This window comes from Thermobia domestica, chromosome 14 (genome assembly GCF_964235325.1).
Source record: "Thermobia domestica chromosome 14, izTheDome1.hap1.1, whole genome shotgun sequence".
In the NCBI taxonomy this organism is placed as follows: Eukaryota; Metazoa; Arthropoda; class Insecta; order Zygentoma; family Lepismatidae; genus Thermobia; species Thermobia domestica.
In genome coordinates, this window is record NC_137467.1 from 167,902,205 (window position 1) to 168,190,562 (window position 288,358).

Below are 288,358 nucleotides of genomic sequence, written 5' to 3' on the forward strand. Positions count from 1 at the left end.
AGTGTTTACTATGGATAGAGAAGACGTAATTTTGAACTTGTTTGAAAAACCTTTTAGTGCTCGCCCTATGGAGGAAAAGTTACTTATAGTAAGAAATGGACGACCCACTCCAGCTCTAACGAACTTTAAGTCACAAAACAAAACTTGTGTGCGTAATTTAAATCCCGAAGTGTATAATAAAACTGTGTGGCTTTGCGGTTCGGAAAATTTGTGCAAACTATTTTGTTGGCCTTGTGTTTTGTTCGGAACCGAGAACTCAGCATGGAACAGTAAAAACCGGGGCTACGCAGACCTGAATAACCTTCATACTGCTATTACAAGGCACGAAAAATCGGACTCTCACGTTAATGCACTAATAACTTTGGCGGCCTTTGGCAAAATTAGAATAGACGTACAATTTGATAAGCAAAAGCGAGAGGATATTAGAAAACATAATGAAACCGTAAAAGAGAATAGGGAAATTTTGAAAAGACTAACGTATGTGACGTGTCTTTTAGGCAAGCAAGAATTACCTTTTCGCGGGCACAACGAGAGCGAAGAATCGAACAACCGAGGCAACTACGTGGAAATCCTACAGTTGTTATCAGAATTTGATGCAAAATTGAAACATCATTTGACCACATCTAAGGTTTTCTCAGGTACATCTCCCTTAATTCAAAATGATTTAATACAAAGTGTGGGTGCAGTTATGGTTGAAGAAATTAAATCTCAAATCAAAACAAGTCGTTTCGTATCTATTATGATCGATGAAACATCAGATGTCACCAATCTATCCCAGTTATCTACTGTGTTGCGTTATAGTCACAACAATAACGTTGTTGAAAGATTTTTAGGGTTTAGTGACGTTAGTTCTGATCGTAGTGCTGCAGCATTAACAAATCTAATTATGAAAGTGTTAGAACAGTTTGAGTGCAAAAATAAACTGATCGCACAAACTTACGACGGGGCTGCAGTGTTAGCAGGTGACATAAGTGGGGTCCAGAGGCGGGTAAGGGAAATTGTTCCGGAGGCGATTTTTATACATTGTTACGCGTATAAGCTAAATCTTGTGTTGTCACAATCCGTTTCCTTTATTAGTGCTTGTCGCATATTCTTCGTTACGATTAATGGAATTGCTGCATTTTTCTCTTCTTCAACAAAAAGAACTAATATGTTGGACACATTTGTTAAGAAAAGATTCCCACGACTTGCAGCTACGAGATGGAACTTTTCCAGCCGATTAGTGCAAACTATTGCTAACTGCAAAGATCAGCTCCAGGAACTATTAGAAGCCATCTTAGAATCTCCTGGGGATTGGGATAGTATTACCGTACAAGAGGCAGACGGATTTCTTGCAAAGTTAAATGACTTTCAGTTTAATTTTCTTCTAAATTTGTTTCAAGACATATACACTTTCACCGATGTAGTGTTTAATATCTTACAGTCCAAGTCTTTAGACATTGCGTATTGTTCAAAAGAAATACTGACACTGAAGGAGAGACTGTCATCAAAACGCAACAATGGTTTTGAAGAAGTTTGGCGCGACACCTTACTATCTAATGATCCGCCGACAAAACGCCGAAAACAAGCCAATCCCTTATCAGTAGAGGAGGAATTCAAGAGGCTTTATTGTGAAATATATGACACCATAATATTGCAGCTGCAGCACCGTTTTGATTCACTGCCAGAAATGTCTTTTTTGGAACTTCTTGATTGTTCTAAATTTTCAAAATTTTCAAAATATTTTCCAGAACAACAGTTTGTGCAATTGGAGAAAATGTACGCAAAGTTCTTTGATTTTGTACGATTGAAAGCCGAGCTTAAGGGTGTCTATAATTCTGATCATTTTGTGGGAAGGAGTTTGGGAGATATTTACAACTTCTTAGTTTCAAATGGTCTACAGACTGGCCTTCAAGAACTTAACAAACTGTGCGAATTAATTAGAGTTATACCTTCAACTACATCATCAGTGGAACGTTCATTTTCGGCCTTGAAACGCATAAAAACATTCCAGAGAAATTCTCAAGGACAAGAACGTCTTTCGGCTTTGGCGATGATGTCTATAGAGAAAGATCTTCTAATAGAAATGAAAAGCAAAGATTCATTCTTTGACAAAGTCACCGAGGAATTTTGCAAGAAGACCAGAAGAGTGGATTTTCTTTTCAAGTAATTGGTGAGTATTATCATAATTCTAATTATTTTCTGATAGTCTACTCTTTTTGAACGTGCTATATTTACAGAGAATGGTGGGTACAAGAGTAAGGCAAAAGAGCATTGAACCCCCTTCTTTTCCCAATCTATTTTTTTTTTTTTTCAAGTATTAATTCCGCATTACTATTAGGATGCGCTTATAGATGTGCACACCAATGTAACAAACAAACTTTGGAGTTATATACATGCTTGAGAAACCGCTGGAACGTAGCGAGGAACATATATAAGAAAGTATCCATTAGTTTCGTAAGTTTCTGGGCGAGAGGGGCAAGAGGAAATGCAATGACGACTGGGACTTCATTACAGTTTTACATGGGCGATTGGAGCATCCACATTCTTTTTGCTCTTCTGTCAAACGAAACAGAGAGAGAGGGAGAGAAAAAAAGCGCAATGTGCCTGCCTGCTCGAAGGTGTCCCTCTTTGAGAAAGGGGATGATTGTCCTCGCTGACAATCTTCCTCATGTCCTCAGTCACAGTTGCCAACTTATTTGGTTTACCACTGTCTCTTTTTTTTTTTTTTTTTTTTTTTAAAGAGCTTAAATTGGAGAAGCAAATTCAGCACAGCATTGGATTGATTATTGGGTGGATTATATTAACCCTTGGATTGATTATATTATTCCTTAGTTGTGTTTCCGAGTGAATAGTGTGTATTTTCAAATCGTTCAATAGCTACCTAGTAAGAATATATATGAACTACGTTATTTTATTAGCGGGAGAGGAAGTGCAAGCATTTTAAAGCATAAAAGTGATTTTGAAAACTAGTTAGAAATTGACAGTGGAACATTCGTTTCTCGAACAGTGTACTGTTTGCACTTGAACAAAATATATTTCTTTTCATCATTCAATATTGTGTCCCCGTGAATGAGTGGTTACGCTCGTCGCCTTGTAATCAAGGGGTCCCGTGTTCGATTCCCGGTGGAGACACAAGTGGTTCGGATCCCACGTTAAGCTGTTGGTCCCATCCTTAGGACGTCATCATCATCCTATGGAAGGCAATGGAAAAACACCATGGGACCTTCGGGTCAAAGACTTGCCTTCGGGCAGAACACCAATCATCATCATCATCATCATGATACAAAACAGATGTAAAGTTTATTCTACGCAGCAAGGTAGGAGTGCTGGAGCGTTTTACAAATAATAATAATAATAATAATAATAATAATAATAATAATAATAATAATAATAATAATAATAATAATAATAATAATAATATATTATTATTATTATTATTATTATTATTATTATTATTATTATTATTATTATTATTATAATATAGTGGTAGTAGAAGTAGTGGTATTGGAACATTGCATGCCCAACCTCAAAACTCAGGATACGCCACTGATATATATATATATATATATATATATATATATATATATATATATATATATATATATATATATATATATATATATATATATATATATATTAAACTACGTTGGGCCAAAGCATTTTTCAAATTTATTTTTCAACTACTAAGTACCCAACATGCCGACCATTTGCCTACATAATACCAACGTATTTTCTAACTTTACGTTTGCAACTACCAATTCCCTACAATGCCGATCATTAGCCTACTAGCGCCGACGTATTTTTTAACTTTACTTTTTCAACTGCCGATTCCTAACCGTGTCGATCATTAGCCTACGTAGGGTCAACGTATTTTCCAACGTTACTTTTTCAACTATCAATCCCTAACCATGCCGATCATTAGCCTATGTAGGACCAACGTACTTTTCTACTTTACTTTTTCAAATGCCGATTCCCAACCATGCCGATCATTAGCCTACATAGTACAAACATTTTCCAACTTTATTTTTTCACGTGCTGATTCCCATTAGCCTACCAAGTGTGCTGCTAAAAGGGCCACTCTCTTCTTGATTGCAGAGGCTAAAATAAAATTTAAAAGATAAGCCTATGTTCATGGTCCTCATTCTGCTTTACGTTTGAATTAATTCAACGCCAAATTTGCGTTTTAGTTTGTGGGCATATTATACCAATATATAAACAATATTTATTATTTTTGTGTATAGTGTGATGACTTACATATATCTTTAAACGTTAATAAATGCTTTTCATTGTGTTCGTACGATCACTTTATCAATTCTATGAATCATGTAACACTAAAAGAATGATATCTATCGAAATGTCTCTAATTTAAAAAGGTATTCTCGTTTTAACTCGAGATGATACGAGAATATTTCTCCTCCATTAACAAATAATAATAATAATAATAATAATAATAATAATAATAATAATAATAATAATAATAATAATAATAATAATAATAAACTGCTTGACTCTTAGTTTCTCCTTTTACCGGATGCGACAGGAACACGAACCCAGAGACTTTTAGAATAATTATAAATCCGGCTATTCTCTACAGTGGGACCGAATCTCCAGCAGTAGACCGCTTGACTACACCATAAGCCTACCACTTAGACACTATTGCTATACCAGCTACTCCACTGTTGATAAGTATACCAGTAGCTCAGAGATAAATAGAAATCCACTTTCCAAATCAACGTTAGAGGAGAAAAAGTTTTTTTTAAAAAAAGAAAGAAACGAAAAAGGTAAGTTTGTTATGGATACGGAAAACTACAGAACGTCCCGTCCATGAACATGCTTGCAATGTGTAACAGATTTGTACCATCCTCTCTAGATTCAGTGAGGTATCTGTGGAAGAAGCATTCTCCACGCTCACCTGCTTTCTCAGCGATATCTCCTCTTCTTCAATCCAGATGACGGCGTTAGCTCAAAGTTAGCTTTGTGTAAGCATACACGATGAGCTAGACATCCGCATTCTTTCTAAAAGAGATTTAAACTTAAAGTATTTGGAATTTGTATCAGAGGTTGAACATTTTCTATAACTTTCTCAACTTCAGCTTGTTGGTGTTGAAGCAGCAAATGGTAATTAATGACCAAAATGACTAGAACGATCCTCAAACCAGTACAAATAGTGTAGGAAATGTTGAAGTGTAACAGACGCAAAGAAGCAACCAGTATGTATTGATATGTATGCCCGTATGGTAGAGGTCTGCACGGACCGGAATTTTTAGCCCGGGCCCGGCCCTGCTCGTGAATTTACAATGTGAGGCCTGATGCGAGTTCGAAATATGTTTTAGAATTTAGGCCCGAGCCCAGCCCGAGCTTGTGTGATAATCAAATGAGCCCGAAATAAGCCCGAATTGCGGAAACTTGATAATTAACGCAAAATTGTATTTTTATTTACAGCAATAAGAGGTTTAGTTTCGCAGTTGTGCTTTAAACGTTCTCCAGAAAGAACTGTGCAATATATAGGCCTATCGCAGTGATGCCAGTTTTGTAACAGCAAAATTCCCGTCCAAAGCCACAAAATTTCCCGATGTGATGCAAAATTTCCCGCTAACCTAAATAGATATAGTTTACATCTAGTAGTAAACAATTTTAAAAAATACCGTTTTAGAAGGACTATGATGTACAATGGAATTCATTCTCGTAGTATAAAAAGGTATTATTTATAGTTATGCATGATAAGGTAAAAAACATTTTTTTTTAAATACTGTGTACACTTTTTTTTTTTTTTTTTTTTTTGGGGGGGGTAACGAACACTATGTCGTTCTTTATGGTTTGGAAGGGAATGTTATGTTCAGGAAAGCCAGAATTAATTCAGTTGTTTTGGCCTAACGATTTTTCTGTTGCAGCACATTGGTTGTTCCGTCACCAAAAAAGCAGCGAAAAGCAGGGTATTTTGGAATTGCTTTACATTAACTTGATTTTTCAAGTCTTTTTGTATTTTTGAGGTTCATCTGTATCACAAAAGAGCTCAGTGTTAAGGGTCTTACACCAAGTTGAGAATGTCTCCATTTCCCATTTCTAGCCTATTTTAAAGAAAAATTCCCGCATTCCCACCAGTGCTCAGAATTTCGCAGTTTACGGGAAATTTCCCACAAACTGGTATCACTGGCCTATCGTTGGAGAGTATATTTACAAAGTTAGACCTGAAAAGGCCCGAGAAATATGGTTTTATATTTAAAAACTCACGGCCCGAGCCTGGCCCGGGTCCGAAGTGATATATGCTTCGTAGGACTAAGCAAGGCCCGCGGGCCGGGTCGGGATTAGGCCCGCGGGCTCAGCCCGAGCCCGTGCAGACCTCTCCTGTATGGGCATGTTTTATACCACAATAGCTACAACTATCAAATTTATAATACATGAAATGAAATGAAATCTTTAAGTTTTGCATCCTACGTTTATGCCGGATTGGCTAAAGGAAGCGGTGATAATGAGAAATGAATGAAATGATGGAATGAAGAAAATGGGAGGAAACGGGAGAACATCGGGAAAACCCACGCACACGGTATTTGTCCACAACAAAGCTCACTTGGCGCGAGTTGGAATCGAACCAAGGACCCCATGCACCAGAGGTGAATGCTCTACCACTGAGTCACCGCGGCCCCCTTGATAAGACATATAAGAGACTATTCAATCTTATTAAATATTCTATAATCTTAACCTTTCTTACTACAAGTGATCTGTTCATATTAGGTCCCTAGATTTTTTCAGAAAGAGAGAGAGAAAGAAAGAGAAAGATTTTACGATTTTTAAGGAAGAAAAGGAAGATATTCAGAATTTACATATAACAAACATAAATATGGTTTCACGTAATAACAGAATAGTTTTAATTAAAAACTGGGGCAGTTCGATTTAAAATAACTGCAACAAGTAAAATGTATTTCATTTCCCAGTGGGAGATCAAGAGATTAGGGTCTCACGTTATTCTGTAGATCCTCATTTCATATAGCCTCGCTGCTGAACAGGACACTAATCTCAATTCCTACCAACCGAGCATATTACACATAGCCTATCTTTGTTTTCTTTTAATTTTATTAAAATGAAGACTTTGCATCTCTCAGTTGTACAACATCCTTTTATACGTTATAAAAATCCGTGCAGCACATATCGAAATTTACAAGCACTCGGAGTTCTGTTTTTATTACTTCACAGTAACTCCTGTTCCTGACATCAGTAAATCCTGCTTTTATTAGTTCATAGTATATTCTGTTCGTGACATCAGTATATTCTGCTTTTATTAGTTCACAGCAACTTTTGTTCCTAACATCAGTATATTCTGCTTTTATTAGTTCATAGTAGCTTCTGTTCCTGGCATTAGTATATTCTGCTTTTATTAGTTCACAATAACTTATGTTCCGGATATCAGTATATTGTATTCTACTTTTATTAGTTCACAGTAACTTCTGTTCCGGACATAGCTCATGTGGTTCGGATTCCACGTTAATCAGTAGGTCCACGTCTCATATAGCCTCGCTGCTGAACGGGACGTTAAACTCAAAGTCAATTCAATTCAATTCTGTTCCGGACATCAGTATATTGTATTCTACTTTTATTAGTTCACAGTAGCTTCTGTTCCGGATATCAGTATATTGTATTCTATTTTTATTAGTTCACAGTAACTTCTGTTCCGGACATCAGTATATTGTATTCTACTTTTATTAGTTCACAGTAGCTTCTGTTCGTGACATCAGTATATTTTGCTTTTATTAGTTCACTGCAACTTCTGTTCCTGGCATGAGTATATTCTGCTTTTATTAGTTCACAGCAACTTCTGTTCCTGGCATGAGTATATTCTGCTTTTATTAGTTCACAGCAACTTTTGTTCCTGACATCAGTATATTCTGCTCTTATTAGTTCACAGTAGCTTTTGTTCCTGACATCAGTATATTCTGCTTTTATTAGTTCACAGTGGGCCTAGGACAAATCTGCCAATTACCAAATGCGCCAATCGTGAAAATGGACAAATCTGCCAATGGACAAATCCGCCAATGGACAAATCTGCCAATTGACAAATCTGCCAATTACCAAATCTGCCAATTACCAAATGTGCCAAACGCGAAAATGACCAAATGCGCCAATTGTGAAAAAGGACAAATCTGCCAATTACCAAATCTGCCAATTACCAAATGCGCCAAACGCGAAAATGACCAAATGCGCCAATTGTGAAAATGGACAAATCAGCCAATTGACAAATCTGCCAATTGACAAATCTGCCAATTACCAAATGCGCCAATCGCGAAAATGACCAAATGCGCCAATCGTGAGAATGGACAGATCTGCCAATGGACAAATCTGCCAATGGACAAATCTGCCAATGGACAAATCCGCCAATTACCAAATCCGCCAATTACCAAATCCGCCAATTACCAAATCCGCCAATTACCAAATCTGCCAATGGACAAATCTGCCAAAGGATACGTCACCGAACTATCATTTTATTTTAGATGTATTCTTCAATCATCATCCTACAATATTACGAGAAAGAAGAAGAATTATTTATGAAAGAAAGCGGAAAAGAGTATTTTAATTTTGATGTGTTTTACTTTAATTAATTCGCAATTATGTTTCAAAATGAATGTTTACTGATGTTGGTTTTTGGAGTTTAGTATCCCATTGCTGTACATAGGTTATATGAGACGTGACATAACGCGTTTGAATTTTAATGTCCTCTTACTAGGAATCGAACCCGAAAAGACTAATGTTTGTTGTAATTATTCGGTAGCCAACAAATAATTTTCAGAGTAAGTTTTTCTTTATGTAGTTAATACGTTTAAAGTGGATTGAATATGATCCAAGATTAGTTCATATAAAAGGAAAATTAGTATAATTGAGTTCACTTCGCATCTATTAGTAAATACACATTAGTAACTCTGGTATTTTGTAACTTGTATGCTTAGTGATTTTGTAATAATTTTGTGATCCTGATTACGGATTTCTAAAGTGAAAAATATTAACTGATAACAATCGGATTGTACCTTTTGTTACTTGATTTCCTCTTAACACTGACACACGTATTTCCAAGAATGAATCGCGTAATTCTAACAGTCTTCCAATGACGAGACATATATCATTCCATTGATAATATTGAGGTAAACAAAATGTTATACATGCGTGTAAAAACCCATGTAAACTTTTCTAGAACATGTAGTAAAATATCGTATTCGTAGATATGAACATTGATGCTCTGTTACAGCTACTTACTGATATAAAAGTGAAATTGAATTATATCGTCATTAACCATGCACACTGATCTTGGAGATTGGCCTCCCTGAATGTAGATATCTTTATTCGAATTTGTGACAAGGAAATACACATATTTCAATGCCTCCCCAAATTATACAGAAGTCGTCGTCGCTGTCATTAAGATCTTTATTACACCAATTCTAAGACTACATTACTCAGTTAATGAGATATAGTCCAGAATGTTGATTGATTTTCTTCCTTTAAAAATAATATTGTCAAACACATTATATATGTATAAATCGATAAATCACATCGAACCAAATAAAATGAGATGCTCGAATACAAGTTTAGTTTATTAAAAAAAAATATGCTGCACTAACAACTGTATCTTTCGTTGCCAATAATCAGTGACAGCTTTCATTCATTGTCCTGGCAGTAGTGAACTAGCAGTTTCCTTGTCTTTTCATAAGGTGCAACATACACTTTTTCGAACATGATAGCTAGTTGTAATCGTAGGTAATAACAATCAAGTTAATTAAAAAGTCTTGGTAATAAGTATTTTCAAATTGGTTAAAATGAATACGAACCTGTTTTCGGAACGGGTAATTTGAATAGGGACATCAAAATATAAGCCGTCACTTTAGAATCTTTTTAAAGAAAATTACAAAAGTGTTTACTTAAAATATTTACTTTATATTTTACAAGGCTATGAAAATATTTCTTCACATTCTTTCAAATATTCACAACTTTCACAATTACAAACTAGAATTTCTCACCAAGTACAAGATCGTATAAAAAATAAATACCAAAATTTATAGTTGTAAAAGAATTTTTTCTGTTATAACTTTCGATTTTAAAATTCACGACTGTAAATCAGGTCATGAGGACAAAAGTTACTTGTAATATAGGCAAAGTTCCTACAATCTAAGAACCCCGCAAACCTTACCTTACCTTACCATACAGCTCTACAGCCCTGGGTGGGCTTTGGCTTCATTCACCAGGCGCCTCCATTCTTCTCTATTCTTTGCTTTTCCTTTTCAGTTCTTAACTTTCAATATTCTCAGATCCTTGTTTACATCCTCGTTCCATCTTTGCTTTGGTCTACCTCTTCTTCTCGTGGAAAATATCTTTTCATGTAATATCTTCTTTGCTAGTCGTCCTTCTTCCATTCTTTCTACGTGTCCCGCTCATCGCAGTTGTTGCGCTTTTATAAACCGTACAATATCTTCTCCTCTTAAGATGTCTTCTATTTCTTTGTTGGTTCTGCTTCTCCATTCGTTATTCTCTCTGATTGGCCCGAATTTCTTTCTAATTATTTTCCTTTCGAATATTCGTAGTTTTTCTTCGTTTTCTTTGGATAACGTCCATACTTCTGCGCTGTAAGTGACTATCGGTCTAATTGTCGTTTTGTAAATCTTCATCTTGGTTTGCCTGCCAATGCTTTTGTTTTTGAGTATTTGTGCATTAGCATAATACGCCTTGTTTCCTGCTAGAATTCTTTCTTTGATTGTAGTTGTCATGTTGTTCCTGTTATCTATTGTCATTCCTAAATATCTAAATCTGTCTACTTCTTCAAATGTTTTGTTTCCTATTACAAACCTTCCCTTTCTTCTCTTATTTTTATCTGATGTTATGTGCATGTATTTTGTTTTTTCAATGTTTACTTGCAGCCCCAGTGGATTCGTTAGTTCCTCTAGTTCGTTGTAGAGCTTCCTGAGTTCGTATTCCGTTCTCGTCAAGATGGCGATGTCATCTGCATAGGCGCATATTTGGCTGGCTTTATTGATAATTGTGCCTCTTTTATCTATTTCTCGTATTGCAATATGTAAGGCTATTATGAATAAAGTTGTCGACAGCCCGTCTCCCTGTTTTACTCCCTTTTTGTACTCGAATTCTTCTCCTACTCTGTGCCCTACTTTTACTTTTGCTGTAGTTTGTTCCAGGATTATTTTAATTAAGTTGCTCAGTTTTGGGGGGATCTTGAAGTGTTCTAGTCCCTGTAGAAGACCATTTCTATCTATACTGTCGAATGCTTGTTTGTAGTCTATGAACAGAATGTGTATATCTATTCCATGTTCATAGCACTTTTCTATTGCCTGTTTCATCACAAATAGCTGATCTGTTGTTCCTCTGTTTATTCTAAATCCACTCTGGTACTCTCCGATTATTTCTTCTGTAAATCTCTTTATTCTGTTATTAAGTATGCTTGTGAATATTTTATAGACTGTGTTCAGTAGCACTATTCCTCTATAATTTGAGCAATCTGTTTTGTCTCCTTTCTTGTGTATTGGATGCAGTATCCCCACTTTCCAGTCTGATGGTATTGTTTCTTCTTCCCAGATTCGTCTGATCATGTTGCCTATTTCCTTCGTCATCTCTGTGCCTGCATATTTTATTAGTTCCGCTGTTATGTTGTCTTCTCCGGGGGCTTTGTTGTTTTTAAGTTTCCTGATAGCATTCTCTACTTCTTCATCGCTTGGTATTTCTACTGATTGATGCTCTATGATATTTCTTCTCTCCATTACTTCCAATTGTAGTATTTCACTTTCTTCTGTTTCTGATGTTGGATTTAGCTGCTTTTTAAAGTATTCCGTCCATCTTTGTATGATACCCTGTTCATCGGATATTATGTTTCCTTTTTCGTCTTTACATCCAATCGGTTGTGCCTGAAATCCTTTATTTATGTTTTTGACTGCTATGTATAATTTCCTTATTTCGTTTCTTCCACTCATCTCTCCAATTTCTTCTATTCGTCGTTTTACCATGTCTCGTTTCTTCTTTCTACATATTTTGTTTGCCTGCCTTCTCATTTCTTTATATGCTTCTATGCTTGCTCTTGTTGATCTTTGTATCATTTTCTTGCTTCGTTTTTCTTTTCGATTGCCTCTTGACATTCCTCGTCGAACCACTGTTGTCTTTTTGGTTTTCTCCGTTGTCCAACCGTTTCTTCTGCTGTTTCTGTTATTATTTCTTGGATTTTATTCCATTGTTCTTGCACTGTTGGTATTCTTCCTTCTCTTGATTTATGTGCCAATTTTATCCTTATCCTGCGTTTATATTCCTCTTCCTTTTCCTTGTTTTTTAGTTTGTCTATGTCCCATTTTGTTTTCGTGTTTTCCCTATATACCAATTTCCTACTGATCTTCTCTCTAAGTTTAGCTTTGACCAGATAATGATCTGTGTCGCAGTTGTATCCTCTGTAGCTTCTTGTGTCCATTATAGATGAGGAGTGTCTATTGTTAATGAGGACATGGTCTATCTGATTGACCGTCGTGCCATCCGGTGACGCCCACGTTCCTAGATGTACTCTCTTGTGAGGGAAGCATGTACTTTTAATTGTGAGATTGTTTTCTATTACAAACTGAATAAGTAGGTTGCCATTGTCATTACTTTCTTCGTGCAGTGAATGTTTTCCTGTAACTTTGATTCGTGCATCATTTCTTCCTACTTTTTTGCATTGAAGTCTCCGATTACTATTACTATGTCGTATCTGGCAATCCTGTTACACGTCTCTTCTAGTTTCTCGTAGAAATCCACCTTCACTGCCCAGTCTTTGTCTTCTGTTGGGGCATGTGCTGTTACGATGGTGATGTTTCTGAATCTTCCTTTCATCCTTAGTTTACTTATTCTCTCGTTTATTGGTGTGAATTGTAGTACGTTATTTCTGACATGCTTAGCTATCATAAAGCCTGTACCAAACTGACCGGTTTTGCCTTGTGTTCCGCTGTAGTAGATAGTGTAATTTTCGTTATTAATTTTTCCCGTGTCTGCCCATCTTATCTCTTGAAGTGCTATAACATCTATGTCCTTCATGACTGTTTCTCGTGCTATTTCTTCTGCACGCTGGTTTTGGTCCACCCCGGAAATTTCCGGTACCCACCATATCTGGTGGGCTTTCCCCTATCCGCCACCTGGGGAGGTGCCTGGTGGAAGTCCAGCAACTCCCCCAGGACCCCGCAAACCTGACTCTTAATAAATTATATGAAAAAAAAACTATATATTCTAAACGTTCTAAATACAGTACTCAAAAAAAGATCTCAAGATACGTGTTTGCAAATAAGTCATGATTATACTAACTACTGCCTACTTATTAACGATGTTATTATTGCTAAAATAATTGCGTTTCTTCTTACTTTCCTTATCCATTTTCTGTTAAAGATTATAGCTTCTTGTTCAAGACTTTTTATTATTAACTTTTACCGACTGTATTTTTCTATTTATAATAAGGAATACATATATTGGTTTATTTCGAAAATGTAAAAAAGAAGCAGACATCCGCTTAATGAATTAGGTCAGCCATAGACAGGGCTGCTCGTAGATTTCATGGTCTTTCACACAAATTCTATGCGAGGTCCAACCAAACTTGTGAAATCTCCATTCCCGTAAAGGTCGTCAGCACAGTTGCAACTCCGTTTTTGTTGAAATAGTCAAGTAACAATATTTATATGGTTAGTGTACCACCACAAATGATCAAAACACACTAACAATAAACAAAACTTTACATACAATCAGTGGCAAAGCCAGAATTTCTATTCGGGGGGTCAGTGTCCTACTCCGGAAAACTCTTTTTTGTCAATGTGGAGACTGAAAGCGCAAATTTAGGTTTTATTCTAGCAACTTTTACAAATTTTGGGGCTTGGGAGTCCAGATCCCCGGAAACTCCCCCTGGATACGCAACTGCATACAATGGAAAAATTAATACAGTTTGATAGACAAAAGCAACTATTATGCTTCCGACAAGGGACTTATATAAGTGAATGAATAAAGAAAAGCTGCTACTAAAATAAGCAAAATTGCAAATAATTAAATCAATCGAACTACATAACACATAAAGTTGCAATATGTTATATCTGACTTCATTGGGACAGTTAGAAGATTGTCAGAACGTTAACTCCGCTACGAGCCACAATCTCAATCTATACTGAATCTATCCTCATATTTCTTCATTAAGGCTCGAGTTTAATGGACCTACTCGGTACCCAATGCTATAAATTTTAAAAGCTATCCTTGACTCAATGAAATGAAAAAAATACTTAAATAATATAATACAAGAACACAACCAGGGAAATGTCATAGAATCTCAATACTTACTGAGCCTTAGTAATTATTAAAGAAAGTATGCGTGCGAGTGATGGACCCATCTGGTAGTCCTAGGGTTAAAAGTGTATTCTTGTGTGGATATTTAGATAGAAGAATTAACTAGTTCTTGCCAAATTTCTTTAATTACTTGCGATATGTTCCATTATTTTCAAACTAGGGTTTAAAATGTGACTAATTGCTTTTAGGGCGGCTTATAACACTGAAAGGAGTCGTTTTATAACATGTTTATTAGAACGTTTTATTTTCATTTGATATAAAAAATTACCCAGCAAATTTTAGCAGTTGAATTTTTTTACACCCTGTATTTACGATAGGAAATGAAGTTATGCAATGTGCATAAATACTTGTTGTTTTCCAGGCAGTAGTATTTGCATTAAGGTGCGTGTAATTATTATTATTTAAAGCTATATAAATTTTAAAATAACACTGGCACATGAATTCACATCCATATATGAAAATCTCATTGGGGATATGGTAATGCCCTTAAGTCGTAATTAAATTGTACGTAATTACAGATGTACATGAAAATTCAGAGTTTTAGAGCCGAGACGGTGGTGAACAGAAGAGGAAGAAAAGAACACATTTCTTTCAACTTGCCTAAGGGGTTTTACAAGTGACATGACAATTGTGCAGCAAGAATAGCAGGATCTTTCAAGTGAAAAATCCTTGTTATTTAGGCGTCAAAAGAGAGGGGTGAGGAGAGAAGTACGAAATTACATTTATACATATAAACTAGTTCTCACTTTGGTCAACCCTAGCACACTGATAAGCATCAAATACTTTCTGGGCACTAAGTATACGACATTATATGTGGGCACTAAATCTACGGGCGCTAAGTATACTCCACGGTGAAGAGTATACTCTTCTATTGAGCGCAAACACACGCGAAAACATCCATTCTGTGGTTGTTCCATCTGAAATGTAGTCGAAGTTGACAATTTCTCGTTTAACATTTTACTCTTCTCTCTTTCTTGCACTTCGTTTTTCCTTTCTAGACCACAATTTACATTACTTCACGCTTGATTTGTCAGAATCTCACACAATAAACCGAATTTAGAAAGCACTTCCACATCAACATACATTTGCACAATAAAGCTAGGCAAATACTAACGTGTTTTCCCGTGCGTATTTTACGTCCGTAAATTTCCGACCGAAATGTCTATCCGTATTTTGGCCCTTACACCTAGCGTAAAAATACGTGCGTAAAGAAAAGAAGAAAAAGTAGCGGTCGCTTTTCAGTTTCCTCTTTCTAGTTGTTTGAACGGGTGGTTATTTTTCAACGTACTCAAGTTGTTTGAACAGGATAGATCGATCTAAAGCCATGCTTTTAAATACAGGTGCTGTAAACATTATGCTATTAAGAAAACGAAAAAACATAAGGAATAGTACATAGAAAGATGTTAATTAAGAGCTAACAATTAAAATAACTTAACCGGCGGTTTTCATTTGATAATCAGACAAAAGTGTCTAAGATAAGCGCAGATTAGAATTACACATGAGACTGGATTTCAGACAGGTCTAGTGCCTAGGTGATGTCTGCCACACAGGAAGTCCCGGGTTCGATTCCCAGTGGGAGAAAATTTAAGCGCATTGTGGTGGTTCGGATCCCATCTCAAACTGTAGGTCCAAGTTATATATAGTCTCGGTGCTGGAAAGAAACGCTAAACACTAATAATTAACTAATTCGATAGATGATTCAAGGATCAAATATTAATAGAGGGTTTTTGATTGGCGTTCAGCACCCATAGAATTTTTCGCTGGAATTTATTTCGAAATTTATCCACTCTGATGCCGATCGATGCAGGGGAGAACATGATTGTCACCTTAATTGAACTTCGCCAATGAATATCATTATTTAATTGCACGAATCACTCTTAAAACGGTAGTTACAATCAATCCAAACCCACTTTCCCTCTACTGTTTGAATCAGGCGCATACGCAGCAGTTTCTTTCTAGAGCGGGGATCCAATTTCAATTTGAGGATAAAGTATTTTAAAATTTGTAAAATCGCCCCTAAAATTAGACTAAATTTACAGAAAACCATTTTTTTTGGGGGGAAGAGGGGAGTCCGGACCACCACAACTTATCGCTTGTGTATGTCTCTGGTTTGTATTTTATTGGTTAAACTAGCTGAAATGCCCGTCCTTCGAACGGGGAGATCAGATTTATAAAAATATTTGAACTCCCAACTACCCTAACAATATACATTTCAATAATTGATTACACGGTTCATTCCGACTATACATGTCATCCCCCATGTGACCCCGAAGGGTTGATAGGGGTTTCTTAGCCATATTTGGACGGAAACGCCATCGGAAGTCATCATTCATCTCCACAACCCCGAAAACCACGGATTCGAAACAAATATCGCTAATTTCCGAGTATTTCTACGTCATTCCCCCTGTGACCCCCTTAGGGATGGTAAGGGTATCTGACCTCCACTGGGACTGAAATGCTATCGGGACTGTCACCATTCATCTCCGTGACCCCAAAAACTAAGAATTCGACACTAATACCAGTCATTTTTGATTATTTGCATAAGTCATCCCCCTGTGACCCTCTTGTGAATGATAGGGTATTTCACCCCTACAACATTTTTTCCTGGTTATAAGTAATATGTGTACCAAGTTTCGTTAAAATTGCTCCGGGCGTTTGTGCTAGACAATATATAGATACATACAGACACCTACATACATTATTTTTTACATATCATCCTCCTGTGACCCTCCTAGGGATGAAAGGGGTATCTTTCGCCCATAGTGTTTGTTTAGAAGTAATACGTGTACCAAGTTTGGTTGAAATTGCTCCAGGCGTTCGAGAGTTATGCTCGAACATACATACATACACTAATACATACATACATACATACATACATACATACATACATCCTATTATATATATAATGTCTTAATAAGTTTGATGTTTTTAATCTATGTACAGTACAATCTCGTTTATCCGGCCCTCGTTCACCCGGATCTCCGGATAATCCAAACCAGATTTGAAGAAACTTTTTAAAATTTAATGTCCCCATAGATAATAATTTTTAACTATGATAGCAAGAACGTAACCATAAATACGACAAACGTTTCCTTTTTTGTTTTGATTAAATATACAGTTCGTGTATAGATTTCACAGTAAATTATGGTAATACTGTACATAAAATGCTTCTTACCGAGTTCTAGAAAGCTTTACTCACAAGACGTTGAAGTGAATTGACTCAGGATTTGTTTTGCTTATTATCAATATTATCAGGATTATTCGGATTTTCGATTTTCCAGATTGCCTTTGGTCTCAGATAGTCTGAATAAACGTGGATGTACTGTATTGTATATATATATATATATATATATATATATATATATATATATATATATATATATATATATATATATATATAAACGTATGTATAAAGGTATGTAGGCCTTATGTGTATGTGTGTATATGTTCTAGCATAACTCTGGAACGCCTTGAGCAATTTCAACCCAACTTGGTACCTTGGTACACGTATTACTTACAATGAGGAAACAAACACTATGGGCGAAAGATACCCCTTTCATCCCTAGGAGGGTCACAGAAGGATGATGTGTAAAAAATAGGGTATGTATGTATCTATATATTGTCTAGCATAACTCTGGAACGCCCGGAGCAATTTTAACGAAACTTGATACACATATTATTTATAACCAGGAAGAAATGTTGTAGGGATGAGATACACCTATCATACCCAAGAGAGCCACAGAGGGATGACATATGCAAATAATCGAAAGTGACTGATATTAGTGAGGAGAAGTTAAAAATAAAAAGTCACGGTGAGTATAACATGAACAAAGAATAGATTCAGTCGAGATAAACCGGGTAATCAAATGTTGAAATGAGCATTGTATGGGGAGTTGGGGGATTCAAATATTTTCATAATCTTCGTCATCCTGTGCGAATGACTAGCATTTTAGCTAATATATATATATATATATATATATATATATATATATATATATATATATATATATATATATATATATATATATATATATATATAGTGAAACTTGTATAAAACGGAAGGCAATGGCTACGAATTTTACTCTAAAAAATAACAGCGATAAGAACTCTGAGGAGTTTCAATTATAGACAGATTTCCATTTTATTCAAGTTCCGGTTTCTACAAGTACCATTGGATATACACTTCCTCTTCTGAATGGCTTGTGGTAGGCGCATACACTTGAATCACTTGTAGTGTATATCTCTGGGAGAGTTTGACTACAAGCCTTGCTACTCGACTAGATATACTATCTACCTCAAGGACCTTGTTTTTCAATTTTTCGTTGATAAGAAATCCCACTCCGCCGATCTTGCCACATTCTGATCCTCTGTAGTAGAATAAGTGTCCGTTCTTCAATTCACTTAATTCTTCTCCCTTCCTTCTTACTTCGTTCAATCCGACGATCTCCCAGTTGATTTTCTGTAGCTCTTCTTCCATCTCCTGGAATCTTGTTTCTGAAGCCAGGGATCTTGAATTGTATGTAGCCATTGTCAGTTTTAAATGGTAACCTAGTCCGTAACTCCGGGGATTCTTAGCACCCTCTGCCTGCATGTGACTCTGAACGTTGCCTTGCCCAGACACACTTCTGCTTCCAGTGAATGAGGGTCTTGGCTTACTGTGTCCTATCATGATTGTTTAAAGAAGTTGGAGGTATTTGGCAAAAACCACCGTGCCGGTCAGGCATGTTGGTGATAGCCCTCCCTGTTCGCCTTCCTATCATTACGGAAACCTGTAAGTTTCACCGTAGACAGGAAGTTACCAGTCTGCACCACTAGGAGGTACGGGTAGGACATAAGTGGCTAACCCGGGCGGTTCCATACATCATCGACTAATTCTCAGCGTGCGGGTCTTCTTCCGGTTTACTACTAGACACCATTTCGCACAATATATATATATATATATATATATATATATATATATATATATATATAGAGAGAGAGAGAGAGAGAGAGAGAGGGTGCGTCATTTATAATGTCCAACCTTGATAACAGAAAAACAAGAAGAGGGAGGGAAGCGAAACCTTGCACTTGCATGAAGAAACTGTAGGAAGGGTGACACCTAGCCACGTATTGGTTAATATTATCGGATGAAAAGTGTTGCCGACACTCAACACAAAGTTGTATTTTTTTAAATAGCACTACGTTAAGTTATTACAAATGTTAAGTCTACATACAAATCGAAAACAAACAATACCACTTTTATTGTTCAGTGTTTCAAACTAAGGATGCTATAGTATCACAAAAATCCAGAAACTTCCCAATTTTGGAGGCCTCTACAACAGTAAGGACGCAAGTGAGACGGATGGTGCATCGCACATCGAAAGCAAATTAGTATCGAATACTATGGTCAGCATATGATGTATTTCTATCAAACAGAAGAAAAAAGCTACAAGGAATTCAAAACTTGACTTCTTGCAAAGGGCTTTGTTTCGAAAAAGAGCTGAGATAAGTATCACATCTAATTACGTAGATTATTTTCAAAAGATGTAATGATCATAATGCCGTTTACAGCAATTTGGGTGTCGTGTTGTTTGCAACGGTGTTGTTTTCCACGACTCATTTTCGAGTTGTTTGCCACGAAGTATTTGCATTCCGATCTTATCATATCTTATTATCGTGAAAATTTACACACATCTAGAGTAAGAGGAAGGGTTGCCAGGCACCTCTGTTTTTGATCCTCTGGAACAAGTGGTAAATGTTCTCGCCTTTGGGACGAGAGAGGTCTCATTAGAGTCGCTGTTGAAAGAGACTCAAAACAAACATCAAACAAGAGACATTAAACAAAACAAGAGACATTAAACTCAAAACAAATGAACACAGAACATCATTAATATCACAATAACTTAATAAATTGATATAATTGCATTTTCTCTTCTAACGGAGTTTTAATATTATCTCCTGTTGTATAATTTTCTGTTTTCAATTTCAATTACGCCCTACCACTGGCGCAAATCCCAGGGGGGACGAGGAGGACATGTCCCCTCCAATCTTGGAACTGAGGGGGACTGTCCCCCCCAATAATCTGACAAAAAGTTCTTTTTGGGAAAGTGTGATGATTTGTGTCCGACTTCCACAAAGGAATGTAAGATGAAATTGATTTCTCTTGGCTTTTCCATTTTTTAAAAAAGAATCGTATTCTGTAGTATTTCAAACTGAACTTCGTGCTGTAGTGCGTTTAATAGTCTCATCAATATGTATTAATTCCACTTCCGCTACTTGGGCACAAATTGTAATAAATGCCAGAGGAGGATATGCCTCATGCTGGAAAGTTGTCTCAGCTGTAGCCACGGGCACAAATTCCGGGGACATGGGGAGACATGTCCCCCCCAACATAGGAACTAGAGACTCTCCCAATAATCCGATTTGAAAAGTGCTTTTTTGCAGATAAGTGTGATGATTTGTGTCCGATTGCCACAAAGGAAAGTGAAATGAAGTTTGTTTCTCTTGGCTTTTCCATTTTTAATGAAAATGAAGGCGTGCAACTGTGTGTGACGTAACCTGATATGAAATCTTATCTCCTCCTCTCCCCTAGGCCCTAGCACGGGAAGAGTATAGACTATCCAATGTCAGTAGAACCCATCTTATCAGTAAATGCGTATTTAATCTATTTGTAGTATCAGCCTAGGCATCTACTCATGCTTCGTAAGCTAACTACCTCTGTAGCCTATGGAACCCGGAGGTTCAATGCTGCGTTCACAAAAGCTCTCCACTGACTTCTATACTTAACCAACTGGATCCAGTTTCTACTTTGTATTCCTATTTTTACGAGAGCCATCTTAATATTGTCTTCCCATCTGCGCCTAGGTCTTCCTAATACTCGTTTTCCGATTTGTCTTACCGCTAACACTTTGAAAGCGTTCCTACTTTCTTCCATCCTGGCTATATGTCCTGCCCACCTAAGCCTCTTAGACTTGATGACCCTAACCATGTTTGATAAGCAGTATAATTTACGTAGTTCCTCGTTATGAAGTTTCCGCCATTTCCCATTCCTCTTGGGTCCGAATATTCGTCTGAGCATTTTGTTCTCAGATACTTTACGTCTATGTTCTTCCCTCAGAATAAGCAACCATTCCTCAACAGAACTCGCGACAAGAGATTTTGAACTGAATAATAACACGAATTTCCTGTTTTTAGTCGACATTTAATTTCTTCGTGAATAGGATTTTCGTCTGTAAATATTGATCCTAGATATTTTTAAGTATCCACTCTATCAAAAGTAATATTTAATATTTTAACGCATTCATAATTTCCCGTATTACGGTCCCGACTCACTTTCATGTATTTAGTTTTATCTGCATTTACTTCTAAACCCTTGTCCCTGCAAGCGTTTAATAACACCTCTGCATTTCTTTCTATTGTTCTCCTATCATCTATTCAATTTGGGGAACGGACAGAATGGCAGGAGGAAAAAATGGCAGGGGACATAATGGGAGGACAAAATGGCAGAGGACGAAATGGCAGGCGGACGAAATGGCAGGGGACATAATGGCAGGAAGTTAATTTGAATTGTCGGTTTTTAAACTATTTTATTTCTTACTTAATAAATGAAGATTTCAACATAATTTTTTCATTTATTCACTATGTTCCAAAATTCGAACTGCTAATAATGTTCAATTCTAATTGACAGTCATCTACAAACACCTTACACTGAGAAAAATCCATTATCCGGACAGCGGTATATTGTACAAATACAAGGATTCGTTATGTTTACTAAGGAAATCTGTACGGAGCGTACTTTATCCATATGCTACACAGCTACTGCCTTTAACGCGCTTGGATGTTATATCATGTCGCTGCAGGATGTCTGATATCTAACAATCTTCCGTATTTTATATACGTATACGTATGTTAAATACTTCAGCTATATGTTATATACGTCCATCTGTGTGTGAGGTCCTGACCGCCTATAGACACCTCTTTCTTGCACCATAGATGACGTCATGAAACAACTGTCGTATGCTTGCGAGCTGGTTTATAAACGAGGTTGTTTACAAACGGAAAAGAATAGCGGAAGGAAAGAAAAGCCTGGGTAAGTGCAATAGTAAATTATCACTTTAGTTAAATATTCCATTAATTATATATTCCTTTAGTATAACTTGCTTTAAAATAGTACTAAACAAGTAATGTGATTTATGACCACAATTCTTACTATTGTAACTCGTTAATGGTTGAGGAGAAAGAAATGGGTTAATCTGAATTTTGAGAAATCTTTGAATATTAATGTTCTGTAACTTTTTACATTTCAAGGTACGCAAAATGAATGTTATGTGTTTATTCTTTCCTTTTTATATGTGACGGTTTATTACTTGATGGAGATTTACTACAGGACTGCTTAACATAATTGCTAAGAAACCGTTTTCAGCGCGAACATTTTCTTGTGTAGTGAAGATTTAGGATTTAGATTTCTGGGCTTTCGGCATCAATGACCTTGTTAGCCCGTCACATGTGAGTTATGACGTCCCTCGGTGAGCACACTATCCGGGGAAAGGGAAGGAAGCAAACGGCCTGGGACCTATATGTTGGGTACTACCCGGCATTTGCCTGGTATGAAATGAGGAAAACCCAAGAAAGCCTCATTCAGGATGTCTGGACTTAAAAGCTTTTGATACTTTTTCGACCGAGTGCCCCTACCGGAATCGAACCTGGGTCCGCTCGTACCGAAGGCGAGAGCGTTAGCAACTACGCTACGCGGAGCCACTTGTGTCTAGGAAACCTATTTTTACTAGGATATTTGCAACAAAATTTATTTCCTTTCTTTCTTTATTTTTCTTTTTCTTTTTGTTTTTTAACAATAAAACAAAACATATTTTACAGCCTCACTGAAATTTAAAAACAGCAGTCAGGGAGAGCTCACGTTTAAGATTCTTTTTGTTTTGTTTTGTTTTGTTTTGTTTTGCTTGTTATGTTCTCTAGTTAACTAATGTTTGAGTTCCTGAGAATTACATTATTATTATTATTGTTTCATAATTTTCGAACCAAAAATTAGATGTTTTTCTTTTTTTCCTTGTGTTGACGTCATTGTGGCAAGTTGGGGTGTTTGTATCGTACCTTGGCATTAATTTGGTTACTAGCACATAGTTTCAAGGTCATAAGTTGTAGGCCGCTTGAAACAGCTATTACACAGTTGAGTGTCAGGCGTTTGACTTGCAACTTTCGTTACAGCGTCTAAATTGCAGTATTGGATTGCGTCCAGCTTCTATGGCTGGTAAAAAAGTTATATCGCTTTCGTAATATGGTAAGAAATACAATGTAACAGTTAGGTATAGTATATATGACTAGTTTAATTAGTCGGAAATTACTCTGTTTCCTTGTCTTATTCTTTCGATTATGTTTAAGTACTGTGTCTTCATAGTATTGTTTCACTATTTCTAGAAGGAATTAAGTATTAACGAAGTAAAGAATAAGCAGAAGCCCACTTTGACGTTTACTATTTCTCATACTTCATTGAGAATGTTTTGATCCCCAATTGCGCAAACTTCTAATATGTATGTGTGTTTCTTTTTGTTGTTGTTGTTGTTGTTCTAGTATGTATGTGTGTTTCTTTTTGTTGTTGTTGCTTACACTGCTATAGATATGAGCTCCTTCATGGCTAAGCGGTTAGCGTACGCGCCTTTGGTGTGGGAAACCCGCGTTCGATTCCCGGCGGGAGTGGTTCGGAGTCCATGTTAATCAGTAAGTCCACGTCTCATACAGCCTCGTTGCAGAAAAGGATATTAAAATCAACTCAGCACTGCTTTACAGATGGAGTTGTTTGATTCAGGGTTCGAATGAAGCTTTTTACGGGAAGCAGGCACGTAGCCAAGGGGTGGGTCCAGACCCCCCCCCCCTTCGGATCCAGAAATGAAAAATATTAAGGAAAGATGAAACAGAAAGAAACAGATGAATCAGCCTCAAAAATATAAAGCTACAATAAGCGTTTTGGTTACTCTTTCTTACGAGGAGCTTTGTGTGGAGGAAACGGGAGGCGGATCAAGTTGAAATTGGATATTATTATAACGGAACATTCCGAATTCCATCTAGCTCCATGTTAACCGTATGCAGCGGCGCAAATCTGTCTTCAACATTGGGAGGGACGGGTAAGACAGTTCTCATAATTTTTTTAAGGATGTTCAAATTATGAAGTTGAAAAACAATGCTGCGGAGGATCAGGGGAGCAGAGTTGTCTTCAAAATTGTGAGGTGGGCAGATTTAAGGCTTATTCTGGGGTGGGGACATCAATTTCATCTTACTTTCCTTTGTGGCAATCGGACACAAATCATCACATTTCTCTCCAAAAAACGCATTTCAAATCGGATTATTGAGGGGAAAGTCCCCCCCCCAGTTCTAAGATTGGAGGGGGCATGTCCTCATCCCCCCGGGACTTGCGCCAGTAACCCTATGGACTACAAATGACGATCGATAAACCGGTTCTTTCAGATAGCCTGTCAGAACTTAAGCAATGCCCAGAATTACCAATAATATGAACCATTTTGAATTTCGCGGCAACACTAATCCATTTTATAGGATGTCTTTACTCCAGAAAGAGATCTCGTTGCTATCCTTGACGGCATTGAACTAAGATAAGAGAAATAGAAAGAAGACGAGAAGAACCGAGTTCGAATGACCTTGGAAGACTATGTCTTTGTCAATACTTTTTTCTATTCTTTTACGCAAGATTTCTTCATAATTCTTTAATTAAAATACTTACTAACATATCCTCATTTTATTGTCCTAACAAATCAATATGGATATGTTGTCAGTAAAATAGTTTAGATTGATCGAACCCCTGGTGTGATAACCACAGTATTTCGTCACAGACCTCCCGTATTGCGAAATCGTGGCTACGTGCCTGCGGGGAGGGGGCGACTTTTCAGATATACAATCCAAGCCTTTTATTTCTCAGTGATGCAAGATATAATATATAGTATATAATATGTAAAATATGAAATGAGGGAACATATTTTCCCGGCAAGGGAGAAATTCTTTGGCGAGTTGGGGAAATTACTTGACGAGAGGGAAAATCTTCATCCTCCCGTTGATTCAAATCTTGATCGAAGATCATGCGAGTAGGATTCCATATTATGCTGTAGGTGTAGGTAGTACACAGTCTTGGCGCTGAATAGGACGCTAAGCTTCAAGCCAACCACATGTCTGTAATAACCTATTGCGATTGAATGGTAATGTAACGTAATGTACGATATGTGCATTTTCTAGATGCCATAAAATTATAATTTTAATTGAACATTCCACGATTATATACTTCAGGTTAAAGGAGTTTGATGATTAATTGAAGTGAATAATCGAGGCAGTGATTCTCAATCTTCTTGACTTACGACACACTTTAGTAAACCCCAATGACATCGATATATTTGTTTAGATTTTGGATTGCTTTCCAACAAGTCGAGCCGCGCCAAAGTTGTAGGCTTACTAAGTTAAGTGAACTGATCCTAATCTAAATCCATTGTTTTCGGGGGCGCAGAAATGGACAGTGACACTTCCGATACTATTTAAATCAAAATTCAGCCAAGCAACTTGGGGAGGGAAAGAGGGGAGACGGATCTTACAAATGATCGAAAATAACCGATATGAGAGAGCGTTTCGTAATAGTAAAAAAAGTGACTGACTAACGTAACATACATGTATTACTGGTTTTCTTATTTTCACCCAACGAAGCAGGTAATTAACGCTAGTACTAGGTATGTGTAGACTAAATGAGGTGATTTGCTTCGTGACCCTTCGAACAATGTACGAAGCGGATGCAAGCAGTTAGTACATGGAGTTAGCTTACCTAAATTTAGATTTCGCTTTCCGAAATCTTAATGGATGTATTAAGTGATTTCGTTACTTACACTCTTAATCTCTAAATACAAGGATTCAAAACACATTTTCGATTCCAAACTATGACTCTGCTAGACAAAGAAAGCATAGTCCAGTGTATGTTTTACTTCATTTTCATATACGTGCTCGTAGGTTTTGTCGGGGACTTGTTTCCTCCCACTTTCTCATTTCACCAAATATTCCATAATCATTAACTTGCTTTAATCACCGACTCCCTTAGCCTAACAGCATAATAGTGGGACATTAAACTCAAAGACTTTATTTTTATTTTCAAGTAATTACTTTTCTCTCCCTTATTTATTTTTAATTTAATTTCTCTTTCAATTTCCCTCTTTTAGGAACATCAACATAATTTACAATTCTTTCTCATTATAATAACACTATTAAAAGTCCCATATGCAGCTCACCACGTTGGAACCCAGCGGAAACAGATGAACAACGAATATTGTCGAAAATATGCATTGCTTACAGCGGCGTAGCGAGCATTACAAGATTGGGAGGGGGATGAAACTTGAAATTGCCAAGTCTTGATTTTTATCTTTAAAAAATGTCAAGTCTTGATAAAAAAAAAAAAAAATGCCAAGTGTTTCGAAAATCTTACTAACCCTATGAAAAACTATTACAGCAGCCTTATTTTCATATTCGTTCCATTCCATGCCCCCCGTCTGAGACACGAATAAGATCAGCCCTTGTTCCGCTCTCGAGTCCAATTTAACATCTAACCTCAGGATCATTATCATCACCCACGAAGCACAACTGTTAATTTGATAACTCATGGCTATGTTAGGTAACCTCCGCCAGCTAATCTTCACGAGAACCTTTAAAGTTACAATCAGTTGTAGAAATGCATTTAAAAACGTAGAATAAGGTAGGTTATATTTACTGTTTGTGATGTAGAAGTGCCTAATTTACATATTAAACATTCAATTGAGGGGTTCAGTGAGAGACCAGGCTAACTTACATCCAGGTCAAGATTGAGATTTTGACGGAACAGCATACTAATGTCATTAATTGACCTTTGCCTCAACCACTTGTCTGTGTGGCTTGTCCTGAGACAGGGGCGGATCCAGGGAGGGTCTATCTCCCCCAAGAAGAGGAAACTTTGTGTATTTTAATATAAAATAAAACCCACCCAGAGTTGAATCTCTTAAAAGTAGCTCTATCTTGTAAGTAGTGGCATTACAACCCACCGCCCCCCAGTAGTCCATCCTGGATCCACCCCTGTTGTATACTAAACCAAACTATGAATATCAGTCGTATCCTTTGAAACGTGCTGTTTTCATTTGTTTCCTTTTCTTTCAGAAAGTTAAAATTGTCAGTTAGCCTAGTCTCTCGCTAAACTGTCAATTGTGACAAAACACACCAATAATTGTTGATGCCAACTAAAACATACATATCCAAAGCCTACAAAATATATCACATTATTTAAGTTTTTTTTCTTTTTTTTTTTTTTTTTTCAAAATTGCTTGCAATGTTTTTCTTCGTGCCAAGCATCCGAATGTCATCTTGAATTCTGACCTCATTTCACTACAATTCTTTGAAGTGTAAGACTGCGCAGCTTTTTTTTCCCCTCTCTCTCGCTCTCTTCAGTCCTTCAGTCTCCCCGACTTTGATTTCATGATTTCGCACTCTGATGAAAAGTATTAAACACCAAAATGGAAAAGTACTAATATATAACCTCTCTTTTAGTAGCCCCTCCAACCACACGCCCGGGGCACGTGCCTTGCTTGCTCGCCCATAGCTCTGTGAGCTATATAAGTAAAATACAATGCGCGCGCATATGTAAACTTGGTGCCAGCTTTGATTCTCGCTGAGAGAGTATACATATAATGTTGGTTCGAATTCCATCAAAACCATAGGCTCATTTTTGTGTAACCTTGGTACTGAAGAAGACAGTAGACTTCAACAAATATTCCTGTCGGGCCTCGATGGCTCAGTGGTAGAGCGTTCACCTCTGGTGTTTGGGGTCTTTGGTTTGATCCCAGCTCGCGCCAAGTAAACTTTGTGGTGGACAAACACCGTGTGAGTGGGTTTTCTCGGGGTTCTCCCGTTTCCTCCCACTTTCTTCATTCCACCATTTCATTCTTTATATCATCATCAGCGTCTCCTTTAGCCTAGCCGGTATACCCGTCATTATTGATACAACTATTATATACAGGATGCATCAGAAGTCCCTTGTCATCCTTTCTGAAAACTACAGGGATGTAGTTACATTGATTGCGAGATAAGAGATACACATTAGGCCCAGAGGGATACTTTCGGATTACATCACGCGGACGGTCGCCATCTTAGATTCGAAATTGTAATACGAACGATAAGTGGGTAGTGTGATACATGGCCATGCACTAAAATGTTCTGAGGATGTCAAATATGCAATCAGATATCATGTAACTTATTCTGGTGAAATGTTATTGGCAGTGAACCAAGTGAGACTATATGTAGTGGTATGTCATACCCTTCTTTTTTTTTTTTTTTTTCCAGTGATAGAGACATACCGTTTCTGGTTTTTTAGTGATCAAGATAAACCTTCACGGAAGAATAAATGCTAAATACCATTAATAAATCCCTTTTTTATACGTATTGACGAATAGCTTTGCACATAAAAAGATTTTATTTCTTATGTAGATTCTAAGTTGACAATACTGACATTTTTACCTTTTTCTACCTTTTGTTTGTAAAATGAGGTGTTTTCAAAGAAGTTCATCTAGTTTATATTTTGATGTGCCGTATTGAATTGTTTCTTTCGTATGTATGTATGTGTCGTCTTGTCTGAATTCTTATAAGCGTCGTATTTTGAGCATGGGCGGATTTAGGGGATTGCTGTGGGGGCAGATCTTACGGGAGTTTGAAATACCCCTCATTCGAGTGTGTGGTCCAGGAGTTTTCCCGCTGGAAATTGTTAATATTGAAAGTCGGTTTTTGAGCACTTTCGTGTATAATTCTCTGATACAAGGTAAGGGCTATTTTTATTTATTTTTTTCCAGAAAGTTGTTCACGATGGATGGATCAGTCTCTCCGTTTTTTCTCCGTAACTAAAAGAAGCTTTCCAGTGGTTTTCAGACATTATGTAAATAGAAATGCAATCTTGTAGGCTTCACACCTCACTGCATTTGAACATTTAGATAGCCGATATGTCGAGTCAAAATCGTAATAAAACACACCGCCTCTGATTTTTCCCACTTCGAACACATTTCCCTGTTATAGTCAGGGGTAAAAGCGAGGGGGAACGCGGGGGACGCAGTTCCCCACCTCGAAAAATATGTAGGACGTCCCCCAGATCCTAAAATGGTACAATGGGCAGAGATAGGCAGGAGGAACGGCGTGGAGTGATGCCGCTACCTACCGTCCCCCCACCTTTTCAGGTCCACTTTTACCCCTGGTTATAGTATATGTTCTACATGTTCCTACTGAGCAATAAACATTTGCAGAAGCTTCTTCCAATTGCTGTCGACACAAAGTAGGATATAGGGTCAAATTTGTGCACAGACGATGGCGATACTTTGTTCTAGATGATAAAAATTATGAATATTTACTGCACAAACCATAGCCTTAACTTTTCCACTTAGCTAGAAATTGAACAGCGTTAGGTCCGGTGATCGAGCAGCCATTCAACTGCCTCTCGTCGATCAACCCATGTTCTAGAAAATTGTTCAAGTAGTGACGCAATACGAATCCATAATGAAGAAAGCGCCATGGTGTTGAAAAAACTGCGAGAATGTACCATCCTCGGGCATCGCAGCTCGCAATATCTATCCCTGTACGAGCGTGAGGTATTATTCCGCAGTTAATTTTATGGAATGAAAAAGTGACTGATTAGACGTATTCCTCATTTGTCTGCCAACAACATAATTAATTTTCTTTGCGCTGGTCATGTTGGAGGGGTCTTGCACGCGGGGTTGTCAGGTGACCAATTGTGCATGTTCTGCCTATTAACCTTCCCATTTACGTAGAGGTCAGCTTCATCTGAAAAGAGTATTTGCATAAAAATGTTAACCATAATTACTCACTACACTTGGCGATCAACATCGTTCTCGTGGAGATGTTGCTTCATTTGCACCTTGTACGGATGCACTTATACACGCGCAGACCCTATGACTCAACCCACATTGCATTAATAAATGACGTGTGCTCCTCTGGGGCCACATCCAGAAAGAAGTCAGCACTGCCGTAGGCGTTGCTTCATCTGTAGCTCTCTACGATCGTCCGCTACGACGTATGTTCACGAATGTGCCCGTCTCCTCAAATTTAGTTAATTACTGTGACACTGCAACATGTAACACAGTCACATTGTGGATGATTCTGTTTGCAATCGGTAACCACTGTACAGGCACTCCTCCCGCTCCACAGTTTGAATATTTCGATGCATTCCTCACGTGCTAACGGTATGGTTCTACATCTAGAAGAAAGAGGTAAATACAACGTTCAATTGGCAATAACTTTTCACCAAATTAAGCTCCATGGAATCTGATTGCATATTTGACATACTGAGAAAATTCTAGCCTGTGGCCATATATATATCACATTACCCACCAGTTTATAACAAACAAATTTAATCCAAAATGGCGGCCGTCTGTGAGAGTATTTCCAAACGGCCTAATGTGTATCACCCATCTCACATTCAATTAAACTACACCCGTGTAGAATTTAGAAAGGAACTTCGTATGATGTATACAGGGTGTTTCGAAAGTCCTCTGACGTTACAACAAAACGTAAGAGGAAAAACCATTTCTAAATATGTTGTTTTCATTCTAAAGTGAACACTTTTTAAATCGGAGGAGCCGTTTGGGCTGTACTCTTTATGCGCCCAATGTGGAATGAAAATGCAATGTTACCATTTACCTGGACCCACAACATATGTGAATGAAGTTACTGTTTGAAATGGGGGCTAGCCATCGACATGTTAGCGTAAAAATCAGTAACTTCATTCACTTATGTTGTGGGTCCAGGTAAATGGCAACGTTGCATTTTCATTTAACATTGGACGCATAAAGAGTGTACAGCCAAACGGCTCATCCGATTTTGAAAATTCCTTCAACTTACATTGGAAACATCATATTTGGAGACGGTTTCCCAATTACATTTTGTTGTAACTCTGATAATAATCGAGTTACTTAATGTCAGGGGACTTTTGAGACACCCTATATATCTTATGGAATATATGTTTGATGTCCCTATAACTGTAGTATAATTTAGTTTGTTTAAATTTACAAGTTATTACAAGTAGATTCTGACTTACATGCGTAAGAGTTTGTATGTAACTAACTAATGAATTCTATTTCATGAAATTTACATTGAAATATTTAACACAAAATCTTTTATATTCATGCTTAACTTAGTGACTTGGCTTTGGACTGCAACTGATTATTGTACCCCATTATTGCTTGAGAAGAAAACCGATGTCCGAATCTTCATTTGGAGAAACCAAAGAACTATTGGAATGCTGAGGATTGCAATCATTAATTTCTACACTTCAAGGTGCGTAAATTATATCTAGGTATATTCTGTGTTTATTGTTATAATTACTATTACTATTATTGGGTTTAGAATCAATCAAGTACTTCATGATATTTTAGAGGGATCAAGATGGCTGCCAGATAGATAAATATTTGAGCGTCAGGCCCTTATTTCTTTTCAATGTTATATTTAATCAATGTCTATTTCCCCCCCCCCTCATTATTCCACCAAATCGTATTCCAAGATCATCAATTTTCAATACTCATTTGTGACTGTCAGCATACATAGCATAACCGTAGGAAGTAAAACAAAGATTTATTTTTATTTTTCGTTTTCATGTCTTTTCTCCATAGCTGTGAAAAATAACGACTTCAACATCATAAATTTGTATGCTACTTGCCTGCTTTCGAGCACAGTAATCAACTATTTGGACATTACGAAGCAAAGCAGGTCTACGTTGCAGTTAGCATACTTTTGAAAGGATGTGACATAATGATATTGGTGTTGCGATGTTCAGCCTAAACAGTGCAAGTAAATAAATCTGTAACAATTGTATTGGTGTTTAGCTTACATGTCCTCCAGACGGGCCAATTTTTTTTTTTTTTACATCTTGTTACTTCTACTCTATATGAGGGGTCGCGGTAGCTCAGTGGTGGAGCGTTCACCTCTGGTGCTTGGGGTCCTGGGTTCGATCCCAATCCCCGCCAAGTGAACTTTGTGGTGGACAAACACCGTGTGCGTGGGTTTTCTCGGGGTTGTCCCGTTTCCTCCCACTTTCTTCATTCCACCATTTCATTCATTACTCATCATCACCGTCTCCTTTAGCCTAACCGGCATAATCGTGGGACGTAAAACTCAAAGATTTCATTTCATTTCTACTCTATATGAAGTATATTCTGAGGTTGTGTTTTTGGGGACGTGGTAGCTCAGTGATGGAGCGTTCACCTCTCCTGCGTGGAGTTCCTGGATCGATCCCAGCACGTGCCAAATGGGCTTTGTGTTGGACAAACACTGTGTGTGGTTTTCTCGGGGTTTTCCCGTTTTCTCTCACAGTTTTCCTTCTACTATTTCATTCATTCTCATGATTATAGTCTCCTTTAGCATACCCGGCAAAATCGTGGAACGTAAAACTCAAAGATTTCATTTCATATAAACTTTGGTGCAAAGTAACCCCATAGATGAAGATATTTTGCACCACATACAAAAAAGTATGTTCAATATACTAACATAATGTTTGTCTGCAATGTTTTCTCTCCTGTATTTATACATTTCACTTTTTACACAAAACTGCATGTGTAACGAATTTTTGTTACGAAATTCGAGACGAGACATAGCTCTTCCAATAGAAACAGATACAGTTTTCGAGACGAGACAACTTTCGCGACACCTTTGCGAGAGGTGACAGTCTCAAATCATTTCTCGTGCGTACCCCTAGCCCATATCGTGCGTTATCAAAAAGCATGTTAATGAGAAATAACAACATGTAAATACAATATAGGTAGTTAAAAACATTTTTGTTTTCATTCTTCACTAATGCATTATTATTAACCTCAGTATTTTATTGTCCATTCTTAATCTTAAGGTGATATATAATTAAGTTTTGAATTCGGTTAACTTATTTTGTTTCTCAAATTGTATTAAAAATGTATGTACAAACATGTTTATTTTCATTCTTGAGTGCTTAAAGTCACTATAGTTATTAAACATAGTAATTAATATTGTACTCTTAACGTTAAAATAATATACAGTTAACTTTTGAATTCAGTTAACATTTTTCTTACTGAAATTGCTTTAAAAAGTATGTAAAAACTTTTTTATTTTCTTTCTTGAGTGCCAAAAGTGATGCACAGTTATTAAGATTAGTACTTTATACTCTATTCTTAATTTTAAACTGATAAACAGTGCGTTTCTGAATAAATTATGTCAAGTTATTTGAGTGACGAACACTGGTACAAAACCCTAACTACCACTGGAACATTTCGATTTTGAGATGACTACTACCGGTGCAATACAAGGGATTTTAAAATATTGTTTTTCCTTCAACGGCTATTCGATTTTGAATTCTGACTACATGGTCATATATAGGAAGGATCAGTGTCTCTTTCCAACTATGGTACAGCTCCGACCGATTCACGGTGCTCACAGAAGAGACAAAAGAGTATGTTTTCAACCTTAAAGTAACGACCACTGGTGTTTTTACCCTGGTATGCAAAAGTAAGTGGGTACCCCAATGGGGTAGAGGGGTACTATGCGGTACCTAATTTCTGCATTTTAGATATATGGAAATACATGTGTCTAAAATGTAAAGAACTGATATTTGTTTACCGAAAACTGCAACTCGGTAAGCCTTACGGATACCGAGACATGGGAAAATAAAGAACGACACGATATGTATGTGGGGCTTGCATACTTGAAGGTACAATTTGGAAAATGAATTCAAATATGACTAACGGCTATCAAGATATTGTCAAATAAAGAGAGGACCAATACAGGTATGGGATTTTCGTATTAGATGATAAAATTTCCGAAACCGGTCATGGAAAGTTAATAAACACCAGTAGCAATTCCATCTTCAAGTAATTAGAGATTTCCATGGGGTGTTAGAACATCTTACAGTCTACCAAGATTAAATTTTAAAAGCTTTTGAAAATATAACTTGACATTTGTAAAGAGTATTAGAAATATGTATTTACCTAAAACTTGCAGCTAGTACATCTAACATATAGAGAAACACCGTGAAATAAAAGAGTATGAGATGTTGAAACTTCGGAAAAATTATTGGTCCCAACAAAATTAAAATAAGATGGTATTTCTATGGGTTAAGTAAGTACCTCAGTACAATTTCGATGGAAAGATTAGTTCTAGGTTTTCTTCAGGCAGTTCCAAAGGTTCATCGAGCTGTGTAAAAGAGTGAAAATTCCCTGTGAATATCTAATATAGTAACCAAAATATAACGAGTCATTTATTTTATGACGTAAAAATAGAGATCTTTAAGGATTTGTACTTCTGGGTCTTTGCTATAAGAAAGAAATTCAAAAACCTACTGTATATACCTTAATATGCAATTAAATCAGTGAGGACACAGTAACTTAGTGGTGGGGTGTGTACCTAGTATGTTTTGCAGAAACTACACTGGAGTATTCTCTTAATCCACAGAGATACGATCACACTTAACTGCCCATTTAATTTTAAAATGAAATTAAGGCAAGTGAATGTTGATGATAGAATTGATGGAGTGTAAAGGTGGGAGGAAAGGAGTACACCGAGAATACCCACGAATACAATGTCAACTACAAACTGACTTGGACACGGATCAAACCAGGGACCCAATACACCAAAGGTACGCACTCTACCACTAAGCCACCGTGCCTCCACCCATTTAATTGTCTATTAAGGTGTATACGGTAGTTTTCTGAAATTTCTTCTTCTTACAGCAAAGACTCAACAGTACAAATCCATGTGGGTCTCCATTTTTACGACCTCGTAAAATACATAATTACTTATATCTCGGTTGCTATATTAGATATTGACAAAGAATTTTCATTCTTTTTGTACGCTAGGAATTATCACGCTTGGATTTACCCGAAGAAAACTTCGAGCTGAATTAATCTTTCGATCGGAATTGCCCTGACGAGTGTGAGGTACTCACTTAACCCATATAAGTACCATCTTATTTAACTTTTATTAAGATCAAAAGTTGTTTTATGAAATTTCAAGATCTAATACTCTTTTATTTCACGGTGTCTCTCTAGCTGTAAGATGTACTGGCTGGAAGTTTTGGGTAACTCTATTCTCTTTTCTAATACTCTTTACAAATGTCAAATTATATTTTCCAAAGCTTTTAAAACTTAATCTTTTTAGACCCATGATGTTCTAAAACCCCATGGAAATACCCAGTTACTTTAGGATGAAATTGCTACTGGTGCTTATTCAGATTTCATGATCGATTTCGGAAATTTCACCACCTAACACGAAAACCCCATAACTGTGTGGGTCCTCCCTTTATTTGACAATATCTTGATAGCCATTAGTCATATTTTCATTAATTTTCTAAACTACTGTCAAGTATGGAAGCCCCACATACCTATGGTGTTCCTATTTATTTCACCATATTTCGGTAACTGTTAAACATACCGACTTGCGGTTTCGGTAAACACACACCTGTAACGTTCTTTATAAGTTTATTAAGATATATTTTAGAATGTTTAGAAATGGGAGGTCTGCGAATGCCATAGTACCCGAAAACCCCCATAAGGACGTGTGTGTAGTGTATTAAATTGAAACTACTTTTGAGGTTGTTGATAGCCCTCAGTAATTACGTTTTCGAAACTGCACAATCTAGTACGCAAAACTCACACTTCTATGGTGTTGTCCTTTATTTTCCCATACCTCGGTATCCATAAGGCTTACCGAGTTGCGGTTTTCTGTACTAAACAGATATCAGTTCTTTACATTTTAGAGACATATATTTCCACATATCTAAAAATGCAGACATATTAGGTACCCCATGGTACCTCGAACGCCAGTGGGTACCCACTTACTTTTGCATAGTAATACATTTCGAGTTGTTCAGCATCAACAAACACTTTTTTTTTAATTCATCATTTTTCTACCAGAAACCCAAAAGTCCATACCTGACCGAACAGATTTTGTCCATTTAATCTAAAAAATGTTAAATATTTTAAAATGTAACATTTTAAATATTTTTGGATTTTTGTTTCAGGTATTTCATGTATCAAAACAAAACCAGGATTCTGCATGAAAGACAGCGAAAAGAAGCAGTGTAATTTGTGGCTAAAAGCACGTCCTTTCTGAAGACAGACCCGATTGTATTTACATTCTTTTGTACAAATATGTAACCTTAATAAATATACTGCTCCGCAAATTATTTCTTTCTTCCATAAATTAGAATAAATGTATGTCTGTTTAAAGAAAATGTTTGTTAGTTAAAGGTCTTTTCAACTCTTTTTCTCTGTAAATAAGAACATTATACCTTGCAACATTTTTTTTTATCATTGTGCAATTCCGATTGGATAAAGTAAATCTGCACGAAGCACTATTATTTCAGTCATACATTAATAACTAATGTATTGTTCTGTGAATAAGGCAATGGTATAGTGAATATGTTTTAACATAAAATCTGTAACTCAGCTTTTCAGTAGTCAACTTTATTGAGAATCCGAAGAAAGAAAGAAAAAATGTTGGACTTAATGAATTTCAAAATTATTTTTGTTCGAATTCCTGACTAATCCAAATTATCCAGAGAAATCATTTATGTTGCTCTCTACAGATGTATCCTTTCTCCAAATCGTATGAAAAGGAGACTTCATACATCGCTATATTTTGTATGTACTATGTTTCGTATTTATTTAATCACTTTGTACCTTTCTCTAGTGTTGACAAGGCCGCAAGTGTCAATCGAATAATTTAGTGTTTCACTCATGTAACCTTGTGACTAACGTACGTCCTGTCGGTATATATATGTTACTGGGTTCGGTTAGCGACAAACAATTTTTAGTGTTAAACAAATACAAAAATCTACACGCAATGAGATACGATGATCTCTGCCTCATAGACAATACCAAGCAACTAACGGTACTGAGTGTGGTTGAGTTTACTAGTGGTATTATCTGGCTAAAATCAATGTTCCGAGAGCTATACTTCTTTTTGTGCTCTGAATGCAAACTTTGATATAACCGTTTTAAATTATTGTACATCTATCTATCTATATAGCTATATCTATATCTATCTATCTATCTATATATATATATATATATATATATATATATATATATATATATATATATATATATATATATATATATATATATGTATATAATTGTAAACTAGAAACTTCCGAGTAATTCTGAGAATCATCGCTCTTTCTTTAAATAATGTATGAGACTATTACACTGCTCGTTACTTAAAATGTTGAACTAAGAAGGATACATCCAGGAAAGTCCAAATTTGCAGAATGTGTAGAGCAGGGAAGGATAAATATGTTTGGTCGATGGCTGCACAGCTTCTCATACCTGTGAACTCCGCCAGCTACAGTTGATGAGCTGTGGCATTGGATCGTAAGACGCATGGCTTACCATACCAGAAGAGAACATCCTCTCGATGTCTCGCTGTGTTACAGTCGTTCTGGTTGTCAATGTTGGGTCAGTTCTGCTCTGCTATCACCACGTTGTCACACAGCGAATACAGCGGTAAGTTTAACCCTTAACGTAGCAAGCCTAAGTCGTCAAAGTTGTTTACCAAGCTGGAGTCTTCTGGGGACCCCAAGTATTATTTTAATTTCTCAACATAGTATTGCAGAGGGTTACTCCAACTATTATTTTTTGGATGTCTAGAAGCATACTTAAGTTAAATGAACATTGTTGACGTCAAATATTATGTATATTTGAACACTATTCAGTTCTTCATACAATTTCATACTTGTGTGTTCGTAAATCTGAAACACAGGTTTAACAATGAAGTTTTTACATTTTGAAGTGTGTTTTTATTTTTTGTATTTTTTAAAGAAACGCATCGTTGATCTAATCATGTAATTGATATCTCAAAGGGTTGCAGGATACATATAAAAATCGAGAATAAATTGATTCTTATAATTGCGGCAGTATCACCAAATATCACTCTCTGGGGTCCCTAGAGTACCCCGCTTGGTATGTTAAGGGTTAAGCATATTCGACACTTACTATTAGATATCGGCTTGGGAACTTTGGCGTAGCTACCCTGTCTCCTTGAAGTTGCATTTTTAATGGGGAGTACTGTTTAGGAATCATCTTGTGAGGGAAAACGTTTTCAGCTGACACCATGTTTTTAATTATAGCTTCATTTAAAAAATAACTTATCTGTTAATTAAAATGTTCATAGAAGTTATTTCTGGAAAATCCTATTCACGCCTCTTGTGGTAACAACTGCATTTTGGAAGAGGATATTATTAAGGAAAAGAATGAGGTAAAGTCGTCTGTATATAGTACACACGGAAAAGAAAGTATTTGACAGTTGACAAATTTTCTTTTGCCAATAGGTCGGCAACAAATTAATTAATTTGGATCTTTTTGTTGTTATTCTTCGAATAGTTATAACTTGACAACCTGCCAAAGTCGGTACTCTGATAGGTTAATTTATTGTTGAGTTTTTAGGAAAACAAATTTTGTCAACTGAAGAATATTTTCTTTCGTGACTGTACAAGCAATGGATGATAACGGCTTAATAAATGACTGTACGTAAGTCTTTTTTGAGTTTGAACATAGGATTGTACATGGCTGTGAATTTTGCATTATTATTGAAGTGCTGCAACTAAGTTATTGCAAAAGGTATGATAAATTCTTACAGTAATATTGTCACATATTGATTTACTCTGTATGAAAACTAAAATAGTTTAACATATGGTTACCCTCCTTTGTGCCAATAATTTTAAAATTAACTCTTGTGCCACTTTTCAACACTTGGCTTTGCAGTAGCTTTCCAAAGAATTAGCAGGAAGTCCAAACTTACACCCTGCAGATAAATACATTTCTCTGGACAGTTTCACTGCTCCAAACTAAAATTTGAAAAGTGTAGTATTTTTAATTTTATTATTATTGGCACAAAGGAGACATATTTTAAGCTATTTTTGTTTCCATACAGAGAAAAACAATATGTGGCAACATTACAGTAAGAATGTATCATGCATTTCTCAGTATGTTGCAGCACTTCAATAATGGTGCACTATACGTACAATCTAGATCCTGAATATGTCCAATTCATATATTACAACAAGGCAATACGTATGCGATACAGGTAAAATCCGTATATTTCATATGGACAATCTACAAGCTACATACATCCAGTCCATACATTACATATGGCCAGCCTGTACGCGACATACGTGTAATCTATATGCCGCATGCAGACAGTCTGTAAGCTGCATATGTGCACTCTGTATGGTGCATACGGATATTCTGTATGCTGTATCGGGACAAGCTGTGTGCGACATAAGGAAAATCTGTATAATACATAGGTACAATACGTACACTGTATCTAGTCGTACGTACGGGGCACAAGTACAATATAGATGCTGTCTCGGGATTGAACGCAAGAAACACACGTACAGAACGTATATTGCATACTTCTTGAAATTACGCTCCGTCCTGATAGTCAGTGAGTGTCGTCATTATTAACCCACATGCTACATACGATCCTGACGTCACAAAGCTAGATATTACCTCCGTATATACTTGTTACTGTAGATGACGTCACATGAATGACGTCATTGCACTTATGTAGACAGTACGTATAATACATACTTTTTCAGCTATACGTTTGCTGCAGGATGCTATATACGGTTGTACGTTAAGTCCAGAAACTACAGGAATTACGAATGTAACCTACGTTTTTAAGTATGCCACCTACATTTTTTTTTCTCAGTGTACTATTGCAAGCTTTCTATTCATACCTTCACTGTCTTAATGAAAGAAATTAGTTTTAGTCGTTTTCTTTTTTATATATATTATTTAAGATCTTTTCGGGTATTACTAGAAGGAAGCAGCTTTTATCTTTATTTCTCACTGTGATCTATATATGCTCAAGTGAAGACAGTTTCAAAAGTTATTGAAGTTATTTGCAAAACATTTTAAGCAAAAAAAAAAAAAAAAAAAAAAAAAAAAAATGCATACATCCTCCATATTAACTTGCGAATAACCTAATCTCGGTATTGTATATACAAAGGATCAGATGCTCTCTGTGGCAAAGAAAACGAATTAAAATTGGTCGATTCGACTCGTTACGAAGTTTTTGACGAGAGGATATGTAGGATGTGTACTCATTATTTTCTGGTGACTGTCTCTAGTATTTTTAAGTCTATAAATATGCATAGGGACAAATTCAAGGGAAGCTTGGGGCAAAAATCATCAAAGGAAACAAATTGTAGAGTACTCACAAGGAACACTAGAACTTTCGGTAGACATAGGATCTCCCATTTTCAAAATATAGGGTATGATTACTTGTATATATGTCATATGATTAATTGTATATATGTCATATGCAATTTGATAAGGTAATAGTATGAAGACAAGAAAGATAATTTATCAACGTTTAAAGATACGCAAGTCATTACACAATTTACTTAATTAATAAATATGATTTAAGTGTCGTTATATCAATCTTTCGTGGACTCGTCGTAACATGGAAGAATTCTGATAAATTCTACATGAATCTAAGAATTTGTACATAAATTTACAAAACGAGGCGAGAAAATTTTGATTCGAGACAGGACTATTACAAACATTTACGACACAAGACGAGAAAACCTGAATTCTCATCTCGTCTTGAGGGCAACGCTATAAGCAAGCAAGTAGAAATCAAATATGCACGATCATGGTTCCTTTAAGCTGCACTAAGCTGTAAATATACCCAATATGGCATTGGGAGTGAAAGAGGAGCGATTAAAGTGGAATGCCTGATAAATTAAGGTCCCTCATAACTCCAGTGAAATTCAGGAAAAAATCTCTGAATTACGAAAAAAAAAGAAAACATACAAAATGAATTTTCAGGGGAACTCTTACAGCCATTACGTTATTATAAGATTAATGCTACTTCTGAAACTGCTTTGATTGAATATGTATTTGGATAACGAAACTACTTTCATAAGTTTTTCAAAATATCAAGTTCGAGAAGAACGAAGTTTGTCTTCCACTGTTGTTATCTCATTGCTCATAGATACCAATGATGAAATAATTGGTCGAAAATCACGCGGCCGCTTCTTACATCAATTCATGAAGAAAATTAGTTCCAATATTAGGTACCTAAGTTCAGTATTAACACACACACACACACACACAAACATAAAACAGCCTCTTGCAACCATGCGTAGCACATTTTAATACTTAAACTTGAAATAAAATTATGACTAGATAAAGACGATTGCCTTTGTCTTTGAATTTCATGTATGAATAACAATATAGGGCTTTTCAGATAGAGGAGAGGAGGGGCAGGTTTTATTAAACAAGATCGTACATCTGATATCTTTTAACTACAGGCAACTTGTACTTGCAGGCTAAATCAGTCTTCTGAAATCAAACGACAAATACCATTAAGATGTTCAAGAGAATAACGTATCAGCATTATTACATACTACAGACACAAAGATTCCACTAGGCTCTCAAGTTTCAAAACTATATTGTGTGTGAAAGCAGTTAGTAGATTTAATTCTTTGTCACATGATAGGTAGACCGTGAGAGAAATTCAGAGGGAGTCCACGGGAAAATTCTTTCGTCATAAACGTTGTAGTACTTAGAATTATTATAAAACCAAGATATCAATTGGAAGATGGTTAAAAAGAAATAAATTTAAGAAAAAAAGTTAAGACATTCATAACTGATATTTACCCTCTTGGTTCAATTTAGCTGTATTTATATGCTTTGGACATTTGTGGTAGAAATGAATAAATCGAGAACCGTTACATACTAACAAATACTATAGGTAAAACCTAAAAATACGAGCCCTAGGAGTTATAATTTTTGCCAAATTAACTACCTGCCATTCTGTCCTTCTGCCATTTCGTCCGCTGCCATTTCGTCCTCCTGCCATTTCGTCCGCTGCCATTTTGTCCTCCTGCCTTTATTTCCTGCCATTATGTCCCGTGCCGTTTTGTCCTCCTACCATTCTGTCCCAAATTCATTAAATTTACATCATCAGCGTACGCATAACCTGGTGAACACCGTTCAGCTCTAGGCCCTGGTTGCTATCTTTGATTTTCCTTGTAGCGTATTCCAGGACAAAGTTGAATAATAATGGCGACAACGCATCTCCTTGTTTCAGGCCATTCTCGACGTGAAAGCTCGTGGCCAAAAATTTTCCTACCCGGACTTTATTTTGGGATTTATTTAAACATGCTTTAATTGATCTAATTAGCTTTTCCGGCATTCCAAATTCTGTAAGAACGTTGTACAATGTTTCTCTCCTAACCGAGTCGTAAGCCTTTCTAAAATCAATAAATAGTTGATGTACCGGGCTACTGTATTCCCACTTCTTTTCGAGTATTTGGCGAATGGTAAATATTTGTTCGATAGTTGATCGATTTCTTCTAAATCCACACTGATAATCTCCAATAATTTCATCTGCGTATGGGATCAATCTTGCTAATAGAATGTTCGAAAGGATTTTATAGAATGTTGACAGAAGAGAGATGCCTCGATAATTATTACCGTCAGTTTTGTCGCCTTTCTTGTGGATTGAAACAATGATTGATTCTTTCCACTCTTATGCCAATTCTTCCTTGTTGTAGATAAGGAGAATGAGTTTGTGTATCTTGTTCCACAATTTTTCGCCTCCAGCAAAAATTAACTCAGCCGGAATTTCGTTTACACCCGGAGATTTGTGTTTCTTTAATTTCTTTATAGCGATTTCTACTTCTATTCGGTTGGGTTCTGGAATATACGGTTCTGCGGTGAGTATCTCCCTTTCTCCACGCACATTTGTTTTTGACTGGGCGTTAAGCAAATCGTCAAAGAAATCTTTTCATCTATTTAAAATGCTATCTGTATCAGTGAAAACTGTTCCGTCAGCTTTCTTTAATATATAAGCACGAGGTTGATAGCCTTCCTTAAATCCGTTTATCTCTTTATACATGTCTCGAATGTTTTTATTTTTACTATTATTTTCAAGTTCTTAAATTTTAGCTTTCAAAAAATCGCGTTTCTTTGTTTGGAAGTTTCCCGCCTGATATCGACGAAATTTTGTGTAGTTATTTCATTCGGATTTTTTAGCCAAAATAATTTTGCCTGTTTTCTCTTCTCTGCTAGATCGAACCATGGTTTGTTCCTACGTATTTCCGTGTACCAATTTTACTTTTGAGAGAGGATGCTTCGTAAGCAAAGAAAAAAAATTCAATTGCTGGAATATTTTTCTCCATAATCTTAAGGTTACATCTGTTAACTAAAGAGTATATGACATGCGTCAGATTTCTGTAACGATTCATGTAGTGTTATTGAGATTATCATCATTTTGCTCAAACAGTATTGTTGCGTCATACATAATTGATATTCTTTCTTCATAGTTTTGGGGAAGTCATTTATATTATTATATTATTATAAAACAATTTTAACGTTGATCTTTGTGGATGCCTAATTAGAAATATACCAATTATAAATATGCGTGTATTCAGATTTAAGAATGTGTTCACGGCAGTGATTTGTAATACTGATATGTACAACTACTTCACCTACATCGCCTAATATATAATATACTCCACAACAGTTGATCAGATTCATCTACCGTAATATGAGTTTCATCTCCCTTCTCTAGAATAAGGCGTACTTAGTATTTTGTTTCGAGGGGCTATGCCCAACACAAGGAAGGAAGTGGGAGTGCAATTGCCCATCTGAGTTTGAGAATTAAATATATTTTAATTTATGCATAAATTGAAGTTATAGTGGCAAGAATTGCAGACCGATAAATCCTATATATGATATGATACAAAAACTTATGAGTGAATCTAACCCTTTATTCTATTCATACAAGAAAAAGGAAGCATCCTCTTGGCCTTCCTAACTTCCTTGACTAATTATTCCCCCGGTTTGATTTTCTTTAATTCAAATATTCCCTTCTTTTAAAAATAACTAAACGATATATTTTCTCCTTTATTATAATAACTAAAGTCCTGTCATGTTGATATCCGCGCATGTTGGTGTGGAACACCAGTTTTTCTTATCAACTCCTCTTAGTTTTGTTGCTACTGACGACGGCCCACTTGAATCACAACTGACAAACGGTCGATAAAGTATGATAGGCGAAATGAAAGAAAGTAACGTCAAGAAAAAGAAACAGAAAAGTAGAAAGGACGAAAGAAAGGACTCAGTTCTTACATGAAATGAAATTTGACAAATACAGTATTATTTCTGAACAAAGAGCATAAGAAAATGGAAAGTCAATTGCATTCTTAGAAATGGTAAGAAGGATTATTGTTGTACGTGGAATGCGAAAAACTAACAAATTTATTTCGGGGGGGAGGGGGACTTGAGCCCGATAGCCTCCTAAATACGCCACTGAAGACAATTCTGCTCCTCTGATCCTTCACAGCATTGTTTTTCAACTTCATAAATATTTTGAACATCGCTTATATATATATATGAGAACGGTCTTACTCCTCCCAACCAATGTTGAAGACAGATTTGCGCCGATGCGTCCTACCCTTATGCCGTGTAAGCTACAGGATATGGTAATGATAAGAATGAATGAAAAATAGTGTAATGAAGAAAATGGGAGGCAGAATAACCCCGAGAAACCTCAGACACACTGTGTTTGTCCACCACAAAATCCACTTCGCGCGAGGAAATTCTGAAGTTCTGGAAACACAAACATAACATCAATTTATAATTTTTATTGTGAAGATCCGAGAAAGTAGCTGCACAGAGACTGACTTATATACTTGTTTCTCTTTGGTAAAATTACAACTGAAGTCATCAGAATAGATTGTAATTAATTTCTTAATTGTGACACTGTCATCCAAAGTGTTTACTCTGAGAATTGCTTGAAAAGTCAAGTAAATATATCTCATTTCTGTACACCGAGAATCCACCTGAGATACGATCTTGTGTACGATTACATCAGAAAGCCAATATTTTAAATTGTTCTTCTCTGCTTTCTTCTCGGAGTGGTTCAGTATCAAATGCGGGATTCAATTTCTTACATTGATATGATCTAGATTTTATCTTCAAACGTCCGGAAGAATTAATGGTTGTAACTTAGAGAAATGTAACCTACCCGTTTCTTGTGCCATAGGTTTTAAAGTCTTAAATCGTACACAGGGCTCCCTTGTGGCCATGTGGATAGCGTACGCGCCTTTGGTATGGGAGACCCGGGTTCGATTACCGGCGGAAACTCATGTGTATCGGAAACTATGTTAAGTTGTAGGCCCAAGGCTCATAGTCTTCTGCTGAATGGGATGCTTAACTCAAATCCACTCCAATTCGTGTACATTCCATCTTGTTTCAGAAATGCTATGGAAGGATTGCCGACCCTTGTATTTTAATAATCTGTGTGGGACAGATTTGATTTTCAGTCTTAGCGTCCCGTTCATCATCGAGGCTATATGAGACGTGGACCTACAATTTAACATGGAATCCGAACCAAATAAGCTCCCGCCAAGAATCGAACCTGGGTCCCTACGCTAACCGCTCATCCACTAGGGAGCTCTTTGTGTGGACTTGAAAATACCCCAGTAACTATACATAAGTCACTAAATTTTTGTATTACCAATAGACTTAATTTTTCTCCTTTCACCAAAGGTGTTTAAAAGATCGCTAAATCCAGATTTTTAAATCTAATTTTAATTTGATCTCTAAAAAGGTTATGAAATATATATATATATATCGCGTATCGCGCCCCCTCTAGAAGGTTTGGATCCCCATTTATCGGGATTCCTATACCCCCTTATTGTAAGTCCTGATAATATGCCTAGATTTAACGTTGGCTACACACTCGAACACAAACAAATTGTAGGCAATATCAATTTTGAAAATGCACTTGGAGAGTTTCTAAGCAAACAAATTATTATATTGAGTGCTTGAACTCACCTTGAATAAATTTAACTGTGGCGTTAACAGCTGATAGCGTAGTAACCCAATAACGTGCTTGGGACAATTCGTATTGTATGCATTCTGTTTATAATATAATAGATTTGATCATTATAATATGCTCATCTGGCAACCCTTAGCTTATAAGTCGATTTTGTATAAGTCTTCACGATTGTGGTATAAGATAAGCTAGAGAGAACAATACCGTGGCAAACAACACCAAAATGGAGTCATGGCAAACAACACGTAATAGCAATTTGATATTTTACATGGTTTAGGAGATGTGATAATGAATGTTAATGTTGGCAATACTGCTAAAAGTCGTGAAATTAGGAGAATATGTAGTAATCACGACTCTCAAAAACTGTTAGTCAAGTGTCAAAAGTACGAAAACAAACAACGATCGTTTTAAAAATTTCTCGCAACTACGTCATTTTAAGAAGTATTGCCAACTGTAGGAAGTATAGTGTAATGTCCAAGAGGTCGGGCACCCGAAAAATATAATCTCAGTGCAGAAAGGGGGCAATCACTCTAGCAAATAACAAGAACATTCATTTTTAACAGTTATAAATTCATCAAAATTAACATATAAAAACAAACAAATTATCTCATTGCGTTAGAGCATGTACGATTTATTGAACTTTTACATCATGTCTCTCCGGTCTTCATAAAATAACCCACTTTTTTTTTTCTTTTTTACATATATTGAGTAAACGTTAATGTTATTTTAAATGGTTACCTCGTTCAAATCCTCAAATATTTGGGCGATGATTTGATTACTTTCTATTAATTACTTTTAGTTTCTTGCTTGATATTCATAAATACTTTCTTTCTGTATGCTTTTTACTAGACTATCCAGTTATTTGATGATAATACAAACAGAGTTCGGTGTTTTCCGTTTGGCAGATTTGTCAATTGGCAGATTTGGTAATTGGCAGATTTGGTAATTGGCAGATTTGGTCATTGGCAGATTTGGTCATTGGCAGATTTGGTAATTGGCAGATTTGTCAATTGGCTGATTTGTCCATTTTCACGATTGGCGCATTTGGTCATTTTCGCGTTTGGCAGATTTGGTAATTGGCAGATTTGGTAATTGGCGGATTTGTCAATTGGCAGATTTGTCCTTTTTCACAATTGGCGCATTTGGTCATTTTCGCGTTTGGCAGATTTGGTAATTGGCAGATTTGGTAATTGGCAGATTTGGTAATTGGCAGATTTGGTAGTTGGCAGATTTGGTAATTGGCAGATTTGTCCATTGGCTGATTTGTCCATTTTCACAATTGGCGCATTTGGTCATTTTCGCGTTTGGCGCATTTGGTAATTGGCAGATTTGGTAATTGGCAGATTTGGTATTTGGCGGATTTGTCCGGGTCCCTTCACAGTAGCTTTTATTCCAGATATCAGTATATCACGATCGATAGATACTGCGATATGATCGAGACGGTGTTAACGGGCGAAGGATAAGATGCTAAAACGAAATTATCCTTAAACATAAAATTGGGGTGTCGGTTAGGTGGGAGATGAAAACACAACCTGCTGTATTTTCACCCTAAGTATTAAACTATCTACACCGTTGTTAACCGTGTGTGTGAAATCAGTTCCTCTGATTAAGAAATACCTTTCGCTCTAACCTATAGAAAATTTTAAAAAGTGTACAGAACTATTATTTCTTTGATTTTTTAAACCAGAAGTTTACGAGAAAAATGAAAACATAGTATAAAGTAAAGCGTGTCAGAAAATCATATACTTTTTTATTTACCTTGTTTTCCTACGGAATCATCAACTTCTGTAAAATAATAATAATAATAATAATAATAATAATAATAATAATAATAATAATAATAATAATAATAATATAATAATAATAATAATAATAATAATAATAATAATAATAATAATAATAATAATAATAATAATAATAATAATAATAATAATAATAAACATTATTCCATTTCATGTACTTTAATGTGAAATATTTCTTTCTTAAAATCATAATTAACTAAGCCCAATTGATGGCTGCAGTTATATTAACAACATTAAAATATTGCTGTAGGAGATAGAAGAATTACGTGTAAATGATTTACAGATCATATCGGATCTTGTTGCGAAACCAGAACATAAAATAAATATGGAAGTAAGAAATTTGAGGCAAAGCTAAAAGTATACGGGATGAAACTGAGTATATATATTTTTTAATATTCCAATATTTTCGATATTTTTATATTTTCTATAGACTAGTTTGACTCCTTATATTTCAATACTTTTGATAATCGATAGTTTCCAATATATTTCGAATCAGTCACGTTTCCATAACTTGTCGGGATTAATTTTTGATATCTAAAGTCTGAATTCCACACGACCTATAATAGCGCACTATAGTATAGCTGGAAGTAAAACATGAAAAAATGCTACGTGATCTGGCAGAAAGAGATACAAACTAAAATAATAAAGAAACACCTATCACTACTCGCTTTTTCACAAACCTTTGCACTCTTCAAAAACAAACCGCGTAACTCAATTTGTATCACTCCGCATACGAGTATTCAGCGATTGGTGCAGGAGAAAATGCTTCGTCTGTTTCCCGCAATATTTCTGCATCTGCACGTGCATGTAATCCTTCACTGGTAACCTTCCTGCCTGCATGGCCATCATCAAATATAGCGCGCGCTCTGCGTATTTGTCAGTGGGTGTAACTGTTTTCCTGTTAAATTTAAATTTTTGTGTAAGATGTCAATCCACATATAGAGATGTGCTTTTAATTGAAACTAAAATGTTCTTAGTGTGATTTAAAAATACAATAATTGCTGCTTAGGTTGAACAAGTGGAATTTCTTGGGGACTATTTTCTTATGGAAGAATAATGGTCATTTGGCTCATTGCAAGTGTTGCTCACTTCTGATTATATTTCGTTTTTTTTTTTTTTTTTTTTTTTTTTTTTTGTGAAGAATCGTAGTCAGACTGTTTAGTCAGTTTCAGAGAACTGGGATGCAAATGTTCATTATGTTAACCAAAGGAAAAACTGAGCCCTTGTGCTAAATTTCTATTTAATATATTAAATGCATTATACTTCAGATAATTGGAGAGCCTTTCATTGTATATAAAAAGTTGTAGGCCTACTATTTTAAAGATAAGTAAGAAATAAAGATAAAAGCAATTTCACCGATTCGAAGTAGCGTAACGTCTGATGTTAATTCTGTATGTTATAATCAGGGGTAAAAGTGGATCTGAAAAGGTAGGGGTACGGTAGCAAGCGGCATGACGTCACGCTGTTCCCCCGCCTATCCTTGCCCATTTTAATATCTTAAGAAGTGGGGGACGTCGTACATATTTTTCCGAGGTCGAGGATGGCGTTCTTCCTCGTTCTCCCACTTTTACCCCTGGTTATAATTCGCATATCGATTAAAAGAAACGATCGGGTTTAACTCTTAACATACCAAGCGGGGTCCTCTAGGAACCCCAGAGGGCGATATTTGGTGATACTCCTGCAAATAATAATCAATTTATTCTGGATGTTTATGTGTGTACTGCATCCGTTTGGAATATACTATCTATTACATAATTATATCAACGATGCGTTCGTTAAAAAAATACAAAAAATAAAAACACACTTGAAAATGTAAAAGCTCCATTGTTAAATTTGTATTTCAAATTTACGAACACAAAAGTATAAAATTGTACGAAAAACTGAATATTGCTCAAGTAAACATAATATTTGATGTGAACAATGCTCATTTAACTTAGGTATGCTTTTAGACACCCAAAAAATAATAATTTTGAGTTGCAATACTATGTTGAGAAATTAAAATAATACTTGGGGTCCGCAGAAGACCCCGACTTGGTAAACAACGTTGACGAATTAGGCTTGGTACGTTAAGGGTTACATGAACATTTAAGAATCGTAAGAATGATTGTCCGTTCTCAGGAGTAACTAAATATCTGAAAAAAATCTTCAAGGGATACTAAAATTGTAATCTATTCAATAACTAATATCTTTCTTTTTTTTTTAAAAAAAAATGAACAATTACTTGATCCACATGTTCTCTTGGCTCTACTTGAGAGTCACGTAGTGATCCGAAACTCAGTTTTGAAATGGATGGGGATAAAAGAGCACATGTTTTAGTACATCTGCTAGTCAAGCTAATAACTATAGTAAGACAACAAAGACTAGAGAACATAGTAAGATCCAATAGCTCTGATTCTAATTTTCCATGTTATCCCTTGACGCTATGGGCAGGCTAAAATAAATTTAGTAGTGATAGATTGAATATTTTGAACCATTAATGCGAACTCCCTGATATACAGAGGACGAAGATTTATGGTCAACCACAATTAGCCATGATTTGCAGTTACAGGGGAAATTTAAGGGATTGTCCAGCCCGGCTTCCAGACATGGACGTCCGCAGGACTTTTTCAAGGAGGTAAAATACTGATTCCACGGGGGGGGGGGGGACAAAAGACCGACACACAAACTCAGTCGCGAATACACAATATTTTGATACACGAGGGCACATAATACATCAAGTAAAACAACAGTTATTTACGACCGTATGCTTATTAACTACAGTAAATAATCTATAATACCAGATACTATAATATTTAATATGAATATATTAAGTGTTATAACATTTAAGTAAGCAAATTGGTATGTCTTGACATGCACTTCCAAAAACCTTTTAAAACCCAGGGAGGCAACATCCTCTTTGCCCCTTCCCCGCTGCGGGCAGCCATGCTTCCTAGTGTTCTTTGTCTATATTTATATGCTGCTTCAAAGATTCAGGAGAGAGAAAATGTATCTTGGTAATCTATCAGAAGTCCATGCCATTTCATTTTCAATCTCTCGGTCTTCGGTTTGTTTCTTAATTTGTTAGCTCGAGGTTTTCTATAAACTTTTTAGTCTGTTAGTTGGCAACATTTACACACTGCCGTCTGCGTTGTTTACAAGAGCTGCAAAGCTTCGTGAAAAAACGATTAGAGATAGATATCTGACACAGAAGAGAAGAGCTGGCGAAAGGCGTCCAGATTTATTGCCCTTTTCCTGGAACCCGACACCGCACCGGTCCTCCATCGCAACCTGCGGTGTAATTTCGCTGTCGGGTCTTTTCCTTCCACCCAAACAAAAGAGCCCCTATTGGTGCTACGAAGCCACTTAAGCTGACCGGCTGAAAGCACAAACACGTGTTCTTTTTGACATCCAAAAGGAAGGTTGTTCCACTGTTGTTCTTTCTGTTGTTCAAGCGTTGAAAATCAGCCAACATACCTCGAGAAAACGATAGGATAGGCCTATATACATAACAGGATTTCTGTTGCTCCTTCAACTAAACTCACAGAGATGTCAACTTACGGGGAAAATCCCATTATGACGATTTTTAACAATTTTTCGGAGAGGAGTAAAGAGATTTTCTTGTCGAAATTAGTGTAACATACATGAGATTTCTCAAATACGGGCAGACTTTACCATAATAACTATAGGACAGACTTTAAAAAGATACACTTTCAGATTTTACAAAACGATTTACTTCAAATCTCTTGAAGACATAGCGAGAACATAAAAACCAATCATTTACAATAGCGAATAGAGAAATATAATTACTCAATTACGTTTCTTTCCTTCGCGCTTACGGCTTCACATAACTAATGTATTTCCTTGGAAATTGAACATTTCAACAATATTAACAATGATATTTATTTCTTTATCTATTACGAAACTTGAAGCAGTTGTGTGTAACTCCCTTCCCTTTTGGGACCCGTAAAAAGAAAATATCCGGGTAAACGAAGACAGCGGGCGGTGTCGCTCTAAATTTTTTTTTCTCCCGGAAACTGAACGTTGTAGAAAATTTTAAAATTAATTCAAGATTAGATTTATTCTATGCACCAAACTCAATTCAATTTCGCGCAATTTACTGGTTTCTGTGCACAATGATATGCCTCTTGCTAGATCCACCAAATCTACTATAACACATAAAAATATATATATACCTAATCGAAATATGAAAATCTTTGAGTTTTACGTCCCACGGCTATGCCGGTTAGGCTAAAGGAGACGGTGATAATGAGAAATGAATGGAATGGTGGAATGAAGAAGGTGGAAGGAAACGGGAGAACCCCGAGAAAACCCACGCACACGGTGTTTGATACCTAATCGAATTAAAGTGTATATATCTTCGAATATACACCACCGAATATATACTTTCGAATTAAAGTGTATATAATTTTCACTGGATAAAGCGGCAAACTTGGTTTAGCCCTTGTCTTGATCATATCCTGAATTCGCCACTATATATTTTATTTCATTTCATTTATTTACTCCATCTAACCAGTATATGGTATTTGGAGGGTTCAGTTCACATGTACATAGTATTTATGTAAGATTATAAAAGAAACATAATATGATTTACAAAGTGATTATACATATAGATAAATATTTTATATTGTTATACGTATATTTCTAGATACTCTTTGACACTATAAAATTCTTTCTCTATTAGATACGTTTTTAAGTTTTGTTTAAGTTTATTTAGGTTTTTCTCTGTTTTTATGTGATTGGGCAAAGCATTGAATATTTTATTTGCCATATGTCTGGGACCCTGTTGTACCAATGATAATCTAGTAAAGTAAGACTTTTTGTTTTGATCTCTAGTATTGTAATGATGATCTTTCGCTTCATCTTCATTTTGCGTTAGACTGGGGACATATATATAGGGACATACACTGGAATCCATTTCGGGAGAGGCACAAATTCAATATGAGGGTAAATTATATTAAAATTACGCTGATTCATACTAGGAATGGCCAGAACCGGTTCCTGGTGAAACCGGTTTTCGGGTCTGAACGGATTCGGTTCTAGAAGATCCGCTTCCGGAACCGGTTTTCGGATCCAGGTCTGGAACTGGTTCTTCGGATCCAGGTCTGGAACCGGTTCCTAATATCCGGTTCTGAAACCGGGTTTTCGGATCCAGGTCTGGAACAGGTTCCAGAACCGGTTCTGAGAACCAAATCTCCGAGAACCGGTTCCTTGTGGAACTGGTTCCGCCGGAACCGGAACTTTGTGGCCATCCCTAATGCATACTAGCTTTGCTATCTTAAATAACTTCAACTAGAAATACAAATCACAGAACAAAGGAACGTTTATTTAAAAATTTTAAAAAAAATGAAAAAAAAAATACAGTTTCGCCAACTAACAATATATTAGGTTCATTACATTACAATTCTCATATTGTAAAGTTAGAATGTTTGATCATGAAGTCAATATGTTCAGTTAGTTGGCGAAACTGTTACACATTTATTTTTAAATAAACGTTGCTTTGATCGGTTATTTATATTTCTAGTTATTTAAAATTACGCCTAAAATGACACTAAATTCACAAAAAAAAGTTAAGAATTGGGGGTTCTGGACTCCCAGGACCCACTTCTACCTAAGTATATAAGCTATATACAGTATATTGATAAACTTTCGAGGTTTTGGGTCTGTGTAGCATACAGTAACAGTAGTCTATATCCTTTGTAAAAGGACCTATACAGCTTTACTATAGACTCCATAAATAATAACTATATGGTTTTTGTTTATGGAAGTTTAGTCTATCGTTTCTTTCCAGCGCTCAAGGGTCCCCACAAACGGCGAAAAGCTTAAATGGGGATCAATTGCCTCCCTGGCCCCACAACTTACGGCATGAATCCGAACCATCGTACACTGAGAAAAAAAAATGTAGGGACTTACTTAAAAAGATAGGTTACATGCGTAATTCCTGTAGTTTTTGGACTTAATGTACAGCAGACGTATAACTGAAAACGCATGTTTTATAATATTTTCTGTATAAGTGTTCCATCTATACATATTCTACTTTCCGTATGAAACAATACAAGCGGCCAGGATCTCACATACAAATGGACGTATATAACATATAGCTGACGAAGGTAACATAAGTATATGCATGTGATGTACGGAAAACTGTTAGATGTCAGACAACCTGCAACGGCATGATGTAACATCTAAGGGCAGTACCTATGTAGCATACGGATAACGTATACTCCATACTGATTTCTATAGTAAGCAAGAGAATACCATATATACCTATTTGTACAATTTACCGCTGTCCGGCGAACGGATTTTTCTCTGTGTAGTGTGTTTTACATTTTGTTCTCCCAGCGGGTCTCGAACCTGGGACCAGGTGCATCAAAGACTTTCGTGCTAGTCACTAGACCAACGGGGAAAGCTAAATGAACGATTTTGTAGTGTTCCTCCATGTTTTACTTATTTCCTTCTTAATATTCATTTTTTCCTCCCCCTCCCCCCTAAAAAATTGGACCGTATTACGGTGCTACTCATGTCTATTGCCACGCCAACAAATTTCTCTAGGGAAGGGATTTAGACATAATAAGTCATTAATATCAGTGAAATTAATGTTAATTGTCAAATTTTGACTTATTTTAGTCATGAGAATGAAAGTACGAAAGTAGCTTATGTACAAAAGTGGTACAGCGAAGTAGCTCAAGTGGTAGAGCGTTGGCTTCGCTTTCGGGAGGTCGTGGGTTCGAATCCCGCTGCCGACCATCCTGACTGGGGTTTTCCAGGGATTCTGACCTACCAGGAAAATGTCGGGATGATACCTACTAAAACAGGCCCTGGCCGATGCCTTCCCAAATCCTTTCGATTGTTATTGTTGTTGTTGGAAATCCAGTGTAAAATGGCCTCTGAGCTGTATCTGATGATTGTTAAATAAATAAATAAATAAAAGTACGCCACTGTCTTTGATTGTTTACGGTAATAATGAGTTTTTTTTTTTTTTTAATCAAGAGCTAAGGAAGACAAATTCTGCTCTGGTATTTAACAAAACGAAGCACATGAACAAATGGAAAAGAAAGAAAGTAAAATACCAAACGAAAAGTTGTCAAGTTCCTCATATAAAATGCATGGTGAATAAATTTTTTCTTAAAAAAAAAAAAAAAAAAAGTGTCGCAATGCTCAGCAGAAGGTGATGACACAGAGGCGTAATAGCGACACTGCATATCTAATAATAAAATAAACTATTTCAAATTAAGAAAATAACTTATTCATAAACATTTTTACATAGGCCCTAGTAAGATCTAAATTTACGGATTGGCCTAATTCACTCAGATATTGAAAAAAAAAGAGATAATATTAAAACACGTTACCTTCCTTCTTCAAATGTTATAAATTTTGCCTTTAGTATAACTAGAAGATTGTAAAGCAAAATGGGACTTTTTGCCTGTTGAAATGGAGTTTTTGCATGTTTGGGGTTGGCATTACTGACTCCACTTCAAAAGATGATATAAGGAACGAAGGAAAGAAAAAAATGGCAGTTTAGAAGGGACTGCTTCTGTTTTGTCAACAAAGGGACACATATAGGTGAAACCCACTTCTACACAATATGCCTTTTCCTTTTGTCATATTTGCCTGCGAGGAAATGATTTTATCGATATTATTAGAAGGAAAATAACCTCGTACCTGAAAAATACTAGATTGAGACATTAGAAGCAAAAGGGTATACCCAAATGTCTGAAATGTACGGAACATTGTGAAAAAGGAGAGAGGAAAAAAGGATAAAAACCATAGCTTGCTGTTGCAAGGAGAGACATCTTACATCTTTATTTTTTTAGACCCTCTAATCAGTGCCGTTTAATCAACGGGGTGTTCATGCAGTCAATTTAATGTCCTATCAGGTGAAGAGAGATTTGTGTGTATGTATCATGTTAATCTATATATATAAAAGAGAACGCACAAAATCCTTTGTCCGCTCATCACGCTAATACGGCTGAACCGATTTCTTTCATTTTTGGGGGGTTGTTAGGATTTGGACCCTAGATGGTTTTTATCATATCACTTTAATTTTCAATTAACAGTGTCTTGAGATAATTGACCAATCAGGTGTCCATACGTAGAAAAAATCCTTTGTTCGCTCATCACGCTAATACGGCTGAACCGATTTCTTTCATTTTTGGGGGGTTGTTAGGATGTGGACCCTAGATGGTTTTTATCATATCACTTTAATTTTCAATTACCAGTGTCTTGAGATAATTGACCATTCAGGTGTCCATACGTACAAATCCTTTGTTATTAGTTCAATCATAGGTATAAAAATAAACGTATTTATATGCAACCCGCAAGACCCTGTGACTCGGCGGGTTAACATAACTGACAGGCGCTATAAATCACTTGAAAGCGAAAAAGTAAAAATTATCTAAGTAACAAAGTTTATTGCGTTCCGGGATGACCGCAGCGAAGCGGGGCGGGTTGGGGTGACCGCAGCGAAGCGGGGCGGGTTAACATAAATGACAGGCGATATAATGTTAACATTAGTGCAATCTTCTATGGTTTTTATCATATCACTTGAAAGCGAAAAAGTAAAAATTATCTAAGTAACAAAGTTTATTGCGTTCCGGGGTGACCGCAGCGAAGCGGGGTGAACGCTGCTAGTCTTAATATAATAATGTTTATTTTTTCATTATATCTTGCTAAAAAAGAGTTTCAACCCCGAAACCCTCCTTATTTACGCCACTGTCTTTGATTGTTTCCTCAACATTGCATTTCCTAGCGTTGGCGTCTGGAATACTTTGGTATTTATGTGATACATACTGACAGTCGCGAAATTATGGAAGTTTGTTTCAATTTATTTATTTATTTTCGTCCTCATTTGTTTTTTCTTGTTTTTTTTTTAAGTATACGTAATGGCGTACCCACAGGGGTCCACTATGTCGGGACCCCCAAAACTTTCTACCTCAACATATTTTCTATATTTGTACATTTTCTTAATAAAACTGTACTTATTTAACAAGGAAATGATTGATGTAGCATGAAAATTTGATCTTGCACTTCATATGTACTCTTTCTCTTATAAAAACAGTCTAGTTCCATTATTCTTTCTGAAAATATAGATGGAAGTATTTTACAATTACTTATGGTCTCTTAGGGTCCAAAATAACACCCATTCAATACTACATAGAGAGCTCCTTCATGGCTAAGCGGTTAGCGTACGCGTCTTTGGCGCGGGAGACCCGGGTTCGATTCCCGGCGGGATCTCAAGTGGTTCGTATTCCACGTTAATCAGTAAGTCCACGTCTCATATAGCCTCGCTGCTGAACAGGACGTTAAACTCAACTCAATACTAAAGTTAATTCAACGAACCTTCTGATCCTGATGTAAACATTGCAGAATTGTATTACTCCGCCAGTCATCGGATGATTGGCTATCGGTCAGCGCTTCTTTCGAGAAGCACGTACTTCTACCCTGTTGATGTTTTACTTATTCCCCGCATGTGGCCATATTGTTAACTGTGATTCGCGCTAAAGTTGGGTCAAAACCACTTTCAATTCATGCGTATTCTCTTTTATTGTATTAATTCAATTAAGTTCTTAGATAAAGTGTTGTTTCTGTTGTCTAATTCTAAGGAATTCTGGTAATGAGCCTTATAAGCAAGGACTATTTTCTTGTGCCGCATGGGTGTTCTAAGTCTCTCTAACCAATAAAATCAAACAATCACCACGTGTATTTGTTTACATGAGGTACTGAACGTTCCTTGAATAAACTGACGTAATGGCTTGTAGTATTTATTGTATTATCCCCCCACCCAAACCGTGTACACCTCCCAACAAAAAATTCTGGGTGCACGCCTGAATAGTATTAATACGCGGGAAAACCAATGAAAGTCCATTTTTAACGATTTTTATTTTATGGCGCCAATCAATAGAGGGCAGCATGAGATTCCTGAACGTATAATTATATTTATTTGCCACAGAAAAGCTTTTGAGTCCTATAAAAATATGTTTTTAAAATGCTTGGGGGATGGAAGAACGATGAATGTTCTAGCATTTAAAAAAGGGGATAAGAGCATTAATGTGAGTTTAATAATCCCCCCCCCTCCAACTCTTCATATCGTAACGCGACCTCCAGAACTCATTCAGATCTTGACGAAACTCGGTATGAAGATAGGTAGACTATGACTTGTTTACTAGGAAGGTAAAATATTTTCCGAAGCAGACTTTTGGTTCCCGAGTTATTGATCATTAAAGCTGAGTTTTGGGCTGAATAGTAGTGTTGCGCACGGGACGAGACGAAAACAAATTTTCATACGAGACGAAACAGATCTCTTTCAATAAAGGCAGACATAATTTCGAGACGAGAAACATTTTCAATTTACCTTTTCGAGATGAGACAAACTCTAAATGTAGTATAGTCTCGTCGCAGGCAACACTGCCTAATAGCATGTAGCGAACGGGATCTGCAGAACTGCTCTGATCTTGATGAAACTTGGCACGAAAAGTAAACCTTCAACTTGTTTAGCAGTCACGTAAAAAAAAAAAAAAAAAAAAAATCCTGTACAGATATATTTTCCCCTTTGGATTTCGAAATAGCAAAAAATATCGAAACAGAATATCAGAAGATTTAAAAATAAATGAAATTCAATACCGGTATATCGATTCATAGCATAAACATTTTAGAAAATTTTAGAAAATATATCAATGTTTCGAATTTCAAAATATCGATTACTTGGTGAAAATACCACATACTGTGAAAATCCTTTTTAAAAAGTTGATATTTCTCGATTGCGTTATGAATGTGCTGATTAAATTTGAATTTATGCTGTGCCGATTTAAAATTATAAAAATATTTTTTATAAAAGGAAATTGTTTCATTGTATTAGGATAATTCCTAATAATAAACATTCTAATAATGTCGTTACACGTGCTATTGCTTAACTGCCTGACACGGTAACAGATGTCGCTAGCGATCAGATAAATTTTCCAATTTAAAATTATTGTGAGGATTTAAATACAACCTAAAAACTGGATTATTTCATTTCTTAAAAAAAAATTCAAAACACGACAACGGCCGTAAATATATTAATATTTAAACATAAATATTTGTGCATTTCGACAGTAATAAATTGTGCCTATTTAATTTGAATTAGACCCTAAACTTCTAGTATGTTATTTCAATTTAATCATTTCAAAATGGCTAGTGATCATATTAAATATAAATCATCTTCGTTACCTTCACAAGATTATTGCGTTAAAATTCAGTAAAATTTGGTTTTGATTAGAATCTAAAATTAGCGGTTAGAGTTTTCTTTGTAATTATGTGATAATAATAATAACAATAATAATAATAATAATAATAATAATAATAATAATAATAATAATAATAATAATAATAATAATAATAATAATAATAATAATAATAATAGGGTCTATAGATGCGAGAGGTTCTTGGTTCGAACGCATTTCATATGAGTAGGAAAAAATATGTGGTAGACAACAAAGCATCTGTGGATTTTCTCAGGTTTCATTTAACCTATCGCCCAATGATAATTATTTTTATTTATAATTCGTCTCCTTTTACCTAAAGAACATAACGTGAAATATTAAACTAAAACATTCACTATTATTATTATTATTATTATTATTATTATTATTATTATTATTATTATTATTATTATTATTATTATATCCAAAGAAGGATTACAGAGAAGATGATTGACAAAATAGTTGACAGTGAGAAACTATATAGAATAGAAATCAACATCCAAAGGTTGAGTCATGAAAACATCCCATGAAAACGAGCCCTAACAAAGAGAACTTCAAGAGGTCGATCATTAAAAGTATCTGAGAAGTATTTTGACGAGAAACGCTTACTGTACCAAAGATATCAAGTCAAGAATTGCCATAGCCGAAAAAACATTCAACAAGAAAAGATCTCTCTTAGCTAGCAGGCTTAATATTGGACTAAAGAAGAAGTTGGTCAAGTGCTATATATGGAGTATTGGACTGTATGGTTCAGAGACTTGGACATTACGGAAGTTAGAGAACAAATATTTAGAGGGCTTCGAAATGTAGTGTTGGAGGAAAATGGAGAAGATGAAATGGACAGAGAGAGAGCAACAAACGAAGATGCTTTAAAACGGATCGGAGAGAAGAGGACACTTCTAGCCAGCATCGTTCATAGGAAGACTAATAGGATTGGACACAACTTGCGAAGATGCCATAGAAGAAAAGATGGAAGAAAAGCGAGAAATAGGAAGAAAAACACAAGTGATCGATGATTTATTTATTTATTTATTTATGATTTGAAAAATAGAAGAAAATATTGGGGGTTAAAAGGAAGCTGAAGAGCGAAAAACATGGAAGAAACATTTCCAGAAACAGTTGCAGGACTCGCCGAAAGGCAGAACGCTTAATAATAATAATAATAATAATAATAATAATAATAATAATAATAATAATAATAATAATAATAATAATAATAATAATAATAATAATAATAATAATAATAATAATATATTCATAGATAGTCGACAGCTTGAAACAGCCCAATACTGTGTACTGTTCATTTATTTTTTAAAACAATACATGAGTACTTTTCAGCTATTTATTAATGAAGCTCGAATGATAAATTCAAAGTTGCAATAAAAATAACACAAAGTATATATAGTTGTGTACAGTAGATTCAGAACCTACCTCAACATACAATTTAGATACTCTAGAAAGACTATAAAAAGGAAAATTAGGTGCTAAGTGGCTCGAATTTATGTCCTCATAAATCAGAGAACAAGACTCGTATAAAGTATTACTGTCATAAACGAGTTATGAGTGATAATTCAACATTCTTATTATTATTGCACCTGATTCACTATACAGTTCATAGTGTTGGCGCTATATAGGCTAGTTGTTTCGCTTTTCATTGCGGTGGGTTCAATCATGTTTTATGGCCTAAAGGAGGCAAAGACGACTGTGCTATTAACTTAAAAAGAAGAAAAAAGTTTCTACGGACAATTTGCGAAATGCTATAAATAAATACTGTCTTCTGCCATCTTTCATTATCATTCATAATTTTGATCGACTTTTGCTTTGAAATTACTATATAACAAAACATTATTTGTAACAAAACTTAGTGATATGGGTGACTAGGACCCAGATCTGCATCTGAAGATATAAAATCACACGGACTTACGTACAGTAAGAAAGAAAGATAAACTGTGCTATTTCCTAATTTGTTAACTTCTTTTTCTTTTCGTTGGCTTCAAATTTATGGTATTTAGAGACCAATAAAGGACAATTTAGCATTTTAAAACCTTTAAAGAGCAGAAGAAAAACAAATGACAGGTTAAAATGTTTAAAAAAATGTAAACAAAATAGGCTAGTTTGTTCAGTTAGAGCTATTTATGTTAGATGTTTGTATATCTTGTTAAAACTCTAATGGTAATAGCCTTTAAAAAAATCTTCCATTCTTGAAAGATTGTAAAATGGTTCCGTTTTTCTCGTTGCTTCCTGGGGGCCTCTTAACTAAATGTAGGGGAAGAAGTATTTTAGTTAATACAATAGAAATGTCCAGTTCGTAAGTACTTTGAAGAATTTTTACTTACCGACACCTTTCAGTTTTCTCCATTGGCAATGGCAGACACGCATTGAGCACGTTGAAACAAGTATAGGTAATAATAAATGAAAGATCAATGAAATAACATTACATAAACTATATGTACTGATTTGCCTGCTATATATGTTTCTTTAAACACAATAAAACATTTTTATTATTACGACTTTTTTGTGTATGTTGGGTGGAACTATTTCTTCCTATACAGAAAAATAAATTTTAAAAAAAGAAACAATACGCCAGCTGAAAGAGCTGTGAAGATTATAGAAGCAAAAAAGAAAGAAATGCGTTTTGATGGAGAATTAGTCGGCCAATCAGAGTTTGTAACGGTAACCTCCCGACCTAGCGCCATGATGCCTTGCCGCGCGACGATCCATTGGCTACTCACAGCATTGTCGGCAAATCAGTGTAATATTTAGCTCCGCCTCCCGCGGCGAGTGCGTGCGATCTCCTCTCCACGAATGCAATCCAAACAGTTTTGAGTGAAGTGTGTGAAGTTGTATAGCCGTGGTGCGGTGAACTAACTATGGTGGTGTTGTGAAGTTAATTGGGACGTGTGTTGAATTTTTTTTAACATGGTATCAACGTACTATAATACATTAGCCATGTTTCCTGCACCAAATCGTCATACTCCACATCATGGGGCGCAAAATGCGTATTTTGGGTACGGATACCCTCAGCAAGCAGGAGCGCAGTATGCTCCTAATATGAATGTGTCGGAATTAAACTGTAATTTGCAGCAATTTGCTGTTCCACAGTATGAACAGGGGACCGCATCTCCTACTTGGCATACGCCAGCAGTGTACACAACGGGACCTCTTGGCCCACCAACCACAGGACCTTCACCATCTTGTGCTAGGAGCGTAGCGCCTTCATCTGCAGTGTACGACGATTGGCACTCCGCGGTTCATGCCCCGCCACAGTCACCCAGTCCACATATAGTCGGAACACCGCCTGCAAGTCACAGCCCCGGATATCCGGGTTACAAATTACCGCACCTGGATGCATACGGATCATCGTGTCCCCAGCCACAGGATCTTAGTAGCGCCGGGGCCCACTTGCCCCCACCACCTCCAACATCTACAAGCACCGTAGCGACAGCGGCAGGACCCGTCGGTCATCCATCCCCGGACTCCGGGCTCGCTGTATCCAGTGACGGGGTGAGCAGTTCAGGGTCTCCCCAACATTTACCCCATCCACCGCAATTAACCCCTGCGGTTACGCCAGCAAGGCCCCAGCCCGTTAGAAGTCCGTACGAATGGATGAAAAAACCGTCATACCAGAGTCAGCCAAACCCAGGTAGGTCCATGTTTATTTAATCTATTTCAACGAGAAAGAACAATGTTCTATTACTGTAGAAAAAGAATCCTAATGAACTTTTTGTTTTGATTCGCGTTATAATTAGAACTATCTAAGGTATTTGAATGTTGTTTCAATATCCGATAATTCGAATATTAGGCCTAGTTATTAGGAAAATTTTTCGAATACACGGGTCATTCTTCTTCAATTAGCAAATAATAAATCGAATTATGATTTTTGAATAAATATTCAAATACTCTATGTAGAGGGAAGAAAAAAATATTCTTAAAATACTTGCAGCGTTATTGATAATACTTGTTCGCGCTTATTTTCTTGTAAAATATCGCTATATTAAAGTTTCATCGGTAAATTTCGTGAGTGAGTTGAAATTTCTTATTTTCTCGGTATATTTTCTATATTTTTCTTGGTTAGATTAGGTTAGGTTGAACCTTTGAATTGGCGACCCAGTTCCAAAACTATTCCCTAATATTTTTCAACAATATGCCACAAGTTTGGTTGTTTATTGTCAAAATTTACATGAGATTTGATTATCACTTCATAGTATACCTGAATGAAAAAAAAAAACGAAAAAAAAAAGAAAATACAATAAAATCTTCAAAAATTATTCAGCGTATTGCATAAATTATGATCAGCATTGTGAAAGCTTAATTATGTTGAATTACGTTAATTTTTCTAATGTTTGGAACTTAAATTATTTCTGTAATAGTTTCCAAAATAGTATAAAAATAAATTGTTTGTTTTATGTGTTTCAGTTATCGTAATAATTAAATTTACTATCAGTTTTCGTAGCTCATTGTCCACGGAAGCAGCAGTCATAAATGAATAAATAAACAAGTTATAGCATCTGTCAAACCATTATTTAATATAATTTAGGGTCTACAGCGAAATTTAAGGGGTGCTTCGTACTCTCCCCCTTCTTTTCCAGCAAGTCTTGGAATATGAACCAATTTTATCTCAAAACTAGCTTTTATTCTGCGCTTATAGTGCATCAGTTTCTGTCGAAGTTAGTAAATCCTTTACGTAGGTAGGAAAAAAAAATTGGAAGGTTTATATTGGCAGTAAGAAAATGGAATAGGTTCTTTCAAAAGTATAGATTTTCGTCTAATCAATTGATCAGCGAAATTTTATGGGCTAAGAGCTTGCGTATACGTGTAATTATTTTATTGTTCAATTTGAAAACGAATTTAGAATTTTAAGATTTATTATTATTATGCTATGTTGATTCAATTTCGACATAAATTCTCGGATAAGACATTATTGTAAAGGAGCAGAAACAGGACATTAATTTTCCAATCGTTGATATTGTGTTTAACAATATTAAAGTCGTTTTCGAGATTTTTAGAATAACTTAACACTTCACCCATAAGACAACACGAATCATTGCTTTTAGTAATTTTGTAGAAGTAATGATAATAATAATAATAATAATAATAATAATAATAATAATAATAATAATAATAATAATTATTATTATTATTATTATTATTATTATTATTATTATTATTATTACTATTATTATTATTATTATTATTTTAGGCCATTAATTTAAATAGATAATTATTTTTCAACTTTCTTTCAAATGAACGGGAATTTTTAATCGTTTAATTGTGACGGATTTCTTCAATTTTTCAAAAAAAAAAAATCCTTTGTAAAAATTTGTTTTATTACATATAATTTTACTGTTTAACGATACAATTTATTTTATATAATTATGCTTTATAATGTAAATTCACTTTGGAAATGCAGAAAGGATTTTGACTAGGCTTGAAGAAGAAATCTGTAAAATTACGTTTATTAAAATTGAAGACCTCGGTGGAAGAAGGAAACAGCTCCAATTTTTACATTTGTTCTGGATTGAAACAAAGTATTGTTAAAAATCAACTAATTGTATTTTCGCGTCAGTAATATTTTTTTATAAAGAAAGGTGCTATTATAGGGGTAAATCCTTTCTGTACAAAAAGCTTACAGACGCGAAAGTACAAAGTTGATTTTAACAATATTTTGTTTCAATCCTGAACAAATGTGAAAATATTGGAGCTGTCTCCTTGCACCGAGGTCTTCAATATATATATATATATATATATAATCAATCTGTGAGCTAAAATGATGGATGGTGTAAATACGGAATACCCTTAAAATGTGCTACAACAAATAATTAATTTATTACTACAGTTTTTTTTTTAATTTACTGAAGTATATTCTCTTTTCCTTTTTCTTCTAGTTCATTAAAATTATTAATGTGTATATACAGGGTGCGAATTATTGGGGGAATGAGGGATTTCCCTTTCAATCACAATTTAATCTCTCTAAATAAGTAAGTGAAGCATTCCTCGTAGAGATGCTCCTTCCCCTCTCCGAACTATGTTTAGTGCAATTCCACTGGTGTTTGTGACACTGCCCTTTCATGTAATTTCGAAATGAAATAATATATACTATTTACTTTGGATTTTATACTCTCAACTACCACAATATAATTACACACTATTTTGGCGTGTTTTCACCATCGCCCACAAGTAGGGCCTATTTTGTTATGGCTTTAGTTGCCACTTTAGAATCGTCTCACATTTTCCGGTTCCTCATCGGAGGTAAATTTGGACGACGTCGTAATGATAATTAGGCATAACGAAGTCATGTATGGATTTGGACACGTCTTACATTCTACATTTACAATGTAAGTACTTTCAGTCCTATATTCAAAATCATTCAGAAGAATTAGGTGCGGGAATTTTAGGTAACGTATAACTGATTCCAAGTTTATTGATTTAATAAATTTATTACTATTAGCAGATAATTTATTCTTGTGTGATTATTGGGGGAGGAAGGTTCATTGTCATTTTTGAATTATTTGCAACTTCAAGTCTTGGTGTCTTGTTAGACCGAATTTTATCTCCCCGACTCAATATCAGTAATATTATATATCTACTATATCTATATCTACTATATCTACTATAAAATTGTTTGAATAGACTATTATTTCTATATACAGGTTAAGCAGATTAAAAAAAAAAACTTGGCAAAAACATAATTTAACAATCCAACTACCAGTGAGAGAACCAAACTTTTATTTATCAACGAACTTAGAAAGTTCGTTACTAAATTCTTTATGTCTGTGTTTGTGTGCATTATTTGCGAATTTTTCAATGTTGAGCCCTTCATTCGATAATTTTTCACATCACTTTTACCGTTCCCCAGATATTGTCCAAAATAAAGTTCGGGTTTCGGGAGATTGAAGGAGCCATATCCGGGGAACCTAAGTCATAGAGAGGTGATTGATATTTTGGGAATTTTTCAATTTTGAGCCATCCATTTTGGATATGTGTCTTCGTAAAACAACAAGTAAAACGCTTTAATAAAACTTTTAAACAAAAATATGTGAAAAAATGTAGTATTCAAGGAAATTATATATGGATAGATATATTACAAGAATTATTTAATGAGTATAATAATAAAGTATATAGAACAATTGGTATAAAGCCAGTTCGATTCCCGGCGGGAGCTCATGTGGATCGGATTCCACGTTAATCAGTAAGTCCACGTCTCCTATAGACTCGCTGCTGAACGGGACGTTAAACTCAAAATCAACTCAACTGGGTATAAAGTCAGTAGAAGTTAATAAGAAAAATATCTAATTATTTTTAGGTTCGTTCTGGCAATGCGCTTGGAGCATTCTCAACTATTTTTATTGAATATTAAATAAAGTATGTGAACACTCAAGTACGGAGTTTCAAATAATAATAATAATAATAATAATAATAATAATGCCTTTTTCTTGGGGGATGCCGGGCATTTAATGTAGTCATTCTAGGGTCTACCTATTTTAGATGTATTGATGCAATTGACTTGGAATATCGATTTACTTTGGAACCTAGGCCCTATGGAAAAGTTTGTTAGGGGGAAGCTCCGAATAATATACCTAAATACAATAAAATCATGCAAATTTTACATAGCGATCCTAGTTTATTTAATTTTGTCTCTGCTAGATGTTTATGAATATAACTCTCTCGAATCGTGCTTGCTGACACTGCCGTATTATTTATATATTTTTAATTTAACGATGTCTATGTGAATACCAAATAAGCTTTGAATTTACATTTTAATGTAGGGTTCGAACCACATGAGGTCCTATTGATAATAATCCCGAGTCATGTCTTCCCCCATCAAATGTGAGAACGCTAGGCACTTAGCAATTAGTGAGCCCGTGCTTGTCGCAATCTATTTAATACTGTAAATAAAAATAAAACTGATCTTGTGTGTGGTCGGATCAGAGGGAAGCAAACGAATGAACCGATTGAATTTTTTTTTTTTTTTTTTTTGGAGGAGGGGATAGCCTATAGTTATCATGCTTTTTATAATTTTACTTTGATTGAACTGCGTATCCAAAGGAGGAAGCTGGAGATAAAAACTTTAACCAAAATTAGTATCTCACAAGCCCCTCAAGGTAAGACGATAAAATTCGATAAATAAATTCCTCATTTAGAAATAAGGGGAAACGTTCCCCAGAGTTTTCATGATACCGGTTTAGAAGGAGAAAGGGATACAATTTCTATAATGGTTTTCGCCACATTGTCTGTTCTTTGTGATCACATCACTAGAAAACGGTTGACCCGTTTGAAACTAATTTTGTAACATGGTATCTTCCCGGACTTTTATTATGTCATTTTGGCTACAGGTGCATCCTAAGGGGAAGGATATCGAAATTTATGCCAAAAATAGAATATCTTACGAATTTTTATCATCACTGTATCATTGAAGTACATAGGTCTATACCTATCCTATGAGGAGTGAGGAAGGTTCAAATATTTCCTGTAAACCTATCTTTCTCCGTAGGAAGACCAGGCAGGCAGGCATTTCAACTAGTATGGTCTAATTTATGTGGTAAAATATTCTCAAAAATAAATTTTCCAGTTCTACCAGATTTTATTTAGGATCTATTTAATTCATTATCAAACAAGGAAATAAAAGAAGAGGTCGTTCCTCATCTTATCAAGCAATCAATGTTATTTCCTTCTTTTTATCCTCAATTAAATTCAGCCGAGAAAATATTTTTCTAATACATCTGCTGTTTGATGCAGAGGCGCCCGAATAAAATTTTCTGCGGGGATCATCTCCATGGTTCTATATTTTATACGTCTGGTTGAGTTGAGTTGATTTTAACGTCCCCTTCAACAGCGAGACTGAGACGTGGACCTACTAATTAACGTGGAATCCGAACCACATGAGCTCCCGCCGGGAATCTTTATACGACTGGTATTTCTGATATTTAATATACGTGGTTTGCTATATTACCAATACATTTTCGTGAGCCAGTGGTCCCCGTCCCTCTCCCCCTTTTCGGGCGCCCATGGTTTTATGATTTGGGGTTTTCAAAAGAGGGATATTATGAAATAGAAATTTTGAAGTATCGCAAAAAACATATCCTATTTCAGGATTACTGTAACTTCAATCCTTCGTTCCAGGGGCGGCTCCAGGGGGGGGGGGCGATCGCCCTCCCAGGAGAAGAAATTTATAACCCATCCCAAAGTTTGGAACCCTTAAAAGTAGCAGTATGACAAAAACCCCAGAAGTCGGTCCTGGATCCGCCCCCTGCTTCGTACATGCGCAAAGATCACCATTTCGGACATCTATCGGCTCGAAACCACCCTGCGCTTCATACTCGTTCAATAGAAAATTGGATTCTGAGTTGATTGTTCCCTTGGAATTAACACTTTTGTTTTTTCGTTGAATAATTAAATCATTTACTGTACGCCCAAAAATTTAACAAGTTTCTTTTTATGACAAAATGACGTTTCATAAATACTGTAGGCCTATGTCTGTTCATTCTTTTCGGAATACAAGTTCTGGAGTTTTGAGCTAGTCTACACCCAGAACATTATTCAGTTTGTTAGAACATAACAAAATTGTAGGTTTAGAGCATTTTAGAGAGTTAAGTATGTTTTTAATACACTTATTTTATTCCTAAATAGAATTGGTAATTGATAGAAGCGAAAATAGAAAATTTATATTTTTCTACGAAAAAGTTCATTAATAATTTTGCAGTATATTATTATGAAACATGTTGAATATAGTTACTGCAAAATCATTAATGTCCTTTTTCGTAGTAAAAATATTTTTTTCTATTTTTATTTCTGTCGATTAATTCTATGTGAGGAATAGGATGAGTGTACTAAAAACACAATTAACTCTAAAAATGCTCTAAATCTAAAATTCTAAATAATAATAATAATAATAATAATAATAATAATAATAATAATAATATACTTTACCTACACTGTAAACAATTAGGGTCACATTTTCTGATCGAATTACCGTCAATTCTTGACAACCGATTACCCTAAAATTTACGGTATTAAGATGGTAATAGGGCATAAATACGGCCTTTTTATTGCCTATAATCATAAATTTTACAGTAATACCGTAAATTTTAGAGTAATAAATTGGCAGCCAGAATTGACGATAATCGATCAGTGAATGTGATCCTAATTATTTAGTGCAGAAAAATCTTAAAATTGTAAATTGCTGATGAACGAATATAATGCTGTTCAACTGCATGGTAGTACGGGTGACTTATTAAGATTCCTCGACCGAAATTTAATAATACAGTATACTCGCTACTTGCGTAGATAATTGTGGTCGTCAGTAAGTACGCCAGAAATTTTTACTTGGGGGTGTGTTCAAAATAAAAGGGGGTGTGTGCTCTCAGAATAGTGATATAATTTTAAAACAAACTCAAGCAAGAAAAGAGTATATTTTGTTACGCAACTATTGCAATACTACTACTACTACTACTACTACTACTACTACTAATAATAATAATAATAATAATAATAATAATAATAATAATAATAATAATAATAATATCAACTCTTTGCAGTGGTAGGTTCAATAAAGTAAGTTCACACATTTGAGCATTTATTATTATTATGAAACTAAGTAATACAGTGAATCCTCTAAAAACGGACATCGGTGGAACACGATTAGGCCTATTTGTCCGTAAATGAGAGATGTCCCTAAAAGGAAGGATTCTCTCTCATAACACCACACCATACATATTTATGGAATGGAAGAATAAGAGTTTGCCCTCTTATGAAGATGTCCACTATTGAGAGATGCCCGTTAAGAGAGGTTTCACTGTATTAGGAATTAACCTCCACTATTTTACCCAGTAATTACACGTGAATTGATTACATACGAATTATTATAATTATTTTGCAAAATTCTGCTATTATTTCAATTTATTCACCCCCAGCAAGTTTTAGTGGGTGATTTCTTTTCCAAAATATTAATTGGGAAAAGATTTCCTCGTCTCATGCTGAAATCACATTCGTTTAATAATTTATACTGTACATAGTTCCAATTTCATTATTTTAATATTCTAACCCTGTTGTTAACGTTAATTGTTGTAATATTATTTGATCTCTTAATCTCCGTTCCTGCCCTTTCCTGGCTACGTTATTGGCTCTGAATATCTTTCATAAGAAAATTATTCATTGATTTAGGTGTTTTCCAGAAATCCAGTTTTTCAATTTACAAATATTTCGTATCTTTCTGTTTTGTCTTCTTTAATATACCCTAATTTTAATAATCCCAGCGCTCATAGTGGTCTGGTCTCTTGTAAATAGTTGAAAAGTGACCAAAATGGCCAAAAGCACACGTGAAAGTGACCAAAATCTCATCATGCCCCTTTTTTCCTTTGTCGGTTTCTCCATCACCTCTCTCTTTGTTGTTTTGTTTCTTCTTTACTTCTTCTTTTTAAGCTTCCTCCTTTCTTAGGTTTTCAAAGTAAGCTTTGTAGTTACGGTAAGCAGACGTAGCAGATGTAAAAAGCTTCTGAGTAAGTGGAACCAGTTCTGGCTTATTTCCGAATTTCTTCATCCCAGACGTGAAATATTCAAATTCATCACCTACTCTTAAGAAGAACATACAAGAAGCATAACATAAGACGAACATGATGAACCACACAGACACACACACACACAATTAACGGAGCGTTAACTATTACGAGAGAAAACTTAAAGATTATTATAATAGAAGAAAGAATAGACACAGAAGGGTTCTCAACCCCACCTTGAGAGCTTAAGCATCCACCAACCGTCTATTGTGCTTTAGAAAGAATAAAGGCTGAAGTGAGAATAAAGCTGACTGTTTCACATGTGGCAGCAAGTACTGAAACTTTCAGAAGAGTAATGAGTAACAAGTTTCTGCCTTTTTCCATTTGTTTTTATGTTTTTCTTAGAAAACTGCCAATGCAAAACATAAATCACACGAAAAAGTCACTTTATCTCAAAAAAGTAACTTTTAGTGACCAACTTTGAAAAAAAGTAAATTTTAGTTGAAAAAGTGACTCGCTATGAGCCCTGTTCCATTTAATGAATTTACGTGAATAAAAATAAACTTTACAAAAAATTAAGCTAGCGCCAAATGCGTTCCTGCATAACACTAGACTCAGTCTAAAATATATATAATTCTTATTTCGATCGATCTCTTCATTTCTAAAAACGTTTTGACCACCCTTCTAACGTCCGTCCGTTGAAACACCACTTGCGAAGCAAGCTCGAAACCAGCCACAGAGCTTTGGGGGGCCATGAATATGTTAGGAGAGGCCAAATCATTAAAAATTCTCTTACAAATATCTAAATTGTGCATTTTGTATTGAGGTCTGGAGGGGACATGAAAAATTAAGGGAGGGCCAGGCCCTCCCTAGCCCCCTCTGGTTGCGAGCCTGTTGCAGAGTACCACTTAGCAACTAAATCTGGTATAGGCTTATTACTATATTGTCACATTTGTCCTTATTGACGAGGAGGTAGGTGAATGACCGCTCAAGACGTTGCCAATTTCAGTCATCTGCATCTGTCCATCAATCTCTTTTCTCGGAAACGACCGCGGAGCCCAGGAGGGTAGGTATGAGCAGGTCTGTTTCGTCAATTGTTTCGATCGAAACACCGTCCGAAACAAGGTCATGTGGTTCCCGAAGCCGTACATGGGAACGAGGTCGCTTCGTATTTTGAAGTGAAATAAATAAATAAGAATATTGCCTTCTTTCCTAAATGCTAAACCGTTTTTAACTTGATGTAATAAATAACCTATATGATACTGATTGATACAATTTGATTTGGGGGAGTATTCCTTTTCCATCCAGGGGTGTGTGTAAAGAAATTTGAGGGGTGTTAGGGGGGTGTTGGGGGGGTGTAGATTACTCCCTGGTGGTCGTACCTCTTTACGAGAGTCAGATTTGTAAATTGCTTACGCGTCACTTCGTAACAAACTGCAATAATATATATATATAGGGATACATATTAATGTTTCGTTTATTATTATTATTATTATTATTATTATTATTAGGCTTGCCAGACATCCCGGTTTGGAGGGGTCATCCCGGCGCCCCGGCCGGTTTCGTGTTTTTAAGTTGGCATCCATGGTCGCACATCGAGAAATTAGAATACTATATTTGACCCACTGAACAGCTAATTTAGAGACTAAAGTACCTCAGATTGATTTCTGCATTATTATTATTATTATTATTATTATTATTATTATTATTATTATTATTATTATTATTATTATTATTATTATTATTATTTGGTACTACAAATTAAAATGCTGTCTTTGTGCATGCTAATATTTATGTAGTGTAAGTTTACAAGTTTGAATTCTGACTGGTGTGTACGAACAAATCTTACATTAAAATTTCGAGAAAGGTGCACTATAAATTTTCATTGTGCATGTGTCTTGTTGAGAATTTATGAGGATAATTTCTGATAAAATATTGGCATTAACAGTATCCCGGTTTGGAACTTCAGAAATCTGGCAAGTCTAATTATATATTGTTGTATTTAACGTCGAATGAAACAACTTTAAGTAGTGTGTTGTTCAAAATCTGTTGTGTGAGTTTAATATTCGATAATATTTGTTATTAATTGATTAACCTGTTAAAACAACAAGATTAGTGATTGATCGTCGGGCATTCCTGTCAATATAATGGATTTTCTACATATAACACTGATATAATTTTGATATATAACACTGAAATATAATTCGATCCCAGCCTCCGCCAATTGAACTTTGTGGTGGACAAACAGCGTGTGCGTGGGTTTCCTCGGGGTTCTCCCGTTTTCTCCCATTTTCTTCATTCCACCATTTCATTCATTACTCATCATCACCGTCTACTTTAGCCTAACCGGCATAACTGTGGGACGTAAAACTCAAAGATTTCATTTCATTTTTTGTTTTTCATAGAATAAATGAAAGGAGATAATGAAATGTAACTTACCACAATCATAGATATTATTTTACAACAGAAAATATGAACCTAAAGAATTTTCAATGTTGTCATCCATAGAAATTAGTGATACCAGAATAACATTTCCCCCAAAATCTATGTTAAGGCAGCAACTAGAGGAACGAACTGAACTGCATTCGATTATGTATCATGTTGTTTTGCTATCGTGTGAACTTTTTAAATATCATTATTATTTAATTTTAATAACTGTGTGTTAAAACTATTTTGTTTATTACAAACTAAATACAACTATTATTTAAAAACTAGTTCATAGGATTTCAAGACAACACGATACGTAATCAAATGCGGTTGAGTTCTTTCCTCTAGTCGCTGGCTTAACTTAGATTTTGGGGAAATGTTATTCTTGCAACACTAATTTCTATGGATGGCAACACTGAAAATTCTTCAGGATCATATTTTCTGTTGTAAAATAATATCTATGATTGTGGTAAGTTACATTTCATTATCTCCTTTCACTTAGGCTATGAAAAACAAAAAAAAAAAAAAAAAAAAAAAAAACGAAATGAAATCTTTGAGTTTTACGTCCAACGGTTATGCTGGTTAGGCTAAAAGAGACGATGATGATGAGTAATGAATGAAATGGTGGAATGAAGAAAGTGGGAGGAAACGGGAGAATCCCGAGGAAACCCACGCAGACGGTGTTTGTCCACCACAAAGTTCACTTGGCGGGGGCTGGGATCGAACCTGTGACCCCAATCACCAGAGGTGAACGCTTTACTACTGAGCCAGCGCGGCCCCCTTCCATGAAAAACAAGCAAAGGGAAAATGGTAAATTTTATATTATTTTTATTATGTCAGGCTTTTAACAACCTGCACCACCGTTTTTTCACGCAGTGATTTACAAGGGAAATTATTTTTCTGTTACCTTTGAAATTAATAGGTATTTTGATGGTTTGATTTTTACAAATTTCTTCTTCAGCTCCATTTAAATGTTGTTCACTTCGTGAAAACTTAATTTTCCTATATTTGTGAGTCATCCTCCGCAAATCGTAAAAGAATTGTAATTTTCAACAGTTACTTTTAATGGTCTCCTTGAATTTTATCTATGCCAAGTAAATTTTCATGACTCCCAGCACAAATCATTTAATGGAACAATAAGAAGGAAGTTAGTGAAAGAATTAGATATATTTTTTCAACAATTATTCCGAGTGGTGTGCCAAAAGTAAAACTATGTATTTTTTAATTATTTGTTTGCTTAAGTACTAATCAAGTAGAATTTCCGAAGTATTTCTTTTATATTAGTAAGACTTTTCATTTCTAGTGCATCTTGTAATTATTTGATTATTATTTCTACGGGTATTTTCGTTCATTTGTTTACGAGTAAATGTTCAATACATTCAACTTTACCAATCTGTTAAAAGAAATGAACTATTGACCAAATCTACTGTAGCGTCCAACAATTTGTTCCCTCTGATGTCAAACATAAACCATCTTGGATCAATTTTGAATCCCTCCAATTTTATCTCCCCTCCTCCTCTAGAGAACAATTACTCATGTCCACAGCTGAAGGTTGTAAATGCATAAAATAAAATGGCGACAGGTGTTCACTTGAATGCTGTTCGTGATGACCACCCGAGCGTGGTTATAATTTTCATATTATTACTGCATACATAAGAACCTCTTCGCTTCTTCCATGATTTTCTTTTCAAATGCAAGGTCTTCGTACTTCGTATTGTATTGAGTATAAATTAATGCTGTAAAGAATTTTTTGTTTATTTTGTCTTTCTAGGAAATACATAAAATATAAAGTTAATAAACACCTAATGTCAAAGGAACAGATTTATTGTCAAACATACATTATGTAGGCTCATTTAAAGTTAAATTTCGATTTTATGTATCTACATCATTGTTTATAGAATATAATCCTTAATTTATAAATACATATTAAAGGAACTTAACATTTCAGTTTTATTTTTTTAAAAATAGTTTTTTTAATTAATTTTTAAATATCCATATTTCGTACTCTCTTTACTGTATCTTCCACAATTAACTGTAGCTATTCTAAAATTATCTTTTAGTCCCTGCATTGACAATTTATAAATTTCTTTTCTTGACTTAGCTGGACGTGATCCTAATAAATCAATTGACTAGGAGACAAAGATAACGTAGGTACGGAACTTAGCTGCTCGTGGTCCTAATAAATCAATATACTAGAAAATAAAGATAACGAAGGTATGAACTTAGCTGGACGTGATCCTAATAAGTCACTGGGGTAAGAGGTAGAGCTGTGTTGATGTTGAGTTTAATGTCCCTTTCAACAGCGAGGCTATATGAGACGGGACTACTGATTAACGTGGAATTCGAACCACATGATCTCCCGCTGGGAATCGAACCCTGGTCTCCCACGACATAGGCGCGTATACTAACCGTTTAACTACGGAGCTCGATAAGAGATAAATTTAACGTAGGTACGAAACTTAGCTGGATGTGCTGCTAATAAATCAATGGGGTAGATGATAAATATAGCGTAGGTACGGAACTCAGCTGGACATGATCCTAATAAATCATTGGGTTAGGAAATAAAGATAGCGTAGTTATGGAACTTAGCTGGAAAATCTTAGCCAAATCTTTCATTGTGTGCATTATTATTGTTGTCAATTTATGTTAAACTGTCTTTCCACCACCGACGCTATATGAAGTCGTACGTGCGATCCGAACTCCACGAGGTCCGACTATAAATCGGAACGAAGTTTCCGGCGTCGAAGCCCTTATTTGTACAGAACAAAGTAATTATTATCGACCTATATTCTCATATACATACATAAAGTTTTTAATGGTGTACTGAATGGTTTAGACTTCTATTTTAATATGCATATGCATATATATTTAAATACATTATAACACCATAATATTTCTTTGCGAATTGGAATTTTCACCGAACTCGAGATTATTCACATTGGAAGTTTACGCACAAGTGACTGGGAATTCCACACACAATATTGCTTCTGGTGTTTATGCGGGCGTTTCTTTATGCTGCAATTACCAAGAATGTTCATGTGACATTCTTTATTATTTTAGTATTGTAATCATAAAGTTGCATTTTTATTACTGTGAATGTAATAATAAGCGTACTTAAACTATGAAACGATGTATTAATATATTTTTTATCCAAGAAGTAATTTCAAGTTACTCTCTTTTCCTCGCCCCTCTTTAGCATCAATGGGAAGTTTGGCAAACGTAATTTAGAATACTCTTTTCTTTTCGAAAGACTTGATCGTAAAAGTATGCGCAAGAATGTGAAGCTCCCGACAAGCTATAAAATGGTAGTGCGCATGGCTTCTCATTGAATTTCTAGTAGATGTTTCATTCTCTGAATCAACATTTCGTATATAACCCTAACATCATAGATAATGTGTCTGATTGAGGTAATAATATGTTGCCGAACCTACCACATAGATTAGCAATAGTAAGCACTTGCTTTAGACAGTTTTTTAAAGTTATACACAGTTGTAGAGCTAGAATGAGTAGCTTTCAAGATATTGTCCGTGAGACGAGAAATAAGGTTTTCTCGTCTCGTCTCGTCTCGTAATAAACATTTTGTGTAAGCGTGTGGATTTCGTTTTCTATCTTTTCAGGTAGATATAAAAAAATCTAAGTTGGTATAAAAGCGGTAGGCTATATTATTTAGAAAATATGACATTTTCAAATGAAACGGACATGAAATTATCTATCTTTGAATATAATGTTGCACGATTATGCCCTTGAGACTAAGTGAGACGACGATTAAGACAAGTGAATGATACTGGGAAAAAATGATGGAATGAGAATGTGGGAGAACACCATGAAAACCCACGGACACGATGTTGTCCACTACAAAATTATTTGGACGGGAATCGAACCAAGGACCGCACGCACCAGAGGTAAGCGCGTTACGACTGAGCCACCCTCACACTTTTAAATGAGACTGATTGTCTTTTATTAATATTTATTCAATACGGCTCATTGTATTAGTAATATGTCTGTTTGATTGGAGACCAATCTTTCCTGCTATACAGAAGAGCCAGATTATCCCAGCTAATGCGGACCTGACTAACTTCGGATAATACAAACTTTCTCCAGAATGAATGACAGTACTGTACATACGAGTAGTAAAAGCTTGAGGTAGAGTATAATAGCTATATAAGACTATATTATGTGCAGTACGTTCAATCTTTGAAGCTCGTGTAATCTTGGCTTTACTATACTTCTATCAAAAAAGAAAAGGAAAGAAAAGAAAACAAAACGTAGGAATAATAGTATTTAATATTCTCAGGTCAGCAATCTTTCGATTGGTTTACTCAGCTTTCCACTTGTCTCTATTCTGAGCCAGACTTGTCATTTCCAGGTCAGCAATATTTCGATTGATTTGACGCTGCTTTTTACTCTTCCCTTTTTCATTTTCATATAATTTTTCTCTTCTACATTTTGTATTAATATATATATATATTTGCGGCCTTTCTTTCATATTTTTCCTTTTACCGTTTGCAACGATAATATGTATGTGCTATAAAGGACATTAGTCTGGTATACGTATGATGGTGAATGTTGTGGCCAGACTTGTACATTTACGCTGTTAAGATGTAATAAATGAGAACACCATCTTGGAGTTCGAGACAACATGGCGTCATGATAAGCAGTCCTGTCCTGAACTCAAGTTTGATACAATAATATATTTTTTACAAGTGTTGTTTTAGTTCAGTTTATGTTTGTTTCCAATTTTAAAGAGTGTAGACATTTCAAGTGTTAATATAATTTTCAGTATCATGAATAGTTAGCTATCAGACAAGCAGTTTAACACGGGCGACTTCGGTTTCTATGCCTGCGCCATTTTATTGCAACTCCGGTTGTGATACTGACAATTAAAGTGTATAACAATTTTACTTTAAACCTATTTTTACTATTTAACAATCATAGAGTAATAGTCGACATGGCTTATGGTTGCGGCATTCCTATTATAAAACCACCAGTGTGGTTATAAAACAAGAACAAAACAAACACCAGCTTACAACGATATGTTTTTGGAATTATCTGCAGCTAATAAAATTGTAAGCATTAAATGAATTCAGTGCCTTAACAGAATAAAGAAATAATTTAATTTCTTGGACTAATTATCGTAGGAAGTATATGTGTTAAATAAAATAAGTTTAATCGAACTGGAGCAGCAATAAATATTAAAATGTTTGTAGCACATTCCCTCTACAATTAATTAGTGATGTCTCCCATTTGTTGCAATATGTTCAGTCATCCTACCTCTTCCTTTTAAAACATTCTTAAGTTGGTGCAGGTTTACTTTTGCCGCACCACATTTCGGAAGATTTACAGGTAAAATTGAATACCTTGCATGAAAAGACATATTTATAAAGAATAAATTCCTGCAAGTCATAGAATTAAATACAAAGTAATACACTTGCATTTTATGTTTACAAGTGTAGGGTTACTAGTGTAAAAACCTTACAAGTGCTTTATTACAGATAAAATAAGTGAGTGCATATGAAAGATGACTGTATTAAAAACTATTTTCCACCGGCGGTGTATTTCTGCACAGTTTACAGAAGTTGTATTTTATGTTTACAAATGGAATGAAATCAAGACAGGTGTTATTGAAACTCTCATCATTGCCAAAACCCAGTCGTTTTCACTACTCTCGCTTATAAGTATACTCACCAATCTTCACCGACGCGTATTCTACTTTCGGACGCACCCCCTCGCTAACGCTCGAGCTCCACAGCTTCGCCCTGCTCTGATTCGCTTAGATAGCATTTGTGCTTTTTAGTGGCCACCTAGCACATGTTATTTAGTGTTTGTTTACTGTAGTTTTTATGTATACATCTGGACGCCGTATTTATAAGCAAATCGTAAAAGAATTGTAATTTTTCAACAATTGCTTATGATGGGCCCTCTTGAATTTTAACTATGCCATGTGAGATATTTTCCAGCACAAATCATTTAGGAAACAATGAGAAGAAAATTGTTGAAAAATTATAGCCTATTTTTGAATAATTATTTCGAGTGGTGCATCAAAAGTAAACCTGCACGCTTAAGTTTGCCTTTTTTTATGCTTCTTTTTTCATTTGATCCCTTATTAGACCATCTTATTTTGAACATTTTTCTATAGCACCTCATTTCCAAAGCTTCTATTTTTCCGTGTGTCCTCTTCTGTTAAAGTCCGTCTTATATCCATACAACGCCAAGTAGAAATATATATATATATGAAATGGAATGTTTATTTGTAGTTAAGTGCAGTTTTTCTTCAGAATATATACTTCTACAAAACTTCTTATATATAATTATATCGTTAGTTCAGTTTCATGTGTAATAAGCTATTTTGTATCTCATTTTCTCCTTTTTTTTTTTTTTTTTTTTTTGTTTTCCCTTTGTCCGTATATAGCCTGTATGGTTTGTGTGTGAAACTCCATGAGGGGACTGTTAGATCGTAAAACAAGTCTTGTCTGTTTATTTTCCTTTCAAATTCTTCTTTTAATCGTGATGATCCTTCCACAGGGAAGAATAAAATATCTACATGTGTATTTGTACGTAAGTGTGTGGATGATAGATAGGCCATTTGTTTTTCTAGCACTTATTATTAAAAAAAAAGAAAGAAAGAGAAATCAACAGGTTCTTCCCCCACCTTTCCAGATTCTTTTGCAAATAAATAAGAGTGGAGAATAGCACTGAAACACGATCTTTGTAACTCATAAGTTGATTATATTTTTAAGAAAACATTAGCAACACAATTTGTTCGAAAAAGAAAGACGACATAGTATCGGATAATCAAGTATTATTATTATTATTATTATTATTATTATTATTATTATTATTATTATTAGTAGTAGTAGTAGTAGTAGTAGTCCTACTACTACTAAATGACATGAAATCCTAACAGTTCTTCAAAACGTATTTATTTAATGTTTCCGCATTATTATTATTCTGTTCAAATGCTCGAATTTGCAATTATTTTCATTTTAATGAAATCATAATAATAATAATAATAATAATAATAATAATTTTATATATCATTATTACTTGGGTAATCATAATGATATTTAAACAATTTGACTAATTATCATAGCAGTTATTCTTTATGAGAGTTATTCGTTATTGGAATAATTAATCGAACATACATTATTTATTAGAATAATTATTCGAACAATCATTAGTTATTAAAATAATTATTCGAACAATCATTCGTAATAATTATTGGAATAAATACTCGAATAGTCATTCATTATTGGAATAATTTTTCGAACAATCATTCGTTATTCTAATAATTAGTCGAACAGTCATTCATTATTGCAATAATTATTCGAACAATTATCCGTTATTGGAATAATTACTCGTTATTGGATGTGTAACTATCCTAATGGCTACTTACTATTGAAATTATTATTCCAATGCTATCCTATTTTAGGTCCATATAAATTTGTAAAAGTAATCATCTGATTGTTCCAGGATTGATTTATTAGCTTCTTAGCTGCGCTAACTAAAATTAATTTTGTTTTAATAAAGACAATAATTTAGAAGTTGTATTTATAAATACATATGACTTTACATAATATATTCATGCAATTATTTTTTAAATACTCATTTACCGTACTTCGTGTGAATATGCTGCAGACGTAAGATGAAAATGGCTTCATTTTGTCTTATTCTTCTGAGGATACGGCTCATAAAACACTTGGTAACCATGTGCAATGACCAGAGTTATGGACCATAAAAGTCAATAGGCTCTAGGACGGACGTCGTATAACGAAAGCTACTCCTGTACGCTTCAGCTAACCGTTCATCTTGAATGCTGTTGTCACCACCTCCTGATGGACATGTCAATATCACGTAGATTGTAAAAGTAAAGAAATGTCAACTTGGAAAGAAACACTTTATTATATTAAGCAGGCAGAATATACCTTGCCGGGAGAGTTCCTTATTGTTTGCACCAATAAAGATGAATAGAATATTTTGTGGTACAGATTTAAGTCCTAGTGAGCTATAACTTGGAAATTATCTGATGTATTTGTTCCCATTCCATTTCATTATACCATCTACTTCTTGTTAATAGAAGTGAACCCAGAAAAAGAAATATCTGTAAGTTCATCCTTGAAGTTGCCCAAATTTTGAGTCGATCAAACTCCCCCCCCCCCCACTTCCTGAGGGATTTATTTTGAAAGTTGGAAACTATATTTCAGCTGTTTTTGATAATTTATATTTAACTATTTGGAATAGTTAATTTTATAAGATTAAATTTTATAAATATAAAGTGAATTTTATAAATGAAATAAGTTGCACCAGGCTTGCCAACCATATGATAATTTATTGTGATGTACGGTAATTTCATCTTTAATCATACATATGATGATGTACTTGCGATAATAGGTGAATATACGATAATTTTAGAACGCACACTTTTTTTTCAACTTTGAATGTGTATACTAAAGTTTTTATCAGGCATTCCCGCTAAGAAAAATGAATAACGATTTGAGAATTGACAAATGACAACCCTGCATCCATTCTTGAAATTCAACTACGTTTACCAATGGGTGAAAATATTGTTGTTCAGGAGTAGTGTTAGAAGTCTTAAAATGAATTTAAAAAAAAATGGCGGGGACAGTGACGCCGAACTGAAGATTGCTAGATAAGTTTATTATAGGGTCCTATATATTATTGCTGTTATTATTAGTATTATACTTATTTCTACATTATCACGTGCATAAGGAAAATACGATAATTTTAAAAATGAAAATCGATAATTTTGTTCAGAGGTTGACAACTCTGGTTGCATCAGAAGTTGTAACATGGCGGCATAGTCTTAGCTGAATTGCCTGTGATAAGTTAAGCTTTTTAAAATTTAATTGTTCACTATAAATGTCACCATTCACACAGTATCGAAACACATATTGTAGATCTTCAAAAAATGAAAACAATTATTAAATATTTTATATTTTTGAGCATAGACTTGAATAATGATGAACACCATGTGATACACTGAGGAAAAAAATGTATGTGGCGTACGTAAAATCATATGTGACATTTGTAAATCCTGTAGTTTCTAAATTCTGTAGTTCCTTTTTTTCTGTTGAACTTGATTGTTCCTTTTTTTCGCAACAGTGCTATATGAGACGTTGACCTACACTATAGGTGCGGTTTGAACCACTGTAATGCGTTCAATTTTTAAAAGACTCTTCTACTGGGAATCGAACCGGGATCAGTAGCATGTAGAAAGAATACTTAAAAGTTCGACAGAATATGTTTATTTTCTTTGTTTCTCATGAATATGTAAATAATAATTGCGGAAGATATGTCTATGAAATTCTTCAGTATAATATGAAGTGGTCATAAATGTAGCATTTTATCCTTAGTAGAAACAGAAATCAAATATAGTTGAATTATTCTGTTAATCAGATCTTACTAAGTAGATTACGTTCAGTCAGAGATCTTGGAGTTACATTCGATACGAAACTAATAATTAATAACAATACAGTGAACATGTCTCAAAACGTTAGGGTTCTTGATTAGAACTTGAAAGGAATTTAACAATAATACCACACTAACAAAAAAGTATTATTCCTATGTCCGATCAAAATTGGAATATGCTACTCTGATCTAGAACCCATCGCAACACCAGTACCGACACCAACTGGAAAAAATTCCATCTAAATTTATTAAATATTTGGCATACAAGAGAATTGGAATCTATCCATCTTATGAAAACTACCTAACATTAATAGGCAACTTTTGTATCCCTACACTTGAACAAAGGCGAAACGTAATAGATCTGATTTTTCTCCATAAAATAGTACAAAACGAGTTTAATTGTATGCATCTGATATCGACACTAAATTTTCATGTCCCGACACTTAAAACTCGTGCTAACAACTCTGGTTTGTTCTTACTTGAAGTCACCAATCTGGAGAATATGCTCTTCCTATAACAAAATATGTATCGAACACACAGAAATTGACAAATATGATATTAACTTATGTTTAAGAAAACTATTGTAAAGTTGTTTTGTAATACATCATCACTTGGACTTTTGTCTGTTGTGTTGATAAATAAATAAATAAATAAATACATTTTTGCATAAATGTGTAGAATTTTCATCAGGAATATCACTTGTGACATAAATGGTGATTTCAGTATCGAAATTGTTCGCACTGTAGTTTTTAATGCATCCTTCAGCTGTCGCAAAAGAATACAGACAGTAAAAAATATATTTAGAAAGAAAGTATATAAAGAGAACCCTTAATAACCCCTTTGTGGTACTTCTAACAACTTTGTAGGGGACTACACTCTTTTTTTTCTTCTTCTCCTTTCTTTACTTCAACGTGAAGAACTTGCGTGTTATCTTATACTTTGGTTCTTTGGTAGAATAGGTAGGCGATTCGGTGGTAAAACAGAACAAATGAACTGGAATATGTTTATTTATGTAGTTGCTTCGGTGACGGCCACACATTGAGACGTTAAAGGATAGCTTCGCCATCTTTTGGTGTGCGTATGTGGTAATTTAATATGTCGAAAAGAGCATGTGTTACATTCGCACATCCTAAAATACTTGATCAAGTTTGTTTTTCCTGTGCCTTCTCGAAAGTGAGGTTCATAAAGTTCTCAAGTGTAGAATAAGGGGATATGCCTAAACTTGCAATGCCTGTATCAGTTTCCTACCATTAGAAATTATTGAACGTTCTTATGTAAGTAAACAAAATCGGTATTGATAGACTCTAGTTGCTGAAATACAATATGTGTGAAGGGTTGTTATACGGCAGAAACTATTACATGACACAACATAGAATTGGTGTATCATAGATATACGCCTGATAAATACTTAACGGATGCTATTTTGGGGACTACATAGTTTATAGTTTAGCGCAGGGATGCAAATAACCACTCGCCCGGGGCGAGTGGTTCATCGGTGCGGGCGAGTTTTTAAACAGTAGTATAAAGACTATAAAATCACGATTGAGGTATGGTATGTGGGCTAGTGGCTTTTTTCTTGTGCTAGTAAAATTTTGTTGCTTATTTTCATCCCTGCTTTAGCGAGAGGTTGCATCCTTTAAGAATGCATTTTTCACCAGCTACTCTGGTAGCGTATTTTATTATTATTATTTAAACTGTGTTCGATAAAAGAAACTTTAATTGATTTTTTGTATGATATTTGAATTTAATAATTGTAAGTAAAATTTTGCTTGTAATGGTGTATCTGCCAAGTGAATGTGATAGCACATGTTTTGTATTACTAACCTTTTTATTGATAAACTGGTGCTTTTCTTGGAACTCGGACATGGTTCTTCCATGAATGGATGAAGTTGAAGTCTGCTGGTCTAACTACTGCTAGTAAAGCTTAGCGTGTCTAATATAGATTTGAACTGGTCACTGCCCTAAAACTTTTTTTGAAACTTACACTGAGGTTTTGAGATTTTTAGTTTTTGCGTGGCAGAATAATCGATTTGTTTTTCTGGTCGTAAACATTGAAATGTACGGCTTTCGATGTACAAATATGAAATTTCGATATTAGCGATAAATTGAGAGAATTATGTATTAGCATCATGTAGTAGGTAGTGCTAAACATAGCGTATAAAGTGGGGCATATACAAGTGTTATATTTGTGATTTGAAAAACTGTTATATAATAAGCAAACACATCATAAATGACATTTTATAGTTGTATTTTGTGATGAATATATATGGACTTGTCGGCCCACGATTCTTAAACTTAAATACATGCAGTATGTACGTACGTACGACGATTTGCCAAAATGAATGAAAAATTATATATATAAAATATCCCCAATCAGAACACGTATTATTAACATTCTTTTTCGCGTTATTTTCAAGTGTGGAAAAAAGTAACTGGAAAACTTATTGCAATAGTATTACGTGCCATACGACAGTATTCTTTTATTTATTTTGTTCGCAGTAGAAAAACGAAAATTGAAGTATTTCTTCTTTTACAGAAAGAATATTTTTTTTGTAAAGGACTCCGGTGTTTTTTCCATTGAATTATCATTTAAAGTTGTACGATGTTTGTTGTTTAGAAACCATGACCTATGTGATTTATTTTTATTTTATTATTTTTAAAAAATGTAGAGTCTGTCATGCATAGTGAGATAGTTGACTGCCTGTGTTTATACCATAGCGTGTGTTAGCAGTCTACAATATATCATGTCAGTTTCATATCATCTAATTTATCTAAGAACTATAAAATTATTCTATGCTTATATGAAGTTAGTTATATCACACTTTTATCTACTAGTATGTTATTACTAAAAGATAAACCACGAATACAATAACGATACGACACTTATTATATGATGTTTACTATGCTTGAGTTCGTATCGTCCGAATCTTCGTACTTACCGAAATTCGTAAACCATATTTTTTACACACTAAGCATTTCTCGCTGAAATGATCGCATGAAATGTATCCATGCTGTCCTGATTCGTAAAGTCTCATGAAATTTAGCAAGTGAAACCATATTTAGAACCGCTGCTGCCGGCATGGACATGTAAATTCAGGTCTCTTGTAGGCGATATATTGTGGTGAGGAACGACGTATACTGTGAGGATTTATCGTGACATGATGGTCTTACACCCATCTGATTCAAGCTCTGGTTATGGGAGGGGTAGGTACGGTGGCTAAGTGATAGAACGCTTACCTCTGGTGCGTGGGGTCCTTGGCTTTGATTCTCAGCCAGATAGAGGTAAGTTTGTGGTGGACATCGTGTCCATGAGATTTCTAGTGATACTCCCGTTTCCTCCGTCTTTGTCCTTCCACCAATTTAAGGGTCAGACTACTAAATATTTTTCAAAGGCTAACAATTTTTCTTTTGCCAGATTTTCGTAAATGAAAAGAGATAATGAAATGTAACTTACCTCAATAATAAGATACACCCGAAGATATAAATCGGAAGAATTTTCACTGTTGCCATCCATAGAAATTACAGTGTAACCAGAATTTGAATTACCTAAAAATCTAGATTAACGCAACAACTAGAAAAATGAACTCATCGGTAATTGATTACTTATTATGCTGTCTATGTTTCTTGTTAACTACTTTTTAAATAATATTTGTATTTATCTTGTAATAACTTATTTATTTTGTAATAACGTATGTATATATAGACACAGACAGCATGATAAGTCATCAGTTACCGTTAAATTCATTTTTCTAGTTATCGCCTTAACTTAGATTTTTGGGTAATTCGAATTCTGGTCGCACTGTAATTTCTATGATGGCAACACTGAAAATACTTCCGATTCATATTTTCGGATGTAGAATAACATTATCTATTATTGAGGTAAGTTACATTTCGTTATCTCTTTTCACTTACGAAAAACTGACAAAAGAAAAAATGTTAGCCTTTAAAAAATATTTAGTAGTCTGCTCCCTTAATCATCGTCTCGCTTAGCCTAAAGAGCATAAACGTACAACGTTAAACTGAAAAAAAGAATAATAATTTCAAGCCCTCGGTCCTGGCTCTGAGTCCACGAATAGTAGATTTGGACACCTTCATGTAGCCTCAATATTGCGTAAGTGCAAAAGTTCAAATCATGAAATACCTAATAGAACATTGACAGCTACCTAGAACCCCAGTAACTTGCTTTGGCATGTTTCTATAGCCAGACGAAATTCTTTCCTAAAAACATACGACAGACCGCTTTCTGTAAAATGAGAACAAAATTAATTGCAAGTAATATTCCAAACGAATCTGTAATATTTCTTTCGGAGTCTCTTGGCCATTTTATACTGACAGTGGGGCATGTAACAAGAGCAACAGCAGAAAGATAAGAGAATAGTTACTACAAACAGTATTTTAATAATAATAATAATAGCATTCACGCTAATAGATGTCGCCACTTGCGCTACCATTTGCCTGTAAAACTAAGTCTTTGAATAATTGCATAAATATGGTAAGCGGCTACGAAAAAACCGGTTAAATATTAACGATTAGATCCTTTAATTAGCCTAAGCACGATTTTATCTTATGATGTACAGCAGGTCGAGGGCTAGAGCATATCAACTGGAATTTACTACAAACAAAACTTTAGCAGCAAAATAATTGCGCTAAGATGATCAAATGCTTCTAAAATGTCGCTTATAAAATGTTTTCTCAATTATCCAGGAACCACTAAAACTTTCCCATCAGTAATTTTTTGTTAATTTCAGGATAAAGATAGGGCTGTGCAGTCTCTGGATTTACATATCTAAATTCGATATCGATAAATCGTCGAAACTTAACCGGTATATTGGACAGGCATGTTTAAAAAATGAAAAAAAGTAAATAAAGGCCATTTTTGTTAACGTGAAACTTGCAACACTGACGGAGATGCACGTACACGAAAGCATGCTCACGTATTCTGTATCTGCACCAGAGATACAATTGTCAGTGTGAAATTGCGTAAAGTGCGAGTAGCAGTAATTTGACATCACTTTTGTCATAGAAAATCCTGCCAAATGTGGCGGGAGTTCTGTAATCCAATTTCTCAACTCAAAAAGACAGAATGCAGCTGACATCACAGGAAGTATGTAGTAGGCCTATTGCCTAATCTATGATGTGGCATCCAAACCCGGCAAAGAGGAATGCTGCGATCTGGGATTCTTCTGATTCATGACAATACCCACCCATACACAGTTGCCCGAGCTGTTGAAACAAATTTAAAAAAAAATCAAATGGGGGACTTTTTAAATCATCCTTCGTACAGTCCCGACTTGGTCCCTAATTTTTTCCAGCACGTCATCTGATAATTAAGCTTGCTTCTGTACGTTCCCAAAGACATCAGTTCTCGACTGGATGACGTCTCAAGCGACAGATTTCTGCACAAAAGATTGTCCTACGCTACCAAAAATGCTTGGAGCTTCAGAGTGACTATGTAAATAATAATAATAATAATAATAAATAAAAAATAAAAAACAAAGGTAGGTACTTATAGAATCAACAGTAATTTTTTCACTTTCTTTGCTATAACCAGTCGGTCCTCTTTTTGACGACATGCGCCTGGTAATAATGCCGAAATTTCGAAAAAATACGGAAATTTGAAAAAAAATTATCGAGTATTGGAAATAATAAAAAACTGTTAAGGTATTGAATGTATCTATAAAATTGAAAAATTATGGAATACTGAACAATATCGAATATCAAAGTAATGATAAACAATATATATATATATATATATATATATATATATATATATATATATATATATATATATATATATATATATATATATATCAGGGGCGACATTTGAGACTTCGCTTGGGGGGGGGGAGGCAAGAGCACCACCGACATAAGACTTTCATGTGTTATACTAGTATATTAGTATACAATTGATTAAAGTAAACTCTTTGGGGGGGCAATGCCCCCTCCTGCCCCCTAAATGACGCCCCTGATATATATATATATATATATATATATATATATATATATATATATATATATATATATATCGAACATCAAAATGTTAAAGAATATAGAAGTATTAGATATTAAAGTATCGATTAGTAATTTTTGATTTCAGTACTTGAAATCTATATATATAAAAGAGAACGTACAAATCCTTTGTGAACTCATCACGCTAATACGGCTGAACCGATTTCTTTCATTTTTGGGGGGTTGTTAGGATTTGGACCCTAGATGGTTTTTATCATATCACTTTAATTTTTAATTACCAGTGTCTTGAGATAATGGACCATTCAAGTCTCCATAGTTCATCATAGGTAAAAATAAACGTATGTATATGCAACCCGCATGACCACGTGAATCGGCGGGTTAACATAAATGACAGGCGCTATAATGTTAACTTTTACTGCAATATACTATGGTTTTTATCATATCATTTGAAAGTGAAAAAGTAAAAATTATCTAAGTAACAAAGTTTATTGCGTTCAGGGGTGACCGCAGCGAAGCGGGGCGGGTTAACATAAATGACAGGCGATATAATGTTAACATTTAGTGCAATCTTCTATGGTTTTTATCATATCATTTGAAAGTGAAAAAGTAAAAATTATCTAAGTAACAAAGTTTATTGCGTTCCGGGGTGACCGCAGCGAAGCGGGGTGAACGCTGCTAGTATTAAATATTAAAGTATTGAAATATTATTAAATATTTCAGTATTTGAAAATATCGATCAATATGTCAAAACCAACTACATCACTAGATAAATCGACTTAATTTCTTGTAAGGTACTCAAAATTTAAGTTTTCTCGACATTTAAGAGAGCTTTGTTCAAATTTGTAAATTTTATTTCGAAGTCATTTTAGTGGTGGGAGTTTTCTTTTGTTCCAAGCTTTTAGTACCGTACGTACGTCAAGGGTATGCGCTGTCATGTACTGTATAAGAAACAGGCCAGAAATGTTTTATTAGAATAATGAGTCTCAATTACGTATTCTGTTCTTTCAAATTGCATATCCTGTTAGGCAACCTTGAAAGTATTCAAAAGAAGTGCGTGAACAGAGTTACTTTAAAATTTTTAAATGATTTGCAGTTTTAATTATTGTATACTTCCTTTCATTATTATTATTATTATTATTATTATTATTATTATTATTATTATTTCTCTCCTCATCTAAGCAAGTGATACAGCAAACTAGTCGTACAAAACCTTTTAAAGTAGTGCTGTCATTAAACGCACTAAGAACAGAAGAATTAGTATTGGCCACAAGATGAGAAATTTTTCATTTCCAATAGGGATGCGCACGAGACAAGATTTTTGGCTGTCTCGTCTCGAAAATGTGCTGTAAAAGTGATGTCTCGACTCGAATTTTGTCAGGAAAATCCTGTCTCGACTCGTCTCCTGCGCATCCCTAATTTCCAAAATGAGACGAGAAATAGATTTTCAAATTCGAGACGAGATGGGAATTCTCGTCTTGTTTTGGAGACTAGAAATGAGACGAGATTTTTTTCTAGTTTCGTGGGCTTAATGTTACATTTTTACTGTTGTGACTTGAGTGCATTTCACTTCGGACATAATTGGATTCTGGATACATTTGATAACATCTGAATTTGTCCTCTTGCGTTCTGTCTTTATTTATTTTAGTTTTTGTTTATTACCTGTCTTTTTGTGTTCCTTGTGTAAAGCTAGATACAGGTCTTGCAATTTTCGGCTGGTGGAAATACATGTCGCTATCTACATGTTAGGATTATATTTCTGGGCTTTGGCATCTATGGCCATGTTAACCCGTTACGTATAAAGGATGGCATCCCTAGGCGATCAAACTACCTGGGGTATTAGGGGGAAGAAAGGGCTTATTATGTTAGGTACCATTATGTGAATAAAAAAAAAAACTCATTGAACAGCTTTTACACTTTTGTGACCGAGTGTTCAACCAGGGACCGTTCGCGCAAAAGGCGAGAGTGTTAGTAACTACGTTACGGGGGATTACTGCAGGAGTCTTGTGTGTTAATAAAATCATCCTACTGTGTACAATCAGAGCTTTTTTTTTTTTTTTTTTTTTTTTTTTGTAGAAAAAATAGGCAGTTAGCCTGATTTATCTATTTTCTAAAATAGGTATTATTAGCATTTAACCGGTCGAAAAAGTGTAAACAGCTTTATTAGGCCGGGCACCTTGAATGTTTTCCTGAGTTTTTCTCATTCATACCAGGCAAATGCCGGGGTGGTACCTAACTTATAGGTCCCAGACTGCTTCCTTCCTTCCCTTTCCCTGGATAGTGTGCTCGCCGAGGGACGTCATCTTTCAAAAAACGTGAAGGGCTAAATGGCCGTAAGATGCCAAGAGCCCAGAAATCTAAATCCTAAATTCAAAATCCAAAAGAAAGAAGAGTCTAAAAATGCTGTACGATAACAACGCCATGAAACAGACCTGAAGTAGGCTATACGCTAATCAGTGTTGCCGATTTGGAGAGAAGGTTGTTAAATTTAGGAGATTTGTTTTCGAAGATAGCGATATATATATATATATATATATATATATATATATATATATATATATATATATATATATATATATATATATATATATATATATATATATATGTTTCCGATCGGTGATTTCTTCTTGTTATAAAAGAGCTGAATCTTTTTGGGTGCCATATCTTTACTTATGAATCTATATAGTTGTACACTAGGGCCGTCTGTACTTGCAATATACTTTTGGACAGTAATAGGGAACAGGCTATTTGAGCCTAAGTTTGGGCCTATGAACACGGCATTCACAGATGCCGAAATGGAAATGGTACTTGAAATAAACGTTGGAATAGCTATTGTCTATTTAGTTGTTAGAGATTCAATAACCATAGTTTTTGATAAAGTGATTGTTGACCTCAGCACTTAATAGTTTTTTTTTGTCAACCCGTGCGTTACAAATAACGAGAATCATTTCGAATATCTTTTACTGAACCTTTGCGTGGGAAATCCGGGTTCGATTTCTGGCGGGAGCTCATGTAATTCGGATTCCACGTTAATCAATAGGTCCACGTCTCATAGCCTTGCTGCTGAAAGGTACGCTAAACTCAAAATTAAAATAATAATAATAATAATAATAATAATAATAATAATAATAATAATAATAATAATAATAATAATAATAATAATAATAATAATAATAATAATAATAATAAAATTTTGTACTGAAACCAAAAGAAGTCTGTCAGTTTCTAGAAAACTTCCTAACTGAAACAATTCGCTACAATAATAATTAAATTCTTTTTCAAGTGACGTAGTCCAAAAATTACTATGTGATGAAAAGTAGGTTAAATAATTTGGAGACGACTTGATAACTAAGTATGTACTTTTTGTAAGTATGTAATTTCTCTGTCTCTCTCTCTCTCTGTAACTGAAACCGTCTGAGTAAATGAAATGGCGCCATGTCAACATGAAGTCCTTGGCTTAACCCAGAAATTCCTTGTCGGATGTAGTATGAGCGTAGGTCTTATATGCAGTATATAGGCCGACATGGCATTGCAATGCTTACATCTACAGTATATATATATATATATATATATATATATATATATATATATATATATATATATATGTATAAATTGCGTGCAAATGCTAGCTTAGTTAGCACAATGTCAATTCAGAACGCGACAATTCATGTAGAGTTTTTTTATTTTATTTTATTTTATTTTATTTTATTTTATTTTTTTTTTTTTGTGCAATGCCAAATTAATTTTGAAACATTCCAAGGTTATCTGACTCTTATTACAGAAAATAAATGTTTAATTAATCTGATCAAAACATCTTTCTTTAAAAAATAATCCTTCATATTTAATTTCAAACAATTAGGTATACAGTGAGTGAACCCTAGGGTCATGAATTTAATCTAACTTCGTGAACCGAATTTATTTTTCCCATTTCAAATTAATATAAGCATAGCCAGTGGCGTAATTAGAACTTTGTTTCGGGGGGGCTATGCACATTCTCCTGAGTGGGTACTTATAGTAAGTCTATCTAGGTGTACAGTTATACCAGTGTGGAATTCAGACTTTTGTACAAGGTGGGACTAAAATTAAGGGGGGCTCTTCTAGTTGCAATAGAGCAGCAGGAACCTGTAACAACAAAACTCGCGACTTGTTACTGTCTGGTCGGTTGTAATATCTAACAAATATGTTGGCATTTTTCACTAACTAACGTTGTAAAGGGTTTACGTGTCCTGAAAGTAATTTCCAAGTTTTTATTTAACTTGGACTTCATACGAGAACGTGGTTTGTTAATTAGAACAATTAGGTTGGGCAAAAGAAGATACTAATAGGCCTATTCTCTTTTTTAAAATCTTTGCTTTTACGACTTTTACGACTTTTCGGAAAATAAATAAATAGAAAAAAGCAAATATTTCAATGCAAATGTGTAGATATTCTAAGGGGGCGCATATATATATATATATATATATATATATATATATATATATATATATATATATATATATATCCTAGGGAGGCCTCAGTCCCTTGAACATGCCTGAATTCAACACTGAGTTATACTATATATAAATTTATTTATTTCCTGGGGGGCTTGAGCCCGATAGCCACCCCCTAAATACGCCGCTGAACGTAACTATAATCCGTCGTGGCCACATAAACGTGATATAGTTTTCTTTACATCTTAAAGTAATTTTCTGTCATAATGAATGTAGAATGAGAATAACGTTATTTTTTTTTTTTAAAAAAAAGAAATAATTAGCATTAAATTAAACAAAACAGTATGGGAACTTTTAAAAAAGTGGGAAAAAAAGCGAAAAATAGATAATTATATGCGGTAAACGTGGAAAAGCACTAACTACTGAGCGCGTGGGAAAGCACTAACTACTAGCTGTTAGACAGAGGAGTGACTATTGTTGAAGTGCCTCATCGCCTGGAAATTAGTCTTGGCTCCGATACACCTTCCTACCACAAAAACCGGATGACTGCTCGTTGTTCCTCTTTGGTCCAAATTTCTAATGGAGCATCCATGATCTATCTGCAATAAAAGGAAAACAAATGGAGGGATTAGGATCAAACTTTCATAGCATGACCACAATAGCATAAGAATAAAATTAACGAGGACAGAGGTTAGCATGAACAATGTAAAAAGAGTTATGTCAAAATTGCGGATAATTTTGACTTACCCTCGTACATCACTGATAATAGCACAGGACTATAGCAGCAATACCCCTTTTCCTGCCTTAACTATCTTTTTTCGTAGTTTTAAGCTCTGCTAAGGAGTTAATAAATTACACATATACTCGTTTCATAGCATTTGGTGTAGAAGTAATTTTTCATTCAAACAGCGAAAGGAAAGTAATGTTCGATTTAGAACGTTTGAGAAGTGGTAAAAGAAAGAAAAAATAATAATTTGATTCATACAGCACATAATTAAAAGATCCGTATCGACACAATGAAAACAGCTGCCACGTTAGAGATCTGGCGATTGACAAAATTAGTTGTACTTTCTAAATATAGAATATGCATATAGAATTATCATTACTTTCTCTTTATTTTGCTTTTCATTATCATAATTGTTTGTTTAGCACTTTGCTACGCAGAAAAGTAATTTTTTAAAAAAATCCAAAGTTATAACTGATAACACCTATATGTACTCTTAAGTTTAGACATTATTTATCAGTAGCTTACTCCAACACGTTTTTTCAATAATTATATATTACAGCTTTAGTAACATGAAAACACTGTCAATACTGTTACGTCATTTGAAGCGCAAGTTGAAATTTCTATGCACCAGTGTCTCGCCAAGTAATCTCTTTTTTGCTTCCACCAAATCCTTTGGAACCTTGTACTACGCAAAATACATTTAAAAATATATTTCTTATATTTTGAAGAAGTTTGGTGTACCGAAACTCAGGTATAAAAGAAGAGAAATACGAGGAACGTCATTCCCACACTTCCAAAAAATATTTGTGACATCCCCTACTTCCTAAAAATTACAATACGCAAAGATAGTCACGGGGAACGGTATGACGTCGTGCATCCCCGTACCTTTTCAGATTCACTTTTACGCCTGTCGAAATTCCTTTCCTCTGTCCATGTTCCCGTCTGGAAGACCTAAATCTCAAGAAGTACTTCATGAGTGATCATCAGTTTTGGCGAGGATGTAGGGTCAGAAGTTCACGAATAGAGTTCGATGATTCAAACCGGAAGATGGTAGAAATTAACTATTTCCGGTTTTAACTATCACTAAAGAGCCAAAACGGTAATAAATACCGAAAAGCAGTTTCCCGCAATCGATTAGGCGTCCCGAGATTACGTTTTATCTCCATCCTTAATTCTCTTCTGAAACAGGAAGTGATACAAATTCATTATAACTTCCGGTTTCGATATTGACCTATGTAGAGCTGAAACGATAAGAATTTGCGAGAAGTATTTTTAAGGGGGGGAGGAAGATCACTTTAGTACAAGAACAAGTGCTATCTTCTCTCTTAATCCTCTATTCAAACCGGAAGTAGCAGAAATCAACCACTTCCGGTTTTAACGTTAATCGCCGTGGATTGAAAACCGTAATTGATACCAAGAAGCGGTATTCAGCAATAAGTTTAGCGTCGTATATTCAAGTTTCATTCTTATTTTCCATCGAAAAGCAGAAATGGTACAAATCTACTACTTCCGGTTTCAATATTAATAGAATTGAAGTATGGGAGCCTGACCATCATTTAGTTACGTCTATATATGTTTTCTCCCCTATAAACTTTTAAAAGCTATCCATTTGAACAAACACATAAAAAAAATGGCATCGAGAAACACTTTCAGTGCATGGAAGCTTTTAAATTTGGTGCAAACGGATTATCAGTAGCTAATGACAATACTTAATACTTCAATAATTCTTTCAATAATTCAATAATTCTTTCAATACTTCAATAATTCAACAGTTTTCTTATAGTGTTCTTCTTAATATATTCAACTTCTGATGAAAGAAAGGAAGAAAAAAAATCAGTTCAACCAGTTCAATCAATTCAATCAAAATCAGAAAGGAAGAAATAACCAGGCAAACTAACATTGATACACAAAAATCATGGCTTGCCCCCACTTTTAACGTCCAATCGCCGCCACTGTGTTCACTATTACTGTATATTCATATATAGTCATAGAAATAATTTTGTTCTTAAAAGTAAAATTCAATAAACTGCTTTAGTCCTCGCTTTAGTAAACATTTGGTTGGCGCTCGTTTGTTAACCGGGAAAATTTTATTATTTTGTTCAAAACAACCTTTTTTCGTGCTCAATAAGTATATCGTTAGAACAAATGACGCAACAAAAATTGTAATAAGCACTTTGACTTAAAAAAAATGAGAGTTGCATAATTTTCTATACTAATTCTATTCTAAGAAACTAGTTGAATTATTGCAGTATGTGCTTTTTCTTCTCTTGTTTTCAAATTTGATATCCGTATATCCATCAAGAAGTACTTATTTATCTACATTTTGTGTTTAATTAAAAAAAAAACTATATATTAGAGCTAATAATATTATATTTCTAATAAGATAGTATTGGAAGATAGGGGGAAAATATGCTTTACATTATTTTATTATTATTTCCTTTCCAGAATTGCACTTCTGTTTTACAATAGTTGCCAGATACTTTTAAAGGAAATGCTTACAGGAAGGTCAAATGGATTCAATTGGCGTGTAATTGCTAGAAACACACTTTTCTATTATAAACCATAGCAGTATAATTAGTGTCGTGTCTGCACGTAGTGAATTGAGGAAAGATCCCTGTTGTGAAAAGTGTCTTAAGATGTTATGAATACGTACAGACAATGCGGAAAGCATATAGTAATGAGAATCAATAGTGATCGTCACAGCTAAACTTTCCGTATTTTCCTTTTAATGTAGGAATTATTTGCTTTAATAGTTGGTCAATTCTTTTTAGATCAAAAGATCCAATATATTTCAGATAAGAATTTCCTTATAGGCCTAACTACACATAGTGTAGCCAAACTCAAACTATCACTTAACTCAGTATGATGTGCTTATTCTGAAGAAAGAAAAAAAAACTTTATTTAGGGGCCGTTCAAAAGTTTTGTGGCCCCTGATCCAAAAATGTATCAAAAGATCCAATATATTTCAGGCAAGAGTTTTCTTGAAGCCTTATATCTGGAGAACTACATATAGTGTTGCGAAACACACACAAAAAAAGAAAGAAAAAGAAAAAAAAAGAAAACTGGATTTAGGGACTATTCAAGAATTTCGTAGCCTCTGATCCAAAAACTAATAATTGGCCAAGATCGCAATCTTTTGATGTATTTTTTTGTTACTTTATTTAATCTTTCCTTATGGATATTCCTTTCCACCTCGCCAATTCTAATTCTTCTCCACACCCACATTGCAAAAGCCTTCACCTGTTTCATTAAAAAAAAAGTTTCATGCTTCCTAACTTCAGCCAAAGAAACTATCAGAAACACAGTATGAGTTCTCCTTCTATTATTGTAAAAAACAAAAATCCGTGGCAGAGCGCTTACCTCTAGTGTGTGGGCCCTCTGGTTCGATCCCCGACCAAGTAAGTTTGTGGTGGACAGCATCACGTGTGTGAGCTTTCGCTGGGTACTCCAATTCCACCAATTCTTCCATCATCATTCCCTTGCTTTAATAATCGTCTGCCTAATGGGCGGCACTTTAAACTCAAAGATTTCATTTCAAAGATGAATTATGTATATTTATTAAGAAATTTCATATTTAACTTAGTTTTTTTTTTTAATCTTCAAAATAATATATTAATGTCTGTAGTAATTTGTATTGCAATAGGGGTCTATAGGAAAAGTATGATTTAGTCCCCCCCCCCATTTTCCTTGTGGAATAATCCTTGAAGTTCTCATTTGTCGCTAGATTGTCTTAAAAGAAACAGTTACAAAAAGGTCAAATGGATGTAGTTATATAGTTCTAAGTGTTAAAAACACCTTTCAAGTGTTAAAAACACCAACATCTTTCGAGATTTATTTCCTATTTGAAAAATACACTTTAAAAATAACATGTGAAACGTGTCTTCCGTCTAAAATTGTGTAGGCCTACACGCTTTAAGAGCATGTATAAGAAAAATTCTGCACGATGGCTTAGAGATAAAACGCTCAACTTTGTGCGTGAGGTCCTCGTTCGACCCCCGGCTAAGTATGTTTGTGGTGGACAACATTGTGTCTGGGTTTTCTTGGGTACTTCTGTTTTCTCCCACATTCTCATTCCACTAATTATCCTATCGTCATTCACTTGTCTTAATCATACGTTTCTCTTATCCTAAAAGGCATAATCATGGGACATTACACTGAAATATTTCATATATATATATTTTTTTTTTTCAAAAAAGAAAACCATATTGTGTGATAATTTTAAACTTAATTACACGAGTGATCTTTCGTGAGACAATTTGATCACCGTCTCATCATCCAGAGAACCACGTTGGATGATGAGACGGGGATTAAATTGTCCGTTGGACATCCCTTATCCACCACACCAAACCAAACTAGATTTTGTCGTTCATTGTGGAGTTAAAACATACCGAATGTAATCAAAGCGGCCGCTAAATGTGAAGTACGTGATTTAATTCTATTCCTTCAAGCGCCTGCTGAGCAATCTTAAATTCCGAGATCAGATAATTCAGAAATCTTAAGCCACGCTTTTCACGATCCACATGGTTCATCACGCGTTGTCTGCCACCATAAATTTCCAGCATTGGCTACTTTAGTCGTGTACGTCGATAAGTGCTGTAAACTCTGCAGCACTCATGCCACAGCCTTCACTTATATAAAGTTTCGCTGTAACCGTTACTCATACGTCGATGAATTGCACTTGTATTATGCACTTCCGACCGGAGAAATCAACATCATGTACTACACACTTGGCGGGCGCTCTGATTCCATTTGGTATGTTTTCACACTTGCTGCTTCATAGTGATTAAACAACAGAATCTCTTTCGGTATGGAGGATAGGTGCTGTCCGATATTCCCGTTTCATCGCCTCAGGTAACTCTCTTCTGGTGGCTTAACGGACATTGAAAAAAATAAAAATAAAAAGATAATCCTCATATATCAAAAGTTCAGTACATTACACACAATATGGTATCATATTACAACTGCACCTGTACAATAACTGAAAGGTCTTCATAGTGGCTGCGGTTATCGGCCAGACACATATCACAACAGCAAGTGGTTGCTTGATCAAAGCTGGTCAGATCGCTGCACATGCCGCTGTAATTTCTTCATTAAGGGCCCCATAAATAGGCGGTTTCCTGCAATTCACAGCATCCTTCAAGAACCCAAAGATGTTCCGTCCAGAGGTGTTAAACCTGGTAAACGTGGTGGCAGCTCAAATGTACCTCTTTGTTCTATCCAGTGTCAACCATGCACAGGACTATGTCTTGGCTGGACATATGTGGATTTAACAACCACACATATAATAATAATAATTAAATCTATTTTCGAAAGCAGTACGCAGATCACTTCTATTAAATAGTGTGTACGTTTTTTGATGCACTTGAAATTTGGTTTGAACCATCCTCAGTATATACAATTTGAATTAATTATAAGACGGATAAATAGTTACTGAGGTTGACTGAAAGACTCACAATAGCCAGGATCGTGTTGGAAAAATTGAATGCATAATGAATCGTTAGCATATTGCAGGGGTGGCCAACCTTTTTAAGGGAGGACTACTTTTCGGAAATCACTGGCGGTCTGCTTATCTGTTAATCATAAGACAATAACAATAAGTGATACAGATAGAATGACACAGGCTACCGCGGTCAACCTCTTACGCTACGGGGGCCGGATGGACACGTTGGCTATCCTTCGTATATTGCGTGAATAAAACCATTGAAAAAACATCACTTAAGAAGCCTCTTTTTACTCTGCTTGTTTATGTGTTGGCAAGTGCATGATATGTGTTAGTTTTTTCTGTTTTTGAATGTATGTAAACAAAAAGAAAAGACTTCGATGATTGATCTCCTCGCTTTGATTTGTCGTTTCTTTATTTTCTTCTAGTTGACCATTGCTCCGGCTTCCCTCATCTAGTCCACATCAAGACAATGGACCTGCCTGGTAATTCATTTATGTCTTTAATTATTTCTTTTAACCTCCCTTCAGCCAATCGACCTTTTTTTCCTTTTCTTTACCTACTTTTTGTATCTGGAAATGTTGATCTAGTAGTGTTGTCATTGATTAACTAGATCTGTAGTTTACTCCATCTTCAGTGTTTTTTTAGAGGTTTGTGTAGGATACATTGAAACGAATTACAATGGAAACTTGCCAATTTTGAAAACAGAATTAAACTTATTTTTGCTTTATTCATTACTATTTATTAGCAACCGCTGTCTTCCCATCACCGCATTTGAAAATAACGTTCAACACAAGAAGTACTGATACAGAAATACAGAAGGTTTTGATTTCTGATCTGGCAGATAATCGGAATGCTAGTTTCTCGGTTGCCTGTTGGATGATGCACGATCACATGCCACCGCATGTTGACTGTTCCAGTAGCCACAAAGTTTCTGGCATTTGATGTTCCTGCCCTCAACTAACCACACAGCTTCAGACATCTGCATATTCCTCTCCCTTCAACTAACTATGTAGTTGCCGAAATATGCTTGCTCATCAACACTTAACTTATCACTCACCTATCTGTTCCTTTGTCCTCACTTAACCATATAACTTCAGGCATCTGCCCACTTCTTCACCATTGACTAACTTCATAGCTCCAGGCATTTGCCCACTTCTTTACCATCAACTAACCACATAGCTCTGGGCATCTGCCCACTTCTTTACCATCAACTAACCACATAGCTCTGGGCATCTGCCTACTGCTTTACCATCAACTAACCACATAGCTCTGGGCATCTGCCTACTTCTTTACCATCAACTAACCACATAACTCTGGATATCTGCCTACTTCTTTACCATCAACTAACCACATAGCTCCGGGCATGTGCTTATCACATACCTTCCAGTATATACCTATTATCTACACTTCACTAGTCGTATACCTTCTAGCACCTTCGTATTCCTTTGTCCTCAGTTTAACCACATAGCTTCGAGCATTGTATATATCTTCACTCTCAACTAACCATATATCATTGGGCAACTACCTTCGTACACCTCTACCCTCAACTAACCTATAGTTCCTGGCATTTGCGTATTTCTCTACCTTCAACAAACCACATAGCTTCGGACATTTGTTTATTCCTCTCAGCATCTGCCTGTTCCTCTGCACTCAGTCACTACCTTGTAGAATCTACCTATTTATGTACGGTCAACTAACCATGAAGCTTCGGACATCTGCATATTATATTTTCAGCTTGATGTATTAGGTTCTGGCATCTAACCGCATAGCTTCTGCTATATGCCTATTCAACTACACTAAGCTAACCAAGTAGCTTGTGGTATCTATTTCTGCAGAGACAGTCTACTTGGATGATTGTAAACAACCTCGACTAGTAGTTTTAAAAGATAGTCCCGGTTTCATATAGCGTGATACTGAAGAGGTATGTTAACCACAATCATCCAATCAGTGAGGCACTTGATATTAGAGTAGATACTCCAGGTTAGTAGCAGCTTTTATTAGCGAAGAACTTAGCAACTTAATTTAAATCCAGATTGCAAGTGCTTGGCGTATCAGTATTGTTCCAAATTACTTTATTTACATATAATGGTACGAAACTAAACTATTTACAGTTCCTCCATGTGGTTTTACTACGTTCATAAGCTACCTCTTAAAGCACGGCCAACAAGAGATGGTCTCTGACGTTTCTTACCACATGCGGTGGGACATTGCAGCCCCTACTTTGGTACCAGTGTTACCAACCACGATCACTCTGTCTTATACCATTAATTAAATTGCCACTACAATTGCACCGAAAAAAACCTTGACATGCGAGTAGTGGCAATGTCACTGCAAGCTGTCAAGAGACGTTCTCTTACTGGACGCACTATAGTAAAAGAGTCCATCTCCTGGCGGTTTTCTCATTGCTGAGTTGGCTCATATCAACCTTCGCAGGTAATAAAGAAACAAATTACGCTAAGCAAAATCATATTTGTAAGTACTGCCGTAAAGAAGCATTCTTATAAAATATTTAGTAATATACCGTTATATGTACTTTTGAAGTACGTAAATCTAGCTTCATTGAGTTCATCTAACGACTGAGGAAAAAGGTCCAAGCTGTAGGTGGGGAATCATACAAAAAGAAAAAAAAAGTTGATTATTGTGGGATGTTGGCCTGATGCTTCCCATATCTCTCTATCTATGCATGTTAGTAAAACCTGCAAGTACAATAGATTCCCTAAAACTCGGTACTCGATAACCTGGCAGTTAGGATAACTTGGCCACATCCTGACAGGGCAAAAAATAGGACATTATAAATTTCTTTTTCTTTTCTTTTCCTTTTTTTTTTTAAAGTTGCAAAGTCGACTAGTTAATTTTCATTATATACAGCTTTATTTCTTCATAAAGTATTTTTCTGAGGTCTGTCTTATCAGGTAAATTACTGTACAATATGTATTCATTAATTCTCAATTTCATGTATAGTAAAGGCTCTGTGCCTTCATAAAGTACCAATGGCGCCCATGTTGTGGTTTCCAGGAGGGGAGCAAGTACAAGCGACGTTTCAAATATAGTTTCAAATTTTGCTGTAACTAATGTAAAAATTCTATTGGGTTTTCGATATTCCCAAGTACAATTTCCTCTCTTAGAGGGGCAAGCGCCCCACCTTGCCCCCCCCCTGATGGGCGCCCTTGTAAAGTACGTACTTTTCCTTTCTCTGTTGTATTCTCAAGTAACAATACGTACAAGAACAGTATTGTATTTTCTAAAGAAACATTCGCAGTTATTCTTTTTTTAAACCCCATTCCCTATAACGTGGCATTTTCAAAAACTCTGCCACCTTTCGATCCACATTAGTCCGAGTTTTCGGGACTTTAGTGTATTTAAAAAATGTGAGTAAAGACGATTTTGCAATCTTTAGTGATATCTAGGTACAATTTTAATGTAGTTGTACTCTATACTAAGGTGCAGCAAGCGGAAAAAGAGTATACGTTGAATAAGTTATATTTATATTCGGTACAGCAAGAAAAGAATTGTGAAAATACCCTTCGGGAAGAAACAAGAAAATATATTTTGTGGAACTTCATAGAAAAATCTACAGAATGGGTATCATGTAATAGAAGTGGCAACACATTCACAACACAACTCATTAGAAGCCATCTTGGTTTGCCTGCATGAAAATGTATTCTTAGTGTTTTAATGTAGCTTTTAAATTAATTTCTACAATCCAACATGGCGGAAATGCACACGAATATAATTTTCTCTATGTAATAGGCAACATTTGATTGAGCCAACTTTATATTGCAGAAATAGACAAAGATTCTCTGTTAATAATATAACAAATTCTGTGGAAGAGATTCAAGAAGCTTTTTCACCGTGTATAACTTGAATAAATGACGGAGTGAATTGTCTTGTAGAAAGTGTAGCAGTGATGCATGCTGTGTTCGAAATTTCGGTTGTGATATGTGCAACCGATTTTGAATGGGTAGTGAGGACTCTTGAGAGAAGCGTTATCCAACAGTCTAGACATGGAGTAAGAAGGAGTTTTTTTTTTTTTAATTCCTGCTTTTATATTCACGACAGTTTTTAGTTTTATGTCCCATGCTTATGCTCCGAGGCTGTAGGAGACTGTGATAAAGACAATGAATGAAATGGGGAAATGAAGAAAATGAGACGGAAGAATTCCGAGAAAACCCACGCACATTGTGTTTGTCCAACACAAAGTCCCTTGGGGAGAGCTGTAGTTATATCATGGAGCTCAGTGGGTGACAGTGTACCACTAAAAATAATGTAAAATTTACCATTTTTCTTTTGCTTGTTTTTCACAAGTGAAAGGATATAATAAAATGCAAGTAACCACAATCATAGATGTTATTCTACAACAGAAAATATGAATCTGAAGAATTATCAGTGTTGGCATCCATAGAAATTACAGTTTGCCAGAATCACATTTCACCCAAAATCTAAGTTAAGGCAGTGAGTAGAGGAACGAACTGGACTGCATTTGATTACGTGTCATGTTGTTTTGGTATTCTGTGAACTTCTTTTTCGCTACTAGACGTGCAAGGAGGGTTAATGGAGAGGGACAGAGTGGTTAACGACAACTAAGTTAAGTCGAAGAGGTTATTTGAGGACCTTACTTACTTATGAAAACCTTCTGATTTTGCAGGACGACCTGTCAGAGTACCAGTAAAAGTAACGAATGCTCATCATCAGGGCCGGATTTAAAGGGTGCAAAGGTGCACCTGCACCCCCCTTTCGTTGGAAATATACACTACCTAAAGTGAGAAGCTAGCAGTGAGTTTTACAAAATAAATAGTTTGTCAATTTTCTGAAGATTGAAGGAAAAGAATTCATCGAGAGCAGACAGTTAGCATTCCAAAGGAATTTCTCATTCACAACACAGATGCCTAAAGGCATTTTAAAAACTCAAATTTAATTCAAATATACAGGTAGTTATTGGTGCCCCCCTCAGAGAATCCTGGATCCGGCTCTGCTCATGATACTAATGATAATGATAACGATTACAATAATTAACAATAATCATAATGATAACGATTACAATAATTAACAATAATCATAATGATAACGATTACAATAATAGATTAACATTATTCCACACCAATTGGTGATTATCCTTTCAGCAAACTTTGCATTGTGCTCACGTGTAACCAAATTTCAGTCAATTTTAATTAAAGGATGCTTTTTATAAACAATGAGAGACCTAAAACCCAAGCGGCGGCGCCCCCTTGCTAATTAATCCACAGACTGCTCACTCATTTACAAAAGGAAACAAAGCAAAAAAAGATGCCAAAAGACGAAAAAGAAGGAAAAAAGTTTAAAATTTTGCGAATCGCGTACCAGCTAGTTCGTAGGTCCTGTATATATTTTTCTTTCCGTCTCTCCATTGTTAGAAAAACAGAGAGAAAATTTTTTTGTTGGTGAAATCAGCAAATCGTGAAGAAATCGACAACTTTCTCAGCTAAAAAAAGTGTTGTTCCTGTTCAGTGACTGCCTTTGCCACGTCCATGATCATTATCCTCATCAACAGGATCATGTCAGAATTGTTTCCATTGTTTTTTATCGCTTGAAGAAAAAAAAAGTACTTCGTGTTGTGAGTGATGGCTAAAAAAATATAAGAAAACATGGACATTGGCTGCAGCTAAGAATTGTGAAAATAATATGAGGGAAACAAGCTAATATATCAGCTTAATGACAGTGTTGAATTTCAGCTTATCGTAATGGGGAATCAGCCCCTCTTTCAAATTTCGTGGTGCGCGCTCTCTGAGAAAATTGCAGGGGCGTAGCGTGCATGGAAGCTGCACTGAGAAAAGAAGGACTAGGATTTCCGTGTGGATACATCGTATTTACGCGTGTGCGCTCCTTAAGTAATGTAATTTCATGTATAAAAGTACAGCAGGTGGGAACACAATGCCAAGTCTGGAGTTCGGTGTCGAACTTGACTCGCTGTGATTGGATAATTTTATTCACATGATTGATTTCGTGTTAAAAACTATTACTCTCGTAAGGTAGGGAGTCACAGATTTAGAAAGAACCAAGAGGGGACACTCGTAGGAAGGTAGTAACATTATATACCTAAGTTACCACCGTCAGAATGGGTATGGCGTTAATTCTAGATTTGAAATGGTGGTCCCACAATACAAAAGTTTTACTGGACTGTGGTGTAGATCGTACTACTGATGAAACAACATTACTTAATGTAGTGACGCGCGTAACCTGGTAAAAACAGCATTTACATGCTATGCTGACTGGATTATGCATTTTTCTCCGTGTGGGAAAGTATATTTTGTTTTGAATAAATCGTGTATAATGCATTAAAATAAATATTGATTGATGGGTATGAAGCTTTATATGTCGAAACCTACCGTTTAAAGTGAGACTTGAAGAGCTTTAGTGTTGAATACTCTTCCCGTTCCCTAAGGACACACGCAGTTGAGAAAATGGGAGGTTACATATTTTTCGTTGGGGCCTATATAACATTATAACTTTTTGGCGTTAACCGAAATGTTAACCTAGAAAGGCTGTCTTATGTTCAACACTGGCAGCCAAGTGTGTTCTGAGTAGTATCGGGATATCTTGCATTGGAGTCACTAATTTCAAAGCTGCAATGGTCTTCATTAAATCATTTTGTTTTTAATCTGCTGCTCAACTTCTCCTTCCCTCCCCGCATAGTTATGATAATTCGAAAATATCCTGATTTGTTGCTTCACTATTTATATCAACATAGTTATTCTGCCATTAATTTCAGGTCTATTGAGGCGCTCTTTGGCCAACTTTTTTTTTTTAACTTGTTCATTGAGAATTGTCCATTTTAATACTTTACACCAGTATTTCTGTAACATTTTAAAAGTGAAGACTACTTTTGTTAGTCAAATGTTCTACGGATGACACGTTCCCTTTATCATTTTTCTTTCATGGTTTTGGAAGTATACCACTATAGTATTCTTATTTAAAAACATAATTCATTAAAATTTCCCTTATTTTATATAAGTATTAATTGAAGAAAATACATCTTATTACTGAGCTAAGGTAAATTACATTGAGATTTGCCCGGATACGTTCTTCCCAGCAAATAATGCCGCAGTCCAGGTCTCAACCATTTTGATTTTATACACCTGGAGACACTTTTCTGAAAGAAAGTCTCTTTACAATGCTTCGAATCGAGCCCAGAACCCTTTCGCTTTAAAGTTGCGTTCTTTACCACTGACAAAAAAAAGAAAAGTCTTTCTGTTTAACGTCGTACAATTCTGCCCGTTCAGCTAAGGAAGACGTATGGTTAAGGCAAGTGACTGTTATAAAGAATTAGTGGAGTGAGATTGTGGGAGGAAGGAGGAGTACCCCCGAGGAAACCTGCAGACGCGATGTATCACCACAAACCTACGTGACTGGGGATCTATCCAGGGACCCTAAGTACCAGATGTAAGCCCTCTACCACTGAGCCACTTTTTTTTTTTTTTTTTTTTTTAATTAGTTACCGCTCATAACGTCAATTTATGTTTGCACTCTTCTCTTAGTCTATTCTTTTTAACTCTTATACTTTCGATTAATATCTGCCTTGACAGGGACACCAACACAATCCTTGAGGGCAGTTAAACTCAAGGTCTTTGAGTGCAGAATCGGTTCAAATGCCTTCGAATTGTGAAGAAAGAACGATAGAATAATTCATCTTTGCTTTCTTGCAACAAAATGAAAACTTTTTTTTTGTTTTTTATTTATGCTGTCTTGACATTCGTGTGGATGGGTTTTGTCGAAAGACTCACATAGATGAAATATGAGTCAGGATAATGAATGTAGACTCATTTGACAGTTTATATATCTATATCTCTATCTATCTATCTATCTATCTATCTATATATATATATAATATTGCTGTTTTTCATTTTTATGTGGTAAATTATCATTATCATGATGTTTTGATAACGTGATACAAAGTAATTCATGCTGTTGTCATTCCATTCATATTCTGCAGGCCTAAGTTCTATCACATTTCCTTTTTTTCTTTCTTTTTGTCTTTTTTTTAACAAGCAAATGGGTCTACATCATATATTGGAAGCATTTGACAAAGTGTACAAAATATATTGTTTAAGGTATACAAGGGTTGTTATTCGTATTAAATTAAATACACAATAAGGAAAGCGTCTACATATATTTATTAATGCCAAAATTGACAATGGAAACTACGCGCATCAGTGAGTTATTTACGTGAACACATAGGGTTTACTGCTGTTTGAATCATATCTCATGGTTTCCGTTATTTAATGAAAAATCGTTTTAAGGATGTTTAAACCTAAGTTTAACTAAGGACGGCCAATTTCGAAATTTTTACTTTCCGGAAAGTAAAATCGGAAAAAATTCCGGATTTCGGAAAAATCCGGAATTCAGAAAATTCGGGATTTCTAAAAAAGCCGGAATTTAGGAAATTCTGGGTTTTAGTAGGTTCCGGATTTCGAAAAATTCCGGAATTGGGTGAATTCCAAAATTCAGAAAAATTCCGGAATTTAGAAATTTCAGGAATACAGAAAAATTGCGGATTTCGAGAAAAAGGGGAATTCGTAAAATTTTCCGAAATCTGGAAAGTGAAATTTCCAGTTCCAGAAAATAAATTTTCTGGAATTCGGATTCCGGAAAATTTTGGCCATTCCTACTTGTAACATTCTGAAAACAAAATACATAAACCACACTATGCTAGATTTTTCTCAACGTTTCACGAGTATGTACCGAGGCTAACTGATACTGTGATGATATTTGATTTAATTTTATGATTAGCGTCACGTTCAGCAGCGAGAGTGGTAATGGCAATACGAAGAAAATGGGAGGAAACGTGAGAAGTACGAGACTTCTCCCCTCACAGTTTTTACCATGATTGATATTTTGTAGCAAATAGAGTAAAGTTTTTGTTCAAATCACATATTGAAGTTTTAATTGTGTTGTATTTAGACAACAACAAATCTGAATAGTTATGCTTGCTTGCCAATAACATGCCAAGAAAGCTAGATAAGAAAAAAGCAGCTTCTTCAGTAAGCAGTTTGTAATAACTGCAGAAGCTTTAAATAAATAATTGATGCGTCAGTTTCACTGATAGTTCGAAATAACAAATGTAACTTGATTCAGACTTTTCCATCTGGGAAGTTCACTTGTTAGATTTTAAAGATGGAAATCACGTTTCATATATACAACCAGTTTTATCCTCGAGTGAAGACAGATTGTCTTATATAGGGGGTAGCATTGAAAAATTCGAAGAAAATTTCAGATGTTCACGGTTCTTCATAATATTTGAAATAAAAATAAAAATTTTTGAATTTTAAATCAAGCTTTCTTTTTTTTTGTTAAAAAAACGAACAATATAACACAAATTATACTAAAAAGTAAAAAGAAATATCTTTTTAAAAAAGTTAGCAAACCAAAAGTTAACAAGCAAATCATACTGAAAGGTAAAAGAATTGTTTTCAAGAAAATTGCTTTATTTTTATATTTACGCATTAAATTATACTAAAAAAAAAAGCACTGACAGCACTCTCAAATTAAATCATTTTATTTACATGAGAATTGAAGAATTTATAAATTTATTGATATGAGAATGCACCCTATGCATTTCTTTTTAGTAATGCATACATATTTTTTAGAAGTAACTTTCCTGAAAACGGTTTGTTTTAATTTTATAGTATAGTTTGCTTTATTTTGTTTGTTGACTTTTTAGTCGTTTAAATATTTTTAAAATAATAATAATAATAATAATAATAATAATAATAATAATAATAATAATAATAATAATAATAATATTTATTATTATTATTATTATTATTATTATTATTATTATTATTATTATTATTATTATTATTATTATTATTATTATTATTATTATTATTATTGCTAATATCGACATGAAAGCCGAAATTGTTTATAACAAGTCTATCTCTGAATGCAAGATAATCTGTTTTTCATCTACATTAGGTACTTCCATCATACCAAAAAAACATTTTCTTGCAAAACGATGTAATATCTCAGTGGTAGAGCGTTCACCTCTGGTGCATGGGGTCCCGGGTTCAAACCCTGCTCCCGTCAAGTGAACTTTGTGGTGGACAAACACCGTGTGCGTGGGTTTTCTCGGGGTTCTCCCGTTTCCTCCCACTTTCTTCATTCCACCATTTCATTCATTTCTCATAATCACCGTCTCCTTTAGCCTAACCGGCATAACCGTGGGACGTAAAACTCAAAGATTTCATTTTTCAAATCAGGAGCAAATAAACAGAATTATAAAAGAGCTTGTATGTGATAACTAGAACCAGAACTGTATCAATCAAGAAAATAAATCTGTGAAAGACCTATAAATGGAAGAAATAGAATCAGGTGTGCTCCAAATCTTATACGAATTTATTTAAAAGATTTCAAGCTTCTAACTAGACCTAATATTTTCACCAGCTTCTGCTTTATTCGGCTTAGATACAATTCTTGCTTTCACCGGACAACTTAGCACAGGTTGGTTTGTGCTTTTAAACTCTTTTTCTTATGGCATAAAAAAAAAAAAAAACTGTACTTACACCCTTAACGATTAAGCCTTTCTAAAGTGATTCTGCACCCAGGAATGCAACTCGCCTAATAATTTATGCATGGATCCATAAACTGTATTTGTACCGAATTTGTGCGTTTATTGCAACATTTTGTAGAGAATCTTAATCTGATTGTTCTGCTGTTGTAAATAAATACATTTAAAATACTTCGCATACTAAAAATTATCCCACAGAAACAGAAAGAAAAAAAAATGGAATTGAATTCTGTGGTCGCTCGTGGTTGGCAGTAGTTTTATGGAAGCGCTAAGTGACAACAAGTATAGCAAATGATAGCGGCTCGTAAAAATGTAACTGTGGTGCAAAGTGTGTATAAATATCTATAAAAGAGCTGTTTATTGTCCCTTGTCAAACATTCTCGTCAGCTTGACGGAGCCGTTTCTCGCTTTAACCCTACTTGTGTGATACGAAGGTTTCACCAGAAAAGTGAAAACAGCATTATCGATCGTGTTTTCAGGAAGAGGGCACCGCTATGAGACAGATTCCGATATGAAGGAAACATGTTTTGAAAAAGTACTACTGAACATTTATTTTGTAGCTGTACTGTTAGTGGATAGTTAAAGCAGTATGTAACACAAGTTGTAAATTTGCTTAGCAACAATTTAAATGTAGACCTATTTAATTATTTTACAAGTACAGGAAGTTGTATTTTTTTTTTTTTAATAAGTTGTACGTTCTTCGATATTTGCCCTTTAGACTCAAGAAGATTTGATATGAATGGTCATAATGAAATGAATGATAAAAGCATAATACATAAGATCTTTGTCTTGAACGGGATTCGAACCTGTGATAGATGGGTCTCGCGATCGCCAGCTCTTGTGTCAGACTCTTATCCAAATACCAGCCGGCAATTTACAAGCAAGCTACAAACAAACCCAAGAACACTCTTTTCTCCCTACCAGAGATGGAGTGGGTCGTGGGTTAACAGAATGTGACACACTACGACCCACCACCTACCGTGTCCCATTCAAACCCACCGACCCACCGTGACTCACTCAAACTCACCGACCCACTCTGCTTAGTGATTTGCAGACAGCTTACAGCATCTTCTGAACACTGGCGAGTTTGTCTACATTTTACTTTCAAGACCTTGATTTTTTTTTCCTTTTTCATTTCTTTCTATACGAAAAGAAAAAACTTCAGGCACTTTTGGATATTGATATTTGTAATTGTAATAATAGCAAAAGAACTTACTACTTGGCTTTCGAGACGCATGTGCGTTTTTAGAGGAGCTCACTACTGGAAAAAACATATTTTTGAATCACCTCTAATGTATAGCTATATCACCTCTATAAAAAATGATTATAACTATGTGTGCGGTATCATCACGAATAATGTCAAAGCCAAATGAAATGACTTTTTGTATAGTTAGGCCCCAATCCTGACTGGTATGTTACCATATTACTTTCATTATAATATCCTAAAGGAGAAGTGGGGGTTCGAATTTTTGCGAAAAATTGAGTATCTCACTTGTGGGTTACGGTGGGTTATGGGTCAAGTTTTCATTGACCCACGCTGTCTCTGCTCCCTAGTATCATATATTTGCTCAATAATAATAATAATAATAATAATAATAATCATAATAATAATAATAATAATAATAATAATAATAATAATAATATAGGCCAAATAATAACTATTAAAATATATTGAATGAAGTAATAGTTTTGAAGACTATTGATACCATTCAGAAATGTTAATGCCTGTTAATTATGACGTTATAAGATAGGACCTCTAATTTCTAGCGTATAATTTAAAATGTAGAAATAGTTACTAGGTTGTGAATTAGCATTTTATAAATAAATAACTCTCATTTACTTTCTAACATTTTGATACTCTTTATTAACATTAAAATTACAGAAGAAAATTCTGGGACACACTAAATTTCAGAGCGGAGCAAATGTTTCACAATCAGCAGTTCGAAATTTGTAGGACAGTCTATGATCTAGTTTATTGGAAACTCAAATACCTTTCAAATAATAAGTAAATATTCGAATTGTTATTTAAATTACTCATAAGTTGTTATGAGTAATTTAAATAACTCATAAATTAGACTACTTATGAGTCATAACTGATCGCTTGCTTATTGAAAGAACGAATAAAGTTAGAGTAGTTGTTAAATTGATCGACAATTTATCTAATAGTGAATAAATGTTCCAATGATTGACAGTTTATCTTATGATAAACAAATATTCAAATGAAACTTATCTAATAATGAATAAATGTTCAAATAATTGACAGCTTATTCAGGGGTAAATGTGGATCTAAAAAGGTAGGGAGACATATGACGTCACGCCGTCTCCCATACCTAACTTTGCTCACTGTAATTTTTTAGAAGTGGAGGGATGCCATAGATATTTTTGGAAGTGAAGGGGCGACATTCCACCGCGTCCTCTTCACTTTTACCCCTGAGTTCAAATTGATAATTTATCTAATAACGAATAAATGTTCAGATAATTGACAATTTATTTAGTCTAATAATCTGAATGCCACTGATTTCAGCTTTGGAATTTCTTGTATACAATAAAAGACTAATTCTGACCAAATCATATCTATATTGACTAATAAATAATAGCGTTACAGTTCGGCAGAGTATCTTTGCCGTCATCAGACACATTATCAGGTCTAATGAAGGTAAAAGATATTTTGCCGAAATAGTAACGCTATCGGTCAGAATTCGCCTTTTATTGTAGTCTAATAATGTTTAAGTGACCAAATAATTTAGAATTGCTCCAATAAATATTAATCAAACAGTTGATTCGGCTGACAAATAAGTAAGAGAATAATGAAATAATTGCTGCTTTCAAAAACAAGATAAACACCTTCTCTGGGTAATTTTGGCACCTGATTTTACATACCTGCAATGACATTTATATGTATTATGCATTGTGTTCAAATTGTAAATAAAATTAGTTCATTAAATACTAAAATAAAGTTAAACAGTTTTTGATACGGTTTTCGCCTATATCAGTAATTAGAAATAGATTTTATTTTTTCCATTTTTCTGACAATAATGTAAATAATAATAATAATAATAATAATAATAATAATAATATAATATAATATAATAATAATAATAATAATATAATATAATAATAATAATAATAATAATAATAATAATAATAATAATAATAATAATAATAATAATAATAATGTTTAAAATTAAGTTTAAGAACAATTTACTTTTTGTTTGCTTTTTTCTTTATACAAGTCGAAAAAGTATCAAAATAGTACTATAGTAGTTTCCATGAATAAGAACTTCGTCTGTGTGCCTGTGCATACGATAAAATAGTATTTTTTTGTTTATTTTATACATTAAAATAAGAATACAAACTATCCTGAATCTTGAGAGAACTAACTGAGAGATAAGCTTGAACAACCTGTAGCTTGTGTTTCCAACTGTTTCGACAATCCAGAATCTGGCCACATTGCCGACCAGGGGACATAGAATGAACGGGATGAACTGGCCACAAATGTGTCAACCGGGGGCTATTTTCGGAATTGGCTGGATGGCTGTTACTCGGCTGGGAGGAATAAACAGGTCGCTTTTATTTGCATGTGCTGAGGGACAAAGGGACTCTTCATGTCCCTCAGGGACAAAGAAGAGCTGTTATAGCTACCGCGATGGAATGGATAGAGAGACAGAGAGAGAGCCGTTTGCTGGTAGTTTTGGTTCTGACCCTTTTCATATGCGTCCGTTTCTGTCTTACGAGATTGCATTGGAAAGACATTCAATCCAATCTTTTTTGCCTCATACGAAGGATTGCAAACAAATAGATATTTTGCGGCACATGAATTTGTAATAAGAGTGCGCTTGGTGTAAATATATACCTTTATCTAGCCAAAGGTTCAATAAACCCATTATTCTTTGAGCAGTTACAAATACTATAGATATTTTAGTTTTGTATTCATTCATATTAATATTATTTATTTATTTATTTATTGAGGTGTATGAATTGGTATGTGTCTCAGCTGTGGACTTTCTCGTTGCTGACGCCCCCATTAAATATCCAACAATCAGTGAACTTGTATTTTTCTTTTTGTATCAAAAGATCCAATATATTTCAACCCAAAATTTTCTTTTATGCCTTATATCTGGAGAACTACATATAGTGTAGTCAAACTCAAACTATCACTTAACTCAGTATGATGTGTTTATTCCGTAGAAAATACGAAAACTTGATTTAGGAGCCGTTCAAAAATTTTGTGGCCCCTCATCCGATTGGCCCCAAGAGATCCAATATATTACAATCAAAAATTTTCTTTAAGGTCTTATATCTGGAGAACTAGGGTATACATATAATGTAGCCAAAACCCAGACTATCACTTAACTCAGTATGATGTACTTATTCCGTAGAAATACAAAAACTCGATTTAGGGGTCATTCAAAAATTTTTTGGCCCCTGATTCAAAAACTAATTATTGGCCAAAATCGCAACTTTTGATCCATTTTTTTTATTATTCCTAAAATGCTATTATTAAACTCTTTTTATGATATTGTAGAATTTGTATTTTTCCATTATAAAGGCTCGTTTCATGTGTTTCGTAAATTCAGAAGGCCATTACCCATAAAGAAATGGATAGTTTGTAATTTTGTTAAGTTGTGTTTTGATGTGAGATGGAAATTTTCCGTTCCAAACAAATATCCACGGCCAAGTGTTAGCTCCACATAAAGCTATAAAATAAGTTGAATGCATGTATAGGAACATTAAATAACACCGAATTTTAATTTTCCAATAACAAATTTTCATAACTGGAAAATTTTCAAGTATTATTTCGCACGTTCTAATGAAGAATTTACATGGTATTTCTGTGTGTGTGTGTGTGTGTGTGTGTGAAGTTCAGAGAAAATAAATATGGGAACTAAAGTTTTATTTTTATTTAATAAAAAACAAAACTTCATAGAAGTTCCTCACGAAGAAGACTATTTTATATGTCGCTCTATCTATTTATGTCCTATAAGATTATACAAATTGGTACGTTGCTGAGGGGTCCCACCCCCTGAAATTTTAGACTTTGAAACAATTGACTCTCATCACCTAAAATGGCTTTAGATATATCACATCAAAATATCCCATGAGGAAAATGAGCTCAGTTGAATATTATTATATGTGCCCCGAGCGACCGAAAGTTTTGAATGTATTTACGGTATAGAACTCTACAATATGAGGCAAAGGTCCTTGGTAAATTTGGAAAGACATTGTAAGTTAAGGAACATATTATGAAAGTAATAACTAATCACAAATGATTGGAGATAAGTTGGAAAGTGTGTCAGATGTGTGTTTGTGATGTATACCTCAAAACTATGTTATGCCCTATTCCTATTTAAAACATTAGAAACTGAATCCAAGATGGCGATTTTCAAACTGGCCGCCATGATGGTACTGTAGAGTATCTCTCTTACCCCTAACCAAGATAACAAATCATTCCGTCTGGCCGTTCGACTTGCAATGTACTTTTGCCTGATATTATATAGTGTCTACCGTAAACGCATTCAAAACTTGAGGTCGCTTGCAGGGCCGCGGTGCCTTAGTGCGTTTGCACACGGCAACGATAATATCGGTGGAACCGCCGATAATGTCGGCGGTGAAATCGAATTCAATGTATTCAAATCGTAGCTTGCACACGCCACCGATATTATCGGCCGATCCTCCGACACGCAGATGCTGTCGGCCAAGCCCCCGATACTGTCGGCGGTATCGCCGACACCGATTTTGTCGGGGGCAATGTTTTCTTATGATTGGATGCACACGCCACCGATAATGTCGGCCGGCCAGCGGGTTAGATGAAGAGAGTGAGTGACAAGGCGCTGTGTATTTTTGTTTCGTTTCTTGTCTTTGGAATGTTGTTGTTTCCATTTTTTCTATTACAATTGTATAATATTATTATTATTATCTTGTCCTATAAACAACTTCGGAACAGCTTATTATTTTTTTACAGTCTGTTTTGGAGTAACTAATTCCCTTTATTAAATAAATATAAAATGTGGGAAGTCTGAAGAGTACTGGTTTCCCTCTAAAAAGCTATTACCAAATAGAATATAGGAAATTTAGATAACCAATTTCTTGATTATTTTCCACTCCTTTTTTTAATTTTTGTTCTTTCTCTCTCCTACACACACACACTCTTTGACGGTATATTTTTTTAATCTATTAATGCTTTTAAATTTTAATACATTCTGAAAATTAATTTAAGAGTAATTTTCAAAGTTTGATACACTGTGAACATAAGCATATGGAAAAAATGCTGATTATTATTACTTTCTTTTATTTTCATCAGAATTGTGTGCAGATCACTTTTCCCGATTCCACTCAATAAGCAATGATTGAATAGAATATTTGTTGACAAGTCAAAGTAGAATTATTATTATTTTGAAACGAAACCAGCACAATCAAACACTCTTTCCAAAGCTCCAAGGACAAGTTACTCATTTGGCATTTTCTTGATTGTGATCTCAACAATAGGGATGTGACTTCATGCTTCACTTGTTGCAGATTTTTTCACTCATTTCCAAAACTATCCCAAATCCCCCCTTTTTAAAAATAATTTGTGGAATGGCAATTGAAAACAAAGACCAAAGCTATGTATCCAAGTTTTCCCTCTCCCCTTTGTACCGGGATCGACCCCCTGATAGAGTTCTGCAGTTTAGCTACAGTGACTGAATGAAAAGGTCGTGTATTATTGCATTCGTATCTTTCTAGTTTTGCTTAGATTTTTAGAGATGGCAGGAATTTTTCCATTCGATATTTTAACCCTTATTGAACTTGTGGAATGTAGACCTTGCATATGGGATAAGATAACAGATTCTTTCAAGGACAGAATTGAGAAGCAAAAAGCATGGCGAAAAGTTTATGCAAGCCTTGCCCAGGATTTTGAGTTCATAGAAAAAAAAAAAAAAAAGAGAGAGAGAGAGAGAAATGACAGGTATGTATGCAACAGCGCAAATCTGTCTTCAACATTGGGGGACGGGTAAGATCGTTCCCATATTATATATATATAGCGATGTTCAAACTATTTCTGTAGTCGAGAAACAATGCTGTGGAGGATCAGGGGAGCAGAGTTGTCTTCAACATTGGGAGGCGGGCAGATTTGAGGCTTATTCTGAGTGGACATTAATTTCATCTCACTTTCCTTTCTGGCGATCGGACACAATCAAATTTCTCTCCCAAAAAATACATTTCCAATCGGATTATTGGGGAGGAGACAATCTCCTCAGTTCCAAGATTGGAGGGGACATGTCCCCTTCATCCCCCGGGATTTGCGCCAGTGTATGTATGGAGCAATGTAAAACAGAATTACTAATTCGAATCTTATCATTTAATCTACTATGACATTAATGTTAATTGCATGGAAAACAAAATAATATACATACAATATGTAACAGTGTTCCAACAAAAATTAAAACTAATATAGTTTGCAATGTACAGCAACATCAATTCTCATGGAAACGAAAATAATATGTTTACAGCATCTATTTAAAACGGCACTGTTAAATCTAAACATGTTTAGGCATAGGACTATTTTTTCTAAGTTTTGTACCGTCGTCCACACCTCTTCAGAACAGTTTTTGTAGTCCTTGTTTTAAAAAATAATTTTCCCAATTATTATTTTTTTTATTTGTTTTCATATATGGAGAAGATGTTTTTTGTGTGTGTCGCTTACTTCGGTCATCACCGGCAGCGATATTGTCGGGGCTTCCACCGATATTGTCGGCGACGTGTGCAAAGTACGCCGACACCGACACCGATATTATCGGGGCTTCCACCGATATTATCGTTGCCGTGTGCAAACGCACTTAGTGGTAGAGCGTGGTGCATGGTGTGTGCGGTTTTTCTCGGGGTTCTCCCTTCCTTCCCACTTTCTTCATTCCACCACCATAAGAGATTATAAATAATAATGACATACTAATATGGTATTCTCAATTTTCAAATACTCTTTCAGCCTTTTTTTTTTTTAATTTTCTGAATGTTTGTAATTCTCTCATACTCAATGATAGTGCAGCCAGGCCTTAATACATTGGTACCTGATACTTTTAATACCATAATTTAATCGTGCTCCTGGTTTTTTACGTTTTTTGTTTTGTCTTTGCACGTGTACTAACGAGTGCTTTATTTCAACAAATTGTGCTGAAAATGTAATTGCATGTTTCTTGAGGATTCTGTACATTAGGCGATTTGTCCTATAAAAAATGAAGTTTATCTAATTTTAATATGTTCAGTTCGTGGAATAGCGGTTGTGTATGCACAAGTAAATCTTTTATTACTCTTATTACCTTTTGAAGAACGAGGAGCTTATGTAGTTGTGGATATCCCGATCCGCACAAGCCACTTCGTTATTAAAATACATGATCAGGTTTATACAGATGTACTTTTTTTTTCTTTTTTTTCCCTTCATATTCAGTGTAGCTGGCATGTGGCAATGCTAGAAACCGAATATACAGGAGTTGTCAAAGAACGTTGTAAATGACCAGAGAAAGATGTCTCCAACCTTTGTGAAAATGTTTATAAACAATTCTCAGGGTGGTAGACGTAGCCATATCGTAGCCAAATGTTCGAATTGTTCTTATCGTATTCCAGACTATGATAACTGTACTTCTAAATAATAGTATGTGGCAGCAAATTCATTTCATTCATCCATCAAGATGGATGCAGCTTCTTTTTGACAAATTTCTGTCTGTTGTATGTATTGAGGGATTTTTTTTTACTGGTAACAGACCTCTGTCATTAGTTTGGCGGCGGCTTGTCGAGGTCAAAGGTTACTTAATGGGAATTTAATAGCCTAGAACCGCCTCGCCATTGTCAGTGGGCGGGAATGTAAGCGATTCGGGTCGGGAGTTGTAGGAGTGGATCGTCCGGTTGGCGGCGCGTCAAACGTCGGGAACTGGGCAGAGCTACGTTCTCACGGGATGGCCAACTGCGAAGCCGTGCCTCCCACTGAGCCTTCCGAAGGGAAATCAAGACATATTGGAACAACCTCGGTCAGTGAAAACCCAAACAATAGATCTATACAGTTTGAGTAGAAGCTGTTGACATTTGTTAAACAATACATATGCCAAGTCATTCACTAATAACGGAAGATCAAAACAAGCTTCGTGTGTGAATGTGTGAAAAATATTAGCAAAAAAATACGCTGCTGGTATCACGTAGAGGAATTTTATTTATTTATTAAACAGAAATTCAGTGCAAGGCTTTTTATAAGGTGACCCTCTATTTTCTTGATTAAAAAAAAAAAATCCAATAATTATGGGCTTGTAAACAGCAAATACGATTTATCATTTATGCATAAAAATTAAAACGTTACAGTCAGGCCTATATTACTTGTTAGCAGTAGCAAAAGACCTACCTTCTGGTCTATCTACTAGCACCACAACTTCGGTACACGGGGTTCCGGGTTTTAATCCCGGTAAAAAAAAAATCATTACAGGGGATCATAATCCACCTTAAACCATATGTTCAACGAATAAAAATCAAAATTTTCAGATAACGTTCTACAATTATGTCTGTTAGGCTAATGGTGACGGGTGATTAAGGCAAGTGAATGATGGTGGAATGAGAATGTGGGGGGAAGCGAAAGTACCCCGAGAAAGCCCAGGGACACGATGTTGTCCATGACAAATTTACTTGATCGGAGATCATCAAATCAGGGACCTCACGCACTAGAAGTAAGCCTTCTACCACTGAGACATAATTTTTGACGATTTCATTGTTTGTCAGTTTTAAAAAAAACCTAAGAGCATGCCAAATTTCGAGTTCCTTCTCCAATTCGAAATACCTCAACTTTTAAGTTTTTCATTGAAAAATAACGCAATTTGCTTAACACCATATTTTCCTTTTCTCCTTTAGCTCCCAGCAAACTAAAAAAAATCACTTTTATAACATTATCAATAATCCACAAGCACACTACGTTTTATTCCAATTCCAATTATCTCTACCTAAAGCATGATATTTAAAAAAAAAAAAAAAAAATCTTTTTACTAACGATTTTGCTGTTGACTTCTCCCTTAAAGTGCGCCGCGGTAGCTCAGTGGTAGAGCGTTCACCTCGGGTGCATGGGGTCCTTTGTTCGATTCCAGCTCGCGCCAAGCAAACTTTGCGGTGGACAAACACCGTGTGCGTGGATTTTCTTGGGTTTCTCCCGTTTCCTCCCAATTTCTTCTTTCCATTATTTCCTTCTTTTCTGATCATCACCGTCTCTTTTAGCCTAGCCGACATAACCATGGGACGTAAAACTTAAAAAATTCATTTCATTTCATTTTTCTCTCCTAAAACTATAGAAAAAAAAATAAGCATGCTAAATTTCACTTTCCACGTCAACTGCAAGTACCTGTGATTTCATGTCAGTGAGTCAGTTAAAGTAGCTTTACAAATTCGAGATTTTGCATTAAGGTCGTTATTATAAATAGTGAAATATCCAAAACGAATTTGAAATGTAATCTATCAGAATCGTGTAATCCAAGGGCACCTTCCCAGCATTCGTCCGTGGAATACCTACAAATTGTCGGTCATGTTGGTTGACTGAAATTTAACCCCGGAATTTCCCAATAAGGAAAAGGGTGGAACGCTTATGGTTAATTTATTTTCTTAAGTAAATGATTTCTTTTTCTTTAAAAAAAAATGTTAAATGTATTTCCTTCTGAAGTTTCCGCTTAATTTCTTTCCTCGTAAAATTTACACAATTAGCTTTTAATTCCCCATATTTTCTTTAAATGTTATCGCGTAACTTCCTATCAAAGGTTTTTTCGTCTTAACAAGGAATTTGCCTTCTGCGATTACGATCCTTGATACAGATAAGCGAATAAAGGCAAGAAAAGCGGATCTTTTAAAAAGTGGTTTTTGAACCTTTTCTTAGCGTTTACCCAACTTTTAACGATTTTATCATTCTTTTTGTGATTTTCATTTTTTTTATTTATTTACATGGCATGTTTAGAGATGAATGAAGTTTCTTTTTTTCAGTTTTATGTCATGTCCTCTATGTTAAAGGAGGAAAAACATTTAAGTTTTACCTCCCACGATTATGCCGAGTAGGCTAAAGGAGACAGTGATGATAAGAAATGAATAAAGTGGAAGAAAACGGAAGAACCCCGAAAAAACCACGGACACGGTGTTTGTCCACCACAAATAGGCTAAAGGAGAGTATGATTAATGGAAGTGAATGATTATGGAATGATTGGTGGAATGGGAGGGCGTGAGGAGACTGGAGAGAGCCAATACAACCCATGAACGCGATGTTGTCGTCCACAAACTATTATGGTTTGGAGTCAAACCAGGAACTAAAATTTAATTGTACAGTCAGCGATAAAAGTTTTCTTCGTTCGGTAAAATTTATTTTGGGAATAGAAAATAAGGATGGTGTGGCTGGAATGTACTGAAAATGACATTTTTTAACTGTACTCAAATAGTCCTTCCATTCTGAAGTTATTTACAAAATTAATTTCATCAAATGAAAAGAACTGTTGTCACTGACTGTACTTACAGCTCTACCACTATATATATAAAAAAAAAACTGCGGAACAAGCCCAGTTTTTTAAAACTGTTTCTTACACTTTGAATAATCTGTGCCAGGCTCCACATGGAGACGAACACAGAATAATTCTTAATTGAGAACAGCTACAGACATCCATGATCTTCAGTGCAACATGAACTCAGGATTAATTTAGTGTAGGATCGTCAGCCAAACACTTCAACGCACTCGGCTATGCCATATCAGTTCTACTGAGCCACCGTGCACAACAACAACAACAACAACAACAACAACAACAACAACAACAACAACAACAACAACAACAACAACAACAACAACAACAACAACAACAACAACAACAACAACAACAACAACAACAACAACAACAACAACAACAACAACAACAACAACAACAACAACAATAATAATAATAATAATAATAATAATAATAATAATAATAATAACAATAATAATAATAATAATAATAATAATAATAATAATAATAATAATAACAATAATAATAATAATAACAATAATAATAATAATAACAATAATAATAATAATAACAATAATAATAATAATAACAATAATAACAATAATAATAATAATAACAATAATAACAATAATAATAATAATAATAATAATAATAATAATAATAATAATAATAATAATAATAATAATAACAATAATAATAATAATAACAATAATAATAATAATAATAATAATAATAATAATAATAATAATAACAATAATAATAATAATAACAATAATAATAATAATTATTATTATTATTATTATTAAACTTCGATTGGCGCTGTGGTGAAAAGTGCAATAGTTCTCATGGCTGTAGAGCTATATTTATGTATTTATATGGGATTACGTTTGTTTGTAAGTGCAGAATTAGCTTTTGTAATTTAAATGACGGTAGATCTATTGTTGTTGTTCTTGTGATTCGGGTTTTGTCTTTTTGAGCTAAAATACAAGCTAGAAGATAGCTCTCCATAAATTATTAACGTAATTTATTTTATAGCCAAGTTTGTTTATTTGCAGTGCCGTAAATCTGTCTTCAACATTGGGAGGGGATGGGTAAGACAACTCCCATATTCATTTTTTTTAAAACGATGTTCAAAATACATATGAAGTTCAAAAGGAATGTTGTAGAGGAACATTGAAAGGCGAGCAGATTTGAGGCTTATTCTGGGAGGACATCAATTTCATCTCATTTTTCTTTGTGGCAATCTACACAAATCATTACATTTCTCCCCCCCCCCCAAAAAAAAAAATTTCAAATCGGATTATTGGGGGACAGTCTCCTCAGTTTCAAGATTGGAACGGACATATCCTCTCCATCCCCCGGGATTTGAGTCAGTGTTTAGTTAGGAACTATTTACAAATACCATTCTAATCGCAAAACATATATATACATATATATATATATATATATATATATATATATATATATATATATATATATATATATATATATATATATATATATATATATATATATATATTATTATTACTTAAAATGATAATAATAAGTGTTCTAGTGTCAATTATTATCCGTGTTTGGCTTTTCCGTGACGGTTTGTCCGGTAATTAAGTTCGATTATCGGAAGTTTGTTGTATTAGATTTAAATAGTTGTTTGAAGTAATTTTTAAAATAATGTATAATATATTTTTTTTTAAATATCTTCTAATCATTAGTTTGTTGGAAATGAAGGAACATAACGTAATTAGTCCCTGAGTAATTTTATGTTTACTGCAAGTTGTCATAGTATTGCTATAATGAAAGTGTTGTCAGCTCTGGAATGATCCACAGGTTGCAACTACCGATTTCCAAAAGTCAATGGTAGATATTGTTAACTAAAAAAAATTAAAAAAAAAAAAATTAAAAAAAAAATCTTTTCCAAAATCCACAGCTTGAAACTACCCATTTCCTGTACTTACCGCTTCGCATTTTATAGGTTCGGAAATGTTCAATGCTCCTTCATTTTTACCAGACGCATGCATCATCTATTACTGCAGAGTTTATTTTTATTATTACTACCGGTACAAATTGGTGAAGCCTGTCAAAAGAAATTCAATTTCCAACATTCACGAGTCCAGAGGGCGGTAATTGTTTGTAACCGCGGTTGATTTCCGGTTATCACATTTTCATCTCTCACAGTGACATAATGAAAAGAAGACGTCTGTTACATCTTAACAGAAAAAAACCCGGCTAAACCGTTTGAAATTAATTTTGGAACAAAAAACCGGCTAAACCGTTTGAAATTAATTTGGAACTAAAAAACCGGCTAAATAGTTTGAAATTAATTATGGAACTAAAAAACCGGCTAAATGGTTTGAAATTAATTTTGGAACATAAAAACGGCTAAACAGTTTGGAATTAATTTTGGAACAAAAAACGGCTAAACAGTTTGAAATTAATTTGTACTTACAGCTATACCACTATATATATATATATATATATATATATATATATATATATATATATATATATATATATATATATATAACTACGGAACAAGCTCAGTTTTTTAAAACTATAATTCCAAACAGTTTGGAATTAATTTTGGAACAAAAAACGGCTAAACAGTTTTAAATTAATTTTGGAACAACAAAAAACGGCGGAACAACAAAAAAAACGGCTAAACGGTTTGAAATTAATTTTGGAACAAGAAAAACGGCTAAACAGTTTGAAATTAATTTTGGAACAAAAAAAACGGCTAAACGGTTTGAAATTAATTTTGGAACAAGAAAAACGGCTAAACAGTTTGAAATTAATTTTGGAACAAAAAAAACGGCTAAACCGTTTGAAATTAATTTTGGAACATAATTAGTGCCCACTTTGAAATGGATTTCTATCATGTCGTTTTTATTAAAATGCGTATCCTAAGAGGGAAGGAGAAAGAGGAGGATGTTGAACGCCAAAAGTAGAGAATCTCATCTTTGGGAGAAGAAACTTGGCGTTAAAAATCAGTTTAATTTGACTTCTAATTAGAAATGAGTGCCAAATGGTACATCGTTTATTTCGATCTTGGAGGGAGGGAGGGATCTTGCAGAACAATTTCCAACCGTTTACATGAACTTTTGAACGTAGCACTTGAGTCAGCTTGGGATTTTATCATTTCGCTTTGATTGACATACGTATTTTTTTCTATTTTAAGCAGGGAAGGGATTTAAAATTTTCGCGAAGAAAATTCATTGAGGTGTTCTTCCCGTCTGGGGATTTCAGCTAGTATATGGTAAACAGTGATAAACACACAACTAACACCCGCGGCCAAAATCGACACTGCTATAATGTACTGTCACGTATACTGTATATTTTTCTATCAGCTGGGGTCCCGGCTTCTCTGTAGACCCCCCTAAATTTAACCTTATTTTAGGGGTTACGTGATTTTAGGGATTACGAAATTTTAATATTTCCTCACATTGAATTTCGACTCTTAAAAAACTTTGGTCCATCTGCTCAAAATAAATTTCTGCGTTAAGTGCGTGCTGTATATGACAATGCTGTGTATAAACAGCGGAAACAGACTTAAGCAAAGGTGCCCATTGTCATGAGGTCGGTGCTCATGAGTTCGAAACGCACGCTTACTCGACCTAACCCTCACGAAGTCATTATGAGGTTGAGTGAACGCGAGGTCCAAATCATGATGTGAGCGTGATGTCGGAATGATGTAAGTATGAGGTCAAAAGGATGTTGTCAGCGTGATGTCGAGAATACTATGAGCGTGAGGTCGAGTTCACGATGGGAGTGTGAGGTCGAATGAGTGTGATGTTGAAAGGATATTGTAAGCGTGACATCGAGTGAGTGTGATGTCGAAAGAACATCGTGAATGTGAGATCGAGTGAGTGTAATATCGAGATAATGATGTGAGCGTGAGGTCGCTGTGATGATGTTAACGTGAGGTTGAGATGATACTGTGAGCGTGCGGTCGAGTTGGCGTGCAGCGTGCTGTCGGGTCCTGTGTGTCTTCCAGACATGTTTTTAGGAGAAGCACTGCCCTCCCGGAGCTCTGAGAATGCCACCCGGAGGAGACCAAAATAATAGTATATAATATAATAATAAATAGAATAATACCAGCAGTGTCCCCCTGGAATACTAAGCGTGCCCTCCCGGAACATTGTTTCTGAAAGAAACACTGGTCGGGTCAACAATGTGAGTGTGAGTTCAAAGTGGTCCCTTTGGACTTGACCACCCTACCTCTGCTGCACTGACATAGTGACTCTACCAAGTTAAGCAGGGTAAGTGGGCTAAAACTTGTCCCAGTCAGACAAGACAAGAGAGTGAAAACTTCTGAGTTTCCCCTTTTTAAATCAAATGCTATAGCAGTCTATACAGGTGGTTGGGTGGAAGAAGGAATAAGTAGGTATAATAGGAACAAATAGGAGAAACATAGTATACTCTAAGCAGTAAAGTTTTATACGCGACCTTTTTATTATTATTATTCGTACTATAATTTCTGGAAAATAAAATATCAAGTCACCCGATCTACATAATCTATGTGCGAGAAAGAAAAAAAAAGTATCTTGTTAGGTGTGAAGCAGCATATCGTTCGTGCGCTCCATAAATGTATTTATTGATCTTTAATCGGTTGGAAGGTAGACATCCCGTCGCCAATATAGGCGCCAGATTGTCTCCTTCCCAGACATATTCAGAGAAAACTGGTAGCAACATTAAAAGTGATCGCACAATGGACGAACGTTTTACTTGTATCACGTGCGATAGAAGTTTCTTTTAGGATGAAGTTTCTCTCTCTTTCTGTAAAGATGGAAAGTACTACTTGCTAAACTCACGTCTCTCTCTTTTTTTTTCAAGGTGGGAGAGAGAATGGTTAATTGGGGGGGGGGTGTAGAAAAGTATATTTGAGAATTACGATGGTCAATTTGGAGGGAAGAATGTTAAATTTGGGAAGTTTGTCCAAGCCCTTATCTAGTGGGGGAACACCTGGTTGTATGTATGCCATTTATGTGCTGCACGAAGTTAAAAACACATATATTTGTTACAGAAAGTATGTGGAGATTTGTGTTGATATGTAAGTTGAGTTTGAGTTCAACTCCCCTTTCAGCAGCGAGGCTATATGAGACGTGGACCTACTGGTTAACGTGGAATCCGAACCATATGAGCTCCCGCCAGGAATCGAACCCGGGTCTCCCAGGCCAAAGGCGCGTACGCTATCCGCTCAGCCACGAAGGAGCTCTTTGGTATATACAGTATATAATAAAATGTGGTCCTTATTTTTTCGTCTTCCAGGTTTCTTTTGGGTCTCATCCACGTAAAATGATTCCATATCACACTAAAATTCATGAGAAAAATGAGCTCAAATCCCAAGCGACCTCAAGTTTTGAGTGCACTTATACCTACAATACACAATTTAAGTCAAAGGTACCTGGTATGTTTGGAACGACAGCAGAGAATGACACCGTATCTTGGATAGGCGAATTCTAATGGAGATAGAACCGCGTCTATTACTGTATAGTTCCATTATAAGTTCTTTTGAAGTTCGCCTTCTCGGATACAAGTACAATTTTTTTTTCAGGGGTGCCCACAAGGGGGGGGGCTATGGGACATAAGGGGGGGTGGGCACCACTGTTTTTTGTAACGGGAAGGTACATGTGACATAGTTTCGGGACAGCTTTTCATGACAAACACATCTCCAGCTTTTCACGACGTTTTTTCCAGCTTATCTAAGACCTTTTAATAGTTATTATTTTTGTAATATGGTATTGGCGCTGAATGTTGCGCATATCATGGACCGAAAGTGTAGTCCTAATTAGTTCGGATTATCGACGTCCTACTGTATTTCAGAATTTAAATATTTATACAATACTCAAAATAAAAGACTGCTATATGCTACCTTATAAGGATGATTTTTTTTTTTTAAAATTAATAACATCATAATTATAATGAATGGTTTTACAGTAATATGCTGAACGTATTCTAAATGCATAATAAATAGGAGTACCCAATATTTTCATATGGGGTGTGTGAAAGTGAAACTAATTAAAGCAAGTCTGCCCTTTTATTATAACATTTTTACGTTTCATTGGGTTTTCAGTATTTCAAAAAGAATAAAAACTATTTCAGTACATTGAAATATTACAGATAACAATAGAGTAGGTGGGGTGAAGATGCCATAGTTTTTACAGAAAAATGCGAGTTGAAGACTGAAACTTACTGGATAAGTAGGTTAGTCCTTTCGCTAGACCCTATGTGACGGACTTGAAAGAACTAGGTACGGTAAATGATAGAAGGGCGGATAAGTAAACATATCCAATTAGGCATCTCTCCCACACTGTCGGTGTAAGATGCCTATTTCTTGTGGGTAAGATTCCACACCTTTTTTGTCACGGCTGTTACCATAAGATTGTGAAATAGAACGAGTTTTGTTTATTGTGATGTGTAATAAATTATGTACCGATACAATACTGACAGCGGCTTAAACTAATATACACAAATAAACAATATGAAATGCGTGTAAATAATACAACAGTCAACACACTGTAGGAAAAACCATCGAACATAGAGAAAATAGTAGGCCTACCTTTACTACGAAAACAAAGTAATTTTGATACAGTTATAATAGGTTAAGTAAACATTAAGGCAATACCAAAAAGTACAATAAACATTTGGACAATGAATACAAAGTCCACTAAACGTTAAGCACTAGAAATGTTCAGAAAACACCTAACGTATAAACAGGCACTTGTAAACGTAATGTGTATTATTTTGGAACATAGTGTAACTTGAGCACAACCTTATCTGCTCGTTAACCTGTAAGCAAAAACAAGTAGGGTCTGAGATTTCCTTTGCCTGTACTATTACAAATAACTAGAGCACTTAACAGGATCTTCAGAACATGTAGCATGAAACCATTTCTGACAGGCAATTCACCTTACCCAATGCACTTTAGGGCTATCTGGATCAAAATAATACAACCCACAAACACTGTTATCCGATTGTGCAGCATAAGTACGGTACTTTTCCATCTTTTCCCGGTAATTGTTCCACAGACGCGATTGGAACATCCAAATTCAATACAGACGCCTGCCATTTACATCGGACGTTTCTTGGTTCGAGAACTGATACGGGACAAACGTCACTGAAAGATACTTGCGGAGACGTTTGAATTGCAGCAATCTACTCTACATTGGTCGAAGACTGGTCAGAAGAAGCAGAGCTTGTTGGCGTATCTTCACGTGAAAGCTGGTTAGGCGATGTCTTCGTAGACCTAAGTGTGTTTGTGGTTCTTCTTCCGTGGTGAGGAAGGAGAGAAGGTCCCGGCTGCGGCACCAATTCAGCATCAGCATCAGTATTTTTATTATTATTATTTTTTATATAAGGATATCTGGGTTTGCATAGTGGGAAGTGTGGCCGCCAAGAATGAGTAATACCTTCCCGATCTACGCAGGTCTACGTAGAATGAAGTGCTGCTGTACACAGATCATGAAAATGTCAGAATTGACGTACGCAGATTACTGGTTTGTTATTATGGTTGCACCATTGGGCGTAGGGTCGTCCCGCTCCTGCTTTTTGTTCTTATCTTTAAAAATGCATGTAGGAGGCAGAAAGACATCTGCTCTGCAACCTTTTTCGCCAGACGTAACTTGGTTCGTTGGAGACCCTTTAACATAAATAACGTGTTCTACATGTGCATTCATCTGGAGACTGTTTCATCGACATTGACGGAATTTGGTAGATTTGTGATGATTGGAATGCATTCAGCCCTCCTGTTCGTATTTGTTCTACTGCGAATTGCAAGTTCTCTTCCGACAACTCCGCTCGTTGAGACATTTGTTAATATATCCATGTAATTATCTGCAACGGCAAAAAGGGGCATATTTACTCACTATGACGGCAGTACAATCGTGTATATCGAATGAGAAAAGCAACTGCTATCTTAGTTTTTACATTTTTATCAATCTACAGGCATCCACATATTTCTCTTGCTTTTTCTACTGCCCTTGGCATCTTATACTACAGTATGCAACTCAAACATTATAGGCATCTTGCACCGCACTTTTTTAGGCATCTATCCCATTCAGCGGTTCAAGATGCCTAATCCCTTATCTACACGCCATGTGCTTCCAACTGCACTTGACTCATGTCAGTTCATGGCATAATCTGTCTTCATGTTTCCTGCCCAGTTTCAGAATAATGACTTTAATAACTACTTATTAACCACGACTTATGTGCACTACACCAACTATTTTTTTTTTTTTTAGCTATAACAAAGGGCACTTAGCGCACTTCTTTTCTTCTCTTCGTTCACACACTACTTGAATCACCTTATGCTCTTGACAAAATAACAAACATACAATCCTCTCTCTGCCGCGGGCATTCTCCTGCCATCTCGTTGCGTAAGTTCCAAGCAGTGCATTTGTAGGCATCTTCGACGCATAGGCATCTCACCCTCACCCACTCTATAGAATATATGGCAATTGAAGGAAAAAAGTATTCATATAAGGCAGCATTTCCCAACCTTTTTCAACTTGCGGCACACTACGGGTGTAACTTGAATTCTCGCGGCACACTCATAGATATTATTATTATTATTATTATTTGCAAATATAAAATACCATGGTTTTTTTCTGTGACTACTGATCATCATCTCACACATCGAGATGAAAGCTCGATCACTGGTTTTCCCCCTGTGCTAATTCATTATGCTTATTTTTTATTCTAATTTTAAAAGAGAAATCATTTGCAATGAAATATAGGACTCAGATTTCTAAAAATACGCGTTCTTTTTCGAAAACTGTATCCAACCTTACACTAAGAACGAAGATCACTAAATAACGAACGAACAAATGTCTTGTACTTTTAACTTAGCTGTTTTAACCAAAATTGGTTCATATTATTGCAATCACCCAGCTTGCGATGCATCGAAGTCAAAACACAGCTGTTGAACAAAGTGTTGTTCTGTCATTCACATGCGATGACTCTCAATTGAAGCGTAATATAGCAGCTAACCGTGGAAATGTGTACGAGCCGAAATACTGTCTGCTACACAGTAATAGATGTAGAATATTACAATTACAGTAATTTTTTCCATGGTAGAAATTCATAGTAATGTGAAATACAACAATATACATTTTTTCCTATGTCTTGCAATTTGGTTGCTATAGAATTAATAATTTTATTTCGATTTCCTCGCGGCACACCGGTTGGGAAACGCTGATATAAGGTGTGCTCTGGTACATCCAGTATATACTCCTATGATTCTATCCCTTGGATTTTGTCCGTCTCGTCAGAATTTTCCTTGGATTTTGACCGCTTAGATTTTGTCCTCGCCCTTGTTCTTAAAGCCATTATATATAAGTTCGATCTCCATAAAAATACGCTAGGAGTCAAGTATTTCGGTGCTGCATTTCCCTAAAAGATCCCTCCCCGCATAAAATTCTCTGTCTCGAAAGATTAGGCAGAACGGGAATTTCCGTTCTGCGTGAAGATAAGATCGTTGAAAATATTTTCTACAAAGTGCTGGAGGGTCTGTAGGCAGAACGGGAATGAACCAATTGAATATAAGTATTGGGTTATTAAAATAATAATAATAATAGTTACAATGCTACGGAATATTACGCCGGAACAGATTAAGAATTTGGGTGTCAACATTTAGGAAATATTTGTGCAAACTCCATTAAGTAAAAAAAAAAAAAAATGATTAAGATCTAAATGACTTATTATTTATTTAGGCGCCACATTTCCAACAAAATGAACATTGTCGTTAAAACGTAATCCACTACGAGAGAAGAAACATTTATACGTAGTATACATACTCTAACATAATGTACACTTCCCGAAAATATATCGTCACAGTGATATTATACTACAACTCATTAAGCCTTTGTGTTACTCGTTTGCCCATGCTCGATCTGGCTCCCAAACCCAATTGCTCACGAAACAGATCCCCTCATGCTAACATACATAGTAAACATTGAAAATAGCTTATAGAATAAAAAATTTAAAACCGTCTCATGTACAGAGATTCTTAATCTGTACAGAGATTCTTAATCTGCCTTTTTCACCCTTCTCGAATATATGTGTAAAACTTTTTAATTTTGTTTCATCAGGAAAAGTACATTTCAGTCGCCATTGTGAAATTCAAAGCAATTTAATACTTGAAAACGAACCTTACAGTTAAATATTTTGATTTCATATAGAAACATGAGTAGATTGCTATTTATTTTTTTTAAGTAAAAAAAAAATGTAACTACCAAAAGTAAATTTTAGACAGCGCGAAAATGACGACGGGGTAAAAACGAAAATGTCTTGAACAAGGTCTTACAAGTTCTCGAGAGCGCAACGAAACAAGCACGCATACACAGAATATCATCACGTGAAGTGAAATGGTGTTGCCTGCAGGCTTGCCAACCTGGTCGTATTATTCGATTGTAGTACAAGTACCTCGGGAATTGTGTACGTTTTTAGATTTCAATTCATTTTTTTAAAAAATCTTTCTTCGGTTTTTCTTCCGCATGGCTCATTTGAACGAAAACACGTAAAAATGAAATAACTGGTAACAAAGAAAAATTATTTTTGGAAGTAACAATATATTTTCTACTGATTTGATACGAGAATATTCATAAAATCGAATGGTCCGTACCTATGAGGATCCTTGTGCTGTTTTTAGTAAAATTGTACGAATCATCAACGGGTATGTCATTGAGTTGAGTTGATTTTGAATTTAACGTCCCTTTTCAGCAGCGAGGCTATATGAGACGTGGACCTACTGATTAAGGTGGAATCCGAACCACTTGAGCTCCCGCAGGGAATCGAACCCGGGTCTGCCGGGTAACCACTTAGCCACGGAGGAGCTCGGGTATGTTATTGAGATTTACGGTTTCATTGTTAGGACTTTGTGTGTGTGTATGCCTGTTAGGCATAGTTGGAAGCAATTATTTTAACGGATTAAAATTTAAAATAAGACCATGAAAAATATTAAATTAATAAGTGTGAATTTAAAATGACAACATACACAACAATGCAATAAGGATTGTCTTGAGTTGTGAAAGTTAACGTAAAATTCAATGGAAGAAAGTTAATGGCATGGGAAAATTAATTTAATATTATGAAGAAGTCTATATTTTCTTTGAATAAGAAAATCTGATAAGTAATCTCTATATTTATATATGCACCACCCGACCGATCTCGATTAAAGTCTCAACATAGATGAGGTTCGGGCCTCGGATGGCTTTTAACATTTCACTTTGATGGTATAACTTACGGGAGGGGTATATATTAGGGATGGCCAAAATTTTCCGGATTCCGGAAATTTTGTTTTCCGGAATCGGAAAATTTACTTTCCGGAATTCGGAAAAATTCCGGATTTCGGAAAAAATCCGGAATTCGGAAAAATCCGGATTTCGGAAAAAATCCGGAATTCGGAAAAATCCGGATTTCGGAAAAAATCCGGAATTCGGAAAAAATCCGGATTTCGGAAAAATTCCGGATTTCGGAAAAATTCCGGAATTCAGAAAAATTCCGGAATTCAGAAAAATTCCGGATTTCGGAAAAATTCCGGAATTCGGAAAAATTCCGGAATTCAGAAAAAATCCGGAATTCAGAAAAAATCCGGATTTCGGAAAAATTCCGGAATTCAGAAAAAATCCGGAATTCGGAAAAATTCCGGATTTCGGAAAAATTCCGACATTCGGAAAAAATCCGGAATTTAGAAAAAATCGGAATTTTTCCGAGATCCGGAATTTTTCCGATTTTACTTTCCGGATTCCGGAAAGTAAAAATTCTGGAATTGGCCATCCCTAGCTAGTAGCTGTTAAAAGAGAAACACAACAATGAATATATATACTGTATTAGTTTCTTGTAGTTGGATATGTCTTTATCACTTACGTAGACAATTGCTACTGCAGTTATTTACTGCTTTATGAGGAAGGTCTTATTTTCACACACAAAAAAGTCGCCGATATGTCTCAAACATTATCGCGTTCCCACCTGCAGCTGCACCAAAGCACTGCAAACTACTTTTTAACCAGGCGAAAGGCAGTGAAGGAAAATAAATATCAACAAATATTCTAATAACATTCGCTTATTGTCAACATACCTACAGTGAACGCAGAAAGTGTTCGTACACCGTGCATACTTTATATTGAAAACAGCTAGCATGAGAACGGGAGGTGGAAAATATATATATAACCAGAATTAAGACTACACATTCATACATTTTATTTCTATATACAAGAGAAAGGCCAAACAAACACAATCACTCTTTTGTTCAGAAGAAAAGAGAGAATTCCTTTTTTGTAAACGCAAAAAGTCACCGTACACTTATGCTTGAATTAATGCTTATAAAGTATATTACGTTATTTAATATTTTGTGGGATTACCCTGTGCGTTAATGATTGTCTGTAGTCTTCGTGGCATTGATTTCACCTGTAGTAGTTCGTAGTTCTGTAGCTTCGGGACTGATTATGTCCCATTCTTCTTGAATAGCTTTTCTTAGGCCTTCTTTAGTAGACAAGCTGTGCCTTCTGATTCTTGTCTCCAGAACAGATCATAGATGTTCTATGGGGTTCATGTCTGGGGATTGGGGAGGTGTGCGAAGCTGTTTCAAGGTATTATAGAGTCAGGGGCGGATCCAGAGGGGGGGATCCAGAGGAAACTCTTATTTTATATATAAATAAACCCATCCATAACAAGTTTGAAGCTCTTAAAAGTAGCAGTATTACCGCCGACCGCCCCCCCCCCCAGAAGTCCGTCCTGGATCCGCCCCTGGCAAACCTTGCAGACAGGCCTTGTTCAACAGTACAAACAATAATTGCGATGTATAATGTTTCTATCACTGTGCGAAACCATAAAAAAAATAATAAAAAAAGAACTCGAAGACCAAGAGTGTTGAGTGAACAAGTTAAACGTTACATTATTAGGGAAAGAAAAAAGGTTCCAAAAAGTAGTGCTGTGCAATTGGCAACGGATCTGGAAACACGCGGTGTTAAAGTATCAGCCAGTACAGTGCGGAATATTTGCAGGGTATCATGGTCGGATAGCCAGGAAAATGTTCTGGGTGAACAAGACAAATCGTATAAAGAGACTAAAGTTTGAAAAAGAGTATAAAGATAAGGGATCAGGCTTCTTTCTGGAATAGGGTCATATTTTCGGACGAAAATAAATTTAATTTTATCGAGTCCAATGGGAGGCGTATGGTATGGCGCAAAGTGATTACAGAGATGAATCCTCAAAATCTCGTCTCTAAAGTAAGACACGGAGGAGGGTCCGTGCTCGTCTGGGGTTGTATGAGTGCCTCAGGAGTGGGTCGTCTCCACCTTATCGATGGAGTGATCATCCACAAAGTGTATATTAACATATTAAAGGAATATCTCCATACTAGTGCGCAGAAGATGGTTCTTGAAAACAATTTATTGTTCAGCAAGACAACGACTCCAAACATACAGCGGAAAATACTCGATTGTGGCTACTCTATACAGGGGCGGATCCAGGACGGACTTCTGGGGAACGGGTGGTCGGCAGTAATACTGCTACTTTTAAGAGCTCCAAACTTGTTATGGATGGGTTTATTTATATATAAAATAAGAAAGTTTCCTCTTGTGGGGGGGGGGGAGATGGCCCCGATCGCCCCCCTCTGGATCTGCCCCTGAGGTTTGCTATCTTTCTCAAAGACTTACCCTTCTTATGCACTTTAATAATTACTTTTCTTGTCTCCTCGTTTGTTTCTGTTCGGTTGCTTCCCATTTCGACAGCCCACCGTGCAGTTTTTTCACTCCTATTCACAGCTAAACTCATTCTGTTATTCGTCATGCTATACAGAGGTGTATAGTCAGGTGAATACTAGTGAATCCCAGTTGTGGTATCTTTGTTTCGTATTCGTACGTCAGGTGTACGATCACTTTTTGCGTCTACTCTATACATTTTTTACGGAATTTATTTACTTTCTGACCATTAAACTTGTCTTTGTGGTTCTTTATTGATATATTCATAAAGCTTAGTTTTCATTATTCATATTGTGTGTGTTATTACACTTCTTAAATTTTCTGTTTCTTTTTCGCAGGCATTCTCGTTTCAATAGCATAGGTGTACGAACACTTTCTGCGCTCACTGTATGTACAGTAAATACAAATTTATAATTTTTGACTTTACGAAGTATACAATGTAATTGTTCAATAATTAACATAAGCAGGCATTCATTAATTTATATTAATATAATAATTAACAAAACTAATAAGCGGGTGATTGATGACTCAGTGGTAGAGTTTTCATCTATGGTATTCTAACCCAGGACATGTGGGTTTTCGATGGCTAATTTTGTGTTCGAAAATTTTCCCGGAGGTACTCTTGGTTTCCTTTCTTATATTTGTTCCATCATCACTCATTAACGAATTTAGTTTATCAAAACTCTATAGCCATATATTCATTCTGTCCGTCAGTGAAACAAACAGTCTCAAGAACTATCTGATGGATTACCAATCAATTTTGGCCATGATGTACAGAGTCAATAGTTAAGAATCGAGTTCCCTGATGAATGTAATATTCAAACCGGAAGCGGTACAAATCAACCATTTCCGGTTTTAACGTTAATCATTATATAGTAAATATGGTAATAGATAGCGAGAAGCGGTTTCCAGTAATCGACATATATAACATTCATGTAGATAGAATGTTACCCAGTTTGTGCATCTGCTGAAAATAATGAGCTTAGGTATTTAGAGAGCATTTTCCGCTTTAGAAAATGTGTGCTTGGTAAAGAATGTAGAGAATTAGCTGAGTCAGGCACGTAGCTAGAATATGGTAATAGGAAGGGGGGAAGGGTCTGTCACGAAATACTGTGGTTATTTACCAGGGGCTCAATCATTCTAAACTATTTTATTGGCAACATATATTGGTTCGTTTAGCCAAGATTTCTAATGGGGGCATGATATGAAATACTGTGGTTACACACCAGGGGCTCGATCAATCTAAATATTTTACTGACAACATACCCATATTGATTGGTTAGGACAATAAAATGAGGATATATTAGTAAGTATTTTAATAAGAAGCTATGAAGAAATCTCGAGTAAAAGAATATAAAAAAAGTATTGAAAAAGATATCGTCTTCCGAGGTCATTCGAACGGTGTCGAGAATTTTGCGTCTGGGAAATTTGCGCCCTACCTCAAGAACAGGGAAAATTGCGCCTGCGATGTACCCCCACCGGGAAGTTTGAGCCCTGCGAAATAAAAGAACCTATTGGAGCTTACGCATTTCCTCGGAGGGGCTGACATTACAACATAAACAATCCTCCCCCCACAACCATGCCATTTGTGATTTATTTTCATTGTGGCTATATAAGGGGAGAATAAACTTCAATATAAGCCAAAAGAACACAACGGATCAACGCAATCACTGCTTCTTCCAGAGATGATTTTGGGGGAACACTGGCCTCCCCAGAGCTCTCAGAGTGCCCCCTCGGAGGAGACCAAAATAATACGTCTATAATATAATAATAAATAGAATAGTACCAGCAGTGACCCCCCTCCGGAATACTAAATGTGCCCCCCGGAACATTTTTCCTGAAAGAACGACTGAACGCAATTGTGTGTTTGAAATGTAATTCCAGCAAGTAAACACACTGTACATAGTTTTCTTGATAATATTACTGAACTGATTTTACATTCACTTTACATTTTCTTTTCTATATTTTGTGTCCTGAAAAGCCAAACAACTCGCAAGGATTGTGAACAGAGATATCTGGGTAGAGCCAAACAGCCTTTTGTAGATTAAATTATACTCTTTGATTATATTAATAAATAATTATATATCAGTCATTTATACGTTTATTGTAAATTTTGTAGTATAATGAAAAATTGTATTTGTATGGATTGCCCTTTAGTGAACTAAAATTGTATTTTTTTCATTTGTTCGGAATATTATAACGGATGGAGTAACTCACTGAGACGATGAGAGGCAAGCCTAGTTCAAGTGCGAGTGGAAGTTACTTTACACAATACAATAATAAGTAGAATTGTAGGGCGCTAACATCCCAGTGCAAATATATAGCCGGCGCATTTTCCCCTCTTTTTGGGGTAGGGCGCAAACATCCCAGTGCAAATATATTGCGAGCGCATTTTTTCCTATTTTTGTGGTAGGGCGCAAATTTCCCGGGCGCAAAATTCTCGCATTCAAGGAAAATATAATGTCCGTGAAGTTGACAACTACTTATGTCAGACTCCAATTTCGACTTTAAACGTCGTTAGTGTTACGTTAGTGTTCGATAGTGACGCAAATCGTTAGTACTCCAACTGCATGCCAACACGCCCACTTCTAAGAATCATCTCAAAAATGAGGTTAACCGTTAGAGCAAGTAAGTGCTCATTGGTGCCATTAACATTAACGTTAATGCCTCCATCGTACGGCCCTTTGAGTAATAATAACACCACGTTTTTTGCTAGTCTCAATGCGTCCCTATATTCTCGCGAACATTCTGACGTGCCCAAGTTAGTTACTTTTTTTTTTTTTTTTGACTATTGTTTATCTGTTATTGTTTATTGCTAATCTGCAGAGTAGTCCTTACATTAATATGCCATTGTCCTTGATAATCATTGCGTATTTACAAGCAATTTGTTATTACTGTTAGAAGATACCAAAAAAACAACAGATAAAATCTACTACTTAACGGTTCATATTTTTCTTTTACAGTACATAAACGATTAATAATAATAATAATAATAATAATAATAATAATAATAATAATAATAATAATAATAAGACTATTCCAGCATAAAAGTTATCAATTGCATCACACTGGCAACAAGCGACGCATATTTTAACTTCATAAAAAATCGTTTCTCACGATTTTCTGGAAAACTACGTATGATAATATCTTCATTATTTCAAGTTGTTTATCTCAGTGTGATATATGTCTTACCTCTGGACAATATCACAGTAAAACAAAAATTAAATATTAGGAGTACATCGTACTTTTGGACTACATCTCATTAACCATGGGAAGATTGAGTAGTGTATACTTTAGGATGTAAGTTTCAGCTTAACTTGCATCATACATTCTTAGGATTACATAAAGGAAATTTGTTCGTTTGCATTTGAACAAAATTCTTAGGATTACAAAAAGAAAAAATAATTTTTCCGAATTCCGGAATTTTTCCGAAATCCGGAATTTTTCCGAATTCCGGAATTTTTCTGAATTCCGGATTTTTTCCGAAATCCGGAATTTTTCCGAATTCCGGAATTTTTCTGAATTCCGGATTTTTTCCGAAATCCGGAATTTTTCCGAAATCCGGATTTTTTCTGAATTCCGGATTTTTTCCGAAATCCGGAATTTTTTCGAATTCCGGAATTTTTCAGAAATCCGGAATTTTTCCGAATTCCGGAATTTTTCTGAATTCCGGAATTTTTCCGAAATCCGGAATTTTTCCGAATTCCGGATTTTTTCCGAAATCCGGAATTTTTCCGAAATCCGGAATTTTTCCGAATTCCGGAATTTTTCCGAATTCCGGAATTTTTCCGAAATCCGGAATTTTTCCGAAATCCGGAATTTTTCCGAATTCCGGAATTTTCCGATTTTACTTTCCGGATTCCGGAAAGTAAAAATTCCGGAATTGGCCATCCCTAGTATATATATATATATATATATATATATATATATATATAATATAATGATCAAAGGTGGTCGATATTAGTGTCGAATCCATATTTTTGGGATCGCTGAGACGAACAGTGTCACTTTCTATGCCATTTACAATCCAAATTCAGCCCCCACTAGTAGTTTGTCAAAAATGAAATATATTCTCCCCGTGCGAGGAAAGTGTTCTGCTAGTTAAAACTAAGAAACTCGTCAGTGAAACTTAAAGAGACTTTCATAATTCAAAATTTACCATTTTTGTTTTGCTTGTTTTTCATAATTGAAAGGAGATAATGAAATCAACTTACCACAATCATAGATAATGTTATTCTACAACAGAAAATATGAACTTGAAGAATTTTCAGTGCTGCCATCCACAGTGTTGCCAGAATAACATTTTCCCCAAAATCTAAGTTAGACAGCGACTCAATTGCATTTCATTACGTATCATGTTGTCTTGGAATCCTGTGAACTACTTTTTAAATAATAGCTGTATTTAATTTGTAATAAAGAAAATAGTTTTAACATAAAATTATTAAAATTAAATAATAATTTTATTTATAAAGCAGTTCACAGGATACCAAAACAATATGGTACGTAATCAAATGCAGTTGAGTTCGTTCCTTTAGTCGTTACCGTAACTTCGATTTTTGGGGAAATGTTATTCTGGCAATACTGTAATTTCTGTGGATGGTAACACTGAAAATTCTTCAGGTTCATATTTTCTGTTATAGAATAAGATTATCTATGATTGTGGTAAGTTGCATTTAATTATCTCCTTTCACTTATGAAAAACAAGCAAAAGAAAAATGGTAAATTTTGTAATATTTATAGTATGTCAGGCTCATTCACGAAAAAAGATCTTTCCTAGATTTTTTCGACCCGTCTCGTGTAGCCTTCGTGTTGAAAAGGGGCACTAAATTCCAACCAAGATTATACACTTGCGCCATTCTTTGAAACTTTTTTATTCGAGAATAATACTGTTTAATTGTTTGTAATTTTTTGATGTTGCAAGTCTTCCTTATTTCCTATATTTCCTTCTGTACTAACAAAACATCCTTGTTGAACTTTTATGATTATCATTATTAATAAATAATTTATATAACCGGTTGTGAATTTATTGTATCAAAGACTTATTTTTAATTTCTTCTCAATTATATTTTTTCCATACAAGGAAACGGATGCAATTTTTAATGCATAATACAAATTTACATGCAAATACAGTAATTACTGTTTCCGAGCGGTATTTGTAATTGATACTAATCTATTTTCTTTCTTAAGTACTTATCAGGTAATACCGTTAAATTAGTTTAGAATGTCAACTAGTTATAACTATCAGTCCTCACATATTTACTTACGTGCTGGCAACGCTTTCAGCGGGGCTAATATAGTTACTTAAAATGTTTATTAAATTTTACCTTGGAAAATAATCAAATAATTTTTCCTATTTGTTTTGCAACTGAGACAGAGCGCTTTATCGAACCCTCAACTTTGAAAATTCTTATTTCTGGAGCGATTTTGTAAGAAATGTTTTGTTGGTAGGCTAAGCCTTTTTATGCCTATCCTTCACTAAGCTCAGCATGGGTGCCCGAAGGGGAGGGCAAGGTGGGCCTCGGGCCCCAAAGGAAACCACGTATATTAAATACCAGACGTAATATAGCAACCATGCAGATGCCCCCCCCTATAAAAGTTTCTTCGGGCGCCCCTGAAGCTCAGCACCAGTTTACATGCTCTTCTTTACCCTACCGTGGTTCAACCATGTCCTTTCAATGTTACAACCTTAATTTAACTCATTTCCTTGTGTCATACAATGATGACATTTTGAATTTTTGATAGCGAGATTAAGTCTGGTGACAAGACAATATTCCATTGTTACTTCTATATATTTCTGTATATTTATGGAATTAATTTAATAACAGGGCAGGGATCCAATTTTGGCGCTTTTTACTTTTTTTAAGCGCTAAATCTGCTAGTTTGAGTTGTTACTGCCCTGAAAAGGCGGGTGTCCATTACGAAGTTCACACTTTGCTTTCTCTTTTTGCTTCTTCTGAAAAACTAGATTTTGTGATAACTGTCCTTAGTGAACTTACGTACGGACTGGACTATTCTCCTCAATGTATATCCTATTCTGTTATGCAACCAAAAGTGCTCTGAGGTTAGCAGGTGCAGCATAACATTCAGGAGAACTATAATGGTGAACTAGACACAAGAAATTCACAAGAAAATATTCAATTCTAATATGTATATTTTGAATTAGACATCAACTCTATAGATTAGAACACTAGACAAGTAGTAGACCTCGTCTCGATTCTCGAAAATTTCTGTGTCGTTTTGAAATTTTTCTCGTGTCATTTTGGAAATTTATATACAAAACTTATGCCCTGATTTCTTTCTTCATTTCATCTAGAAGTCATGAAGGTTGTGATGTAACATTATTTGTTATTGGAGTATATTGTATATTGACTAGCAATATCTTTAAACAATTTTGAATCCTCTTTATTATGTTCGTACAATCACCTTATCGAGTTATGTGAAATGAAATCTTAAAATTTCCACGGATATGCCGGCTCGGCTAAAGGAGACTATAATGATGAGAAATGAATGAAATGGTGGAATCAAGAAAGTGGAAGGAAACGGAAGAACCCCGAGAAAACCCAGGAACAGGTTGTTGCTCCGCCATAAAGTACACTTTTTTTAAAAAAAAAAATCAATTTACAGTTGTTCTAGTAATGAATCAGGTACAGGTAAATCAGATTGTAAGATCTAAGAATTTGGGTGAACTAGTGTTGTCCACAAGATTCGAGAAATTTCTCGCCTCGAATTTAAAAGTGTATTCCTCTTCCGGTTGGCAACACTACGTGATGATAGCAAATATTAAAATCTGACAACCTTGTGGTAACTTTGCGGTTGAAATGAGAACTCAAAACTTCAGAAATGTTTACGTTGCGAAAGAAAAATAAAGCATTTAACATTATTTTCCAAGGAAAGTGCAATATAATGTTGGAAAAATGCATCTAAGTTTTAGTTGTTAATGAATGGGAAAATCGTTAAATAGGGAGTTACTGAAAATACGTAATTACGTACTTTGAAGCCATTGTTTGTATCAATTACGCCATTCGAAAATAGTGATTATTATACTTCAGATGTTATGCTTTAATATTTTTTCTTACATTGACATAGAAATAATTACTAATCGACATTATTTTTTTCTAATATGGGGAAAGTATGTTTAGCAATAAATTTAAAATAAGAGCTTTTAATAGCACATTTTCGCAAGCTCTATAAATTATATTCGTCTTTCATAATTAATAATAATAATAATAATAATATTCAAGAATGGTTTCAAAAGCATTACAATGTCAATACTTTTTTTTTTCATTCAGGATTATTCATTACTATTTAGATCCCGGATGTGTAATCGGTAATGCATCTGAAGTTTTCTCACCTCTCGTAAATTTTGTGTCTCGCCCCGTCTCGATTCTCGAAAAATATTTTCTAATCTCGTCACACTTCTCGAATAGTCTTTTCTTGTCACGCTCCTGGATATGCCTATAATTTTTTCTCGTCATAATTCTCGAATAGTCTTTTCCTGTCAGAATTCTCGAATAGTTTTTTCTTGTCATAATTCTCGAATAGTTTTTTTCTTGTCACAATTTTCGAATAGATTTTTCTCGTCACAATTATTGAGTATATTTTTCGTATCACAATTCTTGAATAGATTTTTCTCGTCATAATTCTTGAATAGATTTTTCTCGTCATAATTCTTGAATAGATTTTTCTCGTCATAATTCTTGAATAGATTTTTCTCGTCATAATTCTTGAATAGATTTTTCTCGTCATAATTCTTGAATAGATTTTTCTCGTCATAATTCTTGAATAGATTTTTCTTGTCACAATTTTCGAATAGATTTTTCTTGTCACAATTCTCGAATAGATTTTTCTTGTCACAATTATCGAATTGATTTTTCTTGTCACAATTATCGAATTTATTTTTCTTGTCACAAGCCACAATTCTCGAATAGCCTTTTCTTGTCACAATTCTTGAATAGTCGTTTCTCGTCACAATTCTTGAATATTTTTTTTTCGTCACACTTCTCCAATGGTCGTTTGTCGTCACAATTCTTGAATATTGTTTCTCGTCACAATTATCGAATAGCCTTTTCTCGTCTCGATCCCCGAAGCTTTTTTTTCGTCTAGTGCCGAAATTTCTCTCATCAAGTTTTGAAAATTTATGCCCTGATTTGTTTTTCTTAATTTCATCTAGAATCTTTCAGCGTCATGAAAAGTTCACGAAACGTGTAATGTAACATTTGAAATCATATTTTATTATTGGAGTATATTGTGTAGTGAGTTGACTTGTATATTTAAACATTGATAAATTCTCTTCAATCTGTTCGTACAATCGCTTTATCCATTTTTGCTTCTCCTTTAAAGTCTATAACACTAAAACAGTGTTTGGTGAACTATGTTGTCCACAAAACTCGTGAAAATTTTCTCGTCTTGTTTTGCATTAGATTACAAACTGTACACGTTTTTTCATTCCACTCAAGGCCCCCATTCAATGAGCCAATGTGAAAGTAAAGTAACTTGATTTTCATGAATACAGTGAGAAGAGCACATTATCATGGAGCTTTCGTATGCGTTTAGGGAAACACTAAAGATACAGGGCGAGTGCATTTAGCTGAAAAGAACGTGTGGAGAATAATCTATCTGAAAAAAAAAAAGAAAGATTTAACCAATCAACCAGCGACTGGGTTAGCTTAGCCTTTTTTGTCTTTTGTTTTCGCATCGGCTCTTTTTCTTGTGTTGATCCTCCTTGGTTGATATCGAGGTTATAAATCACGGACTTTGATGCCATCAGGCGTTGCTCCGAGAGTCTTTGCTGGAATACTGAACCGCGCCCAAGCCAAGCGTCCACGTCGATTTATGCTGCTCCAGTTTGTGATGGAAACTATTTTTGCCTGTCAGCAGTGGAATAACGAGTCACATCGCTTGTGCTACATTTACCAAGTTTTAATTATTCAGTATCTCTATTTATTTAGTTTATGTAAATAAGAGATACGTAAGGGCTGCTTGAATTATTAGTTTAAACGTTAATTATGTTGTGTGAAGGTGAAAATAATTTGCAACAGTCCTTAGTTGAAACAATTATTAGTGTTGCGTGTATACCACACAAAGGAGTTTCCGTGTGCGTGGGTTTTCTCGGGGTTCTACCGTTTCCTCCCACTTTCTTCATTCCACCATTTCATTCATTGCTCATGACCATCATCTCCTTTAGCCTAACCGGCATAACCGTGGGACGTAAAACTCAAAGATTTCATTTCATTTTTTTTACACAAAGGAGTTTGGTTTATATGGCTCGATATTTTGTTTTCAATACTGAAACCGGAATTAGTGAATTTCTATAACTTCCGGTTTTAGTAGAAAAATTAGAGATGGAATATATTCTTGTGATGCTTGATTGATTGCAGGAAACTATTCCACTCTATTTATTACCGTTGTCATACTAGCGATCAACATTAAAACCGGAAATGGTTGATTATTGCGATTTCCGATTTGAATAGTTAAGAGAGAAGATAGTACATATTAGAGGGGTCTACTGGAATGCGAAAAGCTGCTCCTCGCTATTCTAAATAATTTTTGATCTATGTAGATCAATATTGAAACCGGAAGTTGTAGTTGATTTCCATGACTTCCGGTTTTAGTAGATTTAAAAATGAGAACGGAATGCATTCTTGGGACGCTTAATGGGTTGCAGGAAAGGAAATTTTTCTATGATAGTTTTTGCTCTATAATGACCAAACATTAAAACTGGAAATATTTCATTTTAAGCACTTCTGGTTTCAGTACCCACATAGCACAAGTACGTTCACGGGATGTCCGAGACTGAGCCCGCAACGGACGACGGGACATCCCGGGATATCCAAATGTGCTCCCGGGACATCCACAGGATTTCCGCGGGAGATCCAGATGTCCGCTAATATCCCGGGATACGGATATTCAACGGGACCACGAAGGGATGTCTATTGGTTTTCCCTCGGACGTCCTGTCCCATATGGGACGTCCCGTGGACATCCTACATGGGAATCCTTCAGGACGTCCCATGGAGGAAGTCCATGGGATGTCTTCTCATTGTCCCGATAATCCCGGGAACCGAATGGGATGATTGGGATCAAAATGGGACATCCCAGGGACGTAGTGTGCTATGTGGGTAGCTTCTCCTTCAACGAACTTGATTTTTAACTTTTGATCCTGTACACCTTGGCCAAATTGATGGTGAACTCACAGATAGTTCTTGAGATTTTTGTCTCCTGGTCGGAAAACACGGAAAGGCAGGGGGGGGGGAGATATAAACGAGTTTTGTAAACCAAATTGCTTTTTTTAAAAAAAAAAATCAAAATTGAAGCAGCAGTACATGAATTGATGGACCTTGGTTTGTACGGTTATGTATTTTACACTAAAAAGATATTACCGAGGATTGAACCAGGGACCTTTCACATCAGAAATAGACTTTATATCTTGATGCTTCCCACGGAAATATCATGTGAGTCAGAACTGTGGTGTTATTTGCAGGACATGCTCAGTAATAATAACTGGTGAGCATTCTTAAATATCCGTGAAAAAAATATGTTTAGCCTTTTGGATTGTTTTTTGTTCTATTTCTTTTTTTTTAATTTTAGATGAATTATAATACTTTTATTTAGTTTCTGTTTTCATTGTCACATTGCTTCGACAGTTTCGCGACACACATACAACGAATGTCACGGTATACCGGTTGAGAATCACTAGTATAGACAATACAGACCGAAACAGGCAATATATATGTTTGTATATATAATAGTTCAAATGGAAGCAAATTTTCCCGAAAATGTAATTAAGCTGTTTTATTTTTCCGGTCTAACAATAAACCCAGTTTTTCTAATAATATGATAAAACCTAGTTGTTCTGTTAACAAACTTAGTTGTTCTAATAACAAACGTAGTTGCACTGATAATAAACCTAGTTGCCTTAATAACAAACTTGGTTGTCCAAATAACAAATCTAGTTGCCCTAACAATAAACCTAGTTGTCCTAATAATAAACCTAGTTGCCTTAATAACAAACTTAGTTGCCCTAATAACAAACCTAGTTTCACTAATAATAAACCGCTAACATCTCAGTTCATGTGTCACACTGAAATTTTAAATAATAAACAGTCCTGCTACCTGAGTTATACTGTCTTAAATTTTGCATGAAATTTGTTGGATTAAAATTGTTGTTTGAGGATTAATTGCATCTTAAAATCTGTATTGTTTTAAATTTAATTACGGTAGACTGTCAACTATTCACTCTAATGTAGTAGAATGTTAGCTGTAATGTAGGACCAGATAGTTCTATAATTACTCACTTACTACCCCATCCGTACTAATAAAATGACACTTTTAACATCAAAACCCGCTCTTACACTATTTATACTTTCTCACTTCTTGATAGAGACCAGTACTTAATAAATGTATGTTATATACTGTATAGATTTTAAAAATATATGGAATATAATGAATATAAGAATATACGTTATACTGTATATACACGTATGTATATTACAGAAGAAAGAAGTCCAACAATAAAAATATTCTGCACATTTTAAAATAAAGTTTATAATGTCTTAATTGCAAGTAACAAAATGATACACACTATACCGCCACACAGTAAGAATACAATTTTCAACAATACAAAGATATAATTTTAAAAGAAATAAAACAGTAGCGTAAAGCATTGGGTTAATTCTTTGAAAAATGATTTAAACTTACTTTACTGCTCATCGATGATAAGAGTTGAAAACGTCCTTGCTAGACGACTTGGCAAAGTCCCGGTTTTATGAAGGCGTTAAAAAGCGAGTAGTTCGCTTAAAGATTATGCCTTATTTTAGTAGATTTTTTAAAACCACACTGGATAATACAGGTAATCGAAAGTCTACTGACTTTTAAAATTGAACAGGTTCGTAGTCATATTTCTATTATCGCATGTATAGCTACCTAATAACCTAATTACATGTATTTGGTAATGAATGATAGGTCGTTCATCTGTGGTTCATAGGATCCCTGGGTTCGATCCCAGCTCGCGCCAAGTGAGCTTTGTGGTGGACAAACACCATGTGGTGGGTTTTCTCGGGACTGTCCCGTTTCCTCACACTTCATTGCACCATTTCATTCATTTCACATCATCATCGTCTCCTTTAACCTAGTCGGCATAATCGTGGGACGTAAAACTGAACGATTTCATTTCGTTTCGTTTTTTAAATGGATGACGACAAAAATAATATTTAATGTATTCTTTCGGCCCGCCCCTATTTTGATGTGTTGGTTTTTGATGACACCAGCGGGCGGAGCAAGTAGTGACAATAAGAATGAACTATGTACTTGACAGGTCTCATACCAGTTTGCTTATCAACAAATCGCCTTGTAACAAATTCTCTGTGCTATAGAAATATGTTTGAATATCAATACGTAAAGTTGTAAACAACTTTGAGAAAGTACAAAATGTTCTGTCAAGAAAATATTAACGTGGCAAACGCATAATGAAAAGTGTTGGAAAATCCTAAAAAGCCCTCTATCTACGTACCACTTCCTTACTTAGCAAGGGAAGCTTGTTCGCTCGTGATATGAAAGCTTTCCTCAACTTGTTTCTTATCTACGGTTTAAATAAAAGGAGAGAGAGAGAGAGAGAGAGAAAGATTAATGCTATGGCTGTGAGAGCTTGTCGGATTTGGTTGTGTAGGCTTTCAAATACTGCAATACCAGATAACACATCCGCCCCTGCACAAAGACTGCTTTTACATTGTTTTTTTAGTTTTATTATTTTTTGTTTTAAAAAAGACAGTTCCTCTTAATACATGTGTTAAGTAAAGAGCTTAGATTTTATCCTTTAAATTAAACAGCGGCGCATGATGTCATAGATTAAAATATGTTACATAGATATAATACAGTTCATTTTCGTATACGCGGAGTACTTTTTTTTTTTTTTTTTTGTAAGAAATATTTATAGGAAAAATATCTCTCAACATTTTTTTTTAAAATTTCAAAATGTATTTTCATGTATTTAGAACACATCAAAAGGACATACTATACATTTAATGAAAATGACTGAAATCATTCAGTTTACCTTTCCTCGATTATGCTTTGTTAGGCTAAGGAAGATGATGTTTAAAGGAAGTGAATGACGATAGAAGTATTGGTGGAATGAGAAAGTGGGAGTACCCCGACAAAGCCCACGGACACGATGTTGTCCACCGCAAACTTACTTGGACGGGAATCGAACCAGGGAACCCACACATCAGAGGCATACATTCAATGAAGTTGCAATTTCTTCTATATAGTATTATTATAATTTGGTGCTACAAAATAAAATAAACCAGTCTGTATTGCTATACTTATATACTAGTATCTGTATCATATTGTTAGCTAGATTTACCATACCTTAGATTGAGCTTGGATGTGAATGAATTGCCCAAAAAGTAGTCTCCAAGTTATACATGTTTTCCATTTAATATAAAAATAAACTCTGGAATGTTATTAAATCCTTAACACAAATAAAATAATCAAAGTTGAGAGACAGAGTCCTACCAATTAATACGTCACTTTCAGCTGAATAAAATAATACGGGTGAATTTAAATGATTATGTGCAGTTTTCGAGATTTTTTCTTTCTTTTTCTTTCTTTCGTTTTTTTTTTTTTTTTTTTTTTTTTTTTTTTTTTTTGTAAATTTATAACAATGGAATACAGGATTTAGAATTGCCAACCCTGAGAAATAAAATTACCGGCACAGCTCATAATTCTTAAAATGAATTAAGAATAACCGACCTTTGCCTATCTATATAATTTAAGCCTGACATAAAATACCGGTCAGTTGGAAATCATAACCAAGTCACGTACTTTGGACTACACCCTCATCAAAGTTTTCATTATTAGCAAGGCGACAGTGAAGAAGAAAATTGTATTTAACTTCAAAGTTTTTCTTTTACTGTGATATTGTTCAACTTAACTTTTTAAGGATTCTCTTGTACTTATTCTTCAACTTAACTAAGTTTATCTTTTTGCTATCTTTTTTGAGTATAATGTTAATGTTGAGGATAGCGTATGGTAAAAAGCCTATAGCCTAAAAATTAACAGTACAATAGTGTATTTAAAAAAACCCGGATATATCAAATTATTTTATATGCAATAAGATATAGGAATAACGTTTTGATATATCGATCAAGATTTGCAGTATTATTGTTTCTCTCTTTTGATGAATAAATGTTCACAAAATAACGGCTTAATTGTGATAAATGAATAAATGTTTATTTGCATTATCTACACAACAACTAAAACACTTACAACTTACTGTTATATTGTCTTTTTTGTACGAATTCCGGAGGACCTTCTTGTATGGATCTCTTGGTGCTCAACTTGCTGACACTCACACACACACAGAACTGTTTTTAAAACAAAAGAGAAACGTTATGCAAATGTAATGGCAATGATACAAACTCACTATAAAAGTCTCTACAATTATGATATTGGTCAAGTCGATATATTGATTTTCGGTTTTGAAGTCTTAGTTAGTGCTGTTAAAATTACTAGATATAGCCCGTGACAAACATCTTGGCATTTCAGCTAAACGAATGAAACGCAAGCTCTGACGCGACGTTGCCAAGTGGTAAAGGGGTGCGACTATGACTTGGCTAAGCAGACGAACTACAGCGCGATCAGGTGACAGGGAATAGATTGAAGTGAATGTGTACAAAATAAACGTGGCAATACCGCTGGCCTCTCATTTGCTAGCAGCATTTAAAAGGAACTTGGAGTGCCGCCTTCAAATGCCAAGATGTTTGTCACGCCGTTTAGTTGAGATTAGTTTTTCCTGTTATTCGAATATTCGTTTTCAATATTCAAACACAAGGCATGTCCGAAAAGTAAGCACCTTAAAAAAAATAAATACTAAAACAGGTTTGTTTAAGCCAAATTTATTTTTACATGAGAAAGCACACAAACTAATTTTCGACATAGTTTGCACCAATGTTTAAACTCTCGTCAGAGCGGGTAAAAAAAAAAAAGAAAAAGAAAAAAAGAATAAACTTTTTTTTTTTTTAAAAAAAAGCACTTTCCAGAGACTTCGTAATTATTCTTATTCGAGTAATTGTTATCCGAATGAGTATTCGCTATCTGAGTACCGGTAATTATTTGTTTATTTATTCACACAGTTATTCGTTATTCGACTCGAATAATGAATTAATTGAATTTTATTAGCATTAACCTGTTATTAACCCTACAATGAGCGATGTCGGTGGCCTTGATGACTTGCTTTTGTGAGACCAATGTCGGGCCACACCACTTGTGTTCGCTTCTCTCTTTTATAATCATTAAATATTGCGACGACGAAAGGAGAGACAGATTATCACTAAGAAAAAAAAAGTAAAGGAAGGCACATGATTTAGGAGGAGGAACCAACCAGTGATATCATGTTTTTCCCACGAGAATAACATCTCGATTCTTTGTTTTTTTTTCTTTCTCTCCTTCAAAAAGGGAAGGAACATTGTTGCGTCGCAGGAAGCGCTTTTCTTTGCGTTTGTGTAAACTAACCAAGGAAACAACATCTAATGTATCGAAATGTGGTGGCAAGTGACATGGGTAACAACAAACTGAAAGAAAATATCATTCTCCTTTTCTGTTCAAATCATTTTCAAAACGTAAGAGAAATGTTTGAACAAAAGCAGGAAAAAAACAAGAAAGGAAAACATTTAAGAAAAAGAAAAAAAATAAGACTTCCTATATATCGAAGCAACAAGAAACAGTGAGTGTATGTAATGTACGTAACACTTCCTTTATATGTGTTTTTACTTCCAGGACATCAAAAGGAATTTTTGTTTTTTTCTTAATTAAAGAATATTAACAAACATCACACTTTGAAATTTAGAATGTCACGGACGTAAATTCTCCAGTATATCGACTACGATACAGACTACAATAGGCTTCATGAAATTAATGTTGATAGGTGTTCATTTCGTTTCATGCCTATAATGTGTTTAAAGTCGCAGATACAAATTCATGTCGGCGAAATTAGACATGAGGAGGACCAAACAAAAGGGTTATATATATATATAATCAAAATTCGAAACAAATTGCAACTTAATAGATCTGCTATTTTTCGTTTACATTTCTAGTGGATACAATTCACAATTCAAAACAAGAAAATATTTGTCTCTGTCTTACCACGTACAAAATTGTAGTTTGCATGCATATGAGGGCAATCGAGAGTTTTTTCTTTCATATTGTCAAAAAAAAAAAAAAAAAAAACTTTCAGGTCGACTAGAACCTTCTTCAAACACTGTTCCTCATATGTTCTAATTGATCAAATTATATTGCATCATATTCATATGGCAGTAGATGTTTTTAGTAAAGACACTGTTCACCAATTATCTAATGATCTCATGCGTAAAGTTTGTTCAGGTAGCTGTTGATTTGCATAATGTTTTAAAATTACAAAAGTTAAATTCTATACGCCATTTGCAAACAAAATTTTTTTTTCACATTTTTCGATGTTAATTAGAATTAAATTTATATATATATATATATATATATATATATATATATATATATATATATATATATATATATATATATATATATATATACAAGGTCTGTATGATAAGTAATGAGACTCGCCGCGCCGCGGCGCGCGTGTCGCTGGAGCGGGTTTGTCGGTGATGGAGGCTGTAGGGGGGGGTCCGAGCAAAGCAACGCACCGCGCGTCAGTTGGCTCCGAGCCTTAGTGGAGCGCGGACAAGCCTTGGACAAAGCCCTTGTGAACATTCTTGTCACGGCGGAAAATCAACAAACATGGAGGGTTCCATCGAACAGCGTTATGCGATCAAATTTTGCGTTCGCCTGGGGAAGACGGCTACTCAGACGCTTTCTCTCATCACGGAGGCCTACAAAGAGGAAGCCCTATCCAAAGCCCAGGTGTTTCGTTGGCACAGTGCGTTCCGGAACGGCCGGGAAAGCGTTGAGGATCTGGAGAGGGCTGGACGCCCGACAACAGTGACTACGGACGAAACTGTGGCAAAAGTGAGGGATCTCCTGAACTCAGACCGTCGATTATCGTTGAGATTGATTGCTGATGAACTCGATATGAACCACACAACAGTGCACAAGATTGTGACGGAACAATTGGGAATGAGAAAAATCTGTGCGAAACTGGTGCCGCGAGTGTTGACTGACGAACAAAAGCAACGACGTGTTGATTGTTGTCAGGAACTGTTGAACCTCATGAACAGTGACCCTAACTTTGAAGATGACGTCATAACAGGTGACGAGTCGTGGGTGTTCCAGTACGACCCTGAAACGAAACGTCAAAGCGCGGAGTGGCACACTCCTGCGTCCCCGCGCCCCAAGAAGGCCAGAATGTCGAAGTCAAAGGTGAAAACAATGTTGATTGTTTTTTTTGACAATGTGGGGGTGGTCCACAAGGAGTTTGTACCCCAAGGACAAGCCGTCAACGCCGCCTTCTACAAACAAGTCCTTGAGAGACTGCACAGGAGCGTCAAGCGGAAAAGACCGGCGATCGCTAGCCGGTGGAAGTTGCATCACGACAATGCCCCTGCCCACACCGCCTTCTTAGTGACCTCCTTTTTGACCCGGATTGGGGTGGAAGTCCTTCCACAACCACCCTACAGCCCAGATGTGAGCCCGGCCGACTTCTTCCTCTTCCCGAAGCTGAAGCCACGCTTGAAAGGAACCCGTTTTGCAGACGTCACAGCCATCCAAGCAGCCGTGACCACATTTCTAAAGGACATGCCGGCTGCTGACTTCCAGGGGGCGTTTGCAGCGTGCAAACATCGATTGCAGAAGTGCATCGACGCAAGAGGAGAGTACTTCGAAAGCTTTTAAGTCCCTGTACAGATCAGATCAATAAAACAATGTTTCCAGACCTGGTCTCATTACTTATCATACAAACCCTATTGTTAACAATTGTTTACATATTTTTTTTTTTTTGTTATACGTGATAATGCTGTAGTAGGAATCCCATTTCCGGGCCCAAATCGAAAATTGAAAAAATAAAGTCCTTATTAGTCCCAGGACCTGCCTAAAGGCAGAATACATAATAATAATAATAATAATAATAATGCTGTAAAATTAATGCTGTAATGTAAAATTATCCGTGTTTCCATTTGGAAACAAGTTTCCTAGTCTTCCATACGACTCTTGTTTCTTGTTTTATAGGCATAGATTTCCTTGTTTGTAGGTAAATTTTAATTCCTATATACCAATACTTTTCCTTTCTTTAATTAAAGATAGTGTATGATACGATGAATAATTGAGGTATAAATGATAATAATAATAATAATAATAATAATAATAATAATAATAATAATAATAATAATAAATATTTGTAAAATTCCTGAAAATCGCACAACATTAAATCTATAAAATCTTTCACTCTATCTTGAAGCTGCAGCAGGTGTTTCCCTGCGTCTATAAAAATCCTCACATAATTTATGGAATTACTGAATATGCTTGTTTCGAACTGTTAAAACAAACGATATTCGGGGCTGGAGGTTTATCTGTCATCTTTAATCAACTTTTACAATAAATTTGAAAATTGGTACAATAACATTATTTAGTTACATGGGTGACTTGGACCTAAATTAGCACCTGAAGATATAATCCTTAATTGAGATTATAATAGAAAGAAAATATTTCTAATTCCCGGAAGATTAATTAAAATTAGTACAGGTTTGTCTTTTCGTGAATCTTATTTTATTTCCTGATTTTCAAATGCTTGGAACGGATTGTCCCGATATCGTGATAGCAACAAAATGGCGAAACGTCGAAAGGCTATCATACTAAGGAACATTTCGATTTTATCTATGTCAATCAGTGTTACTAATATACTGTAGAAAAAGCTATTCCCTCAACATCATTCTAAGTTAAAGCATTATATGAAATGCTGATGCCTTTACCATTTTTAGTTATGATCAGTTGAACACACGAAATGAGTGAGACTTTTCTAGATTTAGGGTCTAATGGTTTACCGGATGATTTACCAATAGGGTCTATTCTTCATTCGAATAATGAATTCTTCAACTATTCTTTACTCAGTTAATGGATTCTACGAATACTCGTTATTCAAATAATGGATTTGTCAAACACTTGTTATCCATACAATGAATTCGTCCAACATTCGTTATTCAAATAATGGATTTGTCGAATATTCGTTATTCAAATATTTGATTGTCGAATGTTATTCAAATAATGGATTCGCGAATATTCGTTATTCAAATAATGGATTGGTCGAATACTCTTTATTCAAATATTGAATTCGTCAAACATTGTTATTTAAATAATGGATTCCTCAAACACTCGTTATTCAAATAATGGATTTGTCAAACACTTGTTATCCAAACAATGAATTCGTCCAACATTCGTTATTCAAATAATGGATTTGTCCAACATTCGTTATTCAAATAATGGATTTGTCGAATATTCGTTATTCAAATAATGGATTCGCGAATATTCGTTATTCAAATAATGGATTCGCGAATATTCGTTATTCAAATAATGGATTCGCGAATATTCGTTGTTCATATGATTGATTCTTCGAATATTCTAAATCATTCGAATAATGTGAACGGTACTAAGATAATTTTTATTGTAGTTTCTTCACTATGATCCATTTCTCTTCATTTTCTACAACCTAAAGGGCACAGAAAACTCAAAAATAGAATAACAATTAATGCTCTAACAATAATTAGGTGTGTTAAATTGATATTTGTTAACTGATAACAATTAAAGGTGATCGATAACAATCTTTTTTTAAAATATAGAGTTGTATTTCACTTCAACAGGCCATGTATTAGAAAATGTAAATTTATATGCTCCTCTGGTTTCTATTGCATGACGGTCAGGGGAAGAAATATGGAGAACGTGTTCTGCTGGGCAGGCCTACTTCAAATAACGCTAATGGTTGGTTGCATAACGAACGAACGAAAGAGCGTCTGGGTACGAGAGTTTGTGTCAAGGACTGATTTCTTTGGCTGGCAGCTTGGAAAGTTTCAACGCTGTAATTAGTGAGTGACACAATAATAATTGGAAAGAGGAACGTTACAAAAAACGAAAGAAAAAAATAAAAATAAAATTAGTAGTGGCATGTGACGGTTTCATTGGTCACGTAATGGCAAACAAACAGGATTACCACCCTTGGAATGTGGCATCCGGTTCAAACATGAGGTACTACAGTATGTTCAAGGACCAATACTAATTTGCTTATAGGTATATTTATTATGTGAATACATTATAAAATATTTAATTTCCTTTTAGGTTAATATATGTAAATTAATTGCCAAATTTTCGGAAACTATGGTATGCGTTTCACATTTTGTGACTTTATTTTTTGTCTCGTGTATTGTTAGTTGGAGGAGGGGGAAAAACTGCTTAAGTTTTACTAAAAGAAGGTCTTACACTGTTTTTCGTAAAATTATTATTTCAAACACAGCGTATAGTATTTTCTTTTCTTTTTTTTCTTTTTTTTTTTAAATGACCCTGAAAGTGTTTTTACAGATTTGACTGAATTTTAGAAATTCGTAGAATTTAGAGTACTAAAAGTTCATTATGTAAAGGGGCTCACACATGGAAGGAGGGGGCAGTAGTTTCTGACTCCTTATGTTTCTATGGCTTTTGTATTTGTACAGATTAGTATTTGATGAGTGTCATGGTTTTAATTTAGATTTATTATTATTATTATTATTATTATTATTATTATTATTATTATTATTATTATTATTATTATTATTATTATTATTATTATTATTATTATTATTATTATAGACTACACTATAATTATGGACTCACTTTTTCTTTGTCCCACTGTGTACATTTTTAAAAAATTATAAAGAATGAAACTTAAAAAAAAAGAGCACAGTTTGAGTGTAAAACAAAGAGAGGCCTAAATTCAATTCTTTAGTCTAATCAAATATTAATATGTACAAGTAAATTAAATGAGAAAATCAGGAAAAATATCGAAATCTCGACTGACTCTTACTCCCTATGTAGCCCTATGTGCCCATTTATATATAAGCCTTTAGAACTTAAATTTTTTCAGTTTTAAATTCAGGAAAAACTTTTAAAAAAATTAAGTACGGAACACACGTTCAGGTCCGGTGTGATATACTCAAGCGATCTGAGACGTTAAGCTGACGGTCGTGAAGCAAAACTAATCGGGATTCGTATCCCTCTGCAGAGCATGGGGATAGGCCCGTAGCCAGTCCAAAAATGTAGGGAGGGCCGGTAGAAGTTAAGAGGGGCCTGATCCAACCATATTATATTTTATCAGCATATTATTTATTTATTTATTTATTTATTGTCAACACAACAGGCTATAGCCCAATTACAGTGTTGTAAATTACGCAATTACATGTTCGTAACTCTTGATAACATAACTTGAGTTCACAACTCTTGATAACTCATGATAATGGCATTCCGAAATTTCTTAGGCGACATATCACATATATCAAATTCATTGTTATTTGTACACATTCTATTATACAAAGCTGTTGTCCTCCAGATTGGTGATGTCATCATTATATTAGTTCTTGATTTTCTGCAGTAATAAAGACCAGTGTTTCTACGTACTTTTAATGTGGGGACATGAAAATTCAATAAAGAAACTAAATCAGGACAATCTAAAATATTTTGCGTTACTTTTTGAATGAATAATAAGTCCATCATATGTCGCCTTTGTTCTAGTGTAGGAAGATTAAAGTTAGCAACTATGGTTTTACAGCTGTCAAATGTAGGATAAATGTGAGTTTCTTTATATGTTAGAAATTTAAAAAATTTTGTTTGTATTCTTTCTAATTGCTTGCGATGTTTTATGTGAGTCGGATTCCAAATAGTAGAGGCATACTCTAACTTTGAGCGAACATATGCATTGTACAACTTCTGTAATGTTGAACAGTTCTTAAATTCTTTTCCCGTTCTAATTATGAATCCTAATAGCTTGAATGCTTCGCTTGTTATATTTACAATATGATTGTCAAACGTTAACTTAGAATCAAACGTAACACCCAGATCTTTAACTGATTCATGCCTATTTACTATATATTTATTAATTTCATAATTAAAGTGACGAGGTGATTTGCTCCTAGTGAATGATAATACTTTGCACTTGCTTTCATTGACCCCAAGTTGATTCGAAGAGCACCAGTTACCAATATGATCTAGACCTTGCTGCAGCTTTATGTTGTCGTCCGCAGAATTGATTTTAGCATATATTTTTAGATCATCGGCATATAGTAATTTTTCATGGTCAGGAATACAGTCAGGTAAATCATTAATAAACAAGAGAAATAATAATGGTCCTAAATTTGAACCCTGAGGGACCCCTGAGGATGCAATATATTCTTTAGATTTGTATGCATTAAAAAGAACGGATTGTTTACGATTAGATAGGTATGATGAGAAGAATTTAATCAGGGACGGAGAAAAGTGGAAAAGCTTTAATTTTTCTAGTAATATGTTATGATTAACTTTATCAAAAGCTTTTTCAAAGTCAATATAAATCACATCTACTTGGCTGCCTACATCTAATGAATTCGCTATAAAATCTGTAATAATTGCAAGATTTGTTATTGTGGATCTTTGTGAAATAAAGCCATGTTGTTTAATTGAAATAACCGGTTTGACGTGATTAAGGATTCGTCGATACAAGATATGCTCAAATACTTTGGCAAAAGCAGGTAATATTGCTATGGGTCGAAAGTTGGTAATATCTTGACTATTGTTGGACTTCGGAATTGGACAAATTAAAGCTGTTTTCCATTTGTCTGGAAAAGTGCTTGTTCTTAGTGATAAATTGAATGCAATTAATAGGGGATATTTAAATATATCAGCGCAACCCTTCACAATGTAGGAGGGAAGTCCGTCAGAACCAACTGCCGTTTTGGACTTAAGGTTCTTAATAGCCATTTCTATTTCATTCAAATCTATCTGGCAAATATTTAGTGCTCCTATGCTACCATATATGTTATCTCCCAGATCTATGTTGGGATCAATTATCGTTTCTGAAGAGGAAACATAGACTGATCTAAAATACTTCGCAAAAGTATTGGCTATTTCCTCGTTACTACACAGATTATGACCCTGAAACTTTAATGATTTGGACGGTAGATGTCTTTTCCTATTTTTAATAAAATTCCACAATTCACTTGAATTCTTAGTAATAATATTTTCAGTATTATGTAAGAATGTTTCATAGGCTAATTTGATGTCATTTTTAACTTCTTTTCTCAAACGAGCAAATTCCATTTGCAAGCCTACCGTGAAAGTTTTAGAGGGCCAGTAAAGATTTAGGGGGTCCGGCCCCCTTTAACCTCCTCCCGTGGATACGGGCCTGCATGGGGATCTTTAACTGCCCTCGAAGCTTTTGTTCGTGTCTTACAAAGACACGAAATTTATTAGATTAAGTAGAAAAAAAGAGATTAAGTAAGTGAGTATGGAAAGGGTTTTCGGTAAACACAATCGTGTCTGTGGATTCTTTCGGGCTTCTTCTGTGACATTCCACGTTCTCATTCCACCAATTAAGTATGGTATATTTATCACAATCATTCTCCTTAACCTAAAGGGCATAAGTGTTTGAGGTAACACTAAACATTTATTTTCATTTCATTTCATTTCATTTCATTTTTTTTTTTAATTAACAGACCCTCTCTTAAACTTAAACTTTACGATGAATTTAATGGCGAAAATCATGTAAAATTGCTTTCATTAAATGGAATCTGTATTACGCGGACAATTAATATCAAAATAAGGCTCTTAATGAAAAATTTCAAGTTTCGGATTGCATGATTTTGAAAGTTTTTAGAAATCCTACGAGAAATCAGATACCGGTATATTTTTAGCAAAACAAACACTGATGTGCAAACCGAAGCAGACACGACAGATATCGGTCTACACGCTTTAATTGAGAATTATACGCAAAGTCTGAAAGGAGAAGAGGAGGTGGAGGAAGAAGAGAAATAAGGCATTGAGTTGGAAGAAGAGTCTAGGCTAAAGAATTACAAGATTCTGTCAAAACTTTAAAGGAACTGCAACATTTACCTTACGGCAGAATGACACTGATATGGTTAGTGTGGTTTCTCAGGCTAAAGTCTCAGTGGAAAGTTGAGCAGACAAGCAGCACCGTGTAGAGGAAACTGTCCTTGACTATTAGAAAAATTAACATATGTACAATATTTTTTCTGTTTATTGTAAGTTTTGCGTGTATTAATATGTAGTAGAAATAGGCTAAATACTGTAAATTGACTAAGATACGTACAGCATATTATTTTATCTCAGTATTTCTATTGTATGCGTGCACTTTTTTGGGGTTTACTTTCGTTAACCGGAAACTTATTTTTAACGGAAATTTTTGCTAGTCCCGTTCGATTCAACCATAGACAGGTTTTATACTATAGTAGGGCTATTGCGCAGTTTTCTTATATACTTCTACACTTTTGGAACAACCTTTGCGGTAAAATCTTGGATGCACTCCTATAAGATTTGTAGAACATAAAAATAAGGGTATAGAAATTATTGTATGAATGGAAAATATATGTATTAGCAGTGGTACTTTTTTTTTTTAAGTGATAAACTTTTGTCGTCGAGTGTATGCGTTCATAAAGTGCTTACGTATACGAAAGTTCATAAAAAGTGACAGTTACAACAGCATCGATCGGTCAATTTATTAGCTCACTCGACCACATATTTTACGCCGGCGAGAGCTGCTGGAACTTAATTTCAGGACTACGATTTTGCCAGAGATCGTATATCGGAGAGGAAATGTCTCGTTGTGGCTGAATTAATCTGCGAAACGACTCCTCTGAGCCATGTTGCAATGACAAATTTCTCCACTGAGATCACAGTACGTGTTTGCTCATAGTTCTTGATTTCAACACGGCTACACTGGGGCCATTTATTTCATTCATTCATTCGATAGGCTGTTCCTTTTGGTTTTACATCATGTCTCTTACCACAGTTATGGCCATGGACATGAATTACAGTAAAAGTGCTTTTTTCTTTTATATTAAATTTTGACACATGCCATGTGTGTATAGATTTATATTATGTTAGCTTGTCACGCTCTTAAAAAATTTATAATAAATAAATTGAACAGAAAAGGCCAGTTACATTTTACTTACTATCTTATTTCGGCAAATCATTCAGCTTCATCATAAAAATGTAGGAAATTACAAATATTGCTTGAATAATGTTAAACTTGAAAATGAACATTAAGTTAAAGATTTTGGTATTATTTTTTATAGTAAAATGTCATTTAATAATCATATGCAAATTGTTATGACAGAGGCTTATAAAAAACTAGGTTTCGTTATTAGAAATACAAGAAATTTTACAAATTTGGAGGCTATTAAAGTATTGTATTATAATCTTGTTAGAAGTAAACTGGAGTATGGGTCAATAATATGGGCACCGAATAAGAAATATACGTAGTATGTCATCGTATAGAATGGGAATTTTTTTATAATGAAATATTACAGGAATTTCAATTTATCCCGTTACATAAAAGGCGCAAAATACTTGAACAAATGTTTTTCTATAAATTTATGGATGAAAATATCGAAAGTAGGGACATCTTAGAAAAGATTGACTTTAATGCAGGTCAATGTAATTTACGAACACGAAACTTTTTTCATGAATAAAATACCTAAGACAAACTGTTATAAAAATTCACAGCTGTTTAGAATATTAAGCGACTACAATAAAATGGTAAGAAATCATTATTTGGACTTGTTTCAATGTAAACAAATACAATACTGTTATGCAAAACGCATTAAAAATGTAAATTAATTCCAATACTTAGCTGCAAATCTACGAATTTATATGAAATTTAAATATGTACATAGTGTGGAACGTATGTTTATATATATATATATATATATATATATATATATATATATATATATGTGTGTGTGTGTGTGTGTGTGTGTGTGTAGGTGTAGGTGTAGTAGTTATATACGAACCCCAAATTTATCAAACAATATATAAATGTGTAAGTAAAAGTATGTAAAATTGTATATATTTATGAATATACCCCTATCATTTTTCGTTTTGTTTTTTTTTGTAAACTTCTTCATGTGTATACTATGTGTATTTTTCTTTTGTTTAAATATAAGTAAAAATGGTTAAAAGCTTCTATAATTGGGAATGATCTTTCCTGTTGGAGTTAGATTTTATTGTTAAATAAATAAATTAAATCATTTTCAGAGTGTTTAAAAAATCAGTTGTTTTCAAGTTCAACACCCGTAAAGGCATAATTTAGAAATCGCTAATATAAGTACACATTGACTACAGAAGTGTGTGATTGTATCAAATTATATTGTATAGACATTCTTAATCTTTAAACGCCGCCCATTGACGCAACTGCAGCGTTAAGGCTTTAAACCTGAATAGCTCAGTCCCTAATTAAACTAGGAAGACAATTTTGGTATCAATGTGTTCCGGAAGGACGAAGCGTTCTGCAGGTATGCATTTTATGTATGTAGGGAGTACCACAGTGGCCGGGGAGGGTAAATTGTATCAGGATTTTTTTTTTTTTTTTTTTTTTTTGGAGCTCTCCCTCTTCTTGGGGTACTCATAAAAATTGGTATATGAAACAAAGTAGTCGTCACACTACATAATACCCTGTACGTATATTTGTTCTTTAATGGGGGAGGAGGCCGGCAAATTTGGAGTCTCACAAGGAAACCTTCCGAAAATGATAGTTGCAGTGAAAGATGTGACCTATGCCAATTAAAAGAGCTGTAACAGAGATGAGCATTCCCAAAAAATTAGCTGCCCATAGCAATAGGTTCAAGAAATATAAGGGGTGGAAGTTCGGGAAACAGCAAGGTTGGACAAGAGGGGAGGAGTGCAAATTCCACAAAAAAAGGGGAGCACGGCAAAATACAATGCTCACAAGTGACGTATAGAAAGAGATGTCCCACAATAGAGAACAAATGAAGGACACCAGTGGGGTTAACAGTGTTGACAACTGCAATGAAAAGTACATGTTTTGCAAAGAGCACAATATGAAGTGAGTGCAATATTCAGTGTCAACCTGTCATGTAGAACATAAGATATGACGTCTATAATCAGTGGTACAATCTAACAAAAGAAAATAGAAAGAACAGAAGTACGAAAAATATACAGTGTCCCACCAAACTTTGTGACCTGAAAGATTTGCGAAACCAACAAAAACGTGACGGATCAAGTTGTGCAGGAATGTACCAATGTCAGGGGGAGATAAAAGTCTGTGAGAAGCAAGTGCCCCCAGGATGCCTATTATAGGGCCTCAGGAGCCAACTTCAAACTTTCAAATGGCAACAGGGACCGAGTGGTACCTCTTTCGATAGATCATGGAATGTGCAACAACACTTATAGGAAACATTTGCTATCTACGAGCGTGTACCATCCGGAGTGAATTTCAAAGTTGAGCTGATCCCTCCTGGTTGTACGGGTCTGATACAACCACTTGATGTTTATTTTTTTAGACCATACAAGAACTTTGTGCACTACGTTACAGAGCTTGTGTTATCAGATACTCACTTTAACATTTGGTCCCGCGAGAATTTTCTGAAACTTCAAGCCTTCACCCATTACCAGTTTACGGCATGTTTATTCAAGCCTTTGATTATATTTGCTTTCTACAGGTGTGCATATGTGATAGAAAGACCACCAAAGGTTCCGACACCTCTAGAATACTGTTTCGAGACATTCACAGCGATCATTGTACCATGTGTTACCGATTGGCAGTATTCCGCTGTGCTCACTGCAAATGTATGTTCTGTTTGGACCATAGTTTCATCGAACAATTGCACGTACAATGTTGACGAGCATGCACAAATGATGCGAAGGTTAATGCCTGTTGCCGGAATTTTCTTTTTGTGAAGCGAGTGGCCTAACTATATTAGACTTGTCTGGATTTTCATGGTTAGTGTTTCCAACTTTGTAACTCTATTTTCTTTTTTCCTCTAGATACGTCGGTTTCCTGTATAGTTGGTGCTTTCTTGTTTTGTTCATTCTAATATGCACAGCTCGTAATCAAATGTGGCGCATTATGGCCAACTCCGTCTTTTCCGTATTTTTCGTACTTCTGTTCTTTCTATTTTCTTTTGTTAGATTGTACCACTGATTACACACGTCATATCTTATGTTCTACATGATAGGTTGACACTGTATATTGCATATAGTGCTCTTTTCAAAACATGTACTTTTCATTGCAGTTGGAAACACTGTTAACCCCACTGGTGGCCTTCATTTGTTCCCTATTGTGGCAAGTCTCTTTGTATAGATCACTTGTCAGCATTGTATTTTGCCGTGCCTCTTTTTTTTTTTTTTTTTTTTTTGTTTGTTTGTTGCGGAATTTTCACTTTCCCTCCCTTGTCCAACCTTGCTGTTTCCCGAACTTCCACCCCTTATATTTCTTGAACCTATTGCCAGGGCAGCTAATTTTTTGGGAATGCCCATCTCTGTTACAGCTGTTTCAATTGGCATAGGTCACATCTTTCACTGCAACTATCATTTTCGGAAGGTTCCCTTGTCAGTTCTTTTAACGTAAATTACATTTATTGTTTGTTCTTCTATGAAAAGTATGGGAATTGCACACTTCGTTGCAATCTGTGTTTCATAAGCTTTCCAACGATATACAGACGATGATGATTGTGATAATTACGGAGGTCACCAGGGCCGCCAATGCGAAGCTTTGCAACAGCCCTTCGAAAAGTATATACAAGGCGTTTTTATAGGAATTTCATTCTGAATTTTTCTCTCTTTGTATTGCACTAATGGCTATCACTTTTATATTATTGTCACAAGTGTTGCCTACACATTAGCATCGGTTTGCCTCGGCGTAGGGTGACTGTAAGGTTTGCCAGGGCTGCCCAAATCCTATTGTTGTTAGTTTTTTTGTTATTTTTACTTCTTCTTCTACGAATAGAGTGGGAATTGCTCAAATGTTACCTCATTGGAATCTGTGTTCCATAAGCTTTCCAACGATGCATCAGTCATGACTGTGATAATTGAGGGGGGGGGGATCACCAAGGATCCCAACATGAGAGTTTACGATTTCGTTCAAATTCCTGGCGGACGTAGAAAGGTTAATGAAAGATATGCTCCTTGTTTCACAAATCATTAATTAAATAAATGTTCATATATAATTTATTAATCTGGTGATAAATGTTAGTTTCTTAAACATATAAAACAAGAATTCTAGGAATGATCCAAAAAATACATCCAAAGATTGCAATCTTGACCAAAAATTAGTTTTTGGATTAGAGACCACAAAATTTTTGAACAGCCCGTTAATCGAGTTTACGGAATATCCACATCATACTGAGCTAAGTGATAGTTTGAGTTTGGCTACACTACATTTTCTATGTAGTTTTCCAGATATAAGGCCTAAAAGAAAAATTTTGCCTGAATTATATTGGATCTTTTGATCCAATAATTTAATTTTAAAGAAATGAGGGACATTTAATTAGAGTTCAAGAAAGGACTAAAAACCACGTCATTCAACTTCAGGTCATCTCAGAGAAAACAAAATAATAATAGTAAATAATAATCTCTCATATCAATGAGCTGAATAAAATTAATATGGCGCGTGTATTCAACATTGTTAATATTAAATTCAAATGTAGAGAGAGAAAATATTACTGTCATGTATGAGAAGAAAATACGGTATAAAAGAATTATATAAATTAGAGAAGATACAGGTAGCAATTTGGTCTTGTGAAGTTAACAGAAAAAAAATACACATTCTTGCCCATAAATCTATGCAATTTTACTGCAGATTATACCAGAAACTGCAGCGTCGTAACGTACTTGTCCGGACATGGTCATTTCCTCACCTTTTCCCCGTTGCGAACAAGACCTCTGGTAATTGAGATAGTTGTAAAAACATTACAGCTCTAAAATGGAACCTCCTTTTAACGACACCATAAATGCTGAATGCTTTATGACATCTCGTCACTGACCTACAGCTGATGACGTAACGAAACAGATGAGTTTACAATACGCGTGCATGTGTGATAAAAAGAAATAAGCAAGGAAGCCTCGTGCGCGCTTTGATGTTCTTTTTTTATTATTTATTTATTTATTATTGTATTCTCTGTTTATAAAAGTCTTTGACACATCTGTTCTTTTAATTCTGTTTTAACCACATTAAAGTTTGTTTACACTTCTGTTTAAATGGCTAATCTTGCTGTAATTAGAAGAAGTATTTAAATTGCTCTATTGGCTTATGCTAAGTAAGCATGATTAATTGGAGTGTGGTCAAAATAAGAGCAGACTTTTCCAATCGATTTCAGTATCATGATTCCCCTTTGTACTGTACCACACCCTCTTGTCATCGAGCGCGCATAAGTAATCTCCGGTTTGTAATAAGCTCTTTGACTATTGCAGGGTTCATACACTACGTGGAAAACCTGGAAATCTCAGGGAAATTGATTTTGGAAGAAAAAATCCCGGATAATTCAGGGAAATCGATCATATCTAGTAAAAAACCTGGAAATATCAGGAAAATTGATTTTGGAAGAAAGAAAAAATCCCGGATAATTCAGGGAAATCGATCATATCTAGTAAAAAAACCTGGAAATATCAGGAAAATTGATTTTCGAAGAAAGAAAAAATCCCGGATAATTCAGGGAAATCGATCATATCTAGTAAAAAGCCTGGAAATATCAGGAAAATTGATTTTGGAAGAAAGAAAAAATCCTGAATAATTCAGGGAAATCGATCATATCTAGTAAAAAAACCTGGAAATATCAGGGAAATTGAGTTCATTATTTTTGTATAGTATATTTTGAATGTATTCAAGTATGGAACAAAAGTATTTACTTCAAGTATTCTCTTAGTAGGCTTCTCAACTTAATATTTTTTTCAACTTAAATTTTATTTATTTTAATTATTTATTTTCTTGTAACTCAATATTTAATTGGAATCGTTCACTGGGGACAAGGGTGGCCATTCTTAAATACATAAATAAATTATTCTTAAAATTTATGTCTTCTCTTACAGTTTGTTTCTTCCCCTAGACCTGGAAATTGTAAAATTTAATACCTGGAAAACCTTTGAAAATTCAGGGAAATTGAGTTTAATATTTTTGTATGAACCCTGTATTGCTTTTTGCTTATCGCTTACGATTTGTGTGTGTTTCTAAGCCTAATATAAGAATAGGAATAAAAAACGAAATATTTTCAGTTTAACGTCCCACGATTATGCTATGCCCTTGAGACTAAGGGAGACAATGATTACTAGGTCTAATAGAAGTGAATGATGATGGAATAATTCGTGGAATGAGAATATGGGAGGAAACGGGAGTACTCCGAGAAAATCCACGGACACGATGTTGTCCACCACTAACTTACTTGACCGGGGATCAAACCAGGGACCCGAGGTAAGTGCTCTACCACTGAGCCACCGTGGTCCCGGAATAGGAATAACAGGTTTACAATAGGAATGGACATTTAAAACATCTGTATAAAAATAAAAACTAAAAACAAACAAACAAAAAAAAAAAAAAAACATTTTCTGCTACTAAATCCTAATTACGTTCTCATCTACCGTCTCGACGATCCTCATGTATTTATTCCTCTTTTGACCCCCTCCCCTTTGAGATCCCGAACCCAGATTGAGAAACCCTAACATTGAAGAAAATTCTGGAATTTTAGTAATAGTTATGATATCTCACAATTTATATTGTTGCTTCAGCATATAATAGTGAATCATTATTGTTATTTTACACTAAGAGATATTCAGAAAATTGAATCCTTTAGGAATAGTAAAATCGTAAAGTAAAACGTACGGGTATACCGATGAAACCAAACCAATAACGAACGTTAAAGTACTAGGCATAATATTATTTAAAGAAAATTAAAGTAAAAATAAATAGATAAATTGTATGCATCAAATGAGTGCAAACTGTTCTCAAATATAAACTACCTTTATTACAATGGAAACAATAATTTATTATTCATTTTTTAAAGCATTTGTTAATATCGGAATACTTATATTTTAAAAACAATATAAATTAAAATTCCTTAAAATTTGAGTTGAAATAAGTATAATAGACCCTATGTACTTGTTCTTTATTGTAAGGACATTGTAGTCTATTAAAAATATCTTATAATAATACAGGGTGTCGCAAAAGTAGGTATACAGTCCTATAAAGTATGACATTTTAGTTTATTAAGATAATTATTTTATTTGCTTCTATTTATTCCAATCTTAAGGTATGAGTGAAGAGACACTATCTGAATGGATAAAAATAAGAAAAATTACATAAAATGTCATGAGCCGGTCAGTATGGAATTGTATACCTACTTTTGGGCCACCCTATAGATTTGTATAAATATCCACTTAAATTGTATCTTTCCTGATATTTGGACTAATGGACAGGTCATGACAGGGCACGAAATTTCAGGTGTATATTCAGTAGTCAGGTTAGAGAGTTCGGTCACTATTTTCCAATTATTTTGAAATGCCTATGACGAAACTAAAATAATTTTAGTTGCTAATGGGAACGTGATAACCGGAAATTCGCGGCCCTGATTTAAGAGTACTACATCCGAGGCCTACTTGCTGTTCGCGGACTACATTTCGAGAAATGCAGGTTTTGACTGTTTTGCTGGTTCCTTTTGCCACTCTCGTAATATTGTGTTACACTTTCCAAACTTAATATTGTTGGTTCGAACGTGAATGTTCATCACTCTCGCTTCATAATGGAGAGTTCGCTTTGCTTTCCGTACTCGATGTCCCTGAAAACAAAGACAGTATTTTTTTTAAAACTTATTTTTCACTCCAATAAGACAAATGCCAGAGTGGGACATTTATACTGAGAGAAAAATAAATGTGGCGTACGTAAAATTGTGTTACGTTTGTAAATCCTGTACTTTTTGGACTTAAGAGTCTTCATCCCGGCGAAATTAAAATACCGCTAATTTTACAGTAATTATATGATATCTTCAAATAGATAAAAGATAATTGAAATATGGAACAAGAGCGCCCTAGACAATATTATTTTGCGTGAGGTACCGTTATCACAAGTCACCTAGTGGCTTTCCGTTTTCAGCTGTTTAGAAACGCGAAAATAAATGCCGATTTTCAAAATGGCTCGAAATCGAAAGCAGATAAGTGAGTCGTGATAACGGTTTCTCATGTAAAATAATATTGTCTAGGGCGCTCTTGTTCCACATTTCGATTATCTTTTATCTATTTGAAGATATCACATAATTACTGTAAAATTAGCGGTATTTTAATTTCGCCGGGATGAAGACTCTTAACGTACAGCAAACGTATAACTGAAAACAAATGTTTTACAATACTTTCTGTATAAGTGTTCCATCCATACGTAATTTCCGTATGAAACATTATAGACGGTCAGGATCTCACATACAAATGGACGTATATAACATAGCTTCGCATGAGAATCAGAGGAACGTAACTCCATTTTCGTAGGTTTACAGGCGAAAGAACAAAAATATTATTTTGTTAGAAAGATGTGTTTTTAATAAGATGGTAATTGATCTACATTACAACAGATGATCGACAAGGAGAACAGATGGCGTTACGTTCCATTTATACGAAGTAGGCCTTTCAAAATTATGTCCAAAGATGGAGACCGCATTTTTGGAGTTACGTTCAGGACTGGACTCTGGTTTTCATGCGACGATATAGCTGACGAAGGTAATCTATATGTATGTATGTAATATAAGAAAGACTGTTAGATATAAGGAAGGCTGTTATATAGAAGAATAGTTAGACTATAGACTATTATAGATAAATAAAGTTCCGTACAAACACAAAATAGTTAAAGTAAGAATTGTGGTTCTAGTATAAACAGGGGGTACGGTGGTTCAGTGATAGAGCGCACAACTCTCGAGCGTAGGGTCCTTGGTTCGATTTCTGGCGAAGTAAGTTTGTAGGTACACATCATCCTGTTCGTGGGTTTTCTCAACATACTTCCGTTTCTTCCCACTTTTTCATTCCACCAATTATTTCATCATTTACTTCCGGCTCCTTAGCCAAAAGGGCATAACGTGGGACGTTAATCTGGAAGATTTCATTAAAAAAAAAATAGAAACAAAGCCGATAAACAATAATTCTCCATTATATTTCTATGGACAAGTTTTGCTGGAACTAAATTTAAATTGGTGAGAATTATTATTATTCATTTGAGAATGCAATGTTGTATCTGAAATGATTAACGAGCGGAAAGCAGCAGGGCTATGTGAAGTATGCAGGGTTCACGAAGGGGCCGCCAAGTAAACAAGGTTGGAAACTACTACTGTACATGGAATACTTCATGCATATTGTCAGTAATAAATATGATCCACTTTACTATATTTAGCCGAGTTTATTCTGTTCTGGAGGAGATGCAGTCAATACACGAGTAAATAGTCTATAGTAATCATGTTGTGCTACTTGTAAGATGAGTTGTGCTTTTTGAAACTAATGTGTTTGCTGTTCATTGATATGTTTGTTCTTTATTTGAATAATTATTTTATTTGATCATATGATTTTCCTCATCTTCACTGGTCTAGAGTGCGATGCTTGTCCTTGATAGATAAGATCTCGGATTTGTTTCTAAACTACAAAGCGCATGCATTACATGGTTCAGAACAGGTGCACACCCAGAAATTTTGTTAAGTTGAAGATTTTTTTTTTTGGGGGGGGGGGGGATATAGAGTCCAACACTACAAATTATCACGTCTATATGTAGTATCAAACGGGTATTACTCTGCACCTGAAAAGAGGATAAGTAACCGTAAAATACTGAAATAATGACAGATCTAGATTGTTTTTGAGTTGTTCATTTTGAAAAAAAATGAAATCTTTGAGTTTTACGTCCCACGGTTATGCCGGTTAGGCTAAAGGAGACGGTGATGATGAGAAATGAATGAAAAATGGTGGAATGAAGAAAGTGGGAGGAAACGGGAGAACCCCGAGAAAACCCACGCACACGGTGTTTGTCCACCACAAAGTTCACTTGGCGGGGGCGGGGATCGAACCCGGGACCCCAAGCACCAGAGGTGCTCTACCACTGAGCCACCGCGGCCCCTTGTTCATTTTGAGTTTAACATACCGTTCGGCAGAGAGGCTATACGAAACGCAGACCTACTGATTAACGTAGAATCCGAACAACATAAGCTCCGCCGGGAATCTAGCCCGGGTCTCCCACTCTGTAGATGGGTATGCTAACCGCTTAGCTACGAAGGAGCTCTAGATTGTTTTTATTAGAGAAAAAGAGTACATATGAAATGTAAGATTAAATTTTCATGCTATGCGCCCATGACTTAGACCCTATTTTAAGCTGTAAGACTTGTCCTGGGTATGTGAAAAGTCCTTTCTCCTAGACGGAAATTTTGTTGCAAAATTGTCATTATTGTTGAATGTAAGTTTTAAATATTTTCATTTTTTTTTTAAAAAAAAAAAGCACTCATATTAGGTTAATATGTTTCTTTCACATAAATGAAAGATGATATATCATTATTATGAAAAAGAAAAAAAAAAAATACTGATACCTAGAGAATTCTATTCTGAAAGGAAGCTCCGTTTTTGTCAATAAACTTGCTGTTGAGTGCTATAGCGTGACAGACTGTACGGAATCAATGGTGCTTATTCGCGAGAAGGAACACAGTTTTAGGGCGCCATAAACTCGCGGTGGCCATAAAACAAACCAATTAAAATTGGATAATCTCACAGTCAGATGGAGTCTCATTACATTTGTAGACATTTCGTTACAAATCACTGGTTTATTACAGATAAAAATAAACATGGTGCTAGATCTCTATATACATACATGTATAAAATAAATTGTGTGTTGTATCTATAGGTGGAAAGAGTATTAATGGATTCTTGTTTTCTTGTCCGTGTTAAACAGGAAAGGAAAGTAATTGCTTATTTGTAGAAGTGTGTACTGTTGTTCCAAAAATACATTCGCGCAGGGTGTTAACAGACCAATAATGTATAATGTATATATATATATATATATATATATATATATATATATATACAGTATATCGTAAATTTGCATAAGAAATTTCCGATATAAGAAAAATTTACGAACGGTACTGATGTTTAAAATAAAAAGTACAGTAGAGCCCGGATTATGTGAGTCCGATGATCCTTTAAAAATAATGGTGAAGCGAAAGTTTCGTGTTTTAAATTACGCGCGTTGTAGTGTACAATCAGAAGGCGAAGTGTCGTGTGATAGTTGACATAAATTAACGAAAATAAGAAAGATCAAAGCAAATCGAGAAGGTTTCAACACCCGACCCCCGAGATTAATCACTATACTCCGCGTCGCCCGAATTGGTATATGACATCAGGCAATAAGCTCGCAGTGTGCTGTTACCAAACCTTCAGGGAGGAATCTAATCATTCATAATTGTCCACAAATACGAAAAAATCAATTATGAATGATTAGATTCATCCCTGAAGGTTTAGTAACATCGCACTGCGAGCTTATTCCCTGATGCCATATGCCAATTCGGGTGACGCGGAGTATAGTATAAAATTCTAAGACGCATTGGTTATCGATGTCGTATTCGGAAGATCTATCCATTTCTTCACTAGTTTGTCTACGTTTTAAACGTTCACGCTTCCGCGCATAGTAATGGAACAGCTCCATAACCGTGTGCAATGCTGTCAGCAATCATTTTCAAAACTTCAAGACTATTTTTTAAAATACTATACCGTGAGTTTTTTACTTTCTAAGTTTCCTGTCTTTTACAAAATAAAAATTCTTTTCAACTTACACAATAATAATTGAACGCTCTGTATAGCAATTAAGAGAGGCCTATTGTACTCAAACGGCTTTACTACAGCACGTACTGTGCTGCCCTTCACTTTAAAAGTAATCTGTATTATCCTGTAGTCCGCAATCGGGACTCCACTGTAGTATTAAATCTCTAAATTCTATTGTCAAAGCCATCTAGTGACTGAGACATCAGCTAATCAGGTAATTATCTTTTGTTGAAATGTTATTAATTTTTTTCTTTACAATCGGCGTTGTAGGCTAAGACCAGTGGCGTAGGGAAGGGGGGGCCCGGAGGGGCCGGGCCCCCCCAAAGAGGTCCGACGATGTACTTTGATGTTTGTAATTTTTTATATATTTTTATGTTTATATATCTTTTTGTTTGTAATTTTTCTATATGTACCTATAACAGCACTTGGCCCCCCCCCAAACACACATCCTGGCTACGCTACTGTTCGTTGCCATTAGGTGCAGTTTTCACTTTCTTGGAGCACATCAAAACACAACAATACTTAGAATAACTCCATACTCCAGTTATACAAAATAATCCTAAAACCTTGAATTATGTTGAAATCTCTAAATTTAATTGTACATACACTCGTACACCCCTAACACATCACTTCACTCGTATATTACACTGCAAAACAATGGAAAAGGTAGAAGTTGCTTCTTATTACGCTTTTTTCCCTTACATTTTAGGAACTGTCAACTTTGTGCAAGTAAAGAATAACTTGTGACTTTTTTTTTCTTTTTGCGAAATGTTCTCTCAATTAGTTTCAAAACGGCTGACGAACATCGAACCCTCGTAAGAAGTGAAAGTATGCTGAAATTGTTGTGCTCCAATAGGTTAATTTTGGGTTATTTTCTGTGGCAATTCCTGTACTTTTCTTTACTCCACGGGTACACAACCAGTGCGTACTCGTAGAACAGCAAATATATGGCACCATTTTTTCTATGAACCAATAATACATACAAAAATTTTACATTTCTAAATGAAACTATATATTAATGGGTTATTTAAAAAAAGTGCGGGGGCAACTGCCCCCCCTTTGGCCCCCTAATCGCCGCCAATAAGGAGATTTAATTAGCGTTACTCACAGGCTGATGTGATTTTGTACTACAAATAGATTCTGTGACATAGTAAATTTAATATAAAATTGAATTGAAAGTAGTTGTTGATGATGAAAAATGGCGGATAAATCTCTGTCCCGCATGTTACATTTATTGTATATATTTTAAAGCATAGTGTAAATTTTGAGAGCAGTATTTTCAGTTTCGTGTATTCACCCGTTGCTGAAATTCATGCTCAATTTTAAAATTAAATTAGTTTAGAGCAGTATTTTTCTAAGAATGTTATGTAACAAGTTTTTCAATCTACAATTGTGTTAATCAGATTCTGAATACATTTCTGATAACCATTCGTTAGTCAACTCGTTAGTATGGCGCTAATCATTCGTCAAAATGATCTGCATAAGGCCCTTAATAACTATTAGGAGATTAGTGTTATTCATAGGCTATGATTTTGTACTATGAATAAATTTTGTGACAGAAAATTTAGTTTAAAATTGAATTGAAAGTAGTTGTTGATTATGAAAAATGGCGGATAAATCTCTGTCCCGCATCTTACATTTATTGTATATATTCTAAAGCATAGTGTAAGTCTTGAAAGCAGTCTTTTCAGTTTCGTGTATTCACCCGTCGCTGAAATTCATGTTCAGTTTTAAAATGAAGTTAGTTTAGAACAATATTTTTCTAGGAATATTATGTAACAAGTTTTTCTATCTAAAATCTCCTTTCTAGACCATCAGTCGGTGTAATGTACTACGAAAACGAATAGAATAATTCTTTCTCACAAAACTTTTCTTTTTTTCATTGCGTGAGGTGACTGGAAGACTGTGCCATCTTGCGGTACAAGAAAGAGGATTCTCTTTGTCTTCAGGGTAGACAGGTGAAGACCGAGAGACAGAGAGAGAGAGAGAACAGCGTACTTTGTGACGTTGTAAGAGGCAAGGCAGGTCGTCTTCCTTTTTCTTCTTTTTTTTCTAACAAGCGATTTTCACTTGTTCTTCAGCCAACAGTGGATCAGTCCTTATTTGCTTTGTTGAGTTCGTTTTATGACCATTCGTAAAGAAACAACTACACAACAAAATGGCGCCCCTTTGCCTCAGCAAATTAAATTACTAATTCAGTCTCATTATTAGTGTTGTAAGTAGAATGTTATTTTTTCTTTTCTCGAACGGAAAAAGGATGGAACTTCTTCCTCACATTTTCTTTAAGTAAAGGAAAGAAGGAAAATAAATGTAGAAGATAGACGGATTATTCAACTAACCTAACTTCTGAAGCAGTTAATTCTGAAATACGAAATTTACTCATGCAGTAAGTTTCTTTGATAAGTTAGCTGTTTCTCATCTGTTGTAAAATCATTGATAGAACTAATCATTAATCCCATTACAGCTTGGTGAATGGTTTCCTGAGTTGAATATTGGAAGTATTTATAGAATTTAAATAATCTGTGAACACGAAGTCAGCTGCTCGGCATATATTTTTTTCACGCGTTAGCCTAGCCAAATGTTGTAAGATGCTCAAACAAGGTGGTGAGGTTCGAACTTGTACCAACCAAATATGCTACCGTCGAAAGAAGTATGTACGTCGAACTTGTGTGACGTAATATCACGTGGTATTATCATGGGGGTCAAGGTGGAACAAAACTAGCCCTGTGGGACTTCTAACCCCTTTGGCTCGCTGACGCTTGCTCAGCTGTTTCGTAACGCAAGTAAATCGCTATTTATGCATTATATCTATATTACGTACAATGGCAAATGAGTTTTTTTTATCTTATTTTAATAATAAAGGGTTTTTATGAAAATTAAAATAAAGAAATACTTTCCTTGGGCTGGGTTTGAATTCACCTCAAGCTCGGCCATGAGGACTGACAACATATGATTGATTTGTGCTATATGTATGCTACGTGACGAGAAACGGATACCAGTCAGAACTGTGTATTAGCTGCTATGACTAGGATCAAGCGTGATTAAAATATATGCGTCTGCTCGTCTTTCTAGAATTATCCCTGAATTCGTTCTTGGACAGTGTAAAATAGAGTATATGGATGTTATACGAGTAATGACACTAAAGCCATTTTGTGTGTAGGAGCAAGGATTCTCTGTCTTTATATGTCTTTGTGCAAGGAGTAAAAAAGTTTTTTCCTTTATCTCGTTATAATTCATAGAGAAGTGGAGCAAAAAGATGTAGTTGAAAAGCATGTCTATCTTCGAAATATTTCTGGATGGATTTATATCAAACTTTTATCTCTGTTAAACTTGTTTTTTTTTTTTTTCTGAATTGTCAATGTTATACATACCTAGATCCGAATAGATTGAGTAAACTCCAGCATATATATTCAAACAATTCGCTCTCAGCAAATCTTTGTTATTTAGCACATTAGTTCACATGGATAACTATTTCTTCTTTGAAATGAAGTGGTAATATATTATTAATCACTTCGTTTTAAGGAAAATAGTTTTATTTTACTGATTTATTCTTAAAATAAAGCAGAAATAATAAAGAATTTGATAACTCCAACAATATTATGACTTCCCTCGGTTCTTTGAGCCGATTAATAACTTCAAAATACTTGTAATTGGAATATAATAATAATAATAAGCAACTTCGGGCACCAAACTTGTAACTTTTGATAAAATGACAAAAAGTAAGTAGAAGAAGAATGTCAACAGAACAGAAAGAAAGCGTTCCCTTGACCTTACTGATTATGCAGTAAACAAAGTAATAAAATTTTATTGTGGTATAAAAAGAAATCGTATAATGGAAATTCTCAAAAGTAAATTGAAATTTGCAACTGCAGATTCAGCAGTGATAACTGTTTTTTAACTGTAAACAAACTGAAAGTTAATTTTTTTTTTAAATGTAGATACATTTTTAATTGTATTTTTTATGTGTTCTGGTAGTTAGTTTATTGTTAAGTCTTAGCTTGTTTTCCTTAGTATAAGTGGAAACGTATTCCAGTGTAAAATTGTCCTTTCACTTCTTCCACTCTATGGTATAGTGACTTGAATGTTGTTAAATAATGATCAAATCAGAGAAACGTAAATACGAACAATGAAATAAAATGGAATGGAATCTTTTGTTTTCTACGTCCCAAAAATATGCTCCTTAAGCAGCCCCGTAACTTACATTTTTTCTTGGGGGGGGGGCAAGCATTAACATTTGGATCCCCTAGAAAAAAGTTGTTTTGGGCACCCCAAAATTCGAAAATAGGCCCCTTCTTTCCATCTTTCTCTTATTCTTTGTGTACCCTCGTGCACGCCCCTGGGCCCGTTCCATACATGACAAATTAATTAATGGTACAATTTTGACAAATCTTAAAGCCATACGAATAAATATTATTTCTAGGGCCCCTAATAGTAGACATCCTTTTACTGAAATGGCCTCACTGCTCGTTTTTGTTTTATTTACCTTTTTGGTGCTGTTTTGTTTTATACAATGTAATGAATCTGCTTGGTGCTTCATTTATAATTTCATGTTCGTATTGTATTCTATATGGAGTAAGAAAATTTTGTCTTGAAGTGGGCCCCTAAGCTTCCCTGGAGGGGTAGTTGCCCCCTGCTTCCCAACATGTTACGGTCCTGTTCTTAAGGCTAGAAGGAACGAATGATTATTGAAACTGAACAATTATAATAGTGGGAAGGGAATGTGGAAGGAAACTTAAAATCCTCGAGAAAATGTACATACACATACATACTGTTGTCTAACACACTCATACTGGGTCTGGGACCTAACTAGGGACTTCTAGCAGCAGAGGTTAGCGCTATACCACTCTGTTCTTAACTTAATTGAAGCAATACTTAATTATTCTAATATTAAAACTACGATAATTGCCCAAACATTTTTTTGAAGAAATATATGATTAATTACATATTAACTTTTTGAAGAAACCATTATTAAAATAATAATTTACTTGAATAATCGAATCATGAATTATTTATTTGAATAATTATTAGTTTAATAAAGCAAATGCTTAGATCTTGAAATAATAGTTCATTTATTCAAATAAATATTTGTTTATTCAAATAAATGTCCAGATCTTGTAATAATTGTCCCTTCATTTAAGTGAATATTAGTCTATTCAAATAAATGCTTAGGTCCTGGAATAATTGTTCGTTCATTTAAGTAAACATTTAAGTGATTATTAGTTTATTCAAATATGTCTAGAGCTTGGAATAATTGTTCCTTCATTTAAGTAAATATTAGTCTATTCAAATAAATGCTTAGATCCTGGAATAATTGTTCGTTCATTTAAGTAAACATTTGAATGATTATTAGTTTATTCAAATAAATGTTTAGAATTTGTAATAATTGTTCCTTCATTTAAGTAAATATTGGTTCATTCAAATAAATTCTTAGATATTGAAATAATTGTTCGTTCATTTAAATAAATATTTTAATAATTATAATATTTTTCAAACAAATTTCTAGATCTTGGAATAATTACTAGTAAATATTAGTCATCCTTCATTTAAGTAAATATTAGTATATTCAAATAAATGTTTAGGTCTTGGATTAATTGTTCCTTCATCTTAAGTAAATATTAGTTTATTCAAATAAATTCTTAGATATTGAAATAATTGTTCGTTCATTTCATTAAATATCTGAATAATTATTAGTTTATTCAAATTCATGTTTGAGTGATGATTCGTTTATTCAAGTAAATTTTTCTTTAATAATGCCTTGTTTCTTGAAGTTGATATTTGGATAATTGTTTCTTTAATTAACTATGTTATCAATCATATGTTTCTTTAAAAATGTTTGAACAATTATTGTCGCTTTAAATAAAAAATATTAGAATAATTATGTATTGTTTCAAGTAAATATTCGAACAGTAATCCTATTTTTCGACTAATGCTCATATTTTTAATAGCATTTGTATGTGAACTATATTCATATGCTAATCAATTTTAACACTACTTTTGTTACAATGCTACATTACTTAAAATTACATTTGTTTAGCAAATGTTAAATGTATGTTTTTGCAGATACTAGACTACTTGGTAACAAGTGGGTTTAAGACAAACTGTAAAATCCTATCTTTTGATTCGTTTATTTTTATGTCAATTTATTTCAATTATGCGTTGAGCTCTTTTTAGATAATGTGCCAATTTAGATCATTTTTACCGCAAATGACACTTTATTCCCGAAGCGTCAAATTTATCTATCAAAGACAAGTACACTGCCAATGAAACAATTGAGACATTCAATTAAATACACAATATTATACAAAATATTCGAAAGACTCAACATAGATAGAACTTTCTGAAGGGTTTTATTTCATAACTTGTGTTTAAGTTTATAAGCGTGAGAAACGCTCTTTTTCGGGTTTATATGGCATATTTACGTAGGTGAAATTTAAGAATATTTCCACCAAAATTAATCTAAAAGAGAAAAATAAACTCTCAATTATTATACTTTCCTTTGTATCCTCTATTCCAGTGGTTCTCAACCTAATTCCTATCACGAACCCCATTTCATCACATTCTCTTGCCAGCAACCCGCTTATATTTTCCAGTTTGTAATAAGGTTGTGTGGGATTTTTAATACACCTATTGCGGAGATCTCACGGTCTCCATCTATTTCTATAATAGTAGAATCCGTTTCTTGTATATAGTGGATAAAGTAAATCCCCTAAAACCGAATAGATTAAAACCAAATTTGGTCAGTTCGTTCATATTACAAATATCGAATCCGATCTGCCATACTGTTTTGAAATGGAGGCCGTTTGAAAATTTTAAAACTTCATAACTCCCTTATAAAGTTATTTCTAATTTTGGTTTAAAAATCTTGGACTAATGTTGAGTATTTCAGTTTTCGAGAAACCAACATTTTGAGTTACCTCATATTGCTATGAATTTGGTAGATTGTTGTGTATGTGTTCAGTATCACCAAAACCCGTTAAAAGCAACGCTTTTCTTTCATGGTTAAAATTTAAACAAAAAATCACTTATCAGTTGAAAATTTCTTGATAATGTTTGTCATAAAGATCGAACTTGACATTGCCGCACTATACTCCGCGTCACGCGAATTGGCATGTGGCGTCAGCCAATAAGCTCGCACCACAAATACTAATAAAACCAGTTATGAATAGTTAGATTCCTCTCTGAAGATTTAGTAACAGCGCACTGAGAGCTTATTGGCTGATGCCACACGCCAATTCGGGTGACATGGAGTATACTGAAATCACACCATGCACAGGCAACTCATTAGCTTTCAATTATAATTGTATTTCAATATGCAAGTTTTGATGCATTTGTATATTTATTTTTATTTATTTATTATTTATTTATTTTTGTATTTCAATATGCAGTTCTCATTAATTTCATATCGTACCGCTTTCATTTAAATTGTTTTCTAAACAACTCTGCACCTGTTGAAAACGTTTAGTACTTATTTTTTTTGTTGTTAACAGTATGTATAAAAATAAAAATGTGCATATCAGAACAAAACTCAACATTTAAAAACATTTATAGGTATTATATTTACTAACTTGTGTTTATTTAATATTTCTTTCTTCCGCTTTTCTTTGCGACCCGCAGGTTGAGAAACTGTGCTCTATTCAATGAAATTAAATTTGCATGCAAAATTTAAAAAAATAACGCTGTTTTTGAGATGTTCATAATTTTACTACGTTACATGTTTTCAATTACTAACACTCATTACGTAACCATTATTGTTTTATGCTAATTAGTGTGTCGCAGGATCAAAATTGTTCACTATGCTTTTCCTTATAAGTTCAAATGCTGGTATGTATACGTTAGGTTAATGAAGATACATGGGAATAAATATAGACATACCTACGATAGTTTTCATGGCCTTAGAAAAAATGGACGGGAATTTGACATGAAAGCTGTATAAGTAACTCTCATTTCAGACACTTGAAAATGACGTGAAATCATATACCTACGTAAATTGTGGACTCTTTTTTTTTTTTTCTTAATGGGAAAGGGATGTAGTCTGACCGCAAATAATCACTTTCTGTAACACTGATAGTTCATAACGGAGAGAGGGTTGTTACAAGTATGTCACCAATACCTTAAAAAGAAACGCAGCACACTTATTAAAATAAGTTTATGCTCAATACTGCGAATTTGCTCGTTTTCTCAAAGGGAGAGGTAACTTCATTTCCTTTAGGTGACTTTGGGAACAAATTCTTTTGCCATTGTTGTATAATATCCTTCAGATCTCCACATAAAATCCTTCTGGTTATTTATGGGTTCAGAGTACCAGGACAGTACTGAATCCAGCGACCAGATCAAAGAATTTGGGTTGTTTGTACGCATTTCGAAAGCAAAGAAAGTAAGGTCCAAATGTCGATCACCAAACTAAAACATTTGGTTCCCTATGTACACAGGGAGTTTCGTGCCTTGCATTAATTCCACTGCTGATTAATAATTATTACAAATTATTTCTATAATCATACCGCAAATTTACGTGGTTTTATTTCTCTTCTTTATTAGAGATCTAGTTTTTTTTTAAAAAAAAAAGATTTAGGACGAAAGTAGTATTTCAACGTATCCGCGCGCTTATGAATAGGGATGCACACGAGACAAGATTTGTGGCTGTCTCGTCTCGAAAATGTGTTGTAAAAGTGATGTCTCGACTCGAAAAATGTATATATCTCTATTGGAAAAGCCGTGTCTCGACTCGAATTTTGTCAGGAAAATCCTGTCTCGACTCGTCTCGTGTGCATCCCTACTCATGAAATATACAGAGATTTTGAAATACAATCTAAAATAGAATCTTGGCTTTGTAAGTTGGCACCACTGCTTAAATTCTTCTGTCTTTGAGATGAGAGAACGTGATTTTTGAAAAAGTTGTAATAAAGATGTAGGAAACCCAGAAGGAAATATCTTGTAATTTTCTCAAATGCATAAATACAGCGTTTCTAAAATCTTAAGTGATACTGCAATTATTTCGAACGTGACACTACTTAAAGTCATTACGAAGGCTATTTTTTTTATTCTGCAATAGAAATATAGATTACTTGTGTGTTTGTTTTTCAAAAGAATTTCAGTACGGATAGAATATTTAAAAGAAAATGAAGTTTTGAATTTCATGCTGTGTTGAAGATTTTTTTTTAATATTCTTATTTCAAGTTAGGAAGAAGAAGAAGAAAAACGGATGGTACGAGACAATTTCTGCTTAAAAGTTTCTGCACGACATTGCAATTTGAATAACTTGATATCTTTCTCAAGAAGTTGATTTGATTTGAATATTTTAAACTTTTGCTAACATTTTCCGAAAGAACTTAGTTTCAGAATAAGTATTAAAAGCAGACTTTTGTGCCTAATATTTCCTTAATTTTTGATCTATCCATATAAAGTATAATAATATATTTTTCCCCTGGTGTATCATTAAATTTGCTTGGCATGAAATTTAGACCAATTGTTCCAATATTATATCCAGCTAAAGGAGACAGGTTAGTATCAAAAGTGAACGGTTTATGAAAATATAATGGATTGAGAATATGGAATGAAAAAGCATAACCTCGAGTGAACTCAGACGATGTAGTAGTCTTCCACAAACTCAGATGGTTTGGAATCGAACCAGAGACACTTTCCACCAGAGTTGAGCACTTATCACTGAGGGATCGTAAAAAGTTTTTTTAAAATAAACTAACTTGAATAAAGTAATAATTATTTGAATGTTTATTTGAATAAAGTAATAAATGTTTGAATGCTTATTTGAATAAAGTAATAAATGTTTGAATGCTTATTTGAATAATTAATAAATGTTTGAATGCTTATTTGAATAAAGTAAGAAATGTTTGAATGCTTATTTGAATAAAGTAATAAATGTTTGAATGTTTATTTGAATAAAGTAATAATTGAATGTTTATTTGAATAAAGTAATAATTGTTTGAATGTTTATTTGAATAAAGTAAAAAATGTTTGAGTGTTTATTTGAATAAAAAAGCAGTTGTTTGAACGCTTATTTGAAAAAGAAGGTAATAGTTGTTCAGATAGGTTTTGAATTAAATAAATCAATAATTGTTTCAATGTTATACTAACAAAAATGTATTATTCCTATGTCCGATCAAAACTGGAATATGTTTTTTGTAATCTGGAACCCAGCGTTACCGACACGAACTGGAAAGAGTCCAATCTAAATTTATCAAAAACTTCGCATACAAGAAAACTGGAATCTATCAATCTTATGAAAACTATCTAACATTAATAGACAACTTTTGTATTCCTACACTTGAACAAAGGCGAAACGTAATGGATCTGATTTTTGTTCATATAAGAGTACAAAACAAGTTTAATTGTACGGATCTGATATCGACACTAAATTTTCATGTCCCGACACTTAAACCTGGTGCTGATAACTCTGATATGTTCTATTTGCAAAAAACAAGGGCTAACGTATTATTGAAATTACCAATCTGCAGAATATGCTCTTCTTATAACAAAATATGTGTCGAACACACAAAAATTGACATCTGTAATATGAATTATGTTTAAGAAAACTATTGTAAATTTATTTTGAAATACACCAACATTATAATTAGGCTTATGCCTGTTGTATTGCCTGATAAATAAATAAAGGAATTAAATAAATAAACTATAATAATTGTTCAAATTTATTTAAATTAAATAAATTATGTAACAATTGTTCAAATTTACTTAAATTAAGTAATAAGTCAATGTTTGAATGAACTAAAAGTTAATTGAATATGAATTTTGAAAACCGGAATAATTAATCGAATACTTACTTGAATAAAGTGTTAAATGTTAATCTGCAATTATACACAGTAGCTACCACAGCACAAGTTGTGTTTTATTTTCCTTCGATTAATATTAACTTTGCGTTGTGGTTTGTATAGAACAAGAAAGAGCAAGCTACTAATTGCAAGAAAAGATTGGTCATTGTAGTGAAGCTTCTCTCAGCAGGAACCATTATCGCCTTTAGCTGGATCTTGTTCACACCATCTCATCGTGTTTATTGGTCACGGACTCTTGAACACAAAGTCATCAGATAGTCTTCTCCATGCGTTTTGTCATCCTCGACCTTATGTTGACCCTCATTATGCAAATCCATTAAGTAGTTGACTTTTTATTAAAAGATACACAATAAGTAACGTCGTTTAGGAAGGAAGGAAGATAACTTTTTTTTTGACCATTATTGTATTTTGCACTTTGTAGCGAGGTAAAAGGTATCCATTTCTTAAACCAGCGAACAGAAAATTTCAACCTATAGAGGTCGTTATGGTTGGCAAGGTGAAGAAAAAGCAGATTTTTAAAAACTTCTTCATGTATTATGTAAGATGAAGTATCGAAATACTTTGTATCTTCGAGCGCCATCATCTTTTATTCACTCTATCTCGAATATTGGGTTGTTCACGAGACGAGACAGCTCTTCCATTAGAAAGATATTTTTCGAGACGAGAGATCAGTTTTATTGACACCTTTTTGAGACAAAGACAGTCTCCCAAATCCTGTATCGTAGCTAACAGTACTCGTGTTTGGATCAGAGATAAGGACAACCATCCGTCAATGCTTTCATCCCACTTACACCAACGCTCGTGTCATAACTCTTCAATAATAGTGATTTTAGATACAAAAGATGCTACATCTTATACCATAGCCAGATGGCGTGGTCTAGCTCCGTCTTAAGCATTCAAATGGCCATCGCAAGACTTGCCTGTCGCGGGATTCAATCCCACTCTGTGTATTAGTATTGTGTATTATCTTTCCACTATTTATTTCATTAATATCACTTATATTTCATTGTCTTCTTTGGTCTAAAGCGCAAAGCCCCAGCTTATAATTGTTCGAATATTTTAACACGTTGGCTACCAAGCCCCTTTTCTAACACGTTGGCTACCAAGCCCCTTTTCTAACAGGTTGGCTACCAAGCCCCATTTCTAACACGTTGGCTACCAAGCCCCATTTCTAACACGTTGGCTACCAAGCCCCTTTTCTAACACGTTGGTTAGCTATCACCCTTCTCTGCTAATACGTTAGCTAGCTATTATGTCCCTTTTCTAATACGTTGGTTCTCAAGTCCCTTTTCTGGCACGTTAGCTACCAAATCCCTATTCTGAGTTCTTCCCGTAGATAACTGTTTTTGTTTTTCCAGTAGGCAATTTTTTCTGATTAAAATTTGTAATACATATATATATTGTCAGATATGATAGTTTTTACTGAAGTTACCACCGGTTAGTCCTAGTGTACAGAGTGAATAGGGCCATGGAACTCACTGAAAGTCAGATGGTAACCAACCTTTTTTAAATAAACTAATAGTTGTTCGAATACTGGTATTCCAAAAAATGAATTTTTAAAAGTATTTGACTCATATTTTTTTAAGAATACAAAAGTGTATTGGTGTTTGTGGGGACTATTTTGAGAAATTGTAAAACATATTATTAGCCTATGTAAATAAAATTGATTTTTCAAAGAATATCTAAAAACTTTCGTCATGCCCTTCGTAATAAGTTGTGCCCTTACAATCACAGAGTTAGATTAAATTAGATTAGATTCCTTAACTTTTTAAACGTGGTTCAATTGAACGATTTCTCAGCAATGTAATTTACGGTATATTTACCATAAATTGAGGAAGACGGATCCATAACTCAAATTTGACAAAGGTTTCTTTATATATATATATATATATATATATATATATATATATATATATATATATATATATATATATATATATATCAGAGAATCACTGATTTATGATTTTGTCTCCTTCTTGTAACTAAGAATTAAAGAATGTGCTATCTAATGTGTGCATGTGCAGTTGTAAAAATTAAATTATGAAGAGGGTAATAAAATACTCTCTTATCACATGCATCCAATCAAAATTATCTGGCATTTCAGGAATTTTATGATGTAAATTTATCAAAACTTGAAACAAACTTAACCAATGACAGAACACTGTAATATGCAACGATTTTTCTTTACCAATAGCGAATCAAGATAAGGATTAATAGAAAATCAGGTGATGGCGGCTTTAAATGACTATATGTAATTAGAAAGAATGTGTAGGTTCTCTGTAACATTAATAATATGCATACTGCGTACTATTAATACAATTATGGCTAAAACTTTGCACTGCAGTTACGTATTACTATTTATAGTTCTATTTTTCTGCATTTATAGTAGCTGTACAGACTGTTAACTTAATAATATATGTTTAAATAAGTACATAAGGAATAAACTTATTATTTGATTAGAATAGAAAGTTACAAACGCTGGAAGTTGTGCCATGCAATTTTATTTAATATTTATAAGATTTTATTTCACTGTGATTGCTATAAATCCGTATAGACTATATGAAGGTTTTAATTGCGTCATTATCATCTTAAGACATAGTCTAGTATGTGTTTAGTAAGCACACTGTTCACTAATTTATCCAATTGTCTCATAAGCATAGTTTGTTCAATTACACAGGCACACAAAATAAATAAATAAATCAATAAAGTTCTGTGCTACGGACCCCAGAGTATGGATTCGATGTATTTTGTTATACAGAATCCAAATTTCGAAACCCCAGGACGATTGATCGTGTCTTTTTTATGGGCGAAAAACTAGCGATTTTGCATAGGGACACTACACGTATGACAGCCATCCAAAAAAGAAAAAAAAAGTTCTAGCAGTGGGACCCCAGGGTATGGATTCGAGGCATTTTGGTACCAAGAGTCGAAATTTCGAAACTCTAGGACGATTGACAGTGTCAATTTTCTTTTATGGGCGAAAAACTTCTGTGAATTTTGGTACGTAAAACAGCACGTAAGTTTTTGGTCCATAAAACAAAATTTACACGATCAATCGTTCTGGGGTTTCGATATTTGGATTCTGGGTACCAAAATACCATCGAATTCATACCCTGGGGTCCACTGTATTTTTTTTTTTTTTGTATGGCTGTCGTACGTGTATTGTCCCTATGCAAAATCGCTAAAGTTTTTCGCTCATAAAAAGTTGACTCGATCGATCGTCCTGGGGTTTCGAAATTTGGATTCTGCGTAACAAAATACATTGAATCCACACCTTGGGGTGCTGTGCACAAATCTTTTATTATTTTTGTGTGGCTTGTGTTATTTGCACAAATTACATAAAACACCATTTGCATTCTACCTGGCATTTGGAATTTTTTTTGTAAATATTTCAATGTTAGATTTCAATTATTTATAGGTCTATAGTAGAAGTCTTTGCAAAAGTTTTCGTATTATTCATTGCAAACTAGAAATTTCAGGTAAAATAAATTAATAATCCTTTGTTGTTTATATAAAATAGCCTACTTTTCAAAATTTTTATATTGTTTGTTGCAAACTGCAACTTGCAAATAACAGTAAATAAATAGGTCCATTTTGTTTTCTATTTTTCTTCAATTGTTTTAATAGAAAACTAGGTACAGCATCTAATTAGTAAATTACAGGAAAATGAGTCAACAAACACCGAATTACTGACAAAAATAATAAGATTACATAAAGAGACATTGACACCTCATCTAACGTATTTATTCACTCAATGTGTACGTAAATGATGTGTTTTTTGATGCTCTTAAAATAGCTCAAATAAGACCAATATACAAGAAGGGAGACTCCAAATCCGTCGAAAATTACAGACCAATCTCGCTGCTACCTGCTCTCAGTAAAATATTTGAACATCTAATAAAGAGCAGACTATTTGATTTTCTCATGCGCCAGAATATTATAACGAATGAGCAAAATGGCTTTGTGCCCAACAAAGGCACCCAAACCGCTATCTATAGCTCAGTAGACCATATATTAAAAGGAATAAAGTAGGAATTTCTAGTGCTCGGTATTTTCCACGATCTGACTAAGGCGTTTGATTACATAATACTATTAATATCTGATGTAATAGTATTAAATATGCCACTTTACAAAATATTCGTTGCAAACTATAAGCTACAGGTAAGAATAAATTAAATAATCTTTATTTTCTGTTTGTGTTCAGTTGGCTTTAATAATATTTTGTAAGTGTAAAATAGCCTGCTTTCCATAATTTTTATATTGATTGTTAATTAAATAATAGGGTGACGAGTACAGTGAAGACCTTTAATTTCAATATCTAAAACACATTTCGCGACTTTTAAGAGTATTGAGTATTGCGCCATCTTTGTTTTTACCTCATTGATTTATACTGGAAAATATTTTTCTCCTCTGTTGAACTGGATATACCGAAAAACATTTTTCTCCTCTCTGTTGAACTGAATATAGTCTACCAAAAAAACATTTTCTTCTCTCTGTTGATCTGAATATACCAGAAAACATTTTCTCCTCTGTTGAACGGAATATACCAGAAAGCATTTTTTCCCTCTCTCTCGAACTGAAATGTTAATAATTTTAATTTTACTGATTTTTCCCCATCAAATCTATTTAAATGTCACTTCGTGCGAGAATAAATAAATTTTGTTAGATCTATTTAGTATATAATTTTAATAATCAAATTTTATTTAGGTAATATTTATATGTATATAAATTAATGCAAATTCACATTGAAAAGCAAGGATGTTCAACTGGTTGAAGAAGAAAATCAGTTTATTTAAAAAGGAAAGCAAAAATAATTCTCCATGAAAATTAATGGCTTGGTAGACCAAGTATTCAACATGGTTAAGTACCGAAAAATGAAATACTTTGTTAGTTTTACAAAAACAGTAGCTATTATAACTTAAACAGAGGAAACACCAATTTCCATACCTCTAAGTTCGTGTATTGTAATTAATGTATGATCAAGAAATTAAGGTGGGTTTAAAGTAGCACTATAAATCAATAGATGGCAGCACGATGTCTTTATTTTCCCTTTGTATAGCTATTTTATATGGGGAGACAACGTGCAAAAATAAATGAATTGGTCAAATGTCCCTTTATTAAATTGAATGAGATTTGATGTATAAATGTGATATATATATATCACAAAATTTAACTTCCACAAACTGTGAGACATTGAAATAGATTTGAAGAGAAAGAGATTAGTTCAAACTACTATAATCTGCATCACGGGCGTCTCTGGCGGGAGCGAGGTGATGGACACGTCCCCCCAATATTTTGAAGTACAAATATTCAATATTTTATTCTAATTTAATTTATTTACTAATGACAGTATAACATATAAATAATAATTATTATATTTATTTGGAATGTAATATTCGGGCTGTGAAACGATTGTAACAAGAATTCTTGATATACCTCAGGAGGTCCGTGAAGGTAAGCAGAAGGGTAAAAATGGAATCGAAGATAACCAGGTTGGACTAGGTAATAGGCTACCATTTAAATCACTTTCTTTGATGTCCCCCAAAATTTCACATGCCAGAGACGCCAGTGATCTGCATTCGTTTAAATAAAAGCAAAAGAGTACTTCTGCCATGTAAATGAAGGCGTGAAAAACCCAGAGGGCGTTGGAAACTTAAGAGCTTGACATACTAAAAACAATACAAGATTTACCATTTTTCTTTTGCTTGTTTGTTTTTAAGTGAAAGGAGATAATGCAACTTACCACAGTCATAGATAATGTTGTTCTACAGCAGAAAATATGAACCTGAAGATTTTTTTTAATGTTGCCATCCACCGAAATTACAGTGTTGTAAGAATAACAATTCCTTAAAATCTAAGTTAAGGCAGCAACTAGAGGAACGAACTCAACTGTGTTTGATTATGTATCATGTTGTCTTGGACTCCTGTGAACTTATTTTGAAGTAATAGTTGTATTTAGTTTGTAATAAGTAAAATAGTTTTAACATACAGTTATTAAAATTAAATAATAGTTATTTAAAAGAATACCAAAAGGATACCCAGCAGCTCACAGGATACCAAAATATCGTGATAATACTTTACCGTCTAATCAAATGCAGTTGAATTCGTTCCTCTAGTCGCTGCATTAACTTAGATTTTGATGGGAATGTTATTCTGGCAACACTGTAATTTCTATGAATGATAACATTGAAAATTCTTCAGGTTTATATTTTCTGTTGTAGAATAACATTATGATTGTGGTAAGTTGCATTTCATTATCTCCTTTCACTTATGAATAAACAAGGAAAAGAAAAATGGTAAAATTTGTATTATTTTTACTATTCCACGCTCTTAATCTGACATTATATTATGATTGTGCAAATCCTGTTTGCCAGCCATTCGTATAAGCCTATACACAAAATGTGTAATTAAATAGAAGACTTCAAAGGCGCTGCTAGTACCAGTGACGCTAACCTATCATATAATTTAGCAAAATATACTCTCATGTGTGTTGCATATGTAATGATTTTTATTGCTATTGAGATAAAAAAAACTGCAGGTATTTGTGTAATACGAATTGCACAAAAAAGACAGAGTGCAAAATCTGACAAAAAGAAATAATGAATAAAATATATTAAGAAAGAGAAGGGAGGGGGACTTTGACAAGAACTTCCTTACACATGTTCACATAGAAAATGCTCGTTTGCAATTATTATTCAGATAGTGAAGAAGAAAAGAAAGATAAATATGTGTATATAATGATACAGAAATGCCAAGTGGAGCGTAGCATGTCTGTGAGTCTTTTCCAAATTAAAGTCTCACAGTTATTTTACTTTAAAAGAAAGAAAAAAAGAAGAAGAAATAATTCTCACATGCAAATTATCAGTCAAAAATCAACATTGTTCGGTTTTAGTTCAGGATCCAAAATGGCGGCGAAGAAAAATATATCCATTGTTCGTTCGGTTTCTTGGAGTTGGGTTGGTCTGATGTGAATGTAACGCCTTCTGCTGTTTGGTTCTCTCCCACAAGAATATTCGTCACGGAATGTTTTTTCTTTCTTTTTTTTTTGTCATGAAATATCATGGGATTTCTTTGGTTTTCTTTTACCACAATCAACTGATTAATTTGCATTCCTCCTTCTTCTCCTTCAGCTTATATTTTTATAAAAAGTTTGAGAAAGTAACAGTTGTCGTTGTCGTAATACTGTTGGGTAAATTGTTAGGTTAAATTTAATAAATCAGGAGAAAGTTTATTTTAACGAATTCTTTTGGAAGTGCAGGTAGGTTCAAACATATTAATGTATAATGTACATGGTTTCCCAACCTAGGGGTCGCGACCCTTCGGGAGAAGCGAGAAGGTTTCATGGGATCGAAGATAAGCGGAACATATAAATATAATTAGAATCTAATATCGGAAAATATATTTAAACATTACTTTGAATTTTGTTCTGATAGGCATATTTTTTATTTCTATACAAGAACAACAAAACTAGGTCTACTAAACATTTTCAACAGGTGCAGGGTTGTTTAAAAATCAATTTAAATGAAGGAGGTATGATATGAAACCAATGACAATTGCATATTAAAATGCCAGAAAAGTACAAATGCAACAAAGCCTGCATATTGAAAACACTATTCCGCAATAGCTGTGTAGCGTTTGTTAATAAATAAACAATTGACAAATTATTCTGTCGCCATTAAAAGGGATTGTTTTTGTTTAGGATCCCTTGTTCTTTACAGAATTATACACATGTGTATGTGTGTGTGTGAGCGAATAGTATTTTTTCCAGCAAACTGGCCACAATGAAGGTAGATTTTTGGTGTGGGATTTTATTTCTTTCCTAAATTTTAAATATAAACAATTTTATTTTAAAAGTTTTTGGTGATACTGAGCATACACAAAACAATGTACCATTTTTACAACAATATGAGGTAACTCAAAGTAGCGGTCTTCCGAAAATCAAAATTCTCACACGTGTGAGTAATGTTTTTTAACAACTGTCCAAGTTTTTCTTAACTAAAATTAGAAATCATTTAATTTTTAAGTATATGACTCAAAATTAAGGGGGTTATGAAGTTGTAAAATTCTCAAACGGCCTCCATTTTGAAACAGTATGGCGGATCGGATTCGATATTTGTACTATTAATGAAGTGACCAAATTTGGTTTCAATCCATTCGCTTTTAGGAAAGTTATTATATCCTCTATATACAAGAAATGGATAAAAAATCCCACACAAGCTTATTACAAACCAGAAATTATAAGGGGGTCGCTGGCAAGAGAATGTGATAAAATGGCGGTCTTGATAGGAATTAGATTGAGAACCACTGCCCTATAGTATACCTACTGTATATAGCTATAGCTAGTATAAGCATCTGTGCCCCGAAGTAATTTAGCTACTTCATGTGCAATTTATTTTGAAATTAAGCCCAGATTAGCAGAAAATTCTTATTTTGAACGATCAATAATGGCATTTGAAATAATGTTAAAATTATTCAAGTGAGGAGTTCCCAAGCAAAAGGGTACATCACCAAAAATTCGAAATTGAGGTTTCAATTAGATGTTATTTTTGATTTGCATGTCTATAGAATACAATACTCAGTTCCGACTAGGAAAAAATACGCGTTTTTTATATTTTACCACCTGCAAAACTGTAGTTTACAAATATAGGGGTCTATAATATATTATAAATTATATATATATATTTTTTTAAATGTTGAGTAACATTATGTAAATCGTAATTTTAAAGCATAATATGAAATACTATAGAAAACTAAATAAACAAATGCTTGAATAAATAAAAGATCAAGAAATTTTTGGGAGATTAGAAAACAGTTTCTTTTGCTTTTTCCGAGGGACTGTCGTCTTCAGGGTTGCCAACTTTTCTTAAGAAAAAATCGGGACGGGGCAATCTGTGTTGTACCGGACATCCATCATTGCATGTAAATATAACCTAACGTCGAAGAACGGAATAATACTCCACAGCATAGGTTAATGTAGACAATGCGATTGCGCGCCAAACCAAAAGTGAAGCAGAAGACGCCAATACTGATTGCAGATGGCTGGTACCTGGTATAGTTAGCGTCGCAGCTACCCGCTGAAGTGAGCGCTAGTGTTACTGGACTGCCACTTCGGTAGCAGTCGCTTTTATGCAGAGGTTACAGAAACAATATTTTTAGCGCTACGTGGAATATACTATCATCATAATCGGCTGGATTATCAACTCAAAACAATTAGGGAATAACTATAAATTAAAAACAATCTGCTATTCTTTCGTGATTCAAATTAAAACATAAATTTGTTAAATTGACTCTATAGACTACATAGACAATATAACTGTGCATGTAAAAGAAGTTATTCCTTTGCAAGAATGAACCAGTAAAATATTAATTAAGTTTGAACGTCAATAAATCGGGACAATATGCGTCCCGACGAGTGTCTGGTCGAGACGCGGGACAAATAAGTCAGAAGTCGGTACAGTCCCGACAGAATCGGGACGGTTAGCAACCCTGGTGGTCTTCCTACTGTCTTAATCTAAAGCTTGATCAGGATGTATTCAGAATCAGGTTCATCTTAATAGGTATCATGGTTATTCCACTGCATCGATTTTCAGGTTTACTATATATATATATATATATTAGAAACTCGATTAACCGTCACTCTTTTAACCGTCAGTCTCTGTTATCCGTCACTGCTCCTGAACAGTACTGTACTTTAAATGTGCCGTAATTGACGCCGTGCGCCGTGCAGAACACGGAAGAAAGTGTAAGTGAAATGGACTGAAATAGTCATGCGTCACTTCCGGTCATGCTAGTTTCCACACAAAAACTTGGTACAGTATTGACTTGAAACACTCAAAATGCCAGAAATTAAATTCCAAACTGTTATGAATTATTTCTAAGACGAACCTATAGTAGTGTAACATGGAAGGAATACGGTTTACTCTGGTCCTGTTCAATCATTATAAGTATTATTCACTTGTATAAAATTATTTATTTCTTCCAGAACCTTTCAAATCTACTTACTGTAGAGGTTTGTAACGATATTTCTGTTATCCGTCTATTCGCATAACCGTCATGATCCCGGTCCCGAGGGTGACGGTTAATCGAGTTTCTACTGTATATATATATTATACTCATGAGGATTCACATAAATCTTTTCGTTCAGCTCCAATGGAACCTATTAATTGACATATCTCGTCTTTAGTATTAACCGCCCCAGCCAAATAAGTTTGTGGTGGACATCATCGTGTCCATGAGTTTTCTGGAGGTACTTCCGGTTTCCTCTTACAATCTCATTCCACCAGTTCTTCCATCAACGTTTACTTGCCCTGGGGTAAAAGTGGAACTGAAAAATTGGGGGCACAGTAGGTAGCGGCATGACGCCACGCCGTTTCCCCTGCCTATCTTTGCCCATTGTAATTTTTTTAGAAACTGGGGGACGCCGTACATAATTTTTCGAAGTGGGAGGACGGCGTACCCTGCGTTCCCCCGCACTTTTACCCCTGTACTTGCCTTAATCAACGCTCTCCCTTAGATAAAAGGGACATCTTGGGACATTAAACTACAATATTTCATTTAGTGTTTCCCACGAGATGAGACGGGAAATACGGTTTTCTCTTTTACGTAAGTTTAATCTCTTCGATTTTGGAAGAATTCTTTCTCATCTCGTCTCCTTTTGTAAGCTTATGTACCAACATAGTTGTCCTAGCTTTTTTTCCTCTTAATTTATTCTAGAAATGATTGGAGCAAGTCTCCATGTCTCGACAGGCCTACATTTAAACCATTTATCATTTATTTACTTATTTCAGAAAAGCAACCGCTAAATGCCTAATTAGTTTTCCATCATTATATGGTGCAATATATATAATATATTAAAATATATATTTTATACCTTAGAATACACACAGCACGATATATAGCTACTTTATTTAGAATGAAAATTTTGTTTATAAGTAAAAATATTTATATCTTTGAGCCCTTGTGACATCTTATTATACAATAAGCACATTTGCTGACAGGCGATACATCCAGTGCATTAGTTATTTAGCTCTGAGAGGTGGAATATGCCATTATGGGTCTCGTTCCTCTACATGCAACGTGAATTTTGATTTCTCATAAACAAATATCCTGAATCTATTGCACTATGAATTATTTTATGTAGGAAAGATAAAATGAAATAAGTTCTCCTGCTTTTAAGTGAAAATAATGTTTCGAAGATCGTAGTTCACCTATTATTCTGGAGTATGTTGTGTAATGGTTTGGTGTATCTTTAAACGTTGGTAAATATGTTTTATTGTATTCGTGCAGTAACTTTTTATGCTATAAATCATGGTAATACAAACCAGGGGCGGATCCAAGAGGAAACTTTTCTTTATATAAATAAAACTCATCCCAGAGTATGGAGCTCTTAAAAGTAGCTCTAAGTATCAATATTACAACCTCCCTCCCCCAGAAGTCCGTCCTGGATCCGCTACTCATACAAAGACAGTATTTGAGATCTCAGATTTGTGTGAGCTAGTGTTTCCCGCATGACTCGGGAAAATTCTCGTCCTGAGTTTTCAAAGGGTACTTCCGTCTCGTGGGGCAACAAGTTTGGACATTCTTTTCTGTTAAACTCTACCAATATTGTATATGTTGAATTTTTAACTCACTAATTCCAACACATTATGACTTAAATGTGTGATATACCGGATTGTTTAAAAATGAGAAATTATATGATTTAACTAGATATATTATTAAGCAGAAATGTGCTTAGTCCACTTCTAAATCTGAAGAAACATGACTTTTGAGAGAACAGAGCGAGTGACCTTACACAAGAATTAACCTTCAACAAAGGTATTGCAAAGGATGTTTCATCCCACACCGCCAACTCAAAGGAAAAGGGGAAAACATCGAAGTCTACCTTGAGGATACCAGATTATTTGCTAGGAGATTCCGTGGTTTCTTACAAGGTCATATTCCTTCCATGCACGAATATTTTCTTTTCCTTTTTTTTCTTTTTCTTAGTATTACAACCAGAAAACAAAGGTCACTTGAAATATACACACTGTGCATTGTCACATACATTGCATTGAGAGTATACACATGTGACCATGAATCTACGAAAAGTGTCTTAAATGAGATTTTCCCGTAAATTTTCACAGGATAGTTCTCATCGTGTTCTAAAAACATGATACAAGGCGTAAACAAGTTGGCAGATGGTCTCGAACACAATCTGCAATTATTAACTATCCTTTTCCCCGACCTTTTCTTCCTGCTATGTAGGGAAAAATTATAAACCGACTGCAATGAAGGAAACCTTACAGGACATATTAAAGGATTTCATATTCAGAAACCATAGTTCGCTTGCGCTGAAGAATAGTTTATATAAGACAAGTAATAATATGTGATGCCCATGAGAAAAGATAAAAATTACGTGAGCAGACATGAAGAGATGAGGAGGTCTACCTTCTGGCGAGCCCTCCCCGCTGGTGTTGTGGTAAATGTGAGTCAATTTTGGTGAAGGAGCTCTCCCTATCTTAAACTATAGGTCAACGTCTCATAAAGAAAGCCCGAAAAACCCATTGAGATGATGCCCACACATTCATATGTCCTGAGATTGAACCAGAGGGCCCCAAAACTGAATATTATCATTGAGCCACAGGGGCGTACGCAGGGGGTAGGTCCTGCCCAGACAGCAATTTAAGCTTGCTGCAAGTTGTTACAAACTTGCTGTTGCAAGGTCAATTAGCTTGCCGCAAGCTATACTATGCAAGCCAATTAGCTTGCTGCAGGCTTGTGGCAAGCTAGTTAGTTACATCTAGGCAAGGCTTGCGGCAAGCTTGTCTTCACAAGTTAAACACAAGTCAAATTATCTCAAACGCAAGCCAAGTATAAGCGTATTGTCATCAATGGCAAGCTTTATTAAGCTTATAGCAAGCGAAAACACGCCAAACAAGTTATATGGAAGCTTGCAGTAAGCGAATTTAGATAAAAACAGTATGAAATCAGTATAATTTAACCGTCTGACTAAATCTATGCTACAATAAATTTTCTCCTCGCCTTCCCAATTATTGAAGCAAATGCACAACCGTGAAAACAACCAAGTCTCCGATCCGCTTCTGCAAAACATCAAAATAAGCATAATTGTTACGGTTTAGTTGTGACAAGCAACGGTCACGGTAATGTTGAAGTTTTAGGTAGGGTATCGGGCCAAAGACCCTGACTCTGAGTAGAATGAAATAGATCAAAATACAGAGGTACAGGTGAAGAGCTGGGTATAAATATTGAGTTGGTAGGTTTGGTAGGCTACATCTACAACTGTCGCAGAGTGGCTGATATGAACTAAGTATTATTTTTATTGAAGCATAGGCATACAACACCTAGTCATGCTTCTCTAAAAATAAGTGATTTAATTTTTGAGACCACAGAAAATGATTCTAAGCAACGCGCCGTTGCTTTTTACAAATATCTAATACGTTGTTATATTAGCCGCGAGTACTTGAAATTTCTACCTTTTTATATAAAAACGCAGAAAAATGTTTATACTTTAAACACAGCATTCAGATAAAGTTTATACTGTAAGTTAAACTTGAAGTTTATATTAAAATATCTGCAACAGTTCTGTATTCTTTCGCGAAATAACTAGGCTCAAATCTGCTGCCATCTATGTTCACATTTATGCTTTATACATAAATACTATAATTCGTTATGCCTCATGGTTACCGAAATATGAGGAAATAAAGAGCGACATTAAAGGTACATGAGACTAGTAAAGGAGTGAGCACACTTTCCTATTTTCTGTATTCATTTATGATTTAATCAGTGTTTCTTCCAGACATGTTTTTTTTTTTTTTTTTTTGAGAGGCAACTGCTCCCCCAGAGCTCTGAGAGTGCCCCTCCGGATGAGACCAAAATAATACGTCTATGTAATAATAAATAAAATAGTACCAGCAGTTCCCCGCCGGAATACTACGTGTACCCCCTCCCCGAACACTTTTTCTAAGGAACGATTGGTTTTAATTCGCTAAAAGAAAAAGAAATAAACTACAGTATTTTTACAGTTTTTATCAATTCTCAATTAGTATCACGAGAGTTACGACTTTTGTCAAACATATGCATGACATAGTCGCAAGACGAGTTGAAACGTAATCTCAACCATAAGCTGCTCTCTTTTCCTCTTTGAATTTTGTTTTTTGTCATGTGAACACAATTACGCCACGTTTGCTTTCTTCACAAAGTAGTGGACTTCCTTTGTGGTTCAACCGAATTGAAATATTCGACTACTGAAAGTTTTCTCAAAGAACAAAAAGAAGTGTTTTGAAAGAGGTTTAGGCCTAGTTGCTGAAAGATCAAAAGGTATCACACTGAATAGGTGGTAACACACGCGCTGGCATCCGTGTTTGTACAAGGACCCCCTGAGTGTCAACTCTTAAAAGTATCATCTGCCTCGATGCACATGTCTTGTCGTGGAAGAGATAAACGGTGGTCATTTCAGAAGAGCAGCTTTAAAAGCCATCCCTTTTTCTACGTGGATTACGTTGTCAGGAGCGCTGTTAGAACCATTTTGTCGGCTTGTTTCACGGTTTGAAAAGCCCAGTGGAGTGACCATCTCTGGATCAACACCTGCTTAAGACCCCCCGTCTGTGATGAATTGGTTTCCTGGTCAAGCGGTCAAACGAGAAGGCGGAGCAACGCGGAAAGATCTTTGTCCTCCTGTTCCGATCTTTAAAAACACTTCACACCTTCTGGAGGTAGACCTATGCACATCTAACAGCCTCCCTGTTACAAAAATGGAATTGTGACCTAAACAACACGCGCAAGCTTACGTGAATACAGTTGTCGAACTATTGACATAAAATTCCAGCGTTTTCACTGTCGTTTTAATAAATAAGGCACTTTCGTTTTCCCTATTATATGTTATGGTTGATTTGAAAGCAACCTTTATTTGTCAATTTGCCGTATGGTTTGTAATACGATTTTGTCGCGTGCAAATGTGTGGCTCTTCTGGATTGTGTACATTCTTGAGATAAATCACGAAGCACACACAGGGAATATGATGAAGAGGGTGCGCTTCGTTCTGCGTGCAAATGGGGTGTCATTTGTTGCGTATTTCATTTTGACTCCGATGACAGGGAATGCTTTAGTTCGTTGTATGAGAGAATTTGGGAAAATCAAGTCTAGTTGACTTAATTTGACTTTAGTAAATTAGGAGATTAGATGAAATATTAGATATAATATAAAATACCAAACTACAGCAATTTCTAAAGCTCATTTGTGATACTTCTCCTTTAACGGCCCTGTGTAGAACATTGAAAAATTAATAAATTAATTAATCTTTGTCTTCGTTTGTAGATTTACATTAATTTTAAAAGATATAATGAATAGCCTACTTGTTTAGTTGTTTTAGACTTAGAAACTATGCGTACGTACGCATAAGCATGGAAATCCTGTAGAGGGGCTGTCTTTTCGTCTCTTTATCGACAGGTATAATCACAGCAAAAACTGTAAGAAAAAACTGGGAAATTGTATTTTTTAAATATGGATTTAGCATTCGAAGAACAGTACCCATCTCCGTCCTTGTCAGTGCCAACGCCAGAGGAAGGGGCACTCTTCCCCCTAGAAGCTAGCCCGGCCCCTACGTATACCTATATAATGCTTTTATATTTAAGTCAAGTACGGTAATAAACAACTATCCTTTTCATTATACAAAAAAATAGCTGCCCCCAAAAATGTCTCTGAACTTCCCCCCCCCCCCTCTTCTCTCGAAATTACAGCTCGCGTCGTCACTGGTCCTTCTCGCTATTGAATGTAGAAGTTGTTTCACTTCTGGGCTTCAAAACTGGATTCCTATGAAAGAAAGAAAAACAAAACGCTAGTCTCTATGCAACCTCACCATCTCTTGGGCTTACCGGGGCTGTGGTGGCTTAAAATCTGCATTTGAGAGCGTTCACCTCTTGTGCATGGGGTCCCTGATTTGATCTCAGCTCTCGCCAAGTGAGCTTTATGGTGGACAAACACCATGTGCGTGGGTTTTCTCGGAGTTCTTCCACTTTCTTCATTCCACCATTTCATTCATATTTCATCATAGTTTCCCTTAGCCTCGGTGCATAATCGTGGGACGTTAAACTAAACATTTCATTTCATTTCTCTTAGACCTACCATTATGTACATGCATGGATTCAGATTTGTGGATGGTAGGATGGCCCACGAGACGAGACGAGTCAGTTCTTCTAGTAGAAACAGATATACCTTCTATCACGAGACATCACTTCCGTTTTTTTTTTTTTTTTTTTTTTAAAAAAAGTTGAACCAACTCTAGTCTCAAGAATAGAACTCATTCCGTTCTTAACAGGGAACAGGACTGTATACTATGAACTAATACCTTTGATTTTACAATTATGATTTCAAAAATTTACAATGCATTTTTATGAATCCTATGATAATATTAAAAAATTCAAGCTAAATATTCAATATTATCTCTTCCTACTGTAAGTCACCTACACTTAAATAAAATGTAATACAACAGATACAGACAGAAATACGAAATTAACGGAAAATATACCTATTGACTTACGATTTTCCTCAAATGCAGATTTCTGACAAGAAAATTGCCAAATTTATAACACCATAATCTGTCTCAATTAGTTTTAGAGCAAATCCTTTATTCTTTCTAATTCTCTTTACTCAGAATGCAAGCACCTCGCACAAACTGCCAGAAAATTAAAGTACGAACTTTATTATAGATCTCTCAGCTGTTGTATGTATATACGATTATACGGTTATCCTGTATCACATAGTGTCTGATGAAGCCAAAGAGTAGTTGTCGAAACTAACACGTATTGAATTTTAATGAAAATAGTTTTGCTCAGCAGATAATTAGTTTGTATTTATTATAGGTTTTTAATGAAGAGAAATCAACGTAACTCAAGTTTTATTTTGGTGGCTTTTGATCCAAAGAGGTGGCAGAATTCTTTAATAATAATAATAATAATAATAATAATAATAATAATATCACTGTAGCTCTTATCATTTCACGAATATCCGCAATTCGCACAAGAACTAAAAATATATCCGCGAAAAGGTGTGACGCGGATATCTCCTCGGATATCCGCATCTGCACAGACGTCTACCTTTCGTAATTTTCACACTGTGAAGCGAAACTCGGTTGTTTTTTCAATTCTCTTTCTGAAATTAGCGAATGAGAAAAATTACAAGAAGAGAAATTCACTTAAAAGTTTCACAATTGAACTAAATGCTTTCACCATGTGCAATCTTTATGTTTCATATATATATATATTAAATAAAAAAAATGAACACAATTCTTATGTTTGCGACAAAAGTGAAAGTAATTAAAATATTCCGTAACAAAAATGCGTAGCTGAGTGGTCCCTGTAATTGGTTGTAACTTCACTGCTCGAGCATAATTCTGCTCCATGGGCCACTAATGGCTAATTACCGCTCTTTAAATACAGGGCTACACGTTTAATGACGTATCAGAAAACACAGATTCGGTCTTTTTAATTACATATTCCAGCACTCTGTGTAAGTTGAGGTATATTTTGAATGAATCGAACCATACAGTTTCGGTTGTGAAATTAGGTTCATGAGAGTAGTTTTCATAATTACTTCTCTTTGGGCTTATTTTTTTTTACCTTAATTTTTTATTCTTCCAGGCTTGAAATGTGACCTAAGTAATTATGCAAATGCTTTCGTATATATTTATTAAGGGGAGTAATTATCGTCTTTATACTTAGCTATCTACTGTATAAAATGGCGTTGAAATAAATTTTCTTACTTTAGATGCATCTATGAAGAGTTTTACTTTTTTAATGTATGTATTACGATTACACAAAAGGGGCTTACGATGTTATAATCAGGGTGCCAATTACGGCCAGAGATGGTGGGAAAAATTCCCCTCTGGAAAGCTTTTATTCCTGGCTGGAAGGCAGAAAAGAAATCCCAGGAGAGGATCCTATTTTCTCATCCTACCCTCTGTTATATTTCCTTCATCATTCAAGTTCTTCAATTTAATGTGCTAAATGTAAATCCGTTTGAGTATTGTTAATAGAAAATTTATTGTAAAAAGTAACTTGGTTAGGTTAGGCTAGAGTTTGTGTGTGTTGGGAGCTGTGTGTTTGTGTTTTTTGGAAAAGAAATTTTAGTGAGATCTGCTATTGTAGGTTAGGATAAAAATGGTGTAATACTGGTGTACTTTCCTCCAAACCTAAGCCAAATGTGTTAAGTGCGTTGATGTTAGCAGGGTTGGCACAATTATAGTAAGTTGGTTTATTTATTTATTTATTTTTACTTTATCCTCCCCTGGAAAAATCACCTAATTCGCACTCTGGTTATAGTGTTAGTAGTACGGTCGTTACTCTTCACGATAAATCTTGAATGGAAGCAAATTTTAAATTCTGTTTTATTTCAGCAATATATAGCTATAGAAATTATCTTGGCCAGGTTTAATAACGGAGTAAATTCGTTAAAATGTAAGCGGGTAACGGCGACTTACGTTTGTCCGTTTAGTGTACACGATAACTTGAATGAAAGCAAGTTTTAATTTTTTTTTTTTTTTTTTTTTTTGGCCAATAAGTAGCTATAGCGATTATCTCTTGTCAGGTTTATTAACTAAGTCAATCCGTTAAGATTTTAACGGGTAACTGCTATTTACATTTGTCCCTTCAGTGCACACGAAAACTCTTGAACGAAGGCCAATTTTTGATTTATTTATTTATTTATTTATTTATTTATTTTTTTTTTTTTTGTGCAATGATACCTAGATCAGTTATTTCGTCCGGGTTTGTTAACGAATTCAGTCCTCTAACATCGTAATGGGAACGATGACTTACATCCGTATGTCATTTCACATGACACTTTTTGAACGAAAGAGATTTTTAACTTTTTTTTAAAGATAGTAGAAGTTATACATTTCGCCGTTAGATGGTAGCAAACGTCCTCCAGCGCTTGACATCTATCGGACGAAATTGAAACTTTTGGTGCGTGATATTTTTTTTGTCTACCAAAGTTTATTTACAAGTAACATGTGTGTTGCTCAAGATAAGTGAACCGATCTGGTACTCCTAATGAACAGTTTACTTATTGTATGCAGCACAGAAATAAATAAGCAATTGGTTCAAGCAGAATGAATTAGCGTTCGCAACGGACATCGTACTTTTAAGCGCCATGAAGTGTCTTTTCCCCCTCCCTCCACCGAAAAGTCGCATAAGAATTTACTCTTAAGAGTCTTCATCGCGGCGAAATTAAAATACCGCTAATTTTACAGTAATTATGTGATATCTTCAAATAGATAAAAGATAATCGAAATGTGTAACAAGAGCGCCCTAGACAATATAATTTTACATGAGAAACCTTTATCACGACTCACTTATCTGCTTTTGATTTGGAGCCATTTTGAAAATCGGCATTTATTTTCGCGTTTCTAAACAGTTGAAAACGGAAAGCCGCTAGGTGACTTGTGATAACGGTACCTCACGCAAAATAATATTGTCTAGGGCGCTCTTGTTCCATATTTCAATTATATTTTATCTATTTGAAGATATCACATAATTACTGTAAAATTAGTGGTATTTTAATTTCGCAGGGATGAAGACTCTTAAGCTCATTTTCTTCATGTTAATGTCATCTTTCGGTTGATATAGCCCTTGTCTCATTTTGCTCAATATTATAATTAGGCACAATTAAAAAAGCGTGGGAGACTCGATCCCCCCGATGGGAGCTCATGTGGTTCGAATCCCTCATTCAAATGTAGGTCCACGTTTCATATAGCCTCGCTGCTGAAAGGGACACTTAACTCAAAATCAAATCAAACACTAAATTAAAATTTGAGTTTGATATAATTTTGGGCTACGTTTCATTAACCATACAATATGCACTGTTATTTTGCTAGTGGCAGGTGTGAATATATCCCAATATAAAAAAAAAATGAAATCTTTGATTTTTACGTCACATGTCTATACCGGGTAGGCTAAAGAAAACTGTGATGATGAGAAGTGAATGAAAATGGTGGGATCAAAGTGGAAGGAAACGGGAGGATTCCGAGGAAACCCACGCACACGGTGTTTGTCCACCACAAAGTTCACTTGGCGCGAGCTGGGATCGAACCAGGGATCCCAAAGCACTAGAGGTGAACACTCTACCACTGAGTCACCACGGTCCCAAGCCAGTATCAGTTTCATATTAATAAGTAGTTTCGTTATCGAACGGCATTAGTTTTCAAGTTATAAGGAAATTCATGTGCAACGCTTATCTTGTTAAACTTCTGCGTAACATCTTCCACAAAGCTATTATCTTGTCTCGGCTAATGTTCATCGACGCATTACGTTACACTGGTTCCGAATTCGTAATGGAAATTAGTCCGACACTCAGTTTTTCAAAATCTTTCGGTTGTAAGTCTCACAGCTATGCCCTGTTAGCCTAGGGGAGACGATAATTAAGGCAAGTGAATGATGTTGGAAGAATTGGTGAAATGAAAGTGTTGGAGGAAACAGGATTGTCCCGACAAAACCCACAGATACGATATTGTCCACTGTACTTGGGCTTGGCCGGGGAGGTAAGCGTCACAGTTTTTCAGGTTCAGTATAGCCCTACATGTATATTACAATATGCAAATACAAGTTACTACTGTAAAGGGGAAAGTATGGTCTATGAACGAACTTCAGTGACTCCAGGCGAGTAAAATGTTACACATCATCCTTTAATTGGTCCTACAGAAATATTTCTACTCCACTACACACACAAGTCGGCCTTAAGAATTTGTCAAAAGTATGGATATAACCGGCAGACGTCTTTCAGTTCCTAAGAAATAAATTTCCCAGGATTAGTGACGTTAAAATGAAAGATCAGGGAAGTGTTCCGAAGATCAATGACGAGTTTAATGAGATCGAAAACAAAATGCATGGCTGGCATTTACAACAATCAGCAGAGATTTTTAAGGGAAATCATAGTCCGAAAATTTCCGTGAGCTTGTGTCTGACCTATTTACTGTACATCAGGCATTGGGGAACAACATGAGCGGTAAATATTGTCACTTCTTGGACTGACACTTAGACTTCTTAAAATTTCGGCTATCAGTAGCCGGGCAGAATGAGAAGTTTCATCAGGGTATTGCGTAAACGAAGAAACGTTACCAGGGTAAAGAGAACCCCTTCATGTTAGCTGACTTTGCAGAGGGATGTTCTTGATCCCAAATACCTCGTACATGCGAAAATCGTGTACCAAAACATTTTAGAGATGTTTCAAATATGTTCTTATTCCAGCAGCATCATCTTGTATGCACAAGTTACATAAGCCGTAGTATCTACTCTTTTTCTCCTGTCTCATCAAAACTGTGGATGACAAGAAAACAAGTACAAACAGTTTTGAAATCAGTGCTGAAAAGTACTTTGTACTAGTAGATTCACCCAATGGAATTCTTGAGGCTTACCAAAACTTTTCTTTTGTTGACGGTGTTTATATATATATATAGCAACGATCGAATATTGTTCTAATCCCCGTGTAATTAGCTAACTAAATGTGCCTTCTAAATCTTTCACTAAGTGTACACTATCCAAACTTTCATATTAAATATAGTATAAATATAGTACAAAGGAAATATAAACAGACACGGTAATCAATTCTTAAACGTAAAAACAGTACAGCTAGTATTTTCCAACTTTAGTAAGTATTACTGTATTCGATTTAAAATATACCAACCGCCAGGACCGGATCCAGGATTTTCTGATGGGGGTGTACCAATAACTACCTGTACATTTGAATTAACTTTGATTTTTTTAATGCCTTTAGACATCTGAGATGAGAATGAGAAATTGCCCTGGAAATGTTGTGCTTCGTCTCGTAAATCGAACCCACGACTTTCCGAATGCTAAGCCAACGTTTCACCAACTGAGCCACAGCCGGTTTCTATCGGTGTAATTTTCAGTATATAATTAGCTTGGTGTTTTAGATCAGGAATTTATTTAATCATGGTCACTTGTTTTGTGATGGGTACTTGTATCGTACAGAATTCTTATGAAAGTGTCGATATTTTCATTACTAACTTCTCATTTTAGGTAGGTATATTTTACAGTTAAGGTGGGGGGGTGCAGGTGCACTGGTGCACCCCCTTAAATCCGGTACTGCCAACATCCTCCATCGCCTCTCATGAGATTAACGAAGCCGAGCAGTGTTTGGTTTAGTCCTAGGAAAGATGGGCGACCGTACTCTGTAGTTGATGTTGGCGTTGCGTCGTCGTAAGACAGTAAATTCTCGAGCCTCATGGGCAGCACTAGTTTACCCAACTCTTAGCTCTCAAGCTCTGATTTAGTGCTAGATCATTCATAGTATAAAAACTAGAAATAAAAAAACTAACTAACTCTATGGCCTATGGAACCCGGAGGTTCAATGCCGCGTTCACAAAAGCTCTCCACTGACTCCTATCCTTAGCTAACTGCATCCAGTTCCTACTCTGTATTCCAATCTCTGCGAGATCCATCTTAATATTGTCCTCCCATCTGCGCCTAGGTCTTCCTAATGGTCGTTTTCCGATTGGTCTTCCAATCAAAACTTTGAAAGCGTCTCTACTTTCTTCCATTCTAGCTACATGACCCGCCCATCTAAGCCTCCTAGACTTGACGACCCTAACAATGTTGGGTAAACCATATAAATTATGTAGTTCCTCGTTATGAAGTTTCCGCCATTCCCCATTCCCGTTCCTCTTGGGTCCGAATATTCGTCTCAGGATCTTGTTCTCAAATACTTTCAGTCTATGTTCTTCCCTCAGAGTAAGTGACCATGTTTCGCAACCATACAGAACAACAGGCATGATTATCGTTTTGTATATTTTAAGTTTCAAATTCCTCGACAGAATTCGCGACGACAAGAGATTTTGAACCGAATAGTAACACGAATTCCCTGCTTTTAGTCGACATTTAATTTCTCCGTGAATATGATTTTCCTCTGTTAATATTGATCCTAGATATTTGAAAGTATCCACTTTATCAAAAGTATTATTTAGTATTTTAACGCATCCATAATTTGCTGTATTCCGGTCCCGACGCACTTCCATGTATTTAGTTTTCTCTGCATTTACTTCTAAACCCATGTCCCTGCAAGCGTTTAATAAGATCTCTGCATTTCTTTCTATTATTCTCCTATAAAAACTAGAAATGCATAAATTAATTGTACGAACAAAATGAAGAGCATTTATCAACGTTGAAAGAGAGACAAACCATTTTACAAACTATAGGTACTCCAATAATGTAAATATGATTTAAATGTTGGTATATTGCATCGTTTGTGAACCTCTTGTGACGTAAAAGGATTCTGATAACTTCTAGATGAGCTTAAGAAAAGAAACATGTTTTAAATTTTCAAAATGAGACGATACAAAATTTGAGACGAGACGGGACTTCTACAGAAATTACGACACGAGGCGAGAGTACCTAAACTCTGAAAAATATATTCATGCATTTTACTATTTCCTATCGTTATTGTGTTATTTTAGTAATTTTAACGGGAATTAACATGTAACCGTAGTCCAGAGATGCCTCTGTAATGTGGAATTGTCAAGCAATGGTAAGAGCCAGACAGCGTGAGAATTAGTCAGATGAGAATCCAATGATGTGTGACGAACAGCTGCGTATTGTTGTCTGTCATAATCTTGATCCAACTTAAACCTTATATAATCCTCACTAGGTGTCTCTGTTGTCGGCTCCCTTTGATTGCGATAACTCCGATAGATATGTTATCATCGCGGAGAACACACTGGTTGTCGAGGATTAGCGATGATTCCTTTTTAAGTTGCCGAATTTCTGCTTTGTCCGTTTCTTCCGCATCATTCCAAGGTTTTCACATCAGTTCACCTCCGATGCCTTATGACATTACTGCTTCATTTAGGTAAAGCCACTTTGTTGATAACGGATGTCTGAACTTACCTGACAAGCACATCTTTCTCGTGGTGTTGCATTAAAAGGTGCCCCGCTTTTCATCCTCAAATAATGCGATTTGAGTTCATTGATATTATATTGATTAATACATCATTATGTTAATAATTCGTAGGTCAGTTTTAACCCTTGAAAGAATGGCATGGGTTAAACTAAGGGATTTTAACATAACCTCTTCATCTGCATTTTCTGCCCCCCCCCCCCCAAATAAAATGAAAAAGAAAGAAATTGTCTCATTGTTTAAGCTTAAATAAGACTAGAGTTTAACCCTCGGACTACAACAGCGCGAGGAGGGAGTACTTTGTGTCCACCACAGGATATTTTTTTATAATTCCTCTTCTAATCTATATATTAAAATGTTAGGTTTATGTTTGTCTCCAAAGAAAACTTTATATGTTTGTCTCCAATACTTTAGACAATGAGATCTCCAACACCACAAGTCCTACAAACGTTCCGTTTTCAGTGGTCGATTCCAAATTTTGTGTAGATTGTTCAGTTTCAGTTGAAAATTCCCAAAGGAATAGTCATTATTTCTGGATTGCATTTTTAGTGGTACACTGGAATTGTTGAAATTTTAAAAAAGTAAAGCATCATATCTTACGAGTTAAATACGTTCCAACACCACATAGTTGTATACAGGAGTTGTATATCTGTCGGTTGTTTTTTTCCATGGCCAAATAATAATACAAAACGAAGGGACAACCATATCTCCAGTCTAAGGTGAATCTTTATTGTTTGGAATGTTTAGCCCAATGAGCACCATATACGTGCATCACTGACATTTTTATTGTGTATGTAATGTATTTGCTTATTACATGCTGCATGCAAGAAGAAAGAAAACACAGACCATACATGAAGTAGAAACTCCAACCGGAAGTAGGCTCAAATCTTGCAAACGGTGCGAGATATTGAAAAAAAATTAAAAATCTCTTTATGATACCCTTTGCCGAGTTTTAGCAAGTTTTCTTTCACCTGTGTCCGTAAAGTGACATGTACAGATGTTGTGAGGAATGACAAGGAGATTCATGCTCATATGTGAATGTTGCGCTGTATGGAGAGCGCAAGTTGAGCTAATCTTTTTTTTTTTTTTTTTAATTGTAAGAAAATGTTATTGCTCACCATGTTTAGCTAAAGCGTAAACAGGGTGTCTACTGATACTGGAAATACTTGAATTATACTGGAATTTAATTTTGATACTTGAAATACTGGAATTTCGAACCACATATTGGAAAAATCATGAAACTGGTAATTTGTCAACAATACTTTTTTGAAATTGTTTTAATAGCCTTAGAAACAATTTTGTGTTCATTGAGAATGTAATTTTTTCAAAGCAAGAGTTTAATTAGACATTTAAAACAATGGGTGGAGTGGATGTCTGTGAGGAGAGTTGGGTCCCTTTAAAAATGTTAAAAAATAATTTGTATTTAAAAAATGTCAAGGGTAATTAAATTTATTAAAAATAAAATATTCTTTTAATGGTAAAACAATTACAAACCTGAAATCATCAAGAGTGAGATTATTCTTCAAGAACTTTAAAATATAATTGTAATAGATATTGGAATTTTGAAAATGAAACTCAGTAGACACCCTGGTAAACCTTACGGTGGTTCAAATTGATCATAAAATTTGTTGTTTTCAGTTGGTGGGCACAAAGTACCCCCCCCTTTGTAGAAGATGTGACTGACATTTAGAAGTGCCACTCCTAGATGGCAGTTATAACAAACAGCTCTTAGTGTTACCCTGTGTATTCTTCACTTCATCCCTGTAGATTTTTATGAAACTTTCTAATTTGTTTCTTTTGTGAGATTTTAATAGGTGAGCAGAAAATGACTCCTCCCCATGGTAGTCCGCGTTACAAAGAATACTTACGTAATGCTCGGGTTAAGGAAGAAACAAAGCCAGTATGATACCTTCAAATAGTCTTTTAGCAGGAATCGAAACTGAGACTCCGTGCATGCTGTAGCCACTTGGCCAGCAGAGAGGGGTTGCGCTACTCTCGACAATATAGTTGTAATATTTTAACTTAAATGTGTAAATGATTAGGTTACTGTTTAAAGCTAATGATAGTCGACATTTGATATAGTGATTCGCTATACTAGAATTGTAGAAGAGTTTTCGGAATCTAAAAACAAAAGTTGCACCATCTCCACTTTCCTTTTAAGATTAAACTGATGTTTAGGTATACCCTTATAAATCTTTACACTATGAAATTAGGAATATGATAGTACACTGTGTGGTTCATGACATATAGCCCAAAATTATTACATGTTAAGCTTTATAGGATATAAAATATGAATAAATTCACTGACTGGCTCATCAACCCATTCCGAAACTATTCGACGCACGGCCTTGGAATTTTTGGACAAATGTTCTTCTTGCTCTGTATATTCTGTATATACTTCCATATACGCCCCATGTTCACTGTAGTACAGGGACGTTCGTAGGGGGTGAGTCCTGGGGATTCGGAGCTGTCCCGAAATCACGACCTCTTTTTTTTTATATATATATATTTTAGTCTAATTTGAGGGATGATTTGACAAATTTTAATATAGTATATTTTCATTGAATTTGAACACCCGAAATAAATTCCTGTGTACGTCTCTGCTGTAGAGTAATATAAATACAAGTTAGATAGGAGGAACTCCAATGTAACCCGATGGTCGCTTGGATTTCAACCCAATGTGACAGTTGTTCTTGTAAAGCGGTCTGAAGGGTATGTTTCAATTTCAGCCTCAATCTGTTAAACCACGATCAGTGTCTCCTGAGGGAATATTCCCTAATCCCATACACACCATTACGTGGTATGTGATTAATGGGTTGATTTAGCAGCGCATAATAAGAAATAGCTCCTACGTATAACAAAAGAGAAAAAGAACATGCCCATTGATTGCTAGCTGAGTACGTTGCAAATAGAGTGACGGCTATTTGCAATTGTGATTTTATTAGTGTGACTCTCCCTAAGGAGGTTGCGATCTCAAACTCCCAACCCTCATCAAATTGTCTCACTCAGAGTTAAATGGTCTAGCGTGGAGCAACTGTTATTTCTGCCTATTTTAGAAAAGCTTCCTAATTGATAGTGGTGAATGTTATTATTTCGTTTGTTCAATAATAAAATTACGTGCTCTGTGCGACTATAATGGTTAGCGTACGTCTCTTGGTCGCGGGGGCTCATGTCGTTGTTTTCCGCCCGAACAATTTTTAATGATAAAAAGTTTGTCTATTGTCAAATTTCATTACTTTTTGTGTTTTTTAAATGTACATTGAATCTGTTAGCCGTATTTCGAATTGAAAGACGTAAACTGTTCACTTTTGTATCTAATTTTATGCACACATACTCATACAATACATACATTATTTTCTCCTTTTCACCGTCGCCCAGTTGTACTTTTGTTTTCTTGTACTTATAGTTGTCACTTGCAATTATATCCTCAAACCCTTGAGTTCGACGGGGTGAATTTCGATGACGATGGTATACTAACTACGTATAATGAGGTTATATATGGATCTAGAAATGTTGTAAATATACAATGTAGGATACTTTCAGTTCTACTCTCAAAACACATTCGGAAAGCTTAGGTGTTCCCTCAGGCAATGAAGAGTTATTTTGGTTATTGCTACTCAAATTTATAAATTGTTGATTTAATAAATTGCTTGTTTGTCTCTATTGCCAGATGTACGTGTGTGTTGGAGAGGGGCAGGGCGTCATTCTCATTTTGAATTATTGCACCTTCAGACTTCTGTGTCCTGTTGGCCCTGATTCTCACACTGCATGAATTGAGTGCTTTTTGCAACTCGTGACAGAACGTTTCTCTTTCGATCTTACGTAATATAGTTAACATTCAATCATAAATTTCTTTTCGAATTTCTCTTTTAGATGTCTTGTTGTAAATTGTCAATAATATCAAACAATAATCTACAAACTGCACATCATATTGTTGGAGACAGGATGTTAAATTAACGACAAAGTGACCAGGTACACTTCCACAATTTATTGCATTTGAAAATAGTGGCCCGACTGCCTTACGACATGGGAAGTCCTAGCTTACGGTAATACACGAAACTTTAACATCTCCTATTCTATCTTTAAATGTTTGTTTCAAGCTTTGACAAGCGATTCATGAATGACAATTAGCAAAACAAGTGGTCAGTTTAGAACGTAAAATTAAAATTAAAAAAAAAAAAAAAAAAGTTAAGTGACTTTGGATCTAAATAGCATTTGGTTACAATATCAGTTAGGAGATATACATTTATGTGATACTAATTTGTGTTTTAGTCATTCAATAAAATCAGGTCCTCGTTTCGTGGGCTGACATTTCATATCCACGTAAAACAGCAATGTAAGTTATTATTATTATTATTATTCCCTGTCTGTGGGATTCTTTGAGAGAAGATCCGGAGTACTTGGACTTGAACACTATACTCTAGTTATACTACATGTCCGAATTTAAAATGGAAATTCACGTCTCCCTTTGTGCTGGAAAGAGACATTGAAATTCTAACAAACTCACAAGGTTCATCTTAACAGTTCCTAAGTTTGGTAAGGTATGACCTATGTGGGTGTATCGTGTAGGGTGTGTTATTGCTTATTGCGTTTTAAATAACATGCACTGAATAAGGCAGACGTACTTGAGGTGCGAATTTCTAGATATATCGCTTATTATCGTGTATTAGCACTTGAAAAGGTGTTAGAACTGTCATCTCTGATTAGTCCCTTATCTTGTATTTCTCAACACACACAAGAAAGTGGATTATGGCGGAATGTTTGATGTCTTATCTTAAATTGTTAAGGAAGAGGGATTTTTGTTTTCTATTTTGCAGTTTTTTTTTTTTTTTTTAATATAAAGTGCTACAAATAATCGTGGTTTGTGTATTATTATTATTGATGTGATCATTTACCTCCCACTGCTTATACTAAAAGTTGTTCTGCGTATGCTTAAGCGATTTTCTGTTAGCTAATGGCCCCACTTACATTTTTTATGCAAAGAAGTCAGACACGTGCCTTTATGACTCTCTGTCATCTCTATCAGCACAGACAGTGGGCCCGACGATGGGAGAGATGATATGCTAGCAAACTGTCAACCAGGGGTAGATTTGAATTACCGCTGGCGTAAATAGGTCATAAAATTTCCTTCATGATTTGTAAGCTTCTTGTTTGTAACAGTCTATCTGCAGTATAGTTGGTGTCTGAACACGTGTTTTGACACAGTCTGGTACTGTCACTATTGGCATATTATGTCATAATGCCGGAAAATCTTATTATTATTGTTATTATTATTTTTAAAGACGCTATTATTATGGCCGTGGGATGTTTGCACTTGGTATCAGTGTGTCTTTCTTGCTTCAGAACGATACATTCCTGCCCATTTGTCCACCACAAAAGCCACAAGTGACTTGTAGGTTCAAGTAATTCTTGACTTTATACGTTCTGTGCACAAAATTTTTCTTCACGTCCATCTGTTTCTGGCATTTGTAAAGACGAACGTCGAACTCCCAAATCATGGATTATATCTCAAAAATAAGGCCTTCCCTGCTTGGAAGTTTCATTTCATTCTTACTTATGGTTAAAAAGTTCTCTTGGTCTAAATTTCGGGTTGCGCAACTTTACAGACATCCTGTATTTAAATTCCCATTTTCCAATTACATAAACATGATTAGTTTTCGCGAATACTTCTATGGCATTATAGCGGAAAAAGGACAACTAGTGCCCCCCCTCCTCCACATAAATACAGGGCGCGGTGGGTCAGTGGTAGAGCGTTCACCTCTGGTGCTTGGGGTCCCGGGTTCGATCCCAGACTCCCAAGTGAACTTTGTGGTGGACAAACACCGTATGCATGGGTTTTCTCGGGGTTCTCCCACTTTCTTCATTCCACCATTTCATTCATTACTCATCATCACCGTCTCCTTTAGCCTAAGTGGTATAATCGTGGGACATAAAACTGAAAGATTTCATTTTTTTCCCATATACGTACATACAATTGATTAGCTATGAAGTGTCCCTAGATTTTGCTTTGAAAGAAGATGGCAACCTTACTCAGGTTGCTTCTTTCGATCTTCATTCTTTTTCCAATTCTCCGAGTAGTGTGATCTCCGAGGCACATCGTCCATCATATGTGACGGGCTAATATGACTATAGATGTTGAAAGTCTGTAAATATATAATTCCTAATTCCCGACATAAGGTAGGTGATAAATGTGTACTTTAATTTCATATTACATTCGAAAAGGCAGTTTGTGTAGCAGGAGTGCACTCACGGGGGCCTCACCGGGTCCAGACCCCCAAAATACTTCCTAACTCAATATACATTTGTATATTTTCCAAAAAGAAAAAAAAAATTGGAGTAACAAGGAAATGATTGACGTAGCATGAAAATTATGATCTTACAGATGCTTATCGTCTTTTACTTATCGATTACTTATTGTCTTTTCAGCTGCAGAATAATACCGTTCAATACTACAGGATGGCCCAAAAGTAGGTTTATAGTCCAGTACTGATCTGCTCACTGCATTTTATATAATTTCTTATTGTTATCCATACTTTTTTTATTTGTTCTTAATGTCTTTTTACTGATATCTTAAACTCGGAACAGCCGAAGCAAATAAACCTATAAGCTAGAATATTACACTTGATCAATGCAGGGGAGTATGCCTACTTTTGGGCCACCCTGTATATAGAGGTCGAACACCTTGGACCCCTCCCAACGAACATTTCTGTGTACGGGTCTGCTGTGTAGTGTACCTTTTTAATACATTTGACGCATTGTTTTCACTCCTCACTTCAGATATACTTTAGAGCAATGGTTCTCAACCGATGTGTCGCACCACGTTGGTGTGTCACGCAGTTCACTAAGATGTCGCGAAATTTTAGAATTTAAAAATCATGAGGAACTTAATACTAATTAGTTAAACCTTCAAAGGTATCAATAATGCTTAGTGTTATATAGAGTCATTATAAAAACTAATTGGTTTCACTATTATTATAGATATTATTTATAATAAAAATATCAGACAATTGTGTTGCGACGTCCAGGACGTTCGGTAAAATGTGTCGTCAGTCAAGGAAGGTTGAGAACCACTGCTTTAGGGATGTATTTTATTCGTTAGAAGTAAATTGCAGTCTTCAGCAGTACGATATATTAATTGCATTTGTAAATTTTGAGTAATTGATTTATGTATGTTTTTCTTTTTGTTCATTTTAGGTAAAACGCGAACGAAGGACAAATACCGTGTGGTGTACACAGACATCCAAAGGTTGGAATTGGAGAAGGAATTCCATTACAGTCGATATATTACCATTCGAAGGAAGTCAGAACTCGCTGCCTCGCTTAATCTCTCGGAACGACAGGTAAATATATTAGAAGGAAATATTTCAACTACAAACAGTGATGCCAATGTGGAATCTTATAAAATCCCATCTCGAGAGACAGAAATTCCACTTTGGCTCTTAAATTTCCCACGCGCTTTACTAATTACAAAATTTTCAAAATTCAGAAAATATGAAAATTTAACCTACTGTATGTCAATTACTTTCTTCAATATTTGAGTTACATTTTCGCACATTTCAATCCTCTAGATTCCTAATAAATATTTTCCTTAACTAAAGGAGACAATTGAAATTGTTGATTAAGGTGGATCACTAGGTGTTCTCTATGCTGTGTAGGGATGGTACCGAGACCGAGACTAGTCTCGGTCTCGTCTCGAATTATCGAGACGAGACCGAGACCGAGACGGACTTTTATAAACCGAGACGAGACCGAGACCGAGACGGACTTTTAAATACCGAGACGAGACCGAGACCGAGACAGACCTCTATAAATCGAGACGAGACCGAGACGAGACTTAGGTCAGTCTCGAAAGTCTCGGTCTCGTCTCGAATATTGATATTGATATATACTAAAATTGCCTTCACTCAAAATTTGTTTCGTTGCTGTGTTAGGTAATATGAGAGCGGTTGACTGATGTACATTGGCGTATTTAGGGGGTGGTTATCAGGCTCAAACCCCTCCCGAAATAAATTTGTGATAGTTTTTGTGTATTGCACGTACAACGCAAATGTTTCTTACTCGTTCCTCAAGCCTCTTCCGAAACAAAATCCACTGCTAATGCAAATAGAATTCTCTCTCTCTCTCTCTCTCTCTCTCTCTCTATATATATATATATATATATATATATATATATATATATATATATATATATAATATGGTCGCGGTGCCACCCAGGGCCGCCCTGCTTGGGTTCCCGGGCCCAACTTTAATTTTAAATGGAAGCAAGGGGTGAGTGGTACCTCGTTCGATATATCTTTAAAAACTAATAAGTGTTCTGGCAAAATATCTCTCATATCGGGCACTGTATTCAAAATAGCCGCCAAGACATGTTGCCTCTACCACATACAGTAAAACATGCAGTACCACTAATACAAAAACGGTTGAACATAAATGAACCGAACAACAACTCAAATAGGAAATGTCATGTGGCACATCGATTGATATTGTCGCGGAGGCTTCCAGGGCCATCCTTCATGGGAGCCCAGGGCGCAACTTCTAAATTGTAAATGGAAACATGGGGTGAGTGATACCTCGTCCGACATATCTTTAAAAACTAAATAGTGCTGTTGCAAAAGATTGTTCATATGGGTCACCGTTTTCAAAATAACCACCAAGACATGGTACCTGCATCAGATTAAACGTCCAGCATCACTAATATGAAAACACCAGAACAAATATTCGTATAGGAAATCACAGAGGGTATTTATCATTCTATATCTCGGAATGTTGCAACAGTCAAAAAGATGATTAGAGTGAAAATGGAAAGGAAGAAATCTAACTCCTAAAAAATTATTGCTCCAACCTCACTCTGTAAGTGAGTGAAGCGGGAAGGAGAATTGCAGATGAGAGCCTTAGTTTTTGCAAATTGTATCTACGAAACAAAGTTATTTGAAATATGTTTTTATAAGAGAGAAATATGTCTGTAATGGGATAAAGTATGTAAAATTCTTGCTAAATGGTACCTTCCATTTTGATTGCAGGCAATGATTTGATGCAAAAATGAATCAACTGAAATGCGAAAAAAAATTGTCGAACAATACAATTTTAGAACAATATTTACAAACGTTGGTTTTGTTCAACAGTCGTCTGCATAATATTGGTTCGCTTCTTTTCCTTCTATGTCTTCTTGCATGTGATAGAATATGAGTTTCACTGAGATGTTGTCCACAGTTACATCCCGAATAACTTGGTAATTTCAGTTTGATCCTTAGTAACGACAAAAATCTTGCACGCATTGCGTTAAATTATCAGGGGCGAAGGGGCGGGAAAAATGTTGTTAAACTTGAATTTCACCTTATTTTTATTCACCTTATTTCACTTTATTTTTATTCATTATAGTACCAGTCATTTGTACACACAAGTGTTTCAGACAAGCCATATCTATTGCAAATAAAAGTGAGGTTCTCATTTGAGATTTTACCATTCATTCCCGCTTCACCTACTTATGGACAGAGATCGGAAAGATAATTTTCTATCATTTTCTCTTTTGCATCATGTCAATTATACTTTAATAATCTTTTTCTCTGTTGCATTTAACTTGAGCCGTGGAATGATAAATACCCTCTGTGCATTCCTATACGAGTTTTATTCTGTTCATTTATCTCCAACTATTTTCATATTAGGGGTCTAGTGGTACTGGAAAGAGATGGAGTGGATCAGTGGATCAAGTGGGTCAAGTTTTCTGAGTGGGTCAGTCGGTCGTGGGTCAACAGCATGTGACCCACTGTGACCCACCGACTCAGTATGATCTACAAACCCACTCTGCTCACTGCATTGTAGACGGTATCTTCTGAAGACTTGTAAATTTGTCTTCGTTTTACTTCCAAGACCTTCATTTCCCTTCCTTTTCCATTTGTTTCTGTCTACTTACCTGAGGTGAGTATATTTAACCAAGTGAAAAAAAGAACTTCAGGCACTTTGGGATATTGATATTTGTAATTATAATAACAGCATAGGACTTATACTACTACTTGGCTTTCGAGACCTGTGAGTTTTTAAAGGAGCTAACTACTGGAAAAAATACATTTTTGAATCACTATAATATATAAATTATTATATAAAAATTGAATGTAACTATAGTTATGCCTTAATCCAAACTGGTATGTTATATTGCTAAGGAGGTAGTGAGGATCCGAATTTTTGCGGGAAAAAAATAGTATCTCGCACGCCGTTAAACTTACGGAGCTGAAATTCAGTGTATTAACTCTTTATTGAAAATAAACAGAATGGGTCCTAGCATTCTCCTTCATGGGGGGCTGGGGGGCACTTTCTATATATGGAAAATTGGTAGTAAGTTGGTTTGTAAAAATGATCGAAAACGATCGATGTTATTTAAGAAAAAAAATCAGAAACAAAAAATAAAGTACTTGGCTTCATATATCCATTACTTACTACTATAATAATTGCTGAAGCTTATGTTTATTGTATGGAGCGCTTACAGCACAGAACAATAAACCCATAAAGTTATGAGAAAAATAGGCATAAAATTTGTACTGTAAGTTTGATTACACGGAAATTTTAAGTTTGGATTGTACGCATAATTATATGGAAAATTTTACACTTTTTTCCCTTTATGTTGGTCTACTTACCTTGATTTGGAACTTTCAAATTTCATCCTTTTTTCCACCGAAAAGTATCGATAATGGAACAAGGAAATAATTATACTATGATATTTAATTGAAATTCATCGTAATTTGGCACATGGCAAACATCAGTGTGGTAATTGAAGGGGAAGAAGGAAGGAAATTCCCATTCACCTCCGAACACTTTCCAGGAACCTCGTTCCCTTTCGCTTTCTAGACGGGGAGGGAACTTGGTAATGGCATCAAACCTTCATGTGTAATTACAAAAATTAAATTTATAAACAAATAAGAAATCATCAGTTTATCAGTCTTTAATTGATAATTTATTCATAAGATTCCCTATCGAAGGCGTGGTAGATGAAGTTTCTGTTCTCCATGAGTTGACGTTGCCAACTGATATGGTCAATATGGAGAAGATGTTGTATGGTGATAGAGAGATGATACCTTTTGCTGAGTATTTCAAAACTGACCAAGAAAATTCGTTATCAGACTTAAGTCTAAAAAGTAGATTGTCGATGAGGAGTTGCAGAAATCGGGTAGAAGTATTATCAATTTCCACGACAGAGTGCGAATGAGGATTTCCCCTTATGAATTTACAGATGACTGCAATTAGAAATAGACTAAGTGCTCAAACATTGTCTAACTTGTTGTTCATCAATGTTAATGGCCCACTGCTAGACAAGCTCAAAGTAGACAAGCTAGTTATTTCTTGGCTGAAGGATGGACATCATTCCGCTACAGATGATTTACCAAGAAAAAGTTACCAACAGGAAATAAACCCGATTTCAGATTTGTTTTAAGGAGGAAAATTACGAGTTATGGAATATGTATACTTGTATTACTAATGGCTTATTTGTGTTATTCAACTTTGTACCTAATTTTTAGTAAGTCTCTTTTTTGCTTTAGGTAAACTACTTTGAATAAATATTCATAATAATTGCAATTATGCATATTTGTAACTTAAATTTAACGTGGTGTTTCAGTAATTACACAAATTACAATTATGAGTATACTTTATGGAGATGCTCTCACAGAGGGTACCCGAGCACCTTTATACACTATGAAAAACTGATTTTTCAAGTCTTTTGTGAGAAAAATACTGTGAACTGAGAAACCATAACCTTTTCCATATTGTACAGTGGTATTTTTTTGCGAATAGAAGTTTCTTTTGGAATGCGTTCAGAAATTAACACTTGCAAGAATACTCTCTTAGTACAAGTATATTTTAGGCACACACTAATTTCCCTCCATCTCGAAGTGCTTCAATTTCCTCACTGACAAACACTTTACCATTTTATATCGTAAAGATCAGATCCACTGTTGACTAGAAATTCAAACTCCGATTAGTGATAATTTAATAGTCTTGTTTTATTCCAAGTGTAAGCTCTTTAGTCAGTACAGAAGAGGCCGTGGATCGTGTTCAGAGTTGATGACGATGGATTTTGGTGAGTCAGAGTAGGTCACAGTGGATGATAGTGGTTCATGGTGGGTGGTGTGTCACGGTGAGTCAGAGTGGGTCACGGTGGTGGTGGGTCACAGTGGCTCATGGTGGATGGTGGGTCAGAGTGGGTCAGAGTGAGTCACGGTGGGCGGTGGGTCAGTGGGTTGTGGGTCAAGTTTTCATTGACCCACGCCAACTCTGGTACTGGACTTTTATCTGACACAGGTACCATGTCTTGGCGGCCATTTTGAAAACGATGACCCATATGAAAAATCTTTTGCAACAACACTGTTTAGTGTTTCAAGATTTATCCAAAGACGTATGACTTGACCCATATTTCGGTTTCAAATTTCTAAGTCTGGCCCCCTTGAAAGGCAGCCCTGGGAGCACTGCGAGAACATTACTATACGCACCCCATGCCTTTCCTGTTTCACTTTTTGACTGTTCGTTTATCTCCAACTGCCTTCATATTAGTGGTACTGGACGTTTTATCAGATACAGGCACCACGTCTTGGCGGCCATCTTGAATACGGTGACCGATATGAAAAATCTTTTGCCACAACGCTTTTTACTTTTTAAAGATCTATGGAACGAGGTATTACTCGCCCCATGTTTCCATTTAAAATTTTAAAGTTTGGTCCTGGGACTCCATGAAGGGCGGCCCCGAAAGGCACCACGACAACACCGTTCGGTGTGCCCCATGGCATTTTCTATTTGAGTTTTTGTTCGGTTCATTAATGTTCAATCGTTTTCGAGATATCTTCGTGGAAAGATTAAAATGGGCCATCCTCTCTCTCTCTCTCTCTCTCTCTCTCTCTCTCTCTCTCTCTCTCTCTCTCTATATATATATATATATATATATATATATATATATATATATATATATATATATATATATATATATATATATATATATATATATATATATATACAGCTACGGATCCAGTATATGATCAAGGGAGGAGCTAAACCATGGTTTACCACTTTATCCAGTGTAAAGAAAGTAGAATTGAAGCTCATTTTATCCAGTGTATACCTAAGCGTCAAGGGGGACTATAGTCCCTATAGCCCTTCCCCTAGGATCTGCGATATATATACAGTGACGGATCTCAGGGAGGGCTATAGCCCCTCTCCTTTGACGCTCAGATGTACACTGGATAAAATGGGCTTCAATCCTGATTTACACTGGATAAAACGGCAAAATATGGTTCAGCCCCTCACTTGATCATATCCTGGATCCGCCCCTGTATATATATATATATATATATATATATATATATATATATATAACTTTTACTAGGTAAGGTAGGGTAAAAATGGATCCAAAATTTAATGAAAGTCGTAGAGCGAAAATATATTTTTGACTATTCAATCCACAATGTTGCAGCAAAACTACGAAAATTAATGCAAAATAAAACTAGAAATTTAAGAATAACTTGTTTTGGCGAGTGAGAAAAAAAAATAGATACAGGTAACTCGAATACTTATATAAGATGTATGTCCATGTTTCGCAAGTAATTATCAATTAATATAAAATTTCAACATAATGAACACACGATTAGTTTTCTCGAATAAAGATTGCATGCACCGCTGCTCAGGAATAAGATTAATCTATGGTTATGTGGTTACGTAATGCATTACGATCTTATGAACTTGTATAAGAACAGAATGCACTTAAAATGAGACGCGAACATCGGACTTTGAATCTAACTTGTTTTGTGATCCAACTCGAGACCTCACATAGCAATGATGAGTGTAAAAGCTCCCACCACAAGGTTCAGGACATTCGTGTTATAAAGTGTCAACTAAACATGGAGATGTGAAACGGTAATAGAGCATTTCATCAATTTCAAACAAAATACGTATATTGTAGTAATACTTTACCCTATTTGTTAAGATAATGAACGTTTTTAAAATTACAGTCAAAGCAGAATGTATTGAATAATAAATGAGAAATTGTAAAGTTTCAATTTCGGTACGATTAAATACATTCGTGCTGGTATGTGTTGCGTTATCCGTTAGGAGGTATTGAACAATTCTAATTCAAAGGAAGGAAATAAACTACTGTATAGTACTTGAGTTATTAATAGAGTTTAATTATATAGGCAGTACTGAGGCTATCTGAGACAATGTCTATTGCTGAAAGTGAAATATGGGTTACTATTAGGGTTTTAGGGTGATATACCCACTCATCATTGAACCTGGAATACACGCATGGAAAACATTAGCACTAGCAAATTAGCTATGAAGAGGTACGCCATACCATAATTCTAAGTCAAAAATGAAAGGAAAAAATAAGCGTAAACGACAGACTGTACGAGAATAATACTTTCACTATTTTAATTTCACACTATTTATTTCGAGACTTTCGAGACGAGACCGAGACTTGGTACTCGAGACCGAGACCGAGACCGAGATCGAGACAAGCATCGGTTGACCGAGACGAGACCGAGACCGAGACGGTGATTTTTTACTCGAGACGAGATCGAGACCGAGACCGTTATTTATCAACCGAGACGAGACCGAGACTGTACAAAGTCTCGTCTCGTCTCGTCTCGATACCATCCCTAATGCTGTGCTAAACGCTACCTGAAGAGTGCGGGCTTGCCAGATAGTGTCGAGTGTTTACTGATTATAGATAGATAATAATGGATTCTGCTTAGATACTCTGGAGAAATTAGTTTTCCACCCTTACCGCAATTCACAGTTAAGTTCAGCTTCTTGAACTGCAACGCTAGAATCCAGTTTTTTTTTATTATTATTATTATAAAGACTACCAAGTACACGTACAAGTTTGGCAACAACGCATTATGGTATTCTGCGCAAGTTTCTTCTCAAAATCTATTTCCTTAAATGTAAATTAATATTTAAATGAAATGTGAAACATAACGCGAAAAACGGTCAAACAATATATCTATTTCGTAATAAGATCGTTACTTTAAAATACTTTATACATCTAAATAACCATTTCATAAAACTGAGCACCTCTGGTAACACGTAACAGCAAGTGCCATCTTGTGTGCTTATTGTAAAACGAATCAAATATTTTCTTTTATTTGTTACCTTTTCCGATATCTGGAGGCACAACCAAATGAATCAGTGTCTTGTATTGTAGCTCAAATCTAACTCTGTCTTATAGTACAATATTCGTAATATGTAATGTTTCATTATGCAGTACTTAAGGGAATGAGCTAAATTACATACTGACTTCCGGGTGGTGATCCACCTTAAAACAAGCGCATTTTGTTGTCAGAATTTAGATTTCCATGACGCTTTTGTGGTATAATGTTCTATTGGACGTTATGAAACTAGACAAACTTCATTCTCCAGTTAATTTTGTGTGGGACGTTTTAGAAATTGTCTATTTTTTGTGTGGGACTAACGTCCCTTTTATATATATATATATATATATATATATATATATATATATATATATATATATATATATATATATATATATATATATATAAAAGATTACAAGTTCCTGCATAAATAGCTTTCACACTAACTTGTACTTTCCAAAAACAAAATTCTACAATTAGCATTGATTTCACGTTTATTAAAGCCTCATTAGCGTATTTTCCCTTCATAGTGAATTTTGTTGGCGGCAGTGAAATAAATATATGAAAAATCCCACATATGCTGCCAATTTTGACGAACATTCACTTTATTCCTATTTGAAAATTTACTGTCAAAAAATCCCACGAAATGGAGATTTATCCCAAGGGTTGGCATCACTGATTAAAAATTGTATCTTTTTTTTTTTTTTTGTATTGTCGCAGTTATTAAGCAAAATCGACTGCTACCATATAAAATTGTTTCAAGTTATAGTATATACTGCAACTAGAGTGGTGCGAACTTATGTTCGAAATTGGTATTGTTACTTGTTAAAATTGCTTTTAAATACGTAATGATACTGACGGCCGGATATTTTAAACATGTTCTACGTGTTATAATTTACGAATCAAAATACAAATAATCTAGGAAATAAATTCATCAAAAAGTAAAAAATTGAATTACTGTGAGTCAGAGACTGTTACTCATGCGGCTGCCATATTCTCGAAGCTTTCAGAAACGTTTCTTTAATAAATTTTATATAAAAGTTGAGAGCAATTGGTGTATTCTTTACAGTAACGTAAGATGTTTCCTTGAGTCGACCTATAGTAAACAGGTTGTGTTCATTTTGGAAATTAATAAATAAAGCGAAAGGCTATTATTTTTTCTAGTATTCAACATAGATTTTTATGGAATAAAGTTAACTTGGTGGTGCATTTGCTAGTAATTGTTGCTTTAGCTTTGTTGCACAAGTTCAAATTGACTTCCATGGCTATCGCCTGCTGATTAGTAGTTAAATGTTTGTTGATATTAGAGATTTACATATCGAAAATCTCTAAAATGGCGGATGTGATTTTTATTTGTGAATGAAAACTGCTAATGTGTTTGGCGAAATGAGAAACTAGGTGAACTGAGGAGTAAATCGATTCATGTAATTAATTTATGATATCAGAACTTAAATCAAATATACAGTGAAATCTCTGAACAACGGACACCAATGAGATTTGATTATTTATATTTATCTGTAAATGGGAGATGTCCTTACAGAGCACCTTTACACACGCATTTAGATTACTCACAGTTGATGTGGTCAGTGTATGCAGTATACAGTACTAATTGGGTCTACATTAGTTATAAGATGGTATAATACTGTATATTAAGTTAATGTCGAAAGATTTATTCAATGTTCGAATTACGGGGCGGGGGTTGAGGGGAATCCCTCTCTCTAAAGAAAAAAGGTATAGCAGGGGAATGTGTTTTATATTCTGCAAAATAAACTGCATGTATAGCAATATTTTACTTGAGTATATCTTATCCACCTATAAGACTTTCTTTTATTTAAATACTAGCTACTAAAACTATTATTATTTGTGGAAAGTTTAGAAGTAACTTATTGAAGGTTTTCTACAATTTTCACCATGAATTGAAATATACTATTATCACTTTCTGGTATTACATACATACATTCAATAGTTATGAGGGACTTAGACATATTTCTTTATATATCATAAATATCGAAATTTGATCTGGAACCTGAATTCGCAATAATATTTTTTTTTTCCATGCGGCTTTAGATCATGTCCACTGGCATTTAGGTTCATAACCTGAGTGAAAATCCTAATATAAAAACCTATGCCGCCTTATGCAGAGTCGTTTTGACGTACGATTAGCGCCATACTACTGCAGGAAATGTACGTTAGTCGGACTCTTTAATATGGCACTAATCACTCATCAAAACGACTGTGCATAAGGCCCATGGAATTTAAAAGATGGCGACCAGTAGGATACAGAGGCCTGACGACGAATGCACTATGTCACTTGTCATCTGATAGTGACAGTCTCAAACTTTATAATGATTGATGTGTTCTTAAAGTTAGTTAGACGAGCACGAAGCTTTTAATTTCATCACCATAGATACAGAGGAGGGGAGGGAGTGCACTCAGTTCAGTAACAGAATAGTAAAGGACTAAAACCACTGTTATCTTAGTCTCGAAAATTATTGCCTGTGCCAATCAGGATAAGAGCTGGAATAGTAGTTTATTGCCTGGATGCGAAATACTCTTCATCATTAAAGTTCAGCTGTGCGCAAGAGAAATATGTTTATGTTTAAATTATCACTCAGTTTAAAATACTTTCAGACACACACACACACACGCAAACAAACATATTCATTACAATCCTATTAAAGATTTTTTTAGATTGAGTTGTGTGATTTTCATATAAGTAGTTCTCACAAACATCCCCAAAGGAAGTTGTAAATATAAAACAAATTTCCGTGGTCAACAGTTATTACATACGACGCAGTCATATACTTCATTTTCTTTTTTCTATTTATTAGATGAAATTTCTGTTACTTACGAAGCATTTTGCATCGTCCTGTACATATTATTTGATGACACTAAACGTGTCAAGTACTCGCTTTTATACAGGGTGTTTCAAAACAACATCGACAATGTTTGGAAGGTGATTCTTGACACCAAGATAATACAAAAAGTATAGACCGACCTGGGTGCACAAATGCTTCCTTTCGGAGTTATAGGCTGCCAAAAACATGAAAAAAGGAACTTTAAAGTTCCATAGCTCCAAAACTATGGGGCCTACCGTAGTCAGGTCAGGACTTCACTTAGGAATTAATATGTGGCCTTTCAGAATCCTGCGGTAATTTCGCAACAACTTTTAAAGAGGTAGTTGGTGAGTACTTCAAATTATATGCCCGCGGCCAAACACCCTCTATAAAAGTTGTTGCGTGGGTACCTTAGGATTTTGAAACATGGATTTTTGGGTAGGGCACATATTTGTTCTTAAGCGAAGTCTTGACCCGACTACGGTAGGTATCATAGTTTTGGAGCTCTGAACGTTTAAATTTCATTTCTTCATGTTTTTGGCAGCCTATAAGTCCGAAAGGTAGCATTTGTGCACCCAGGTTGGTCTATACTTTTTGTCTTATCTTGGTATCAGAAATCACCTCCCAAACGTTGTCGGTGTTGTTTTGAGACACCCTGTATAGGAACTCTGCATTATTGTTATACTAACTCATTTGAATGTGAAGCAGTTTATTCCGTACAGGAATCACGAAATAAAACTAGAACCCCTTGCTTACACATTACTGCACTATTTAGCTTCATGGAAATCATATTCATCGTCAAACCAATTCTGAACGAACACATACTATCTTCCGGACGAGACGAGACGTAAATTTTGTAACGAGATACGAAACAGCACTTTTACGACATCTTTTCGAGACGAGACAGTCCTAGGTTATCTCGTGGATAGTATTACTTTTATTCTTTAATTTTGTTTCTTCAATTGTTTTTACACTTAATTTTTAACGATTTTCGAATCGAAAAAAAAAAATGTTAGCTGTTTCTGACAATTTTCAGTTGATTTCTGTATAGTAACAGTCTCGACTTTTTTTTTTAAAAAAAAAAAAAACTCTTTTCTATCACATACTACGAGAAATATACAAATAATTTTCTCTATGCTGGTATTACCCATGTAGATACTTTAGGACGATTGCATTTTGTGTAGGCATAGGTTCGTATGTCATCTATTTCTCTACATAGTAACCATTAAGTCATTTGTCATACTGCTAACCTCTTGCCCCGTTGCTTTCAAAAGCGTTTTCCACTCAACTTTTGAAGGACATTGGGGTCAAAATCCGGCCTGTTAGGGGAGTATTCAGTGTTTCCCAACCAATTTCATATTTCTGGCTGCATGAGATCTGGTTTGATTGTTTAGTAGAATAACACTTTATGCGATGTATCATTGTCTATGGATTTCTGCACATAACATTCTAAGTATTCAATCATACCGCACCCGTCCTGTTCAGGGCTGCATTGCACCACCATCTGCCATTATGGTCTGACATGCTTTTCCATGTAGCTATTGTATCCTCACAGCGCTACACCGTCACCATCTATAGCAGAATAGGTTATATAAGTCTACTTTGGTTAGTGAAAAGATCTGTTGTAGACATTAAGTGTGCAGGAGAATAATAGGGGGACTTGTTTCTGGACTATTTGGTTTATTATAATATTAAAACCAAACAAGATGATGGTAAAAGCGTCAAACGACGAGATTTTGTTACTACATATGATAGTAGAAGATAATCTGTTTTGTCGCTGTGGAAAATTTGTAGATTCTTATGCATTTCTGGTATTGTTTCTGTTTTTAGGTGAAGATTTGGTTCCAAAACCGTCGTGCGAAGGAGAGGAAACAGGTTAAAAAGAAGGAAGAACAATTGCAGAAGGAGAAGATGGAAGCTGTCGCTCAGATGCAGGCCGTAGCAGCAGCCCCCCACATCCCCAATTGTCTCAGTGTGGGAAGAGACAGTGTTGTCATGTGACAGGAACATCACCCCACCGATTGGGGACATCAGTCACACTCTTTGTGCAGCTGAGAGACAATGAATGAATGAATGACCACTCATTCGCTCTTCAGACAGTGAAGTGAGGATCTCGTATGTTTAATAGACATTTGAAAACGCTGTGACACGTAGGAAGTTTTAAAAAATAAAAACTCTGTGAAAAGAGCTTCGCCAAAAACCAGTTACGAAAAACGATGTTTAATTATCAAGATACGGCTTTGTGCACTTATTAAGCTTTATATATAATATTATCGGTGGAGCACAAAATTGTTTTTAATTTCAATTTGTGTTTTGCCTACGGAAGTGAAATTTTAAAAGATAAAAACAATGTGGTTTTATTTGTGCTGTGCTGTGCCTTTCGTAAAACAAGTAATCTCTTTAAGAAAAAAGAAAATTGACCAAAAAAATGCAACCTCTGTTTATTTTAAAATAATAAGTAGTGATCGTCTGTGCTGTTGTAAGAACGCACTATTACTATAATAGATGTTTCGTAGGTTTTAAACTGGGCTTGGCAGAGAAACATAAAACAACGTATAGATATATATATTGTATCCGTCCTTGCGTCGTAAATGTTGTACAGATTAACTTCCATAGTTTACCTCCGTAATAAAGGGAAGAAGATGATATAACGCTGTTTTTTTTGAGTGCAATAACGCAAAATCCTGACAGGTTTTGCAAAACTTTCGTTATACGAACGATTACTTTTAAAAACAAAAAAAATTATGGAAATAGATATAATTGTAGAATTTCTTGTAGTGTATCCGTACTTGTTTTGCCTCTATAATAATAATAATCTAGCAAAAGAGAACTACATAGAACGAAAATAGACGTTCTGCAATAAGTCGTTTAAGTGAATTATTATAATTCGTAGTTTACAAAATAAAGAATAAAAGCGGTAAAGCAACCATGAATTAAAATTTATGATATTAAGAATGTTACGAGATCAAATTGTTATAAAATTTTATTCAAGAAACATTTTAAAGATGAACCAGTAATTTCTAATAACACTTAACTATTTGGTTAGACTCTTTTACAATTATTCTCTTTTATAACTGTTTATGTACTTTCTTCAGTGCTCTTTTTATTTCCATCATAGATGTAGGATAGCCTAGATGGAGTGCTCTGTGAGTAATATTTAATGTACTGTCGCCAAGCCAAAAATCTGCAGAAAAATATGCCCAGTGATGACTTGTGTACTGTCTCGAATTTCTTTTAGAAGGGCCATTTTTTTTTAAGTATATGCTATAATTTCTCAAAAGCATAGCAAAGGGTGTTACTAATCCTAGCTGTACATTTCAGAGGCAAGTGTGTTAAAGTTATATCTATGACAAGCAAATACTCCGCATGTTATTACAGATCATATTTTCCTGTTATTGCGTCCAATATCGTTGTGTCTTGTATGTTCTATATTCCAAAACGTAACCTCATAGCGTAAAGGTCCAATTTGTGAGCCTGAGACGCTCCACGCCATCTGTTAACGACTGGTGGAACTAGGTCCAGAAAAGCGACGAACACATGATCATCGCACCGCGTCGTCCTATGGCTAACCGACATATGCACGTCTTTTTAAACCTAGTGGCCATTACATCTTTTATTCACTGACTCCCCAGTTTGCCTCACATGGAGGCCGAAAATTGGGAAGCACCGGCCAGGAATTGAACCCGGGACCACGCGAATATGAATCCAACTCTCTACGGTGTCCCCATTCTATATTTGTGCAAGTAAATTGCGTATACAGAACTTAGTACACCTTTGTCCAGTATACTAATAATTAACTGGTTTTAAAAAATTCTTACAAGCGATATTTCTACAATGAAGAATTCTGTTCCTACTAAAAAAAAATAAAAAATAAAAAAAGGTGATCTGACATGGCCTCGTCTATTAATATTTTTTGTTAGGAAATTACCCATGATAATTCAGGCGGAATCTTGATGGTCAGTAGTTCTAAACCCATTTTGTTGATCATACCATCAAAGTAAAATGATGTCAACCTTCATAGGCTTAAATTTATGTAAGATATAATAAGGGAACAAGTAAAGTTATGTTCATTCATATTTGGGCTATACATAGAAATTTTCAGATAAAGTATATGAACTTGAGTACGTGTAAGGTGAACCAAATTTCAACTCGCTGTTTACCATGATGTAGGTGCATGATTCCCGTATATACAGTTTCAAAGTGATATGATTTTTTCCCCTGCAAAGGACGCCCAGGGAATACGTGAACTTGCAACTTGAGAATCTGGGAGTTTCATCATATCATGCCTGTAATTGTTTCACTAACGGTCAAAACTACCACCTAATGCTTTATTTGTCCTTATTTTATTGGCGACTGCCACTTTTTACTAGGTGTTTGTGCACTAGGAAATTTGTGACGTAGGCAGCTAAGAAGTACAGGCGTAGGGTATGAAAAGCGCAAGGGCTAATGCTGTTTGAGGTCACTGAGATTTAAAGTCCAACAAATACACTAAGTTAGAATGTTCGATTATACGAATTTACTGTGTGCAGTGCTTGCTTTGTAAATGATTACATGGCAATTACGGCTGCATTATTTCTAACTCATTAGGTATTTCAGTTATAGCAGTAGCTTTCGACTTCGTTCAGTATACCTGTGCAGTGCCGTGCCTTGGGAACAACGCTCGGGGCGGGAGTGTACAACGGCGCCCCCGTGTATATGACTGAGGTCGGCAGACGAGCCACAAAGCGCCACCATAGTTGGTGCGAAGCGTAAGCAAATTTTCAAACATAAACCCTGCTTTTCCTTGATTTTCAGCACTTTTTATTAGTTTTTTCCTTCCATTTTTTTTAAATGTGCACATATATTTTTCTAACGTGAGTAACATTATAAAACCACTTCCTAAAGCAGGAAGAGGATTTAAGTACATACTACTAATATTCCAAGTAATTTTTTCTCCCTTTTTTCTTTTCTTTTCCTCCGAATTTTCCGCCCCCTTACTTCGGCCCTCGGGGCCGTTCACCCTCCATCACGGCACTCTACCTGCGCCACACTAACGTATGTTGGAAACACTGGAGCAGATTATTACCAATAAAGTTAATGTTAATTCTTGAACATTTTTGAAAATTTACAGTTTGTTGGTTTTTAAAATATTTTTCTTTACCTTTAGTTTTATAGTGCCCTTGTCATTGCTTGGAGATTTTTCTTTATAGTTCCGTTAATAACATGTTTCAAATGGAGTACTTCACTTGGTTTACCTTCATCTGTGATATGTTTCTCACTATAATGACTAATCTGTGTTATTTGTTTGAGATTGTTATTCCCCGATAACCAAATGAATACTATAAATAGCCTATTAGTTTGAACAACTGTGGAAAAACTCAGTGTTTTTTTTTTTTTTTTTGATTCAGTCAAAACAGGGGCTTGGGTAGAAGGTCAAGACAAATGTAAATATATATAAAAAAAAATATTGTTTCTTAAAGACAAAGGAAACATGATTGTAAAATGCTTTCGTTCTTTTACGTATTGAAAGACAAATGTAAATTATTATGTAGTAAATTCTTTGAACGTACTCGATCAGGTTACAACGGATTATGTTCTTCGACTGTTTTAAAATCTGGCCCATCTCTTAACTTATTAAATAAAATGTAAATCTTGGGTATTGTTATTACATTTTAACAAAAAAATATAAATAAATTTATATATATATAAATATTATATATATGATGTATAACCTAAATTATGGAATTGGTTGCATGTCTTTTCACAATAAACATTGTAAAGAAAAAAATTTGATTATTTTTATTGATTTTGATATTATCCTTAATGTGGTGGACACTGTCATTGGTTGAATCATATGTTATGTATTTTGCATATATCTTGCAGGGACGAATGTGACATATTTTGCAGGGTTGACACCTACAAATATGAGTTTTTTGCTCATATGTATCCGTATATACCTGTGTATACATATAAGTAAGTATACTATGTCCTTTTAGATTACTTGAACGATAATCCTACCTTTTTGGTAATCATCCTTCTGGTTTAATTTCTAGAAAAGTATGACTTTGGACAGTGTATGCAGTCTTCTTCAAAAGATATTAGCCACCCACATTGTTTTAGAACTATATCCTGGCAACTGTATGTAGGGAATTCTAATATTTTGGCTGTAAATAAAGATCTCATTGAAAAAAAAAAAGTAATTATTCTGGCTATAGGTAAAAGTGCAGGGCTTTTGGAAGAGAAGTGGTCCAGGGTTTTTTTTTTTTTTCAACACACCCCTACATATGTGAGTAGATTACACGTTTCGTAATTGTAAGTACAACGCTCTGGAGTCTGCTTAGAGGTGTACCCAGGGGTGAGTGAAATAGGGGACTGGCAGCCCGAAATGGATACAACAGGTATAAGTCAATTTCTGGTACAGAGGATCGCAAAATATGCCTGTCATTGGTGCTCAATTTCAAATAAACCAAACTTTACTGCAGGAGATGTGTACACACTGCGTTCACAACATTACAGGATACATTTGTGAACTCGACAATTTTCTTAGCGTTTAACCCTAGAAACGCCGTGCTCGCATCTACTACGTGAAGGACCAGCAAGGAGGAGTAAATTTGCGCTTGCTGGTTTTAAGTAGCTTTCAGAGTATATTTGTTCAATTTCAGTTAACGTGTTGAACTAAATTTCAAAAGAAGCTTCTCAAGGAATTGTGCTTTTTATTTGTGAAAAATGGGCTAAATGCAGTGCGTAAAACTGCTTATATATTATACCAAATTTCTTATAATACTATGCAGAAAACCAGTATTATAACTAACAGTCGACAAGTTTTATGAAAGCCTAAGTGATTATATAAAGGAGAAAAACAGCATTTTTTAAAAGTAATACAAGTTTTAGATATTGAGAAAACAAATGAAAGGAGTTTTGGAGATAACAAAGATGGGTAGCACGTATGACTAAGGAGGGTCAAATCGGCCTGCACAACTTTTTTTTTTTTTTTACAAAAAAAAAATGCAGTATTGTAGTTGAGAAAAGGGAAAATGAAACTTTCAGCAAAAGGGACAGTACAAAAAAAAAAAATCCTGAGCACATTAATCCATATAAACTAAACAAGAAAGAACTCGCGGCAAAATTGACCCTCCCCCCTAGTCCTTCTAGGGTTAAACAAAAAAGCTATTAAATAGAACTTAATGACCTGAACAAAATGAGCATACTAATATGTATGAGTATAAACGCTTATGTTTAGTTTTCCAGAAAATGGAGGAAAACTAATTTCTTTATACACCTAGAAATTCATATTGGACTTCATAGTTCAGACATTTGGACATCACGGAAGTTAGAGAAAAAGTATTTAAAGAGCTTCAAAATGTGGTGTTGGAGGAAGATAAAATGAACTAAAAGAGAGAGAGAGTAACAAACGAAGATGATTTAAAACAGATAGGAGATAAGAGGATGCTTTTAAGCCAGAATCCTTTCGTAGGAAGAGGTAAATCAGATTGGACCAGTGATGTGATTTTACGTCTACGCGATTGTCTACTGTAATCTACATTACACCTTTTCTCGTGTAGACTATGTAGACAACCATGATCAAATGTAAGGAAGAATTTCGTTGCTCGTTTGTTCATATTTCCTCATTCAGTTGTTTTGCTTTGGTGCAACGAAAGATTAGGGAAACGACTAACATATAAAAAGTAGAGGGAATTATCTAATCTGAAAGTGATACGGATGACAACGCTGAAGTTGCGCTGTCGATGCTGCTGTAGTGTTTAAGAAAGGTAGAGGAATGAATCCTATATCATTTGTCTATGCATACCACGTCCTTAGATTTTCCACTTCGAGCACTGCTTTTATAATGAAACGTACAATACTAATTCTCACGTGTGGGCTTTCAGTCTTGAAGCTGCTGTATTTGCCAATTTTTTCTTGCATATCTTACAAAATGCCAATTTGTTATTTTCCTTTATCAAGACGAAACTAAGTATTCGATAGTTACTATTCGCTGGTCTAGGTATTTTATTTTGTATGCAATTTTGCAAGGTAACGACAAAAGAAAGCTCCTTTATTGTCCACGATGCCATATTAAATTACGTGTTGTTGACATATTCTACATAGTCTACGTTGTTTACATTGTTTACGCATTGTTTACACGTAAACGTAAACTATCGTTTTTTACGCGTAGACGCACATCTCTGGATTGGACACATCTTGCGAAGAAATTGTCTTCTTCATGCCGCTATTTAGGGAAAGATGGAAGAAGAGAAGCACAACTGATCGATGATTTAAAAAACAGGAGAAAATATTAGGAGCTGAAAAATCAAGAAACGTTTAAGGAACCTAAGATTAAAGTTTAAAAATAAAATTAGTTCAACGACCTGCCAATAGGTGGAACACTTAATAACTAGAACCATACTAGCTGTTGGGATGAAGCGGATACTGGAATATGCCCTCCTTTAGCTATGACAGTAGTACGTTGACAATACAAAGTGTAGTTAGAGATACACCCTAAAACTATTTTCTGTTATAACTAAAATATCGTCCAAAAGTAAAAACTGAACAAAATAATCTTTCTTTTACACTAACAAGGTTGTGTTTTTAGAATTAAGGTCGCAGCCTTTTGACCAGATCGACTACTGCATTGTTATTGTTATACACTATTCCCTGTTCAGCGTAAGCTCTAAACTCCGATATTTGTATCCTTCCGCTTGTCACAAATACGATTGGCTAGTGATGTATCACTCCCACTCCCCAAGGAGAGGAGCAAATTATACACATGCATTTTGAAAATACTGTCTCATGTTATGCAGATACTTACAGCAGCAGCAGAAAAGAAAGAAAAACTTCGAAAGGTTAAAAGAAATGTTTGAATTTCGCTGATAAACAATTGTTGCTTAGTGAGGAAAGATTTACCTTGTTGATGTTTCACCACAACACTCCCTGAATCGAGATTCATGTCCGTCATCTTTCAGACTTTAAAGCAGAACACGCCTCCAAGTTGAATTGGCGCCATAATTACTGCGCATGCTTAATGTTTATTTGTATCGTTTCATTAACCACACTCGACGGCAGTATTATTAGATAATCCGTATTATATTTTTGTCATTTATAATAATGTAGTTTTATATGGAGGTTCATAGTGAAAGTAATAATCAAATGATATGAACTATTTTGCGGAGGAGTACGAGCGTCGGTAGGTCAAGAGCAAATCTGCGAGATTTAGTTTCACGTGGCTTTGTTTATCGCAGTTTAGAGCTTACGCCGAACAGGGTTTTTTAGATAACTTTCGTCACGGCCCAAACCGCAAAATGGCGCAGGCATAACCTTCATTAGCCTGCACTAAATGATTTCTTACAAAGTAAATCCATTGAAAATAATAATGACGCCAGGGATGTTTAGACACTACAAACATTGAGTACAAAGGAGAATGAATCGAAACCAACACTTGTATTAAATAATTGTACGAAATGGAAGTTCGAGACAATTTACCAAACCTTGACGCCATCTTGCCCCGAATCCCCAAAATAGCATCCTTGTGAGTAAAATTTCATGTTATTTTTCTTCTTTATTTAGAAAATTAAAAAAACCAACAACAAAAAAAAAGAACGTTTGCAGCATTCAAGGATGTCATTTGTTGTTCATGTTAATTGACATATTTTACTTTCATAAAAGAATTTATTGTATTTGTAGCGAGATACTAGTAACTTACAGATTGTATATTTTGATGATTGTCTTTTCCTCACTGTGACAGATACTACTATTTGAAATATTTTCGAAAGTTGGTAGGCCACTAGAAAATTAATTTACATTAAGTTCTATTCATGAATCCGATAAAATAAAAATGAAATGAAATCTTTGAGTTTTACGTCCCACGATTATGCCGGTTAGGCTAAAGGAGACTGTCATGATGAGAGATGAATGAAATGGTGGAGTGAAGAAAGTGGGAGGAAACGGGAGAATCCCGAGAAAACCCACGCACACGGTGTTTGTCCACCACAAAGTTCACTTGGCGGGAGCAGGGTTTGAATCCGGGACCCCAAGCACCAGAGGTGAACGCCCGATAAAATAAAATCACAATATAAGTTGAAAATATGGTCGAACTCTTATACGCCTTGTGACAGACAATAGACCTACTACGTACTTATACTGCAATTCATTCTACTTGTCCTTTCTGACAGCTCGCTGGTCACACGTGCTGCTCAATGCTGTGTTGCCAAATTTTGCATCGGGTATTGAACCACGAAATTATTCACTACAAGTAAATCTGTTTTATAAAATTAAATGACACAAAGGGAACTAAAAAGAATGCTCTCAATAACCAGCAGGTCCACTACTCAAGTTAACATTCGACTAAAAGAATGTGCATTTGTTTATATTCGAACTGGCAACGTGCGGAGAGGGTTTACGGAGCGGAGAGGGTTTACCACTGCAAAGTGAGAGAAATGAGCCACTATAATTGGCTGAACGTGCTGTTGCCATAGAAACAGTTCTTCTTCCTGATTGTTATGACCATGTGCAGGAAGAAAAAAAAAAGAAAAGCAACTGTTAGAAGGGACAAGTTCTATCAAATAGACTGTAATTAGTCATATACGCTGTAATAATATTAATAACCTTAGAGTGAAGATACATTTTTTAAATAATTAATTTTGCTGTTCGATCTATTATTCGTTTGTTCGTTTTATAATCTGAAAATGTAAATTGAAAACATGAATTTTTATCGGGCTGCCAGTGGCAGTGAACAAGGGAGTTACCTAACTACCACGGAAGATTCTTTAAAACAAATTCGCTTTTATACGAATTTTTATATTACCCAGGAACTAATGCTAACGAGATCTGACCTAATCAGGACAACCGGTATAATTTGAATAAAACAATATTTTAATACACTTTAGTTTCTTCTCATCTCTAAACTTATGAGGAGCCTGGTATCAATATCCGCCACATCCATTTCGCTTAATTTCCAGTAATCTCGCACAACGTGCAGTGAAGCTTTATATACACGCGTATAAAGTCTCATATTTGAACTAGTTTTTTAGTATGAAATATTAAGTCTTCATCCCGGCGAAATTAAAATACCGTTAATTTTACAGTAATTATGTGATATCTTCAAATAGATAAAAGATAATTGAAATATGGAACAAGAGCGCCCTAGACAATACTATTTTGCATGAGGTACCGTTATCACAAGTCACCTAGTGGCTTTCCGTTCAGCTGTTTAGAAACGCGAAAATAAATGCCGATTTTCATAATGGCTCCAAATCAAAAGCAGATAAGTGAGTCGTGATAACGGTTTCTCATGTAAAATAATATTGTGTAGGGCGCTCTTGTTCCACATTTCGATTATCTTTTATCTATTTGAAGATACCACATAATAACTGTAAAATTAGCGGTATTTTAATTTCACCGGGATGAAGACTCTTAAGCTTTTAAACAAAATTCTGTTTCCATGGAATCCCTTTATATCAAACATATAACAAGCGATATATAGGCCTAACTCAATTTCGGTTTTAAAAAAAAAGTATTTTTCGGCTTTTGATACTAGGCGCCTCATATATATTATTATTTTATATTCCAAGTCCTCTCACATCTCTCTGAGCCCCTATTACTGCCATATATTAATCAAAATTGTGCTGATAAAATCAAATGATCACAATTGAAACTAATTGTCTTTTCAACTTTTACTTGACACTTCGGAATTATCAAGTGTTATTTTAATAGGAACAAAACAGTTGGCATATTTTCTAATAGATGTCATTTGTTGTACTTTCATGCAATTTCCAAAATTATTTCTAAAGAAGTTTATGTTCATATGTTAGGTCAGAAGTCAGTAATTCAATCATTTCAATATAAAATGTGAAGATTACAGCAGAAAGTTCATTCTCCACCGTTACTTCCACATTGAGATGTTTTTTTTTTTTAAATAAATTATACTATATACAATAACGTTCCATTAAACTCATACGATAAACTATTCAATAATACTGGACATTAGAGACCTGCACGGGCCGAATTTTTCGGCCCGAGCCAAATCCAGCCCGAATTTACCTGGGCCCGAAATGCTTTGGAGATTTTCGGCCCGGGCCCGATAAATTTTAAAAGATTTTGGCCCGACAATTTTTTTTAAAAATTTAGCTCGAGCCCCAATCTTTCTCAAACTTTAGTATTAAACTTGACCTAACCCTCAGAAACATTTTCTAAACTCTGGTTTACAACCTGACGCTTGCCTCCCGAATGGTATCACTGCCTCCTAGAACTTTGACTGCCAACAAAAACTCCATTTCCTGTAATAAAATTCTAACTTAATTGATTTTTAGCATAAAGTGAAGATGGGGATATTGTTTAGCGACAGGCAAAACTTTCCCACCCCTTCTTGTCATATTTTGGGTTCAGTGAACATCAAGATCAGAGGTCAATTTACCGCGCAATGTCTGCAATCCTCTATAGTGAAAGTGGAGCCGCTAAGCAACACAAACTGTAAATAGCTATTGCATTCTTTGTAACATTTTTCACGAGCACATGTTCAACGTTTGGCTTTATTCCAATTATCATTTAACGAAAGTCAATAATTATTAAAGAATTGCAATTAATCAGCCCCAACCCGGAACGTGCAGGTCTCTACTGTACGTCTATATTGACCGATTCTTTACTACAAAAATGATAGGTTCCGGTCTTTCGTTATATGCATTTAATACTAAGAAATTCGACATGTAAATATTCCATGCCTAATCATGCTTTAATTTCTTAAGATACAGTTAGCACCGCGAAACAAATAGGGCTAATATCCAAGGCTACTATTAGTAGCTAAATCAGAACAGGAAAGTTATCTTGTGGACAAAAATTCTGCTTGCGCTTATTTAAAAATTTATCCTTTCATTGAGGTACAATAGATCACCAGATTGCAACTGTAAAACATCATTAGAATCCAATCATAATTTTCGTTCCTATTACGAATAATCTGAATAACAATAAAACCAAAAGGTACTGATTAAGTATAAGTCGACCTGAACATAAATTTTAAGTGTATTTTGCTGTTGTACACAATTATTCTGCATTGTCAAGATCTGATTGTTTTAATTAAAATAATTTAAATATACATAATGTCAAATACTATTAATTAGATTAAGCAAAGTAATAATTTAAACGTATCGTGCTCCGTAGGTAATAGCCATAGTTTCGAGGGAGGTTAGCTATAGAAAGTTAAACTCGCTCCATAATAATACCTATGTCACTGTAGGAATTCAATAAACATGCACATCAGATATTCGAACTGTTAATATTTACGTTTACCTCGTGTGCTGAACCAGGCACGTAGCCAGGATTTCGCAATAGGGGGGGGGGTCCGTGACGAAATACTGTAGTTATCACACCAGGGCACAGTGGTCCAGAAACCCCCAAAACCTGGCCAAAAACCAACTCTTTAAAAATAGCAAACAACCAAATATGTTTGAAAGTCAATGACCTGGGCTATTCAAACCTACCTGGGTCTTAAAGAAATTATCACCCCGTTGTCAGAAATTGACTTCCGAAGTGAGAGGTTGACCTTGTGCATTAGTTACTGAAGATTTCTAAGTTAACGCCAACAAAGTGTGCGAATGTTTTCTATCTAGCCTTCCTGTAGCCAGGTGGAATGAAGTACTTTTGTCACATCTATCAAGATTATTATTTATGATGATGAGTTTAAATTAGTGTGTAGCTATTAATTTATCGATTTACAGGGGATGAAATGTAAGTAAGTTGGAGCAAGAAATGTTATGTGTATTTTTTTGTTCTCACAGAGTTATCTTTTGACTTCCACGTACTTCCACTTTGGTATCGCACTCTGGAAGTAGTTCAACTCTTCCTCTTTCAGAAACCGTAAACCAAACTTGCTCATTTTTGCTCGCTTGTGAAATATTTTTGTTGTAGATAACTCATTGTACAAAGTGCAAAATTATTTTGTACTGTATTTTTTTCTATTTCTCAGCCATGTCCTATCAAACATCAAGAAGACAGCTATTGAAGGTCCTTCTGAGTGCAAAAGGAGACAGAGCTGTGAAAAAGAAGCACCTGTTCACGTACCTCAAAGATAAAGCATCTGCTGTATTGTCAAAGGCAGCCAAGCAGAGTGTGGACGTGTTTTGCTCGAAATTGTTTCACATGCTTGACAAGTGCAACAGGAATTACCAAAAATTGGAAGAGGAGAATGCGGACTGGCTGGACGGTGAGTAATTAATGATGACTGAACTATCAGTGAAGACGACTGGGGGCCATCGACTTCAGCAGGTGTAGCTGGACCTGGACGACCAGAGGTGGCTTTTTCTGTGAGCAGCGAGCGCTCGAAGAGGAGAAAAACAGAAACATTGCGCTCCTCATTCAGTGGTACTACTCTTGCTTATGCTCAAATGAAATATAGAGAGAAGAGAGAATTGAAAAAAAAGAAACTTCTTCAGGAAATGGAAGAATCGCCTACCAGGGCTGGCAAGATTCGAAAGTCATGGGCACATACCCAAAAACAGAATCCCAAATGTTACAACCCAGAGGAGGCTTTAGCACTGATACTCGAGGGGGATCTGACACGTCACCAGTACCAGCTGCTAAGAAACGGGGCGAAGGACTTGGATCACAATATATATCTTGCTTACAACCATGTTCTGGACGCAAAGAAAGACTGCTATCCTGAAGTCATTAACGTTACAGAATCTGTAGCTGAAGTAGCTCTACAATCTCTCCTCGACCATACAACTGCAAGAATTCTGCAAGTACAGAAACCTGTGCTCGAAACCATCCCAGAAAAACATCAGAAATCTCTGCAGTTGATTACCAAATGGGGATGCGACGGAACCTCCTGGCAAGCCCAATACAAATAGACAGCTCGTGAGGAGGGTTTTCAAAACAGCGACATTTTTTTCACGTGGCTGTGCCTCTGCAACTTTAATATGAGAAAAAAGGTTTTAGAGTTGTAGTGTGGCAAAGTCAACGTCCCTCATTCACAAGATATTATCGGCCGATAAAGTCACAATTCAGGAAAGAAACTGAAGAACTTGCAAGACAAGAAGCTAGCCTAATGGAAGAGCAAATTAGGTGCCTGACTCCAAGCTGCATCAGTATTCCTCTGTTACGAGATCGCAGTATAGAAACAACTGAATACGAGGTTACACGCAATCTGCAGTTCACAATGGTGGATGGCAAAATATGTAACGCCGTGACACAAACAAGATCGGCACACACTTGCTACGTATGCGGCGCTAATCCAAAAGAAATGAATTCCTTCCAGAAGGGATCCAGAGCTGAAAAACCGGAAACTTTCCAATTCGGATTGTCCACGCTACCTGCCTGGATTAGATTTATGGAGTGGTTGCTGCATGTGGCATGCCGTTTGGATATTAAGAAATGGCAGGTGCGGAAAGGCGATCAACCGACCATGATGAAGAAGAAAAAAGAGATCCAAGAGGCCATGAAAGCTGAGTTAGGACTCAATATTGATGAACAGAGGCAAGACGGTAGTGGTACTCCCAACGACGGCAATACAGCCAGACGATTTTTTTGGAAACGATCAACAAGTTGCAGCAATAACAGGTCTGAATGAAAAGCTTGTTGAGCAGTGTGGCGTCTTGCTGCAGGCCTTGTCTTGTGGACTGGCTATCGATCCAAACAAATTTGAAGCTTGGGAAAACGATATCAGCGATCTCTACATCAAGCATTATTCGTGGTTCTACATGCCCTCCTCCATTCACAAAATTCTCGATCATGGGTCCTCAATAATCTCGCACGGGCTATTACCCATTTGGTAGATGTCGGAGGAGGCCCAAGAAGCCCCACATAAGCATATAAAACATCGGGAGCATCATTCCCGAAAGTGCTCACGCAAAGAAACAATGAAGGATGTGTTGTTGCGGCTCCTCGTAACAAGCGACCCAAAGATATCCACGCTTCGGAATCCCATGGCACAGGAGCACAAGAAAAGAAACTTATCTTCAGCCGTACTGAACCTTTTGAAAGAAATGGAGGCTCCAGAGCAGCTGTCATCTGAGGATGAATCAGAATAGGGTTAATGTGTAAAAATCATAAACTATTCAGTTACTTTTTATTTCACATGGAAAAATATTATTCTCATTGTGCAAATATGTGCAAATATATTATTAAAATTGTTAGTAAAACATTTTGTCTTCTTGTTTCGCATTTATTAATAGCTGTCATCTGAGGACGAATCAGAATAGCCTTTATGTGTAAAATTCATAAGCTGTTGTTATGCTTTATTTCATGTGGAAAAATATTATTATCGTTGTACAAATATATGCAAATACATTATTATACATGTTCTTCCATCATTGCAAGATGGCGTCCAAGAGTAGTGATGTAAATTCTCAAGCTGTTGATAGAAACAAGATAAAGTGTGATGAAACCTGCGGTAAGTGTAAGAGAAATGTTAAAAATGGCATTTTGTGTGTATCATGTGACAAATGGTTCCATTTCAAGTGTGGAAATATCAATAATGGTGACAGAAATCATAAAATGAAGGAACAGCTCGAGTGGTTTTGCCCAACATGCACAAAACATGGTGGACCAGTAAACATTCATGCTTCTATTTGCGATACCGATAGTTTGTTAGAAATTATACGTGTTCTACAGGAAGACTTAAAACTACTAAAAACAGAAAATGAAACTTTACATCAAAGAATTAAAGCAGTAGAGCTAAACCTTGAGAAGAAAAATCCATCGAAGTTTGAGTGGTCAAAAGTAAGTACTAGACAAAGGGGGTCTATATCTCATACAGGAATGACGCCAGAGTTTCCATTAGTGTGTGAAAATAAATTTAGTGTTCTACAGAATGTTGACTGTGAAACTATGAACAACTCAAAGTGTTTGAAACAGAACGGAACCAACAGTAAAAGAAAAACAATGAATAACGCCAAACTTACAGTGAATCCGGCCTTCAGTGCGGTAGACAAGAAAATAAGTGCAAGGAATAAACCTGGAACAGAACCTCAAGTTTTTGTATATGCGGATAGCAATGGGAGGGGTATAGCTGAGCAAATGAACCTCAATCTAAAACACAAATTAAAGGCACAAGGAACCATTAAGCCTGGAGCAAAAAGTGCAGAGGTATTAAGTGGAATTAACCCTAAAATTGCAAATAAGGAGAAAAACTATGTTGTAATGTTAACCGGTACAAATGATGTCGCTTGTAACGAAGGAAATGAAGTTATTAAGAAAATTAGAGGTAAGCTTACTGAGCTAAATTACTGTAAAGTAGTGGTGGTAAATATTCCTAATAGGTATGACCTTATGGAAGAATCATGTGTAAATCAAGCTACTAAGGTCACTAACGTGAAGCTGCAATCTTTGTGTAAACACTTCAGAAATGTGAAAATGGTAGATGTGAGTAAATTTGGTAGGGAAATGTTCACAAGGCATGGTTTACATTTAAATAAAAGGGGAAAAGAATTGTTAAGTAATGAAATTTGTGATGTAATTAACAGTGATATGAGTAGTAAATCTAGGTCTCAAGCAGCGTTGCCAATACCTTGGGAAGTATCTCAAAGTAAGAAGAATGTGGATGAGGGCACTTCTTTTTTAGTTCAAGGGTAAATTTAACACAGCGAGTAGGCTTATGTATCTTTCATCAAAATGTACAAGGGTTTTCCATTGGGAAACAATTAACGATGGAAATTTTGTTGACGGAAATTCTGAAAGATGTAGATATTATTTGTATAACCGAACACTGGTGTGCACAAAACAATATAGCAACTATAAATTTACCAAATTTCAAGCTAGCAAGTAGTTTCTGTCGAGAAAAGAAATCAAGGGGTGGTTCAAGCCAGGGGTGTAGCCAGCAGGTTTGTGTAGGGGGGGCCCGTCGTTTTTGAGGGGGGCCAGCTACAATGTACAAAGCCAAAAAAAGTGTTGCTGCTAGTGTTTTTGAGGTCTGAAAGAAGGGAAAATTTTGGTTTTCTTCTGGAAAACTAAAAACTCTATTTTAGCTTATTATTATTATTATTATTATTATTATTATTATTATTATTATTATTATTATTATTATTATTATTATTATTATTATTATTATCAATAAATTATATTCAAGATAGTTTTTATTATGCTTAATCAAGAACTACTGCCCGGGACCAAACGCTATACTTTTGTGCATAACTATAAAGGTAACCAAGAAAGTTCTGTTCCTTTTCGTGGAAGTCTGTGTTCAATTGGACCTCACACCGTGAGTTAAATGCGAGTGGAGATAAGGCGAACGTCAGTTGTTGGTGTGGATATATCCAACATACTACCTAGTTGTGGCAATTCAGACACACCGTGAACTTGCGTAAAGACAGAGGGAACATGGGACATCCACAGAGCGTCATAAGAGCATGCATGCTGAACGAGTTCAAATGGAGGTCAAACGCCGCTGTAGCGGGACAGGCGATATGCCAGGCCTTTGGTGAGGGTGTCGTGACGACGCGGACATTGCAGCGATGGTTTAACAAGTTTAAGGACGATGACGAAACACCCGAAAACACCACGTGCCAGAAGACCAACACTGTACAAAGAGGAACTGGGACTACAATTCAGTGTGTGGAGAAACCATTCGGCAGCACATCCATGAACTTGTGAAGCACTACAAATTGGGTCAATGGGTCTCACATATTTTGACTCCGGGCCAGAAGGCAACGCGGCAGTCGCCTGTGTTTATTTACTGTTTCGGAGCCATTTCTGGACAGGTCGTTGACATGTGATAAAAAGTGTCATATACGAAGTTCCACGGCGCCGTCATCATTGGTTAGCATCCCATGAACCGATTTCAAAACAGCCGAAACCAGCACTGTACCAGAATTAGGCCCTTCTGTGTATTTGGTGCATCGTGCATCGGGAACTGCTACCAGCTGGTCAGAGTATCAATGCAACTGTGTAGTGTTAGCAGTTGAGCTGTGCTCAACAAAAACTCAAAACTCTGGAGCCATCGCTTCTGAATTGCAAATGCGTCCTCGTTTACGGGACAACGCTAAGTCCCACGTGGCTAAGATGACTTAGGACACCATTTTCCGCCTTGGATGGGAAACAATATTGCAACCACTATATTCCCCGGGTATTGCACCGTCCGATTATCACCTGTTCCATTCTTTGAACAATCACCTTAGAGGACGCCAATCCCTAGTAAAAGTTCAAAATGCACCTGATACTTTCTTCGTTTCACGGCCCACCAAGTTCTACCGCGATGGATTCCATGGCCTTCCAGAACGTTTTCAGAAGGTCGTCGATGCTGATGGGGACAATTTTTGATCTTCCAGGTTAGGTGACATATCAATGTTCGAAGGTGATGGGTAAAAAAGCAACAAAACTTTTCTTGGTTACCTTTATATTTAAATTTAGTGCCTTGTATACAGAACCTACCTACACAAGATTGATTTTCTTTGAAATTTCACTTAATTTCTTTAGTTTCCTGACAAAAATATTTATTATTTGTGACTAAAAAAACGTAATTATTTTATTACACTGAATAGAAATAAAAGAGAGAGCGAATGAAATCCAAATTGAATAAAAGCATTGTTTCTCGCCAAATTTTCCATCCTCTATGTCTTTTAAAACACTTGTTAAAGCATATAAAAATATACTGTACTTACAAATCAGTTTAATACCTTTGTTTTATGGCTTTTTTTGTAGTACCTTGTTAAAACGTTTGTCTTCAAACTGTCAAATATAAATCGCAGTAAATTGTGTAATCTGCTCTTACAAAAAAGTATCCTATTTTTCAATCGGTATAAGGAAGAGATACTATATTATTTTTCGATCGGTATGGAAGAAAAACAATATTTCTCCTTACTATTTTACCATAAATTATTAATTGTCAATGAACTTTGTTACTTTTAAATGAATGAAGCGAGATAATTTTACTATGATGTTTTAAAAGCTGGTCATTTGGGGGGGCCAGGAAACCATTTGGGGGGCCCGGCCCCGGTGGGCCCCCCTTGGCTACACCCCTGGTTCAAGCATTTTTGTAAAACATAGTTTAAAATTTAAAGAATGCACTAAGTTTAAACATATAAACGATGAAAAAAATTTTGAATGTTGTATTTTGGAGCTCCCAGTGGAAAAAATTGTAATAATCTGTATATATAGGACACCGGATAGTGAAGTTGAAATTTTTGTGCGTAACTTAGAAGTAATACTCTCACATTATAGTTGTACTAAATACAGCCCAGTAGTAGTAGGAGATCTAAATATGGATTTTTTGAAAGATATTGATGTAAAGATAAAAACATTATTGGGTACGTTTAATTTAAAACATTTAGTAAATAAACCTACTAGGATAACTCCAACCAGTATATCAGCACTAGATCAGATCATTCTAAACTCTGACCACTTGAGCTCAAGGGCGCAAGTGATTAGTACCGGATTTTCTGATCATGAAGCTCAGATTGCTGAAATATGTGATAAACGCTTCTCTGTAACTCAAAAGTGTAAGAAACATAGTGTAAGAACTTTCAAAGTTACAAGGGTATTCAGTAATCAGAATATCAACTATTTCAATTATTTACTTAGTCACGAAACATGGGAAGGTGTACTTTCATTAAACAACGCAAATGATATATATAATGAATTTATAAAAATTTTAGCTTACTATTTTGATATAGCTTTTCCTAAAATGAAACTCGTGTTAAAATCCCAGAAGAAGGGACAATGGGTTACTCCTGAAGTACTAAAAGCAAGTGCTACAAACATAAATTTACATAAACTTAGTAAGGTTTTTAAAACAGGTTGTGCAAAGTCCTACTATAAACAATATAAAAAAAGGTACAAGGAACTAATTAGAACTACTAAAAAGAACTACTACCAACTTAAACTTGCTTATGCATCGAAGAAAACTAAAACCATGTGGAACATTATAAATAAAGAACTAAATGGTGGCAAAGAGACACCATATGTGGATACAATAATACATGAAGGGAACAGTGTATCAAGACGCAAGGGAAAAAGCAGAAATATTTAACATTTTTTTTTATAAATGTCGCAAAAATTATGGATGATGATAAAGTAAATAAATGTAAACAGAATGGGCACAAAGTAGTTACTGTAAATAATTTTAAACAAAGTTCAAATAAATGTGAAAAAACAATCTTCCTACAGCCAGTATCAGAAGATGAAATAGCAAATATAATAAAATCTCTCAAAAACAAAAATACAGCTGGAATTGATGAAATCTCAGATAATTTATTGAAAAGATGTTTCAATCAGGTGACAAAGCCACTTTGTCATTTAGCAAATATATCACTTACAAATGGCGAGTATCCAGAAAAGTTAAAAATTGCAAAAGTCAAGCCATTGTTTAAAAAAGGTGAAAAGCAAAACATAAGTAACTACAGACCAATATCTCTCCTACCTGTCGTTGGAAAAGTTTTGGAAAAAATTATGTATAACAGGGTAATTAATTTTTTATTGAAAGAAAATGTTATCTCAACAAAACAACATGGCTTCCTTAAAGGTCGATCTGCAAACACGGCAATATTTAATTTCATTGAGAAAGTAAGAAATATTGTAGATAAGAAAGAAAACTGTATAGGAATCTTTCTTGATTTGTCTAAAGCTTTCGATACAGTACAACACAGTTTACTTTTGAACAAACTGGAGAACTGTGTAATACGTGGTAAAGCAAGGGACTGGTTTAGTTCGTACTTAAAAAATCGTAGGCAGGTCGTAGAAATAACGCATAAGAATAATAACATTGTAGAAAGCTATTTATCAAATGAATTATATATAAAACACGGAATTCCACAAGGATCTATTCTAGGGCCATTGCTCTTCCTTTTATATATTAATGATTTTGAAAAAAGCATATCTTCGGCAGATGTTACCCTTTTCGCTGACGATACCACTCTGCTAGTGAGTGGAAAAAATGAAAAATTATTGGAACAGAATGCTAGGCAAACACTAAATGAAGTATCTCTTTGGATGAAGAACAATAATCTTTTTGTTAATGTTGAAAAATCCATTGCTATAAATTTTCATAACAAGTGCAGTAAACCAATATACCCTAACCTATATCTGAACCAAAATAAAATTAACTATACAACACACTGCTCGTTTTTAGGCCTTATTATAGATCATAACCTGACATGGGAATTTCATATAGAGTCAGTTATTAATAAATTAAATAGAATATGTTATGCACTAAGGATTATTAGAAAGAAGGTAAATTTAAAATTAGCTAAAACCTTGTACCATTCGTGTTTTAATTCTATCTTGCAATATGGTATCATGTTCTGGGGAAATTCAAGTCAGAGATTTAATGTTTTCAAAATTCAGAAGAAAACCATAAGAATACTTTGTGATAAGAAGCCGAATTTTTCTTGTAGACATTTGTTTAAGGAGGTCAATATACTTCCTCTGGATAGTTTATATTTGTATCGTCTCTTTTTGTATTTGAAAGAACACTCATCGGCATTCGTAACAAATAAGGATGTACATAATCATAATACGCGAAATAAGAATGATTTTCATTTGTGTAATCACCGGTCAGCAATATATCAAAAAAGTGTAAGTTATGGTGGTGTTAAGTTGTACAACATATTGCCTATTGATATAAAGTATGAAGAAAATATGAAAAGGTTCAGGCAAAAGTTAAAATTATTTCTATTAGAAAATTCTTGTTATACGATTGAGGAGTACGTAAATGTCATGACAAGGTAATATTACTTTATTTTACTCATGTAATTTTTTTTTTTTTTTTTTTTTTTTTTGGAAATATGACGCATGTTACACTTACTTGAGGACATTCCTCGTACTTGTAAGTTCATACAAAAGAAATAAATACAATACAATACAATTTTGTCTTATTTTTAGCATAACATAACATTTCTGCAACGAAAAACACAAGATTTCAACTTTTAGCACGAAAAGGTAATTTTGGCCAGGTTTTGAGGGTTTGTGGACCACTGTGCAGGAGCTCGATCATTTTAAACTATTTCACTGGCAACATATATTCGTTCGTTTAGCAGGATTTTGTAATGGGAGGGAGGGCTGACATGAAATATTGTGGTTACACACCAGGAGATCAATCAATCTAAACTATTTTACTGGCAACATATCCATATTGGTTTGATAGGATAATAAAATGAGGATATGTTAGTAATTATTTTAATAAAAAAAACTATGAAGAAATCTTGAGTAAGAGAATATAAAAAAAAATATTGAAAAAGATATAGTCTACCGAGGTCATTCGAACTCGGTTCTACTTGTCTTCTTTCTTGTTTTTCTTATCTTCGTTTAATGCCGTCAAGGATAGGAACGAAAGCTCTTTCGAGAGTAAAGACATCCTATAAAATGGATTAGTGTTGCCGCGAAATTCAAAATGGCTCATATTATTGGTGATTCTGGTCATTTCTTAAGTTCTACCTGAGAGTCTATCTTATCCAACTGGTTTGTCGATCGTCATTTGTAGTTCATAGGATTAGCATGGAAATAAATGGAATTCGGAATGCTCCATTACAATAATATTCATTTTTAACTTGACTCCTCCGTTTCTTCCACACAAAGCTCCCCATAAGAAAGAGTAACCAAACGCTTGGTGTAGCTTTATATTTTTGACGATGATTCATCTTTTTCTCGCTTCTTTTTGTTTCATACTTCGTTAAAATTTTTCATTTCTGGATCCGAAGGGGGGGGTCCGGACCCCCCGGACCCACCCCTTGGCTACGTGCCTGGCTGAACATGAACTCAGATCCAGCAAAGAATTACTCCTTTTTGATTTTGATTCTCACCGTCAGTGCTTCGGACAGCTATACTTTTGCTAACTTGGTTAGGATTCAACCTTCTTTCCCACTACTGGTAAAGAGTTGATTTTGAGTTTAACGTCCCTTTCAGCAGCGAGGCTATACGAGACGTGGACCTATTAATTAACGTGGAATCCAAACCACATGAGCTCCCGCCATAGTCAATTTACAACCACGTATTTAGTTTTAAATTTTATCGAAACTTCCCAAAAACCTACCTATATTTCAGTTCAAATTCCTCTTGTGAGAATTTCAGTAAATAACTCTTATTTCGATTAATTTAGATTGTTAAAATTATTCACATTTTATTAATTTTATTTGTACAACAAAACTTTAGAATACTTCCATTTTGAAATCTTCGCTCAGTATATTAATCTCGACCCCAGAAACTCTTTTTTTGTAGAATTAAATATTTGGGGTTCTCAAGTCAATCTTCATGGCAACGTGCAGACTAAACAATTTGATTTGTAATAATAGACGAGATTATGAAAATAATTCTACCTTTTCAATTAATCATCAGTTTCTAAAATCTACTATTATGGAAAATATGTCTTGTATATAAATAAAACTGATTATTTAGACTTAAAGTTGAATAAATGAAAACAAAATTTCAACAGGAAAACTAATTTAAAAATCATAGGGCCTTATGCAGAGTCGTTTTGACGTCTGATTAACGCCATACTATGGGGTTGACTAACGGATGGTTATCAAAATTGTATTCAGAGACCCTGATTAGGACGTAGTATTTGACGAAGTTAAACACATGTGACTAATTAATCTAGAGCAGATGCTAATCTTTTACCCACGGTTTAACGTGCGACACAACATTTCGTATTTCATGTATTTTCATTTTTAAAGACTACGCATGCGCTCATCTACTTTTCCGTAGTTCCCACATTTATTTTTCTCACCCGATACATTGGGGTTGTGTAAGTTAATCATATTCAAATCAACCTTTTAGTTTTACTCAAAGTAGACTCTGAATACCAAAAGGTGCACCTTGTTTAGTAAAGAGCTAGTATGCCTTAAACTAGTATGTAACTAATTCTCGATTAACGAATTCTCTCTGAATACCGCCCATACTGTTTTATGTGGAACTAGCCTTTGGCTAGTTGCGGAATAATGTTTACCTACATCCGAGGTCTCTCTCTTTACAGGTTTGGGTCAACGCAACGTAAACTTTGTGTTTTAGTTTACGGAAATCGGTAGAATAACCTACTTGCAACAGACATAGGTACGTATACTTTCTGATCAAAAGTTTTAATTGAATGATTTCAGCGTGTGGAACTAGTCTTCAATATAGCACATACCAAGAATTTCAGAAAAATGTTTCTTTGTTGCGGAGATACAAAGTTTCAAACGCAAAAATGTCCTGTTTACGTCACGGTAACAGAAACATTCTGGTTGGCGTGGCGTTACCATATCAGGCCTTCTCTCTCAGCCACACTGAAAGTTTCAAGGAGTGCAGTTTTTACTGTACTGTAAACTGCAAGTAAATTTAGTGAAACAACAAAAGGAAACTGACAAAATAAGTAAAATACTTACTGTATATAAATTAGAGATGGGCAAAACCGGTTTTTAGAAAAACCGAAACAGGAAAAACCGACATTTTGGTTTTCTCCAAAAGTGGTTCGTTTTTTTTTAACCTAAACCGATTTCAGTTTTCTCTAAAACCGGTTCGGTTTTTCACCGAAACTGGTTTCGGTGAAAACTTTTGGAAAACATAAAACTGTTTCTGTGAAAACAGATTCGGTTTACGGAGAACAACCAAACACTATTCTGGCCACAAATAGAACAAATTTTTTAAAAAAACCGGAACCGGTTTTTAAGAAAACCTGATCCGGTGAAAACCCGATCCGGTTTTGGAGAAAACCGGTAACTGGTTTCGGTAAGACCTACTTTTCTAATATAAGTACACTAAAAGTTATCTGTAATGCTCTATCATTACAAATATTTTAAATAAATATCAGCAGGATTATTATTATTATCATATTACACTAGAGGCATTAGGTGGCTAATTCACTAATAATTCCATTTACTCATAACCTGTGTAAATGCTACAAATCATTTTGTTCTTTCGTGACATTTAATAGTAATGTTATAGCCGTACCTATGGCAACATGCGAAATAAATAATAATACCTAAACGTGTTCGCTTCAAGTTGTCTTTTAATTTAATATTTTAAATCAATGATAAGTTCGGAATGGAGTAAGCTTGTTTATTTCTTTCGTAATGTTTAATTAGGTTAACTATTTTTTTTTTTTTTAATTTTATTGTGCGGACAAAAGAATGATTTTGAAACATCAGCTTAGGGTTCGTTCACTGTTCCAACAAGAATTTTAGGAATGATAAAAAAAAAAAAGCATCAAAAGACTCCGATCTTGGCCAAGAATTACATAGTGTTTCGATCCGGGGCCACAAAATTTCTGAACAGTCCCTAAACCCAGTTTTCGTACTTTCTACAGAATAAGCACATCATACTGAGTTAAATGATAGTTTGGGTTTGGCTACACTGTATATGGATATAATGCCCACAAGAAAATTTTTGATTGAAATATATGGCTTTTGTTCCAGAAATCAATCTACCTTTTGAATGGTATGTAGATTTCCTTTGGTAAGTTATCGATTAGTAGTTAATTATTTATTGGATAACGTTTCCATTCCCTCCAATGACTGTGATAGCCTATGTGTGATTCTTTACTTACTCAAATTAATTGTAGCTGGAGCAGTGAATATTTTCAATTTTATTTACTTGCGAATTTGTATATGTTTGTCATAAATACGTATTTTCCTTTTTAAACAAAAGAAAAAGGAGAAAAATTAACTTTTGTTTTAGTATAGTCTAAACTTTAATCAGTGGCGGATCCAGCCCGGGGCCGGGGAGAGCAGTTTTTCGAGGAGTTAAGTTCCAAAATTGGTCGTCCATTTCTAACAAAAGTTTGGAATTTTACCGGGAAGAAATGAATAATTGGCTCGTTTGTGTGCTTGATAATGTGTACGGAGAGCAGAAGTTGTGTTTATTTTTTCTATTAATGGATATAACCCTGAAACTATTTGACAAGCGGAGGGAGCTACTTTGCGCAAGGTTACCACATAGTTGAATTGTGGAAAAGTAAAGAGAGTTTGTATTTTGAACATTTCTGCAGGGGTTTAGAGACGCTCCGGCTGGTATCCGTAAAACCGTACAGAGACGAAAACTTACACTCCATTAATTTTAACAAAATGGGTCCAAACTTCCCTAACCTTAAGCTTACCCTACCCTACTTATCCCTACCTAACTCTACTGAACCCTACCCTATCTATTATACCCTTTTAAAACGGTCCTAAAACTTGATGATTTTTAAATTTTCGTAGCTCTTTTTACGATTTTTGTCGAAAACCAAGCGGACGACCAACTTCAGAATAAATGCCTTTTTGAGTGACAAAAATAATTTAAGCTATTATTTATATATTTTTGAAAGTGTATAGTAAACTCATGAGATACCTATCATAGTCTGGGTTCTTGCTTTCCCCCCTCTCCTAGTTTTTAGATACCTTTTAGATCCGCTTCTGAAACTTTTGTTTGTTTTGAAATGAAATCATTCAGTGTAAAACATTTATTAAATTCCAAGATCTTTACTATCAGTAAACACTACAGGCAAAAAGAGCCTACTATGCTGTATATTATATTTACATTACATGCATACTACTTTCTTCAGATTTACCTGGTTTATGAACAAGTCACTGCTACACATTCAACATGCTTTGAGGACATTAGAAAAAAATCCAAAAACAAATTCATGTCCTAATGTTCTTCTTGGTTTCCTGTCTATTGCTCTTCTTGAGTATCTTCCTGTTCATCATCTTCCTCAAAGAAATCATCATACTGCATATCGCGTAACCTTTGCGCAGTTCTTTCAAGCATACGGTTCAAACTTATAACAATTAGTATAAAATATATCACAAGTGCTTCATAAAGTATCGTACCAGTCACACAGAGGATGCCTGCGATTAGATATCTGTCTACAAAACAATCAATCGCAATCATTGTTAGGACAACTAAGTACAAAATTAATCCAAGCACATTCCAGAAAACCCATATATGGATACCACATCCTACTTCTGCACTAGCAGACACACATAGGGTGAAACTAATCAGAAACTGAATCGATTCGAACACTATTAGCGAAATAAAAATGCCTACAAGTTTAGAATCATCATGTTTTCGGTACAACAATATAGATACAACAGCTATTATACTTATAGATGTAAAGAAATAGGTTAAGCCTATAAGACAAGTACCTTCTCGAACACTACATCCACAACAACACTTGGCGAGTTCAAACACCATTCTTTACTTCACCTTAATATGTGCTTTAGCAAAACATTTAGACAAATTATAACAAATGACCAGTTCAAATGTCTTTCGTATATACTCATACGTAACAAGTTATTCAAATTTTCATATAGACATTTATATATTTATTCGCGAAAATTTGCTACAACATTAATCGAAGTTTAAAAATACACTTACTTCAAATTATCAACGTATTTTGTTGAACTGAAATCACAGCAATGCTATATTGAAATAAATTATATAAAAATCATGGCTATTGTGGTACATTTACTCATTAAAATCTTTAGTTTTTTTATTTATTGTCTGGAGCAAATTTTATATAAGTTATTGATGCAAGTTGATTGTAACTCATAAACTACATTATACAATACATACACAATACATGGGAAACTTACGTTTTCATTCTCTATAATGTCTTCTTTCTTTCTTCTAAGACTTTATTAGTTATAATTGTATTAAGGCAGCTACTTAGCCAAGTCCTAGTTCTCCACATCACTGAATTTGTTATAAAGTGAAATCATATTAGAAAAAGTTATAGTTACATCATATGTTACATCCAAAATGGCACAGACGTAAGTTTAAATATATCTGTTGAAAAGGAGTAGATTAAAATTATCTTAACTGTTCAAAATTGGTGGTCAATAAAACTCTAGATAAATTCTAGTTGAATCACACAAGGTGTGTTCAAAAAGCATCAAACCTTTGTTTGGCAAAAAAACATTTATTGATTTGCAAATCCGAATCCCCGATTGCATATATTTTAATCACGCTCGACTCTAGGCATAGGAGCTAAATGCACGGTTCTGATTGGTTGAAGTTATCCGTTTCTCGCCACGTAGCATACATATAGCAGAAATCAACACTAACTGCCGTCGGTTCTCGTGGCCGAACATGCTACCCCATGGGTTAGTAATGAAAATAACTTTTTGGCGTGGGTTGAAACCCGGCCCAAGGAAAGTTTTTTTTTAGTTTTAATAACAGTTTTATCATTAAAATAAGATAAAAATAATAATTATTTGCCCTTGTACGTAATCTATAATGCATAAAAAGTTATTTACTTACATTACTAAACAGCTGAGCGAGTGATGGGGGTCCGAAGCCCAGCAAGGGCCCCATGACCCCCATAATAATACCACGTGACATTACGTCACATTCGGGTGGTGCAACTTCGATGTAAATCTACCCTCACTCGCTTTTCTGTGACCAACTTAAAACAGTTGGGTAGGGTAGCGCGTAAAAAAAAAAAAAAAAAAAAAATGCGCTCCATTAGATATAATATTATTATCTAATGCATGAAATGGTTGATTTCGTAGAACTACGTGTATTCCATTAACTTTCCTAGTGTACTTTCACAGAAACGTATTAGACGAAGTCAGAAGGAGCCACACATTTTTTTTTTTTTTTTTTTTATGACCACGGGCCTTCAGATGGGCTAATCTGGTCCTGAGCAGAGTACTCACTTCTAGCGCATGGGGTTCCTGGATTGATCACAACTCGCGCCAAGTGGGGATTGTGGTAGATAAACACGTGTGCGTGATTTCCTCGGGATTCTTCCGTTTCCTTCCACTTTCATCGTTCCACCATTATTATTCACCTCATCATCACCGTCGCCCTTAATCTTGGTCACGTTAAACTTTTAAGAAAAGTGTAATAAAATGAACTCTAAACGTTTCCTCCCACTTTCTTTATTCCACCATTTCACTCATCTCTCATCATCACGTCTCCTTTAGACTAACTGGCATAACCGTGGGACGTAAAACTTAAAGGTTTCATTTCATTTCATTTCTAAACGTTTTCTCAGGACTTACAAGTAAGACGCGACCTACAGTTGAGAGGAGCAGGAGCGTCATTTCAGATTTTGCTTGGGGGGGGGCAAAACCCCTTGATATAAGTAAAATTTCGCGTGTTTCACTGATTTACTACTATTTTATTAATAAAAGCTATAGAAATCTCAAACTCAGGGGGGGGCAATTGCCCCTCCCTGCCCCCCCTAAATGACGCCCCTGGAGAGGAGTATAGCATATTTTTATGAAACTACAATATAACTACGGATTTATAGGCTGATGTTCTCAAGTTTTTTTGTTACTGTTTTCTTTTATATCAAATTTCGGTTTACCTGCACTAGTTGAGAAGTGCTTTTATGTAGAGAATCAATTTCCGCAAGCAAGGAAGAACTCAACTATCCCAGTAACACAGCAATAGCAGCGCTAAGAAATGGTTATTGAGACAAAATGGAGTCTTGTATAACTGTAGTTGATCGTTAAGAGGGAAAGAGGGAGTGTTCTCCACACTCGTTCAGTTTTACAGCTCCCAATAGATTTTCCCACTCCCCCATTCGATTTCCTTTCAACTCCTCTCTCCCCTCTCTAAAAGTTCACTTTGCTGCTGAAACCCATCTGATCTACACGATCTGAGAAGAATGGGGAAACAAAAAGAAAAGTATTCTTTACCAGAGAAAAAAAAAAAAAACAAAGCCAAGGGTACCGTTGGGTGCGTTTTATACGGTTAGAATCGGCTTTGTATTATTTTGTAAAAGAGTCAAAAGTGTTCTTATCGAATTTACGCTGACACAGAAATGACATCCTTAGCGATGCGTGACATAATCAAATACTAACATTAAATGCTGATTGAAACGGAAAAATAAAGGAGGTTTATCATTATATGTCAACAGGGACATACGCAGGGGGTGGGTCCTGGGGGTCCGGACCCCCAAATCCGGACTTCTTTTTGTAAATCTAGTCTAATTTTAGAGGTAATTTTACAATTTTTAATATAATTTAAGGTGAAATTGTGTTTGGACCCCTCCCGAAATAAATTCCTGTGTACGTCCCTTTGTGTCAAATAGAATATATTATTCTATTCACTAGTTTAATATCTAGGTTGTACGAATTTTTTTCCAAAATGTCCACCCAAAGTTGTTCAGTGTTTACTAGCGTGCTTTAATTAAGCTTGCTGCTAGTGGTTTTAGAATCTTACAAACATTTATTTATTGGAAACATATTTTCACATAGTTCTACTGCTTAGATGTGACTCACAGAATAGATATACAATATATACACTACCGCTCAAAAGTTTTCGAACACCCCGGATTTTTATAGGCATTAACTGTGATCCTATTATTTTGACACGAGAACTTTACCGCCTTGCATCAGATGTACTCCTTCCTAAAACATATAATTTGACGACAGTTGACGTGACGTTTGAGAGGTACTGCAGATGATATGTAAATTGAGAGTTTCAGTTTGAGAATTAAATATATCATACTCGATTGTCTACTAATATCATAAGCGCCCGAAGGTGGGGGAAGGTGGGGCCCGGGCCCCCCTCTGCCTCACCCAAATGTATACGTAACACAGCATACCACATACATTAAATATCAGATATACCAGACGTAATATAGCAACCTGGATATAGACCCCCTATAGAAAACTTTCTTCGGGCGCCCCTGACTAATATACTGGGAAAAACATGAAACTCGTATGTCGGTAGGGGATCTTACTCCACACCCAGGCAAATCTGAAATGACACTCCTGCAAACACACATTGAATAAGTTATTTGTAATTTCATTTCAACTTAATTGAATTCATTTTAGTAAAAAATGGAAATATTCAGTTTTATCTGTGTACATTTTTACCTGAAAGATGTTGATACAAGTTGAAGCTGAAATATACTGATTGCAGTTTTAGTTGGTTAGTTGTGGAACACCAGTTTCACTTATCACCTCCTCTTAGTTTTTTTGGTGTTGATGACGACGGCCGACTTGAATCACAACAACGGATAGGAGAAACGAAAGAAAGTAAGAAAAAGAAACAGAAGAGTAGAATGGACGAAAGAAAAGAACGTAGTTTTTACATGAAATGAAATTTGATAAATACAGCATTATTTCTGAACAAAGAGAATAAGAAAATGGAATGTCAATGAAATATTTTAGAAATGGTAAAAAAGATTAATGCTGTACGTGAAATGCGAATTATTTCCTGGAGGGGGATTCAGCTCGATAGCCCCCCCCCAGTATTCCACTGTATATATACAAGAAATGTGTTTCAAATTACATTTTGTGGTTATACTACATAACCACGAGCCAAAAACGGGACGCTTATTGTTAAAAAGAGAGAGATTTTGGGCCCCGTTTGTAGTTTTCTGGGGGACACCGGACTAGTCTTTGACACACAAGGGTCCACACATCAAGCGAGAAAACAATTTATAGATTCAGTGAGAATATATATATATATATATATATATATATATATATATATATATATATATAGAGAGAGAGAGAGAGAGAGAGAGAGAGATAAAAGGATCGTGATTCCTGGAAATTATATTATGAGCCTCTCAGCTACGTTTCATGTGTATATGATGTTTCGTCTTCCAGTGTTGCTTTCAGAAGAAATGATTCGGGGGGTGCACACTTAGTATTCGGGGGTGTACATACCATTTTCACACAGTACTATTCTATTTATTATAATATCATAGACGTAGACTATTATTTTGGTCTTCTCCAGGGGGACACTCTCGGAGCTCCGGAGGGCAGTGGCCCCAGAAACATGTCTGTAAGAAATACCGGTTTCCACGGCACACTGGCTCATTGGTCTGTCTGGATCAGAGGTCTATAGGGAGTACCGTATATTTCAGTTTGCGATCAGTTCACAGTCTGCGTTCAACTAAACCTTCGTCCATTTAACGGTCACCTCTGATTGACAGGTACATAAGTAAGACTTGTCAGCTATGATAAAATAGTCCAATTTGCCATCGGACAGTGACTAGACTCCTTGAACGAAGCCTTTGGGAAGCCACAATCACTGAACTGGTTATTAGGATAAATTATTATTTTTAACTTTTAATATAAATAAATTTACCAAGGTAGAGAGCATAAGTGATCACAAAACTTGGCGTAGCTTTTTTTTTTTTTTTTCCAGGATATTAACAATTTCTTTTTTGAAAAAATAGAATAGTGACCTTAATTGTACTAGATCAAAAGCTTCTGAATGGAAATTGATAAACATGAAACTTTCCACCATTTTACTGTGAATTTTGTATTTTATACCTTTTTAGAATTCCGTTCTCTATTTTGACCTCCGTTTGCCTTCATGTCTGTGATATTATTTTCTTATAATTTCGTCAATTTTAATTTTGAATATTGCCTTTTTTTTATTAATTAATTGCTCTGCAAGTTTCCCTTGTGATACTAAAACCGTCACTATCTGTATGAATAAGATAATTCAGATTTATTGTTAGAGTAGGACCTTTCTGAGCCAAGCAATAGTGCTAACGTAAATTTGTGTGTAAGGTACTTAGGCTTACTTAACGTTTTGTCTACAAAATCAGTATAGCCATGAGCGTATCTATATTGTGGGTAGGAGAAAATACATTTTATAATCACAAACGATACTCGTAATAAACTTAATAGTAATAAATCTTCGTAAGCTGAATTGTTAGTAACACTATTGTGGGCCCCAGAACCCATTCAATACGCCGCATTTTGAAAATTCTGCGGGAAACCTGAAAAGCAGTAACTGCCATAACATTTCAGAAGAGGCATCTATATATTAAAATCCTAGGTTTATATGTTTATGATCAATTAAAGGGTATATTTTTGTGGATGTTTATATGTTTGTGGCTAATTCTTTTAACAATGATATGTCGGAAACCACAAGCTCTACAAAGATGGTGTTTTCAGTGATCGATTGCAAATTTTCTGTAGATTGTTCAGTTCTAATTGATTTTTTTTAAAAAATGGCAGTTATTTATATTTTTTAGAGGTACACTGAAAGTTGAAATTTTAAAAAGTAAAGCATAATATCCTATGAGTTATACATTCCAACACCACATATTTGTAAATGGGATTAGTATATATCTCCGGCGTTTGTTCCGTGGCCAAATGATAATGAAAAACGAAGGGTAACCATTTCTCCAGTCTAAGATGAATCTTTATTCTTTGGAGTGTGGTTGGCCGGTCAGTTGGCAACCCTAACTCTGACATATGTCGTTTTGTTCACCCGATTGGTATATGTTCCATCTTTGGACTTTCTTTTCTTTTCTTTCTTTTTTTTTTTTTTTTGTTATGAAACATTAATAATATAGCGAAATTATTATTGTTTTGATGAATATTTTGAAAATGTTAGCGCATTATAACGTGTCACCGAATTAAAGACAGACAGAGAGACAGAAAAAAAAAACTGTCGTATATGCAATTCTCTCGGTGTAAACATTTAATTCGTGCTGCTTGTGAAAGGGAGAAAATTTTTTATTTACCAGGAGGTGGTACAATTTGCTGTGACGCTTATTGGAAGAAGACAGGAAAGTCGTGCAACAATCCAATGATACGTGATTAGATATGTTACAGACCTCTCTCTCTCTCCTCGAAAGAACCACGCCGACTCGTCCAAAGGCGTTATTGTAGCCAAATCACGAATTCGTGTAATGTCGCGGTCGTGATGCCGAGGGAGGTCACAGCATCAGGATCCAATCCAATCGCAACAAGGTTCGGATCTCCTAATCGTGACTTGCCATAAAGAGAAAAATTAGGCATAAAGAAAGAAAGAAAAAAAGTATGGCCGAGGACGAACAGTGATAGATAGAAACATACATCATCCATTTAAAACACAGAAGTTGAACAGTGACAAAAAACAAGGATTTTTAAATTTATGTTTATAAATCAAACATATTAAGTGCAGGCAATATATTTTCTGTTTCTACATAAGTACTATCACTCGTAAAATCAGAGTATATTAGTTGAACACGCGGCTGGATTTTATTAGATGAGAATTTTTAACTAAACGGACGATGATCTAAAAATCTCAATTTTTTTTCTTAGTATTACTCTGATTACATTATTTTTTGACAAGCTACTTAATGGAACACGTATCATTAAATGGCCTATAAAGTCAGAAGCTATTTGTAAAACACATGAATACATTATGAAGAAAATTTAATAAGCATATGATCAAAACCTGATTTTTCAAAGCTATTTTTATTCTTTTCGCACAATTCACTTATTTGAAATAAGTATAAGCCTCTTTATGGGGTAAGAGTTGTACTGTATACCGACAAACCGTAAGAGGTGATTCCTTGCATCAAAATAAGAGAAAAAGTTCATTCATCTGTGGGGAAAAGTACATAGTTTATGAGCTAGGGCTGTCCAAAATCGCTAAAAAGCCAAATTTCAACAGGCCCAATTTCGAATTCCAGAAACTGTGGATGGTTGTTCTTATCAGCGTTAAGGAAGCAACGCATACACAATCCAAAAGTGCATATTTCGTCAATTTTCAATACATATACAAAGTATTTCCTACAGGGTGAAATTCCCAGACATATCATCAACCGAATTTTGAGATATGCTCTAATTTTGTGATTGGTGCAAAGTAGGCAAACGATAAGCCTTGATAACAGTTAACACAAAACCCTTTGGCGCGATGTCGGAAGTGTTAAGGATCGTCAGCAGCACGGTCTCTTGTATTCGGGAAAACGTATTCTGGGAGGTTTTCTTTCACGTTTATGAATTAAGAAAACGTGAAATATACCGTGGCGAAATATATCGCGTCACACATTATTGCGAACACACACACACACACACACACACAGAAACATATAGAGCTGCTGGTTCTTAACACTTCCGACTTCCCTCCAAAGCATTGGATGTCCATTGTTGTCAAGGCTTACATTCTGCCTACTTTGGACCCTCCTTGAAATCAGGGTGTATCTGAAAGCTATATTGAGAGCATATCTGAGAATTTCACTCTGTAGGAAATACCTTGTATATGTATTGAAAATTGACGAAATATGCACTTTTGGATTATGTATGCGTGGCTTCCTTTACGCTGATAAGGACCATCATCCCCCAGTTTCTGGAATTCGAAATAGGGCCTATTGAAATATGGCTTTTTCGCGATTTTGGACAGCCCTAGCTCTGAAACTATGCACTTCTCACCATAGGTCCATATTAACTTTTTCTCTTAGTTTGATGTGAGGAATCACTTCTTACAGTTTGTCGGTATAGTTCATTAACACCCTGTATATTACAGTGGCGGATCCAGGGAGAGGCTAAAGCATAGTTTGCTGTTTGTCCAATGTAAAGCAGGATTCAAGCCCATTTTATTTAGTATATACCTGAGCGTCAAGGGGGTGATATAGCCCCTATAGCCCCCCGTGGATCCGCGCCTTGGTAAGGAACAACAGTGATGTTAGGCCGATCACAAATTTACCATAGAGAACACCGTGGCTCAGTGGTAGAGAGCTTACCTCTGGTGCGTGGTGAACGTGGATCGATAGTGGGCGACATCGTGTCAGTGGTTTTTCTTGGGTACTTGCGTTTCCTCTTACACTCTCATTCTACTAATTATTCCATCATCATTCACTTGCCTTAAGCATCTGATCTCTTAGCTTAAAGGACATAATTGTAGGATGTTAAACCACGAAATTTCATTTAATTTTTTTAAAACAAATTTTTCAAGCTGAACAAAATAACATTGTTGTTGGCAGAGACGTATTCACCGTGTCCGGATCTCCCTCCAAAACCTCCTAACTCAACATACATTTGTACACTTTCCCACGAAAATTATATTTGTTTAACAGAGAAATATTTAATGTAGCATGAACATTTGATCTTGCACTTCATCTCCATTCTTTCTCTTATAAGGGGCCGTGGTGGCTCACTGGTAGAGCGTTCACCTCTGGTGCTTGGAGTTTCGGGCTCAATCCCAGTCCCCACCAAGTGAACCTTGTGGTGGACAAACACCGTAGTAAAGTAGTAACATTAATTGCAGTAGTAAAGATCACTTCATATCAGTATGGAACAGCCACAAATTAACGAACATACATTAAGTACTTCTGTAGATTCTGTGACGGACGAAGAAATGGGATTGAAAAACAATTCAACGTCAAAAAATGATGAAATGCAAAAACTAGTACATATTGTACAGCGTAAAAGACGCATGAAAAACAAAAGAGCATCATCACACCGGCAAGTAAAATCAGCTACTGGTACCGAAACAGCAGAAGTAAATAAAAAAAAGTGTAGTAGAAAAGAAGTCGACAGATGGCATGGCTAGCAACTGGAATGGTGAAGATCTTTAGCATAAACGGTCAATTGATCGAGATAAATTGTTAGTTATGGTAATTGAGAAACTAGACAACTTAGAGGCACAGATTGATGAGCTGAGAACCTGGTGTAAAGCACCGAAGAAGAAAGACAAGCGGGATTGACACTTCAGTTTGCATTCATGATTAATTGTTGTAATGAAAAAAAAATACTAATTGTATATAATGTTGTTTTCTAGTGGCGGCGGATTTTTTTTTAGGTAACAAGGGGAGAGTGTTGGGATGTAGTATGGGCAGGAAGTTACATGAAATTGTACACATACCGTTATGTAGCTGTTGTTAGGTAAATAGTTTGTGTATTGATGATAATGAAAGAGAATCGCTAGATTACGAAGTAAGTAATGGATGTATGATAGATTACTTAATATATATTAGTTATGGGAATAGCGATTGTTTATCTAGTGAATAATGTTGGAATAGCTTCTATAAGAAGTGTATACCAATAAGAGGTATAGAAATAAAAGTGATCATTGGTACTTAAGTGCGTTATTGATCTGCAAGTCGGTAGTAATAAATTAGGTACTATTGAGGTGTGTTTATATTCTTTTAACAAGCAATTTACATGTATATCATCTCTGCTTTGTCCCAGAATACCGTCAGTACCACTTTGCCAGCGTACGCTTGTGCCCTGAATTTTTTCGATGGTGGCGAGTCTGGATGCCTCCACTCCATGCTGGAGCGCTTTGATTCCGGAGTGCAATGATGAATCCAAGTTTCAACGCAGATGATTATCTTAAGGAAAAGAAATTTTCACTTTCGCTCTGAAATCGCTGCAGATGCTGAGACGATGAATTTTCCCTACACTGCTTCTGGTGGAGCGTTAGCATTTTTGGGACCCGTTAGGTTGTGATTTTCCGGAAGTGCAGGTGTTCGTGGATAATCGTTTCCACCTTCCCACGCTAATGTTTGTTTTAGCACTCAAATTTCTCACACGTATGAGTCGATTACTCTCGTCGCCTGAGATTCAACACCACGTAAGTAGCATCTCATCAATTTTACGGGAGAGACGAAGGTAATAGTATACAACAGCTCCTCATCGTGTTCCGTACTCGAGGATAGTTCTTACTCTTGCACCACGTACAGAAATGGTGGTATGTCATGTACAAGTGGTAATAGAACACATAAGAAACCCAGATCATGTTGTACTCACACTGGAATATGCAGTATGAGTACACCGTGATCTGCGTTTCTTTTGTGTGCTATTACAATTTCTACATGAAATACCATCACGTTTGTACGTAATGCAACAGTAAGAACTATCCACGAGCACAAGACATGCAATATGCGTTCAAGTCCCTCCCCTCCGACACACACATAGTAAAATATAAAGTACAAGGGCACTACAGAGGCGCACATAAAGTGCACCGTACTAGAGGATAGTTCAAACTCTTGCACCACGTACAGAAATGGTGGTATGTCATGTACAAGTTTCAGTCGATAAGTAAATGAAAGTCGCTTTGTTACCCCATTTTCAAGTTCCTAGGTCCTCAATGAATAATCCATAAAAGACTCAACTTCGTGAGTCCTCGGGAAATGATGAGGACCTGTTGTATACTATATCCGAGACGAAAATAACTGTTTGAAAACTAGCTTTAGCCTCATTATGCACGGTATTACTTTTAAGGGAATAACTGTGCGCTATCATATGCTGAATTGTGCGCCATCATATGCTGATTCTAATGGTATCAAAAACTCAAATTCGCCAAAATTGGAGATACGCAGTGTTGAATCTCAGACGACGCAGAGTGAGTAGCTCCATCTGACGAATGTTGGTTTCGTTGACTGCAGTAACCCGGCGTGGAGTACGGCCACATTGAGAACAGATTATATTTCTGCCTTGAATTTTGAACACTACTCGTATGCTGATTCTAATGGTATCAAAAACTCAAATTCGCCAAAATCGGAGATACGCAGTGTTGAATCTCAGACGACGCAGAGTGAGCAGCTCCATCTGACGAATGTTGGTTTCCTTGACTGCAGTAACTCGGCGCTGAGTACGGCCACATTGAGAACAGATTATATTCCTGCCTTGAATTTTGAACACCACTCGTACAGTTGCGTTTGAGAGAGTTTTTTCGCCATACTGCGCACTAAATCTCCTGAAGATTTCAGCAGGTTTCTTGAATTCTTTCAGAAGGAACTTGATGATGCAGCGCTGCTCCACTGGGGCCGCCAGCTCCACACTGTAGCAGAAAAGTGTCAGGACTAGCCTATCGCAAGATGGGACAAGGATGCCGAGCTGCACACAGCAACACCTGCAAAAATAAATTCCGATAATAAATTGAAGTTCCTTGTATATTGAATCTTGACAGTACAATTTAAATATAGTAAAATATCTTCTAATATTTCCTAAAATTTAAATTTATACAAAATTTCCAACTAAATGCCATATAAGCTATATAAACAACTTTTAATTAAGTTGGTTAATGAAAGACAAAGTAAATCATATTACATATAATAAACTACAGTAAAATGTAAAAATCAAAACAAAAATGTAGCATTCAAAAGTGTTAAGTACATATATTGATATATATAAAGTTAAAACAATATTTAAAAGTAGGAGAGGTAATAGCTAATATCAAATAGAGATCGTGCAAAAGTACAATATATATGTTTTCATTTATGTGCAACGAGTGTCCATAAATATTTTGTACATAATAAATTTCGCTGCTAAATGTATATTCTAGGGATGGCCAATTCCGTAATTTTTACTTTCCGGAATCCAGAAAGTAAAATCGCAAAATATCTGGAATTCGGAAAAAAAATCGGAATTTAGAAAATTCTGGATTTTGGAAAAAATTACGGAATTTAGAGTATTACTAATTTCGTAAAATTTTCGATTCCGGAAAATAAATTTTCTGGAATCCGGATTCCGATAAATTTAATCCATCCCTAATTCAAACCATGTTTATTACTGGAGTATATTGTGGAAGTACTTACGTCGATAAATGTTCATACAATGTTCGTACAATCATTCTATCAAATAATTTTGCAGTGTGAATCATATAACACCAAAATAGTTTGGGAGAACTAGCGTTGCCTACAGTGGCGGATTTAGAAGATAAAAACTGGGGGGGGGGGGAGCAGCCAGAACCCAGACTGTGGGACTATGGTAGGTATGTCATGAGTTTACTGTATCCTTTCAAAAATATACAAATAACATCTTTTTTGTCACTTAAAAACTGAGGGGCATACGCCCCCCGGGCGCGGACTACATCCGCCACTGGTTACCAACGAAAATCGAGAAATTTTTCGTATTGCCTTGAATTTGAAAATGTACTCGTCTCATTTTCGAGAGGAGACGAGGAGTTTCTCGTGTCATGTTACCTATCTTCATGCAACACTGTATTTCTTCCATGCATTCTTCCCGGTGGTTTGTTCTCCTGGTCTACAATATGCCAGTCACCTACCGCCCTTTAGCTAAAGTAAATATCTTCCGACTATGTGTAACTCTTGTGCAGGCCATATCACGTAGCAAATAGTGTCCAAGTGTAGCAGTCCCCCTCACATTTTGATTTTATCACCCACCAGAAAAAAAATTCCGGAAGAAAGATTGATGCTCTGTACAAGTGTATAATATCATAGAACTCATATTCATTACATAAATCTAATATATGTACGTTTATTCACTTTATCGACAAATTATGTAAGTGAAAAAGAAAAATGAATTAATAAATAAACGGTGCTCACATTTTCTCGTACTTTCACAGGGGAAAAATTATAAGTGCAAGCGACGATGCAATAAGGAATATTCGGTCTCTTAAGGAAATGCTTTTTAGGCATCCTACAAACATATTTAAAGCAATTACTTGACATAACGTCCATTATCTCTAATTGCTTAATTGAAGATGTACGTACTCTAAGTGTAATACTATTTGAAAAGATAATTACAGACTGAAGCGTAGTGAAAAGGACATTGCGCAAATCATGTCCAATCATGGGATAACTTCCTGTGAGCTAGTTTAGAAAAAAAGGCGTCTTCCACGCCTTTATACCTTAAAGAGAAATGCTGAACGAGAGAAGAAAAAAGGCACGAAACGAAACAAAAAAGCTCTTTATATACATTTTGGTCAACGCCTTTGAACATTTCTTTTGTTTTAACGTTTCGTCACGACATCAAAAACTTAGGTCAATATCCTAGCAGAGAAACATGCGTTGTTTATTTGCAAACACGTAATGCACCTAAAGATTTGTTTCATTTTGTTTTTCGTGTGTTACACTAGAATGTCATCAATATTTAAATAATATTACCCAACATTTCGATTATAATAATACTATTTTTCAAAGAGAACTTACATTAAAATCAATAAATAGAATTGTACTATCATACTCGAGTACTATTACTACTATTAATAGAAATATTAGAAGCAGTACAGTAATTTTGAGTCTGTACTAAACGCGGACTCGCCATCTTGTCAGGGAATAAACAAGTAACGTATGTTGTTCACCCATGATGGCTATCACGCGATTCCTCGCTTCAAGTTTTCTCTCTCTCTCCCTTTTTTTCTACTTTTGAGTTTAGCGGACGGAAAGACTGTATTGGGAGGAGGGGAGGGGGAGAGAGATAATTGCAATTGTCACTTTTCAAAAACTGAAAAAAGAAACAAGCAAAGCCCAGAAGGTTTCTCATGAACTTGACAACACGCCATGTTGGACAAGTTTGTAATCTATGACACTTTCCGCCATCCGAAAAATGTATCCTAAATGTAAAGTAAAATGGCTCAAATATTTCAGGTTTTTGTATTTGTTTCTTTTGTTGTCTTATTTGTTATTATTTACCTAAATATAAGAAACTAAAAATGTTTCGAGTGTTTCAGAAATGTTTCAGTTTAATAGTTCGTTATGATTATATTGGTTTCGTTTTAAGCAAGTATGGGGTGTAGATAGAAGAAAAGAAATAAAATAAAATATAGCTTCCAAAAATAGCTGAACACAGAAGTAACAAGTTAAAGAGTCGTGTGGATTTAGTGTTTTGTGAGTTGCAACGATAATAGTGCATATTTTGTTTTGGTGTCCTCCCATCTCGCTTAACAACTTATCAACCTCTGATATCTCCAAGATAAGAATGTGCGCCATTTTGGGCGAGATGGGACTTCCCATCTTGCCTAATCCCATCTCGCCTAAAATGGCGGTAAGATGCAAGAAGGGAATTTCTGCACTAAAGAGGGAATTCTTCTACTAGAATCTTAACCACCAACACTAAGAAATTGTGAAATCACACGCAAATTTCAAAAAAAGAAATACTCTAGGTATTAATATTTCGTACATAAGAAAATCAGGAACATAGTTTCAGTACATTTTAATCAATATTGAAAATACATTTTCTATTCTATTAACTTCGCACCGTGTATACTCCGCAAGTAAGTCACAGCCATGTTTAGAACAAGCTCACAGAGTAACTGCTACTATATCAGCAGCACAATTCATTAAAAGTGTACAGGGCGTTTCAAGACAACACCGACAATGTTGGAAGCGGATTCCCGACACTAAGATAAGACAAAAGGTATCAACCTTGGTGCACAAATGCTTCCTTTTGGCGCTATGACCAACCGAAAATCTGCCGGAAAAATGAAAAACAACCATAACTCGAGAGCGAAACGTCGAGTCGAAGTCTAGTTAAAGAAAAAGCTCATTATTTTTAGTCGTAGATTCCATTAATGCAGAATTCGATGTGGTGCAGAGACGGCGCAAAAGTGATCCCCAAAGAAACTACAGAATTGCTGGGATATTTTATCAAAAGTTGACTAAGAGAAAATTGGCTAAAATCAAATACATTACGTCAACGAACAAAAATCGTGCTACATTATCCAAGTTATAAGAACGCTGTTAGAATTCATAAAAAGAAGAGAAGCACATGTTTGATCAATCTAGTTCGCCTCAGAGCAGAATAAATTTTCCGAGGTGTACTGCCCTTCCAATAGACATATTCTCTGAGTGTATGACTTATCGTTTTTGAAAAATACTGAAATATGTATGTTGCATGGAAGAGCACAGGTTTTGTAAATGTAACTATTAAGAATGCGTTCTATTTTATAACCAATCCATTACTTTATCTCTCTTATCTTTCTTTTTCTTTTTCTCTCTTTTTTAAAAATATTAGAATATATTCTTAATATGTTTACATTCCTGAACTAATTCACTATTGAACTTACTATCATACGAACTTTTAACTATGTTACCTGACTGTCTTTTCCGTCTTACTTTTATAAGTTCTCCTAAAAGAAGTTTCATACACACGTTTCCATGGTGCTCTTCCATTTTTCATGCCATAATTTTGCGATACCCAGAATTAGGTAAAAGTTAAGAATCAGTGCCAACACCAGAGGGGAATAGAAGGACGACCGTCCGTCCCCGATGACGACGTCTGCCGGCCGCAGACAAATTGTATTATGATATGGGTGAACTAATATAAAATTACAATTTTTGGATACAAAAATTTGCTGTCTCCTATTGTTTTTCTGTCCCCCCACTAACCCCCACCCAATTAATTAAAACTGGCGTCGTCACTGTTAAGAACTCTGCAGTGAGTTCCACTATCAATTTCATCCGAATTTAAAATACTTTTCACTGAATAATTTATAAGTTAACAAGTAGTTACTGACTCAATGAAGCAATCGATGCAATTTAGTTCACTATCGTTGTCTACGTAAGTCTTGTAGAAATGACCTTGAAACGCCTATTTAATCGTAATGTGAAATATCCTAATATGAAGGGTCCTGAATACATATCCTCACATGTTAATGTCTAGACCTTATCAAATGAATTGAAGTAATCTGTGCTATTTTTCGACTCACTATTCTGCCACATTTTTTTTCCCCTGGCTATAAGCCTCTTTAGTCAGTCGTTGTAGAATTATTTTCCCCGTTCCTCTATCAGCAGAAAATTGTCTGAACTATTTCTTGTCCATAATACGACTAATAATGCTAAAAGACTCAAGAATTAAAATTTAGTTCGTACCTTTAGCATTTCTTACAATCAACCTACAATTGTAGTCCTTAGCCTTTCGAAAATTATGAGCCCCATAGACTCCTTCTTCCTTACAAATAATAGCAACAATAATACAACGTATTGAAAACGTATCTTAACGGTGGCCCATCGATAAACTGTAAGCAACCCCTGAAAAAAGAATGAAGTATTTCAGTTTAACGATCCACGATTATGCTCATTAGGCTAAGAGATACAATGATTAAGGCAAGTAAATGACGATGGAAGATATGGTGGAATGAGAATATGGAAGGAAATTAGAGTATCCTGACCGGTGAGAAACCCCACAGACACGACACGATGATGTCCACTACAAAGTTGGCTGAGGATCGAACCAGAGATCCCACGTATCAAAGGCAAGCTGTTTACCACTGAGTCACCGTGTCCCCCAATACCTGAGAGACGCGGGCAACCAGTTAAAAGTAATTAACTTAGAAAAACGTACTTACCGTTTCCGAACGAAGGAAACTCTATAAGATGTCCACATGCTGACCGTGTACTTGTATATTGGTTTATCATACATCTGTCAGAATCATAGTGCTTCCTCCAAGGTAGGGGCACCGTGGTTTAGTGATTGAGCGCTTACTTCTGGTGCGTGATGGACCTCGTTCGATCCCAGACTAAAGGTTTGTGGTGGACACCATCGTACCCGTGATTTTCTCAAGATTATCCCGTTTTCTCCTACATTCTCATTTCACGAATTATTTTCCAGTAATCAGCTTCCATCTATTATCTGTCTCTATTATTGGATCGGATTTGAATTTAGCATCCCTTCGATAGCAAAGTTATATAAAACACCTCTGGTGCATGGGGTCCCGGGCTCAAACCCTGCTCCCGCCAAGTGAACTTTGTGGTGGACAAACACCGTATGCGTGGGTTTTCTCGGGGTTCTCCCGTTTCCTCCCACTTTCTTCATTCCACCATTTCATTCATTTCTCATAATCACCGTCTCCTTTAGCCTAATCGGCATAACCGTGGGACGTAAAACTCAAAATATTTCATTTCATTTCATTTTCTTTTTGTTTCTCCCAATTTATTCAATAGCGACAATATTACAAATGTTTCTCTGTCTGGGGCAGAATCTGAGGCAAATTTGTTTCTAAATATTTTTTCTTTTTCTTTCTTTCTTTCTTTCTTTCTTTTTTTTTCTTTTTTTTTTTTTTTTTTTTTGCGAAGAAACAACAGATTCCGTTCTCCAAAAACTTTTAACAATAAACTCATATTGCTCCAAGGAATACACTATTCTCACTGTATCCTGATCATACTCACACAGTAGCACAGAACTCTACAGCACAATTCCCAATACAACGGCCCAGTTTCCTAATTCTTATTGACATTGGCGAGGTTGTCGTCTAACGAAAAAAAAAAAAAAAAAAACTCAAATCTCCACATCGCACTGCACCTCATTCCAATTGTAAGGTACACTGGCGAATATTTGCTGTTTCTCTTGAGTCGCGGCCGATATTATCCCGGAAGTTCTATAATCTCCCATCCTTCCTTGATCATTTGCCACAAACCGCATGAAAATCGAACTTCAGTTAGAGATTCTATACCCAAATGAAATCTGTGAGTTTAAAAAAATCACCCTGTATAATAAGCCAGGACGCCGTCTTCGATAGATGTGTATATAGAATTACAGGGAAGAAATGGTAAGTACTAAGTAATACAGTGTATTAACGGAACAAGAAATAGTTTAATTCGTGCAGTTTTACTATACGGTTCAATAGTATAAGTAGTAGTGGTAGGAACGGGTTAGAAGCCCCGCAGGGTTTGTTGGATTCTGTTCTCGACATAAAATGGGCAAATTAAAGACTTCCCAAAATTCTTCCGTTCATTTTACAATCTGTGGATCCGTATAGTAAAACTGCACCATTTAATTTCTTGAAATAATTAATAGTTTATGTTTAGCAGAAGGTGTCCAGAAGTACGTAGAAAATACAAAATTTACAGGAGAAATGGATGATACAAGTACTTAGACCTAACATAACGTAACCAAATTTAAACTAACCTAAGCTAACCTGAACTAATTTAAACTAACCTAATATCAGTAGAAATAAGCGAAATTCTATAATTTTTGGAAAATTATGCTGGATCCCTACACTAACATAACATAACATATACTAAACTAACCTATACTAAGCTAATGTGAACAGAATCTACCAAAATTGTAACTTTATATATATATATATATATATATATATAAAGATTTGCTGGACCTCTTCTGCTAAAAATTAGCCTAATTAATTATCGCAGTACGTTTTGATGGTAACTAAAGTTAGCGCTGTGGCAGCTATATTTAATTTTGTGTTACAGTGTGTGTGTGTGAGTGTGTTTACCAATTTTACATAGCTTCTAATTAGGAGTATTCTATTATGTACGTCAAAGATGTATTCTGTTAGGGATGCGCACGAGACGATTCGAGACAGGATTTTCCTGACAAAATTCGAGTCGAGACACGGCTCTTGGAATAGAAAAATATACATTTTTCGAGTCGAGACATCACTTTTACAGTACATTTTCGAGACGAGACAGCCACAAATCTTGTCTCGAGCGCATCCCTATATTCTATTATGTGCGTAAAGAATATGTGGTCATCGTTAGGAAAAGACAACCAGTAAACTGTTAGTTAACAGTGCATTTTGATGCATAGGGTCTATACAGTAGAATAACAAAGAACAATTTCTTGCAGCAAAATACATTTTCAAGAAAGAACTGACAATTTTTTTTATTGGCAAAGAACAACATACTTTTTAGCGCCACAAAATTTCGTTTTTTTATTTTCTCGAAAACTACACATAAGAATTTGCCCTCAAGCATATTATTGTTCAGGTTGAAGTGTACTTTCGACATGGATCAGGGCCGGCTCTACCATATATGCAACACTTGCATTTTCACGCGGCGGCAAAATCTGTCATATTTTTTTTTTTTCTTGTTGGAAACAGACTTCATGATGATGGTAGTTAAATTGAGTAAGCTGACCTTCTGTTTAAATACTATATTCATAAAACATATTTAGGTCGCATTAGTTTAAGATCACATGGACAGTGCTAAAGCAAATGGTCAAACAAATCTCAGCACGAATTGCTTAATTGTTGTCAAATATAAGAAGTCAATTCTCAAACAGTAGCGAACGCCTGTTCCATTTAGTTAGTTATCACAGTTTTAATACGAAAACTAGTCTTGTCTTTGTTACAAACGAATTTCTTATCATTGAGGGTCGAAACAAGTTTTTTTTAAAAATCTTTAACAGATGTAGAAGGATTTTTTAAAAAGATAAAGGAGCTAGTCGCACTGGAATTGTAAACTGATATATTGAGATCGAAACTGAATATTGAATTCTATAAGAAGGATTACCATCTTTCTTCTGCAGGTGTGTTTGCTTTATCGCTCACTACATAACATAATAGGTTATTATTATTATTTTTTAAATAAAAGCAGACATAATGAGATTGTATTTACAGTGTTTAGGCCTTTCTGAGTGCGAGTGCACTTTCCCTCCCTTTCGCTGTTCATGAAGAAGCAGCATACTTAAAATCAAGCTTTTAAGATGTGTTCTTTCTGGAGAAAGGGAGCGGCAAATGATGCCATTACATGGGGCGCCAAATTGCTTAGGGCGGGGCCTGGACTAGATGGAATCTACCTAGGATATGTCTTATATTTGAACGGTATTTTAGTTACACACAAATTAAAATTTCAGAGTTAATTAATTACAATTTTAGGATAGGCTATATCTCATTAATCATAGCCTACTATGCAAGGGTGGATTAAGGGGGGCTTACGGGGGGTTATAGCTCCAAGCCTCCACTCTGATCAAATCCTCAAGTGGATATTTAAAAAGAATTATGAAGATACAATCATAATCGGGTTATTCCATTATAAATCGTCAAACAGTCCCCAGGTGACCATCTGGGATTTTGATGAAATTTGGCACACACGTACCCACATCCTTCGTAAGAAAGTCTGTAATGTTTTATTTTCCTGCCGCTACCTGTTCCTGAGAAATTGACCTAGAAGTTTGGCAGTCCGCATCATGCCTTTCTGAACACGCTGTTTTTTGTAAGTTTGTAAAGAGCAAGAACTCAGTTACTAATTACGTTACATGTGTCAAACTTTTTCTGCTATAAATATACGCTTCGTTGTAATGCAGTAATATGTTGAAAGCGTTATGACCATTTTATATTCTGATATATAAACTATCAAAATCAGCACTTTTTTACATTACTGTTTATAAAGCTCATTTTTTAACATGTCACAGATTTCCTAGATAACACAACAAATGTCTGTGGTTGTGTGCAGTACCTTACAGGGTAGTGAACTATATGCAGCAGTAATGCAGAGCTGTTTACATTTTATTTACAGGATTTATGGGAGATTAAAATTTGTGTCATTGTAAAAACACCAACTTTTTGCTTATTTTCAGAGCCCTGTTTAACTATGTTGACAGTCAAATATGAGTATGATATTTTGGATGAATATTGCTACTTATGTAACAAATAACTTGTGTGAATTTCAAAACCTTGATGTATTTTCTTCCATTTTAAATCATCGCCTTTGTCAACAGGTGTCGGTAGTCTTTCAGGTTTAGAACGGATATGGAGAATGGAAGTAAGGAAGTACGTATGCGCCAGGTAAAATCATTTACACTGATTGAGCACTTGAAAACATATATTGTAAGACTATAAGAAGAAACAATGTGCCACATAATGAAATTAATTGTTACAAAATAGTAGAATTCTGTGGTTCAAAATTACAGTTCAGTATTAGTAATAACAAATTGAGCGTTCAAATAATAAAGAAACATGCACACAAAGTGAAAAGGAACATAATAAACCTGTGGAATATGATAGTCCCTATAGCCTCCCCTTGGATAGGCTACTGCAATGCAGGGTTCCATTATCATTATAGTACGCCACGAAAGGATGCACAGTTGCCTGGGATTTCTCCCCGTGAACCTCGTCCTGTATAACGAAAGTGTAATTTTCGGCAAAATCCAGTAAAACAATTAGCTCTGCTAACGTTTTTATATTACTCAGGTATGCAGCTTGAGCCTTGAGTATGTAATGGTGCTGTCTAAGACTATCAATTCCCTGAGTCAATGTGTCACAAAACTCATTCACAGAGAGCTGTAGAATTTGTAATGTAAACCGGTCTGTTTGAACCTAGTTTTTAAATTTAACAGTCATCACCTTGAAGTAAGTGATCATCAAAACGTTTTACTAAATAATCTTGCACAGCCTTCTTCCTTCCACAGTTGCCACAGTAATGTAATCTGCTCGTTGCATCACACACTGCAATGTTCAGCAGTGTCTTGTAGCTGTGTCCTGATCCAAGAAGGGCATCGACCATCAGTTTCATGTTTTGATTATATTGACACACACACACACACACACACACACACACACACACACACACACTGAATGAGTGCCTTTTGTCTTAACTGTAATGCACCACTTTGGCCTTAAGGCACAAAACTTTGCGAACCCAATTTGAAACTGGGTTTCTGTAAGCAGAATTCAACATATGTTTCACGTATATTTGTTAGTAGTAGCCTTTTTTGAACTTGAACTTTACCTTCATCTGGATGCACATACATGCATTCTTTCATTCCAGGACAGATTCTGGAACACCCATCGCTTTCATAAATGAAACTACGTCATTCACTAATACCTGGGGAATTATTTTCCGAGGCTTCTGTTCTTGAAGTGATAGGATTCCTTTCTCATCTTAAGTTCTTTGCTCTTCGCACTAAATAATCTTACACCCAAAACTCTATGCAGTTTTTCTGATACTCCAAGTTACAGGAGCAATTGTTAAGATTTGGACTTTCTGTTTATAGGAGAATGATTTGGACTCTCTGTTTACACTTTTCTACAAGCTGCTGTATAAGCATAGAGAAATTAGCATACCTGTCACATGTCTTTTTAGTAGAGAAACGTAGTGATCGGTATTCCAAGAACATCTTCTCCTGTACGATATTTGTTATCTGCTTCACTTTTCTCTTGCTGTGTCCTTGTCTGTCTCTCTCACTTACATTCATCAGTGGTGAGCAACCTACAGATTTGAGAGACACGTTTAGTTGCTCCTGGTGAACAGTGTGTGGTGTGTAGCTAGGATCATACTTATAATCATTATCACTGCTGTTTCTGGAACTGGCACATCCAACACATGTTTAGCACAACTTCTGTCCTGGCACGAGGTTAACACGAAGCTCATTGATTTTGTCCTCATCCAGAGTGGAGAGGAACTCTGAAAGTAAAATTACTTCCATTCTCCATATCCGTTCTAAACCTGAAAGACTACCGACACCTGTTGACAAAAATGACGATTTAAAATGGAAGAAAATACATCAGGGTTTTGAAATTCACACAAGTTATTTGTTACATAAGTAGCAATATTCATCCAAAACATCACACTCATATTCAACTGTCAACATAGTTAAATAGAGCTCTGAAAATAAGCAAAAAGTTTGTTTTCTTGCAATGATACCAATTTTAACCTTCCATAAATCCTGTAAATAAAATGTAAACAGCTCTACATTACTGGTGCATATAGTTCACTACCCTGTAAGGTACTGCACACAAACACAGGCATTTGTTGTTTTATGTAGGAAATCTGTGACATGTTAAAAAATGAGCTTTATAAACGGTAATGTAAAAAAGTGCTGAATTTGGTAGTTTATATATCTGAACATAAAATGGTTATGCCACTTTCAACATATTACTTCATTACAACGATGCATATATTTATAGCAGAAAAAAATTGACCTATGTAACATAATTAGTGACCGAGTTCTTGTGCATTAAAAACTTAAACAATCAGCGTGTTCGGCAAGTCATGATGCGGACTGCCTCGCTTCTAAGTTAATTTCTCAGGAACTGGTAGAGACAGGAGAATAAATAATTACAGCCTTTCTTACGAGGGATGTGGGTACTTGTGTGCCAAATTTCATCAAAATCCCTGATGGTCGACTGGGGATTTTTTTTCTAATTTTGATGATTATATATGGACTGACCCAATCATAAAATAAAAATATCACCAAAAATATGTGGTGATATTTTTCTACTGTACTTTCACAGAAATGTATTAGATGAAATCAGCAGGGACCACATAGTTTTTTTTTTCTAGCCCCGAGTCTGCAGATGGGTTAATCCAGCCCTGCTACGTCGTTTTGCTAGTATCATAGTGAAAAGTTTCATTAGGGTAGATAATTCAGTACGAGTTTCACCTTAGGAAGTGTAATGGTTCTCGTACAGCGTCATTTTTTTTTGGGGGGGGGGGGCGTTGAATTAATTGGATTTTAAACATTTTGTCCAAAACTACGCATAACGTTTTACAGTCACGCATATAATTTTGTTCGCATAATAAGTTGTTGTTGTTGTTGAATTTCAGTATAGCGTCCCTTTCAGCACCGAGGCTATGTGAGATGTGCAACTACTGATTAACGTGGAATCCGAACCACATGAGCTCCCGCCGGGTATCGAACCCGGGTCTCCCGCGCATAATAAGTTGTATCAACTAAGATAATGTATAACTTTGTACAGTGTAATAATGATAAATGTTATATCTAACGTAGAATAATTTAAAAATAAGGGAAATTTACATTTAAAGTAGCTACAAGAAAGAAGAACCTTGTAGAAGACTAAGAAACATGTTTTACAAACTAAATCTACCTATTACATTATCTACATCTTACATATAGAACTAAAAAAATCATATAATCAACTATTAACAAGCATATACAGCAGGACATCCATAAGTCGAAGCTGAAGGGAATACCTAAAAATTCGAGTTATTGAGTTTTTCGAGCAATCGAGATTATTAAAGTTATTAAGGTGGCGAAATTAATTAGGCCTAATGTTTAGCAGAAGGGGTCCAGCAATTGTTTCTTAAAAAAATGTTACAATTTCGGTAGTTTCTGTTCACATTAGGTGAGTTCAGATTAGATTAGGTGAGTTTAGGTTAGTTTGTTATACAGTATTATGTTAGTGTAGGGGTCCAACATAAATTTGCAAAAAAATGATAGAATTTCGCTTATTTCTACTGATATTAGGTTAGTTTAAATTAGTTCAGGTTAGCTTAGGTTAGTTTAGATTTTGTTACGTTATATTAGGTCTAAGTACTTGATCATCCATTTCTCCTGTAAATTTTGTATTTTTTGCGTACTTCTGGACACCTTCTGCTAAACATAACCCATTAATTATTTCAAGAAATTAAATGGCGCAGTTATACTATACGGATCCACAGATTGTAAAACGAACGGAAAAAATTGGAGAAGTCTTTAATTTCCCCATTTTATGTCGAGAACAGAATCTAACGAACCCCTGCGGGGCTTCTAACCCGTTCTGTATTACACAATAGATTTTCTGTATCATACTAAGTATAGGTTTATTGCCTACCACGATTTGTGTAATCGATCGTGCAAGATTAAGGAAATCATCAGTATGTAATTTTGTAATTATTATCTCCTTGTATATGGAGACGTAACACAGTCTAGAAAATCTGCACCATGACACGGATTTTCTACAATTACAGTTCTCCTGCCATGACAGGAACAACACCAGCAAAGCCCCCGTAGCCTTAATCTATGGATAGAGGTCTATTCCTTCTAAGTACTCTCGACTTTTCTATCCGTGTAATGTTCCGCACAGGACGAGATGACAAGAGAAATAAGTTTTCTTTTTTTCGTTTTGTCTCGGGAATTGTAGTAATATCGTCTCGTTTCGTAAATTTTCCAGTAATCTCGTCTTGTCTAGTCTCAATTCTCAAAGAAAGCTTTTGTCTCGTCTCGGAAAATTTTCGTTTCGTTCTACATCTAAATGTTATCTACATCTAAACATTTAAAGCCGGAGTATTTTGTGTAATGACTTGCGTACCTTTAAACGTTAATAAATGCTTTCTTTGTAACGAAATGCCCCAGAAGAAGTGGTATAACATTTAAAGCCGGAGTATTTTGTGTAATGACTTGCGTACCTTTAAACGTTAATAAATGTTTTCTTTGTAACGAAAGGCCTCAGAAGAAGTGGTATAGCATGTAAAGCTGGAGTATTTTGTGTAATGACTTGCGTACCTTTAAACGTTAATAAATATTTTCTTTGTAACGAAAGGCCCCAGAAGAAATGGTATAGCATTTAAGGCCGGAGTATTTTGTGTAATGACTTGTGTACCTTTAAACGTTAATAAATGTTTTCTTTGTAACGAAAGGCCCCAGATGAAGTGGTATAACATTTAAAGCCGGAGTATTTTGTGTAATGACTTGCGTACCTTTAAACGTTAATAAATGTTTTCTTTGTAACGAAAGGCCTCAGAAGAAGTGGTATAGCATGTAAAGCTGGAGTATTTTGTGTAATGACTTGCGTACCTTTAAACGTTAATAAATATTTTCTTTGTAACGAAAGGCCCCAGAAGAAGTGGTATAGCATTTAAGGCCGGAGAATTTTGTGTAATGACTTGTGTACCTTTAAACGTTAATAAATGTTTTCTTTGTAACGAAAGGCCCCAGAAGAAGTGGTATAACATTTAAATCCGGAGTATTTTGTGTAATGACTTGTGTACCTTTAAACGTTAATAAATGTTTTCTTTGTAACGAAAGGCCCCAGAAGAAGTGGTATAGCATTTAAAGCCGGAGTATTTTGTGTAATGACTTGTGTACCTTTAAACGTTAATAAATGTTTTCTTTTTAACGAAAGGTCCCAGAAGTAGTGCTATAACATTTCAGTCGGGAGTATTTTGTGTAATGACTTGCGTACCTTTAAACGTTAATAAATGTTTTCTTTGTAACGAAAGGACCCAGAAGTAGTGCTATAACATTTCAGTCCGGAGTATTTTGTGCAGGGGTGCCCACAAGGGGGGGGGCTATGACGCAAACTGCGTCATTGAAATATTGTGAGGGGGGTAAAAATCCATATAAATATGTTTGATGGGGAAGTAAAATTAATCGAAAAGAAGATTTTTTCATGGAAGAACACCTACGGATAGACAATTGGGGGGGTGCGTCATGGACATAAGGGGGGCACCACTGTTTTGTGTAATGACTTGCGTACCTTTAAACGTTAATAAATGTTTTCTTTGTAACGAAAGGCCCCAGAAGAAGTGGTATAGCATTTAAATCCGGAGTATTTTGTGTAATGACTTGTGTACCTTTAAACGTTAATAAATGTTTTCTTTGTAACGAAAGACCCAGAAGAAGTGGTATAGCATTTAAAGCCGGAGTATTTTGTGTAATGACTTGCGTACCTTTAAACGTTAATAAATGTTTTGTTTGTAACGAAAAGCCCCAGAAGTAGTGGTATAACATTTAAATCCAGAGTATTTTGTGTAATGACTTGCGTACCTTTAAACGTTAATAAATGTTTTCTTTGTAACGAAAGGCCCCAGAAGAAGTGGTATAGCATTTAAATCCGGAGTATTTTGTGTAATGACTTGTGTACCTTTAAACGTTAATAAATGTTTTCTTTGTAACGAAAGGCCCCAGATGAAGTGGTATAGCATTTAAAGCCGGAGTATTTTGTGTAATGACTTGCGTACCTTTAAACGTTAATAAATGTTTTCTTTGTAACGAAAGGCCCCAGAAGGAGTGGTATAACATTTAAATCCGGAGTATTTTATGTAATGACTTGCGTACCTTTAAACGTTAATAAATGTTTTCTTTGTAACGAAAGCCCCCAGAAGAAGTGGTATAGCATTTAAAGCCGGAGTATTTTGTGTAATGACTTGCGTACCTTTAAACGTTAATAAATGTTTTCTTTGTAACGAAAGGCCCCAGAAGGAGTGGTATAACATTTAAATCCGAAGTATTTTGTGTAATGACTTGCGTACCTTTAAACGTTAATAAATGTTTTCTTTGTAACGAAAGCCCCCAGAAGAAGTGGTATAGCATGTAAAGCTGGAGTATTTTGTGTAATGACTTGCGTACCTTTAAACGTTAATATATGTTTTCTTTGTAACGAAAGGCCCCAGAAGAAATGGTATAACATTTAAATCCGGAGTATTTTGTGTAATGACTTGCGTACCTTTAAATTAATAAATGTTTTCTTTGTAACGAAAGCCCCCAGAAGAAGTGGTATAGCATTTAAAGCCGGAGTATTTTGTGTAATGACTTGCGTACCTTTAAACGTTAATAAATGTTTTCTTTGTAACGAAAGGCCCCAGAAGAAGTGGTATAACATTTAAATCCGCAGTATTTTGTGTAATGACTTGCGTACCTTTAAACTTTAATAAATGCTTTTCATTATGTTCGTACAATTACTTTATCAATTTAATTTTTTTTAATGCTATAAATTGTGTAACACAAATACAGTATTTGAGATCTAAAATTATAGGATGAACTAGTGCTGCTCCGAAATATCGTGAAATTTCTTGTTTCGTTTCGGGAAAGAGACGAGAAATGTTGTCCATCGTGTAGTCTCGGTAGTCTTCGTGTGTCGACTTGTTTTCGACACGAGACGGAAAATTTCTCGTCTAGTGAGCAGTACTATTGAATTATTAGAACATTTAAAATTAACTCTATCAAAAGAATTCAACGAAGTTAATGCTTACGCTTGTTTAGAAAAGCACTTACCTTCCCATTAGGAACGTATTACTACTACCACAGTTTTGTCCAGGCATATATATATACTACTTTCGGTGAGTTATGCCCGTATGTGCTTCTGTGGTGGACCAGTTTGCCTGTGCGTTTTCTTGAGGATCTCCCATAGTAATGCATTTTCTTTTATCATCTATTTTTTAAGGCTTAGTCGTGTTTCCTTTTTCCTGTGATTGCCCCAACGTTAATTTCGTAGGCTTTAACCGAAACAAGAATGTAGTCGTATTTTTTTCGGAAAAGAACCGGTCCGAAAGAATCGAAGAGAATCAATCACAGGAGAACGAAATGAATACGCTTTCTAATGGCCTTATCAATTATCACTGCATTTAAATCTTGTACTATTAACAGGAATCCAGGATTGAATTTCAGTAACATAGGCCTATAAATAAATAAATTATGAATATATACTATAACGAACCAAATTTTAGATTTGTTCCATTACATAAAAATAAACTCTGACATCTCTTTAAGTATCTCCGTCCCGGAGAAATAAGAAAAATGTTCAATTTAGTCAAGGATGTTATAAATAGATACTATTTTACAAACGACCCGCTCGGGAGAGTAATACTCCCGGAAGTACGTTTTTTCGCGCGCTACTCTAGTCAGCTGTTTTACGCGCTATCCTAGTCAGTTGTTTAAATTGGTCACAAAATCTATATCATTTAGTACAAGGGGAACAAAACGAGTCTTATATCATGGAGTACAAGGGCAACAAAACGAGCCCTGCGGGGCTTCTAACCCGTTCCTAGTACTACTACTACTTATCTGCACAAAAATAAGTAAATCACATTTTTGAGTATTATTTTAATTTAAAAAGTGTTATAAAAATGTAAAAAAAATGTTTAAAAAACTTTCCTAGGGCCGAGTTTGAACTCACGCCAAAACAGATCTTCGTTACTAGCACATAGCTCTAGCCCACTCGGCCACGAGAACCGACAATAACAATCGTCTGAATTCTGCTATTTGAATGCAACGTGGCAAGACATAGATAACGCCAACCAATCAGAACTGTGTTTTCTGTTCCTACTTCCGGGAGCATTACTCTCCTGAGCTAGTCCTTTTTATAAGATCCTTGAATTTAGTATCTTATATCAAAGATTTTTTATGGTAAGAAATATCATAAGATAGCCTTTTGTTTAATGTAAAATTTTAAATATTTGTACCATACTATATTGTATCTATACGATTTATTAATTATTATAATTGAACGTGTGTAATCCACTGAATGTTCACAAAATATGTCTTATAAAATTTATATTGGGTAATAGTATACATGAGAACCCCCTTGTCTTCCGTGCGCGAGGATACTTCTTACTATTGCACTATGTAGGGAAATGATGTTATTTCATGTGCAAATGGTAACAGAACACACAGGAAACCCAGATCCTGTTGTATTCACACTCCAATATAAAGTGTGAATACAGCCTGATCTCCGTTTCTTCTGTATTCTATTACCACTTCGACATGAAATACCATAAAATTTCTACGTAGTGCAATAGTAAGAAGTATCCATGTGCACAAGACATGCGATATGTGTTAAATCCCCCCCCCCACACACACATAGTCATAGATAAAGTACAAGGGCACTACACATGCAGATATTATAAAGTACAAGGGCAAATGTGAGGAATGAAAGTAAAAAGACAATAAGGAGCAGAAAGCATTCATATCGAATCACAATCAAATACTAGGAGATATATTCGAGCTACTTCCAAGAAAAAGTTGTGAAACCGTGTTTCTAGGGGATACATTTTCTTCAAAAGAAAAGAGGCTACATGTCCGACGAAATGATGTCTTTTGTTCCCAAAAACAGCATCCCTACCACATCCAGAACACAACTTACCATCCGAAGCAGCGCGTGCTCCTGCAACACAGGAATCGCTTCACTAGTTTTTTCTTTTGTACTTATTTCCAGTATACGATGCACCTATAACCAAAATTGTTAACAACACGAAGTTACATAAGTTTTCCTCTCTCCATCTTCCTTCTTCTGTCATTTCTCATACTACTACACCGTGCTACCATCTACCGGAAGAACACCTACCGCTGCGTATGTCAATGTGCGCAGACACATAACTAGGAATGGCATCTGCACGGAGAACACACCTATACTTAGAGTTCCAAGATGTAATACGATCAGCGAGGAATTTTCCTAAATGTATACACGTAATTCTAAGCATTATAGTTCGCATGGAAATTACCAAAAACTAAAAGTAAACATAAAAAAGCAAACTTCGCGTTGCGTTCTCTTCACGAAAACTTGTACGAAATGACCCCCAAACCTCCCATTCTGTCTGCAAACACCGCTAAGTAATCACGCTTGACCTGGTACTACTCGATACACCTCAGACATTTACACATCAGTAGTCGCCAACATAAATAAGGTGAGAAGAACAACAAACAGGTACGTTCTTTTTTTATTTTCGTATCAGTCGATAAGTAAATAAAAGTCGCTTTGTTACCCCCTTGGTAAGTTTGTAGATACTGAATGAATAATCCCTAAAAGTATGAGCGTCCAGCTCCTTCGGGAACTGACGCGGCTTTACGTATACTATATCCCATTTACATACTATCCGATTTACATACTATCGAAACCAATACATATTTAACATATTGTGCATATGAAATCATTCTAATTAACCATTTAATGTATAATTTTGCAATGTGTATGATAGAAAATATGTACGACTAAACTAGTTCAGAGTTCCCTCAAATGATTCGATCTCACCTTACAAGATGCTATAATCCTTCTTTGTGATATTAATGTTCGATACTGAGTAATTTATTGAGCCAATGATATTCAATCCGTCTGAAAATTACTGATGATGTCAATATGCTTGATAGTTACTCTACTATAATCTGTTTATTAGCAAAGTATGAGTAAATGTGTCTGATAAATTCGCATCTGTACACAACCAGGTAAATGTATAGTTAAAATAGTCATGGTGATGGATGCTATGGAGAGAAATCGCCTTGTGAATGGGTAGTTCGAGCGAAGTAAATGCCGAACCCTCTTATATGTAATTATGAGTGCGTTGAATCCTTCATGAGTAATCACACTTGTGACGCCAGTGATAAATATTACCTGTGTTGCTAATGTGGAATCCTAGATGCTTTAATGATGTATGGTATTCCTCATACGCTTTAGTCTACATTGTCTGTATAGTTGTCGTCCTCAGTTTTAGGAGGAAAATGTCTATGTGTGTGTGGCTGTGACAACACTACTCCTTAACTATGCATCACTACTAATGTAAATGCTCAAACTGCGGTATTTAGTAAATCTGAAAGATGTAAACAAATGCTTGTTTTTGATTCGCCAAAACTGGAAAATGTAAACAAACCCTTATCTCTGATTGGTCGAACGCCTGTCCACGGAATTTAAAATGAACGTCAATACCCTTCCCTTCTATGATATATTTTCTTTGTTTTCTTAACAGTTTTCCAATAATTAATTGGCAATGGCTACATAGACTCAAATGTAATATCCTTTTTCTTTGTTAATAATACATTGAAATATTTGTAATTAAAGATTACCGAACTAATCAAAGAGCAGCTTGATAGCGGAGTGATTTGACCATAATTTCGGTCGCTCGTTTTGTTTTCGATTCAGATAGATCCATAGAATTCAACTTTACACTTAGGCTGGTGACTTTTGGGGAATAACCACGAGTAGAAAATCATTTCGAACAGACCCACAACGGGGAAACTCCACTTCGGGAAAACCCACGCAACCACTTTTTTTTTTTTTTTTTTTTTTTTTTTTTTTAAGGTGTACTCCCAGATACGAGAATGAGTTGAAACCTCTTCCTGATGATATTCTGCGTACGCTCTTGAAGAAAGAAACCATACAAGGCACACAAAAGCATTTTTTTCTGTTTTTATACTGGATATCACATTTAACAAGTAGAGACCTACATAGCATTCTAATACAAGGTGGTGTCATGAAATTAGATACCACTGCAAATCTCTTGGAAATGAATTATCCAAGATAAATGGTTGTCAAGAAGTTTTGGAAAGGCCTTAACCCAGCAATGGATTGACAATTGTTGCTAATTGTATGTATGCGTTTCAAATATAAATAACCCTTACAACTACACTCATGTGACTCCAGTCCTCATTCTTGATATCTGAGTATTTGAGATTAAGAAATAAACGTTTGTACCTTGTTCTGAGAGATCATAACCCTGTAGCTGTAGGAATTGCTAAAAACAAAAATAGTTAAACTAAAATTTACTAGTCTTTGATATAACTGGGTAAAATTTACTGTTATGTCTGGGTATAACAAACGGTTCTGCGAACTATTCTCTGTTCAGCGTAAGCTCTAAACTCCGATAAACAAAATATTTGCATCCTTCCGCTTGTCACAAATACGATTGGCTACTGATGTATTGCTCCCAGTACCCACAGGGAGGAGCAAATTATACACGTGCATTTTTACAACACTGTCTCGTGTTGTCCAGATACTTCCAGCAGCAGAAAAGAAAATGGAAAGATCAAAAAATTATTTGAATTTCGCTGGTAAACAATTGTTGGTTAGTGTATCACAGTTGGTTTGTTTATCTTGTTAGTGTATTACCACAACACTCGCGGAACCGGGATTCATGCCAGCCGTCTTTCAGGCTTGAAAGCAGAACACCCGTCCACAGTTGAGTTGGCGCCATAATTACTGCGCATGCTTAGTGTTTATTTCTATTGTTTCATTAGTCACACACGATTGCAGTATTATTAGATAATCCGTATTATATTTTTGTCATTTATAATAATATAGCAGTTTTGTATAAAGCTTCATAGTGAAAGTAATAATCGAATCATATGAACTATTTTGCGGAGGAGTAAAAGCGTCAGTAGGACAACAGCAAATCAGCGAGATTTAGTTTCACGTGGCTTTGTTTATCGCAGTTTAGAGCTTACGCCGAACAGGGTTTAGAAATATTTTAACAACTGGTTCTAATGTACTAGCTGAATAAAACCATTGCTTCATTGTGAAACATGGCCAAAATTGTTGAAGTCGCCTTTCCGAGTAAGTCATCGGAAAAGAACTTATCCTCAGAGTAAACTTCTTACGTATAATTCTTGTGATAAATAGTTTATACTATATTGTAAGGCTATTAATGAATTATTTATTTATGAAATATGAACAAAGTCACGTGCTTTTTGAGAAAGTTGCCTGAAAAGAACTCACCATGAGGGTATCTCTTACGTATATTATCTATGTATTTCTTACTAGAAATATCTTATGTCATATTGTAAGTCTAGTAGCTAATGAAATATACATTCATGAGTAGAGTCCGGTTTTAATACACTTACAAACTTGAAAGTACATATATGTAAGCAAATATGCAGTTTACTTTCTTGAACCACAGAACCGATCTCGATCAAATTTTCAACATAGATGAGGTTCGGGTCTGGAATGGTTGTTATTATTTCATTTTAACTGTGCAACTTAGGAGAGGAGGGAAAAATACATAAAAATGATTGAAAATGACTGATATTAGTGTCGAATTGATAGTTTTTGTAGTCCCTAAGTAGATTTGTAACAGTTTTAGTACCCCTTATATCCAAAATGAAATGTATTCTTCCCATGCGAAAAACGAGTATTCTGCTAGTATACAATGTAAATAAAATAAAATACGTTTAAGCAATACTTTATTCATTTCAGATTAGCATTACAATATGTACTGTGTATAGAATAAATTTCCATTATATACTATCAGTAGTTTTTATCCCAATAGATAGCGTCCTGCAATTAAGAATTTTAAAAAGATTATACAGTATTCAAAGGTCCAAATTCATTGTACATCTAAGTATTGACCACCAGGCCCATATCCTTGGGGAGTCTAGGGGGCCGGGACCCTTAAATTTTTACTGCCCCCTTAAAATTTTTACGGTAGGCTTGCAAATGAACTATAGGCTAATATAGTTGAATGGGCCCCTAACTTCTACCGGCCCCCCTACATTTTTGGGCTAGCTACGAGCCTGTTGACCACTACATAATCAAAGCTAGAATACATAAAACTACAAAACTACATGTATATACATAGGGCAAATCACTTGAGAACAACTTGATGAACATATAACAAAACTACGACAACAAAAATATTATAATAATACTTCAACAATTTACTATTAGCAGCAAATGCAATTGACGGTTGTAAACGAAGTTGCTTTTCTTACGACGAACTAATATGTCAGCATTAGTTATATAGTATAATAATTACTATCGTTTGCACTTTAATATAAGTAAAAAACAGAAACTGATCCTTCGGAATGTGTAAACTTGTTTGAAATAGATAATATTGCTTTATGTATCAACGAGATAGGTTTAAATATTAGGTTATAAATAATTGATGGAATATGAGAATGGTGTTACAAAGTGCTTAAGAATGTGACACTGACTGTTACTAGGTAAAATAAGAGATAACCTGTGCAAATAGAATGCATATTAGATACAGTTTTGAAGATGGTTTGATCTTGTGATTCAAGATTACTCAGAAAATTGTAAATGTTAGAAATACGATAAATATTGGAATGATATTCTAAGATAATTAATTTATGAATGATGTAGAGTTGAGAGATTCAGAACATAGTCAAGGTATAGATTGGAAATAAAGAGATTTAATAAGATATTGTCTTTTGTGGTTATCGAAGAGGTTTGGTAGTGTCACGATAGTAGGCCTAATACACTTTTTGTAAAGCAAGAGATCATAGAACTGATCTTCCTGTCTCTTTGTTTGGATAGAATTTAATAGATTAACTATAATAATAATAATAACTCTACGAGATAATAAAGTACAAACTGTATTAGTGTTTAATTATGACAAATTAGAAATATTCATATTTTAAGTAATTCATGTATTGTTAGACTTATTTTTAACCCGTTTTTCCTAAATATATTGTTTTAAGCTGAAACGTGTCTTTTAAAAAATATTTCAACATACTCTACAAGTACAAATGGCAACAACATGTGTGTACTGCAATAAAGTAATAATAATACAAAGCATTTCAGGGAATATTGACTTGAGGAAGAAGAAGAAGAAAAAAAGGTTTGCTTACACAAAATGATTCGAGGCAGTTTGCTAAAAGAAACAGGGAGGAGAACGAAACCAGTTCTTGCTGTCTACAAAATGTTTTTCTTTTAAAAGCGGAACAAAAAGTGATGGGCACACCATGCAGATCGCGTGTTGCCGCCATTAGCACAGGGCGACGAAAGGAATTTATTTGAAGTTTTAGTGCAGCAGTAATCAGCCTTGTTATTCGAATGGTCTCAAACACACAGTTTATTTCCAACTGTTTAGTATATAGTAAGTTCCTTTTTTACGTACGTTATTTTTTTTTATGATGGGTATTTGAAGAGGAAGAAAAAAAAGTAGTTGTTACATGGTTGGTTTATTGAACTGGACTGATTGGGGGGCAATTCGTCACGTCAAAACAAACTTTTACCGTTTACAGGAGCTCTTCAGTTTAGTCGGTGGATAACGTTTTAAACACAAAAGTAGTACAATATTATTCGCGTACCGCACAGGTGCAAGCAGACACTTAAGACGATCAAACGTATCCAATTCAATAAACATACTAGGCTTATAACCCTCCCTCTCCCAGTTGTTTATGATAAAGGAAATAAATTACGTAAATACGCTTTTCCGCGTGTCATAGACCTAGATAAAATGCTTAAAAGAAAACAAAAAATATATATTAACAATTTACGACTTACTTATCCAAAATTGTTTGACAACGTACAGCCATGAGCGTCCGAAGAAACTTTTTCGGGGGGGGGGCATCTCCCTGGTTGTTATATTATGTTTGGTATTTTCTTATTTGTATTAAGAAAATCTTAAGAAATGTAAGTTATTGCAATATACATTTTCGTGAAAAAAGGGGGGCCTTCCGTTCTGGCGCCCATGCATCTAGCCTATAAAATAAATAGACTAACCAGGTGATAATAATTAATGTAAGAATGCCGAACATAAACCATATTGAAAAATAGGCCTTCATAAAAATGAAGATGACTATGTGAATTCGTATCTGTTGAAAGGGGCCGCGGTGGCTCAGTGGTAGAGCGTTCACCTCTGGTGCATGGGGTCCCGGGTTCAAACCCTGCTCCCGCCAAGGGAACTTTGTGGTGGACAAACACCGTGTGCGTGGGTTTTCTCGGGGTTCTCCCGTTTCCTCCCACTTTCTTCATTCCACCATTTCATTCATTTCTCATAAACACCGTCTCCTTTAGCCTAACCGGCATAACCGTGGGACGTAAAACTCAAAGATTTCATTTCATTTCGTATCTGTTGAACCACCTGACCAGTAGCGTACCCAGGAATTTATTTCGGGGGGGGTTCAAACTAAATATGAAGCTATTTTATATTAAAATTGCTAAAATTGCCCCTAAAATTAGGCTAAATTTTTAAAAAGTCGAAATTTCGGGGGGGGTCCGGACCCCCGTGTCCCCCCCTTCCG

General features: G+C 35.1%; 2 protein-coding genes across 4 annotated transcripts; one reads left to right on the forward strand and one right to left on the reverse strand.

Moving 5' to 3' along the window:
- The first annotated feature begins 1,056 nt into the window (after window positions 1-1,056).
- Window positions 1,057-229,075, forward strand: cad (caudal type homeobox). 3 transcript variants are annotated; one of them, XM_081739162.1, is made up of 4 exons: window positions 61,964-62,852; window positions 99,547-99,603; window positions 213,434-213,579; window positions 226,032-229,075. In XM_081739162.1, the coding sequence occupies exons 1-4, from the start codon at window positions 62,129-62,131 to the stop codon at window positions 226,200-226,202; spliced, it is 1,098 nt and encodes a 365-aa protein (XP_081595288.1). In that variant the 5' UTR covers window positions 61,964-62,128; the 3' UTR covers window positions 226,203-229,075. The 3 variants fall into 3 exon arrangements, with proteins under 3 accessions (XP_081595290.1, XP_081595288.1, XP_081595289.1); XM_081739163.1 differs by lacking the exon at window positions 99,547-99,603 and having other exon boundaries at window positions 61,967-62,852; XM_081739164.1 differs by lacking the exons at window positions 61,964-62,852; window positions 99,547-99,603; window positions 226,032-229,075 and adding an exon at window positions 1,057-2,152 and having other exon boundaries at window positions 213,434-213,568.
- LOC145670102 (protein CFDP2-like) lies at window positions 12,649-13,017 on the reverse strand. Its single transcript, XM_081738470.1, has one exon. The coding sequence runs from the start codon at window positions 13,015-13,017 to the stop codon at window positions 12,649-12,651; it is 369 nt and encodes a 122-aa protein (XP_081594596.1).
- Window positions 229,076-288,358: the final 59,283 nt, after the last annotated feature.

What these genes read in the sequence shown, in the direction of transcription:
- LOC145670102 (XM_081738470.1), bottom strand. Translation starts at nt 13,017, where the DNA reads ATGAAGGACATAGATGTTATAGCACTTCAAGAGATAAGATGGGCAGAC.
- cad (XM_081739162.1), top strand. Translation starts at nt 62,129, where the DNA reads ATGGTATCAACGTACTATAATACATTAGCCATGTTTCCTGCACCAAAT. An exon ending in CCAGAGTCAGCCAAACCCAG is followed by an intron (nt 62,853 to 99,546) that starts GTAGGTCCATGT and finishes ATTTTCTTCTAG; the next exon opens with TTGACCATTGCTCCGGCTTC. An exon ending in TTAATCTCTCGGAACGACAG is followed by an intron (nt 213,580 to 226,031) that starts GTAAATATATTA and finishes TTCTGTTTTTAG; the next exon opens with GTGAAGATTTGGTTCCAAAA.